The following is a 225,375-nucleotide window of genomic DNA, read 5'->3' on the forward strand; positions in this document are numbered from 1 at the left end:
AGAACTACCATATGCATTGCGCTCATATTGAAGAAAGCATTGAAGAAAACAAGATTATAGCGCTATATAAAGAACCGATGATGCAGACCTAAGGGGGAAAAAACCACACCAATAATGGTGTTCCTGACAAAATCCATCCCTTAAAAGATACCACTCATTAAGCCAACAGATCAATAAAATGCATGGAAAATGGTTCAATCAGTCTTTTAAATGAAATAACAAGTGAGGCGCTGCCAACTCAATGCTCCTAAAATCATCTCTAATACGCATTAGTAACATCTTGCCTTCATTAATATATTTTTCCGCCCTTTCAAATACTCCAAAGCCCCTTCGGCTCTACTCACTCGCTGCCACTGACCTCCTCTGAACATTCTACAATGGGAAATAATGTTTGAGGTCCTGGATGCATCAGCAGCCTATGATGAAGCTTCAACCCTGTTTATTTATTTTTATGTTACTTTCATTTATTTTTAAAGTGAAATGTTGTAAAGTGAGTTGGACATAATATCAAAGTGAAGTGTTTTTGGGGGACAGGTTCGAAATCTCAGCCCCAGCCTTTCTGTTAGGAATTCTCTTGTCCTTTTGTTCCATGTAATGTTTCTGTACTTTGTATGCTTTGGTCTTCTCTCATTAAATTTCTGTGTCCACCTGTTTTTTGTCATCCTGGTCCTTTGTTTTAGCCGATCAACTCGCTTCAACCACTTATGTCTTGTCCAGGTGTTGCTCGTTGTCTAATCGGTTTGTTTGTTTCGAAATAAAATGGACAGATTGACGTTTTTTTGGTGTGTGCGTATATGAGGTTACTTTGTTTCCAAGTCATCAATCTATGCATACACGTTTCACGCAGTAATTGCATCAGCTCCACATACAATTCCCATGTTGCAGTATTTGGCTATGATTTATATTCAGAAAATTGCAAAATAAGAGACATGAGAGGTTTGTCTAACTCCAGGCTGTGATAGAACAGCTTGTGTACGACAGCCTGCGGCCAGTATCTGTGTTTGCTTTCCTTCACTTCAATTCCTCTCCATTTCCTACTTTATCTCTTGTGTCTGCTGCAGGCTTTGTCTGCGAAGACGTCACAGACACAGTCCACATGAGTTAATCCTCTACCCAGAAAACTGGGAGATGATGCGTTATGTGTATGCATGCAGTGGCCACAATGTGAGACAGTCTATGGAGGCATTTGTAAAATTTGATTGCTATTATATACAACAAATTGTAAATGAAAACTGTATTTTCGTTCATGAAATTAAGTAAAAGAAATGTGTGCTTCTCTCATAGGTTGCCCCTCTTAAGAGAGCCTCAGACTCCACTGTCATCATCTTGTCAAAGCTCTATAATGAGTCTGTACAGCCAGTCACTCAGTATATTGTTGTTTTGCTTTGGACTGTTTTCAATTTTTATACTAATTTTTTTGCTCCTTGTTCACAGCTTATCACCTTGCCTACATTCCCTGCATGTCTGCTTACTTCCAGCAGCCGGTCTGAGCTCTCAGATAATAGTTGCTGACCAACAACTGACAACCTGTGGCCATCAACTCCTGCATCGCCTGTTTTTTTTTGTTTTTTTTTTCCCATTAAATGAGCTTTCAGGGTACATTTGAATATATTTTAGCATTTCTGTATGCCGATACAGAAGAATCGTCAAAAAATAATTGCGAATGTGAATCATTTACTTATACTTTACTACACATTACATTCTGATCTTTTTAAGTCTTACAAAAAATCCATATATATATATATATATATATATATATATATATATATATATATATATATATATATATATATATATATATATATATATATATATATATATATATATATATATATATATATATATAATGAGTGCTGCTTAGCTGGCATCCGAACACCAGGTATTGGTTGCACCTTTCATAAAATCGTGATAGGAATCAAGCTACATGAGGTGCATATAAAAAGGAATCAATTTCCTGTCTGTTTTCTTTTTTTTCTGCTTTGCAACAACTAATAAGGTGACCTTATCATTTTATTCCACACTGCAGTACGATGTTTATTGGTGCATCAGGTGACATTCTAAGGGCCTTCAGCATGCTCTTTGAAAAGCATTCTCTCTAATGATCTGAGGTCACAAACTATTATTGTGGTATGAAGGGATTTTTTTTTTTTATTTAGTTCAATAAGAAACTACTAAGAAAAGACATCAAATTCTTGGGTCATTAGCTTATCTTATAAGCATTCTCTTGTATGTCAGAAAAACACCCTGAGCAAATCTGCATTCTTTATACACATAATACAACAACGTAATTGCTTCAGAGATTCTTTTGGGGACCCTGATATTAATTTAGCTGTGGCTGACTTTGATCATTCAGCCTGCCTATTGATATATTGGTGTCCTACTTTAACCTCAGAACTTTGACCAATCACTCTGTTAAATTAAGCCAACTACCAAAGGAACCACTACTTTTTTGGTGGCTATTAAGGATCGCCTCAAGGTACCCTGCATCATCAGTGTCAAAACTATGATGTACTTTTAGTGTTGGTTGTTATATGCAGCACACACACTGGCACAGAGGGTGTCAGGAAGCACCCTACCAGGCAGGTTGAATCATCAATTGCGCTTTCTAGAAACATGTCAAAGGAAGGGGGGGGGGGGGGGGGGGGCTTGCTACTAGTTCCTCCTCACAATCCTTTTTCAAACATTCTGTTTAAAATCAACCTCGCGTATAATATTTGCATATCCAAAGCTTCAATTTCCCCTCATCTGATGTGGATTAATTACCTTCCTCCTCAATTATTCTGCAATTTCACCAAATAAGCCTGAAGTTTCTCTAAATAACCAATCACTCCCCTTGATAGGGTCTTTAATTTTTCAAATGAATAGCCTGAGCCACCAGATCTATTCTGTTTTCCAGGAAAACCTCAGCAATTATTACGCTGACTCAACACACGCATGAAATGCGGCATTATCAAAACCAAGTTTCTAAAGAAAGTACTGTAAGTTCACATTAGGCTTGGATGGGCCACATAAGTCAGATCAACAAGCACAAGAATACATAAACGGGTTCAGTTCCTAACTGAAGGACAGGTTGTACTTTGTTGTAAATGTTAGTGTGACCTGTGAGGTTCTAACGGGCCAATACTGGTATTCCTATTGTTCAACCTGGACGTTATTTCATTGGGTCAGCAAACACATTGATAACGTGTCCTATCACAGCTATGCGGTGACTGGAGTACAAATTACGGTAATTCAATGACAAAGACAAACACAATGCAAACAGTAAAATAGACTATTATTGTTGACTTGAATATTTATCGACCAACTGTAATACAATGAAAATGAAAACTACATTCAGTGTAGCAAACTGAACAGAACACCGTGGTGAAAACAGGACTGGGAAGACCTATAACTACCTAACCTGATACAACTGGTTCCCACTTCTATTTCCAAAATATAGTAGGGTATGGCCTTGCCCTTTTTTAGACCCGCCTGTGCCATACTGGTTTAATACTTGGCTGTGAGAGCAGTGTTCCCCTTAGTCCAGCTGCATAGCAAGGCTGTTTGGAACTGTTCCTGAAAGAGGTGTTAAAGCTAGTTCAAGACAAAAATAGAAATATAGCATAAACTCTGATCAAACTTCATCTATTCCTGAGATGATGTGGTTGGATTTCAAAGTAGTATTATTTTTTTATCCCACAATATAGTATTGGAATAGAAATAAGCAGTTGCAGAGGATAAACTGTCACAGTCGTAGGGTTTTCTCTGGGTACTCCGGTTTCCTCCCACAATCACTAAAAACGTGCATGATAGGTGTATTGAATACTTCATATGGCCCATAGGTGTGTGGTCATTTTTCTCCCCTACGATTGGCTGGCTATCAGTTCTGGAGGTCCCTCGCCTACTGCCCGAAGACATCTGGGATAGGCACTAGCAGGCCCGTGAACTTAGTGATGGTAAGCTGCTGTAGAAAATGGATGCATGATCAAAATCTGTTTAATCTCAACCAGAGTTGCTCCAGTTTGAGGCAAGACGCAATCGTGCTGTTTTTGTTTGTCAATCACCAACTAATTAGAAAATAACATTAAAATACAACATTGTTCATCATGCCCATCTTAGCTTCAGTCGCAGCTGAGCGATTTGCATTGATGCGGTAGGCTTAACTTGAGCTGTTCCTGAAATAATCAAACCTTACAAAGAACGCATATAACTCTACCTTTATCTAAGGTGCTCTCGGGATGATTTTTACATCTGAATTTAGCATTCATCGGACTGACAAGTTTCTCACGCGTTTCCATTTTCAGGTTTTCCTTCTCCTCCTGAACTCTCTCTCCCAACCAACCACAACAGGAGCCTATCAGGTGATGCCAAAACACAATGACAGCCAATCGGTGTCCACATCCGCATGGGATAGACCTTTGTTTTCAAACCTCCAAGTTAAGCACATGGCCATTTATATACCCAGATCTCATCAGTTTAAAGAAAGCAGAAATTTAGAGATTGTTTGTGACACCTATTTTAAACATCGCTAAATATATTCTCAATACCCTACAGGAACTTTTTTTTGCCATTTACATGTTTGAATACAGTATGCCTTAAAAAAATTATGAGCACCTGTCTGATTGAGTCAGGAATCTTATGCCTTCTTTATAAATATAATATCTGATTAAATATCCTTACCTGGTCGCACACACAAAGATTCAAGTCTTCAGTCTCAAAATCATGTTAGGTTTCTTTCTGGAATATGCAAATACATACTATTTACATATCCTACTTCTCATACGCGCCGCTTCTCTGTCGGCTGTATCAGGCGCTCATTTTTCCTAATCCTTACCTTGCTCCTTCCCTTCACTCATGATCAAATACGTCAATCCAGCAGTCCACTGAAAAGCACCGTTTGTCATCTTTGACAAGTTGCAGGAAGGGGTTCACAGGCTGGAATGACCAGATTGAGACTCCTGTTGCGACAGTTGCCTGCAGACTCCAACCCTGCAGGATATATGTGCTTTCATTTTATCAGCAAGATAAAGAAAAACCTCAACAGGGAAAAGAAAAGAGCACAAGCAGGGCAACTAAAACGAGTCAGCCCAGCAAACAGTTCATTAAAAAATATCAAATGTCTTTTTTTTTCTTTAAGAAATAACTAATGTTGCTATGGTCTGTTTTGGAACGTCACGAGAGCTTCAGTCATAAATATCTATATTCCCTTTTGATGTCACTTTCCCCCTTCATCATTTTTATCTGCCATGTGTGTTCTGGTGACAATTTAATGTTTCATTTTCTAGTTGCACGCCAAGAAGATTGAAGAAGGAGGAATTATTCTTCCTTTTGTTCAGCTCTTCTCTCATTGGCTGCATCTCAGCGATCGTAGGTGTGGTCTAGATGCTGTTTCTTGCACTTTCAAACAAGGCAGCTGTGGTCTTCAGGGGGCTTCCATGGGGCCACCTGTAGTGTCCAAAGGGAATGTCCAACCAAGTCCCAACAGGGAAACAATGATGGTTCTGCTCATCCTTACCTTTGTCAACTTTTGCTGAAGTTTGGGTTGATGATGAGCACAAAGTTGCCATGTGATTAAATGAAGACCAAGTGGTGATGAAGGTGGGTGACTTGGACTTGCGTTTTCCTTCTTGCACACGCATGATGCGCGGCCATGGCGTGGTGTGACCGCGGGCTTCAGACTCTGCTGGCGGTGGCGGGCGCTTTCGCCGCCTTCAGCCTCATGAGCATCGCCATCGGCACCGACTACTGGCTCTACTCGCGGGCGTACATCTGCAACAGCACCAACGCCAGCACGGACGACGGCCAAGCGCAGAGCAAGAAAGTCAAAGGCGACCTGACGCACTCGGGACTATGGAGGATCTGCTGCATAGAAGGTGAACGAAATCACAAACTTTTCGGGGGGTTCTTTTTGCGTCTAATTGAACGGATGCGCTCAGAAATAAAAGTGCATGTGCAACATGGGCGTGCCTTAGCGGCAACATCTTGTTATTTGCGCAAAATGCACCCGTTCAACTAATGTGACCCAACGCGAATCAACGTTTCAAAGACGCGATGTGATCACTTGTTCACTCCCTCCGTGCACTGTGTTAAAGTTAAATTGGCGTTAAATACAAAGCGATATAGCAACTGACAGTCAATTGGGGGCAGTTGTTTGGGATACTGTGCGATAGGGCTGAACAAATAATCGAATTGATATGGAGTAAAATGCAATTTTCAAATCACAAACCTGCTGTTTGGGGGGGAAAAGCTTTATTTTTTTTTAAATATATATAGTATATATACAGTAAATTCTATTTAGTTACACAGTGAAGCTATTGTGACCATTTGAAAGACCTCGAGTCAAAGTGTTTAGTAGCTTAAAAAATAATCGTATAGAGTTTAGGTTCATTTTGCCTTTGCATTTCTCTACCAGCAGATGTTTGACACTTCTTAATTTATCTAGTTCATCTAGTACTTTAAATTAGTCATTGCTGCATTCCAAGTGCATCCACAGTGAAAACTGAAACGTGTGCACATATAGTCCCTTGAAACTGGTTGGACAAAATCAAATTCTATTAATATGATCACCTCAGATTATTTGTCAAGAAATAGAAATGCCAAGAGAACTGAGACAAGAGATTTTTGGGGTATGAGTTGAGGTGTCTGCTCTTTTCTAATTGTGACAGATAAAAAAAGAAATAAGAGTGTCTTTGCTTGTCCACTGATGAGATATGCCAATCAATCATATGGGTGAACCGAGGTTACCACGGTGACATCATAGGATAATCTTATTTCAAGCAATAGAATTTTGCTTGAAAGTAAATAATCAGATATAAGTAAATTCCCTCATAACCTGCAGTTATTGATCCAATTTTATAAAAACAAAACATGATAGCTTGTGTTTTTCAAAACATGACAAACAAGGCAATTGCATAGAGTTGCGTTGTATTTGGCTACCACTCTTACTGAAATTTGATTAAAAATGCAGAACCATCTTCAAATTCAAAGAGGCATTTCCTCTCTCATGCTTCAAAGGACTTAGTGTAATATAAGCTTACATCACAGCGGAGTGCACGCCACACTTAAAGTGTCTAACTTTTTAAAAAAATATATGTTTACCAAGTCTCATCTGTGAAGCTGTGTCTCGTATCCACACAAACACACACTTGATTACAGCTGCAGAGAAGTGAAAATAGAAGCTTCAACGCTGAGTGGATGCGGTGGCCATAATCACTTTGACTAAAACAGAATAGCAGAAAGTCTGCCGAGAACATTTGTGGTTTATTTGTTGTCTTACAAAAGGATTGACAGTAGCTATAAATTGCCCATTTCATGTCCCAAATCTATTTTTTTTTCTAACAATGACAGGAAATCAAGAAAAAACGGCTTGTACTGTAACAGTTGTATTGAGTTGGGAAAAATGAAAAACATAAATAAAGCCTTAGTCTGAGGGCACTCTAGCTAACCATGTAGAAGCAATAAGGCTTGTCCCCATGTGGCAAACGCACCTTTATTTGAGGGGGTGGGCGGGGGGAGGTCTCATGATGTTCATTTTGTGAGCGAGGTTAGTGTTGACAACACCTATCCAGGGGCGGTAATAATATCTGTCTCAAAGTGAATTCAGAGATTTGTTTCTAAATACGTCACACGCATTCAAGTTAACTGCGGGAAAACGAGCAAAGTGTGAAATTCAGTGGAGATATGGAGATACAGCATCAATTTTTTTTTTTTTTGGGGGGGGGGTGAAAAGGGAGTATAAACAATTCAGACTTAACAACTAGTTGAAAGGACCTGGACTTTACGTTAGCATGACAACTTTAGAGTGCCTTGTTGTCAGCCATGATTGTGCGGATGTCAATGAGAGGTAAGGCAAGACGGGGTGTCAAACATGGAACGTGGCTGTTTCTAAACGCCGTGATCCAATGTTTTTGTTTAAGAAACGGTTTCTGTGTTTTTCCAGTCTTTTTGTCTAGTGGATGGGCAAAGCCTACATTATAAATCTGCTCTGCATTAACATTTGTGTGGTTTTTAAGTGCTGAAGAGATGGGAGTCGGTTGTCGGAATATTATTAGTATCAAGCTAACAGAGATGCAAATAAATGAAAAAAAAGCTAATTAGGCTTCATCTCATGCAGTGTGTAACAGTTTCTTCCGTTCATCATTCTTCATAATCCTTTTTAGTTTGGTTTTCCTCCGTCATGTTTTGCTTGTGTTCATTTCTATTTTGCCTTTTGATTACTTTTTTTTTTTTTTGGTGTATGTGTATAATTCACTGCTCACATCGTCATGCGCTGAGGCTTTAATAAAATTGTTCAATAGGCATATTAAGAGAGCTAGGCAGACATATTTTAATACCGTTGTCCTATTGGATTTGTTCCCCATTGAAACTATTGCGATAAATGATAGTTTTGTTTTGTTTGGGTTATAGGCTCGTTATTTTTTCTAATTGTAAAACGAGTAACTTGGCTCAAACTCATTTCTGAGTGGAATCAACACCACTCTTATAAATAAAAGCTCAAGCTATTAAAGAAGTCTTATATTGATGTACAAATACGTTAAAAAAAAAACATGAGTGACAGTTGAGCAAGTTGATGTTTCACAGCAGACTTTCTTACTGTGTGGCTTGACCCCCCCCCCCCCCCCCCCCCACACACACACACACATAGACTTTTTTATATCAAATAATTAGGCTGTCCTTGAAATAATGTAACTTCTTTGAGGAAAACGATATTTTCTGATTGATGACAATTGACCGATTGATTTTCATCTCGAAATATTTTTTATATTGGATATAATGGCAGCTTGCATGTGTACTTAATGAGGTGTCCATGCACAAAGTCTTAATTGTGGATACTTGTCTCTTCCTGCAAGTGCAAGTAGTCACCGTGGTCATGGCGTGTCTGCAGGAAATGAATTTAAGCCAGTGTTTGTGTGTGTGTGTGTGTGTGTGTGTGTGTGTGTGTGTGTGTGTGTGTATGTGTTGAATATATTAGTTAAGAAGTCAAAGGCATCCTGTGAGAAGTCGAGCAAGAAATCTGATTCTGGTTTGCTGAAGGGGGTTGTTGCCACGGTGACGTTATGCCGACTAATAAAAGATGGACTTGTCTCTAGGGAGACAAAGACTCCGGTTTCTTTTCTTACCCGATTCGTCTTCTCTCCTCATCCTCGCCATGCCAACGTTATTATTAACGCTTTGTGTTTTTCTTTCTGTCTCGTCAATCTCAATTTCTTTTTTTAATATTTTCTTATTTCATCGCCATGATCACCGGACATCGTTTGCTTCTTCCTGAACCTTTTCGGATGGCTCAGTTGGGAGAAAGATCCAATTTTATGAAACGGTGATGTCATAGATTTATATCCACTCATATATCAAGGTATATTTAATATCTTACACAACAACAGCAGTCCAGTGGAGTTGTTTTTTTTTTTACACAGAAGAAAGAACAGAATAAGGCTTTGAAGAGGAACACATGGTAGTCGGTGATTGAGACTTTTTGAAGTATAGATGCTGGAAAATATATCCATTTTATGTTTAATACAACCATTTTCAGGGTCTCTAAAGTATTTATAAAAATGACTTGCAAGGGGTAATCAGATATAGATATTTGCTTATTTGCTTTGTCACTGCATCATTTAATAACACCTGAACAATACAACGGACTTACCCTGATTGAAATCTACCATTAATTCTTGGTTGTTCCAAATTTATCTGAAGTTCAACAAGGACAAAAGTATTTGCTTCCAACAAAGCCGTCATGCACATTAAATTCATTGAGGAGCCAAATTCAAATTGGAATTCATTTGCGCTCTTTCCCTGGCTCTCTTCATTTCGGAGTCCACATCAAATTAAAAAGCCAACCTCTGAAAAACATCACGAGGATCAGAGACTTAATGTCAAAACATCATCAAGAGACACTTGTATGCTTTTATCTCGGGCGAGCAGCTCTCTGGTCTGTTTAAGACACCTTCAGATGTTAGCTTCGCTCGTGAGATTAGCCCTTTAACAAAAAAATAAATATATATTTTGCAGAAGGGTTAAACACATAATTTCACACTATATGCTGCATTATTTAGTCAAAATATCCAACCAGGAATGTGAAATATAAAGAACACTTTACTGTCATTGGCCAGCCCACATGTGTGCGCCGCTCTTTGGGGAAAGGATTTATCTGGTAAAATACGTTTTCTAGTCATTTTTCCGGTCGTATTAGTTTAGTAGTGACAGTTGGAATTGCTGTGTTTTGATGCCCTTAGTGTAACAGGGTTACTCTTTGAAAGGTTTCTACTTGTTTGGGTGCAATGGTTGTTGCTCAAAATGGATGTTCCTGGCACAATGGAGTTCAAAAATTTGTAGAAAAGAAAAACAAAATGAGATTTTCAGCTCAAACATGTGACGATAAGTGGACAATAAATCACTGATTGGTTTAGGTCAAGAATACTTTAAAGACTGAATCTAAATGTGGTTTGGTTTTGATGTCTGAAGACTCTGGCCAATTAGTGGAGCCCAGAGTTCAAACCAAACATGGAGAAGCAGCATTTAGCTGTCAGACTGCACACAAATGGAACGAGCCATCAACAGAACTGGTCTGCCCCAAGAGCGGAGGATTTCGAGTCTAGATTAAAAACCGTCCAACAGAAACCTAACCTTCTGCACAGTTAATTTGGTTTATACATTCACACTGATGTTTGGAGATTTGCGCTACATTCTTCTGGGGTCTCAGGCGGAGCATCAGGTTTACGTTTCAAGTTGATAAGCTGATAAGTGTCAGAGTACCCACTTTGTTTTCAGTCTCAAATTTTTTCTTGCATTCTCCTCATCATGGCCATCTTCCCACTCATTCAGTTTTTTTTTCTTTTAAAGCCACTGCGTCACTTGAGCTTCAAGCATTTCCTTGAGGCAGAGTACTTTGTAGTCCTCCAACAATTTCTCTTATCAAGGTACTCAAAATATTCAAGTAGTTTTTCGTCGATAGCCATCATTCAGAAGATGCTAAAAGACAGAAGCGTTGTATAGGGGGACTCAACCGTGTGACATTTAATTCAAAGTCTAGTGTTCAAAATTCATAATGTTCCCATGTTTTATTCTGTTAAAAGTGGAGAAAGGATTTTGTGTGCGAAGACTTTGAATAGAAGGTGCCTGAGGGCCTCACAAGTTTCTGAAACACGCAGACCCTGAGTTAGCTGTCCTCAAAATGGGGCTTGACATGCGAGAGGTGAAAAGAAGATAAAACAGTTGCAGGACAATTCCTTGATCAAGTCGGATTTTACAGCACATTGTTTTGATTGAACTGTTTGTCATTGCCAAACGCAGGTATCAACAAAGGAAGCTGTTTTCGGATCAATCACTTTCCGGAGGATAATGACTATGACACAGACAGCTCCGAGTACATTCTACGTGAGTGTGTTTGACGTCGTCATCTTCGCACACTTCATTTTTTTTAAATCTCTTGCCTTTGTCAAGTGCCGCTGCTGATGGCTTCATCGCAAGGGTGCTTAATGAGTCATGACGTTGCCATCCCGCCCCCATTCAATCCGGATGCCGTGACACTAATTGGCTCAAAAGGGATGACAAAGGGCATTCTCATGACTAATTGGCCTTCCTCAAGTTATGTCACCTGTATGACACCCAGTTAATGCAGTTAAATGAAAATATGGTTAAAAAAAAATATTCAGACGAAAATGAGAGGATCCACGTCATTTCACATTTAGATCTGCTTTGGAGCATAACGCCCCAGCCATGTCTTTTTAATCAATACAAACACTATTAAAAATATTGATGACTTCTATTACTGCGTATCCTTTGGCAACGGTACAACACTTCATTTCTAGTGTATTGTACTTCCTTTCATACATTTGTGTTTACTGAATATTCTTCACATCATTTTTAGTATAGGCAATCGCTTATGTTTGTATGTAAAACATACAATACTGTGAGACTAATAACTAATTAAGTTTGTTTCCTTTATAGTTATTTATTATTTATTCTTATTGACCTTATCCAGTTATTGGTCACAATTATCATGGAAAAGACTTTCTGAGGTCTTTTATTCCACAAAAACCCTGTGAGATCCACAGTGCAGTACATATACCAAATTCAGGCTTTTGTTGCTCACTCAGTAAAAACAAATGTTTAAACTTGAGTCAACATTTACAAGGATGCAATTACCTGCTGAAGCACCAAAATGAGGAGAACAAAAAAAAATATGACTAATTCTCCAAATGGTATTGACTCTGAGTTACTCACAGGTCGCATTGAATTAGTAACGCTGCTTTTTTTTCCCCCTCACCATGTCACATGGGCAGGTATTGTGAGAGCCTCCAGCCTCTTTCCTATCCTCAGCACCATCCTGCTGATGCTGGGCGGCTTATGCGTTGGCGTCGGACGCATCTACAGCAGGAGGAATAACATCCTGCTCAGTGCTGGTATTCTCTTTGTGGCTGCAGGTAATGCCTTACATATGAGAAAATGAAAACGTATCATACTTTTCCAATTGCAATCTTCAAAATCACAAAGACAGTAGAAAGCACCGTATTTGGAACACACAAGCAATGAATTGAATGTTGTTATGACTCGGCTTCAGCGAGTTGTATGATTTATTGGGGAAGTTGTTACGCCAAATGTTTTTCCTAAGGCAACCCATCCATTTTTTGCGGGGGGCTTGGGGATGTATATTAAGGCAATTCTGGTAATGAAACCAGTTCTGCCATTAGAGGCAGCAGCACCTACCAAAAGTCAGAGTAAATAATGCAGAAAAATGTCTTACACTTGACTATGCAATAACTATTGTATCAAATATGAAATATATTTTAGGGCAAAAATGTTGGTTCTCTCAAATGAAGATTCATTCATTAATATCTGTAATGAATTGATCCAATCATCTCTTTTTAACCAAAATTATAAAGACAAAGCCTTAACCATTTTTCATTTAGATCTATTGTTTTATTGTGGCATATCAAAAGATTCATACATGGCAAAAAAGGGCCTTCAGTCATTTATTTTTAAACAGACTTTAACAGATTCAGTTGTAACAATTTACCAACTGCTGTATTTGAGATGAATCCCAAAAGACGCTTTTCATTTTGACCATCAGGATGAATGATGCTGTTTTCTTTTGTCAATCACAAATAATAAAAATTCAAATAAAATTCTGTCCATCCTGCTCGATGCAGAATTACTCAAATATGGGGTGTTATCGAGTGTTGCTGCTCAGGGAGTGTTGCACAGCTGGATGTTTTGAATTTATGCGGTGGACTAAACTTGAGCTTCTTCTGAATGCATACCGTGTAACTCTACCTTTATTAAAGTCGTTGCGGGGGTGTTTTTTAAAATTATATTTACCAACCATTGGACTGACAACTCTCTGATGTCCATTTTCAATTCTTCCTTTTGCTCCTGAAATTCCCCTCCCACCCACAACAGGAGCCTATCACGTTATTCCAAACACAATGACAGCCAATCAGTGTCCACCTCAGGGTGGGATTGAACTTTGTTTTCAAACCCCAACAACTCAAGCACAAGAAGCCCAATGCATAAAAATATAATCAGCATCCAGAAAGCATCCAAAAATTGGTGATCGTAACAGAAGCTATATCTACGTATAAAAATTCCAGATATTCATGTCTTAATCAACAGTATAGATTTTTTCTGCTTGAAAGTGCACGTAGGTCTTATATTTATACCTGCCTCCGAACGCAACACTAAGGCTGGCCAATCACAAACCTCTTTTTATGTTGACTGTGGTATTTTTATTGATAAATGAAATGTTTATTTCACCTTGAGTAAGTCAAGGGCGCAGTGCGCGGCAAGGCTTTGTAATTCATTCTTCCTCCGTTTGGCCAGGCCTGAGCAACATCATCGGCATCATCGTTTACATTTCCAGCAACGCAGGCGATCCCAGTGACAAGAAAGACGAGGACAAGAAGAATCAGTACAACTATGGTTGGTCCTTCTACTTTGGCGCCCTCTCCTTCATCGTGGCAGAATCAGTGGGGGTCCTCGCCGTCAACATATACATCGAGAAAAACAAAGAGACACGCTGCCGAGCCCGGCGCGACTTCATCAAATCCATCGCCTCCTCTTCGCCGTACTCACGTATACCGAGCTACCACCGTAGACAGAGGCGCTCGCGTTCCAGCTCCAGGTCCTCGGAGCCTTCTCCGGGAGGGATGAAGCGGGGGGGAGGATTTGGCGGGGAGATGAGCTTGCAGGTGGGAGACATATCCCTGTACACGTTCCGCAGGGACCCTTTGAAGGGAGGCAGGCAGTACAGTCCTGAGAGTGACTCTGGCTTCTTGCAGGTCCACAACTGCTTCCAGAAAGATGTGATCGATGGCAGCAACAGGAGGACCACACCCGTATGAGTGCTCTTGGTGGAATTTACAATATATATATGACGTTCTATTATTATGTTATATACGAATACTGTACATTGTACACTGACATGAAGAGGCATTTGTCGTTTGTGTGCATTTGTTAACCATCAAAGAAGAAGACATCTTATCGGGCCAGATTGACGTACTGTATTCATGGTGAAACGAAAGCTACATTTCAACTGGCATTCTAATTCTTACATTCTGTGATCTCGTAAAATGTCATCGGCTGCTGCCCAAGTATGGTTTCAATTAAAAACAAGAATGGACGGATATTTTTCTTGTCGGCTAGCAAGGAGACATCGGTTGTATACTCGTGGCTAGGAAAGTATCCTATGATGCATTTTGTGCTGCTATTAAGGAAACACCAGAAACAAGCGAAGGACTGTTCAAATTTATAAAGTGATTGGTGGTCTTAGAAAGAAAGGGCTCACGTTTGGCCTTTGTGTGTTTTTTATATTAGTAAACAGCCAAAGACATATGCTTGATATACCACTTAATGAATTTTGACTGTGAAAAAACATGATCATAGATGAGCAAATTCCTCCGATTGACTCTGGAAATCTGAGTGAAAATGAATGCACAAAGTGTGTTGATAGGTTAGAGCTCTACCTTCTGACAAATCAGATTAAAAAACACAAAACAAACAAAAAAAAAAATCATTAAAATCACTGCCATTTTTTAAAAGATGGCGACAATGCTGTTGTTTGATAGAACTTAGTAGTTGCTTGATAGAACTTGTTTTACCTTAAAACAAATGTCCCTCCAAAAGTGTTTACTAAGATTATACTGTAATTGTGTGTTGTTTACTTTATCACTGCTGGTGCTAGGTGCTTCTTTTATTCTTTTATTTATATATATATATATATATATATATATATATATATATATATATATATATATATATATATATATATATATATATATATATATATATATATATATATATATATATATATATATATGATTTAATTTTTCAAAAGCCCACTAAATTCTTGCTACTGCTAATGTTTCATCATCACGTGAATCACAATCTGTGAAATTGAACAGCTTTGAAACTGCCATGCACGCTTAAAACGTGCTTTTTGTACTTTGTATGTGTGTGTTCATTTAACTGAGCATAAATATGTGTTTCTTGCTTGGTGGATGTGTCTAGGACAAATGATTTTTCTTTACAGTAAAAAAAAAACAAAACAAAACAAGAACCATCTCCTACTTATACTTACATTCAAACTTAGCGATACATGTTTTGTCTTGGACACTTACAGTGTACACCTTAAGCAACATGAATTTGAATGTGTAAGACAACAAATATCATATTTATAAACCCATATGCTATTTAATTTCTGAATGCATGGCTAACTTTACAAGAAAGCTCCACGCCTCGGAGACACGCCTCATTGGCACTGTCCGATTTTTATCTAATATGAAAGCAAGTACTTCAGAAAAACACATGTGCTGTGACTTTGGTGCTGTTTTTAGCACTTACATTCTTAGCCCACAGATGGCAGAAGTGCCTTCTTCTTCTTGATTTGTTTTGACAGGCAACAACAGTTTTGAAAGAAATATATATATATATATATATATATATATATATATATATATATATATATATATATATATATATATATATATATTGAATGACTTCACTACAGCCATGTTTTATTACTGGACTGTTATAATGATGTGTACGTGACTTTCTTTTTTTTAACTAGATGCCTTTGTCAACCGATACTTTGTGTTTCACAAAAAGATACGTCCATGCTGCCAGCAAGAATTCTTTGTTTAATTGGATGTTTCATTGTAAAGGTCTCATTGTTGCATGTTACTTGTTTCGTTAGCACACTTGCAGGCCCTGTTGGTCTATTTCAGCAGTTTACAATAAATTTAATACTGTGATGTCACCGAATTAATTTTTTTGATGAGCAATCTTTGTACTTAGTTTCACAGTGGTTTAGTTAAAATGAGAGAGATTCATTTTAGCACGCAGTAGTTGCTCTGAGCTTTTATATCCGGCTAATGATGCAGGCGTGCTGTGCTGTGACACTTGATGGCAGGCAGTCACCCAACATGAGGTGTTAAAGTGAAAACGCACAAGCAAACTTAATGCTCGACCGAGCTAACGGGCTGCGGAACCGCTTCATCTCCAGCGTCTCGTAACATGAGCTCAAGCAAAGCGGGTGTTGTTTGTGTGCGCGGCCATCGAGACGATCACAAGCTTCATTCTTGTTATGGTACGCACGTGACTTGGCTTTTTAGTTTTTCTCGCGTCAACATTTTGCCTCATTGGTGAGTGTCATTGGTTAGTCGCTATAAATTCTCAACGCTCAAGTCACTGAGCCTTGATTTAGAATGGACTTATTTTGAGTCCCCATGCGTGCGTGCATGTAGCTTCCTCAAGCCAAACGGGTCTTATGACCTTGTTTGCATGCAGCATTGCTGAATTAGGGCGTCCTCCCTTTCGGTCCCTCAGCCAAAGCTGTTTAGTTTACATCGATGAATCGGCTGACATTTTTATCCACAGTAAAGCTGTGTCCTAATCCGTCATGCTGTATCCAATGAAATCTAGTCTTCAGTAATTGACAAGAGATTGGCAGGGGTCACCTCTCTGTGCACTCACGTCGCGGCCATGCTTGTTAGCATTAGGTCTAAGTGCAAGAATGACACATGGACTGTAGCTTGATGAGCTGGTGTGACAAATAGAAAATGACACCACAGTTCATACCCCATCATGGTATTGAAACACCGTTACCCAATGACACACACTAAACAAATCGTTTACAGCCAAAGGATGTTTATTTTCGGAGTAGCATCCCTGTTTATGTGAAACTTCCTCCATGTCAATAAATTTGCTTCACACTCACTAGACTTTACCCAGAGTAAAAACTACAAATACCATAAATAGATTTAGTTTTTTTTTCCCCTGACTATGTCACATGTTCTAAGCGAAGGGTTGTACTTCGCCACACAGCAGACAGGGAATCAGGGAGGTGGGGCAGGGACATCAGGCAGCACCCCCTCACACAGGACCAGGTGTATTGTACCCGGTTTCAACGCATCCCCCAATCCACAAGTGGCCCATACTATTAAATTTCATTCCTTCATGACACAGCGCTGCATGACTACAGCTTTCCTCACTTTGTGGATTCGATGCATGGGTTATTTTCATTGAGCCAGATGACGATTACTATTGATAAGAGTTTATGACATGTTTTGGTTGAGTCCATGCATATGCTCAGTCAAGGGCTAAAGAACAATGCCCAAGCACACTACACAGTCAAGCATTCCAAATTTTAGGTGTATGCACAATTCCCAGCAGACAACTCAATGTGAAATTCCGTTGTAATTTCAAAAGCATGAGAACTTTATTCAAGCTTCAACCCATAAAGAAATGTTTAAGTCAGATGGAGCTTCACCCCCCTGGAGAGATTGCTTCTCCATGGGCACCCACTCTCCTCTTAAGTTCCTGAAAGTGTAAAATGGCTGACATTTCTCCCAGCAGGGGTCTTTATTCCCTGCTTCCTGTGGATATTTATGCTGTACAGTGGATCCGGAAACCACAGGGGCGACATCTGTCACTGTGATGGGGCTCAGTTTAGCCGGGAGCAATCGGAGCTACACTATATCCTTTTCGTTTGACTGATGAAACATACCGGATGGTGAAGCTTGACCTAATTATGTTACTATTTAACCAGCAAAAAATACAATTCTTCTATTCATATCTCAAAATTCCTTTTTTCGTCAATCGGCATTGAAAGTACTTTGGCATCTTAGAGTGTGAAGATGGACCGTTTAAGGAACGTTTCGTAGGTTGTCACTTCTTACTCGCTACTGCCACCTCTGGCCTGAAGTGTAACTGCGGCTTCCGTGCGATGCTAGCGCACGGTGCGAGTGCTAGCAGTCGACCCCGCAGATATCGATACATAGATCCTTCCCTCTGAGCGGCTGTCCCGTTGAGCGAGTTCCTTGATGGTTTTATAAAATGACACGTGACTTGTATCATTGATGCATGACTGATGTTTGTAAAAGTAAAGAAAATAGACCTTAGAGGTTAGCGAGTGCACTGATGGTTCTGTGAGCTTGAACTCACAAAGAGGAAGTGTGTCACTCCAAGTTGACAGAGATTTTAAGTAAGGCAAGGTATAACTAATGATGAAGTGAAAGGAATTCAAAGCGCATGTTACTCTATTCGTGGTCTTTTTGGTGCTCAGTTATTTGATAAGCGCTTTTCCTGGTCTCACCCGTCCATCCTGACATGAATGACCTTAACATGTGTCTAGCGGCAAGCGTCGTGATTCTTGAACATTGCCATTATACACTCAAGTAACAACTGACTTGGCTTGTTAATTGGCAGTCTGGAAGTGAGCTGGCAAGTTGGGTTGGCTGCAGGAAGATATATTGTCTGACATGTATTCTACTCCAAATGAATTGGAAAGATGTGGCCAATCTGTTCATGTTTGATGTGGATTTAAACCACTTGAATTAGGTTTTGGAAGAAAAAGATGGACAAAAGATTGATAATTTAGCTTTTATTTCCATAAATTTGCTCCACAACTTGGTGGATTCGTAGATCAATTGTAACATAACTATAAACATTACATATAACATAACATAAATTGATCAAGCTAAAGATTCAGCTAACAATTATTTACTGGAAAAAAATGTATCACGATAATGATCGACGGAAATAACCTCATTTTAAACAGGTAAAACACAGTGCCGATATTTGGTGTCTCCTTGTTCTTTTCGTGAAACAGTTCAAGTGGTTTTGTATGTATGTGTCCAAACACCAAACCAATGAGATGCAAAGAACAGGCATTCTCAGTAAAATAATTTGCAGCGAGCTGTTAGCCACGGCTAACGTTGATAATTGCTTGTATGAAAATGATGGCCAAAAACTCTTCTTTGCTGGGACAGACTGACCAACCTTTGTATCTGCAACCTCTTCTCCTGATTGTGGGTATAAAAAAAAACAAAGAACAGAACAGACAAAAAATAAACAGTGTGTTGGTAGCAAAAAGATCTGGTTCAAATTTATGGGATTTTTTTAAGCAAAATGACACCCTTAGACTCTCGGGAGATCTTATCCAATCACGGGACACGCTCGTGACCTCAGAACACACCACTGTTAAAACATGTTCTAAAGCAGCTAATCTCAAAGTATAGTAAGCAAATAATCATGAGATATTGTTGGGAAGCCTGCTGTTGCATTAAATAGATCAGACCAAATAGACTAAATGGATCCGCCTGTGCCTTAATTTTATTTGTGTTTGGGATGGTTTCGGTTCTCTGTTCTTTTCTATTCTGGGCTTTTGTTGTGTGTTGTTGTTGTTTTATATATATATATATATATATATATATATATATATATATATATATATATATATATATATATATATATATATATATATATATATATATATATATATATATATATATATATATATATATATATATATATATATATAGTTTGTCTTTTTGAGTTCTGGGTTAATTAGTGAGGTTGCGTTCATGTTTTTTTAGTTGATTTAATTTCACTTGTGTCAGTGTCTTGTTAGTTTGATTTTGTCCAACTGTCCAAAATAACCTGCCAATCAGCTCCCTGCACCAATTGTGTCTTGCCCAGGTGTTTCTTGTTGTCTCATCGGTTTTGTATTTAGTTTTCTGTTTCCTTTCACTTCTTGTCAGGTCATTCATGACTGAATGAATAGTTGTTTCTGTTGTGCAGTTGATATCGCTGTAGCGTTAGGTATTTGCGAGTTTAATTCCTATGTGCCTCTGAGTTTGTCATTCAAATGTATCTGTTGTAAGTTTATTTCTGAGTTTTTGTTTGTTACTTTGAATGCAGTTTTCAACCATGTTTTCTTTTTTGTCATCTTTGTATGAAATTATTTTTTTAGCACAGTGTGCCTCCGTGCATTTGGTTCCACATCCCCACTGCAACACAGCAATATGTTCCACAAACAGTAAACAGAATCACCAACACCTCATATTTGATCCATATTTAGACTTCATAGCACTTTAGTATTTAACGTGAATAGTATTTGCTTATTTTATTTATTGTTTCAAATTGAATTCACTTCCACTTTTTGATATGATGAAATTAGAAAAAGATACCAGGTTTGTTATTAATTTTGATCTGGAGACCATAGTCTTTACCCCTTTGGAAAGGTCTTTGCTCTGCTTAACCGTTTTCTGGGCATAGCGGCCGCTTTCAGCCAAAATGGACAAATGTGTCCGTAACAGCCATTGCTTGAATTATAATGTGGTCCTAAATTTCTCTTGAACCCTGAAAATTCTTGTCTGTTTAGGGCTTAAAAATATAAAAACGTGTGCCTAACAAAGGCCGTTTTGGCCTGCTTAGATCGGGTCAACGTTTCCTATTAAATCCTACAAAATGAGGTGGTTCCATGCTTTTATGAGCCGATTTATTCGTACATATTGCAAGCAACGGGATAGGTGCAAAACTTGACTCATCAGTCACAATTATAGCATTATAAACGCCCCCCCACCCCGCCCATTTCAAAACACCAACCGCCACTTGCAGCTTTCCCGCCACCCAACAGCGCCACAATCCCCTTTGCTCGCAGAGGCAGACAGTTGGTTTGGTCATCAGCTTTCCTGATCTACCTCAACAGCTGTGCCTCTAAACTTGCAGCCCCCTCAGCCAGAGAGCAGATCAGAGCAGGCAGGATAAAGGAGCGTTAATAGGACGGAGCAGTTTGCCCCTCTTCATTTGGAAGCACAGGCACACACTCAAAACACAGTCAGGGAGACCAGAAGACAACAGCTTGCTGCTGTCCAAGTGAAGTGGAAAGAGTCGCCGAATGTGCATCGGACAAAGAGTTGTATTTTTTTCACTAGGCTGAACACCGAGCACTCGGAAGCATGGAAAAGCGCACCAAGATAAATATTGCCATTTTTGTGCTGCTGGTGGGCATGGCCTGCATGTTCACGGCTGTGGTGACAGACTACTGGGCCGTACTCAGCCCCCAGGTGAAGAAGGTCAATGAGACATGCGAGGCGGCCCACTTTGGCCTCTGGAGGCTTTGTAAGAAGCAAATCTACATCAGCGCTGACAACCATGAGGAGAAGCATGGATGCGGACCCATCACCCTGCCTGGAGGTGAGGCAAACTTTCGTGCTATTGGATTAAACTAAGACAGGTCATTTTTAGCCGGACAATATCCACTTGCTTCCTTATTAGCTAGCAAGAGGGGGGATGCTGGTGCAGATGAGGGTTATTACAGTTCAGGAAAACTCGAAAAAAGTCCAACTAAAGAAGACAGAGTGACTAGAATGCCTTAGCAAAATAACTAAAACATGATTTATATTCATAAACTATGATTATGGCAAATATGCCCATTGTATTCAGTTCACTTAATACATGAGCTTTGAAATTTGACTTCAAGTGTATTTATTCGTTTTCCAAATTGGCCGACGGTTGTTAAGGAATTGTAATTTGCTTTACCTAATTGTTACCTTTTGTAACTTGCACCCAAATTTACTTCATAGTAGAATAACACTGAATCTAATGAAAACTATACTAAAATGAAGCATTTTTGAAGAACTAACACATCAAACTCCAAAAACTAAACAACAACAAAGTGAATTTAAAATAAAACTGAGGTTGAACTAAGATAAAAACTAGCTACAGTGTAAAATCCAAAACTATTATGACAAAAGTGCATGCATTGTACTACATGTGTGTTGTACATCTTGCACTTGTGTCTTAGTAGTTCAAAAAAGATGGTGCTTATGATGAATTTGTGCTGAATGGGGAATTTTTAACCTTTACACAGAGTGTTTCAACTTTAAGTCCAATAGGCATCTGCATAGTGCAATACGGAGGGTGCAATCCCAAACGGGTCCAGTCCAAAAGAAATTAAAATGATGGATTCAACAGAGTAAGAAGAGAGCAACTGTTTGCGACTCAAATATCACCGACGCCATTATGACTTACGATTAGAAATTAGAGCCAAGCTTTACTCTGACAATAATTCTGAAAATAACCTGAGATGGAAGGTGGAAACTCAAATCCATCGTTCAAAATGTACATGTGTATACTCTGTGTATAAGCTAGAAGATCTATGTTTCGGCACTGGAGAAACACAGTTACACACAATTTAGAATTTTCCTCTGCTGTGTTCCAACTCTCTGATTTTAAAACATTATTGTGCTTTGCAAAAATGCTGCACAGCATCAGACTGACAAATGATGTCGTCAGTGCTCCTTTTTGGGACAAGCAGGCGGGTGACACAGACAGTGTGCTGTGAAGAAGGCCCTGGCTAGCAGGCTAATGGAGATACACAGCTGGTGATGGGAAAACCCCCCAAATAGAAGAAGTACACATCGGTACAGGCACGTGCATTTGTTATTCAAGTAATACCAAACCGTTAAAAATCAATTTTACTTACAGGACATTGTACAGAGCACAAACGTCAACAGGACAGTTTGCTCTGTTCATTTTAAATCATTTGCATTGTCAGTAATCGAGTTCAGTTCCATGTATAGCAGAAGGAGAAAACATTTTCACACCCTACCCCCCACCCGCACTTGTTGAGGTGACTATAAATGAGATCATTATCCATGAAAACTGTCTAACGTTAACAAAAGTCTTTAAATCAACTTTCAGAAGGTGTTTATTTACTTTTTATTCAGGGTACAGCTTAACGGAATCTGAAAAAAAGCTTAAGTGCATCATCAAATGACTGAAATTGAGAAACAATGTAAAAACTGAATCATTGGATGCAAACATTTAAAAAAAAAAAGAAGAAATAATAATGCATATAAATTCATGTGGAACACTAACACCAACACCTTAAATATTTTAACCTGAAGAAAAGGTATGAAACATGGGCTGTTTTTTTTTTTTTTTTACCCTATTTTTTCACCTTAGTCAATGTGACTTAGAAAAAAAAATGTTGACAGCATTTTAAAAAGTTTCTAACCTCTGCACAGACTTTGAAAATGAGACGGACACATAACCGCCTAGCTGTGCAATTAAAACCACTCAACAAAAGCAAAGCTCATATGGTCCGGGCCATCACGTGAACAGGTGCTCGCGGGGCATTCAGACGACGACAGCAAATTGCAACTAATGCTGCTAATGAAGCTGAATCTTTTTCAGGTCCGCATAAATAAGCCTGATTAGCAACCAGCGCCGTGCTGGCAGCCGTTGTTTACGAACTGAGTAAACCTGCTTGAGAGTCGTGAACCTCGCGGGGCTTCTCCGAGTGCGCTTGCTGTATTTGGAGAGGAACGCTGTTGTTTATCGCAGTCACAAGTCTTTAAGGGTGGCGTCAAAAGCCAGTGATATAAAGCAGGACCAATACCATTACTAATGCGATGAGATGATGTCATTGTGAGACGCTCATTGGGAAAATATGGCTCGAGCTGCTTGGAGATGACATTGTAGCCTCTGGAGACCAAGATGATCTATTTGTGTGAATTTGAAAACAATTCTCCCAACTGCAAAGATCCTTAAAATGAACTACAAGATTTTTTTTGTCGTTGCTGTTGGCTGCCTCGAATCGTTGCCAACGTTTATGTAAATTAATCGACAGTGTTTTGCCGTCATCGGCTAGCCGCTTTAATTTTAAGGGCTTGACCCCAGGGAAAACGATTTGTTTTTCCCATGTGAAGTGTAATTTTGATAAAATAAGGGTTGGCATCTTTTTTTCAAGCACTTTGATGCACTTGAGTTTTTTCTGCTTTGATCAAGGGTGTCAAACTCGTTTTAGCTTGCAGGCCTTAAGGAAGAACATCTATTCCCAAGTAAGCCTAACCAATAAAATTATTTCATATATTAATATCACTATTAATATCACTTTCAGACACCAACTTCAAATTCATTAGTATTTTTTATTACTGTCCAAAATAGTGAAAGCACAACTTCGTAAAACATTATTATATTATTATTAATATTTATCAACATGTATTAAAGAAAAATCTGCTCTTTTTTGTTCTTTATGAAATCATCTCCTGGGCTGAATTAAAACCATTTATGGGCCAGAATTGGCCACGGGCCTTACGTTTGACACCCCTGGATTAGCCAAACCTTTAATCTGTCCGAATGCTGTAAAAAAGTAGTTAACAGTTATTGAAAGTTTTTTTTATTGCTTTTTTCTTGTGTCAATGTTAAAAAAGGTGCACTTTTAGGTATACAGTTCTTTTTTTCGATAATACTCTTATTTATAGTCGGCGTGACAAGTGGGCTGGTGGGAAATGTATTCTCTTTTCTTGGGGGGAGGACTTCTTGTACTGAATGTTCAACATTACAAGTTCACTATCCATGGTTTTTCTAAGTAATGTAGAAAGCTAAAGAGTAGCATTTGAACTCTTCAACGATAGCTCCCACTGGTCTTTTTTTTTATGTTTTGTATTTTAATTTGTGTCATAAAAACACAATTTTTTGTGTAGAGGATTGATAAAGGTGGAGCGGACGCAGTTATTCCGTAGTATTCCAGGAACTTCCTGCGTTTGCGTTTACTGCAGGCTTCTGGGTTACAGGTACCGGAATTTCTGTTGTAAAGAATCGTTCCTTAATGTATGTAATATGTCAGGAGAAATTGTCACACGATTTTTTTTTTCTGGGTTCAGCAATTTCCTTTTGACAGAGGTCTGTCGGTGTGAATACTTCCTTTGATCGCAATTTGTCGACTAATCGAATAAATAATCAACTATTCGATCATCATTGATGACAGCCTTAGTTTGTGATTAGTCAGCTTTAATTTTCTGTGTATATTTCACTATAGAGGTTCATCTTGATGTAAAGACATTTCATCCAAGGACAATCATTACATCGCGACTCAAAGAAATGAGGAAGGAATCATGAGAATGTTGCTTTGATTGTTATGTGACCGTCATTGTGGATTGAACCCCACATGGGTCCGGACAGAAACATATGTACTTATGTATGTTATGTGTGTTTATATAAAGGGATTCATATATATATATTTTATGATGCTATTTAAAGTCTGCGGCAGACAGTCATTAGAGATACAAATATAGGCCCCACGAATGCTCAGCTGTCTTGGCCGCCAGCCGTGGCGGTCAAGTGTTCACAACCGGTCCTAGTCTATTCCTGAGTGACGGCGCCACCTGTAAGAACTCCAGTAAGCTCCAAAGTTTGTCGCTCCACTAAAGTAAGAATTTGGCCCCACTGCCCGCACATTTCCAGACGTTCAAATTACCCCGCACTCAACAAAAGTTGGGAGGTATAAAGCGGTGACGAGAGACGACCGCTGCTATTTGGCCTCTTTGAGTGCTCGCAGGACATGTTCTTCTCGAGTGTGATCATGTGATCAAGCATGCACCAACCCGCTCTATGGGGGGTGGGGGATTTCCCATTTGGAGTGCCAGTGTAATTGCTGTACACTCTGCAGTCATTTTATCAGGTACATTACATGAGTTCCAATATCAAATCCGTATTGGCTCTTCTGTCTTCAACACATATCGATAAATCATGTCGTTTTGATTGCCGTTGTCACGGAGATACATATTCAACATTATATTTATACGATGGTTCTAGTCTTTCTTTTAGGCCGAAAGGAGTGTTAATGTGGATCGCGTGTCTATAAGGCATTTTAACTATTTCAGATCACAGTATGAAACTGTATAGTGTAGCTCTAGATTATTTAAGCAATGTTGCACAAGCTTTACAATGTTTCTTCATTAAATTCGGTTAAAGCGGCTTCACTCTGTCACGGAATTCATTTATGACCATACGTACATTGTTAAAAATGTATGGATTTCAGTTACTTTTTGGGAACGTAACCCCAGTGATAAACAAGGGAATACTTTAATGGCAGTCGGCTCGCCAGCACATATATTTTATTTTTTTGAAAGGGAAAGTCAAGCAACTTTTTCTGCAAGCTGAATTTTCATGTTCACAAATCTTCAGAATCCATCTTGTCCCGAGTCCGCTGATTGGCTCCATCAAAAAAGCAACAATGTATTTAAGGGTGGGGTACACTGAATATGGTTTAAGTTGGTTTAATGTCTTTGTCTTTCACGATAGCAGAACTCTACAGGTTAAAACAAGGCACATGCTGGTGGTGACCTTTTCATCGGTTCGTCAAAACAAAATGATAGGAGTGCACAAGTTTGTAAGAAAATAAATAAAAAATAGTCTTTACAAGAATATTTCTGATGCGGCCCCACTAATGTAAAAAAGGTTCTGATCAACATTTGCGAAGTTAAACAGCTTAAAAAAATCCATAGCACCGCTGTCCATTGTCTACTTCTCTCTTATATACGTACCTGGGATTGAATGTCTGAACTCTTTGAGATTGAGTTAAGGAAGGTATTTTTTTTTTAAATCTGAAATGGTTACTTTGTCATGTACATGACTAGCCCCATACAAGCAGACATTTTTGTCAGAAGAGTTCACAATTGCCGATCGGTGCGTGTATGTGCATGCATGCGTGCGGACGCATAGATGGACAGACGGACAAATGAATGGACGGAGTTGAAAAAAATCCAACATTCCCTATCTTCTTGAATTTGAAAAGTCAGTTATTTGACACAGCTCTTGATTGTCTATCATACGATTGCATGATTACAGTACAGTAGAATGCTCTGATTCACTCATGCATTTTATTGTTTAGGGCTGTTACATCACTGCTTCTCCAACACCATTGTGGTGTTGTGCGCATGCCAGCAATTATATCAAGACATCTGAAGTGTCAACGCTCGTGTTATCTTACTTGACAACAACCATACTGTGATGACAAGATTAAAGCGAAATACAAACCAAAAATAGCCTTCTGCTGTGGATGCAAACAAAAAGACAGGTGACATAAAATGTGCTGAAATATGACCACTTCAACATCCTGAGATGATCTCTGGATAGTCGAATCAGGAAGGCCCTTTAGAGACAAGAGTGGATTTGAAGAGCTTGTCAACACATCCAAGTAGAATGTAATAAAGAAATGTTGACTTGTGGCAACGAAAATTAAGCCAGTACTCTGATTTGATCAACTGTCAATGGCAGGGGATTTAACGGCAATATTGCAACTTCACTTCTGTCTGTCTATACCAGGGCAATGGCTACATGATGTTGTTTACCACCACTGGTGTGTGAGTGAATTAGGTAAATGAGTTTTGAGTACCTGAGGTAGGTAGAAAAGTGCTATAAGTGTAAAGTCCATTTAATCATTGTTAATAATCTCATATTATTGTTTCATAAAAACCTTTGCCGGACTGCTTGCCAGCCAATCGCAGGGCACACAGAATCAAACAACCATTCACAATCACACCTAAGGGAAATGCGGCATGTCAAATGTATCTATCATGTTTGGTTTTGGAATGTGGGGGGTGACCAGAATACCTGGGGAAGACCCACGCAAGCAAGGGTATATATATATATATATATAAAATGGACAGTGAAGTATAAAAGTCCTTATTCAAAGGTATGGATAAAAAGCAAGGTTTTTAACCTGGATATAAGCACATCCACACGCGAGGCTCACTTCATTTCTTAAGGCAGTTCATTGGGTTTGTGCGATTGTCTAACGGCTGAATGCTGCTTCACCATGTTTGCTTTGAACATGTTTGCGTCACTAACTGGCCCGCCAAAGCCAAACAACAAAGTATTCAGTAATAAGAAGGATGATAATGAGCCAAAAGAGAATCGTAGGAGAATAAAAACCTGACTGAAATAGATGAAATAGATACACCCTGGAAATAAATGTCTCCCAGTTTCTTTAATAGCTGCAGAGAAGCTCCATTTAAAAACACATCCAAACGCAGATTTGAATTGAGTGGATGAAGTAAATCCACTTGGCCTGTAAAGTACACTAACGCTTTTGAGATTTAAGAGAGAAAATGTCCTGACATTATGAATTTACAAGTAAAAACTTGTTACAAAGAATGACGCAAAGTGAATCAAGGATTTGAAATTTCTCAGACACAAAAGTGGGTAATCGCATTACAGCAAACACTCAAAGCTATCTATAATTTAAAAGGTTTGAAGTAAATCTACAGTCAATAAGTGTGTCCTCCAAATTGGATCTTGTTGCTAAGTAACAATCTTTTTTCACCCTCCTTGATAAAATGTCCAACTTTACTTTCATTGGAAACATTTTTAGTACAGAGGAGCATCTTGTTTCTTTAGTTGATTTTTGGCAGGAATTAATACAATTCCACTATGCGGAGGGGTGGGCTGAGCGGACAAAATTTTACCACACATTCCTATGGAGAGGTGCATGCAGAATTCCAAACTGTGAATTATGTATGAGCCATGAAAGGCAGACATATCCAGTGCACCACATTGAGCAATTTTTCAGTATGATGTGCAAACACCATGCTGCACATGATTGCTGCTGATAGTTACATGGCTTTCAAGTCGTCTTAACAGTTTGTTTGCTGGAGGAAAATCCCCCCCAGTATGGTTCATAAAACTAACAGGGAAAGGATAAGTATTTCCACATGAATGCATCGCATCGAACTGATGTGAGCGTGCACGGAAACAGGGATGAAGAATCCACGTGCATGTTGAACTTCATCACTCAACCCGCATCATTCGTGCGCTTGACTTTGCATGAGCTAATGCAATAGCATCTTGTCACAGCGGCTTTTCTGTTACATGCGTCAACATTCTCACTCCATCTTGCAAATATGTTGGCCTGAAACACGTCTTTTTCATCATCAGACATGCATGTGCTTTCAGGAACACTGAAATAAGAAAAAAAAATCAATTTTGTAAAGCGGTAGCTTTACTGTGCATCTCTTCCGTCCATTAGCGATGGAATATGAACATGTCTTTACTATTACGTATTGGTACGCATTGTTTCACAAAAGGCGTTGCAGTGGAGTAGTGGTTTGCAGTTTTTATGATGTGGTTTTCAACTCGGCATGAAAACTCAGCATTATTGGCATGTATTGCTTTTTAAATGTTATTTTCTATTGATACTTCATATTATTTGTAATTATTTTAAATATTTATTGCTTTGTAGATTATCTCGTACTGTTTTTATTGTGTCTGTTATTGTGAGTGAAATTTTACATTGTGTGCAGCACATCAACATTGATTGTTTTAAGATGCTATAACAATAAAGTTGTGCGAAATCCGAATGGAAGGGGGAGCTGGCGCAGAACCATGAGTTTGCTATGATATTTACCAATTCTCTTCTAGTTCATCTCTTTGGTCAACAATCAGTCATGTATTTCTTTTAAAGTTTACTGTATTTACAGTAAATTTAAATAAAGGCTAAAACACTCCCGGCCAACGCCCTTATCAATTATTATCTGTTTCGAGAGACAAAAAGAATCAAAGTGCAGCTGTAAATACAATAAATTTAACCCTAGCACATAGCGCAATTGTATTTGACATAATGTCGTGACTAGTTACGTTTTTTAACGTTATGCAGGAGGTGCTGCAGGTGCTGCATTTACAATGGTCCCAAGCTACACAACCACACATTTTGGGGCATTTTCTTCCCTCTGGATATTTGTCTTTCATTGTGTTTAATTGTTTATTTATGATGTGTTTTATTCAAAATATGTATTTTTTTGAACATATGGAAAAAAAAAGGTCATAGAAAATGTCCAGTTCTTTCATGCAACTTAAGGAAAAATGCTACACTGTGATACATAGGGGACCCAAAAGGAAGTTACCGGCGTTTTAACTTAACCTTTCATTAACTATTTGGGAGCTAATTGGGACCAGGTCAGTTTGTAGAGCAAAAATCTACATACATTTAACACAAATTGTTTTTATTGATATAGACCATTATTCTCCCAGTCCGGCCCGCTTGAGGATAGATTTTCCCCCATGCGGCCCCTGAGCCAAAATGAGTTTGACACCCCTCCCATATTTCTCACCATATGATGTAGACCTTTGAGGTGTCAAATACGGTCTATGTGGGAAAAGAACGTGGGAAAGATGTGAGACAGTGTGAAGTCCTGAAGTTACGTACGTTTTCGCCCTGTACATCCACAACAGGTGCAGAATAATGTATATGAAGTTACAGTATGACATGCAGGCAAAACTTTACAAGGACTTTGGAAAAGATTTAGAGACTGAGCAATAAATAACAGGGAGCATAACTTTCACTCACAGTTCACTTGACAGCTCTTTATATTGCTTGTGTAGTGCACACACTCGCTCTAAGTTTGAAATTCTACAGCAAAATGGCAGCTGTCGGCACGCAACGCACACATTGAGGTGTTAATATGCCAAAGCTCTTTGAATAACTTGTCGCATTGTTCCGCTCAACAAGAAATTACAGCTTAACCTCTGAAGTTAAACACTATCTGTCCAAGGGCGCTTGTCCAAATCTCATTTATTGGGATAGAAGTATTTTCTAATAGAATATGTACAATAAAGATCATCTGCTCCATTGCAAAACAGTCATCATTATGGAATCTATTTAATAGGAAAGTTTGGGGTTTTTTGTAACTCATACAGGATTACCGTCCTTTTTGAACTTCACACAACAGCAAAATGTTTAATATTTTGGTGAGTTAATTTGAGATTTTATCTGTGTGAATTTACAGCAGATAGACTGAGATACTGTATGACTATGTCTTGTACATCTTGTTTTGTTAATCTCATCATTGTTCAAGAAATATGGGACTGAACTAACGTAAGGTATGTTGTTTTATCCCATCAGATGAAAACTGCACTTACTTCGGACACTTTACACCAGGACAGGACAGCGAGATATTTGAACATAAAACACAGAAAGGTGAGTCTCTTTCTGTGGTTGACCCACCCTCCCATAACGCTCTCTAGTAAATACCCCCACCCCCTGCAAACGCTCCAGTGCCTGCCGCTTTCAATCTGTCATCGTGCGCTTGTGTTGCTTTGCCACATTTGCATTCTCAGCTGCCCCCGCTGCAACAGATGCATCAGATGGTGCAAATGCATTAAATTGCATATGCCTACACACCCAAAACTAAAGATACAGATGCAGGAATTCCTCACAAAAGCAACCCCCCCCCCATCTCTCCACCAAGTACACGGATGCTGCAAATTATCTCGAATGATTGCTTCATTGTTGTGTTATTCACTCTTGCGTGAGTACAGTGTTAGTATACCATCCTTGTGCATGTTCATGGCATGGTCATGTCACCACGAGCACCCCTAGAGTAAAATACGCTGTCACAAAGAATTCATTATGGGAAAAAGAATAGAATAAAATTGGTGCAAGGTATAATCTTGTAATCTGGAGCCTTGACTGATGAAAGATATATAGTCATTTTTCAGACAATTAACACACTTTTGTACAAAAAGGAAGTCACCTTGTGAAAATATTTATAAATACAGAGAGAGGAATAAGGTCATTCTAACTGTGAATTGCAGTGATGGAGCCCATGAGTGCTGAATAGAAAGAAACAAATGGATAAATCAATGTTGAAAGAAAGAAATAAAAAAGGAATAGTAAAATCCTTACTGAAGATTTTTGCTTGTCCGTTTGTCGTTTTGCATTGACAAAAGCAGGTGTAGTCTGCTTCTTATCCAGTCAGTTTGCCAAACGGTATTGGGTGAAGCCTACAAGCTGCAAGGTACCAAGGGAAGGATGGTGAATGTACAGCCCACCTCAAGATGAAGGCTTATTCCTTTTCCAGAAGGAATGTCTCCCCGCTGGGCATGCTTGCATGCAAACTGGCCTCAGATCAAATACTTGCAATGCAAACCATCCACCTCCGTTCTGGGAGCGAAAGAAAAAAAAAACAGCTGTTGTTCATGTTGCTCAGACAAACTTGAGCTGCAGATTCCAACATGAGCGTCCATGCATCAGATAGAAAATATATGTACTTGATATGTCTTTGGGAATGTGAGAGGAAATCTGAGTACCTGAAGGAAACGGGGCACGGGAATTGAACCCGTGACCTCTACGCTGCGAGGCAAATGTTCCGACCACTCTTTCAGCGTGCCGCCAACTTTTGAAAAAAAAAACGGCAAAAAAACCTAAACAAAGCAAAAGCAAAACAAACACAATCATCAATGAAGTATGGAGAGGCGCAGAGATCTTTGATGATGTGCATTCAGAGGATCAAATCCTGCAAGTTTAGGGCAACTTTAGGTTCTGTATTGTCAAAAGACATATATGGAAACTCGAGATCGGCTACATTAGTTGCCTGTAATACTGGTGGACCAGCCAAGACACCACCCGGTGTTTCTTCTTCTTCGAATGGAAAGAAGAGATGATTTATTTCTCATTGCAGAGTACAACATCTCCGCTGCGGCCATCTCCATCTTCGGTGTGGCCTTCATGATCTTGGGGTCCCTGTGTTTGATTGGCTCATGTACAGGCAAAGGAAAAGGAAGACTGTACCTCCTCAAACCTTCCGGGATGTTTTTTGCCTTTTCCGGTAGGTCGACTGATCTGAACCGCCACCACGCAGGAGCGCTTCTAATTTGCATATTTCTTTCCAGGTCTGTGTACCTTCATTTCATTGGAGGTGATGCGCCAGTCGGTCAAACGCATGATCGAGAGCGAGGACACCATCTGGATCCAGTACTACTACAGCTGGTCCTTCGGATGCGCCTGCGCCGGCTTTATCCTTCTCTTTCTCACCGGCATCGCCCTCCTCATTCTCTCCATGCCGCAAATGCCCAGGAACCCGTGGGAGACCTGCATGGATGCCGAGCCCGAGCAAATCGAGTGAAAGCTCTATGGATTTTGGAGGGCGAGAAGAACAAGTCACAAAAAGCGTAGCCACGATGGGAAGTTGACCGCTCAACCACGAAACAACTTGAATGTAGGTCTTTCGTAGTCTCAAAAACACACACGAGCAATGAAATGAACACGCGTCTCCTGAAGCCATTGATGGACATGGAGAACACAGGGCCCCCTTCTTCACATGCAGGGAGACTGGCTATGAAGAACGCCAGCACAATAAAACATTTTCTTCTTATTATTCTCCAAATTTTGTGAAATTCTTTGCAAGTGTACCTCACTAAGTTGTCAAGCGGGTGAATAAAGTCTCATAATCAAACTCGTAATCAAATCGTTAACATATTGTGACCACGGTGCGATTTGAGGATGATTACTATGCAGTGCATGAAGTATCTTGCCTTATGAATATTGTACATATTTAGTTCTGCTTCTAATCTATTTTGCGTTATTGTATTGTTTCGCAAGTAATTGTATAATTTCAAAACTCAGAAAATTCAAGTGAAACCGCGAATGGAGTCATACAATATATTGATTAGTTGCATTTTGACAAATCTGATTGTGGAGTAAACAGAATGACAGGCAATGAGAGGTTTTGTGTTGTTAATTGTATTGCCAAAAAACAAAAAAAAAAACCTAATTATCTGATGGTAAAATTGATATAGACAGCTATTAATTCATAAGTCCCTCCCAGGATCTTCATAATGTGCTCTGCTGCAGCTGTGCTTGTCACCTGTAGTCCATACTGTATGTCAACTAATTATGTGAGGTTTTTCTTTCATCTAAAAAACAAAAAAATATTTGGGTGATACGTGAATTTTTTGGGAAGGTGACTGATGAAAGCACAATCAGATTTGAGGACGAGCAGTTTTTTTTTTTTTTAATTATATACTTTTTGGTGGCTTTGAGTTTAATCAACTGTGTGGTGAAATGTCAAACTGTTGCATATTCAGTATGTGTGTGTGTGTCCCTTTTTAATGAAAAATAAATGCTTGGAAAACTTGCCTTTGTGTTGATAACTACGCACGAAGTGAAACAATAAATGTTAGTACACTAATAAAACACACAAATCTCAATTTACAGATACACACCTTGCATGCATTTTTATGGAGCCCCGCTATTACAAATATTTTGTCTTTTCCAGGAGCAATAATATGACATTTTAAAATACGTCGAAAAAGCAGGGTAGAGGCCTTTGTCTACTGGGGCCAACGTGGTTCTATTTAAATACTATTTTCCTCCGTTTTACCCCAAAACTTGCCAATTATGAATTTACAATACACAATTTACAAAACAGCTGCCACTCATGTTGATTGACAAAATTAGTCATTAATAGAGTATGATTCCAAAGGGGAAAATAAATCATTCAAGGAAGTTTCAATAGAAACACTTTAATAGAGAAACAACGTAAAATAACCTGTAAAACACAGTCTAAATCGTTTATTATAACCACCATCAGTTGAAATGGAAAAGAGTCAAACAGATCTATTCAGTACTTTGCGCCCACATGGGATTAGCCATTGGGTTTGGGTGGACATGCCAGTGCAGATTCCCTGCAGGGAGGAGCAGATGAGAGCAAAGGGGTGACAGAAAAAGATGGGACACACTCATATCTATTGGCTCGGTTGAAGTTGCTCCCATCGTGTGTCACTCACAATTTGAGACTTTCGGTTTGTTAAAAAAAATGTCTTTCAGTAACGAAAAAGAGACTAAACTGGAGGCCAGAACTTTTTCAATCAAAAGCAACGGATATAGAGAAATGTACTTTAAATGGGGAATCAATTACTGTATTTAAAAAAAAAAATCCCTTTAATAGTCTTTGGCTCAATGTCTTTTAGCACGAAAAATCAAAAAATAAGATGGAGAGGCAGTGAAATATTAGTATTGCACAAATTCAGCCAACGAGCTTCAGACACGCGAGGGAGCAACATCAGCTTGAGCCTTGCTTGAAACACACAAACATATATGACCGATACATTGCTGAATGACGTGTTAGTAAAATAGAATAGCTGGCTTATTTGTCACATTGTACACATCAAATACACCACGAAATTCTGACCGTGTAAGGGGTGAACAGACATTTGTTTTCCACCCACAAGTGATACAAAAAAAAAAAAAACAGGGATAAAAAATCTAAACAAAAGATGCCCATGCAAAAAAAAAAAGGAAAATTGTATTATCGTTATTGTATAAATCTTGTCCAGTGGGGGGAATGGTGCACAACAAAAATTTTTTATCAAAGGGGGGGAAAAAAAAAAAGACATTTTCAACTACCAACTGGATGTTTGTATTTTGACGGCTTTTGTTTTTGTGAAATTGCATACTTAAAAAGGTCATACCTCTCTGTTTGAATAGCATCTACAAAAATGGAGGCGCTCACCAAATTTAGAAAATGCCTGTTTACAAGTGTGCGCTCGTCCAGTGCTAATATACCCTAAGTGATAAGAATCTGGACTGCGGCAATACAATGTAAATACCAGCAAAAGTGGACAAGGAGGTCCTTTTTCACATTATAAGAAGTTTAACTGCTGTATGAAAAAATTATGGCACAGTGGGATGACGTCACTTGTTTGTAGTTGAGATTTTTATATTACTCTATGAATTTATTTTTGGGGGTTAAAAACTAGCAATGCTCTTATTATGTGCACTGCCAGCAAAAAGTCCGACTAGAAAGCAAAAGCTACCCCCCCCCCCACATAAAATATGAATTCAAAAGTCATTATTGATTGACCAAATGTAATTTTGAACCAATAAGAAGCGAAATAAAAGCATGCTAAAATGATGAAGTATCTTGGATGTTTGTTCACATTTTTGTTAGTAGATTGTCTCATTGGGAAAATATCATGTGCTACAATCAGTTCTCTGCCATATCAAACATGCGTTTCTCACAAATGTCATCATGTTTTATATCCTAAAAAAAAAAAAAAAGTAACATTTTCTTTTAACTGGCAGTGTTACCAATTTCCCCGAATGCCACACCACTCTGGCATCAAAGCCCCTTTGGTCACGTTCACAAACCATCACAATACTGAAACATTTTCAACCACCAGACCTTCCTGTCCGTCCACAAAACGCACATTTCAAATCTCCTCTGTTATGTTATCATAATTCATTGGAGGTTTTGTTATGCCCGAGTAGAACTGCCATAAATATTGTAATTAGCAAAAAGTGAAAGGGGGGGGGGATCTGCACTTTTTTAATTAAAAAAAGGAAACTGTTAAAGAATGATTTTTACCATGATTTTTATCATATCTTTAAGAGAATCATCCCTTATGACAGGCCTCCGATTGTATGTTCAAGACTCAAATGGAGTTATATTAATGGGGGGGGAACATCTGCAGATGACAAGTGTCTGAAATAAAATTACAGGGGGGGTTAATGGGCTGTCCAGACTGTCTGACATGTCCCAAATCATAAAAATTGTTTTACAATAATATATGGACATGTCTGTGGCATACAATTCAGTCATTTATTGTCTTAAATGTACAGATTAGAGCAAACTGTATCTATACTTCTATACACTTTTCCATGTAGATTCTCGGCTGACCACTTAGCTTTTAACTTTTTTTTTTTTCTTTTTAACCAGCCACAACTCGAACAGTACAAAAACAAAACAAACAAAAAAAACGTGAGAACCACAAACTTGACAGAAATGCCAACACATGTGTTTAGTAACTAGCAAAACTAACTTCAGTATGGAAGTAAAAATGCAGAAAAGCTAAGTGGCCAACCAAATTCTCTTTTAAACGTTTTAATACTTTTTTTTTTTCTTAGCATTACGTACATATACAATTGTGGATAATATAGGTATATATGTTCATATATACATAATGACTATGTATATATACCAGTAATGCATTCATTATATACTTGTTTTCTTCACAGATATGTGAAAAAGGAGGAACAGATACAAATAAAAGGTTTAAAATGGAACAAAATGCAGAAAACAAACCTACAGATAGAAACTTTTGTAAATGAACTCTGCACTACTTTTTTTTGTATTTTCAGACAAGTTTTTTCAGTTTTTTTTAATTTTTTTTTTTTTTAAGCGTGTGTATAATATCGGGTAGGAGGTGACACTCATTTGAAGTAGGAATAGTAGCCATTGCTGCCATCTGAACTTCCTATATTGAGCTCCTGCAAGAGAGCGAGCGGGTCGCTGTTCTTTTTGGCCTGCTCGGGGCGGATGGCTCGAGGTTTGGGCGGTGCACGGAGAGCACTGGCATAGGACATAGTGGGCGCTTTGTTTAGATTTGGAGCTGCCTGAACGGGCTCTGTGGGAGCCTGTTGGGGCGGCGGCTGCTGCTGCTGCTGCTGCTGCTGCTGCTGCTTGCTGGACATGAGGGGCGGGAACTGTCCGAGGTGATGAAGGGAGTTGAGTGCGTGGGGGTGTGTCTGCTGTGCTGACGGAGACTCCGCCTTTGCTTGCTCCTCCATCTGACGGAGGGCTTTGGAAGCTGCCAAACATGCAAGACCAATATCATTAAAGATGTTGCATGCAAATGGATTAAGCTGTGAAAAAAAGTCAAAATGGTTCTAATTCCAGGTGAAAGAAAAAGTCTTTATGGAGCTTCTTATACCGTATATTTACATTTACACTCATTCGCTTACCTTAGTAGCTACTTTTTCTTTAATTTGCTTGTACAAATCTTTTTTTTTTTGGGAGGTGTTGCTCAAAGTTGTATTACAATTGCACAAATGTTGCACACAAATGAATTGACACACAACGTAATAATAGCAAAATTATTAGAACTTTGTGGGCAACTCTATACCTACTACTGTTAGTCATTCTGGATGGGACGAGACACAAATTGCTCAAGACGAGTCTCCCGTGATTGGGTCCATGAGTAAAAGACAAAAAATGAATACTTTAGAGTGAACACTTCACTTCATTCTTTTACAGGCTCATTTCTCAGCTGCAAGTGTGATTTAACAAAGCACAATAGCTTGCAATAGCTGCAGAGGTTAATTTTTCTTTGCAGTGTTTACAATCAGCTCGCTCCCTTTCATTTTTTTTCACTGAGACAAAGTGACGGCAGACCCACGGAAGACACAGTTGATTCAGCCAGGTATCTTTAAATGTCGTCAGTACCAACAGCAGAGCCAGGTTGTCCGCATTAAAGTGTGCAGTTTTGATTTATGTCTATTATACTGTGTCTGACAAGCAATTCAACTTCTCTCAATGCACTCTGGTGCTGCTAGCTAGCGGCTAATTCATGATTGAAGCTGCGCTGAACGCTAGCACCATACAAGAAAATGTCAGTATAATTGTTATTTTTTTTAACACATTCAATGAGTGTGATTTCAAAACACATTTGCATGAACTGCAGGTCACTAGGGCGGAACAGTTGCACAGTGTGAGTTGTCACCGACGTGACATAGTAGTCGGAGAAGAACTTCAAAATAAAAACATTCCAATGTGTTTCAGTGCATGCATTACTTGGTATGGTAGGATTTATTTTTGAAGTTTGGCGTCATGTTTTATTCTTATGCCTAGCATTCTGCTGTATATTACATTGCACTGATGGCCCAACAAGGCAAAAAAAACAAAAAAAAAATCTCGTGCTGCGAAGGGACGACAAATCTTGTCGCGCTTTACATGCAAACAAATCCTGAAACGCAGCACTAAATTTAACGTTGCCTACCTAGAAGGTCCCGATGATGAGTGAGGGTCCCACCTCCATTACATGGAATGTTTTGGAATGGACCCGGACCACCACCGTTACTGGGCCAGAGCTCATGCGAGGGGTAGCCGTAAGGGGGATGTGGGTGCTGCTGATGCTGCTGCTGCATGTGAGGATGGGGGTGGTCTGGATTCCTGTCTCCTGCACAGGGCTGGGACTGCTGGGATATGGCATTGTGGCTATTGGCAAGAGAGGGTTGATCGGGGTGGCTGGAGGAAATGCGGCGCTGATAGAGGGGCCGACCTGGACCTCTGGGTTCATACTGAAAACACGACAGAAGATGGACAAGGTCAGAAACACATTTAAAGCAATGCTGTCACAACAATAGTTTATCCCAGTAAGAGAATGACATTTACATTATCTAACAGATTTCTTTTAGTTTCATCTAAAATTACAGTACATAACTTGTTTAATATGCTAAAATGGCTGAGAGTGGCATTAAGATTAAGATGGTAGAATTGCTTTGCCTTAAGGCTCTGATCCAACAAAACAGCAACAGAAGCTGAAGGCAAGTTTGGCATTGTGACCTTTGATTTTGATTTGTTAAAGCGTTTATTAAAATATGCATAAAATGTTAATTAAAATATGAAAAAGATGGGCATTAACATTTATGAACTGTTAAAAAGTGTGGTTTTAATATATTTTTTCATGGACTTTATTTTTGATCTTTTTTAGTATGTTTTTAAAGATACACTTACACACTGTTAAAAAGTGTGGTTTTAATATATTTTTTCATGGACTTTATTTTTGATCTTTTTTAGTATGTTTTTAAAGATACAACGGCTTCTCTCACTATTGGTGGAACCAATAACCAGGACAATAAAAACAATGTGATGACAACCCAAAAAGATAAAACATTTTGCTTCTTAAGTTGATATTACTATAATTTCTGAGTTGTAAAAAGAAAACCTATTAGTCATAACCTTAGTTAGTCACTAACCCTAACCCTAAGATAAAAACATGGCCACACATGACATTTTTAAGGCCACAGTCAGTGCATTTACTGAGTTTTAAAAAACATTAAAACCACTTACTTTAAAATTCTAAAATGGTTGTATGTTTGAACAGTTGCACTAGATATTCTTTTGTTTTTTTTTAAACTGGCACATTGAAAAATATTGGTCCATAAAACAATCAAACAAGAAGATCCTTGTATTTGTTACAGTCACACAAAATAGTAGAACAGCAGCTCTAAGATAAACTTTCTCGAATCTTACATAGCATACACAATTTCAATTCTGCTTGATGAAAACAGAATAAAATAAACCAAATTTGTGTGTGTGATGTACCTCATCTACACTGTGCAGAGCAGTAGTTGCAGATGTTCTGGGTGACAATGAGTGGTAGGACTCCTGGTCTTGACCTTGGCTTTGCTGAGATTGATGCTGATGCTGTTGTTGGTGGTGGTGATGTTGTTGCTGCTGCTGCTGCTGTTGTTGTTGCTGCTGCTGCTGCTGCTGTTGTTGTTGTTGTTGCTGTTGCTGCTGTTGGTGAAGCTGCATCAAATGGACTTGCTCCTGCCTGCTGGGTGGAGCCATGATGGGCAGCCCGTACGGAAGGCCGTGGGCTTGGCTGCTTAACAAAAGGCTCTGCTGTGGCGGGCTCACAGATGCACCTCCACCATGGGACCACTGCGCCTCCTGTAAAAGGTATTTGACCTGGGATGGAGGGGGGCTGGCAGGGTGGGTTGGTGTCTGATGTGGGTAGCAGCTGCTATTGTACATGGGATTTCCAACGGGATGCTGCTGTAGAGCTGCGGGGTTGAGAATGTTATTGTTAAGCTGATCACGTCCGCTTTCGTGGGGGAAAGGTCCAGATGGAAATGGGCCGGTGTGATTTGAAGTGGAAGGTAAAGAAGATGATGGGTCAGCTGAGGCACGGGACTGGCGATACTGGAGAAGGCGAGATTGAGGAGGAGGTTGAATTTCATTTGATTCTCTGCTTTCAGGTGGCTCTTGCTGGGGGATCTCTCTCAGGAGGCCCGCATACCTGATGAGTGAAAATGCGTTACACCAGGTCTTGACACCATGAACAGCGAGGAAATTAGACACAAACAATTAGTAATTAGTTGACAATCAATCCACAGTATTTTTTCAAAACATAGTACTTTATGTACTAAGTGTGATCTAACCTGTTGAAAGGCGGGCCAGTAGAAGCAGGTGAACAAGCTTCTTCCTCCATGTTGGCCCCAAGGCCCCAGCTAGCCGCACGGTGCAACTGATGGGAAAAGCGATTCATGCCCGGCTGCGCAAGGTGGGGGATCTGCTGGGGCAAAGGGAAGGCGACACCCCCTGCCAGAAAGGGGCCTGCTGCTTCATTCCACTGTCCTAGCCTGGCAGCCTGCTGCTGCTGGTTCAGGACCTCTAGCGCCAAGGGCCGCCGAAGATCTAAAAATCCAAGGACATAAGCGCTTAAGCCACTGAATTTGTGACTTGGCCTATGACTAATGCAAAATGAAAGACATTCAAGAGAACTCACCAAGGCCATCTGTGTGCACTGCATCTTGTCCTTCATCCCCAAAACTGCTGACTCTGTTGTTATGCTGCGATAGATTTGGGTGACCCCCGAGGTGCGATATAGGGGTCCTGATGGAGCTTCCCATCTCTTCTACAGTTCCAGATTCTGGCACATCTAAAGTGGGAGACTGGATAGCCCTATTTGGAGCAATATTGCCACTAAAGAAGGATGCACTGTGTCCTCCACTAGGGAAGGCAGGGCTGAGTTGGTTCTGCTGGACCATTGCTGGATGTTGAGGCTGGTTGACTCGGTAAGGCAGCCTTGAGACTGGACACTGTTGCGTGTGGGCTCTGCCACTGATAGGATGTGTGGGGAAGGCAGGGTTTGGTGGTGCCAAATGAAAATTGAGTGTTCTCTGAGCAGCCGAGGTGTCTTTCCGGTGAAGCAATGCATTTGGAAACCCAGTGATTCCGTCGGTCTGTGGTTCCAGACTTCGACCTGTGTCAAAATCGCCCTGTAAAACATAAAGGATGTCGTCAACTACTTAAAGGTTAAAGTAATCTGTCCGTGTAGAAGAATATTTGCAAATCTGGCGAGTGTGTTTTTTTTTTTTTAATGTACTTTATAGTAAAATGACCAGGTGAAAAAACTGATAGTCGATTGTTCAGGTTTTTGCGATGGCCAGTGACCCAACAGATGTGTGTTTGGCTAAAAAAGAAGTGAGATGACTGCAAACGTCATATCGCAGACAAAAACCACAGGTTGTCTTAAATATTTATTTTCGTCAATGCCGAATTTAAACCATGCAAATCTTCATGACCCTGCCCGCTACGCTATTCAGAATGGAGAATAGTTTGGAACCCTAATCATTCATATTTAAATAATGTTCAAGCCTAGTGGTACACTATGTTTACTGTGTTTGTTATACATTCATGTACAGAGTACCTGTTTTTCTTTCATTTCTGTGTTTTTTCTCTCAGCTATCTGCTCAGACTTTGGACATCCTTCCAATTTACCTAAAAAGATGTTAATAGCAACAATGTTAGCATATCAATATTGTTTTTTCCAACTTTTGTTGTTGTAAAATTAAAAAAAAAAAAATCAAAGCATGCCATTTCTGACTGCATCCGACTGTAGATCTGTGTCAGGGCTTGGCTGCCCTACTCCAAGGGGAGAGGGATGTACCACTCCACTGCAGGGAATAGGGGAGCCTCGATTCTGGGCCTGCAAGAGGTTGAAGTTGTAGGCCATTGCTGCCTGGTGGCTCACGATGCGCGGGTCAACAGCAAAGCGATTCTGATAATTTGGCCAAGGTAACTGCAGAAGGGGGGGAAAAAAAAAGAAAAATTAAAATTATTATCTCTAATAGTGACGGATAGAATTCAAGCCTTTAATGCTCTAATTTATAATTGAATGGAGATAATTTTTTCCATATTTGACTGGTCAACATTAGTCAATATGTAGTCAATATCGTTTTGCAGAAGAACGGAACTTACAGGAAGAGGCATGGGCATGACCATGTTTCCACCATATACTGCTGGAACGTAAAGGATGCTGGCGCCTGTGTGAGGGTCGATCCTTTGAACAGGACTTGGTGACTTGCCCAAGCCAGCTGGGGCGGCACCCACAGGCGGTGTAAATGCCTGGATTGGGTTTCCCATTAGAACAGCTGGGTTGGGCTGGACTGCAATAAGAGGGGAATGGAAAGTACTGTTAACCTTGGGATTAATCTCAATGGATTTAACTATGCGTACATTTTAATCCCACTTCACAAGTAGTAGTAGTTCAGTTAACACACTCTTTCAAGATCCTATTCCAACACTTTTTAAAAATAATCTTTCAAAGGTTTTCTACCTCCTATCAAGTGAGAAATATTCTTCAATAATCTCTAGTGTGCTCAGGTGCGAACAATACGACTAAATGATCATTGTCATATTGTTTAACCCAATTTGGGTGGCACAATGACATTCTCCATTACGCCATTTCACGTCTTTATAAATCATTTAACTATTTTCATCAAGTGAGCAAACTAGAAAGTTAATTATTCAGTGCATTAATAATGACTATTTGTCCTGTAAAGGCAGTGCAGGCAACATTACACATTTAATTACTTGCATCATACAGAGTTCTGTATTCAACTGTTGCCTATTTTTTTGTACTGTACCTATAGTTTGCAAAATGAATGGTATGTTTCACCGTATTTTATCTTTAATACATTTAATCCTGCTTCCTACTTTGAATAGGTTTTAAAAAACATTGTCAGAAAATGTTCAAGTTTATCAAACATTGCTATTTTCCAACTTTATAGTGCCATGCATAACAGTTGAACCTATGTGATTTTGCATTTCAATTCATTTTGATCAAAGGCTAGCACTTACGGAGATGTTTGTGTTTTTAACTTAGATTCTCTGCCACAGAGTGACTGTTCTGTCAGAAAAAACAAAGGTCTTTCTTTAAAATTAAATAAACATTATTTAGCAAAACTACTAGTGGTATCAGTTACTTGGTATCAGTATCATTGAGTATTGAGCTGTCCCCTTCTGGTATTGATGTGACAAAAATAATAATGCATAAGCCTTATATGACCTTCTCGAAAATAAAATTTTAAAGAACTCCAATCAAAATCTGAGAACCTGAAATTGACATTTAAAAGTAGGTCATTGGGATCCAGCAAAATGGTTGATTACAAGTCAGCTGGGATAATCTAAGGATTTTATCCTACCGTGAGTGTGACTGATTGACACTGATTATCTTTTAATGAGCCCCACGGAAATATAAAAATGATGTCATCATTTTGTCTCAAGCACGCACACGTCTGCCAGAGGTGAATGCACCCAAGCACAGTAATAGACGTTATTGATTAGGCAATGTGATTGCAGAATACATTTTTTTGGTCAAACTTTCACCGACTACTTGAGAACATGAGTAAAAATACTAACCATATCCTTCAGGCGGAAGGTGCTCTGTGTGGTTGGCATGTTTGCCCTGCAAGGCAAAGAAAAAGAAAAATTTGAAAATGAAAAGAAAATCCATCAAAGTTAAATGAACCGCCATGTGTCGCCGCTCCATAGGAAAAACAGGACTTTTTCCTGTGGTTCTCTAGCTTTAATACATCAAAATTGCTTTTGGGGATTGGGAAGCGGGGAATCAAAGTGGACAATAACAGAGCAGCTAAATTAGTGTGAACATTACTGAGACTTGCAATACTTGTTTTGCAGAGTAAAACCATTTAAAATCTAATTTGGAGCTGAGACTATGTTACTGCCTAAAACATTTGGAGCTAATGTTGGAAGTGTCCAGAGACAAATCCGTCATCTTAACTTCCGTCTCTCGATTACCATGTGTCAAAATAATGTGTTCCTTGCAACATTGAACCTCTATGCCGAACATTAGAAAGCTGATCCAAAACCATCACACATAAAGCTAGGATGACTTGTCTAACAAAATGTCAACCGTGCATACGAAAACAATAGGGTGACCTTTTAAACAAGCAACATGCTGCACATGCTGCAATAACATTTACTGGAAGCATCATTGGATCAAATGTTTCCTAGCTTAATTGCATGTGTCGCTAAAGCCAGCTGATGCTGCAGCTCATTAGGCCCAGTGGGTGATGGCAGCAGGTTGGCAGCAGCGGCGATTTCGTTAACCTTTACCTCAGGGCAGACAGCGGGGACAGACACAGGCACATTTTTTCAAATAAATAAATAAAGCCTAGTTTCTCAAAGGACTGACAATAAAAGCAACTTCCTGTTGGGTTTTGGGTACATGTTACAGAAAAGAAACCAGTTTAGTCATAATTTATTTACAGCTTCTATACATACGGGCTTACTCAACAAGAGGGCATCTCCAAAAACAATACTACTGTGAGCTAAATATCTGCCCTATCTTTAAAACTTTATTTTTTGTCACTATATGACATATTCAAAATGTCTAACAAAGGCAGTTGCAATATTATTGGATATGCAAGTGAAATGGACTTGCTTGTTGCTTGTTTGAACTGGCTTTCATGAAAAGTGGGCCAGAACCACGTTACCTTAGGTGGAGACTGCTGCTGTTGCTGCTGCTGCGCCTGCTTTGTGGATGTTGTCTGCATATGCTGAGAGTGAGGATGAGGATGGTGGTGGGGATGCAGTGCCTGTGAAGACGGGTGCCCTTGCAGTGGCCTGAGGGCACGTGGGATAAATTCTGGAGCCAAAGGGTTGAGAACATAGGTCTTCTTTAGCTCCAGGGCCTCAAGTTGGGACTTTATTTGCTCAAAGGTGATGCCGTGGAGGCTTGAGTTTTCATGGCAGATGGAAACAAAATGCTCCCAGAATTTTCTGAAAATGAAGAAAGAGAGGAGACTGCCTTTATTTTCTTTCCTTGGTGCCCCCAAATTTGAGTATCACAACTGTGAAGAATCCAGCATTCCATAGGGGTCGGTTTAGTGTGGTGATTTTTTTTTTTTTTTTACCACCCATTGTCAAATGTTACGTAGTGACAAACACCAGACCATAATTTGGCATCTCCCAGTTGGGGTAGTTAGCAACATTGTGGTCTAAGTGTAAGGTATATACTATAAACTTTCATCTCTTGATTAGTCAGAACAACAGAATCTGTTTTTTTAAAAGAAAATAAAATGCATTTCTTCCACATGGCACGGTTTGTAATTTGTCTAATAGTGGATTAGGTAACCAAGTTACTTTTTTTGGAGCCACAACGCAATGGGTACCAGTACAAGCAAGTAGTGTAGATTGGAGCTGGGTATTTCTCTGTGGAAACCGCGATCTTCTTGAATAGAGTAGCAAGGAGCCGATAACGTTAGTGGAGACAGGGCTGAAGACAAACTGTATTTACCTGCAGCGTCCAACAGAGCACAGTGCAATTGGATCTCCCACGACTGCAACCAGTGACTGGGCTCTGGTGATGGCCGTGTTCAGTAGCTTGTAATTGGACAGAAATCCATAGTCCAGGTCCTCAGTAGAGTCCTCCACAAGCTGCTCTTTCCTCTTGATGGCCGTTTGTTTGCGCTTGCAGGTATGCCGCGTTCGCACCGTGCTTAGGAACAGCACTCGGAACTGTTTACCTAGAAACAATCCTGGGTTGAGTGCCTGAGCGTTCATCAATAACTGACATTTCATTAAAAAAAAATCTATTCACTTAGAAATAATCATAATAGTCATCAAAAATGAATTCGTTGAAATATAAAGTATAGTTGTCTATCAACAAATGTATTTAAAACTATAATAAAAGCATTAAAACCACTAAAATATGAAAAATTAAAAAAAAGGGCAGTGTGGTTATTCAATAAATGGCTCAGGAGGATGCCAACAGATGACAGAAACTAACATCTGTACACATTCAAGTTCAAATTCTGGGATTAACTGGAGTGTCATTTGAGGTTTTGCGTCTCTGTGCCTTTTATGTGCAATTAATGAGGACCTTAATGATCTGTAGAAAGCATCTGGATAAAAAGCAAGTAGAAAGTACATGACGCTTCATCAGGGGAGAAATCGGTCAAAGCTCTTAGTCCCGTTGTGATGGCAATTGATGATCAATATGCACACTCGCAATTACAGCAGGACATACCACAGTATCATTGAGAGTAGGTTGTATGCCTTTCTCACTCAATTTGGGACTCCAAAACTTCATGGACCGATATTAACAAGATTTTTGGTATCTAAGTTGGATTTGATTGGGAATTCCATGTACTTCAGTGACCGCTACCATTTGTGCCAATTAGGCAAACCTTGACAGTGCCTTGCCAGTAATTGTCCGACACTACTTGCCCAACAACAGTGAGACATGGCTCTGCAAAATGACTATGACTCTTAAAGAGAACTTCAAAGATACTACATATAAGATACGGCATCCCCTCAATTTTAAGTGGGTTTGACAATGTCAGTAACATTTTGATGTTACAGATCAAAACAAGGGTACACACTGGATAACCAACTATCTCCCCTTGATTTCTTATCATTAGGTTCATTACCTAAACAGGGCCAATATAAATGAACATTCTGAATTTACTGTATTTTAATTTTGAACTGTGAATGATAATAGTTTTTAAAAAGTGCCTTGTCCTGCAGAGTACATACGTGTCTTTGTTTAAAGCAACTTGTGCACCGTGTGCAACAGTGCAGAATGGATGCAAGGATTTTTCTTCACATTTGGGGATTTGAGGGAGCTTGACGTGAGAGTGTGCGTCACAAATAAAATATATTATACTCTTATGTCTACCAAAATACACCATCAAGTATCTCACAAAAAAGGTGAATGTTAAGTTTCTGGTCAGTCAGATTTTTACACATTTATAAGTGTTTGTAAAGTTCCATTACTATTTTAAAAGACTCATTTTCCTACTTGCTGTCAACTGAAAAATCACATCACACATGCTCAAAAGTTGGATAACAACCAATCATGGCTTAGCTTGTAAATGTTACATGGACAAACCCAGAAAACATGTGGATGTCATCTGAACCCTGAGCATGTGCTGTCATTCGTTTGACAACACATGGAAAATGTGTTTTCAAAAATACTAATTGTACATTGAGTTTTCAACAAATAGTCATTTCAATGCTTAACCTGACCAACATTTTTTGACATTTTCAGTACAACATTTATGTACATATGAGAGAGAGAGAGAGAGAGAGAGAGAGAGAGAGAGAGAAAAAAAAGTTTTTTTCTCACCTTGGACATTGAGTACTCTTTCCACGCTGACCTCATGCATTCTCTTCTTTCGAAGCTCGGCCCGAATTCGAAAGACCTGGTCTGAATATGGTGAAACCACGCCAATGCTGCCCTCATCCAGCTTTCCCCAAGCTACTGGCCACTTCTTACGCAACTCTTCTACACGCTCCACAATCTCAAACACCTGTAAAAATAACACACGCACACACACACAAAAAAAAAGTTTTTTGAAACAGGTTACTGTCCTAAACCTTTTAAAATTTGTCAAATTCTCACAAACAAAGATAATGCTAGGGCTTCGTATAATAAATCAATTTTGAGGGTGTTGAATGTAACAAAATTATTTAAATTGTCATTAAATATTAAACTGGAGTTAAAGTATATATATATATATATATATATATATATATATATATATATATATATATATATATATATATAACGTAAGTCGATGTCTTCACGTCTTGGCTGTACGTAGTTGGGATGACGGTGAGCCGCAATTGCTCTACAAGTCCGCGCTTGGGCGTCTAACTCGAGTGAAGAAAGTAGCTAACCAAAAATGATTAAAAAGCAGAGTATACACTTGAAATTCCAATTATTACCAAAGGTAAGAGGGTGGTATTGCAATACATCGTGTAATAGCATCTGTAAAGTGACAGTCTTTTGGGAAAAGGGAAAAAAAAGCAGCACTGAAGCTGTAAAAAGTGGAGCATGAAGTGGCGAGGGAAAGCTATATTGCACTTCATTTTTATTTTGTGTTTTTTTAAAATGTTTTAATCAAAATACATATTAATGCGGCAGTGGATAAAGAAACATCGGTAGTTCAATAGGCTGGAAGGGGGCAGTGTTCAGCACAAGCGCTGCACATTTGACAACCATAACCAAATAAACTGTGAATCATGATCAAATAACACAAACTGTCCGTATATCATGGATCATGTTGTATCACGAAGCCTCTAAGATTATGGGATTCCGCTTTAAAATGTTTCATCTTGGCTAGATTTTGAATTCCTTCTTACTATGTATTGTTGGAGGGGACCACCTTAGCTAACTACCACCAAAAGGTTTAAATAATCAATGCAGATCACAACCTCTAATAAACAAATTATTAACCTAGATGAACGGCTGATAAAGTTTTGCCTATGTCAAGTGTGTGCTTACTTTGTTATGCCACACTAAAATTGATGTAAAATGATTCTTTAATACCTCAGCATTGTTGTAGTAGGCCGTGCTGTTCTTCTCCTGGACATCTTCTCCTCGTGCAGTAAAGAAGGTTAGAGGATAGAAGTCCTTGTGGGAGGGTTGCTTTCCACTAGCCATTAACTTGCCATCATAAAACAACTCTGATGTGTAGCTGCAGTGTGAAGAAAAAATGAATAAACATTTAAAAAAAAAATCGGATTTACATCCGTTTGCCTGATTATCAGTCAAGTTCATAAAATGAAGTGTAAACATTAACAGTAGGTTTTTGACAGAATCAGAAATATGACAACTCTGATAATGTCCAAATCATGAGACTAAACACACTGAACAGCCAAACCAGTCTGCTTTTCTCTCTTTACTCTATTTGGCATTAGATCTCCCAAACACCACCACCACAAAGTCACTTCGCTTAAAGGCTCACACGTACTTGATGATCGCTTCATGGGAGCGGTAGTTCTCACACAAAAGGATGCGGCATGGGAATTCTGAAGGGTAGTGCTCATACAGTCTGTCCAACAAGGACACATGCAGATTTCGCTCGCGGGCAAACTCGCTGTACACAAAAGGACTCAGCTGTAAATCAAAAAGTAAAAGCAATTAGAGGGGACTGGCCTTTAATTATCTACAAACTAAGGTGAAACCATTATTTGATAGTGAATTAATTATTATTTTGGATAATGGATTAAACCTTTAAAAAGAGTTTTATAATTGACAATTGTTTGAATCCTTGACGTTCCACCAACTCAACAATGTTAAAGCAAAACATTGCCTTTTACTTGAGAAAAGAATGATCATCATTTTGCCTTATTCTGACAGCTATGAACCAAACAAACAACTGAATCACAATTGATTCATGTCTGTACACTTTCTGCACAGTCAATTTTTAACGTTTTTTTTTTTATCATAAAGACGATTCTTTTTATCCAATTCAGGCATAAATAATGTATAAAATGAACTAGTTGTTAAAATAATTGTTACTTGCATGCTCTATATCTTGTAGAATCAAATATTTTTGAACACCATTCTTTGTGATGGTGATGGTGATATGTTTCTTTCCATGTCTCTCTCTCTTTTTTTACATTTAACTTAAAAAGATGGCCAATCGCGATGAATATAACCAAAAATTAACTTGCTAGCTATGAGCAGAACGTCTAAGACATTTAAAAATATAACACAACTTAAGAGTTTTGATATTGAGTTTCTAAAACATAGGCAAATGTTGGATATATACGATAAACAGGAACAAATTCAGTATTTTATTCGTATTTATTGTGCTATTCCTAAATGCCTTATAAATAATTCAAATCATAAAATTATTTTTTGCATAATTACACAAATTCTTTAAAGAATAAAATCCTACAAATTCTTACAATGTATGTGAACCTATGAGCACATCTGTATGTAGAATTACAAGCTATGCCCATTTAACAATTACAATAGTAATAATTTAAAGAAAAAAAAATCTGTGCTGTAATTGAATGAGTGAAAGATAGCACGCAGGTGGTTGTAGATTAAATTCAGTTGTATTTGCTCCAATGAGACTCTGCAAGTAATTGGAACGATGTAGATTGACTGTGTTGAGCTTTGTCGAACTTTCATCCATGCTACTGGCAGTCCTTTACATCTCAGCATTTAAAGAAAATTCAAATGCTATACAAACGTAAAAAACAGAAATCAATAACCAGCTGGAGATATGTGATTTTGGCATTTACCTGCATATGGTCTCCAGCCAACACAATGCGGGTGTTACTGCTAGCTAGGGCAAAAGGCATGATCGTCTCACACTCCATGGCCTGAGCAGCTTCATCCAACAAGATGTGGGTGAACAGGCCTAAATGAAACAAACATGCAACGTCAATGATAAATGGTGATTTATTTGACTGATGTACTTGAGTACAATTTTATTCTGAAAGAGATAATATTGTTCTATCATCATGTAATACTTACTCTTTTGTTCCTTTTGTGGTGAGGTAAAAACATCTATAAAACAGGGCTGGGTGATATGGCAAATTTTCTATTCAGATGTATTGCCCAACCTTACTATAAAACTAACTTCAGGACTTACAATGGGTGGTAAACCATCTCTTAGCTAGTGTGGACTGCAACTGAATAGATAGTTTTGTGGTTATTTTTAATAAACCTGCATGCTTACTGTGCTATAAGAGCAATGCTAGGTAGAACGGGAGGATAAAAAGGCATAACAAATGAGGAGAGAACCTAGATGCCTCTCTAGTCCCAACACCATTTTCATGGTCCTAAAATTTGATATGGCAAAACAAGTGAAAGGGATTGTTAAAAAGTAAACAACGGAAACATGGGAGAGTAGAGATGTGGGCTGTCTTGACTCAGATCATGTACATGTTGGAACTAAATCCTAAAAACAAAGTTAAATCAATTTTAATCACACCACCATATGGGAAATTGTTCCATCTGGGACACAGTTGATTCCTTGAATATTTTGTTGAAAATTCAGAGGCTGCAAAAAGATATGTAGCTGCTATGTTACTGGAATGATAATGGATATTCGATTGGACAACAGAAGCTAGGGTGAGAACGAAAGGCCACAAAGATAAGCACTTTTGAAAAGATATGTATTTAATAATAAATGACAAGACATTCACTTCACACAAGCCTTTGCACTTTCTCTGCCAGCCTTCATTCTCTTTCCCTTTAATGGAGCATACTGTGACTTTAAAGAGCTGTGAAATCTAACCTTTTAAAACTAAGCGATTAATGTGGGTAATGTTGTTCAGTGCATCTAAAAATCACTAAAATAGGTTGTCAGTTATGTAAAGCCTTGCTGATAAAGAGTCAAATTTTAAGTATATTGTCTTGAATTTCAGCATTGCGTACTTTATCCCTAAATTCCACTTTGAGTCCATAAATTAACATGATTAGTAACATAAAACAGCCTAAACATCCTTCCGGAGTAGCCAAGCATAGCTTTGACGATCTGTGAGAGCAACTTAAGATGTTTGAGCAGCCATTGCCTCCATTCTCGACTGTTTACATCACCATCAAACACTAGGCGAGCCTGAGAGATGGAACGTGGGGCGCAGACTAATGATGTAAAATACATTAAAACAGGCAGATGGCATTCCCATGAAACAACGTCCCCTTTACTGACATTAAGCGGCAGTCATTCAACTGCACTGACAAAGGGGTTCGTTTACCTTGTCTTTATGCTGTATATTTTTTACCCTGTTTTTATGGAGTCAGAACAAGCCAAATTTAATTTATAAAACATGGTTTGCAAGATCTTTTTTAATAGTTACTACTACTAATTAATTATGCACAATCTGTGAATATCTTTAGTTTGACCCCACTCTTTAGAACTCAAAAGAGCCCAAATGCACGGCTAAGCTAAATACTAAGACTGGGAGGCAGAACCAGGCGAGTTATGCCACAATTTGTGAATGGAATGTGGATGCTTGAGCTAATGTGTCTGCTTGCACTGGTGTTCGAGCTTTCGGAAAAAGCCTGCATCGTTTCTGAGAAGCCACATGGCAACAAGACTAACAAGGACAATGACGAAGGAACTTGGCGTGTTTGATCAAAAACTTGCCCATCCGTGGTGAGGTGAGGTGGTTTTCAAACGATTTGTGGATGTTGAAGGCTTTAGGAATGTACCAAATTCAGTTTTGTTTCCACTGCCTTTTTAGAAACATACACTAGGCATGCATGCTTGCTATTCTGCATGCTTACAAAGTGAGTTTTTAGCAACCTTCAAAACTAGATGCTTGTGAAAGGCCTCTGAATGAATTTCTTTGAAGTACACATAAAAAATTGTGTCTTACCAGGCTCCAAGTCAAGCTGGCAGAGGTACTGAGAAGTGCTGAGGGTGACCACAACCACACGATGCCTGAGGATGTCATCCCTTGTGGGCATTTTAAAAGTGACTTGTGAGTTGGCGATGAGACAATACTGCTGGACCACTGGGTGGACAGTCTTCACCCAGCGGTTTCTGAAGTATACCCTAGTAAAAGAGAACATAAGAATGAATGCATCAAATTACCATTTGGCTACTTGGGAATCTCCAATAATATATTTTACCATCAATCAAGCCTGACAGTTAAAGGGTTTGTGGGACCGCAATTTTCTGCACCTTTCTTGGCTTTCAACCCTACTTTCACAAATCTCTTTTCCCCCAAGAGTTAGAACTTAGCAGCATGTGATACAATAAATTGTCTTTGCTCAATACACAAATCTCAGAGATTACGGGACCCTGCTGCCTGTGTTGGTGCCTCATTTCACACAGCTAGGAAGCACCGTGATTATAATAACCAATTAACGTGTCACCATCAAGACAGAAATGTTACGGTCGTATTGCTTTCCACAAAATGGTGGCAGTGACCACCATATTGTTATTATGGCTCTATTATAGCCTACATTATGGCTCTATTATATCCTATTTGTGCAGATTTGTACACTCTTCTTGTAATTTAGATGAAAATATTATAAAGGCTGAACTGAGGTAAACGCGCAGCCAACCAGAACCCCACGTGACATATAAACAGGACAGTTTTACTTCAAATTCAATGTCGTGCTGTTTAAAGCGAAAAAGATGACACTTGTGTTGACATACCAATATTTCAATATTTAAGGACCTGAAAACATATAAGGGCACAAAAAGCACTGGTACTAAACAAACTTTACTTTAAATTTAGGTATTTTGTGTTTTAAATATTTTTTAATCTGCTATTTCCGCATATGAAGCCATGAAACTATGGGGACTAACAGCATGTGAAACTTCAGATTCGACTATGCAAAAGATGTGGGCAAACAATGAGTAGCGTGTACACAACCAGATAAACGTTGGACTGGACCTCAGCCATCATATCTTTAAGTATGTATATCCATACCTGAGAGGTCTGGCATGTGGATTGCCAGCTTCAACATAAGGATGAAGGTAATCCTTAATGTAAAGGTCGGCTGCACTGTTGGAGTGGGTGCAAATCAGAACCCTGTTGAGAAAAAAAGACAAGCCAGAGAGAAATCAAGTAATACTTTCTGCAAATACTGTGCTCCAATTATTTTCTGAATGAATCAACTGCTGAAGACAAATAAACCCCCCCGGGAAAAAAAAATGTAATAGAAATGATAATAAAAATGATTTAATAGGAGTAACAATCAATGTTCATAGATATCATGAGCTTTTAAGTGTTTGCTGCTCAGCCAATTTTAATGATTTTGTAAAACACAAGAGCAGCACCTAGTGACGCCCATACCAACAGCTCAATAATGAACCAAAATGTTAAAATCTTACCATTTTTATGAACAAGTTCCCTGAGCAAAAAGACTGATCTTATGCAAGCGTTCTAGTACACTAACCGTTAGTCACTCCAAAAATACAAGTCTACTTCTAACCACAATGCAAAACTATCTGCATATAATTTAAGATCATTAAAATAAGCAAGTATAAAATAACAATACACCATATGCCAATCTATATGAAATCTGCACAAAAATGTATATGTATCTACATCAGCTACAAGATCATTAAATCATTAAGTATCAGCAACACGACGTGCCACTGACTGGAGTACATTAAGAGGTCATACACACTGATCTAAGAGTAACACAAAAGCAGGTCACTAAGCTAGAACGGTCACCTCTGCTTGTCTTAGCTTTTAAAACATCTATAATTCATCCTATACACTGAATATTACATACAATCAGAGTAAAAAGAAAAATATTGAATATGCTACCTGTTTTTCTCAAGAGCATTTTTCTCTTTCATGTTACATGTAGACATCCTTCTGGCGCTTAAAAAACAAACCATTCAGCCAAGTATTTCATTCATCTTTCATAGCAAACTGAGAAACATTGTGCAAATGTACTCATGTTGCATGACATTATATCCATTATTTGACAATGCATAATTCATTGTATTTATCTGCACAGAGTACTGTACTCATCAACAATGACAATCCAACAATGAATGTTCCCTTTCATTTTTGATGCATATGAGCATTTACAAAAACAATAATGTAAAGTTTGATAAATATCTGGTATTCTAATTTTTGTGTCTCGTCATTTACGTATTTGCCATAACAGCACGCCAAAAATCACCGTGGTTAATTTTAATTTAAAACTGGTGATTGATTTATGATTTAAAGTTTAAATCCCCCCCTATTTGTTAACAAACAGGCAAATCTAGCATGGCTGATATGAGCTCACAAACGAAGGCAGCCTTAAAAGTATGTTCAAACCCCCCAACTCTGAAAAGAGAAAGAAGCAGCAGGCTCTTATTAGTTTGGTGCACTTTATAACGATAAAATTCTCAAGGGTTGATTCCAAAATTAAGGTTTAGAACGAACAATAGTGACAAAATTATTAGCCAAAACGTGGTACAAATAAACCATAATTAACAAACCTGCTAGTTTCCTGGCGGAGGATGTGTTTGACAGCCTGTGCCAGGGTGAATGTCTTGCCAGTGCCATAGGGTCCAATGATGAGGACTGGAGGCAGGGGAATAGAGAGTGGGGAAGTGATTGCTAGAATGGCCTCTTTCTGCTTGGCATTCAGACGAGGATCCAGCTGTTCATCCCACTGCCTAGGGGTAGAAAAAAAAAGATGGGCCCAGTAATTATTACAAGTAGGTTAAGGTTTTATTCAAATGAAAAACCAAAATATTCTTCTTATTCTGTACTGCCTGTCATGTCAGGTTCAGTGACTTAACAAAGAAAAATGTCCTAGAAGTGTGTAAATGTGCACATGGTTAAAATAGGTCAGTTTTATTTTCGTACAGTTTTTAAATTTTGCACATACGTACATATTTACAGTTTGAAACCAACCGTTTGATAAGAGAGACCCCAGGGGTTGATCATTTATATGCTCAACTCCAGTCATTAAAAAGATTACTTCAATCTCTTCACCTGTCCAACATCAGAGGGACATCTGAAGCTGAAAGGAACTTTCATGCTGGTATGACAGATCAGCAAGGCTAAGAATATTTGATGCGCTCATAAAAATGAGTTGCTGTTACAAGTTGTGTAAGCTAAACTACAGTTCCAAGAAATCTAAAAGTTTGATGGAATTGCAACCTTTATGTGCGTGTACAAAGTGAATTACCTGTTGGGGCTCCAGGGGATGGTTGGGACAAGGCTAACATCAGGGAAAAGGATGCTGTTGTCTTTACTATCTTTGATGCGATCGAGGGCATAATGCATCTCACACAGTGGAAGCCTGTTCAGCTGGAACTGGAGCTCCACCTGATAAACAAGGAAAAACTGACTAAAAAGACAAACTTCTATCAACAGCTTTAACAATAACTCCAACACTATTGTGGGCTCTGTAAGAAGAAAAGAGTTAATAGTAACAGGAAAAAAAATCACAATGAACAAGCACCAAAATGAATCAAACTTTAATTGTAAACATGATTTTGGCTGCTAATGTTAAATTAACCTGATCATCTGCAATATTTGGATTTAAAATCAAGCAGTTTCTCAACATTAGTCAGCAAACAACCAGGTGGCAAATGTGTAGTTGAGACTTCATTACGTTGCCTAAAAGCAGCAGTAGCGGGAAGTCACAGCAAAAATGGAAGAAAAAGAGCATTGTGGTGAGGGGCAAGAGTCTCGAAAGTACTGTATTTCTCTGAGTAAAAGTCACCCTCGCTTATAAATCAACCCCCCATTTCTACTTCATTTTGAAAAACGTAGTCTATTTCATGATTTTCATATCAGGCTGTTGGGGGGGGGTCTCTTTTCTTATACTGGACAGTGTAAGTAGATGTTTGCTTTCAACCCTGATCCCATTTTCATATATAACAAAATTTTGTTTTTTGGGATTCTGCAGACTTTTTACATACAACGTAGACAACAAACCTGGATTTTTCTGTCAGGCAACAGTCCGAGTTCATCGCAGCAATCTTTGCAGATTCTGAGGAAAATGTATTCCTTGGTCTTTTCCTCAATGACAGCTTCATAGACGCGCTCTTTGACCCCCGGCGGAGGCTGGCTGCTGAAGCCCTCCAAGCCCAAAGGCAGGAAGAGAACAGAATTCACCTTGGTCATCACTAGTCGTCCTGCTAGTGTGTCCTGAGGGGTCATAAAAACACTGCTGTATTAAACTAGCTAATAGAAATATCAACAAAGGTTCTGTGCCATTTCTGTGCCTATGGGAAATCCATTCACTCAATACCTCAGACAGTGTTTTTGTGAGTTTAAAACGTGCAAAAAGTTGTCCATTTTGGGCATACTTGGCTCCAACCGAAATGCCAGTCAGCATGAAGCTGGATACCAGCTGCAGGTTAACCTTGATGTTAAACCTTGAGGACAAAGAACACAAAACAAAACATGATGACGAATGGAACTAAAAATAATTTCTTAAGGTGACTGTGTAAGATTTAGACAGTTTTTCATTAAAAATGAATAAATTATTATACGTTCAAAAAACTTGCAACTATGTTCTGAACAGCCAACATTATGTTTTGAATATAATCGTAGATCTAATTATCATTAAATTATATTACATGGGGGGTTGGCACTCTTCCGGAGGTCACCATGTCTGTTAGAGCTACGGACAGCCAGAGGAGGAGTGCTTATTGCTGCTTTTACAGTAATGCCCATAAAGCTCCCACTAGCGCATGTGAAAAATTACACATACTCCCTTTAAAGTCGAATGCCATAGTGTCATCTTTCGGTCCCATTCAGTGCACTGTTTTCAGTCTGAATTATTTTTTAACCCATAAGAACACTGCGTCTCCACCCCATGGGAGCTCCTCCTCCCCTCGCCAGTGACATCATAATATCAGCAACAGTAGTGCTGCATACAATAACAAAAAACGATGGCGCGTGCGGAAAGATAATTGTAAGTGGTGCTTGGATTGTGACTGTTTTTGAATACTGCATCAACCAGAAGAAGATATGGACTTCAAGTCAATCAAAGGAATGTTGTGAAAGCGAAAGCTTTTTCATTCGTTTTCCTGTGTTCGTCGTTAGTTAATGGTTTTCCCAGTCTAGTTTTCCATGCTGCATATTTATCACGAGCCAATCAATCACTTCCAATGTATTTACGTCATGTTTTGTAACTTTTCTTTCGTTTTGTTTTTTTTGTTTTGTTTTAACCACAATGGGAACCAGAAAAAAATGAGTGCGGTAGAGAGAAGAGAGGTAGATAGAGACAGGTAGATTTCTCAGTGGAAAATGTGATTTTGTCAAAAAACAAACAGTAAATAATGTTGGCGGAGAAGGGGCTAAAGCCATAAACATACAGTACATAGAGTATACATTGAGTTTTACATAAATATTTTAAAATGTTGTATTTGAAATTTCATATACTGTACATCAATACATCAAACAGATCAATAGATCATAAGTGAAGCTTGCACTAAAAATCTTTGCAAGTAGGTGCAGCACATGCCAGGAACATTCAGTTAAATAGGAGCAGCAACAGACAAGATTCAGTAGTGGTGTCTACACCCTCCAATTAACTAATAAATCAGATTTTTTTTTAAAAACCCAAATGTTCATCCAGGCGGCTCGTGGCATGTCCGCTTCACAGTTCAGGGACCTGAGTTCAAATCCACCTCGCTCCGGCCTTCCTGTCTAGATTTGGCAGGTTCTCCCCGAGCCTGTGTGGGTTCTCTCTGGACACTGTGGCTTCCTCTCACGTTCGAAAAAAATGCATGGCAGGTATATTAGACACACTATATTGTCCTTAGGTATGATTGGGTGCATGAATGGTTGTTTGTCTCCACTCTTGAAATGTTATGAGACTTGCACATTTCAGTTCAGCCTGCCATAATCGCACAAATGATTTGGCGCCTAATCTAATGGGGAAAAAAAATTGAGGCCAGGCCAGACCAAATCAGGCCAAAGCCAGGACTTGGAATGTGTAAAAGTAAAGTGGCATGCCAACTAATACATGCATTATATTTAATATTTCATGATTTTGCCAGTAAATAAGATTCACAGTAGATTCAAGAGTTTGGGTAAATGGATGAAATAAATCAAGTTGGCTCATGAAAGGATTTAAAAAAATATTCCCTTTGTCTGAGAGCACCTTTGGCATGTTATTATATCTTAATGGAAGTCAAAATGTGTGGCGTGCTCAACAAATATCGAATTCACATTGAAGATCAAGTCTGACATCTTGTGGTAGGTTGAAAATAGCTTTAGAGTTATTGCCATTATTTTTTTTTTCATATGGTGACATTCCTGTTTCTCACCCTTCTGAACTTTTGTCAAATTCTGATCTCAATGTTCAAGTCTCCTTTCTGTAAACTCTTCTCCAGGACACCCTTGCAAAAGAGATGTAAATCTAATTGGATCACTTCCTAGTTAAAGTAAAAAAAAAAAAAAAAAAAGCCAACAGGAAAAAATATCAATTACTCACTTGCTAACTTCTTTAAATTGTGCAATCTCCTCTATGTAGAGAAGGTCATGCAGCCGGGCCTGGTAGTTCTCTCTGGTCAGAGTTTTGTCCAGAACTGACTGGGTAAAGAGTTGGTCCGCTGACAGTGGGATTTGATAGCGGGAAAGAAGACTGCGCTCCAGATCACACATGGTCTCATTTGGTGTGAATCCAACTATAGTCTTACAGCAAGAGTCCCAACGTTTCGCAGTCATCAAGAGCTGCTGTCTTGCTGCCATCAAATGTTCAATATCTAGAAAACAAAACAATAATGATTTAAATTAAATGATGTACTGGTAGCTTCATTTTTTTTTAAACCATATTTTGTAAATAACGACAAGGCTTCTTTTTTGACCTACCTTCAATAGAGGCAGCATCTACCATGATTCTTTGCATCAGCACTGGTTCTGAGCCAAAATCAAAAACTATGGTCTGTCTGAAGGTGCCAAAGATCTCTGTAGTGAAGTCCACAGTCACCTTGTAGATACAATGGTCTATGCCATTGTCTGCCGCCACTGTCAGTACCACAAAAATGACAGGGAGTGCAAAGGACTGAATTCAGATGATAACCATTTCATACAAAGTTAAGTTGCATTGTATGCCATTTCAGAACAACATATGTATGAAGAAACAAAAGGAAGTACGATTGCATCGTATAAGAGATCAGTCAAACATTATATGTAAGGACAGGCAGGTACTTCGATCAGGTATGGCTATTAGGCCAATGCTAGCTTTATTTGTGTATGCATCAGTTAATCATGAAGGTTGCTGATAAAGAAATACAACACATTCAGTTGTTAAATACAGCCTGCCATATGATCCACTAAAAGAGATGTAACCATTCCATTATGTTTATGTAATGAATAAACAACCATGATAGATCACCCAAATATATTTGCACATTATGCACGCCCAAAAGCATACTCTGACGTACAAGAGAGACACTTAAAAAAAATCTGGAGTCACAAATACAAATTAGAGCAAACTACAGCCAAACTTGGTTGGCTGACTACCATACATCAGTGCTTTCCTTTTATCAAGATTGACTACAGTATCTAACAGTTTTTCCCCTCTGTTGACCAAGTCATTTGAGAGTATAATCAAAGATGTGTACAAGAGGGGTATTGGGCAGTTAACAATACTCTTGACTGTTGGGCATCATATACCAAATGACATACCAGTAGTTTCTTTTCGTGAAGTCCACTCTTGAGAGCCAGCGGGCACAGTTTGGAGCTGTTCCCCTGCAGAGACTCCAGTGATGGAAAAGTGTGGTCTGTGGGCATCGTAGAGCAGGGCTATGCGATATAGCTTTCTCGGAGGCTGCTCGGGCACACACATACAGATAAAAGAGAAAATATGTACTTTGGTTTGGAAGAGAGAAAACAAAAAAACAAATGCCAACACAGGATTTTATGATAAACTTGAGCCTGTATTCTGCACATCCCCCCTCAAAAAAAAAAAAAAAAAAGGCAAGTGATGCTTGACAACGAAGCTGTCAATAGTGAGCCACAAGTGCACAGGGGATTCCGGAAGTTTACAGTCAAAAAACAATTTGATATCAGCTAGAGAGAAGTCAAACTACATTCAAGATGATGCAATGTCATCTCATCTACGCAGCATTTCACCACTCAGTAGACTCTAGTTTCAAAATATTATTTATTTGGGATTCGAACCAAAAAAAAAAATGTTTTCCAGATTTGAGCAAGAATTGGTCTAGTGTTGCTACCCGATTAGGCCAACAAATCCTTTCTTCCTACCTCGCAGAGCAGTGTGAAGGTCCAAGACTGGGATGATTTTTTGGTGGTGACGGTCAGAGACAGGCTTGTGCTGGTTTTAACAGTGACTCCTTCTAAACAGTCACTAAGCTGGAAATCGTAAAACAAAAAAGTGAAATTGCGACAATATTTTGAAAACCCTAACTATTAGATGCCACTTCTACAGAAAAAATAATGCAGTCACACTGCAGAAAACACCAGAACCAAAAGGCACGAAACAGATTGATAACTTATTACTAATGCAAGTTTGATAATAATTATCTATTGTACCAAGGCTTATAAACCTATGGCCTGTGGTCAGTTTGCTGCAGACACAAGCATGCTATGCATCATAATTAGCTCCAATTCAAACCTCAATACTGTATGATGAAATGTTTGAAGTAATTCACTGCAAAGATACGTTTTTAACATACATTATGCATGGTCACGAGGCACAGTACGAGTATAAGGTATAGTATTTTGTGTTTTCTATTGAGTGACATACATACCACTTTCTCTGGTGAGAGAGAATTCATCCACTTCTCTATTAATGTCTCCATGTAATTTTCAGTGAAGTGTTTGCTCTCCTGTTGTTGTTTGAGACGGATGAGCCGTGATGCGTACCGTTTCTGCCATTCCATCAGCTCCTCCTGCGAGTGGGCTGATGTACATTGGGCCCCGTACCGACACAGACCCTGCTCTAAGTACCTAAAAAGGAGAGGTAGAGTGGGGGTGGATGCTATGAATTGAATATTATTTTTTTTTTTGTGATTTTCCTCTTAGGAAGAGATGGTTTGCCTCTTGCCTCATCAGCGAGATATTTACAGTTAAATGCTGTTTAAAGATAAAATTATAGAACATGTTTGCATGCTAAAAGGGAGCTAATGGATAACACTGGATAACTCTCAAAAACCATTTACAGACATTCTAATAGTGACAAATGATATTAAGCTAAAGCTTGCGATTTTTGTCATACTATGAAATACACTTCACTTCGAGAGCATTCACCATTAAACTGGTGCGTCTTATAAACATTAAAATAGAAAATACCAGAATTTGACCACAAAATTAAGGGTGTGTCTTATATTTGGGGAATTACGGTAATTCTCTCAATTTTTTTTCTTAAAATATTCTTTTCGAAAAAATCAGCAACAGATAAAGATTAAAAAAAAAAAGTCTGATATATGAAACTCCTTATCCAAACTGCTAATCCAGTCACTTGAAGCCTATGATTTTTTTTTCTTACCTTTTACAGAGGGTGTACTCCTCACTGCTGGTGACACCTCGAGGAGGGGGCCTGAACTGCCAGCCATCTTGGATCTCTGTTAGTGCACACAAATTCACACGTTTAATGCGCCTGAACCAAAACCTTTGAACATACCACAAAGGCATGTGCTTCAGTGAGTTTTTACCGAATTGGACTTAGTTCTAGCTACCATGTGACTGAATCAATTACTTTTAACTAATACCTACTGGAGCTTTGTTTCCATATAAATAATATACTTCTCTCTTTAACATCACTAGCAATCTTGGGACCCATGGCTAACCCTTTCAAGTTTGAATTAAGCAGTAAAATGCACTATAAATACGGTTTTGTAATCACTCACCCTCCTCCTGGTCATCTGTGAATTCCGGTGCCATTTCACTCTTCTTTATAGCCTGACAGACAAAAAGACGGGGTGATAGTCAGGTGGACTGAGATTATTATTGCATAATGGCTATTAATACAGTACAACCAAATTAGCAGTCTGACCACTAGCGTGATAAATGAGTATTGGATTAAAAAAAAAAAACACACACACACATAAAAAACTACAAAACTAGACTGGGGAGGAAGTCAATAGTTCAGATCCTGCCATAATGGCTATTGGCTGAACCATTCAACAAACCAAAGTTGGTTAGAAAGGCCTAAACAATAAACAACCATAAGCATGGCAATGTGGTGTATGATGGTTACATACTGACCTCAATTTCTGAAAACAGAATTTTTAACCTGGATATGTCTTTTGCAACAATGCCATTCTGTAAAGACAGATAAGAGAAAATAAATTTTATGACAACAATAATTTGCTATATTAAGTATTTAAGAACAAGTTTTGTTAGAGTGATGGTCAAAGATCTGTTACAGCAATAGTATTTTTATATGTATTTGAGTCCATGACATGAGATGAAATCAAATAGTCTAAATTAACAAAATAAAATTACAACCCGATGCAGACACCTGAATTTGCATTTGCATGTTCTTTTCTAAAAATGTGTTTGGCGACATGCTAGTGATGAGTCTGTTTGCTGGCAACTGTCACAGTGCCCTGGTGCAAGACATTAAGGGAACCAAAAGCATAATAAAATTCTAAATCTTTTCTGACCACAAAACATTGGAAGGTCTTAACAATATAGGAAATGTGTACTTTATGATGAGGTTTTTCTTTCATCAGTAGGTTACCAGCAATTTTGATCACTTGTGCATAAAGAATGAGAGATCCACATTTTTCTTTAACTTTTTCTGTAAAAGTCAACATTGCGACTTTTACAAGCTAATGAAAGGGACACTCGGGCAATTGGGTTTTTCACCAATTGTGATTATGAGAAATCCTGACAATACCATTAACCCATTAAGCACACACATTTTTTCATCTATTCCTTACTAGGATGAATAAATATTGAAAATGTAGGACCCTCTTACCCTTGTCTAAGATGGCTCTGCACAAACAATGTATGATGTATGATAAATATTGTTTATTTAATATACCATTGGCTCTCCAAACAAGGCTTTTGAAAGGATGCTGGCCACATCCTGCAGACTGCCGTCCAACTGCATGGAGCTCAAGCTGGCCTGGAGCGTACAGTCTCCCACTGTCCTGTCTTCTTCCAAGACTAGTTTGGGGAAAAAAAGGCAAGAAGTGTGGGCCACAGTCATTAATAAAAGCATAACATTTTGACACCGCGCACACATTTAGTGTTCACAGGGCTTCTTCAACACAAGTACATCACACCAATAATTTTTAAAAGCAGATAATGGGTTCAAGTGATTTTTTTTTTTTCCCCCCCAAGGGACTTTTTAGGGAAAGCTTTTGTTTTTGCTTTTTGGTCTAAAAAATATCTTCAAATAAGAGCAAAACATTCTGACTTGGCTAGAAAAGAAAAGACTGATTTACTTGTCCGTTCAAGACAAAAATACAAGAGCAAGCACGGCAGGTGGGAGTTGTTTAACACAGCAAAGACCAACCGATCCACGCGTTGATCTCGCGACAGTCGTCACTTGGGTAAAGAAGGTTTCAGCAAAACAATTCTTTAGATCTCCATTTCAAACAAATTGGATGGTTCCCGTGGAAGTTATGAGGATGTTCACGCAAATGACAAGCAGGAAGGAGAGGACGTGCGGGATTTAAATGTGAGGAGCTATTTGGCGTGTCAGACAATAATGATGACTTTTAGGGCTTTTTGACAAGTTCATATTAAGCTGTGTAAAAAATAAATAAATAAAACACGGAAACTTCAAATCGTTTGTTGCAACATTAGTTTCAGCATTTGCGTCTACGCACGCGTACATTGTCTTGCACGTGTCTCGTTGCCGCACACCCCACCCCCACTCCATCAGTTATGTCATTCAAAATATGATGAAGAAATATGTCTAAAAGTACTGTAACTTCACCATTTTAATAACAAACGCCATGTGTTTTAATTGAACAGCCATGATATGTTTAACCACTTTTCACATTAAGTATAATCTTGCCAAGTTTCCCAAGAAAATTGCTTACCATGTTTGCAGTCTTGATCTGCTTCATCATATTTTTTCTATTGGAAGAAAAAGTAGAAAATGAACAAAAGCTAAAACATATACACGTTAGACATGCTGCTTGAATCAGGCCTTCAGAGAAGTTCGGAGAATCCCTATCTTGGCCTCACAATGGGCTCACTTCCACAATCATTATACAGCTTATCGTTTTCCATTATTGTATAGTAAATGATTTTAGTGTTATGAGAAGAGAACCAAGATGAGAGAAATGAGCTCTTACCAATGTTAAAATGCTATATATCCCCCACCCCGCACACACACACAAAAAAGCCCCAAAGTGGTGGTTTCTTTTACGCATCTCCGAGCATCCCTGCTCATTGCTGCACTCTTCGTACCAGCCCCTCTTGATCAGTAAAAAAAAAAAAATGACAGGGTCCTGAGTTTTGTCACAAATTAACTACAATATCATACCATCATAAAATTTAACCCTTGGGTGTCTGGAAGAAAGTAACTACGTTGTATATTTACATATTTATGAAAGTTAAATAAGAATAATGTCATAATTAAAGTACTGGGAGTTTTGAATACTTTTGCATTGTGGAAGTCCAAGCTAAGCCAATCATGAAAGTCCTTGAAAGGCTTGCAAATGCCAAAGGTTGATTGCTAGTACCACCTGGTGGTATTGGTTTGCCGGCACAAAAAGTTCTATTGTGTTCGCGAGTTGCTGATGAATGGATTGATGCAAAAATCAGGGGAAATGCATAATAAAACATCGGGTTTTCAACATGTCCAAAATTTAATATATTTCCAATTTTGAAAATAATAAATGCTAAGGATTCAACAAGAGACTATCTTAATTTCTGCTGTGTATGACAAGATCTTGGAACAACATTGTACTCACCAACTGAAGAAAGGCAGCGATGCGGTAAAGCAGGGCGCGACTACGGATGTTTCCGGCAGGCGAGTTTGGTGAGAGGACAACGCCTGTGGATTGGGCTTGGGGAGCAAGGACTGCCAAGGTGTCCGTGCAGTGTCTGACTACCGCCTCATACTCCCGCCTGGCTAGCGATCTGCTGGCATCTTCACATGATTTCTCCGCGCTCCTGTCCGCCATGACTCAGGGACAAAACATCTGAAGGGGGGAGATTGGGAGGGGGGGGGCATTAACTGTGGTACATGCGTACAGATAGAAGCATGTAATGATGACTCCCCATGACATATGACACAGGCGGCATTGGTAAGCTTTTATTTTGAAGTTCTTCGAGGATGCTGTTCTGAAATCAATCAGGTTCACAGGGTGTAGTTTGGAAATGAAGTTCAAACTGTCAATTCAAGGCACTTAAAAAAAAAAACACAATCACAAATGGCATTGGTATGCTTTTATTTTGAAGTTCTTCCCAGAAGCATAGTGATGAAAACCAACTTGATAATCTGATTCCCAGAGTGAGCAGGCTTCATCTTCATCTTTACTGATGAAAACTAAAGAGCACCAGATGTGTTCGCCCCCAAATTGGACCAGACCACATCACCAACCAAAATTGTCAACAAAGAATTTAATAGCTAGAATTTAATGAGTCAACTTTTTAAATTTGTATTAATATTATTATTTATTTTGCCTGTGATGCTCAGTAATAGTAATTTGGGGCATTCGTATATTGTATATAGCATATTTTTTATGGCCATAAGGCACATTTAACAGTCTTAAATTATCACCAAACTCAACGAGGCATCTTATGATGTGGCGAGTCAGACGTGTGCATTAAGTTCCAAAATCTGTAAATCTTGCTGAGTGCCATCGATGAGCCCTCCTTTTGACTGAAAACCTTTCCTGCCCACAAGATGCTTGTATAAAAAAAGGACAATGTGATAGTGGACAGGATGCAGATGTTAAAGAGGGAAGGCTGGGCGTGAAAATAAGAGGCATGCAGCATGCACTAAAAGGAAAAATAAGACGAAAAAAAAAACATCAATTAAGAAAAACAGACAGCGTCAGTTGGGGGAAAAAAAAAAAAAAAAAAAACAGCAGTCATCACTTGATTGTTGATATATTTTTTTAAATGCCCTGAATTGACAGCTTGAACTTGATGTCCAAGCAACACTGCGTGAAGGTGACTCATTTCAGACCAGCACTGTGTTGCTCACAACGGAGGCTGCTCACGCTGAGAACCAAAGGTAATCAAGTTGGTTGACTGTTATGTGACTAAGCTTCAGGAAAAGAAAGTCAAAATAAAAGCAAAGTAATGAAGTTTGTGTCTTATGTTACTTGTACCATAAGTACAGATTATTTTGAAGGATTGGCTGACTTCTTCAAAAAGTTTGGTTTTCACTATGATATCCTGGTTTGACAGGTGGTGCATTTTCTTATATGTCCCGTGACACTTCTAATGAAATAAACAAATCACGTCCCAAACCAATGAAAAAATAAGCCTACTTAGATCCAAGCGCATTATTTACGCTTAAGCAAATTTTAATCAATTAACAATGAAAATGTCATTTTCAGTGATTTCAAACCGACTATATTCCAATTATTTTGGATTTTTCAAAGTGGGTCGCAATTGACAGCTAGCACTGTAAATATCAGGTCATTAGGAAGAAGAAACTCAACGCCATTTCAGACTGGTAAATAATATATTAAGGTGAGAACATAAGAGGCTTTTGTCATGCAATGTATTGCCCTCTGGTGGTAGTGCTAAACTTGTAGTAAAAAAAAAAAAAAAAAAGTATCAGCTTAAATAATCGTGGCAGCCAATATTGTGATCGCGATTAAAACTTGATTAATTGTGCAGCCCTAGTACAACTATTTATTTATGGATAGTTACATTAATTTTTAGGGCAACTGCATCGTGTACAATTTTTGGCTCCTTTTTAGATTGCAATAAGGTTTTAGCACCATAAAATTGCCTTCAATTTAAGTTCATTGTTTTTAAACATGTCAGAAATGCTGGGCAAATTAAACATGCCAGAAATGCTGGGCAAAGTTTAATAAAAGGAGAACTTGCTGCCATCATAGTTGTCTTCATTATTAATGTATATAAACCTGAAAGAATTCAAGGTGTGAGATAATGAGAGTTATACAAGAGCCTGCTTGCTGGTGCAATATGCCATGATTTACTATGATGAAGTTAAGTCTACTAGTCACTTGTCACACAACAACAAAAAACATACCTATTCCAAAACAGCATTTGCTTTAACATTTAGTGAAAAAATGCCAACATTCTATTATTCTAAATTGCCATTTCTAGTTTATGATGGTAAAACTCCAAGAGAGTAGCAGATACTATTTATTACCGGCTGCCATTGCAAGTACCAATACTTTGAAATAAAGCTAGGTATCAGCACAATACTGAGACTCAGTATTGGTGGTTGCCCATCCCTAGTGATTAGTCAACTAACAAACTATCAATTTGCCATCTCTGCTCAGCAAAACAACATTGATACACTGATTACACATAGGCAAGTAGTGCAACAATCGATTAGTAGCAGCCAAAATTCAGTGGAGGTGCCACAGGTCAATCCATATGCGGGATACGCTGTGGTCGTTTCATTTTTCATAAGAGCATATTATTGACATGTATCATTGACAACATTTAAGACATTACAGCCAATCATGAATGAAAAATATAGACCAATTTGATTAATTCAATCAGATTGGCGGAGCATGTACTATTAAAATGACAGTTGCGGATGTGGTCATAAATACAGCTTTGTCTACATTGATTACATAGCACTAAGTCCAACAACAATGCTGATCTTGCTCACGGATGCTTTGAAAACTTGGAGGAGGAACAGTAAGCAGATCAGGTATCATCGTCTCCTTTGCAACAAACATCACTTTGTTCATTTGGGATAAATACATTTAGAGAATGATTACAAAGTTTTATAAAGTACTTTTTTTGTTGCCTCCAATGATATGCAGGTTTTTACCCTTGCCAAGTGAAGATACATCCCACAGATTGTGATAAAATGGACATGTGACCTCCTTTCATACCACCAAAGATAGGAAGGGTACAATATGACCTACTGGTTAAAAAAAAAAAAAAAAGGGAGCTACAAATTGACAACCTTGAACTAAACTCTAGTAACTCTTACTTTTAGTTATAACAAACCCTTTTGGTAAAACCTAGACACATCTACAATACCTTTTGCAGCTATTAATCGATCAAAGATTAGTTTAACTGAAAACTGTTCAATTACAGCCTGTCAGTTATTTAACATGAAACTGAAAACATTTCCTAATTGTCTCAGAGCAAGTATTTAAAAAAAAAAAAAAATCTACCACTGTAATGTTTCTACTTGCAACACTTGCAAGCAGGACAATGTGATGTACACTTCTAATTGTCGTTGTGTGCATGTACCTCTTTTTTTTTTATTTTATTTTATCTGAAGCGGATTCTTCTTCAGATCATTGGATGGTTCAGCAAAAATAAGAGCTGGAATTTGATAGTGGCAGATACCAATCCAATAATGTGATAGATCCCATGAGAATCAAAATTGATTCTTAAATAAATAATCGCAGGTTCTGCACTATTATGCACTGAAACCATCGGATTGCATTTGTAATGGATTGGTCTCTTACTTGCTGGGCGCATGCTTCCAAAGTATGGTGTCTATGTGACGCTTGTGTGCGAGCTGCGTTGGCGTAACACCAGTAAACTCTAAATATTCCATCGTGCGTCTTTAAATTTGTACTTTCCACCCTTTACCATTTCATGTTTTTGAGCATCATAATACCATTGTATGAGTGCTTATTATTTTGCAACTTCGCCGACTGTGTAGATCCGCCCCGCTAAAAATGTGTTGAACACCTCAAGTATAAAATACTTAGAAGGATGAGAGTTGGCACAAAAAAAGTATAGTTAAGTAAGAGACAGTAAAATAGAACAGGATAATCGCTCAATGGACAAACTATTAGTTAACTATTCTATTTTAAACAAGTGTGTTGTTACATCATGTATGTTGTGATGAGACGTCTAGTGTACGATCCAAGCCCCTTCAGTCAAAAGAGACTTCAGAATTGCTCCACTCTCATCCACTAATACCAAACATGTCTGTATAAGTGATGATTGTGTTTGTGTATTTATGATTGTGACACTATAACTCTTTCTGTGTCTGTGATTGTTGTGAACCTATACAAAGGTTGAGATGAATGTTTTTAAGAGCGTATGAATGGCACGGCAAGACATTAGTTAGTGGGAGGATTCTTATGTTTGGTGTTGAAATAACGGACCAGCGGGCTTAAAGGGTGAAAAAAAAAATGGTCTCGTTTTATCGTAACAGTATGATGCACTTTCAAAATTAACGACACGTCTGATCCGATTGAGAAGGCTATAAGCACTTTTACACTTAACGGTGGTGGTGTAAGAGGTTACTTTAGTCTTTAGTGAGGAAAACTTGTTTTGACTATGATAAACGGTGACGTTTCAAAGCCTCGAAAATGTCCCCATTGCACTGCGTTTCTATCAGGCACAACTGCAATGGCGTTGACAAGGGAAGGAAACGCTTGCATTTTGCTCACTTGTCAAAACATGCATCTTTGCAGCACAAACATTAACTGCTCGAATAAAGAGTAGCAGGCTGCTGGTTTAATGTTAGCAAGCTAAATTGGCTAGCTGGGTTCGCCGAAACAAAACGGGTTTGGGCCTCTGATTCCGCTACGTTATATTGGCGCATATAATGTATATGACATCGCGCTGTTGTCCACGCATAAAATCCAAGCATGCTTTATTTTCCTAATAATGCGCATTGGAAATTATTCGCATCGGAATCAAAATAAAAAAGAAATTAAAAGGTTTGAAAATGGAAAGTCAACACTTACCTAGCTTTACTTTCTACGCCATCTTGGATCCACTTGTCAGACTCGCGCAAAGGATCATGGGATCGACTGATCTGAAGGTTGGAGGGAGTGCGGGTTCCTGCGTTTAGTGTCACTTTGTGACATCCATTTGTTTAAAAAGTCAGTCTCGTCCAGAGTAAAAATTAAAATACTAACTGTGAGGTTCAACTACTTCATATAAAACTAAGAATAAGCCTGAAATGGTTGGTTCACAAATGTTGAGTGGGAAATACATGTATGTTCCACTTTGCCACTATCCTCTAACGGCACAGGTAAACTCTAAAATATTTAATCTGAAGTTGACTATGAGACCTTGCACGTTTTCTATCGAGCAATCATAATTCGCTCCAAATTCATTCCCCACTACCCCACCGAGTGCTGTGCCCGCCAGGGGTCGCAAGACATTTTCCAATTTCAGTTAATTGGTCCAAAAATAATCATTCATCGATGCAATCATATACAACAAAATTATGAATAAATCGTTGTTTCTATAGCGATGTATTGTGACAAGCAGAACAACAAAACAACACCTGATGCCATTCATACATTATCGAGTCACATCCATGCACAGCCAGATTAGTTCTAGTACGCCACTGTTTGCATGTGTTTTTGTATATAATGGGAATATTCATGAGATTTAAAATCATTATGCAGCTCGTGCATTGGTATTGTACTTTTTGTAATGATATACTACATTACACATTCATAATACAAACGGGAGTTTATTATTTTTAAGGTTGATTTTTTTTTTGTAACAAGTAAATGGTCAAGTTCTAACATTTCAAGATGAAGTTATAGTAAGAAGGCATAACAGGATTATATAACGGTCCTGTATCAGTGTTGAAAGGACAAAACTGAACACAGTTATGCTTAAACTGCAGATCTTTTGTTGGTCAACATGTATTCAAAAACAATCCATAACAAGGAGGCAAACATGAGCGAAAACAAAAAAAACAATGCTTCACTGAAGGTTGTGGATCATTTCCTCCTTGGCAATGAGATGTGTAGTCTTGTTGACCAACGACATGAGGGAGTTGAGTTTTTGTGACCAGTCATTGAGTAGGTCGTTGGGATCTTTGGGCCTCTGGAAGTTGATGATGCCGGCCAGGCGGTCCACCTTAGCATAAATTGTCTTGTTCACAACAAGACTGGAGAGAAACTCCTCGGATTCCTGAAGAATATAAGATGACACGTTTTTTCAACATTTTTTTTAAACCTTGAAAGACTGCATGTGGCTAATTGAACGACTTTTGTCTGATATTATTTTGTGGCATGTGTTTTTTTTTCAACGACAACACATGAACAGCCAAATGACTGTTGTTGTTGGCCAACAACATATGCCCCAGGCCTGTAAATTCGTCCTTACGTCAATGGAGAGGTCAAGGAGCCCAGCCATCCTCTTCATAGTAATTCTGGTGTAATATTTGGCCATTATTCTTATATTCTGTGGGAAAGAGGAGACATCACAATCAACAGGTATTTTCTTCTGCTGCTGTAACTATGCTTTGCCTCAAGAGCATTTGGAGAACATCGTGAAAGTAAGAACAGCTGTGAAAGCATACTTGTAAAAGTGTGTTCTAATAGGTATGTTTTAATAACTTTAACACTGTTTAACTCATTCCCTGCCATAGATGGCTATAGACGTCGAAACATCCATTTTAACTGTACAAGTTAAACCCTGAGGATGGGATAAAACAATGTCCTTTCCTTATGATCTCTCTATATCACAGACTTTTAACAATTGTAAATTGGTCTGGAACATGTACTTTTTGATAGACTTAAAGTCCGGATTGTTAAAACCACTGTTGTCAATGACAATTATTCAAACAATGTCTCTCACTGAGTCCTGGACCTACATGCTCCACCACTCTGTTCTTCAGATCCTTCCACCGCTTCTCCCCCTCCTCAGAATACAAGAAAACATCTGTAGCAGGGCTCCCAGGTGAACCCTCTCGTAGCTCCTTCCCATAATCCTCCACGAGGGTAGCCCAGCGCATAAGCTCCATGGTGGTGAATTGCTTTAGAAGCTCCCTGTAGATGAATCATGGTTAGACAGACCACCGATTTCACATTGTACAACACAAGTACAGACTTCTGAGGCTACTTCAAGTTTAAAATTACGTGTATATTACAGGTTATTCATATGATAATTGCAAAAATAAATTTAAAAAAATATTTTGTGAATAGATGACGCTTTTTTAATGCATTGATTATTATTCAGTTACTGGTTTGAGCCATAACATATCCATAAAATCCCAGCAGTGCAAGGCTATGTAAAGACCTGCAAAAATTGAATATGCACATATTTCAGTTTCTTTAAATGTCTTCCATTTACAGAAGATGGAGGGCAGTCTGCCCATTCGAACCTAAAGGACTAGAGAAAGTTTTACTCATTTGAAATAGATTTTTTAAGATTTCAAAAAAATACTTATGTTGTTATGGGGTGTTGTGGCCAAAATTTTGATGAAAAAAAATATTTATTCCTTTTAGAAAAGCCTGTAACACAACAAAATGTGGAAAAAGGAAGTATTTTGACTACTTCCGACATGCAAGGCAAAAGTCACGTAACTTACTTGTATTTGGGAATCTCTTCCAATTTCTTATCTGTACTGATTCTGTGTACAAGGTCGGACTGCTCATTATCGTATGGGGCGAGAATCACATACAGCACGACACTCTTCAGGGCCTAAAACACACGTTCATTTTGTGCACACATTTGTTCATGAAGATACAATTTTCTTGTACAAATCTGCATGATGTAGAACAGCCACAAGATATACCTGCTGCCATTTGCTGCTGTCTTCCAAGATGCATGGCGTGTCATAAATAGCCCGATAATGTTTGCAGATAGACAGATAAGATCCTTCATGCTGGTCCACCTGAATCATTAGGTTGTAGTACTTCAACTTCAGTTCCTAAAGTGTTAATAGGGAAGACAGTTTTCAATTAAAATTAAATTTGGCCAAAAGGCAAGCAACACCATCGATTGGTCACTAGTGAATCAGTTTATGAAAACATTAAAACACGCAAAAAACAAGCACAGACCTTCAGTCTCCTTCTAATTGGACACAACACTACATTGTTAAATCCCTTATAGCATAGGTGTGTAACTCCAGTCCTCGAGGGCGGGCATCCTGCATGTTTTCTCTCCCCAACACTCCTCATTTAACTGATTAGTTAAATTGCAAACTGTGCAGGAGTTTGAAAATGATCCTAAACATTTAAATCAGGTGTGTTTGAGAAAGAAGGTTCGAAAACATGCAGGACGCCAGACCTTGAGGACTGGAGTTTGACACCTGTGCCTTATCGTGACATTGTCTCACCTCACTGCCCTCCTCTTGAAAGAATTTGGTGTTTATCTTCTTGCTAATGATCTGTGTGCGAATGTAATCCTTGACAGCAACACAAAGCCTCATCTGTTCCAAGATGAACTCCACCTTTTCTTTTTTCTCCATTGAGCCATATGTCTCCACCTGAGGTTTAAAAAACAAACAAAAAAAAAACCCATCTGATTAGGTTGATTATATAGATGTCATGAGAACCAAAATACATTTGGCAACTATCACTACAGAAGCCCACTCCTCTATTATCCTACTCTTACCTGTAGCTCCTGAAGAATAGATGCTGCCTCTTTTACATCTCCACTTTGTTCCTTGATATTAGCCAAGGTCTTCGTGAGCCTGGCACGCTCTATCTCAACATAGATCTGCAAAGTGGATATGTTTAAGAAAAAAAATACAAAAAAACAATACAACTCTTTCCCCACATGACGCAACAACATCTGAAGAATGTGGAATAGCAGAAAACCATGGAACCTCCTCTGGACTTAAGATAATCAAACAAATTAAAACAATCTAATAAAAACAACCTAAGTCAACATAAACTGCCGTTTACAGAATTTGGTTAAGCTCATTTAGATGAAAAACGTATTATTACAGTGCACATCATAAATGAATTTCCGCTATTAGTACTTGCAATCACTAGGTAGTTTGAAAGCCAATCTGAAAGCCATTTTGTGTTTTCAAACCATACTTGGCAGAATTTTTCACATGTACTGTACCTATGAATGAAGTAGATAGCTATGCAGTCTCTGTAGACTCAATTTAACAAGCGAGTCACGCTACGTTTCATTTAATGAAGGTAAGCAAGGGAACTGTCTGAAAATGTTCCGCAGAGACCGTTTCAAAAAGTAAACACGAGTGTGGCTTATATAAATAATGTACTGCAATTTATAAATGAAGAAAAGAGCAAGTCAAGTTGCAAATTGTTCTCACTATTGGATGGGTCGAGCGAATTTTTAATACCTCACATTAGACTAAATTGCAAATGATTAATTAACACGTCAAACCTTTCCAGCAGTCACAGTACGAAGTGTGTCAATGAGTCGCAGCTTGATATTCAAATCCGTGACAGAATCAACATACTTGTAACATTCTTGCACCATTTTGGCAACAGCCTATAGAGAAAATAGTACAGCACGTTAGGTTTTAATGAGCGTGTGGTATTGTGGGCTTTAACCAATAGCGATAGAATGAGAATACTTAAAAATATATATTTATAAGAAAAAAAATGTATACGATTTTACTGGAAGAAGTGGAATTTGTTATAAAAATTGTGTCTGACCTGCTTCAACTGACTCCTCCTTTTGGAAAGCAGCATTATGTTTTCGTTAAGGGCATCCCAGTCTTTTGCTGCGTAACACATCTGAACCACAGCAACAAGAATTCTCGACGTGGACACCATGTCAGATGCCTGGAGAAAATAAAGTGACATTTAATCAGTAACAAATCACATTATCATACGTATAATAAAAATATTAATAACTAATGTTGGCTAAATAACACGATATCTACATTAAAAAGGGCTATTCGACGCATTTGAAGAGAAAAACATATTTACAACTAGACTCACCGTTCTAGTTTGCTTCTCTAATGACAACAAGCTTTCAACTGCTTCTTGCAACTTGCCATCCTGATGGAGAAAAATATCGATTGTTTATGACACGCTTAAAGCATTTTCCACACCTCCAACATTTGAACAGCATACATTTTTATTAAAGTAAACACGATTTTTAATGCAGATGATCACTCCACGGACGGCTAGCATGTATACATGCTAACAATTTGCATAGTTCAAACTCAATGAAGGCACAGAGGCAGCAACTGAATTATAAACGGAAGGTCAACATTTTAATCAATCAAACATTTTTGTTACAACCTATTATTCTCAGTAAGTGAAGTAAGTATTTTTAGGGGTATGTCATTAGCTCAAATGCTAGAAGACTAGTACTGGCACCATGACTCAGCCGGCGGTGGCCTCTTTCGTGACCGCTTACTTTAGCCATTTTCTCGTATTCCGGGAGACGTTGGTCTACTGTTGAGCTGTAGTCAATCTCCATTTTGACAATTTTTCCATCGGATCTTTCGGATCGTTCTTCAGCCATGTTTGCGAGATTCAGGTAAAGAAAGTGTACGATAGGCGCACAGCTAGTCAGGCTACCGCAAGTATTTTGCTTGTCAAATGAACGTATCTGGGAATTGACCAATCAGTAACGAGCGTGGTAGAGGTGTTCGACGCGCCTGAAGAACCCTGGAAGGACCCACTCCAGTGCCGCCTTGTTTGCATGCCTGCTGCGCAACACTTCAGTCTATAAAATTCCCCTTTGCCATATAGAAATAATGTGGAATAGTTTCTTCAAATCAAGCCCATTTTGTGGTTCAAGTGTCTCGTTTTATCTGTAAAACTGATAATTGTCGCAGAACATTTTAAGGAGGAGGAAATTATTTATTTATTTATTTATTTCAACCTTTGAGAACAGATGTTTACAATTCCAAACTGAGAACAGATAGTTGAATAAAACAGAATAAAAACAAAATCAGCAACAAACACATGCTTTTTATGGTAATCAAACATGTATTTAATTAAAAGAAATGTGAAAATTGCATAAAATGCAACACTTAAAATGAATTCCTGTGACCAATGGCAGCGTTGTAATCGATTGCGATGATTTGATGGCTTGTAATCGTGTTATATAAAATAACACGAACAATAATTGTAGTTCATTGAGCTTGCTTTGTTAATATTGTTAAAGGCGTGATACAAACATTCAAAAAAGCATGTTAAATAAATGTTTGGAAACTGAACGATGACAAATTACAATCGAGGTTACACCATTGCAGCGTTATAAAAACAACTTCACTGCATTACAATTTTGTGACTAGACAGAGCATGCAACGGCTACAATGCACCAGTAGAGGTCTCTTTCTTGTAGCTTTCACTGACGCAAAATATATTATTGTCCCTCTTACAGCAGAAACAGCCCTGAACGGTCAATATTTGAATCGAAACCATAACCATGTAAAGGTTAAAATGCGAAACATGGCCAGCATTATTACTAGAGGGTCACATGAAAATAAATCCATCACTATATGGGTGCATAAAGTATTTTGGTATTGCTCTGCGAAGACATTTCAAGACATCACAAATCAGCAACCTTTTGATGAAGATTAGACAGAGAAAATTAAATACTTTATTTAACCGATATGTCTGCTGAAAATATGAAATCGGGCATTAATAATACATCCATCTATCCAACCATTTTCCTTTGGCACTAAATCAACTAAGATTACATCATAATCTAATATTGTATTAACAAGACCTCTATATTGTTGCGTGGTTAACGGGCCTTTGAATTTTCAATAATAGGAGTACAGAAAGCTTACTATAAAAATACTGTCAGAGTAAATGAACATAATGAAATCTTTGTTTGTTAACACGTCCGTCCAGCTTGCATCAAATCCTGTTTTCTTTATTCATGACCGAAGGCGCTTCACAAAAGATGCGCGAAAGCTAACAGCTTGGCTGTCTTGCTGGAATATCGAGGGCAGAACCTATAAAGTCAAACACAATTTCACTGTTAGTTTGAAAAGAAATGTAAAGCAAATTGAAGTCCCTGACACCGATAAAATAAATAAATAAATAAATAAATAAATAAATAAATAAATAAATAAATTGCCCTGTTGGTGCCGTGGGTTTAAAAGAAGGGTTTTCTTGCCGTTTATGCTATTGTTATTATTTTTTAAAAATATGTTACTTGGTGACTATTTGATAGAAGCTCATATTGGATAAAATATAATTTACATTAGAGCTGCTTTATTTTAATATATGTAAATGCTTACTTTTTTGTTTGCTGTTAAGGGCGACAAAATTGGAAAACTACTTTGGATTTGTCAATAGTAGTCATAGGCCACGTCGTAGTCAGTTATTATTTCCCTTGGAGAGCCGTTACGACTGAAACCATGGATGTTTTGAGATGTTTGTCGAGTCAATCTGACTGTTTGTTCCTTGTTGCCCTTGTGAATATTTTTGTTGAGTTCTAGAGTTTATAGTCCTTTGGACTTTATTTCAGAGGTCGTGAATATTTTTCTTGAGTTCTAGAGTTTATAATCCTTTGGACTTTGTTTCAGAGGTCGTGAATTTTTTTTTTTTTTGACTTCTAGAGTTTATGGTCCTTTGTACATTAATTCAGAGCTTTTCATTTGTACATTGTATGCAGTAATCAACATTGTTTTCCCTTATCATCTTCAAACTAAATTAATATATTTTCTGAGTACAACCTGTTTCCCTGCATTTTTTCAGCCTAGAATACAATAGTTGTCATTGTAACATGTACCACGAAAATTAAAAAGGGTCTGAGCGCAATGAAATATATCATAAATATTAGTAAAATGCATTGAACACCCATTCATACAGTACATTCATCTTGTCACCATCTCACAATAACTAGTTTTTGAATCTCAAGTCCAGAATACTATAATAAGGGGTTTGAAAATCAAATACTTTCACTCACTCTTGGGTATTATATATGACAATTTGACATTTTGGCACAGATTTTAGCAAGCATCATATGAGTTGACTTGCTCGATAGATAAATGTATCTGCTGGATCTGGCCACTGGACCTTGCTAAACACAGAGCCTGCTATACTGCTGACGAGCCGGTTTATTGGAACCACCAACGGCAATCTGTGATAGCTGGAGAGTACTTAAAGAGTTTCAAATGTTAACACCCACGCAGACAACAATAGTTTTGCCCAAACTCGTGATACTCTTATTTTGAAGCTCGAATCGCTTACATTTCCGGTTATTCTTACTGCGAGCTTGTTGCTAACTCCGGACTCTTGAGCTTTACGGGAGGGGACTATCCTTCAAACTAAGCTGCTCTGGCATTGTAACGTACCGCTAGCGGACACTCGCCCGGCCGGTTCGGATGAGCGAACTCCGTAAGTCGGGCCGTACTTGGAAAGTGTCTTCTCGCTTGCGCTAACCAGCAGCGAAGGAGTTGTATATATTTCTTTTTGTGGAACGTGCATCCCGGTGAGGAGGGAGCGTTGTGTGGCATTGTCAGCAGCGGGCAAGCAGAGGGAAGATGTTGCTGAAGGAGTACAGGATATGCATGCCTCTCACTGTGGAGGAGGTGAGTTCTTGTCATTTGTGGCGTTATTATGCTGGAATGAAAGCTGTTTTGTCGTTCAGCAAACTCCCCATTAGCTAAGTTGGGTCGATCGTATGCGTGTGTGCGCGTGCGTGCGTGAAGTTCATGCTAGACATGTCAAGAGTACTTCACAGGCTATATACTGGGTTTATATATTTATATGTAAATTATTCCTTTGACGATTTCATTTTACAATCCGCATTTTTAGGTATTGACCATAACTAATGGTATTATTTTATCCCTTTTACGCGTGTGTGGCCGCATGAGTGTACGTATATTCGTGCTCCACGATCGCACACACGAACGGTGGGTTGCTTGAACTTGCACACGCACACGCGCACTGCAGTTTCCATGTGGGACTTGGACCCGCCGCCAGCTGCTGTTCGCTGAGCTTCTGCACCGGACGTGCAAGATGCCGCCATCGTCCGTCGTAATGGGCCGGGTCACAGCGCTGTGCGGGGGCTACGCTGGATATCCTTGCTTGGCCCTTCTTGCATCTCAGTTACTCAAATAAGAGTCATGTAGAAAAGATGAAAACATGAGTAATACTTTAATGACTTCAGTTTCCTTCCAATCACATTGCATTTTTTCTTTATGTAGAATTCAATTGTTTCCCGGTCCTGATGCTTTAGAGCTTTTTTTTTCCCACCATGGAACAATTGTAACAGTCATGCATTGCTAGTACAATATGCTGATGATAAAGCCCATGCTTTTTCAATATCTGGCTCTCAGTTGTCCCATAGCGTTTCCCTTTTTTTCTGGCGCTTTACCAAAAGTGATTAAGCCATATAACTCCTCATTTGAAGGCAGTGTCTTGTGTACTGTATTGGCATCAACATTTAACTTGACATTCAACATTTGACGTAACATTTTCAAAAAGATTGTACGTAAATGCACTAGAGTCTATGTACCAACCAAAGAAGAGTCTTCTTCTTTAGTTGTCAATACGCTTTTCTGATGAAGCCATCCACATTGTCTTATGACACAATGTTTTTAAACAGCAGAATTACATCCACATCACATTGCTTGCTAGCAACACACAGCGTTTGGCCGATTTTATAACACAGGAACTTACAAACACAAACCACACTATTTGGCATATTAAGGTTATTTTTTAAAATTATTTTGTTTTTATGATCACATGAATCCAATATAAGAATTAATTACAGTTTTGACTAAATTTCAGCTCTACATTTTTGGTAATTTGCTACATACTGCAGTCTGTGGGATGTGAGTGAAATGGGAAAGCTTTCGCACCGCCTCAGAGGCATTCTGAACCTCAGAATGGGTCTTAGTCTGGTAAAAAGCTATTTGTTGTGTCTTCAAGAACTCAAAATGACTATCTCTGCTGCAGGTATGCAACATACAGTGCATACAATATTTTTTGTGCCGGGAGAATTGGAATGACTGGCCGCATTTCCCCCAGTGATAATCCAAGAGCAGTATCTGCACAGTTTTCACTGTACTGGTCTTGGTTTAAGACCACAATCATGCATATATCGCCCCAAGATGTTTTTCATGCAAAAGGCTTGATAGTAGACGGCAGAGCATCTTGTCAGTTCCCTGAGGTTCCTTACTTGATTGCTTATATGGGGCCAGTTTGTCTGATGTGAATGTGATGTACAATAGCTCCTTTATTCAGTCCTTTGACTTTTTTTTTAGAAAGTTTAGAGCTCTGGTTGTCACATGTGTGCTAATGTACACATTCTAGGTAAACCATCTTAGAGTTAGGGTGTTTGGCTTGAAGCAGAGATCCCAGACCCAATTAAAACTCACAGCTACTTCTTAGGAACTGATTCATGTGCTGGGCTATGCTTCTGTAATTTTAAGTTTTTCTACTACCCAAAGATAGCTGGATCATAATAATGGATGAACGGATTGAAATGACCTATAATTATGTGATATTTATCTATGTGCAGGCAGTGATCATTTTAATTTCTTACAGCAAATCTGACCAATAATAAACCCAGATAGAACATTTCAACACATAACACTTAATTATCATAATTTTCTAAAAGTGTTTATCCTTACTTCCACAGCTTTCTTAAGAAATGTTAATATTCCCCCATTAGTAAGCTATTCTTACAACAGGTCCATGCTGCTCGCGGGTTGTGGGCGCGACCCCTGTCTGACAGCAATACAAGCAAAAATGTTTTTTGCTCTGCATTGTTGTTGTGCTTCTTTTTGGTCTTTGTGAGCAAATACATGGTTGCCTATTGTACCACTTGTACTCAGTTTCTCCTGGGATTTGTTTTAATCATGTATACCGATTTTGTGTTCATTTTATGTTCATTTGTCATTCAAATATAGAAATTCACAGAGGCATCAGAACCTGATTTTTGGTTCCCGTGATGGGACCTGCGGAAATTGATCCCTGACTTTGATGAATACAAATACTCATCAACAGGCATGAATTGATCTAATTTATCATCTATATTGATCTGCCATGCAAGCTTTCATAGTGGACTGATACCCTCGTTCCCAACACACACACACACACACACACACACACACACACACACACACACACACACGGTCAAGATGTACACACACAATGTGCAGTCACACACTTGAATGACAGACAGTCCCCATTGTGTGCGTTCACAATATTTGTCTATCAGGTCTCTTGACTCAAGTCTAAAATTAGAAGCAGAGGATAATTGCTCTCCTGCACTGGCATGCACACTGCAAACAACATGACAACACCTTTTCTCTCCCTCAATTGTCACCAAGCCGTCACTTGTCACTCATTGTTCTGCATCTTCATGTTATTGAGGCCTGATGCTCCCTTTCGGTATAATCTTTTGATACCGTTGGAACAATTCGGAAGCCTTACTTCCATAGCATGTAGAATATGAGTCCATTGAGCATGTGTTTCCTCTGATAGCTTTTCAATGAATCGTGCAAATGTCAAGTCTCACCAATATTGGCAAGATGCCTGCATGTCCATGTGAAAGTTAACGCTGATCCATAATATCACTCCTCTTGTGACCAACTCCATTGACATTTGTGAGTTATTGTGGGTCTTCTTCTAGCGGGTACAGTTTAAAACCTTTACATTTTCTGAAAAAAAAAAACATTCATTGTTGAATGTTATTCTTCAGGTCGTTGTTATTCTCTATGTTAAAATTCTCCTTCAAGTCTCTGTCAGTCTAGCCGGCATTGATAGGTTTCAGAAAAGAAATGGCCTGGCATTTTTAGCTGATAAGGCTATCCATTTTGGATTCATCTGGAAAAGCCCCATTTTCAGTTTTTTGTTGTTGTTTTTGCTTTTAAACAGACAATATGACACTACCTCCGTTTGGGATGACCAATTGAAATTTGATCAACGAAAGAACCTGTCACACACTGCATGAGAATGGAGCCTAATCAGCTTTTTCTTCATTTGCAGCTCTGTTGATTGAAACTAATACATTGATACAGGTGATTTGATCTGTGCAATCTATCAGCAAAGCTACGAGTAGCGAGCACTTTTGTACTTACAGTGAGTGCTTTGTGACTGGAAGCTGCTAAAAGTACACGGTGAAAAGGACCTTCTGCACTGACAATCAGCAGGTTTGTGTTCTTTTCCGGGGCTTGCATTGTGGAAAGCTTGCCGGAGGACACAAATGCTGGGCTAAGCTGGGCACCGATGAGTGTTTCCCTGTAGCCGAGCGCTTCCTGGTCACCCCGTATGTGCTTTGAGATGCGGCGCTTTTAGGGAAGTGCACGCACCGGACTGGGCGCCAGCTGTGGCGGCGTTTCTGATCCCTGATCCCTTGCTGCATGATCTGTGTGTTTTTTGGAGGGGGGGCGTTTGCTTGGTGGAGGGCATGTTGGGAGGCACCAAAGCACTAGTATTTGGGGGGGACTAGGACATCCAACACCACTTCAAGGCTGGCACATCTGCGTCTCCCGGCATGTTGCTTACGACAAAAGCAATGAAAAGAATACACAGACTGACCATGTAACTCTAGTGGGTTTCTGATTCAGATCACCAGGATGTAAATCTGCTTCAGTCGGTGTTCTGACCATGTATTTTAAAACAGTTTTTAAAGCTGCGCTTCTCAAACGCGCTCGCTCATGGTGGGCGTTATGTCAGTTACCCGGGTATTTGGCCGAAGACCCGAAGTGTTTCAAAGATTCCTGGGAGACACTTGGGAATCCTCCAGCTCCGGATTTTTTTTGTTTTGTTTTTTTGTGTCACCGCAAAGGGAAACTCCAGCTACCAGGGAAGAGTTCATGCAGTGTGAAAGGGACTTATGACAGTTTTTTTTTTCTTTTGTCTATTTTTTTGTAAAGAGATGTGAGAGTATTCTCAGAATAAATTATTTCTATACCAGTGTTTTCATGATGAGAAGTACCCCGAAGAGTTGCTCAACTTCACATAGCTGATGTCATGTTATTCTTCTTTAGACCACATACTAGTTGTGACTAATTCAAGAGAATAGGGCACTCTCTCGTTTTAATGGCTTCAAGATGCTTCTACTGTAGTTTCTTGTGTAATACACCCTAGTGTATAAGACATAAACTCCAAATCACCTCTCAAAAGCTACTTTTATTTTCTGTTTTCCTGCTTTATACACCTGCTAAATTCACCTCTCAAAAGCTACTTTTATTTTCTGTTTTCCTGCTTTATACACCTGCTAAATTCAGTCATATCCATGTTCAATTAGTTTAGTATTATCCACATAGTAATTTGATTCCTACAGTATTAGTGCAGGGCAATCATAGGGATATATCGCGATACAAAGAGACACAATACGACGTTCAGTTTCCAATATGTTGCACATTAATTTTAAAATGCCTTATTTTTATAATTTGTCTTTTTTTTTTTTAAATCAATCCGCTCCGGAGTGGCTTTCATATGATGATTTTTGTCATATTTTGAATCGTGTTTTACATGTAAATCATTCCAAGCACTTCAAAAACACCACATTAAATGTTGCAATACATAACTTTTTGAGTGAGGTGATTTTCCAAAGCAAACATGGCGGGAGAAGAGGAGTGCATACAGCAATAATTTTCATAATATGAATAAAAAACCTGTACAGAAGCAAGCATATCTTGAAGTTTCACTGTACTTAATAAATTATAAAAATACATTAATTCCTCCTTGGTTTATTTCGTTGTTTTGTTTTTATTTTCCTCCAACCAACGTGACTGACGTGACAGATCTGTTTCATTTACGGTTGAAGAGCACTGTCACCACTATCCTGTGCTGGCATGTGTGGGTAAGTGCTACCTCAGTATTCCTGCCACATCAGTGTCATCTGAATATTTGCAACTGCTAGGGACATATTAACACAATCAAGAACATGCTTGAAAGAAAAATGTCAACAGGCTGCTTTTTTTTTTTTTTTTTTTCAAGAATTTTTAATGTGTACTCATAAATGTCAATGGTGTGTGGCTTTTGATAAAGAATAAATATAATTTTTCTATTATATGTCCTTTTTGGGTTTTTTTCAGTCATGGTTAATACAGTATATATGACATAGATTTTTTTTTTTTTTTTTTAACTAAACACTGCCCAATATATCGCAATATGCCTTTGCTGTACGTATTGCAGTATATCACAATACATTTTCAAGACACAATACCCAGCACTAATCAATATGGAATTCACCGTTTTTTGTAAAGGGGACATCTTACTTTGCTGATAGTTTCATTTGAAACCACAGCCTTCATCAAAGCTCTCATTGCTTTCTGGTGTGGCACACAAAGTCCTATTACGTGATCACACATGAACCGTATTCCTAATTTTGGTCACAACCTTATGCTTGGCTTGTGGTATGGCGTTATATCTCCCAAAAGCATGTGTTCCAGCCTAAAATGAAATTGCAACCCATTTATTATTCACTTAAATTATACTGATTACTCCTCAAATATTCATTTTTTTTTAAATCATTCAGGCCATTTTTATTTATTAATTTATTTTTGACTAATGCAGCTAACAAAAGAACAGAGGGGTTATATGTTACTGAACTCTATTTTGCAAAAAGAAAAAGCCCACAAGCGCTACCTCGCATCTTAATTTTCTCTTTAATTACTAAGGTTTGAATTAACCAGGACAAAGAGGCCACTTCTTGTTTTTGTTCTTATCGCTGCACAGGGCGCCCTACCATCCCTTGTGTCTTAAAGGTTTCCTGTCTGTCCAAGTAGAGAGGAAGGAAGGCGGCTGGAGTGTCAGATATACTGACGTAAAACAAAGTAGTAGCTATTAATTTAAGAGGCAAAACAAATGGAGTGGATAGAAGTAAGCATGGGGATAGTTGTACTAATTTTAAAATTGTGAGAGATATTTTGATGAAGTTTTGAGTCACCACTGAATTTTTCCATGCGTAAGTGCGTATGGGCTTGTATGCGATTTAGTCAGACAATGTCATGTCTCTATCTGTATATTCTGTGGAAACAAGGTCTCCATTGGCTTTATGGCACTATTGCGTCATCACAATTCCAAATGTAGGCCAGACGTTCTTCACAGTGTTTATTCAATTTGAACTGTAAACACCAAAGAAATATTTAGCAATGTTAGAGTGGATGAAGTCTTGTGTGAGTCACATGTATGAGACACATGTATTCTCCAATCCTTCTTGGTGTGCGTCTATCTTTTTGTTTCACCCAAAATGTGCAATGTTTTAAGAAATCAATTGTGTTTAAGATGCTAACGTTAGGAGGAGAAAAGGAATAGGTAAAAATCAAGGCAGGTGGATTTACGTCTTATCGTATGCCGTGTGCCATTGTTGATATCATCATGGAAACTTTTTTTCTCAATCAAGAAAGTTCATCCTTTACTGCAACCTTAAACAACTCCAGAAATAATGAAAATAAAACATTGGACTTGCTTGGGTCTCATGGAGATTTGGGAACCATAACTTCTTGCAAGGAGGCGTGTTTTTTTTTTTTTTTTTTTCCCAGATGATGACATGAATTTTTTGTCTGTCTGTGAGAGACTTTTTTTTTTTAGCTGGAAGCAACATTTCAAAATGCTGCAATTTTTAAATAAAATGTTGTATCTGAGTAGCAATGCCGCATATCAATGCCAAAACCAGCCGTACTTCAACGTATCATGACTCGAGATGATATCAGTATCAGCTGACAATTTTTGTCTGATCAAGAACTGCTGATTTGAGATACACAATTTGCTGTCTTTAAAATGATGAGTTTTTTTGGAAAACACTATAAGTTAGCAGCTAACTTCCTCAGCCAACATGCTAACATGCTTAAGCTACTTTTATGTTAATTGCCCGAGGTAGCACGCGGACAGTCTATCTAAAGCTAAAGTGAAGGTGAAAAAGGTCAAAAAAGTGAACTCAGGTTGACATGAAATGACAGAATCCATTTTGTACTATTAACTTAATACACACAGTAGTTGAATGATTGATTTGAAATAAACTACTACCACTTGACAGTTAGTTAATTTCAAATCAATATTTTTTCAAAATATTGTGCAATTAATATAATTTAATTTTTATTTATTTAATGTTATTGTGCATGGTAAATGTTTGTCAATGTAACAAATGCCATATTATATCTTCTGTTTAAAACTACAACTGTTTATGTAATCTAGAAAAATGTTTCAAAATGTATATATTTTAGAGATGTAATTTCAATATAGTGATACCATGAGATTTTTGCTCAAGGTTATCATACCGTCAGATTCTGATATCGTCCCATGCCTATACCGGAATTAGTCTGAAAAAGAATGGTATTGGACATCCCTATGAACAATAGCTATGATTTGTTTGTTACTACCCATGCCAAAAACAAACCCTTTTTTAAAAAATAAATGTTCTTACTGGATCCTGTGTTTCAGTATTTGTGAACAAGATTCTACTAAAAACATGTCAGTACCTATTCTAACTCAATTCATGAAAACTTTACTCATTCTAGTTGGGTCAGCCATCTGCATCTGCTGCCACACCCATTTGCTCTTGGAAAGAATGATTTGTCAAAGTAGACATAGTGCCATTGTATCTTTTTTTTTTTTGCAACAGCCGCTTTCACTTACACTTCCCAGTCCTCAGCTGACATACTTACAAGCAAGCTCGCGCCCAAAATGCTGACATCATGCAAAACTACCATTGTTGCCTGAAGTCAGCATATGCCTCCAGCTGCAATGATGTCATGTTCACCTGAAATTGTATTTCTTCATGTACAAGTGCATAAGTCGCCTGCCCCCCCCCCACCCCCCCCCTTTTTTTTTACTTCAATTTGGGTAAATTAAAAAAAACAAAAGCGCAAGTACGTCTACCCCTGACTTTAGTGGTTACACATATCATGGCTGTCCAATTAAAACACATGGTGTGTGTTACTAAAATTATGAAATTACGGTACTTTTAGACGCATTTCTTCATCGTATTTGTATAACATACTGTTGCGGTTATGACGGGGAGAGGGGGGCAAAAACAAGACAAGTGCAAGGCAATGTACATGAGTGCGTAGACGCAAATGCTGAAACTAATTGCAACAATAAAACGGTTAAGAAGTTGCAATGCTTTATTTTTTTGACAGCGGAAAATTAATTTGTCGAAAAAACCCTAAAAGTCATCATCACATTCTGAAATTGCTCCTCCCATTTAAATCCCAGATGTCCTCTCCTTCCTGCTCATAATTTGCGCAAACATTCTCATTACTCTTCCACGGGTAATCATCTTCGGACCCGTGCAGCTTGTTTGAAGTGGAGGTCTCTCGAAATGCTTTGCTGAAAGCTTCTGTACCCAAGTGACGACTGTAGCGAGATGAGAGCGTGGATCGGTTGCTCTTCGCTGTGTTTAACACTTACTTGCTGATATCCATACGTGCCATGCCACTGCTCTTGCATGTTTGTCTTGAACGGACAAGTCAAGCTGTCTTTTCCTTTTCATAATGGATCAAAGTCCGCAGGAAAAATGATCCGCGACAACAAAGAGGCAATGAAGCAGCGCATTTGAAATTGTTAAAATTGATGCATACTATATGAATTTATGGTATTTATAATCATTTAAGCCTTGTAAATGACATATTACTTATTTCACATTCAAAGTAATGTAATTCAAACACAGGCATGTGGAGAAAATTGGTCTGGTTTTTAGTTATGCGTTATTTAGTCGATCAACACCTCCATATGGGGCTTGTTCATGGAGAAATACGGTACATTGAGGAATAGTAGGGAACATGTATACATAGCTAACTAGTTAAAAAGCTGGGACATATTTGCTTTGCTTTTGGAAGAGTTAACGAAAATACAAGTTTAAAAAGTTAAAAAAAATGCAGGAAGCTAAGCCTTGCGCTCACATCTTTTTCCACTTAGTACAGTACTTGTTTTCCCCTCCTCCCTTCATGGCCAGACTCCCCTTATCCACACAAGGGTTTGTGCAGGTAACGAGCTGTTTGTTTCTTTGGTGTCATGATGAGGTGTAAGGCCTTTTGCCATCTGGTCTACAAGACAATGTTGTGATTCAATCAAAATCCCATCTACGGCCATTTATTCCTCTGGAGGAAACCATCACGTGTTTTGATGGCCCATTACCCAACCATTCTCATTTCCTTTATGTGCACATGCTTGAGCGTTTGGGTTCCGGTGTGTTTTGCAAATGTTTCATAACACAAGAGCTACATGAGAGTTTTGCGCATTTCAAATTGAACCCTCAAAGCATAAGGCTTGCGTAGCAAATTCCTCTTGCAAAGCCCTACTTGTAAGTGGAAGTGGGTTCTGTCACAGCACCACACACAGTCGCACACACACTTATAAAGTAGCATTGTCCACTTGCTGCAGCACATTTTTTTATTATTGTTTTTTGTTCTCACTGAGGCCAGTTTTTCCCTTTTGGTATTGCTGGGTCACCTACTTTTAACGTCAAAAATGTTGTTTAGTGCCATTAAGTAGTGACCAGACTGGACATGTCTACATGTATAAGTGCTAAAAGTGCTAACATTGTAATGTTTTGTGTGGTCTTGCTGCACAATTTGCATTTAACACTAATATATTTTAAAATGAGTATGATGTGTTAAAAAAAAAGATTATTTCAATTTGTTTTCAGTTCATATCTTGCTTTATCTGTTACACTTTTGTTGATTGGCTAGTACAAATACCATTACTACTGCCTCATAGTGAGGTGTGCAGGATCAATTTTGAACACCTACACAAGTTGCCAAATGTGAATCCGTGCTCTTTAGATGGTTGTTATAGCAAAGCTTTCCACATATGCCCTGCAAATATGCCCCACTGGGGTTGTGAAAGAAATGAGACGAGGGCTGAGCAATGAGTGGATATGGTTTACTAGGTTTCATCCAAATGCTTCAAATTAAACGTATGTCAAAATCTCTTTGTCTTCACAGTACACAGTGCTTCTGTAACTGCATCTGCCTAAAAAATAAACATGCTGAAATTTTTGCTTTTAAAAAAAGATGTCTGAAAGACTTAATCATTAATCTTTTTTTTTGTAGAAAATTGACACGGTGAAGATAATGACGGGAGCTAATTCGAGATGGAGGTTCTTTGGAGTAGTACTTGACATTACAGTACTTCATTTGCTACACTAGCTAAGTACTAAGGAGCAGCTTAAGAAGAAGCATTTTTAATGGGCTTATCTTCTGATCAATTTGAGCAGAGTGGGTAGAACATCCAAAGGACTTTGGAAATGCGTCTGAGTCAACCATGGAGGCACCTGGCCCTCAAGCACTCTAACGCAGCCATATTTCCTGTGCTGAGTTCAGGATCATGGAAAAAAGGTTATAGTGTGGGATATTTTTATGTTCGCTGATACTGACGTACCGTTTAGTAATAGGTCAAGTGGTTATAACTCACCGTCCACCCATTCTCTGATTTTTAAACAATAATTTCATCAGATGGCAGAACACAGGATTTTATATTACCTGCTTCAATGTTGATAAATTATCTTCATGTTTAAAGTATCTTATTGTATCAAACTGAATGAGTGACTTGGATCGTTTCAATAAGATGCCCTTGTAAGCATTATATGCTTTATAATAAACTCTGAGCACTACATCCCATTCTCTTTATATGAATTATTGAAAACATTGCTGTCAAAAGCAGCAGAGGTATTAACGCAATAAACGAGTAAAGACATCAGTGTCATAATGTTTTGTAATACACACTGCTGGGAGAAACGATGGCACACCTTGTTTTGTGGTGCTCAAAACCAGTGTGTTGGCACCATAAATTACGTGCTTCTGTTCTTTGCTCTGCTCCTTGCTTTTACATTCAGCATGATGTTGTATATTTTAGTGCTAAGATTCTGTTATGTACTTTGCCTCTGGTACCTTCAACTGTGGCTTCTATTACGGCATTTGCAAGTGTTCCCCAGATACGGCAAAGTATGCACCCTTTATAACCTATCTTTCTCAGAATGACTTTATTAAGTGAATTCTTCTGAGATCTTTGCTGCACTTTGGTGTTGCCTACTCTCTATTTCCAGCTGATTCTCACCAGTCTCTTGAGACACTTCTCAAATGACTACAGTGTGTTGATGCAACGAGAGACTTGCTCAGGCTTACGTAATTTGGTAACCATAGACAGAGCAGTATTCCCTCAACTTTGGTTTTGCTTTAACATTTTTCTCATCGCATAATTTACTGTTCCTTTCTGAAATGCACTTCCTCTTTCAAATGTAGTTTTCTTCACTTGTACAGTATTTGGCATTAAGGTCAATTCTGTATTATCTTCATTAATGCAGTGATTTTGTCATCCCATGCTGAATTTTATATTTAGTTCACATTAGCATAATCGTGATAACTGGGCATTCACTGAAAACACTGAAAACTAATCACTTTGGGTAACTGTATGACCGAATTCTTTATATAATTTCATCTCTATATGAAGTGAGTTATTCCCATTATTAGGCTAAACTGCAGATATCAGTGGGGTTCCGTGCATTTCATACTTACGCATTCATGACGTCTGACTCTAATAAATGCCCCTCAGAAGCACATGTACTCATTACTGGGTGTTGCATCACCCTACTCTTGTACAACACAGGCTATTTTCTGAAGTATTTTAAACATCAATAAGCCTGCATCAGTAATTAAAACTTATCAGTATACATGATACAGTACTGTAAAAGCTTGAAATTAAAAGTTAATTTAAAATTGTTTGTCCACAAAGATTTATTAAGTCCACCAAGAGCAGGCAAGCTTTAACAAGATTGTACGCTAAGTTACATATCACAGTTTATTATAAGAACATCATTTTACTTATTTACCATTAATTGAATATGTTGTGGAGAGAGAGAGAACTATATTGTTGCCAAGGAGGCTAAGTTGGAGTACTTCATCCACACAGCAGCTCAGACCAATGAGCGGTCCGACACATATGACTCAATAATATCACTTTTGTTCCTCTTACAAACTCCACTGCAGAACGTGACAACTCCAGAGCACTTAACTGAATGGTTTCTCTGTCAATGTCCTCCTTTTCTTCAGGGTGATTGCCTCGTAACTCAACGTGCGCCGCAATCGCCCGCCAATATAACGTAAACAAGTGTAATACATGCCCCCATTTAGCTGCCCAGCACTATGCCTGTCACAACAGTGTGCAAAAAAGAAAAACAAAATCTACCCCATGCACACCCAATTTAGCAGCAATGAATAATTTACATCAGTATATGAATGAAATAAAATGACAAAAACATTTAAAATAAAAAAAAAATACTTAAATAAAATGCTTGCACTCACAAAAACGGCTGTCTCCCAAAACACTTAACACAAAAACCATTCTTCCTATTTTCCTCAAGACTTGCTTGTACAGTAGGAAATCCTTTTCTATCGTATGTTTTAATTCGATTCGTTCTAACTGAACATGTAGAAATTTTTTATCTAAAAATCTATACAAATTGAAACGGACTTTTATGATAATGATGTCAGGTTATGTTAGGCCAGCAGAGAAGGCCTTGCTGGCCTTGAAATCACTCCACTGGCAGATATGTATGTATATTTCCATTATCTATTGTTGTTAGTTTCAGTGAGATTGAGAATGGGGAACTGGGTTGGATATGGACCACACACTAATGTAAGGGTGGTACTCTCCAACCTCTGCTGTGACCGTTAACAGGATACATAGAATAGAAAATGAGAATACACTAATGGGATGTGCATCAAGCAGAATCTTACGACCTGTTTACCAGCCTTTGGCATTGAATGTCTCAGCTAATTTGAGCTCATAGAGATTTACCAAGAAAATATCAGGTATGATTGTTGAATGTGGTCAAAGCTCTGAAATTTCATGTAACGTACTTTTTGGCCTCATTTTTACTTTTTTGGTCGGGGCATGTTTTCCATGCTTTAATGTTTAAAGGTTACAAAACAAAGATTTCATAGGGTCTGTCGAAATTCATATTTTTAATGTTAAGTTTTTCTAGCCATCACAACGGTTACCAGAAGTAATGTTGTAATAGCTTGAAAAGCAGGCTACATCATACTGTACTTATATTGCACACAATTTCCCATGCGGTACATAGAATATTCAATGGTGAGCAATAGTTTCCAATAAAAAGAGAAGATTTTTACACACCGAGGCCAACAGAAGCCTCAAACCTTTACTAACAGTGGATGCTAACATACTGTGAACGCTTGGAAATGGAAGAGGTCATGATTCAAACCTCAAAGGACACATTTAGAATTGTACTTAGTGATTAAACTGCTGTAATAGCTATTATTTTATCACTTTATAATGATAATTATGTTTTGAAAATGGGATCTAAAGGTCTCAAGAAAAACTTTTCTATCTTTTCCCCCTAATCTTTAACACCTTATCTCACTGTTTGCAAAATTGCTGGCACGAAAACTCGATTATGCACGCTTTATTTGATATTAACGGTTTCAATGAGCTTCAAAGAATGTTGTAAACCTGCCTGGAATTTCACTACTCACCAAGCAAGGCCACATTTTTATCGGCGTTTTTGTCTACCAGGATATTCACAACTGTAATCAATACTTTCATTGTGTCAGCTGCTCAGAGAATCCCTTCATTCGTTTGACAAATGACAACTTCAGCTAAAAATATCCATAAATACACTTATATGAGCTGAACTTTCATAAGATGACCTGTCTATGTCACATGCCCCAAAAAGATCTCAAATAACTAAAATAATAACATTTTTTGTTATTATTTAATTGATTTTTTTTGTTCATTCGTTCCCCTACTTGAGTTGGAGATCCGTCTTCAGGAAAAGAAATACAGTCGGCCCCCGGCTTACGAGCGCCCTGATTTACGAACAATTCGCCTTACGAGCTTGGATCAGGGAGATTTTTGTCCTCCGCTTACGAGCAAACCTCTCACCTTACGAGCAATTCGACATGCCGGCCATCGAGTATGTAGAAATGTTCTCGTGTAATTGCGTCAATGAAATCAACAGTAGCGACTTCATTAATCATCAGTAGATACTTGTGGCAGTAACGTGAACGCTATTGGTCTTACAACGTCACACTGACTGTCTCACTCACGGTGTCTAAATATATTACCATTTAAGTGTAGTGTTTGTACAGCTAAAGGGAAAAACAGCTGACATGAAATTAAATGTGCCGATTGCAGGACAAAGAATTGTCATTGGTTTAAATGTGTGTTTTTTTTTAAATTAATTGTCAATACATTCCAACCGTTTAAAAAAAAAGTGTGAATAATTATCAGTCAGTCACGGAGATGCGAATATGCTATTGGTCGATTAAGGTCACCCGGTCTCACTCACGGAGATGCTATTGGCCGGCGTCACACGTCAATCACAGAAATGCCGATATGCTATTGGCCGAACGCCTCTATCTAGCTTGATGGGACAGGATGGAAGGTAGGAGAGAAAATTAGTGAAAAACGGAATGTTGTGAAGACTTTGCAAACTTTATCTGTTAGACATAGCTTCTAAAATTACTAGCAGTGGTAAAGAAAGAAATAAGAGGATGAAGTTTTAGTATCTGCGTGATTTGCACCCTGACTGAAAGAGTTACTCTAACACTGTAAGACCAATAGCATATCTATCGCCGTGTTAACTTTGAGCGTTGGACTCTGCCACCCCTCTGCTTACACCCAGCTCAAGTCTCGTCGTTTCAAAGGTAAAAGCTATTTATCCATTGTATTTATTATGTAATGCAAGTGTACAGCAGATTATGTCACTCAATTTTAATATATGTATACAGTGTGTCGTTTTTACCTAAGGCTTCGGCGCGCGTTGCACGCATTCACGAATTAACATGGGTTTGGATTGCCCGCTATACGAGCAATTCGAGATACGAGCGTAGCCGCTGAACGGATTAAGTTCGTAACCCGGGGGCCCACTGTACTTGGAATTCCGTCTGAGGGACACATTCTGACATTCCCGTGTAACTTGAATGTGTCAGAAGTTATTGTATAGGGAACATTAGTCCTTTCTTTTACCTGAGATTTTTGTCATCGCTCTCTCTCTCGCTGTACGTTTGAGTTCATTGAGGTTGTTTGTTTTTGTTATTAATATGTGTAAAAATACTTTGTTTCCGCTCCACACATATAAAAGTAAGCTATAGATAGCTATTTGCTTCCACGCTTCATTATGATGTCGTTTCTGTGGCAACCGTAGCTATCCATCCTTGTTATTACCCCATAGCGAGGTGGATTATGCCGCTGTGGTGATTATAGTGTAAGACCCTCCCCAGGATAACTGTCAAATAATGAGGCAGATGATGAAGTCTTACGCTCCCTCAAGCTTTACCACACATCAGGTCTTTGCAATGTGCTTTCTAAGCCCCCGTGTTTGGACACCTTCATGTAAATCGGCTATGTTTACTTTTACTCAACATTCCCTTACATGGCTTGACTTCCCCTCATGTTTATGTATTTAGTTTAAAAATAACTATGAAGTAAAATCCAACCATTTTTTTTTCTAAGAGGTGTGAGTGAGTGAATGAGGAAGTGTGCAGACCTTAAATATTCATTCATTCCTCATACCCTCACGAGGGTTTCAGGGATGCTGGAATCTATCTAAGCAATTTTTGGATGTGGAGGCAGGGTACAATTGAACCCGTTGCCAGCAGATTGGTAAATTTAAATTCTTCAGAAACTGTTTCATTGTGATGCAATTCTCTAACACAACTGCCCACTTTGTCATTTAGAGAGCAGTTCAACAACAACCTGTATGTCTGAGCTCTCCAAAATAGTTTCACACATTCATTAAACTACAAGAAGCTATGTTTGGCCAGTCTGCAAAAATGTGCAAGGTCTGGTTATCCATTCTTCTCTCTTCATTCCCTGTGTGAGATTTTTTTCAATAAGGCTCAGAATTCACCTGCCATCTTATTGTAATAGCTTCACAGGCGGATGCTGTGTTAGTGTGTGGCAGCAGAAAGATAGTGCATGTGTAATGGTCAGTTGATATAATGGCCTAATTACGATCATTCACTTGGTTGTTAAATAAATAAATACACTCTCCATCATCTACTTCTCAATGGTAAGTACAATGACTCATATGATAGTGTGTGTGTTTTTTCATGTGTCAAGCCCTGTTTAAGTGATGTCATGGGGCTATACTGTATTATTTTGGCATACTCATGGCATACTAGTCAGGTTAAGGAAGCACTAGTTTTCTTGAAAATATTTCTTTATTATTATTTATAATTTTTCTCTAACATTCAAGACAAGACACGAAACTTGTAGTTGTGAAGGTTTGAAGTGTTCTAATGCCAAACAGTTGGTTTGGGGTAAGGGAAGGGTGTTCTAAATTTGTACATGCAAAGACTCAGTGTTCCTTGTGCGCTTTGGTTCTGTGGAGTTTCCATAACAACTGTGCATCTAGCATCACTTTAATAATAGTACTAAAGAAAAAACACTCTGATCTAGATAATCTTACTGTATGTTAATTTCAAAGCTGAGCTTGAACAATTGAACCAAGTATCTTATTAAGACAACGTTCCTTCTCCTCATCACACTCGACCATGTTTTCATTTTCACTCCGCAGTCCTACAAAGGCAAACCGGGCAGATGCACTTGCGTTTTAAATGGCTTTTTAACTTTAGTTTACTATGGATTTTCATTATCCTGCCAGCAGGTCTGGTTTTTGCCGTAACTAATTCTTGATTCATTCGTCAGTTATATATTTCAGACTTCACCCCAAATAGATCTGTAGTCACTGATTTCATCTATCAATCATTTTGCACATATTTTTCCCTTGGTTTGTGTCTTTCAGTTTGAGCAGACAGCTGATCACCTCCCACACATTTCTTTTTATATAGACATTCCTTAGTGTGTGCGCTTGCATTTCACTTTAGCAACTCCCTCTTCTTGGATGCAACCTTTTCATGTGGTTTGTGCCAAAATGACTCAGTTCACTGAGATGTGAATTGTTTTTCTTATTCATGCTGTCATAGGGAATATGCGATGCTAGACTGTTCTTTTGATTGAAGGAACGTGAAATGCCACTCGTCATGTAAGTGTATGCTTCCATCTGATGTAAAATTTAAAGGTGCAGACTGCGATGTTCAAATTGCTAGCAAGATTTGAATATAGCAGCACCTCAGTAACACCCACCTGGGCGCCGATAAGGGAGAACGACAAGCCCGTGACTGGTTACAGGCAGCCAAATGAATGAGACTCAATTCTCCATTCAGAGTGAATGAGCGCGGCACTATTTCATCTGCGGTATATGTGAATATTGTATCACACATAATACAATATGATTGAATGTAGACATGAAACTGTGTGCAATGCATAGTATTTTTGCGTTGAAGGTGGCCTGTGTTATACGAGTCTTTTTGGGGCAATTGGAAAAGTCGTATCACAGATAATATTGGGGAACGAAACAGATACATGCACAACTACTCAGTTCTCTGAATGATGTGCAGGCATCAGACACATAAACAATTAACTGACACACACATATTTGACATGAGGTACATGGAGTGGATATAGAAGTGTGCAAAAATTGGAGCCAAAAATTCAGCTGAAAACATTGGCAGCATTTTTGTGCGCCTCCAATTCCAAAAGAAGAAAAAAAGGATGTACTTCACTGAATGTGTACGCATACATCCTTTTTTCAACCATCTTCATCTTTCATCTTCATCTTCATCTTTCAATCATCTATTTATACTCTGTTGCAAATTTTCTGCTCATATAGACGGGGGAATTTCAGGTACAGGGCTCATTTAAATATGATTTGATCCTAAATATGCAGCAGTCCACATACAATATAATATCCATTACCATTATTTATTTTTGCACTTTAGGAGTTCTGAGGGCTGTACTGTCTTCTTAAATTTTGTTACTAACTGGAGTTCAACAATCAAACCAATGAAACGATGGATGAAGATGTATGCTGCAACCTGGACTTTGTGCCTATGATGACTCAATTCAGAGCACAGAATGACTCTAGGCAACTGTTGATACCGGATCCTTCCTCACTCTACTTATTCACCAGAAGAGTGTAAGAGTGGTTAGAACGTCCGCTTCAGTTGAGATACCCAAGTTCAATTCCAGTTCACTCTGGCCTTCCTGTGTGGAGTTTGCATGTTCTCCCCGTGACCGGCCTCCTCCCACATTCTAAAAACAGCCGTGGCAGGTATATTGGGAACTCTAAATTTTTCTTATGTGTGATTGGGTGTGTGATTGGCTGTTCATCCCTGTGTGCCCTGGAATTGGCTGACAACCATCTCAGGTCAGCTGCCCGAAGTCAGCTGGGATAGGCGCCAGCAAGCCATCGATCCTAGAGGATAAGCGGCTATAGAAAGTGGATAGTGGATGGATATTATCTGACCAGCTACAAGCTGTCAACATATTTACTCAATCAGACTGCTTATATGTACACGTCTGCAGTCAATCAGTCACTTTTCTCTCTAACTTTGGTTTGGTTTGCAAGTTGGCGTAAAGAGAATCAACCAGTAAATAAATGCAACACCTGAATACAAAATGTATATGTAACAATGAATTGAACCAAATGTGGAGTTAAAGGTGCAACTTGTGGCCAGCGGGGATGATTTGGCATCATCTTTCGAAGATTAACCCATTTCTGACATGACTTCCTTCCCATCGCTTGTGTGGTGGTATCTCAAGAGCGACATGGAGAATGACATGAAAATTGAGCTGTTGTGCAAGGTATGCCATAAAAAACAAGGCAAGACTTCAAACATTGAATTATGTGACCAAGTAGCACCCAAATGATGAAGTGGAAAGCAGAAAAATGCAAGCAAAGTTTGCACATCCTGAAAACATAAACATTAGCCCATAGTTTAACCACAACCAGTGTTCCCTCTTTGTTTACTGTTAACGGATAGCAGAAAGCCCCCACAATAAGTGAATTCTGCAAAGTAGGATGAATGACAGTGTATGTAGGATCATATCTTAAAAATATAGATATTTTTTATAATCACATTTTAAGGTATATTCATCATTCCTTGATGAGTCAATATTTAGTACACAAAAACCAAAAAAGTTGAAGACCATTCATTCGTTGTGGAGTTTTTGCAACAGGAGCATAATTTAGAATGAAATTGTTGGGCTCCAGAGGGATTATGTTTAAAAGCAGTAAAAGACCACAATTCTATGTGCCTCATGTCTTGTTCAGACAGGAAACTTTTGGGACACCCCTTATATTTTATTAAATACACTCCCACTGCAACACATTTCATCTTCAAACACAGGCCTTTCCCCTTCCCTCTTCTTATGTTCCGTTCATGTGGGCTTCTGTATGCATGTGCTTTTCTACTCAATATTTCCTTTTGCATGCAATCAAAGGTTATGTTTGGATGTACCATCAGCTGTTTGACTAGGCTGCATATTATCTTCTGTGGGTCATAGGAAAGTGTGTCAGAAAATGCAAAACCCCCAAAAAGCATGATTTGTCTCTCAGCAGCCTTTACTGAGGATTTCCTTCTTAGTTTTCATTGGCTGTGTCACTTTACCACTAATGTGTCATAGTTTCCATACACTTGTAAGCAGCTCCATTTTACTGCATAGAACTTAAATGGTCTACTCATGGTGTTATCTACGTTCATATCTGGGGTGAATACCACCATTTTATTTAACCACTGAAAGCAGTTTTGCCTGAGAGAGCTCACTCAATACTCACACACACACACACAAAAAGACATTACAATCCCATAATGGAGCAAGGGCTAAAAAAAAAACTTAAAAAAAAAACGTTTTAAATAATCATTATATGTGCAATAGTTATCAATTTTGACTAATATAAAAACACTTATCCTTGCATAGTGTTTTTTTTTCATATTGCCCACCTTGTAAAATTAATCCACAGTGCAAAAAAAGCTATCTTGTGTACATAGGTGAGTGTCGGTGTGTTTTTGTGAGTGTGTGTGTGTGCGTGCATGCATGCTTGTATGTATATGTGTGTGTCATTGGTGATTTTATTTGCTTGATTAATTGAAACAGTTATGCTCTCAAATGCATAGTAATTATTGCATCTTTTCATTCCATATGTATCTTATTATTTGTTGCATGAATTCATTTGTACTATACCACAAACTCATATTTCATCATAAATCATGCTTAAATGCCTGGATTCCATCCATATGGTCAGTTGGAGATATTGGTATTAACTTTAGGACTACTATTGTACATATCTTTTTCTAAGCTTGATCCAAGTCATGGGTTTGTGTGAAAAGCACCTTTGTAGCATCTTTGGAGATGGATGACGCAAGCAGAAGTGGGAACTGATCCAGAGGGCTAAACCACATGCTGGGGCCTCACGTCACGTTACTTCTCTGTTTGTTTACTGCCACCCCGCTTAACCCTTATCCAAAACACACACACACACACACACACACACATCACTGGAGGCCTTGTCTGACAGAGGGAAGACTGGTGTTGGATGGACGAAGAATAAGATTTATGAATCTGTTGGGAAGAAATTTAGCTGCAGTTACTTTCACCATAATTTCTAGTGCATAATATGCTCTCAAATATAATACATCTCCCCAAAATTGCCCTTCAAAAGCAGTTTTTTTTTCCCTTGCTCATTTATAATAAGTACTCCTAATCAGATCAGACATATTTGTTTCATAATGTTTAGTGAGCAGAAAAAAAATGTTTTATTGTGGAACTTAAGAAAAAAAAATACTGCATGCAGATGCTTTGATTGATCAGAGATACTGGATAACTATATAACAAATCTAATTTTAGAATATATATATATATATATATATATATATATATATATATATATATATATATATATATATATATATATATATATATATATATATATATATATATATATATATATATATATATACACACACACACTGTATATGAGTGCCCTGGGTCATGAGATGCACTGGTAATAAGGTGTTTTACTGCACATTAAGGGAAACGAACCACCAAGCTTTATTCGACTTAAAATCTAGATTTAATTTAATCTATTAAGAATTTATTTTTGCTAAAATTTGATTATTTGGTATCATGTAATCAAGTTGCAAGATGTGTATGCCTGAGTAGCATTTTCCAGTCCACATCATTTGTTTGTTATTCCTTCTCTTACTGTTGTTGTTACTATATACAGTACAGTATGTTTGGTTATAGCTCAATGGTCTCTGTCGATGACTCTATTGTGGAAACAGTTGAGTTTTCCTTGAGCTCAAGAAGTAGACAGCTGGTTAAAAGGGGCAAGTTAGGTAGCGTGTGCTACTAGCTATTTGCTACAGGCCAACATGCACAGTGGCTTGATGAGTTTGCATTTTCAATGCTTGTCATACAAACAGAAGAGAAGGTTAAGCATAATAGAATTGTTTGTTTATACTATTTTCCCGAGAAGATGCTCCAAGGCAAGATGGGTAGAAACCCCCCCCACACATTTTTACAACTGCTTACAACTGCTCACCCGCCATATTTGTCTCCTCATTGATCTTCAAAATAGAAATGAATAAGCAAGTTATTTGCAGTAGCCACCTGAAGTCAGCAAAAAAAATACAAAGAAAAAAATGGTGTCAGGGTGACTTCAGAAGACGTACTGGCTGGTCTATCAGGTGCTGTCATCTGGAAAGGAAACATAAACAAAAGAAGAGCTGCTGAGACGCCCTCTTGCTAAGCTAAGCTAAATGGCAACTACTCAGACTGATACTCAGTCATTTAACGCCAGATTCATAACACTCAAAACGGGTGATCTCGAATAATATCTAGCAGAAAATTGCTATGTTGGGGACTGTTGCATTTAATAATTTGCAGGAACCTGCCAACGCGCCCTACACTTGAGTTCAACTGTATTTGAGCAAAACAAGCGAAAGTGAGTTGGAACTGCTTTAAGTGGCTGCTGACTCTCAGCGGTCGGAAGTCACTCCACAACACTGCAGCAATGCAGCATGAATAAAGTCACGTACAGATAAATAACCTCTATGCAAATATGAAATCCAGCCTGTGTAAAGGACCAGCTGAGTAGGCCCTTGCATCTCCCTGTACATAATTAAACGAACGGGCAAAAAAATGGCTTAAGAATTTTGCACATATTTAAAATCTCTTGGCATTGAGTACAGAACCAGTAAGTACATAATTGATTTACAAGTATTGAGCTCTCTTGACATCACTTTACAAATCAGAATTTACCAACCTTTTTTCTATAACACTTGGTTCACGGGTAAGTTGGAGTCAGTTGCTTCTGACTTAAGGTGAGCTGTGGGGTTCACCCTGGCCTGCTTTCCCGCCAATCACAGACCACACATCCGTATTGATAAATTATTGACTTTCAGACACAAAGACGATTTTGAGCAGGGTTGCCAACACTTTTTCAGCATAGGTAGCAGCTGCATGTCCGCTACATTCAGTATAGTATATCATGATCATTGAGCATTTGTTTCAATTCCTCAGGATTTGGCCAATTGCAAATCGGATTTTGATTCTTCTTCCACGCAGCTAACTAGGAATTGTAATTTTTCAATGGCATTTTAATTTCTGAATGATTCAGTCAGGACTGGAATGATATTCCCAGTTCCTTTCGATTACTGATTCTTGGTGCCCAACCTCAATGACCAACATGATTTTTATTTATTTATAATTTATTTATTAATTTATTTACATATTAATTAATTAATCAATGTATTATATACTTTTAAAATACACTAACATTCTTTGTATGTACAATATACTGTAATGCATAATGCAGACGCATATGCTAGTGTACGTTCACAATATAATGACCTATAATGTCCTACTCTTTTACAGTGATGTCGCTAAACGAAGAGTAAAATGATCCAGGCAGGAGAGACACATTTACGGCAGTAACTAATAAGGATAGGCCAGAAGTGCGATGAAAATCGCAGGGAGAATGCACTGCCTGCCAATCTTCTCCATTATAGTTGCACAGTCCAATGTATTAAGAAAGTCAGTCATTGCTCAATATAAACTGTATCATAAGAAGTAATGAATGACACGAACGACCTTGGAAAGCTTTTATTTTGAAGTTCCTCTCCGAACCATGGTTGTGACAACAATCAACTTGATCTTCTTTGCCTGCCGAGAGAGAGAAGCTACCGATTGGAAACAACGCAGTGTTGTATTTTCACGTTTTCACATTCTTTTTTTGGGTTACTTTTCTACCCCCATGTAGAGCGATGTCATGCGGGCGACCGGCACTTCCTCGGCGGGCGATCGGTCGACTGCGATTGACACATTGAACACCTCTGACATACACACTGTCACAAGCTCAAGTCGCACTCTTTTGGGGCCACCTGCCCTGTTTCATGACCGCTCTACATGTGAAAGTCACTGGCATCATTGACAGAAAGATGACAGGTTTACATCAAATTAGACTCTTAAACATGTTAAGAGTCTGTTGACATGGTCTAAGAAAGTTTATGTGGTACTGGTGAAAAGGAAAAAAAGTTTCCTGTGATTTTATAAAAAATGATAATGGCTTAATGTCCTTGGTTGATTATTTTCCATGTTTACATGTTTAATACCACCATGTGTAATGGTGCGGCTCGGTGGAGCAGTGGTTAGCACAACCGCCTCACAGTCCAGGGACCCAAATTCAAATGCACCTCATTCCAGCCGTGTTGAGTTTGCATGTTCTCCCCGAGCCTGCGTGGGTTCTCTCTGGGCACTCTGGCTTTCTCCCACACTCCAAAAAAAAACAAAAACATGCATGGCAGGGGTATTGGACTTACTAAATTTTCTGTAGGTATGATTGGGTGTGTGAATGGTTGTGAGCCCTGCAATTGGCTGGCAAATTCAAAATATTAATATATTATTTTAAAGCTTGCCATTATCATTTCCTTTTCTATTCCTGAAGCAGAGTGAATTGTTTGAAGAGCCTTATGCCAAACATTTGTGAGTAAAGGATAACATGTTGGTATGTTCAGCTCATGGTGACTCCCAAGAACCATTGAATCCTAGCTCGATTATATTGTTAGTGGACATACTTGACATACTGCAACCCTGTTGATGGTTATTGAGGCCATGCTGTGTACATGTGGCAGCATCTTTTGCCTTCACAATTGTGTGCTAACCTTTGACCTTTGGCTGCCATCATGGTCACTAGATTTTAGAATCCATTTAACAGGTTCCTTTGAATCCACTTAATTGGTCCCTGTGAATCACAACCATGATTTTTTTTTTCTCAGGAAAGCTCTTCATTGTGTGGAAGAAAAGCAAGAGCCAATTTGAATTGCATTCCATTTTGGGCAAATGCCAAATGAACGCATTTGTATGCTTCAACTGCTGTTTTCTGCCATGCTTTTTCTTTCTCACTGCTGATTCACTTGTGCAGTTGGATGTGTTGGGCAGAAAGTGAAGGTATTCCAAAGGGAACACTTTATTTGGACCATTTTTGGCTTTCACTCTGGAAACGAGAGCGCCCACACTAAGAGGAAAAAGGCTACTTGCTCTCGTTTTCATTTTCATGTTGCCAGGCATTTTACTGCTCTTTTTCTTCTTTATTGCTCAAAGAAAAAACAAACAATTTATCTGAAGGTTATACATTGCTGTCCCAGTAATTTTGTCCAAACAGTTTAATTGCTTAGTCATCTCTTTTACTCTGGTTGGGATTTTCCTTCAAATTGCACACAAAATGAAAATTTAGAGCAAAATTTAGAGAGAAAGAGTCCTCGTTTAAGCATACAATTTTTTTTCTTCCTTTATTTAGGTAATCAACCTTTTCTAAGAGATAAATCATATGTTATCCAATTGTAAAATATAGGCTTTTGTTTCTATGACTTATCTGAACGCAAGGTAATATCTTCATTTTACTGAAGGATGTGATAGCTCCGTGAAACAATATCTCTGAGCATCACTCCTTCAATGCTGAAAATGAAAAATTAGAGTAGGATTGGAAAAACCCGGCTAAACCATTTTTGGTTTGAGCGCTTTGGATTCAATGACAGCTCACAAACATGACATGTATGTTCAACTGGCTTTTTTAATTCTTTATTTTTAGATTGGGCTCTGGTCTTCCTGTGTAGCATTTCCACAGTCTCCTTGTACCCCAACCCTAACCCTATGCCTAGGGCATCTACTGAGACTTTTTTTTTTTTCTAAAACATAGTAGGTTAATTAGAAACTTTAAATTACAGAGACCTGTGAGCATGAAGGACGATTTGTTAATTTATACTATGAGTCTATGTTATTCACTGGTGACCAAAGTCAGCTGAGAAATGCTTGAGCACACCCATGCCCTGAGTGAGGATAAGTGGTACAGGATTACATCCTTAAACCTACAGCAATAACTATAATTAAGTCTCCCTATCTTGTTTGCCACTAACTTCTTTTGAAATTGTTTTTTTTCTCTTTTTTTTTCGCCTCACTGTGTGAGTGAAGGCCTAAATGACTATTGATGTTGTCGTTGTTGTTGTTGTTTTATTCACTACACACTTTAGTTTACCAGACATTAAAACATTTAGGGTCAAAGTCACAAAAGCATTAATTGCGCAAATGGCTGCTCTCAGATGAGCACGTTCTTCCAAGAATAACAGAATTTTAGTGTGTATATTAATTTTGTTGACAAATTTCATTCATCATTCAGAATGTGATCAATATTTCCCCATTAATTTGTGGTTTAAACTCGGACATTTAGTGTTTCATATAATAGAGCCTCATCTAAAAAAAAAATCATAGGTCTATGATTTTTTTTTCCCCTCGTTCAAATCAAATCACCAAGGAAGGATAATTAGGCACTGTGGATCATTTTTTCCCCCAACCATGTACTTCTAAGTGTAAAAAAAAACTTGAAGCCAGCAGTAGTCCTAACAGACTTTGTGGAGGCTGTGAAAGTCACAGAGCTATGTGTGGGAGATTTGAATTGACACACAAAGCTATTTAGGGCTTTGAAGAGAACAAAACAATTCAAAATAGATCTTTCCAATGGGTAGGGGTAGGGCTGCAACATTATGTCCAAGATAATAATCAAATGAAATCACGATTATCAATCACGATTATTCATCATGTTTGGTCAAACATGTCTATTTATTGTATTGTTTTTGTTTTTTTAAACAAGCAGTGGCAAAAGAGTGGTAATTGAATGCTTGAAATTAAAACAAAAAAGAAAATTAAGAGTTAGCAAATCTTGTAACTCAACAATAAACTTATGCTTGAATCTTTTCTGAGTCTAACTGAATAAATCAAATTTAAACTGAAATATGTGCATACCAATTAATAGTAAAATATTGATTATGCCATTTTGATGTATGAGTTTATATATTTTCTGCATAGGTGTTCTCTTTCTATTGCATACATCACAAAGCCCAAATGCTGTTTTTTAATTGTTATGATTTTTAAGAGATTATTATAATGGTGAAAGACTTAGAAAAACAAAACAAAACGTTATATCAATGTTATATCAGCTACATTTAACATGAGCACAACAGTAAAAGTTACAACATGACCGCCATCATACCAGTCACATTTTCAGCCTTGGTAACTTAATGTTACAAGTTTCACCAATGTGAGACACTCTTAGACCGTCGTCGCAAGTTTCATTTTAAGAGTGTTTTGTTTATACGTTCCCATTATTTTAAACTTGTCAAACAGTGAATGGTATTGCTGTCTTAAATATGACATGGTGTTTGATGTATTCCCTCCTTCGGCAAGCACTCTTTTGAATTGAAAGCAGTATTTACTGGTGGGGTAGCCCTCTTCCAAGCCCCCACATTCACCAGCCCTTTGCCGTAAATTGACTAGTTCCCACACAGCTGATTTAGATTGTTTGGATGAGGGAAATTTGAATGGTCAGGCTCCTTTCACTATTTTCCAGCTTGCTCACTGCCCATGTCCTGCAGATTCAAACTTCGGGCGCCTGACATGAAACGCTGTAAAAACTAATTAGCCACCTTATCCTCGATAGTTAGCCACACCACAGTAGCAATCTTAATATTGATTGTTGCAGATTCCCAGAATCCCTGAAGCAGGAAGTGGACAACATCAGCCGTCATGTGGTTAGCTTCTGCAGCGGAGGACCCACATAAAATACACAGATTACGATGCTGTGGCTACACACTGCAGTTGCCCATTAAGGCTGACAGCTTAAGTGGAAATAAGAAAAGTTTGGATGTTTTTAAAAAAATCAGGACTTTTAAAATTGAGGAATATAGTAAACACTATGCTTAATGACAACTGCAGCGAGATTGAAATACACATAGCTCAAATAATTGACTTGTTGGACTTAAAACGCTGAAACACAGAACGTGGCCTATGTAAAATCGGGACAAAATAAATGGGCTGGTGATATCCAGAAAACAGGCCATCTGGTCACCTTATGGTTAGAGACATGATCCACCATTACTATTTAAACTTCAGCAAGTTAGGAACACGTTGACTGGTCTTCCAAAAAACAAAACTACTTTTACTGACTAAATCAGTCTCTGCTTCTCTACAATACACCCGTGCACCCACCCACATATACTGTACAGTACTTGCACTTTTGTCCTGAGCAATGTTTTGAACAGTGGTGTCATTTTTTTTTTTTGTAAGAAATGTAGAAACAGTTGAGAGATAATGTTGAAGAGATTATAGTAACTCACTAGCTCAATTTTCCTGTCAAGGACGTGCCTTTCTTTTTTGTGCAACCAGTAGTTCTGGTCTGGTGTTTTACTATTGTCCACTTTAGAATCCACCCTGAAGGTACTTAGAGCTTGACATCTTGGCAGATGTGAAAAAGGCAGTTTTGCACCTTGTTGTTATGCTGTCACCCAATCATACCGTTTCGTTAAAAATAGCTGCAATTCAAAAGAGAACCCACACACGAACCTAGTGAAGATACGCTGAATGGAAAATGGATGGCTGGATGGATTGATGTTCAACAGTGCTCTTCATCGACCAGAAAAAGTTTTCCACTATCATATGGTGCCAGGAAATATTGTGAACCTGGCTGGGAACATTGCTGAGACTGTTTGTTGATGTACTGCATTTTGCTGAAAAATAACATGGGTCCTGCATGTAGACCAAGTCAGTGTGACATGCATTTAGGAGATCATTACATCAGTAATGTGCACAACAAAGGGTGTTGATGTCGGCAGAGGGTGAGATTAAAGGAAGAGGGAAGTGCATGTATCGTCAGCGGAGAGTTGCCACAATATACAGGAGACAGAAGAATATTTATACTTATCACATTTGGGACTTTACATACTCCTTAATCCAACATAGACAACAAAACATTATCCACCTCTTTTTATCTTATGCCTGTGAGATATTTACAACACAAGCATATGCAAATTTCCAACATTAACGCCAACCTTGACACATCTCAGAGCGAAACACTTTGCTTAAGTTACAAGTTCTATGGGAAGTCTAAGTATATATGTTTAAAAAATGAGTAAGATTTGGTGGTTTTGTTCAACAGATATATTTTACAGGAAAACGATCATGTTTCACGATTAAAGGAATCTATTACATCCGTCTTTGAAACAAAGGCTTTTTTATGATTTTACATTGATTCTAAGATTGAAATATCTGGAACAGAAAATAGTTGTTTAAAACTGTGATTAATTGTGGAAAATGTCAATCATTTGACAGCACTAATTCATGGATGCACACAGACACGCGCATGTGCACATACACTTATAAGTGTGCGTGCACACACCCACACACATGCACGCACACACACACTTTCTCAGTGGGCGTTCCTATCAAAGCTGTATTCACTCAGTCTGACCTTTTCATTTGAGTTACGTTTACTCACCAAGTCCCTCCTCGTCATTTACCCACATGACCAGCCACTCTTTGCACCGCAAATGAGGTCAATCATTACAAAAATAAATTCTTCGAAGGACAGTTCCCCAAATGTATTCTATTTCACTGGCGATTCATATTTCACAGTGAAAGAGTTGTGTCTTCCAAAACTGTTGAACATGATGTGCTAGATAGTATCATCAACAATATCCAGACACAAAATGTCCAAGCACAAAATGCAATCAGCAAAAAGGCATTTTGGAGTGCAAGGGTGTTTCAAGATGTCACAACCTCTTAGCACACACTGCTCTGTGCAATGTTCTTTGTATACAGTGCAAAACATTATGCATATACACATTGTCCCCTCCCCTTTGACAGTCTGTGAAAAACTTAAACAATTATGTTTCACCGTTAACCTGTTAAAAGCTTGTCATTCTTATGTTGCATTATTGTTGTTTCAACCAAGTGGCCATTTTTATTTCACCAAGTATAGTTTTGGGTGGTCTTGTGGCCACAATGACAGAGCAAAGGCAAATCTATGTAAGAGACTAGTTGTACTGTATGTTCAAGAGCAACCTGTGAGTATGTCAAGTGGATGGAAGGAAAATTGGAGAGGGCAAAATGATATGTTGAAGGAGCTTGCGATTTTAAGTTTAAGACAGAAAAACAGCCTAAGCCTAGACAGAAAATGGGTCTTTGGGCTGGATTTTTCCTGAGCACTTTTCTACATTAGTAGGGTTCTTTCATGAGAGTGGACGGTCACTGACATGCCTGCACATTAACAGCTTTTGGAGGTCAATTTGTCTGTTTGTCTGGCAGGATGAAATGACCTCACAAGAATTGTCCTTTTTTTTTGGTCTTGTTGATTCAGTAGTGATTTGATCTTTTTGGAAAATCTCCTCTCCACTTTTCTTCTTGTGAACTAGTAACTGAGTACCATGAAAAACACGGCACAAAGTCAATGCATTTAATGTCTGTACGTTATCAAACTCACATCCGCATTCAATTTGGACATTATGGCATTCATTGGAGAAACAAAGCAATTTAAAATGACGAGGATGTTGCACTTAAATTACTGCTCTAAAATGCATTAATTTTAAATATTTTGGGATTCTTTCCCCATTGAAACCCTCTGTAGGTTGTATAAATAAACATTTAAAAAAATAGAGTGTACACATTGGACCTGGTAATTGGTCCATGCCAAGAATCAAATATCTCATGATCTCTTGCAATCATGTCAGATTTTTTAAATTTTATTTTTATTTTTTTGGTCAGACCGGCGCAACTCAATTTAAAGTCCTTCTCTTCATTATTGTCTATTTTCACTTCGTGCTTCCTTGCTTTCCTTCTGATTCATTTTCAGCCCCATCACATCTGTCATTTATTCTGCGTTCTTTCATCCATCCTCTCCCTGCATGCCATTTCTTTGTTCTGGCTGGGACATCACCACCTACCTTCCTTCTTCTAACGCCATACATTTTTTAAGTCTCTGTTCTTCCGGTGCCTTTTTTTGATATCAAAAATTAAGTCCCTTCATAAATTCATTACGTGGAAGTCTCATAAAGTAAAACTTTTTTAACCTTAACTTTCACCTCTACTTATAATTGACTATAACCTGCACAAGTCAACTTCCTGCCTCAGCATTTTCTTTTGTCTGCCCCTTCAAAAAACACCTCAATTAAGATAAGATGTGATTATCTCTGTTGGGAGTTGGTCAGTTTTGCAATTTAAACATTTATTAAAACACCTATCAGATTGGTTCACATCTCAGACCAATTCTGGCCTTCAGAAAATGTCTCATTTGTGCGTAAAACATGTTTATCAAAGCAGTGCCTTTAATAACAGTGTTTAATTTGGTAACAGAGTCAAATTAAAAAAGAATAATATGATCAGTTCCCCCCGAAGCACTGTTATCTTACTATACATTAAACATGATGCATTACAATTAATTGCAAAGCAATAAGTCACATGGGATATTAGCAAGTAAAGAAATAACGCAGATGGAATTTTTTTCCTTTTTTTTTTTTTACCTTAAACACTTGTTTTGAACAATATGACACATATATTTCAGTGTCATACATTTTACTTTCACAAAAACACATTATATTAATGCCACTCACAACAGTAACATTTTTTTTTCAGTTTCCAACTCGCTACTAAAGCGAGGCTCTTTGTAGCGTCTGACTTGCATCCTACTTGTGAACTCCACAAAGAAATCATTGCTTAGCAGGCGGCAGCGTAATATGGGTGGCTTAACTACCAACTACGGCGGGTACCCCCCGCCCCCTTTTGCTTGCTACCGCGATGTTTAATTGACATTCCAGCACATATTTTAAGCACTTTTGGATCGAAGATTCCTTGCAGTTATCATGCACCAAACACAAATGAATGATCCAATCAAAAGAGGTATTACAAATTTGTTTACATGACTACATATTTGGATTAGAAAAGGGAGTAAGTCAGAGGTCTTATTCTGGTTTTTATAAACCCGAATATAAACTTAATAGGGTCTTTGCTTGCTATGGCATGGCATTTAAAAACCGAAATATTGCAACTGTTCGGGTTGAAAGGGACAAACACAGCCACTGTTGAATGAGCTTTTTTTTTTTCACTTCAAAAGACAACTATTTAATTGTCATCTTTTTTTGAATCCTACAAAATGTTAGCTGGGGGTTGCTTTATTAATGAACTCTATTCACACTTCTCCTGAAGGAAGGGCTAACACATCCATCTTTTTCACTAAACATGGTCATGAATTCATTGTTCTGAACACACACTGCGAATCCTTAATGCATACAGTTAATGACATAGCTGGATCTGTAAAGGACAGAGGAAATGTTAAGGGGGAGTAAAAAATATACACTAACACAGGTGTACACACACTGAGATGCACAATGATGTCACGTTATCGCGTTTGTCACTATTGTCACACACGCACACCGCAACCAATGTGCTACCTCTGTAAGTCACAACATGCTGCTGCGACCTTCATGTCACGTTCAGTAGCCAACTGGGTTTTAGCGCGCAGGAGCTCTGCTGTTACAAGCCATTGTTCAAGCTTAGTTTATCTGCAGCAGAGGTTGAAGGCGTTGCAAATGCACACACAGCAGATATGACAGATTGCTTGATGTTATCGTGCTCAGATGGCTTGCGCCAATAACTTTTTAAATCGTATCTTGCACTAGCAAGTAGTCATGCACAATCTTTGCTGTCATGTCCCTTTTACCCTTTGTTTCTGCTCCATCCTCCTGTCATGTACACTCCTAATTACACTCCTGGTCCCCTATTGACTCGCAGGCTTACAGCTCAAGAATAATCTTATCCAGAGAGAGCAGCCCAACACACGGTGCACTTGCCCAGTTGATTAAATGTGCGCAGTTAAGTGTGTGTGTGTGTGTGTGTGTGTGTGTGTGGGTGTGTTTGTGAGTGTGCTGTGGCAGGTAATGAAATTGCAAAGGGATGGGGGTCCATCACAGTGCCAACAGCCGTATGGGATTATTTAAGTGTGTGATTAATGATTGTGGGAAAGGTAGCAAAGCTTTGCTCCACAAGCCAACCTATATAATGGAGTTGAAGTGAGAACATATTTTCTTTTTTTTTTTTCATTTTACTTTTAATGCACTATCTATTTTTGATGTATTTACACCCCCAAAATGATCAGCTGTCAAACTGCAGAATTCTTAGAATCATTGATGTGGGTGGGGCAACCAATAAAATCTTGTCCGGCCCTGACAGTAAGGCATTACGACTTTGAATAGGAACTTTAATCGTCCAACTATCCATCCATTTTCTTGGCTACTTAATCCTCACAAGGGTCGTGAGCATGCGGAGCCTATCTTAGCTAACTTCAGGCAGTAGGTGGGATACACCCTGAACCGGTAGCCCAGCAATCGTAGAGATCATACTAGCCAAACAACCATTCACACATCCGAACACATCTATGGGCACTTTGTAGCGTCCAATATACCTACCACACATGTATTTGAGTATGTGTGAGGAAGCCTGAGTACGTGGAGAGAACCCATACAGGCACAGAGAGAACATGCAAACTGCACACAGAAAGGCCGGAGCCGCAATCCAACCTGCGACCTCTGAACTGTGAGCTAGACGGCTAACTAGTATTCCACCGTAGCGCCCGTAACTTAATCAAACTATTGTATTAGATATGCAATAGTTGAATTATTACTTATTTGAAATAGCAGTTGCTATTACCATGTCATTTAGTAAAGTGTCACTATTTCTGACTGAAATCGTTATCATAATGCACGTATTTGTCACATTTATATCTTTTTTAACTATCCTTTACTCACATAATGGCAGAGTATTCATCGTAGGAATAGCCTAACCTTCTGCTCACACTTCTGCTGGTTTTTCATCACACAAGATAACAGCGGGTTACAAGCCGCCCACTCAGTAAAACCAAATGAAGCACTGAGCTCATTTAGTTCAACAACGAAACCATTTTTTTTTCCTCTGTTACTGTCATTTCTGTTGCAATTTTATTTATTTATTTTTACGTGGAAATGGTCCAATACTGTAACTATAAGGTGCCTGCTCTGAAGTTACAATCTCAGAGTGTTTCAGATTTCATATTTAGTGACTATCAGCAAAACGATCTCTGATAGGCAGCAACTATGCTCCCGGTGGGCTACAGTGTGGCCCTGTATTGCAAGTCCAGTAAGGTGATTAGCAAAGCCATTAGTGCGCTTACTGCCTGACAATGACATTCAAGTTGGGAGGTTTGCTCTTCAAATGGACGTTTATTATATCCCCACTGATACTTAAAGGACACATGCAGTGTGAGTGTGTGCGGTAGTGTCTGTATGTGTGTGGTTGCAAATTGAAATCACTTCCCCTGTGTCCAAATGAAAGGTCTCTGACATTCTTTGGTGAAAATGCAAAAGGATTGGAATTTACTGCAACCTTTTCTATGTACTCTGCTCATACTGACCCATTAATATACACCTAATTAGAAAAGAAAAAGTACCGTTTTCCTGTCACAGCATTAAAATGCATTACATTAGACTCACCATTACCTGCAGAAACCCTTTTAATATCTCACATATCCCCTAAAGAGTCGGTGTCGAACTCCATTTCTCGAGAGCCAGTATCTTGCATGTTTTTTAACCTTTTATCTCAAACACACCTGATTCAAATGATTAGGATCCCTTTCAAGCTCTTGCAGAGCTTGCTAATAAAACTGATCATTTAAATGAGGTGTGTTAGGGAGAGAAAACCGGAAAACATGCAGGATGCTGGCTCTTGAGAACTGGAGTTTGACGCCTATGCCCTAAAGTGTCTTCCTGTTTACCCATTTGAGAACCATTGTTCAAATTTATGGAGATGCATTCACTCTATGTAATGGTATCATAGATAGGTTTCAACTTAAATATGAAGCTAATGAAGCATGTTCATTTGAAGAGTTGAAATCCATTTTTTCCTTGAAAAAAAGAGAACGGCATATGGGATAAAAAGGCTTTTTGGGTGATAGTATTCCTCTTATTTAACTGTATCCAACAGACTGTGAATTTTGCCTGACTGACAAATCGCATAATGCCACTGTCCGATAAAATGAAAACCATGGCTTACGAAACATGCTGATTTTTGAATTGTTTGGCCCACTTCCACATAAAATTACACAGGATTGAAGTATGCTGGTTTACATGCTAAAGACTAGGAGAATAGTCATGCATTGATTCCATGTTTACTTGAATCGCCCTGGGCATTTGGCACCCCATTCTGCTCAACTGGCGATATTCAAAAAGACTTTGACATTTCTTTGCTGTCGGGCAAAAATACTGTATTCTGTGGCTAAGGCAACATAATCTGACCTTCTGGAGCTCTTGTGTGTTTTTTCAAGTGTATTTGGCGCTCTGGTGTTATGATAACAACCCAGTTAATTAATTTAAAGACAATCGCAAATCAGAGGGATTTGTCAGACAAATCAAATAAGGTCGAGGAAAGCACTGGCCGCTTTGTTGCTTGACTGTGCCTTGGTTATCTTGTGAGATCCCAGATAAAAACAAGCCAGTAGTACTTCATTATATCATTATTGCAGCAAGTGATTACTTGTTTTACTTGAGTGGCTCTAAACCAAAAAGCAGTTCAATCAGTCGATACAAGCTTCCATTTGCTGTGTGTAATCTCTCACTAATGTAAACTGTTTGCGGTTCTAATAATCACATTGTCCGCTATAAAAATATGTGCGTTCTTGTAATTTTTAGGTGATGGCTCCAGAGACTGCTGTTGTCTTGATTAAATGGACATGAAATGAAGCTGATTTTTGTTTCGTTAACTCTGCCCTCTGTCTTTACCCTCAGTTCGTCCTTTGCTTCAATGTCCTTTTATTTTCTTGTGTGGCACGAAGAATGGCGAGTAGAGATCAACTGCATTATTTACAGTTGCTCTGAGGTAGGCAGCGTCACTCTGGCCATAGCTGCTTTTAGAAACGCCTTCATTGCGTTTGGGGCTTTGTGAAAGTGATGACACCTTATTAATGGAGCCAATGTGACAGATTGCCTTCAGGAGCAGGGCATGCGCTTATTATTAAAATGATCTTTGTCTTTATGGAATCTAGTTTAGATTGCTTGATATAAGGCCGTCCATAATTATTTTACATTTTTGAAATTGTCCAAATCCTCAGAAGGTCAGCTTCTCAACAGTAAAACGTGTCTGATTTATTAATCCTCTTTTATGGTACACTGAATATCATTGTCCAAATCAAAATTAAATATTTACAAACACCTGATTTTACTTTGCAAAATAACGATCACCTTTTATCCTTGTTTTTCGGACATGTTTTGGAATAACCAAGAAATTGAATAATAAAAAAATGGGTTAGTATTTATTTTATTTTATTCACTGTCAGTTTGAAATGTCTTGAAATGTTGTCATGTGATGTATTAAATAAGTGTTTCGGCTCAACTACAGCAAATCCCCTGACAAAAAAATGTAACTGTCAGTACGACAGCTTTAATGAGTACATACAGAAGCACGAATGCACAGTATAACGGCAGCAGAGAGAAGTTTTCAGGTCGAGCATACAGTAACTGCTTCTTTTTTTTTTTTGTATTTAGTGTTCATTGCTGCAGTATGCTTCAGGCATGTTTATAGACACTTGATTTCTTATTTATTGTACACAGTATCAGCATTAGTCTCAATGACTCATAATGTCATGGTGGAAAAATAAATATATCAGGGAATTATGGACATAAATCTCAATCGGGGCCTTATTTGCTGGACCGGTGCAGCAACAATTGTGTGGCACCACAAAATCCTGAATGAGTAAGCAAAATCAAGGACAGGTAATTACCACTCACCTGGAGTTGATGCATTTAATTGTACTGCTGGGTTGTAAGGGTATCATTAAAAAAAGTCTGCATCTGTAGATGATGATTGACAATTTTTATAACATTGCAGTTCACATTGCACCCTATGTCGGGTTTTAGGAATATTCAATCAGGTTTTGAGATTAGCCACATGGCGAGCTGGATCTGTGCAATGACTTGAACAAAACCTGACACAGCAGCCACTCCTAAATGCAACATGAAGGTGACCCAAGATATAAGATGCCACTCTAACTCCCACTGCACACAAAATTGGGATCTGCACAAACCAATGAAAGACTTGCATCAGATTCTTCCCTCTTACTGTAGAACTTCGTTGCAACCTATAACCATTATTTTTTGTTTGTTTGTTTGTTTGTTTGTTTGTTTTTTCACTTCTTTCATTGAAACCCATCACATTGTACGCATTATGATTTAATGAGTTTGGAAGTTTCAATTGTATATTTAATGCTTTAGCAAATGCTTGTGTAAGCTTCAGTTTTTGCTGGCTTCTGCAATCTTTCCATCATTTGATGCCCTGCTGTACCTTAAGGCATTTGTTGTATTGATCTTCGCCAGAAACTCTGAATAAATTACTTGAGGGATCTGAAACAGAAGCTGTGTGTTGATCTGGCACATATTTAAAGGTATTTCAGATGTTTGTGTGGTCTTTCCACCCTGACAGCCTTTCACAGCACAGCTTCATGACAGGTAAAGGTCAGAAAGAGACCAGTGATGGAAGTGTAGGAGGATAAAATTTTCCATCTGCTGGCTAAAAGATTCAAAGTGTTTGGCATGTTCACAGTGTAGAAACATGTTTCTCCCTTCAATGAAATTCTTACTTTGCTGTCCTCACGATTGTCGGAAAACTAAGAATAAGTCCCAAGTTAAGTCAAAGCAACACATAAGTAGCAGACCACAAATATGAACCAAAAAAGCCCAGTTGTTCTCGTTGGTTACTGTAGCCAATCCCAACCGATACGAAGAAAATGCAAGCGCCACATGGAGATGTTCCAATGGATATTCCAGCACGCATCTCCTGTCTTGGGCAGACATGCTAACGGCAAGTTCAGTGTACTGCTGGGAGAGTTAATGAAAAAATGATCTTCACTGTATTTGATCAGATAACACATTTGCAGGTCATTACCTGACAGTTTTGCATTGTAATATTTGGAAAAAGAAAAGAGTGGTTCATCTTGAAAAAGACCAACGCAAATTGAACAAGTGGGTCGGGTGTCACTCTAAATCAATAAAATCTTTCTTCCTTTAAAATAATAGGAAACTGTTTTTCTGCTTCTCACTTTTAACGTGTGTGGGTAGGGTGGCGTAGTCCTGTCAATGTAGCAGCTTCAGATATGGAGCGACTGTTCCATCTAGTCAATTAGATTCTGCTGTGTTTAATGTTGTTGCTATGGTCTCTGTAGGCCCTTGGTTCGCCCATGACTTGTAATCCCAGCACCTTTTTTTGCTTGACAGCAACCCAATGGCCACTAGCCATCAAACAGCATGGTCCTGCTGTTCCATCTGTTTGAGACCAAACATACCACTATTACAGTGTTCCTGGCTTATATATTTTACTTTCTTTCTCCATCTTCCAGTACCGCATTGGGCAGCTTTACATGATCAGCAAACACAGCCATGAACAGAGCGACCGAGGGGAAGGTGTGGAAGTTGTCCAAAACGAGCCTTTTGAAGACCCCATGCACGGACAGGGACAGTTCACCGAAAAACGAGTCTACCTCAACAGGTTAGTTCCTTAATGTGAATCCTCATACTGTACACAAGAAGCGAAAAGCTCTTTTTCAAAATCTGGTGGCCACCACCATGAAACAACAATAATGGTATGATGATGCTTGTTTAATAAATATTTTTCATAACAGCATTGCAAGGTGAATTCCCAGTGAATATGAATGCACTTAGTTTTAATTTATGAAACCAATACAAATATGATTCTCATAAATGATAGTTGTCAAGATCATTGACAACAACCAAGCTGGAAGGTCATTGCTTGTTGTCAAGGTTTCAATAAGTGGAATACGTGCATGTATGCAGTTTTGCTCAACACGTTCATCGTGCAGGCGGGAACAAGCCTAAGCTAAAAAGCAATGGTTAGAATTGTTTTTTTTTTTTGTTTTTTTAAATGTTCCATTTTGCTTGTTAGTTATAATTTGGATAATTGGTCCATCTCTCTGTAATGCACTGTGGTTTCAGTGACAATCACTATTGTTGGCCGTTAGCCAGTAAGAGAGAAGAGAAATCTAATTTGAGAAATTCCTAAGATAAAGGCATTATTTAGTAAATTACACTCAGCAAAACATTGTTTTTTACCTGGACCTGATCCTGTGTGTGTTGCAGATTTGTTGTGATTATTTGAATTTTGTTTCATGGAACCATGAATCTGCAAGGCATGGGTCACATTGATTTTCATCGTTTTGCCGGCAAGTGACAGAACAGCCAATATTTGTAAAATGACCATCTCTGGTAGTGACAAAATATTGATGGAATGTGGGTAAAATAAAACGACATACTATACAGATGACAGAAGGGGGTCCAGCGCTCCAAAACGAATGATGAATGGCAGACCAGCAAAAATTTGTAAAATGCCCAACTCTGAGTATATTTCTATCATCATTGGTGGTCAATTGTGCATTGTTTAATGTTTCCAGTTCTTGGTCCCTAATCTGTTTTCCCTACTGTATATGTTATCCATTAATGTGCAGAATTTTTCTCAACTAGTGTCACCCACTCTAATGTACACTTTCAATTAACACCTTTTTTCCCCACTAGAGTGCCGCCTCTCCCACTTCATAAGTAGTAGTGTTCACACATTATGGAATGAACTGTTGAGCCAGTTGGAACTCTGTTGCTAACCAGCACATTTCAAAGCACTAAGAAAAAATCTTAAATGATTTGAAGACTTTATACTGCATGGTGTAAAGACTCTCTGTGCAGTGTGATATATATATATATATATATATATATATATATATATATATATATATATATATATATATATATATATATATATATATATATATATATATATATATATATATAATATTTTAAATTTCACTTATACTTGAATTATGTGTGAAGGTTTTTTTCCTCACAATATCTCATGAATTGTTTAACCTGCCTCCCCTTCCGCAAAAAAAAAGCCTTACCTGGATAGATACTAGGTTTATTCTGCAGTTGAAAACACCCGAGGCAATGCAGTAGCGTTCTCTTATAATGCCACAGTATTTCCGATTTATCATACCGAATTTTGATCAATACCAAAAGCTGAACTCCAGTATATGCATATCAATATGTCATTATCTTATGTATTTTTCCTGAGAGACTCTGGACGATGGAGTGAATGAAGGAGCCAACAGGCATATTACTGAGATTAAAATGCAAAACAATGTCAAGAGACTGCACTCACTAAAAGCCGTTACTCCCATTAATGCTGTCCAGTGGGAAGCGAGTGATCATACAACAGTTCCACCCGCGGGTAATTTGTTTGCTACTGATGTCGATTGTCCGACTGTGTACACCCAAACACACATTTTTGACACCTCATCATTTTCTACAGTAAAATGTTGTAGCTAATAATGATGAAACTTTGATGTTTACTTTGCCGACTGCCTGCAAAATCTCTACTCTTCAACTCCAGAACAAAAACAAAACTAACAGATGTGGATAAGTTTGGAGTGTATTTGTTCTTGCAAGGGTAGTACGAGGCCTTGCTATCGTCATCAAGTCTCTCGTGAGTCTCTCGCAAGGAATGGTTAGAAATGCACGATTGAAGGGAAACACCACTTTGGGGGTGTTTAAGGTGAGAAAACAACATTGTAGCATGGTTAAATGCTCTAAACTGAACTCACATGGTGCAGTACATGACGCCTATGTACATCTCAACAGTTCTAGTTGCTAAATTAATTTTTGAACATTCTTGCTAATTAACAAATAGTCTTTGTTTAGGTAATTACAAAGAAAAGCTATAAATAACAATGAAGTCTCAGAATGTGCGATACAATTTAATCCCTGAATTAAGTATACCAAGCATTAAATCTGTAAACTGCAGTATGATGGAAAAGTATGTATGCAGTATGAGGGAACAAAGGAGTGAAAAGAAGTGGACAGAGATGTTGCAGGCGACTGATTGGAGCCCGATCACCTGTGTCAGCATTCACCATTAACGCTGACTCGGCACAGCGCTGCCCTGCAGCAGTGAAGGAAAAGCTTGAGAAGTTGTTTTCATTCAAAACACTGTCATGCAATATAATCTTGAATGAAGATTACTTACAGTAGCACAATCATATGTAAAACATACAAAAATCACTTAAATATGAATGAGGTACCAATGCATTTTAACAATGCTGATGGGCAATTGCCAATCCTTTTTTAAAGATAGTGCATGGCATTTGTTCCATATTGCCCTTTTTATTTTTGCAATTTTCTCACCAAAATCACCTCTTTGGCCTTCGTTTCAACTTTAAAGCATCTGGACCAGGAGGACTTGGAAGCTGTCTTGCCATCTGTTGTTTAGGATTTACCCAGATCCTATCCAACTTTTGCACTGACACGTTTGTTCTGCGAGTAACCTTCGAAAAGGCCACGGCAAATGGATGAGTTGCTTGCATTATATTGAGCATTTTGTATTTCAGAATGCTGTGTTCCGTTTAGCTTTTTCAATCTTGTTTTTACCAACCTTGTCGTAAAAAAAAATAAAAAATAAAAGGGCAGCCACACACCCCGCCTGTAGGCTTGGCCACACAGTTGCTGGCAGACATATTTAACAGAGTACAGCCAAGGAAGGGGAGAAATCAACAGATGAAGGTGTAGGCGGAATGTCTGCTCCTAGCACAGAGAGAGAAATACCCAGTGTATTACACTACTTCTTCTGCATTAATTTCATATTAGTTTCACAATTGGTGTCCTTGTCAGTCAGAGGAAGTACAGATGGAACTTAAACAATGCCACCTATGAAGAGTTTCCCGTTCAGTGGTAATGTACAATCAAATGAGATCCAATACAAGTGCTGTATAAAAGATATTGCCCACTTCTAACTGCTTGAGAGATATTCATTTAATGATAAAATTAACAGATTAATTGCAGTGAATGGAATCATAGTTAAAGTGTTATTTTTTAAAGTGTGTGAATGTCATTTGTAATCTTTAACTTTCTGCTTTCTCTATGCTGATTAGATCATTATTTTATGAATCGGACTTCTTGTGTGTTGTTGGGGGTTTGAAAACAAAGGTCAATCACACCCTGAAGTAGACACTTAGTAGCTGTGATTGTGTTTGGCATAACTCGATAGGTTCCTGGTGTATGTAGGAGGGTAACTTCAGGAGCTCAAGAGAGATGTAAAAAATGAAGGACCAGGTGAGAGATATCAGTTCAATGCATGGTTAATTTAACATCAAAAATCACTCCAACAGCACCTTTAGTAAATGTAAAGTGATATGTATTCTGTGTAAGAAGAATTTCTTGACCATAGAAGCAAAACAAGTTTAGCCTACCACATAAAAGCAAAGAACCTAGCTGTGATTGCAGTCGCAGCTAATCAGAGCAATAAAGATGCTGGTGTAGAGAGAACAGCTCTCTGGGCCAAACTACATTAGAGAAGACCCCGCATTTGAGCAAGTCTGCGACAGACAGGATGAATGATGTTTATTTTTTCTGATCTTTTGGCGATTGACAAAACAGCATCATTCTTCCTGATAGTCAAACCTAATCACATTTTGGACAGCAGAAGATAAATATTAAACACGGTAAAAGAAAATAAATGACTGAGGCCACTTTTTAGTTTCTCCATATCATTATTCTGATCTGCTAAAATGACACAGTGAATCTACAGTAACTTAAAAAAAAAGTTTTTTTAAAATGTTTTGGTGAGATTAAAAAAAGATTAACTAGATCAATTCATTACATATCTTAATTGATGAATCTAAATGTTTTAAATCTCTTGACAGCACTAATAATAATAATAATAATAATAATAATAATAATGCCGTTTTCCCCACACATTGTAGTCTTATAATTTCACCCTTTACTATCTGTATTGCTGCACTGTTAGTTTTTATGGTTATAGCAGAGATGGGCATTTGACTTTTTTTTTTTTTTCAGTCATCTGTGTCCTTCCCTCTTCCTGTCTTTGTCGGTACGCCATTTCTCAAGTTGAAAATTGTAATTTCGCCGTCGCTCTGTCAGCCAATCGTCAGTCTTTCGCTCATTCCTATCAGTCAGTCTGCGGTCCATTGCTTACTCCCGTCATCATCCCATTACCCTTTACACCTTGGACTTCAACAAAAAGCAAAGGTTAAATGAAGAACTAAGCATCACATATATTAAAAATATGTGCCTCGGGACAAGACTGCAATTAGCAATCACGTTCACTAGGAATCATACACCCACTGTTGTGAATCAACTGAAATAATTTTTGTCAAAAACATAAAAAAATATATATAAAGCCAAATAATATATAATCTGTCACGTGAACTGCAAGTAAAAAGCAAGGTTTTTCTGAGCCTAATTTACAAAATAATACCTTTTGAAAAAAAAAAATCTTACCATCTAACTTGGATTTCCTGGCTAAGAGTCATTAAAGCAATATTGTCACATGAGCCCATTGGTTACTGACATGATCTCACCCCTTGATCCAAATCTCAGAATGCTTTGCCTAACTATATACAACACAAAACTCTCATAATACTTAATCCTAGACATTGCATTTTATTTTACACCTATGCAATGAATGTATTAAGCAAGATTGTGTTTAGTAGAATGTCGTGACTGGTGACACAGGAGGTGATTATTACAAGGATAGCTTAAAATGATAGACGTAATTTATCGTTACCGTCGGTCTCATTTCATTGTTTTTAAAATGTTTTTGTCATTCTGCTGTCCATCGGTAAAGCAGTTAGGACAGTCAGATGAACGGCCCGGCTTTGAGTAATAGTATTTTAACATTTCAATATGACCAGTCACCTCATGCAATACTAATCAACACAAGTGCTCTCTGCGTAGAGCCCCAAAACTGTAATGGATTACATTTCAATCCATTTCAGTCAGGCTGGGTAATAAATTAATCTTTGTAGATTAGTTTCAGTAAATGTATCAGTTCAGTGCAAATGAAGTAAATACAACTTTTTTAATGGTAAATTCAATTTGTTTATGGAAGAACTTGTTTCATACAGAGTGCATGTTAAGATGAAAGGGTCATTTCTTCCACTTATTTTCAGATTTTGTCTGTGTTCATTATATACGTGCAAGTTAAGTTAATGCTGAACATTTACATCAACCTTTATTGCTAAACAGCTTTCATTGTTTCTCCTCCTACAATAACATTGTTTATTAGATGATATTCTTTTATCTTACATTAGCATTTTGTGCTGAATTTTGATCACCATTTAGTTACAGTTGTTCAGATACAGCCCTTGCATTATTGGATCTCACAAGATTGAGTGGTGTGTGGGTGTGCGTGGGTGTTTACAGTACATCATTTATTATATTGAAGAAAGCTCTTTAGATCCGTCTGCCACCTGCTGCGGATTCATTTAGTTGATAGTTTTGGCCATAAACTTTTAGGTCAGCATGAATGACTGCTATTTCCAGACATCTTTCTTGCACAGTTAAAAAAAAAAAAAAAAATGTGGGGTAATTAACTCAAAAGGGTCTGAAGGTGTGATCGGTTGTCCTTTTTTCTATGTGTCTGGGTTTAAATTATGTAAATGCTTTATGTTGCCATTTTTAAGGAATATTATTATCTTGCCGACGTCCTGGGGTATGGATTTTGAGATTATTGTTTCAATTTCACTTTGACTAATTTAAGAAATGCTACGGTAATTGTATTTCAAAAACAATATCATGAGTGTAGTAAATATTGCATTCAGTGTGACAAATTCCTCTTTCATGGTTATGTTGGTACATAGTTGTATTGCATGATGTCTGTTTTTAACAGGCCCCAAACACTTTGGAGAGAAGAGTGTGGAGAATGTTTCTGTGTATGTCTCCTAGCAGTTTTGAAAGTCACACTTCTTTTTGGTTCCACTAATCTGTGCTGTGAGCAAGTAGAACAAGATGGCTGCTTTGATTACAGAAGCCATTCGAGCCTTAAGCCCGCTTTAGCAGCGTCTCATCACTTTCTATCTCTGCAGTAAACTTCCCAGCTGGGCTCGAGCAGTGGTTCCTAAAATCTTCTACGTGACTGAGAAGGCCTGGAACTATTACCCTTACACCATCACAGGTTAGCATGTTACAACCATAAGCATCCACTTTCTCCTTCTGGGTTTCACATTCGACTAGATGTCAATGGCAGGTTATTCATAATATGACTGTAAATAACAGTTATTTATAAAATAGATTCATTTCATTTTTTTTTTTTATGATTCAATTATTGGTGTTAGCCGTAATGTCATAAAGAAAACATAATGATCACTTTTCTCCATAGTCAAAGTCCACATCATTACATTTGAAATGACCACAATCCCCCAAATATAAGACACACTTTTCCCCCCCAAAATTAAGGGCAAAATTATGGGTGCGTCCCGTAAACGGTAACGGTAAAAATTAGATGTTATTTTTATCCGACACCAGTCAAGGAAGATTGATCTGTCAGCCACATAAGCTGAGTTTTGACGCACAGATGTGCATTTTTATATCGGTCGTATTCTCACTTCCTATAATTAACAGGACGACCTAGAGGGCGGAGCTCAGTTAACATAGAGAATCCCAGAATTTGATCCCAAAATTGAGTGTGTCTCATACAGTATTTGGGGAATTACGGTAATCGTTATTTCATTGATTAATGTTTACACTATTACAACATTGTATTAGCCCAACACCCTAAAATGCTCATTTACTGACCATTGTTGTATTTGTTTACCAAGTTACCAAATATACGTCCAAGAGTTTTTGTTCTGTAACGCTGTCTTGTTTCACCCACACCCAAAGTCATACTTTATCGTCAGCCATCTGTCTGAGACACCTGGTCCAAATTCAGCACCCGTTAGCCATTGTTTTTGAACAAAAATGTGCAAAACTACTCTAAAATTGCCCCTTAAAACTCAAATGGGCTTAGGTTCTTAAAACCACAGTTCTTCTTGTGATCGGATTTCACTTCACAAATTTGAACTGCCTTTGTGGGCTAGAAATTCCAGCTGGTGCTGGCATTGGGAGAGTTGGAGTACACCAAGGACTGGTTGTCAGTCAACTACATGATACATATACAGGGAAAAAAAAACATTCATACTCACATTCACGCCCACCCACACAAGCTCGGGGAGATCCAAACTCCACACCATGCTGCCAACAGAAAAAAATAGACTAGTTAATAGACAAACCCACAGCAATTAAATCAGAACCTATTTGCCAACATTATTAAGAGTATTCATTTATTGAGGCACACAGCTTATATGGCACATCCCAGTGCTACTATGAAGCTACATGCTGCCAAGTACCTGCACACAAGGATATTTAATGCCCCTTAAGAGAAAAGGCTGTAGAACAGAAAGTGCACGCTGCATGCCGTGCTGACATTTAACGACTAGATTGATGGTGATTCAGCGATCACTTGTCACATTTGTGCAGCCTGTGTTCCTCACTTGGCCTCAGTTAGCCAGCAAAGGGAAAACATGAACATGTTGCCAACATGGAAATGTATTCAGTAGACTGTTTATTCTTTGATGTAATTAACTGCACATATGTTTAATAATTTGGGAAGGTGTGAGTGCTTAATGCTCTTTTTTGTTGTGCTTTTCTCAACATGACCTGATCTATACCCGCAACCCTGTAGAATATACAGTAAGTATGTTTTGTACCATTTTTGGACATATATCACATTGCATGTTACAAGGTGAGTGAGTGAGTGAGTGAGTGAGTGAGTGAGTGAGTGAGTGAGTGAGTGAGTGAGTGAGTGAGTGAGGCAAGCTTTTTTGTTAGTTTGACCTTAGAAGCATTTGAAATTAACTCATCTATGGCATCCTATTCATTTTTTTTCTAGCCTGTAAAATCAACAGTATAAGTCATTATTTTAGGTGCTTCCAGATAACTTAAACACAAACATTCATTATTGACCTTTTTTAAGAATCCTGACTCACTATTAACATTTACCCATGTGCCCAAAACGGACAGAGAATCACTGGTGAAAACATCAATGAACTCTACAAGGCATTCAAAAGTTATCCAGAGATAAAGTTTAAGTTCAGTCAGGTCAAAGAAAATCAACTTGAGACAGAAATAATGGATATAGCACTGTAAATAAATGACTCTGTTGTAATTAAGTCACTGTACTGTACCAAGGAAGGACTGCAAATAAGGAATTGATGGGACAGCAAACATTCCTATGACTCTACATTGAACACTTAACTAAAATATTAGGCGTAATGTTGCCTCTCAAAACCTTCATACAACATATAATTGATGGAACTGACCAATGGCATAATGAATTGCGTGGCAAATTATGACATTACAGTCAATCGCATCTTGCAAAAAGATGTTAAATATCAGGCCATCACAGATCAGTGTAAAGTCTAACCATCATTAAATAATTAATTATTTAAATAATTAAATCATTCCTGATCACCGCTCCCTCATGGGATGGGTCAAATGCAGAGATTTCACCACACTCAAGCGTGTGCGACCATCAATTTACTTTTCACCCTTTTAACCCTTTACATGATTGCAATGACATTATTAACAAATGGTGCATTCATGACCAGTAATTCATTTGTAGAAGTATTTTAAGAGTCTTTTCAATTTCAATTTCAATTACAGTATGTGGATGCCAAGTGGCAACAGCATGAGTCACACCCGCTTATGGGATGGAAAAGAAGACGATGACAAGACAGCGACAGAATGCCTGATATTTGCTTTAGTGTGGGAGGAATTTGCCATACATGTGTCAGTGTTGACACATTAAGACAGAATTTACTTTGTCAAGTGACTCTACCTACAGTATATGCTTTCAGGCTTAAAGATTACAGCATCTCCTCTCACCAGTGTAATAAAGGTTTAGAGTAGCATTTAGTTTACAAGTCAGTTTTATGTTACAATTCATGCTGCAGACTAGAGATTAAATTTAAAATGTCAATGTGAATTGCAGAGTAAATAAGTTGACTTACACATACTTAAATAAAGTATGTTTCTACTATTTTTTTTTTTACAGTGCTCATTCCTTCCCAAGTTCTCCATTCATATAGAGACGAAATACGAGGATAACAAAGGCATCAACGATAATGTAAGTGGCTCTCTGAATTTAAAGTAGATAATGAGATTGTGAATTTGGCAAAGCATGAGCCATTCGTATTATTGAAGAGCTGTTTTAATAAGATTTGATTCTGCCAAAGAAATTGCTCAACTTTTTGGCTTGCGCACCACCTTTATTTTTCTTTCTTGACACATTTCACTTCAGAAGATTTCTACAATTATCTTTAAGAGATGAATCTGAACTTAAAATCAGAACACTTAATGAGTAACTATCGTATACTGTTAATGTCTCGGACCAATAGGACAGGTGCGTTGTATTCATCCATTGTCACAGAAAAACAATCAGATTATGTTGTAGTCGACTAGGATATTCAGTAAAACTCGTCTATAACAAAACCTGCATGAGTAAAAATATCCATGCATTGAAGCCTTTCCCTCTTTCTCACTTTTTCAGAGAAGGAAAAATCCTCCTGTTGCATAATATGAAATGTTTTTTTCTGCTTTTGCGTTACACTGTAATTCACTACAGCGAAAACAAGACTAGAGCAAAAGTCGAGCTTGGTTTATACTTGAGGCCCCGGCACGTGTTTTGCAGCACTTTATACTCGGTGCGGCTTTCCCCCGCAGTCAGTCGATATTCTCCATACTATAGCTGGCAGTAAATGGACTCCACAGCATACAAACAACGCCTCTTTAACAGAGGTAGAGAATCCTAGTCCATTCAAACGATCTAAATTCTTTAAGGCGTTTTTTACAGATGCCTCATCTCTCCCCAACGTGGTGCTCGCCAGGATTTATTTACGGTATTTATATCTTAGGTATTTATATCACAGTATTAGTTTTCACACGAATCATAAAGGTGTTTGTACCGGTGAACTTCCATAAGCATTAGTTGGTCCACCATGTTTTCTGCTCGTAGAGAAATTCCGGAAGGTACAGATTGCTGAAAATCTGGTCCACGTAGACACCACGCGGAGGGATGTAGTTAATGTCATTTTGACGTGTTGAGCTAAAACCAAGCTAACACTTGAAGACGGGATAAAAGTAATAAAGATGAAGATGGATGGAGCAAAGTGAAAGACAGTATGCAAATAATTGATGTATATATGAAAATGAAGGCTTATTGTAGATTTGGCAATTTCTTTCTTTCTTTTTTCAATGTTGAATGTTTTTTTTAACTTCAGTCAGATTTTACATTGCACAACATGTTTTTTTACGTTTTTCGGCTGAAAAATTGATTTGCTATCGTGAAGATTCCTCTGCTGTGAAAGATTTCTAGCTGCAAACATGATTTTGTTGTAGAGGAGTTTTACTGTCAATGGTGCAAAAAAGCCTGATACATGTATATGTACTAGCGTATGTGTATACTTACCTATGATCATATGTACATATCGTCTCAATTATCCTCTACATCCCTCGTGTTTTTGTCTTTACGGTTCTTAAATACACCAAATCGCCCTTTATTCATCCCTGTACATATGCATGCATGCAAATATAATATCCCTGTTATGGCGCCAGTGCTTCACCACACTGTCTTGAAGGCAAAGATAAAAAGACGGTTGAGAGAACATTTTCACATTCAACATGTTGCTAAAGCGCTGACATAACAGGAAGACATGCAGCCACTCTTAATGATATCAACAGGACAAACAAAAGCTCTATTAGCAGTGGTCATGTCTGTTTTCTGTAATCTTTGCTCTCCAACACATCCTTGCAAAAGAGATGGAAATCTCACTGGATTTTTCTTGGTAAATTAAAAGTTTAAATAGAAAAAAAGAACTTTATCCATACAGGCTAGTTATTTTTACAGGGAGTTCTTGTACAACTAGGGAAAAAGTAAGTTTCAAAATGTTTCCTGTATGTTCTTCTGTGAAAAAAAAGTAAGAAAAAAACAATACGATTAATAAAAGTAAGACTGCGACATACTCTCCAAAATATGCAATTTCTTGTGATATCTTTTGCCATACAGTCGTTCTGGTTCTTTAGTTTGATTTATTTTGTCATGTAGGATTCACAGTATTTAAGCCCAATGCTGTCACTGACCCGTTCACAGAAAGCTGTCTCAAGCTCTCAAGTTAAATTGGCAATTGTTTTTATTCCGAGTTTACAAGTCTACTTTCTGAGTCCGGTTTCGAAGTCTAATTCTACAATTGTTGTGCATAAAGACTGATTTGTTTTCCATCTCTATGTCCTGTCTGCATCTAGGTCCAAAGACTGCTTCCCAGGGGACATATTTTTTTTTTGTACCCCTTGACTTTATTCATGAATTCATGTTAGATCTTTGATGATACATGAACATCATATCAGTGTTATTCATTGTCTCAAAGCTGAGGTAGCAAGGAGTATGTTTTGTTTTTATTGGTGCATTTGTCCTCATTGTAAGGTAGTTATGCATCATTTACAATTCATACAACACAATTAATTGTTTTTCAGCTACCCCACTTTGAGAATCACTGCTTAGAGGACTTTTGGTTTGACCTTTTGGAAAACATAGATCCCTCAACTAGGTCAGGGTGTGTGTCCAAACCTGTCTTTCATCTCAGCAGCCATGAATGCATGCAGTTAGATACCATGCATGAGTATCTCTTGTGGATGTGTGTATAAAAATGTAACAGTCATCTGTAATCCCCCCGAGGGATACCGAAGGATTAATGCTGTTCCTAGAAAGATTAAGATGATGAATAGCATAATGTTGACACTAGTCCTGATGATGGCACAAACAGACAGCTTTGCCTCTTCCTTCGATGTGTTTTTCATAGAGTGGAATCTGAAAGGTGGTTTATTGACTCAAATTCGTTCTGGGTCAATTTATCAAGACCCTCAAGAGATCATTTTCAGGTGTCCATGAACATTTGGCGTGCAGTTCATAGTTCGGGGTGGCACTGCAGGTCCCAAAAAATAGAGTAGGTTTCTTAAACTTCAGGTGGAAATTCCTTTTCTGGTTATTTGGGAATTTTATCACTATTTAATCTTTCTATTCCTTACACATCCTTGGTGGCTTATGTAACTACACATCAAAGAAAACTACACAGTTGATACTGTAAATTAACCTTTGACATGCCTCATGAGATTTTACGAGGTGTCATTGAGATATGAATGGCCTCGTGATTGTCAGCGGGCGTAGATAATTGTATTTTCAATTTGCTGCATTGGCAATGAAACATTTTTCACACATGCACACACACACAGTCTGTCCACTTACACAGACCACACCAGCCAGCCGCTACATTATAGCAACAACATCTATTTGATGGCTCTTTGTGTGTGTGTGTGTGTGTGTGTGTGTGGGGGGGGGGGGGGGGGGGGGGGGCGGCATTTGATAATAACGCAAACTGGTGATGAGCAGGGTTTATGAATTAATAATTTGTTGCAGGACTTTACACTGAATCATCCAGGTTTTATTGTTGTGACCCATCAGTGAATTGCTTGAAGCTACAAAGACATGCATATAGTGCCCCCTGTTGGTTTAATCAGGTGTTACAAAAGACTCACATAGTCCATCTGGGTTGTTTTGCCATCATATTCTCTTATTTTAACTGAAGTGTTTATTTTAACAGATCTTTGACTCTGAGTTGAAGGACCAGGAGAGGGAAGTGTGTTTTGTCGACATTGCTTATGATGACATCCCTGACCGTTACTATAAGGAGTCAGAGGTGAGGTTTGTCGTGTTGTGTGTCGGTTGAGTGTAATCAAATGCCACAAGTGACACCGGAAAATGGCAAAAAACAAACAAACAAAAAAACTATATGACTAGTTACTATTGTTCTTCACCTTTTGAAAATATTAATCCCTTTAATCTCAGATGCCATGTTTGCGGAACTGAAATCTTTTGCGCCATGGAATTAATGGCATCTTTAATTAGGGTATTCAATTTGTAAAACATTGACTATGACTGGATGTGCACATTTCTCAGTCCTTGTTAGAACAATTCAACTCATTTTGTTGATATAATCTATTAACACATGTCTTAAAGTTTTCAAACTGTCAAAAAATTTTGAATTAATTATTGGTTCCCAAATTACCCCTTCCACCTTTCATGTCTCAGACCAAAGCCATCCCCTCATGAACACTTAACGTACAAGAGTCATGCACTGTACGAATCAAACAAACAATTTTCACTACTGTTTTTCATATTGGAATGTTTAAAAACTCTAAATGTTACTACTACTATGTCGCCACATCGGATATGTTTTCCCTTTGTTTTGTCTCATTTTGTTAACCTTTTAAGTAATTTGGCCAAGAAAAAAAGTCTAGACGGCAAATATTGTCAATCTAGAACCGCCTTCTGTCTCTTGAGTCTATGATTGGCTAATTCTCTTGGCACACAGTCAGCAAAAGTAGAGTATGATTACAATAACAAGCAGTATTTATGAGCTTTTCCCTAGCACTATAAAAAAAAAAAAAAACTTCTTTTAAAATGATAAAATTTTGTAAAAATAATCACCCTCAGTTGTATTGATTGTAACACATGCATGTTTTGTGCTTGTTTTCATCATGCACCTTTGCAGGACTTGCGGTACTTCAAATCAGAGAAGACATCGCGAGGCATGCTTCAGGAGGGATGGAGGGACACGCAGCATCCTATCATGTGCTCCTACAAGCTGGTCACCGTCAAGTTTGAAGTTTGGGGTCTGCAGACGCGCGTGGAGCAGTTTGTGCATAAGGTCAGAAACCAAGTTTTATCAGATTTGATTTCGTAATGATTCGGCGAACAAAGAAGCTGGTATAAAAAACGAATAAAACAAATGTACAAATATAATTTTCTGACTGTCAAAGAAATGAATCCGCTTAACATCTAACGTGACATTTAAAACCACACATACTATACATATACCGCAAATGCAAACTTAATGAATGACGGGAATGAATGTCGCAAAATATTATTCAGCTATGAAGTGTTTCTGTGTTGCAGGTGATTCGGGATGTGTTGCTGCTTGGGCACAGGCAGGCCTTTGCTTGGGTTGATGAATGGATTGGTGGGTCAACCGTGCTTCACGCTACACAATTACATAGTCTTTTTTCCAATTATGATTATAGATTTCATCTGCACAATTTTGACAAAGGTTCTGGGATAGAGAATGAATCATGTACTGTATAATAATGAGCCCATATATTTCACTCTTATCTGCACATACACTGATTATGGGTTGCTCCCTGAATCAGGATAGTGTGTGACACCATTTTTAAGATTTTCTCATAAATTCTAATACACAAGTGGATGAATACATAATTGTTAGAATGTATTACAGTAGAAAGTTTATGTTCATTGGAGTGGGATAAAAAAAGGAATGTAGTTACTTTTTAAAAATGGGCTGCTAGAAGATGATAGTTTTATTGATTGCTGAGATCTTCCGTAACGTTTTGATGAGTTATATCCTTATGATTGTTCTGCGCCGACAAGACTGTAAATTGTGAACAAGATCTTTTAGCTATTCATCTATAAATATGGAAGCCATTGTGGCTACAGTCTATGCGGGAACTAACTTAGATTTATTGTGCTTCGTGGGCCTATACTGTACTTTAACTTTTTCCACATATTATATTTGACTATGCATCTACACATTTAAACCTCTGATGTGAATTTTGCAGAATTGTTACTGTTTATTACTGTGCATGTGCATTAACTTTACCTGCACCCCCACTCGTTAACCATTCACCTACCAGTCCTACGATTCCCGAACTGCACTGAATGATCCTTTTGGAATGCCGTTGAACACTGAAATCTGCAGTGCTTGTGCATTCTCCACTCACAAACCTTGTTTCCCCCTCTTCATCATAACACTTGCCTGGAGAATTACCCCAACCCATTGAAGCTTCTTGAAGTCCGGGTTTTGTGCTTTCTTTTCATCTTGAAAATCTTCTGTCTGGCTCTTCTCCTTGGGATGCTTGTCCTTCTTCGCACGAGTTCTTTAAAAAGCTTTCCGCTTGAGCTAAAATGCATTTTTTGTCACTTTCATCTCCTACCTTCCTTACCTGAGTCAGACTGCCTTTTGAGAGGAGTTACCAGATTTGCTCCATCCCTTCCTCCTTCTTCCAGATATGACTTTGGATGATGTGCGGGATTACGAGAGAAAAATGCATGAGAAAACCAACATTAAGGTTTGCCATGAACAGGCAGAGCATTCCACCACAAATCCATCTTCACTGGATGCCATAGAGATCCATGACAAAGCAAGTGTATGTGACTTTTTCATTCTTTTGTTTACTCCATCACTCTTATTTTTGCTCATTTTGAATCCTTGATGTGTGATAATGACCTTTGTTGTTTTTATTCTTTCAAAAGAATGATTTGTTTTCTGCTGGAGATCCTACAGATCTAGGAGGCTACACAAACACAGTTTGATAATATAAAAGCAAGCACATTATTACCGTGGCTTTCTTCTGTTCCACGTTCACTCGGCATTTTCTTTTTTTACAATCACTTTAAATCATTTTTTTACAATCACTTTAAATCATTTAACACTTTTAACACTTTTTCTGAACGCTCCAATTTGGGTCCCTTTCATATGAGGTCCTGCAGGGCTACGTATTCGTTTTTTGTTTGTTTGTTTGTTTTTTGTTTTTGTTTTTTAAACGTAACTTATGTGAATGGCCAGGTGAGCATATCCAACCTATTTGCAATTAAAACCCCCATCCGCTGTTGGTGGATGATGGTGAAAATAATAAGCAGTGGAAAATGAGGTTTTAGATTTTTTTGACACATCAATTGTAAAAAAAAAAACAACAAAACAAAGCTACCGTATTTCCCACACTATAAGGCACTCCTAAAAGCCTTGAATTTTCTCAACAGCTAACCTTATAACCTTATAGCACCTTATAATCTGGTTTATACATTGCATAAACTGTGCGTTTTCATTTTAGTGACATGATACAAGAAAATAACTTAAATCGCCATGTAAATTCTTACACTCTGCACTTCAATTATAAATGTACTTTTTACAAATAATTGTTTTAGAACACCCTGTCTGAAATTTGTTATGCTACATATTCTTTAATTTGAAGCAATTTATATGGGGACAAGGTGCTAAAACCACAGGTTTTTGTAAAAGAAAGTGCAATTTAAAACATAAATCCAGAAACTGTTTTTAAATGAACAAAACAATACATATGAAGGTTTTTGATTGTTTTTGATCAAAACAATTAAGTTAAATATTTATTTGAATCATAATTCTATTCTTTTAAAATCTTGATTCGGCTTGGCATTGGTCTAAATAGTCTTTTAATGTAATGAAGAGTTTTTTTTTTCTCCCCATTCTTCAGATGGTGCTTTCCACAAATCATATTTATTCATTTAGGAAGAATCCAACCCCAGCCACTACTGCAGCTTCTATTCTATGCACCTTATAACATGGTACACCTTATATATGAACAATGTTTTCCAAATAGGCCATTCATTGAAGGTGCACCTCATAATCCGGTGAACCTTATAGTATGGAAAATACAGTACACTAGTTTATGCATGTATGTCATTTTGGGGACACATTTGATTTGCACACCAGATAGACTGAGGTCGCAATTAGAATAAAACGTGACACAAAAATGTGAAATTTCATTTGAAAATACTGAACTGACCATTAAAACCTGCAGTCTTAACCCAGTCTTAATCTTTCTTCAACCTAGACATGACAATGGACGAGGTGAGAGAATTTGAGCGGACAATCCAGGAGGCCACCAACCAAAAGATTGGGATGTTCCCCCCGTCGATCTCCATCAGCGAGACCCCCCTGTCCTCCTGTTCCCTTACCGGCCCCGCCAGCGCTCCTTCCACACCCCTGTGCACCGAAGCGCCAGACTCCCTCTCGGTCTCCAAGGACCGGCCCCGTAAAAAGTCTGCTCCAGAAACCCTGACCCTTCCTGAGCCGTCTCTGAGTGCTTTGCAGCAAGAAAATGCTACCGGCCCACTTGCTTCTTTGAATCATCTTGAGTCTTCAACGTCACCTTCCTCCAGCTCCAATCTTGCTGAAATGGGAGATCAGTAAATGGACCTTTCCCAATGTCTTCCCGATAATTTTGGTCTTTTGCTTTCCCGGAACCCCTTTGAGTTCAGCCTAATTTCCAAAGATCGGTGCCCAAATATTCACATATTCTCTTTCGGAATTCCCATCGAAAGATCGTCAAGCTCTTAATATAGACAAATAAACGTCACTATTACTAATCACTTTAAAGTACATTTGCATGACAGTGATCTCTCAGAGCTTCTTTTTCTAAAGACAACAAAACAACCTGCATTCGCACAGCACTATCATTGGCAGGCTAGGACTACTGTGCACGGCCTTTCAAGCTCATCTTATAGCGTATGTCACACTTCAGTGGAGCTGTGTTGTTACGCTCATCATCTTGAGCGATACTTGTACACGCACAATCATTCCTGTGATCTGCTATTGTAGTTTGGAATGTAACATATTAGTAGTCCATCGTTTTTCAGCAGTGATGTGGCGTGAACAATCTGGCAAGTTGAGAGACACTTTTGTATTTTTACACCTAAACGTGCTGTCGTACAAATGAATGCTCAAAACAACACAGGTTTATTTTTTTCAAGTTTTACTTGAAACCGGCCCCGTGTAAACCTACAGAGATTTTATCGATTCGAGAGGTCCTTTGCATTTACAGTTTCCTTTGTTTTTTAGTTTGTATTAGAAGACGTTTTTGCCTTATACTTGTTGCACAGAACCTCTGGTTTCTTTTTGTATGTAGTTACAAACGCAAAGTGCATGTCAGAAATGCCGCAGTTATGTTCTAAGGGGCCTACAGTATCATCATTTCATTAATACACAAAGGATTATAAGATCATTGGGTGTGTTTATATGCAGTCAATAACCATTTTAAAACAAATATTGTCAATCAAGGTTTTAAATGCCATACAAGCAGGCACAATAAGCTCATACGAAAAAGACCATTTCCAACCTTAAAATGAGGCCATTAGAAATACCTCCTTTGAACAGGTCATTCATCGGTTTGCGTTCTGCACCTGCTATAACCACAAGGAATCTGGGTCTTTTCAATACAAAAGTACTCAAAATATTTGGCGTGATGCTGTTAAACTTGGCTGTCATGGAGTAAACAAAATAGATGAAACTCAGACGCTATAAAGAGCTTTACTTTGGTAGAGAAGAGGAAAACGATGACTTGATTACTGTGGAGAGTGACATGAATATGTTGCGTTTAAATGACAATAGAAAACAATAAGCAGAAATACCTGTTTTTATCATAAATTCTTACCGGCATGTCGGGGTTTCAATGGGGGGGCACACTCCCTTTGCTAAAGCATGCAAACAGAGATAATAGTTTCACAAACCTGATTTTCTTGACTGCATGTAACAGCCAGTGTTCATACCTCAGGTCTCGCCTCCTACCTACAGATGTCACTGTAACCTTACTCTTCTTGCTTGTTGCCAAACAGCCACGTTTTATATCGAAGCACAGCCTATGTCTTCTAATACTGACCCATTGGAATGTTTACAATCACAAAACGTTTGCCTATGCGTGGAAAAGCCATTAAGTACACTGGCAATCTTGGCATGACAGTGTAACCATATCTGAACTTGTGGTCAGTATGCTTTGAGGGCTGACTTTGCTGTACAAAAAAATATCACTTTAGCAACTCTGTATTAATGATACATCACTAGTGTGCCGCTCAAAAATCCTCCATAAAGGCTGAATTCTTATCAAAAGTAAAAAAAAAAGAAAAAACATAGCTAGCATTTTTTTGTGTGTCTTAGACACAAGGCTACATCCTGGTTCATAATTAATGCCAAAATGATGTGCGACTTTATTCAGTCTCGCCAACATTTAATGGGTTTCTTAGCCCATGCTCCATCACCATAACATAACATGCAAAATCAGCTTTGCAAAATCAAACCATCTGGTGTGAAAGATCTTGAAAACAACAGACTTTGGGAGACTTGTATGTACTGTAAATTTAATCTGATTCCATCAAGTCGCTTTGTCGTATTACTGAGGGAGTTAAAAGGCCTTTCTGGATTCTGGAGGAGTATTAATTTACTGTAATTTATCCAAGCGGAGTGGAAACAAGGGTCCCTCAACTAACTTGTGTATAAGCTCTGGTAGCAGAGTGAATGCATTTGATTAATAACTGCATTTATGTTGTCTGACAAGAGATTGGCCAGACAATCATTATCTATTGTTATATAACCCAAGTGATTAATATACAGTATTGTCTCCACCTCTTGAAAATTATCGACAGTATCCATTGGTATGAAACATAATTCGGAATAAAAATGAACTAAAAAGTTACTGCTTTTCAATGAATGGAGACATGAAAATCCAACAGTCCTGTAATATTTAATGAGTAATAATTCAATTGTTCAAAGTGCTTCTATATGCTGCATGGAATGTTCCTAAGTATGTATCTTACAAGAAGAATATTTGTACATGCAGTTATCAGACTGATTGCCTCACTGCATTTTACGCTGATCTTCTATTAAAAAGTGAATGCCTCAATGCTATAATTTTACATTAATGATATTCTGAGTGAGATAAAAGCATGCAAGAGAATATAGGCTTATAAACAACTTGACTCAGTGCCTCTGCATGCCACAATCGCATTCTCACTTAGTGCATGCAATTCAACAAACATTGCTTATTATCGGCACCTAAAATTCACCACATCTTTTCTGCCATGTTTTTTTTTTTAATTTTTAGATTGGAGATGCAAATTTAGTCGGGAATCATAGAACAAAATAAATAAGCACACGACTCGTTAATTGGACTTTGCGTGAATGCATCTCACCAAGCATGGACACATAAGTCTGTTTTAGTGTTATTCGTGCACTACTTTTACAATGAAATTCTCCTGGGATTCCTGTAATATCATACGCACATGGGCTACAGCATCACATGGTATTGTAGCTGAGCTGGGCATCATTATGCATGCAGTTAATGCCCCAAATGATTCTCACCCGAGCGATATTTGAAAGGGAATGTTCATGTGTTCAAGATGTAGCTGGAAGTAGCAAATGACTATGGGTCCACGTCTCGTTGTTTTATTCCTTTCGGAAATAAATCACATCAATCACAAATTTAACAAACAACCTATTTGAGGATCCAGCCACCAGTACGACAAATACAGAACATTCAGAACAACATTTAGTGCATTCCTTATGGCTGTATTAAATGATGTCATTTTCTACATCAAAATCTCACAGTCTGCATGAGTCAGGGCAAACTTGTTATTCAATTTCTGTTTTTATTTTCCCTGTCCGTTTAGCTATTGAAATTTACATCCCATGTGCGTTTTGCACACTCCAATTTTGTTTGAGAATATTGCAGTGTTTCATGCAGCCTTGCTAGTGACAACATGAGAGCCTCCTTGTGGTCTTACTTGGCATAACGTCTCTTGATTATTCTGTACAGTTTCTGATCTAATTTTGTTAAAAATACAAAAAAAGAAATTGTTCATCATTGACTGTAGTTTTTGTCTTATAGCCATGTTATATAGATTTTGTATAGGGCGCACAGGCAACTCGAGTATTTTCCATCTCTCTATCAGGGATACATTTGAACTACCATGGGCTGTTCCAATTAAAAAAAAAAAAAAAAAGACAATTTCCAACTATGTAACATGGTCTGCTCTGTTTAAAAGAGTAATGTAAATAATGTTGTAATTGCTAGGACGTTTCTTGCATTGAATCTATTGAGAGTTGCTTCACTGTTTTAACTAAAAGTCTTCAAATAGACAGAAGGGTCTTCTTGTCATGTGATATGGTTGGCAGCTTCATGAAATTGTGTGTATCTGAGAAGGAATCATTGTTTTTAAGATGCAGATGATATGTTCTTTTGCGTTTCAATAGGGTAATGCTCCTGGTAGTAGTGGTGCACTTCATAAGATTTTGTTTGTAAGTTGGTTTGTAACAAGGGTTTCTTTTTAGTGAGGTGATTGATGTTTCAGTTGTGTTTTATATTACAGTTCCTTTGTGATGATTTTTTGGGGTGTGTGTGTGTGTGTGTGTTTGGGGGGGGTTCACTTGAAGGATAAAGTCATTTTGAAGGACCAACCTTTATTTTTTTTTTCAGCAGCACTTTGCCTTTGTCCTTACCTTAACAATTGGGGTTTGCCCCATAAACTAGAAGCTGTAAATGAAGGCACTACTCTGTGTATTCTTTTATGCTTCTGCTTTGTGCAGTATGCCCAAAATAGTGTTCATCTGATAGTTGCTGAGTTCTTCCACTTTGACAATTGTATCTGTTATATTTCACTGGGTTCTTTATTGTAATTATTGTTTTACTATTCACAGCAAGACAAATAAAAAAAAATAGTTGTAGCCTCTTTCATGCACCATTCTTTGATCTGTTTTTATGTTTACGTTTTGGTGTTTAACCTTACATCAGTGTGGATTGGCATCTATTTGCAAATTTAACAAATTACATTTTGCCGCTTTCAGTATTATTGGTCAAAAACATTAAATGTGTGTTAAAATAATCAGAAACATACCTTCAACATTTAATGAAACATGCTTCAATCAAGGTCAAAACTGATTTTTTTTGTGATAATGTAGCGCCACCCGGTGGTTTTGGGGTGTCAACACAAAAAATTCTATTGCCGTTGAAATGATTAATGCAGGAATCGGGGGAAATGCATGATAAAACATTGGGTTTTCAATCTGTCCAAAATTGACAATATTTCTGATTTTGAATGGCAGTAAATGAGCCTGACATGGCTAAATTTGACACCAATACTGTGATACTCTCTTCCTCCTGTTTGGAAGTATTTAGAAGAGACTGCAGGTTTTGACAATCCATGCAATATTTTAGCCTCTTTATGCGTCCCTGTCAAAAATTATGCGTCAGGCAAACAAAAGGACTGTGTATTGTTTGAGATATGGCCATCAAGATGTGCAAGATGACATTGCACAAATCTTTTTTTTTTTTTATGAACTGAAATCAGTGAATAAAACATTTAGACAGTAAGTAAGTTAAAGTTACACAAACACAACTTAATTATAACTCTTAATATCATAGCGATCTTTCACACCAAATCAAGATGCAATTTAGCAATTTGATTTCCTCATAGAGATACGAAATAGGGACACAAATGCTTAAAGAACCGGATGTTTGCTGCAACTGACTTACAGTGTTCCCCCACTTCATTAATTTTTAGGGAGGACCGTATCTGATTTGCTGTAAAAAATACCAATTTACTGTTTTGTGCTTTTGTCTTGTCTAAGTAAGGCTTTGGCACCATCGTGTGGTATCTTGGTGTCCTAAAACTATGTTGAAGTGAGTCAAAGAGCATCAAGTAGATTATGACCATCTTCTGGCAATTACAATAACTTTTATAAGGCTATCTTTTACTGACAAAAGTTTTCTATTTGTGCCTATCCTGCACACATAGTGGGGGAACACTGTAATTCTGAACATCACGTTCATCTCCAAAGTATGAGTGACACAACAAGTATCCAGAGGTAATGCGATGTGCGAAACATTTGCCCTCCGTTTTCTGTGGTAACTCCGGATGTCGTCACAGGAGCGACCGTGGTGGATTCTCTGGCCTGGCCTATACAAATGACCTCATTTCCGGCCTTGTCCACAGCAGAGAGCTCCACTCTGTTTGCACAGCAGGAGGCCCGGTAGGAGGCCACGGTGATGTTCTCGCCTCCTGGCCCGACCACTGTGCTGGTGTTGAGGGTGCCGCTCCCCTCACGGATTGTGACGTTGTCGATGCCCGTTCCATTGATGCCGTCAGTCACGTTGACAACAAAGACCCACTGAGAGGACTCGCAAGGTGATGAAGAGGATGGACATGTGGATGTACTGACTTCCTGGCACTCTGCAGGGAGAACATCGCTCATCTGGAAAAAGAAAGTGAATGAACAAGCTTAGGCCAGTATCCCACAAGATTATCAAAAAATGTGGTGTGCCTAGGATCTTGCGAGGAATATATAGTTTGTAGTAAAAACATAGAATCTTTTCGGAGTGACGAGTTTAATCCCATTTGTATTATCTAGAATCTGTGATACTGTTCATCTATATATAACTTTTATTAACTTTGTTCATCTTACGGCATGTACAATGTAAATCAGTGATTGGTTTGTAGTGTGATGATGATCAGTTTGTGGTTTGATTATATTTTCTTGTGTAATTATTGGATGAATTTAAGTTTGGTTTTATTTTTCTCAGATTTATTATGCTTTCTGCACAAAATATGGTTCACCCCCGTCAGAGACACCACACTTTCCTTCTGCTGAGGGAAGCATACAAGTGGAGTCGATGAGGTACTTGAAAGCTTCTGTGTCATTACTTTGGGTCATGCTATATTCTATGTTTTTGGATTGTTCAACAGTTGTACAGTAAGGCACTGTCTTCATTACTATTCTACCTTTTTTTTTGTCCGGTCCTCTCAACTGTTGGAAAATGACTGTGCTATTTACCTCACACACATATTACAATATTGTTAATGAATGCCAGAAACACCTACAGCAGGTGACATTCAGTTTGACTGCAGCAATAATAGGAATGATTAGTAGAATTAGTAGACATTTCCCATGATTCTTGGACGTTGTCAGGTTCATTTGTCAGACATTTGTAAGAAATTGTACACAAAAAAGGAGACAAGGCAATCTTCCCAACTCATGCATGAGGGGAGCGAAGAGGAACCGGCCAAGGACAATTCTACTGCGCTCTGCCAATCTCTCCGACTCCCCTTACTTTTATTTGTTACAGAGATCCCTAACTACATGAAGGTCCCGGCCCTCAAGGGGCAGGGAAAAACGCAAGTCTATGGCCGGGACCTTGTGTACTTGTCCTTCTATGTGTGAGCATGTGGGTGAGAAACTAATGCATGTATGAAAAAATACGTAGCGAAACATTCTGATAATGCATAGCAAAAACATCGATAAGAGTCACAGGTGTGGGAACGCTCCGACTGGCGGGCTTGAGCGGCCTTCCTTCTGCTTGAAAGAAAACAATGACGAGACAGTTCTTTTCCCACAAACAGTGCACTCATTCTCCCAGCGTACCATCAACATACCTAGCAGTACATCAGCAGTTTATTCATTCATTATTATCATTCAGTATGTGTTTATTCATTCACACAGCAAAGCATTTCTTCATTGCGAGCATTAATATTTTGTAGCAAATGTATAATCACTATATCTATAATTATTCTAACAATAATTATTCTAACAATTCCCCCCTTCTGGTTCTACATTTGCCCCAAAATATTATCACCAAGGAGGGCCACCACCCCCCAGGCTTAATCCAATGAATTACTAGTCCGATGGCAAAAGACCGAATCCACAGAACAAATTTGGTCATAAAGATGAGAATAGAAGAGGAAAAAAAAACCTCACCATCAGCAGCAGGGGTACCAACATAAAAAAAAACAGTGCCATCCGTCTCGCACAAGTAGATGGCACATTCTTTGAAATCTCAAATTAGTTGGGGCTATAGCAGTTGAGATAAGACGGGTGAATGCGCAAATGCAGGGAATACAACAACAACCACACAATGTAAGGATAGCTGTAAACATCGCAACTGAAACCAGGGCAGAAAACACCAGAGCACTATATTTACCAATTATGTCGCCCCACCACTCAGACCAAGCGGAAGTCTCCACGCCAGAATGCTCCTTCATCCTGCGATTCAGGGTACGCAGACCCTCAATGGCCCTCGACAGGGACCTACCAGGAGCGGTGTTGTAAGGGATCCATGTGCAACACTGGTTCCTATACATGGCACACATGCCTCCATCCTTTGCCAGTAGCACGTCAACCGCAATCAGGGGTCTGAAAAGCCATGAGCAAGACAGCAGCCAATTGTTCCTTTACGGCAACAAGGCCCTCTGCATTGTAATTGCCCAGTTTCTGTACATTGTAGTGGATGCAATTGACTTGATCTACATTTTTATATTAGGTGCGATCTATATTGAAATAGATTCCCACCCCGTTGCAACTTGGCTCACCAACTTATACTCATCTGGTACACCGCGCGGAATCCCGATTACATCTTAGAGGCTGCCAATTTGAGTCCCCTGCTGTCGATGGAAAGATAGACACTGGTAAGAGCAGTGACATAAATATACAACCCAATTCATTTCATTCATACAGCACAGACCTAACCTTTAACATTAACGTCTAAAATATCAAACAAACACAAAGTTTCCAAAGTGTTGTACCGGAAAAAACAAGATGCAATAAATGGGCAACAGTAAAAACACAATTAAACAATAAAACCAAGCAAAACAAATACAATAAGACCTAGCAAGATCAGTCAATGCTCTGCAAGGCGACGAAAGCCATAGAGAAATGGTGAGTCTAAAAAAGTTCTAAAAACATAAAGAAGAGGCCCGCCTGAATGAAGCTAAAATTAAGAAATATACTCGTATTTACACACGCCAATTAAAAGCCTTGCAGAAGCATTTCGAACCAATTTCAGGTGACTAATGGAGGACCCACTGACCCCCCAAATAAATTGTATTGTAACAACCTAATCGTCAAATGCCAGATGCGTCTGTAAAAAGTCATGTACATATATAACTCATTCTTGCCACGCCACCATCACACATCACCACGAGGCAGCAGTGAGCCTGTGTGGCCCAGAATAGTCCTATGGCACGTAAAATTAAAGGTTACAATCTTGTTTGCAGTCCGGATAGAGTTAATGCATGAAAAGTTATCCATAGCAACATCAGTAGAAAAATTGGTACGTCTTCAGCCGCAGGACATACATCATTCCATGGAATGCAAGTCTTATTTGATTTAATCAATACAGTAGTTCTAAAACACCAATTCAAAAGGATATTCATAAAGGATATGTTGAAGATATTAGCTGGAATTACTCACACTAGTGGTCTCGGGCCCATACATAGTACACAGCTGTAGTCAACTGCAAAACCACAGTGATAGTCAAAAATTCATCAACAATATGTATGTATACCTTTTCTAAAGCCCACGACACACAAACAGTGATTATACGATAATGATCAGTTCCATGTGCATAAAAACATAAAAGCAGCTCCACACACGGTTCAGCACCACAACCCCACCTTGTAGTATTAATAGTCAATTTAAGTCCTGTAACTTAATTAGGGGCCAGAAATATCACGCACAGTAGTCCAGTTGGCCCAGACCTGTTTCGTTTTTGCAACTAATGCATCCCGTCTCCTATATCTAGCTATTAAATAAGAGTTAATTAAATATAAAAATGTGATGACTAATTTATGAATGCAGCTCTGCAATTGTAACCAAAACTGTCAATGCAAAACATAATGGTAATTATCGAAATAACAAAAAACGTGAACATGAACACAACTGCCAATGAAGGATGGCTCTGTCAACAATATCAGAGCCCACGACATGACAATAGTTCCAACACTGTTATCAAAAAAGCAAAACATAGTATTCGCTATAAGGCTTTAGGATGCAGGAAGTCAAATTGTTCTCCTAGTTGTGTTTCTTTTTAGCTCACGCCTTTGACGCGCAGGGCTATTGTTTTGCTGTTTGGATAAAGCTATCATACACTGTAAGGTTGTTTTAAATGATTGTTGAAAAATTATGGATTGCTGTTTCCACCAAACTGGGCCCACCTATGTCAGTTCTACAAAAGAGGGCAGTCGTTTGTACCGCGCCGACAGTGAAGCCTATAAGAACATATTTTACCCATATGACCATAGCCATGTCTACTGAGCAACCCCTAATCAAGAAGCGTGTCTTGGAATTCTTCACTAACCGTCAGTATTATCAGATACTATAAATCTGCTCCCACCGTTTAGTTAGACTTTGCTCACGCCTCCTGCATGGGTAACTCAGTAGAGAGGACCTTTTTACAGTGTGTGAGATGTATTTACGTGTTGCTCTCTGCAATTTTTTCACTGCTGTCAGTGTGGTCAGCAGCACCTGGTAAAGGCCTTCCCACTTTGGAGAATGCCAACGCTTCTTTTTGATGCTCCGGATCAGAATTCAGCCCCCTGGAACAACCAGCACATCATGTTGAACAGAAATACAACCACTTTCTGGACATTCCATTTCGTCTCGTTTCTCTAATGTCCCTCGCATGTAATCGGCTAGGTTGCCCTCATTGTCCAATTCCCAATTTGTGGAAATTAGAGGAAGCTTATCGGTTAATTTCTTCCAAGCATGTTTTTTTTTTTTTTTTCTTCCCATCCTATAATTGTGCCAGTCTCAAAGTAAGGATTGGACCCATAAATTGTGTATTGTTGATCACTGTAACCCAACCATTTCAGCAAATTTATTAGATCAATGTTTTTATTTAAAAAAATAACTCTGCTTGCAACACTATTATAGGATATAAAACATACAATATAAAAACAACTCCATCACACATTCTATTTATTTATTTATTTATTTTTTTTTTTTTTTTTTTTTTTCATTTAAATGAGGCAACAGATTATACACAATATTAAAAATTGAATATTTATTAAACGAGACCATTAATCCATTTAATATCAGTAGGTTTCAATGTCATCCTACGGCACTTTATCAGCCTTCCCCAAGAAGGGCTTCACGGCTGCTCGTTTTGACACCTTATCAGCAAAAGCATTGCCCAATGTTATGTGATCTGTCCCGGTTGCATGAGCCGCACACTTACAGACCGCAATTTGTTTTGGCATCGGAACTGCATTTAACAAATTAGACAGTAATTCAGTGTGCGTCACAGCTTTTCCCGTGGAGGTTACTACCCCCCTATTTTTCCAATATCGGGCAAATACATGATAAGTAAAAAATGCATATTGACTGTCAGTGTAGAACAGAGGTGTCAAACTCATTTTTGTCACGAGCCATTTTGTAGCAAAAAATTCCTTCATTGGGCCGATATGTTGAAGAAACCAAATTAAATAATCCCATAGCATTATTATTGAACACAACAAATTGCTGGCTCAGTTGTTTTGAAATCAAAAATAAAACAGCCTAGTTCTAACAGCCCAGTAATTACATTTATCGTTTACATTACTGTAACAGAACAAACCAAAAAATCTCAACTTTAATTTTCATTATACACAACAAGCTAAAGTTTTCAAACAGTGTTTAGCAAGGGTCATGGAAATTTACACGATTTGCTTTTGCGGGCCACATAAAATGACGTGGCGGGCCAGATTTGGCCCCCGGGCCTTGAGTTTGACACCTGTGGTGTAGATTGTAACTACTTTCCCTTGCATCAATTTGCATGCTTGTGCTGTGCTTGAGCTAAGAGTTCAGTGGAATTTTTTCTTTAACTTTTCAGAATTTCCAGAAAATAATTTTTGCTTTAGGATCCAAACAATTTATGGTGAATAAAATGGATTTATATAGTTCCTTCCACACCATACGGCATACAAAGAGCTCAACAAACCTCACATTCACCCATTCACACACACATTCATACCGTGCACCAATGTAAGCTGCCGTCACACAGGGCACAGTCAGCCCCACTAGGAGCAAAGTTAGAGCTCAGTGTCCTGCTCAAGGACAGTTTGGCATAGTAGTCGGCAGTTGAACCCACAACCCCCTGCCACTATGGATGGCCCATGCCAATAATCTAGCAATACCTCTTCTTATCATTTATCATCAATCGCCGATTTAGCCTTTGACTTGGCATGAACAATACTCACTTTTACACTCCACGCCAAATGCCAATGGTCAATTGTAAATCAAAAACAAACCTATCTAAATATGAAATCAGAAGTTACAAAAAACAAAAACCCTTGACTTTTGCATAGCTTTCTCATGCTAATTGTCAAGAAACGCATTTGGTCGCCAGAGTCCTCATAAACTTAGGGAATCTTATTTATATGTTGATGACTAATTCAAAATTATCAGAAAATTATCAATTATCAGTCAATTTAACATTTGCATTCTCCTAATCCATAATATAATCTCACTTTATCCCATAATATACTTCTCCATATGTACTCATCATTTCACCTGACTAACCCTGTGGCTGGACCATTTTTCCCACAAACCTCAGGTTTGACACCATATAAAACTCGCAATTTTGACTTTAAATCAATTAAACTACATAAAGCATCATCCAGCAATGCTTTTAAGCACACTTTCAACAAATTTCGTTGTTTATTTCTAACACAAATACATGTAGAAAAACAGTCAAATACACCCAGACAAGCAAACAGACAAATGCACACGGGCCCACATCACACAACACACAGCACACACAGTAGAAAAGAGCTGCCATATCAAACTAAATCAATGACAATCACAAACTGAAAACACCCTTTCAATGTGTTACTTTCCCCAACATCAACTTCTTAATACAATACAATACAATACAATACAATACAATTGCAATTCTTTGTGGGCATATCCTCACCACCTCATGCCCATATTTGTTATCAGAGTCATGTAATTGTTATTAATTATTAATTTTCTCATTGCATCTTACTGAAACAACCACAATATTTGGTGTTATAATCTCTACCTGAACCTCCATTTGCTGTGTAGCCACTACACAATATGCTCTGATATGATTTCCTATTTCTAAATCATTAACTTCTCATAGTGTCTATATTTAATATTTCTATGATGTATAATTTTCATTTATTATATTATATATCCAAATTCTCCAGTAAATACTGCAAGTCAATTATTAGTATCATTGCGATCTATTAACTTCCACTTCCCCGATCCATTCCGTCTGTCTTTACTTCACCTATTTTCTTTACAACCCCCACAGGACCTGTCTCATTGTCCTCCTTTCTATGAAACATAACTGAATCCTTCTTTTTCTCCTTTGGCCCCTCTGACACATGCTTTCCGCCACCCCCTCTTCTACGCTACTATCAACCAAAACTCAGTATCCACATATCCGCTACTGTCAACCAAAACTCAGTATCCACATATCCATCTTTGTCCATTTTATTTTTATTATTTTTCCTTGTAATTCTTATTTTATCTCGTAAGTCCATTTTTTGTGTATTAAGCTGGCCAGCAAAACCATATTTTGTTATCCACAAATTCAAGTGTTTTATTTTAGATGGACATTGCTTTTAGACACATTTCCAATCTCTGCATGCAAGCTGTTGCTCTACCGGTAGTATTCCCCATTAATGCAAATTTAGCTCAGTCTATGAACCTAGGGTTACCTAAAGACTGATATTCAACAAAAAACGGGGTGACAATAAATTTCTCAATGTGGTAATACTCAAGCTTCTACCCAACAGGGCGGAGTATTCTTGCCTTTGCTTCCACAAAGAGTTGTCACTTACAATCCCGTTTAATTTATATGAGATCGGCGTCTCCTTTCACACACAATCCCGTTTAGTTCATATGAGATCGGCGTCTCCTTTCACACACAATTCACATCCACACAACTGACACCCACACAACGCTTAGCGCACAGCGTTTAAGCGGACTCTATTAAGTATGTACAGGACACCGCCGCCCTATTCCAAATTTCCTGCGCACACGTTTTAAATGCGGACTCTATTAAGTACATACAGGACACCGCCGCCCTTTGTTTATAGACTACTCGGTCTCTTCACTTGACAGGGACTAGTATTCTCAAGGTTTTCACAACACCACAATATCACAACGTCAGCATGCGAGTTCACAACACCACAATATCACAACGTCAGCATGCGGGTTCACAACACCACAATATCACAACGTCAGCATGCGAGTTCACCTACTCACCCCATGATGCCTTCTCTCCTTCGGCTTCGCGTCAACCCTCAGTCCCCAGATGCGGAGCCGGGACCCAGTCCCTGAAAAAGGTCTTACTGCCGTGGCCACGGTCTTGCCTGGTTGTCGACTCCGCCTCTGGAGACCTCAGGTATATTGCGATCCGGCTCGAAGGACCAAATAAATGTCAGGTTCATTTGTCAGACATTTGTAAGAAATTGTACACAAAAAAGGAGACAAGGCAATCTTCCCAACTCATGCATGAGGGGAGCGAAGAGGAACCGGCCAAGGACAATTCTACTGCGCTCTGCCAATCTCTCCGACTCCCCTTACTTTTATTTGTTACAGAGATCCCTAACTACATGAAGGTCCCGGCCCTCAAGGGGCAGGGAAAAACGCAAGTCTATGGCCGGGACCTTGTGTACTTGTCCTTCTATGTGTGAGCATGTGGGTGAGAAACTAATGCATGTATGAAAAAATACGTAGCGAAACATTCTGATAATGCATAGCAAAAACATCGATAAGAGTCACAGGTGTGGGAACGCTCCGACTGGCGGGCTTGAGCGGCCTTCCTTCTGCTTGAAAGAAAACAATGACGAGACAGTTCTTTTCCCACAAACAGTGCACTCATTCTCCCAGCGTACCATCAACATACCTAGCAGTACATCAGCAGTTTATTCATTCATTATTATCATTCAGTATGTGTTTATTCATTCACACAGCAAAGCATTTCTTCATTGCGAGCATTAATATTTTGTAGCAAATGTATAATCACTATATCTATAATTATTCTAACAATAATTATTCTAACAGACGTGAAAGGTGGAAGCACTTCTAGTTTCTGTTTCTGTTTCTGCTTCAGTCAACAATTGATCAAAATGAATAAAAATGAGGGGAATTGTTTTTCCAAGAGTGTGTGAAACCACCCTTTGAAGGTGTCATCATTATCATCATCATTATAAAATCATCATCATCATCATCATTATAAAATGTTTGAATGTGTTTCAGTTGATTCCATGCAGATATTCATTTTTATGTTCAAGTGACTTTCACCTGGCCCACCTGTAAAATCCGACTCGAACAAATGGCCACATTTCCCGCGTTGTCTACAACAGACAGCTCCACTCTGTCTGCACAGCAGGAGGCCGTGTAGGAGACCACAGTGATGTTCTCTCCCCCTTCTCCAACCAGTGTGCTCATATTGAGGGTGCCATTCCCTTGACGGATGGCGATGGTGTCAATTCCCGTCCCATTGACTCCATCGGTTACTTGTACAACAAACATCCATTGGGAGGAGGCACAGCTGGATGAACTGGATGGGCAGGTGTCAAATGTACGTTCAGCCTGGCACAGTGGCCTTGTGACATCAGTCACCTGGAGACAGACAATGGAGAAGTGTAAGATGTAAATATAATTCGTTAAAAATGTTAGCAGTAGATCTTGTGCCTCCAAATTCAGCCCCATTTTAAAAAATAGATCAAAGGTTGAGTCACTGTGTGGACTGTGTTTTATGTACAGTATCCACTTTGCAAGTTCGATCATTTTTTAGTTCGTGGACTTTCCTTGGGATGTATCTCCTCTATTTGTGGAACTCTATTCTTGATAAAGTGCTTGTCACATTGGTTATATACCGTAATTGAGTGTCATCCTATTTATGATGTTTTGATGTTTTGTTTACATTCAATGACTATAAAAATAACCATAGTTCGAAACTTTTCTAAATGTCAGCCATCTCATGCAAAGTGACAATGACGGATTGATTTTATTACTAGGGAGGAAGTTTGAGTTATCAAGCAAGGATATCAACTCAATTCGTGCATCACGATGACCATCATCATCTCAGATAACAGTTTAACTGGTTTATTACCACTACTACTTAAAAAAAAAGTTCCTTAGGCAAAGAACTTGTTCTTTTAAATTGATAAAAAATGGCTTAAATTCAGCCACATTAAGCATGAAACAAAATATTTAATCATCAGTCCTTACAAATATTACTGAATTTATTTAGGGACAGTATTTCTTATTTTTTTTGAGGTCAGCAGTAAATGCTCATCATTTTGACCCAACAGCTACCAAGGAAAATAAATAAATAATAATAATAAACTCTTTCTGACCATCATTAGAATTCAATTACATTTTAGTAACCGGCTTGTACGGCAATATTTCAACACGGTTGAGAAACATGTAAAATTACTTTTATTATTTTTCTTACCCTTGCAGCAACTGAAAACCTAAGGACAACAAAGTTGCTGTCAGTTGTATCTTCATTTTCGGCCTCAATCGTAAGCGTCACATCAGTTCCTGATGTCGCATCTTCAGGAACGGTTAGGCTCACGGTGTCTTCCGCTTTCCCTTCGCTGCCTGCTTCTATGGTGACAGACGTTGGCGACGAAGAATTAAAGCCACGGTCGTTGGTAGCGCGCATAGTGAATGTCTCATTTGCAGTCTCGTTGAGGACTCCCCCAGTTGATGTGGTGACAGTGAAAGGGATGGAAATGGTAGAGCCAGGTTCTAAGTTGGTGATGTTGACTTGAGCCTAAAAAAACAGAACAGTCCTTTTCAGCATCTGTTCATACCTTTTGTTTCGTTAAAACTAGCTGAAGTGATTTGTTTGAATGTTTTTGTTTGGTTGGCTTGAAAGCTACCATTTAAACCCTGATGCTTACCAGCCAAATGGACTTTCCAAGCCGTACTCAAATGTGGTTTGGGTCAGTTTTGGAGTTGCTTAGTTTGGTACCAGAAATAATTTTAACACATTCTTGAAATTGTGGTCACGTTTGAGGGCAAAGGTGAGAATCTGCTATAATTTGGTAGTGTTGTAGAAGTGTAGGCTCACAGTCACAGAGATGTTAGACGTCCTGATTTGGGTGGAGGCCTGCCTCTGGAACTCGCTTGGAGTTGATGATGAGTTGCTGTGTAGTCCTCTCAATCTAACCACAAAAGCACCTGGTGGAATGTCAGTGAAGTTCACCAGGAGGTCGGTTTCTTCCAATAACTGAAGAAAAGGACAAGACCAAAGTTAAAAATAATAAAAATAAAAAGCAACACTCACTACAAGTTTGACACCTACGAGTTCAATTTAAATTGTTTTCTCATCCAACGATACCAAGTTTTGGTAGTTGGTCAAATTTTTGCCATCACAAAGTATTTATACCAGTACATGTGACAAACTTAATGGAATAACACTCAAATTTCATGCTACTCTAGTCGGAAATTAACCACTGTTATACTAGTCTGAAATGCTGAAACACTCCTTGGGTTTATCACGACTGATCAACGACTGAGTTCAATTAGGCCCGTTTGGCACAAATGATCAGATAGATGACTTGAGCAATGCCATTATTTTGCTGTGACTTGTCTTCTACTTTTACTTGGCTTTCCTTCTCGATGACACCCTTGGCCCACATAGTATCAGAAAAAACCCCACACATTTTCTTAGCTAATTGATCTAAGTCAGAGGCAAAATAACATCGTTTAGGTTAGTTATTCGGCGTTTGATTCTGAATGTAGGTGTATTCTCTTAAATTATGGGATTAGGTTCTATGTTCAATAAGAACATATTCAATGTACCTCTATTGTTCCATTGATCTCTGTTGGTCCTGAGCTGTCATACAGCGTGACTTCTGTTACATTTACAATGTCACTCGCTATTGCTGTGACAAAGATGGTGACATTACCCCCTGAAAAACAAGACAAATCTGATTTTTATAATAATATGTTACATACCGGTTATCAAAATGAATTCAAGACATGACTCAATATTACCTGTGCTATGGGGATTAAAAAAACAAACATGTAAAAAAACAATTTATTTCTAAGGCATAAAAGTAATCAACTGCATTTTTGTGAGCCTAAGCTTTAGACTCAGGTAGATGTGTGTTTGTGTTTGCCAAAGGTTGATTTGTTGTGTCATATTTTCTATTACACATAAAATACAGTATTAATTTGTACTATAATTCAATCCTTCTGAATTAAACTGTTTTGAGAAGGAAGTTCTCTCTTGAACAAATGAGTCACTGCTAACGCCGCGCACAGACACAACAGAGCCAATCCTAGGAAGGCCTTATGTTGTCAAGGCAACTTGGTTATGGTGCTGCAGTCAGGCGAGGGAGAGAACCGAGGCCCCATGTGGTCAAATTAAAAGCATTTATATTCTCACTCATTGGGATGGTGCTTCATGAAGCCATGACCCCCAGTCTCCGCTATATTATTTGATATCCATCTGTTTTGTTTAATGCAAAAGCACGACTTGCATGCATCTATGCTACTGTTAGTGTTAAATTGTTTAATACAGCGGCGTCCAGTAATCGTGGACAGACGGATAATAACTTTGAGATCAAAAAGTGTGCTGCTAAAACTGAAGAGAAAGTTTGACCTGTGAGAGGACGTCCCTCCTTCGGAAACAAGCCTCCAGCAGGTCCCTCAGTTTCTTCCAAAACATCGTAAATGAAGTTCACTGAACTTTGACCTGATGGCAACATTCGCCAAACAAACAACAATGGTCAACACATTTATACGAGACCATCTATACCACACTTTCAGTTTTGTCTTTCTACTGACTGACCTGTAACCTTAACTGAGTAGGAATCATTAGAGTTGACACTGATTTGCCACAGTCCTATCTCACTGTCATTGTTGAGCCTCAGTCGTCGTAGGTTACCTGCCAAAGTCAAAGATCCTAGAGGGCCACTTAACTCACTGGAGTTCTGAGATACGCCTGCAAAGGGAAAAAAATGTTTAACATCTGCTTACCATTCCTTTATCCATATATAAAGTATTCTCAAAAGGAAAAGATAGAGTAGACCCAATACCTGAAGGGTTGGAGAGATTAAAGTTGAGATCTGAACTTCCTGTGATGTAAATAATGATATTCATTAGTGAGCTATCGATGGTAAATGAGAAATTTTCAGGCTGGCTGTTCGCTTCTTGAAAAACTGTCACCTGAAAAACACGGGCACATATTGATCCAGGTTCTGTACTGTACTGAATTTACAAGTGTTTGTCCTCTTGTATTCGTTACCCTTGCACTATCTGAGGAATCCTCAATGACACTTGTAGCCAGGGAAAGATCTGCTTTGCTGACCTCAATGGTCTCACCTCCAGATGCCCTGGCAAGGTCACGGTACAGCTGAGCATCCGCCTGACTCACCACCCTTTTGCGTCGACTGGACAAAACGTCTGTCAGCAGGCATGTTACCTGAACATTCCAGCAGACAGTTTACACAGTTAATCTGCTCCTTATATAAGATTAGGACACAGGTGAACAGTTCAAGTTCTAATCTTAGTTTTGTGAATTCTGTTAAAGAGGGCCACAAGCTGTGAGCTGACTATCTCATGATTTTCTTTCATCTGTTTACATTCTTTCCCCTCTGGCAAAGGTAAATCACAAGCAGTGGTGCTATTTTCCTATAACTGTGGGTACTTTTTGGCACATGCCTCAACTAGTGGAGCTTGCATGCATTTGATTTGGTTTGATTCAATGCAATCATGTTTTGAAGCATTACCAATTTTCTGATTCAATCTGATTCTTGTTAAAATTCAATTTTAAGCCAGTGTGGTTATTAAGAGGGATAATACGTTTATTTACCAGGACTTAACGTTTACATCTACAATAAACATTTGCTATTACACACTTTGACAAATTATTGAGTGGCTGGGCTACATCTCTTGGGGTAAATGGATTCTTTAAATGGACTCACCACAGATCTGGTGTCCTCGATGAGAGCAATGACAGTGCTTTTCAAGTCCTCATCTTTTGCTGGTGCGTCAGTGAAAACAAATATGTCCGAAAAGGGTGGGGCAGCAGTAAGGGCAAGCTGTTGGGCAAAAAGAGCGCACTGCAGTTTGGCAAGTACTCAATTTTCACCCAAGTTATTGTAAAACAAAAAGCAATTTCATGTCGGTGAGGTTTGAGTGTGTCGCTGCATTTAATGAATGAAAGAAGCTATTGGTATGAAAACAAACACCTGCAGTCCAGACAAGCTCATCTCTGGGATGTCACCTCCTCCGGCAGCAGTCAGCGCACTGATCCATTCTTTGAATGTGTCAGCATCGGCTGTTACTTGTACAGGTCCAAAACCTGCAAAGAGCAATATTCGCTGCTCTCGTTCTTTATTTATTTACTTTCGGAGGGGTTTAAAATTCAGAGGATAAAATAATGTACAGTATTAGCCTCTAAGCGAGACTTCCTGGAGAGTTTCTTCGAATATCTGTGACCCACCTATTCAGCCTGAACTTTTTTTCTGTTCTGCAGTAACTTTTCACACGTGCTATGCATACTCATTCCTTAACTCCACTTATGCACACAATCAGTCTGCATATTATGTTGGACTTCGGCTGGGCACAACATAGGGCTTAAAGACCTAAATACACCAAACATGGGCCAAAAGTGACAATACCTAAACCCTGATGGTTCTTGATGGAATACACGGAAAAGTCGTTGACTATTTAGTTACCTTGTGCATGTTTGAGAAGTAATAACCCTCTACCATCAGCGGTGGTAGAAAAAGCCTACTGAAAAGCTTTTAATGGCGGCGAGATGTTGTCAACAATGCATACCGTGACATTTTTTTCTAACAATGCACTCGACGAACTCCTCACGCTCTTAACACAGTATCGCGCAACGTTGACATTAATCCTACCTGGTATTTCTAGGTGCGTCCCTATGTCTTCCCATAATGTCACTCTTCTTTTCGCCAACATACCCTTATGGTAATATTGTAACATTTCGGTGTCTCTTGTATCATAGTGACAAAGTCATCTTCTTGCTCTTTAATCCAGCTTGTACGTCAAATATAATATAACAATTGTCAAGGCTTTCCCTTGCTTACTCTTTACTCATGTCGGTCACATCTTGTTCTTGCCCCAAGTGCTAATTTACCATTCAATACTCAATTAGAGTAAGCAAATGTTCAATGATCTGATGCTGATTCAATATGCCGAATCTGCCGAAAACATCCCCCGATGCCCCATCAATGTCACCGACCTAACATCTGTGTTTTTTCAACTAATCAGACAGAGCATAGTGACGCCTGGACACTTCCTGGCTTCGAACATTTCACATCAGATTGGTATGGCTTTGTCTCCTGCATCAAAATTAGTAATGAAGTGTAGTCTCCCTGCTACAACATAGAAAACTAAGACATTAAACTATTACGCTTTTAACCTGTAGAAGGCAACACCAGCCAAACTTTGTGATAACACAGTATAAATTCTACCTGGATCATTGAAAGGAACCAATATGTAGGCCAAAGGTTCTTGAAAGATTCCATTCCTCCTGTCGATAATTCTAAAAGCAACTCTCTTGGCTTCCTCTATGTCATCAGCCATGCTTCCTGTGGTGTCGATGACAAAACACAGCGCAGAGGACTGAGTAAGGCCCATCAGTCTGCAAGAATACAAGAGAGACATAGAGACAATCATAAGAGATAGAAGAACTGTTCGTGTTATAATCACAATAATGCTGGAAGAAATGGGCTGAAAAAGAAGTTTTTCCCTACTGACAATATATTTTTTTTTATTGTTAAGGAGGGTGTAATCCAGGGGTCTCTTTTGGGGCCACTCACCTTTTCTATTTACAATGAGTTGACTAAAATTGGATCTGCTCAAACTGTCTTCAAACTGTCTCAAACTGTCTCAAACTGTCTTCAAACTGTCTATGTACATTACATGTACATAGTAGTTACTGTTCTGAACCAGACATTTCACTACTTCAGTAGTTCATATACATTCATATACATTTTTTCTCGAACAACTCTTTTGTTGTCGATTTCTTTCCTTTACGGTTCACCCCATGTTGAAACAGAGGAATATAAATATATGGGCCATCAGATATAAATTTCAGTCCTATTAATATTATTTATAACATCCAGGTTAGATTTATCTTGAGCTTCCCTTGTATGACACATACCGTAATTGTATTATGTAAAAATTACGTAACTGGTTTGCTAAAATATAGTTATTTTCACTGGCCGCAGTTTGTTACATCTTTAATCTTGCTTTTTACCTCAAAGAATATTTGCCCCCACGATACAAAGTATAGTTTTATAGTTTAAGAAATGCCATAATCATTTCCTTTAATGTTCCCATGCCAGCTATAAAGCTCCATTTGATGAAAATCGAGGTGCAGATCGGGTCTTCAAATTAGGCTCTGTCATGTGTCGCAAAGTCATGTGCCTGTGTCCTTGGGCAAGGCACTTCACCCATCTTGCTTACAGATCTGGTGTATGACTGGGTGTGAATGTTTGGTGGGGGTCCATCAGCCTGCCCCAAGGTATCTTTGAGTGTCCTGACGATCCAGCGCGATATAAATCTTTATCCATTATTTTTATTACAGTTGAACCATAGTAACTTTCCATAGTGACAATTATTACATTTGGAACACCGATACTAGCTGTTGTCAGCTTAGATCACAGTTGATTGATTTTCTGCTTGTATTATAAAATTTTATTTTTCTGTTCAACCGTCTATCATCATTCGTCCTTGGAACATTTCGAAGATCTCTTACCGTAGAAAGTTCTTGTCTCCGCTGGCTAATCTGATGTCCTCCAGGAGCTCCATAGTCGCAACAATAGCCAACTCGGCTGCTTGAAAGTGAAGTGAACCGTGATCGGAAATAGTTGTATCCTTATTGATGCCTCCGGTTGGTTCACTTCTGCTTGTTCTATCGAACAAACCTCCATGGCTACATTTACCTTGGAGCAACAAAACACAATCAAATTGGATAAAAAAATGACAGTTGGAAATCAAAAACTGTATGTTGCACGTTGAACCAGTTTGCAATGAGTGCCATGATATCATTGAAATTTTGTGACTGTATTTTGTGGAATTGTTCATTTTTACTTGATTAATTTTTGTATGTGCAGTTGTCATAGTTATTGTACTTTTTAGTAGTACAATAGTCCAAGAATCTAATCAGGTAATTGGTCAGCTGGGCTGGACTCTCTAGCTGGGGGATCCTTCCAAGTCCACTGAAATAACCAACCCAAACCAAAACAACCCATATCTGGACTCTTCTCCTAAACGGAATTTTTCCAAACACTGCAAATTTGCGTGCTGAGGTTTGCGTTGTGTGATTTCAGTTTTTTCATAGTTATTTTCTTTAAATATGTTAATGTCCTAACAATGTCCTGACACTTACCTTCCGGCTTTTCTAGGGAAAGGACGCTGAAGTAGCCTGAGGTGAGAAGCCCCTCCTCCAGCACATTTGGCAAAATGTTGTCATCACAGTCGTCATCACAATTTCTACACGTGGGGATATCCCGGCCTGCAAACAAATGAAGAGAAGGTCATATTCAATAACAATGATGAGATGAAATGTTCACACGAAATTTATCTTCCCTGCACTGCAACAACACTTGTTTACCGAGTTCTTTGGTACCTTGTTAGGTTGCTCTGCTGTTGTGGGAAAGCAACACAAAGACATTGTACGCTAGCCCAACAAAACCGTCAGTGAATACTATCCATTGTCAGAATAAATCTAGCTAAGGAGAGCAAAGGGGAGAAATTTGAGCACAGCCCTAATTTTCAGACTTTCGTCCATCTTTGCGAAAGTACAACAAAATATTATGTAGATACAGTACACAGTATTGTTTACGTACAGTAATTAAATAACAGAGAGCCTGAGTTCAGTTTTCCTTCAACTCAGAATTTGCTGAGTTGGACGTCACACTTCAGGAAGGGGGTGAAACATTTTTGTGTATACTGTAATTACGGTATATATAATAGTTGTAGCACAACAGATGCGTTATGCAGCCTCAAGAGTCTTAACAGAGATTTTTGTACACACTTTGTAGAACACACTCACGCGCTAACACACAGACACACACAAACACCCACACACACTCTTATTGCCATATCTGCACTAATGTGGCTGGGTTAAGCTGTACTGCTCTGTTGGATGAATGTCCATGAATGTGAGCATATTCAGTGTCCTACCTGCCAGATTCTCCAGGGTTTGGTCAGGGTTGATCAAAACGTTGTAAGGAACCGTGTTTCCCAGCTCAATCCAGTTGCTGTGTGAGTAGAAGTCCTTGGAATATACAATGATATATACTGTATTACACACACATACTTTTTAAAAAAAAATTTTTATACCTTTTTTTATATATTATACACATATTTTATATACATATTTTTTTAAATATTGTATACATACTTTTTTGTGTGTTTGTTGAACATCTAAACATCTATACATCCATTTTCTATAGCGCTTATCCTCATTAGGGTCCCAGGCTTGCTGGTGCCTATCCTAGCTATCTGTTGGCAGTAGGCGGAGGACACGCTGAACTGGTTGCCAGCCAATTGCAGGGCACACAGAGACAAACAACCAGTCACCCAATCAGTATATCCCCCTCCTACTGCCTGGAGCCAGCTAGGATAGGCACCAGCAAGCCTGTGACCCTTGCGAGGATAAGCGGCTACAGATAATGGATGGATGGATGGATGAATATGCTTTTATTAAAAGTTTACATGCTCAGAAAGATAGTAAAAAGCTTTAAAAATGTTTTTTTATGCTTTGACTTGGGTCATATTAATCCAGTAAGTTATTGGAGACATATTGGAGACATAGCACAATGGTTGAAGTTACATTTCACTGTTTTTGGAAAACAAGAACCGCGAAATACCGCGAAAACACATTGGTTATTTTCATTGATATTGTGACAAAACACTCAACCAGACTTGACAATAAATCAAGAAAAAACGTGAATTAATTGCATACCAAATAAAAGTTACTAAATCTGAATTTATCATGACTTGGTATTTTTTGCTACATATAAATGCAAACAAAACCTAAGCAATGTTGCTTGATGATAAAAAATGTGTAACTTGCCAACAATAAGCACGTTTCCCCCACACTTAATGGCCCTATCCCACTGAGGGGCAAAAGCTCTTATTTTCACATCTGTAGCAGCCCTAAACTCTGATATTAGACATCCAGTCCCATGTCAGTCATGTTCTTTGTCAAGTCGAGTCTCTAATATTGCCATTTTGTGAATGTGTGTAAAGGATGCTTGGATTTAAATAAGAGAAATAAATACACTTTTAGAATCAACATTCTTTGTAGATTGTGTTTTACTTCCAAAACTACACCACTCCAATATTAACCAATACAACACGATTATCTGTGATCTCACCTGCAGAGTGTGAAATATGGCTCCAAGGGTAATACGGGCTTGATTAAAGTTTTGCCTTCTCACGTTGGCTTTCACTGAAGCAACACCTGATCAAAGGAAACAGGAAGCAGGAAGAAAGTAAATTATAGGCAGAACTTTTTCATACTTTGGTTTGCGCTATTTTTCTATTGAGCAATTTAATGAGTTTACAATGGCTTGTGAGCTTGATGTTAATGATACAATGTTAATGAAGAACAAGCACACCATTTATGATGGTCACTCTTGAGGAGGTATAAGGATATTGCCGGCCGGGCATCAGTGGTAGGTCAAATGTTTGACAAGTAAATTTTATTGTTAGCCATGAGGTTCCATGCTAATAGCATATATTTGTGAATAAAAGACAGTTCAAACGAAATTTCATCAGGGTTGTGAGAGAACAATGTCACAGGGAGCAGTATAATATGCCTGCGTTTGCCACTCTTCATTTTCATGTTTAATTTGTTGTGGAAAGAAAAGGAAGTACCTTGTATGATTATGTCTCGTCCTTCCTGGAAGGTCTCGTCATCAAAATGGTGAGCTGGAGTGGACGCAAATGGTACATCCACGAATGCATTGCTCATTTGCATGAGTCTAATGGATACCGTTAACTCAAGAAAGGACAATGGAAACTTTACAATGTCCGAGAGGGAGGAGGTACATGCCAGAACTACTTTCGAAACTGTTGGCCTACCACCAATCTGGGGGAAAAAACACACGCAACAGAAGAGATGGTAAAGTTACTTTCGGGTTTCAAGGACTGATTGAAAAATGAATTTGAACTAAAGTCTGTGCTTATTTTTTGCGCTTTCACATTTTCGCAATGACAATCGTGTGACCTTGGAACTGATTAGTCATTTTGTTATGTTTTTCTCAATGTTATCTCACAAGTTGAGTGTACAATTAAAACGCATTTGTGCGTTTTCCATGCTTCTTGTTTGTCACATTATTGATATTCTGGAGCAATTATTCTGTGGTTTGGATTTCGATTAAAAAAAAGTGTGTGGTCAAGACTGTTGTCAGACACAACTGTGACTCCTCAGTCATTTGCCAAAATGAATATAAAGAGACAAATTCGCATCTGCAGCCCAGTTAGGGTTACTAATTTTTAAGATGTATAAACAATTTTGATGTTTTTTTACCCAGGGTTTTATATGCATTGCTAATTACCATAGGTTCATATTGCCCGCCCTACAATGATTTCGCCTTATGCTCCCAATTAAAAAATTACGAATAATTAAAACATTAAAAAAATAATTTCGTATGGTGGGGATCCACTGTATACATCATACATTCATATTTACAGTTTCGATCTTTTCAGTGGTTGATGAATGAAATTGCTGTTGTGTGTTGTGAATGAGTGTTGAAAGAAATCGGGGGGACAAAAGCGATATCCAGGAGCCAGTTGAAATATCACACCGGGATTTTGATACATTGTAACAATGCGTCAAAAACTGTAACAACCATCGCAGGTTGTGTTGCGTATTACATTACTCTCTTGTTTGAGCGGGCAGTGGTGTCTTGTGTCTCATTTTTTTACAGTACACACCAACAATTTTAGCCTTTCGTATCCTGAATTTTGACAATATGGAGACAGTATTTTTCTGAAGAAAGTCTATTTTTCTTAAAATAGAGAATTCGTAAGTAGAAGTAGCACTCCACTTCTGTTTGAGCCACGTCTCGTAGTTTGTCTTCTCGTTTCCTTCTAGCTGTACTTTTAGTTTGTCTTCCTCATGACAGAGATGGGCGTACATGAATATATCTCTCCTGCTGTCAATTCACAGGACCTGCTGCTGAGTTCACCCGATTGACATGATAAACAACCTTAATGCGTTCCAATTCTCCCTTTATATTTAATTGTTGTCGTATTTTACACCCTGTCCTACATTATGATCAATTTAGTATTTTGTTCTGTTTTCTTGAATTACATCAATATTGTAGGAATAGTTATGAACCTAAAGACGTATATTATATTTAATTAAGACAATTGAAGGCAAACGTGTGACTTTCCAGCTTACATTTATTGTGAAGTCCCGGCCCTCTGCAGCAGCAACGTCGCGGCAGACCTCGGCCGTCTTTTGTAGAATTGCCCTACTGGTAATGACAGAGTGAGTTAAGGAGAAAAATGGTATGGGTATGGGTATGGGTATAGGTCTGATGCGTATTCTTATGCGTATGGGTATGAAGCTTTCTGTTAATCCTGTGAGAGTGAGGACCACCAGCAGCAGGAATGAATACTTCTTGCTCATGCTGATGATGACCACGATGATGATAGGAGCTGAGTATAAACTGAAATGACAATGGAAACATTCTTGAAATGGCTTACTTTTGAAAATGTTCTCGATATACACATACAAAATACTTTATTCTACCTCACTGCATTTAACAAAGAAGACCACTAGATGGTTTATTTTCGTGCCAAGCGCATGTTGAGTGCAAAGTATGGTATAAATGTCCACATGGTTGGACTTTTCCTCACTTTGGTATTTTATAATAGGGCATTTTGTGCTGTTGTACGCATTTTTTGGATGAAACGCTGCCTATTCCTAGGCAGTTGAATCAGCTACGCTCATTTCCAATAAAATCAGAGCAGTTACATTACTTTGTGCTTGACATTGTGGATGGAGAAATAGAATCTCTGTGGTCTGTGCATAAAATTAGTGTGTACAAAGCCCCTTCATACACAGAAACTCCAAGATCTTTCCTTACGAATGAAGTGCGGCCATGCATGCATGTTGCTCTACACTATCTCCATTACACACAAGAAATCTACTAGATTTCGCTGGGCTCACTGGTGTACAAGGTTTATCTAGGAATTTTGTGACAAATCTAGGAATTTTGAGACAAAAAGGTTCACAAAATTCCTAGATAAGCCCTGTACACTGTTATGTCCCGCGAGGTGTAGTGCATTTACCAAATTCACAAGCACGGTAAACTAGACTTTCTCTGGCAGGGAAATGAAGATGCACTATTTGCAGGCTACTTCTGGCATCAAATTGTCAGATGCACAGGGGACATAGCGGCTGTTTCCGGTCCCAAAAACAGTGGACTATCTATACATTGGCACGCTGACTGCCAGTCTGCAAAATTAGAACCCGTGTGGTCAAGGATGTGAAAGAAAGAGTACAGAAATTCACTAGGTGGTGAGCAAAAAAAAACATTAAAAAAACACAAACAAACAAAATAAAGATTGGACAAGTGCAAATACACAGTTGGTCATATTAAATGTATTCACTAATAACACTAATATTAAGATACTTTATGCAATGCAAATTGACACACTCACCTGAATAAGCTCTACTCGTTGCCAAAAGTGCTGTCAGATTTTGAACCACCTTAGCCTCTCTATGAGAACATTCGAAGCGTTCCAGGTAGACAGCGCGGTGTGTTTTGTATGGGTTGTCCAACACTGTCTGTGAGTTACTGGGTGCCCTCCTCACTTTCATCTAGTTCTTATATAGATAACAAAAAAGACACACCCTTTCATTTTTTTGCTAAACATTCCTTTAGATAGCCGCAATGCAATGCAGTAATTTCTAACTATGCACTTCATAATTGTATAATTACCAGTACAGAAAGTGAAACCTTGAAGGATGCAGTAATGCTCACCATTTTGTCAATTACTGCATGAGCAACTCATCCCACAGTTGAAGAACTGATACCATACGAAGCATTGGCTGTCATCTCAGCAGCATGATCCGCAATTTTTCTGAAGACATCACCAATTTAGGATTCGTAGATAACAATAAACGGGCTAAAAAGGAGGAAGATAAGCATGCAAGACAATATTGTGACACCTACAGCCTACTGCAATGCATGTGGATTGTTATACAGGACAGTACTTGTATTTTGAATTTGTGGATGGTTGTTTTTAAAATCATATAGTTTTGAGTTTTATAGTAGCTTTAGTGGTGTTTTTTTTTTTTTTTTTTTAAATCTTGCTCTCGAAATACACAAAAAGTTACTGTTAAACTAAAAAAAAATCAACACAAGCAAACACTCTGGAAAACTAATTAAAACTTCAAGGGTTGTTCCATAACAAATCCCTGGTGAGTTTAACTAAGATGATTGATTTTGATGAAACTTGTACCTGTTGATATTGAATGTACAACACTAAATCTAAAATTGCAGGTCAATCAAAACAGGAGTTTGGAAAATCAAGAAATGATGTATCATTGGAAAGGAAATTCAACAAGGATTTCTAATTATAAATTGTGGTTGAAGATTGGTGAATATTTTGACCTTTAATCAGTATTTTGTGAATGTGGATTATGTGACCTTGACAAAATATTTAATGAAAACGAATCTCTTATATTTTCTAAAAAGAGTTTCTTTTTTTTTTTTTTTTTTTTTTTTACATTTAATGACAATAAGGTGACAAAGTAGTAATCTCACCAATCTTGGGTATAAAGGAGCAATGTTGAAATGAGTTGAGAAGCATCAAGTAGGGACTAACCACCATCTTTGAAAATTTGAGAGCACAGTGTTTTTAATGAGTTAATTCTGTTTCTGTATTTGTTTGCATGTATTACAATTAATTCAAAAAAATACATCAGTCCGTATACATTTTATTATTGATATATATTTTAGCATTTATTTATTTTCGTGTGAATATATTAACATATATTTTTTGCTTTCATTTATTTATTTATTTTAAATTGTGGAAACTTCCTCTGCTGGCTCTCGACAGAGGTGGACGCTTTTCTGCTCTGCTCTTTTTGCAACGAGAAGAGGCTTGGAGGGAACCCCCCCCAGGTCCTCTGGGATGGCCACCCCAGTGTAGGTGATGTGTCTTATCAATCTTGTTCTGCCTGTTAAAAGCTTTGTTTTTCTTCAAAGTTGTAGGCTCGTCACCTGTCTCTTGACAGGATGTTTCTTACTTTCTCATTTAAATTATTCGTAAATGAAACCTTGTCACTCACGTGACCAAAATGAATCCAGGAGAATCCGTTCAGTTTTCAAATGAAAAAAAAATTCAAAATAAAATAGCTTTCATATTCGAATAATACATAAAATGAAAATGGTTTATTTGTTCCGTCTTTTCTTGGTGTTAGAATGGCTTTCATCTGGAAAGACAAACAGCAGACATCAATGAGTGTAACTCTTCTTTAATGCAGTTGAGTTAGTAGTACAGCTCTCGCAAATTTATTTGTAAAACTGTAAACAAAAAAAAATACACCAAACATAGGCTGTCAGTGTCTTTTTCTCCAGTATTAAACATTGCTAAAAGTCAGTTACTCAGGTAAATCCCATATGAAAGATATCTATTTTACTAAAATGTACACAAATTACACTGGTTAAATCAATCATATAACTACATTACAAATGCTATTCGATACAAAATGTTAATTAGCAGTACAGAAAGTGAAGGATGCTGTAATGCTCACCAGTTTGCATATGCTAACATACACGAAAATGCTAACGAGCTAAATGCCTACAAGGCAGCATTATATAACATGCTGAAGTTAAGAACTTAAATTACCTAGTCATAGTATGTTATCCACAGTCATAAGTTGTTGGATCAACAAATAAATTAATTTTGGGCATATTATCATAAATGACAACATTCTTACAAAGTACAATTTACAGACACTCGTGCAGCAGGTTTCACAGAGAGACAGAGCATGTGTGTCACCGACAGTGACTGCTCTCAACTGAAGCCACACCATTCTTCCTCACTACAAAATGTAATGTCAACAGTGACCAGATGTGGTGCCAAAACAAAGATCATGCCAAATAAAGCACCGCTTTGCAATTGTTAATTAACTAAATCAGTTCCAAAACATCATTAATTCGGGTGCAGCCCATGTGACCCGGTACCACCCGGTCCACGAACTGGTACCGGGCTGTGGACCGGTGGTTGGGGACCTCCGCGGGACATGACTTTTATCTCCAAAGTGTGAGTGACACAACAGGTATCCAGAGGCAATGTGATGTGCAAAACGAATGCCCTCCATTGTCTGTGGAGTTGATGGTCACATCGGATGTCGTCACAGGAGCGACCGTGGTGGATGCTCTGGCCTGGCCTATACAAATGATCTCATTTCCCGCCTTGTCCACAGCAGACAACTCCACTCGGTTTGCACAGCAGGAGGCCTGGTAGGAGGCCACGGTGATGTTCTCGCCCCTTGGCCCGACGACTGTGGTGGTGTTGAGGGTGCCGCTCCCCTCACGGATCGTGACGTTGTCGACGCCTACTCCATTGATGCCGTCAGTCACGTTGACCACAAACACCCACTGAGAGGACTCGCAAGGTGATGAAGAGGCTGGACAGATGGTGGTTGTACTGCCTTCCTGGCACATTGGAGGGAGAACATCAGTCACCTGGAGAAAGAAAGTGAATGAACAAGTGCTGTTTATTTTAGAAGACCTTTCACTTCTCATTCAGGATGGCTTGGTTCGATTAACAAAGACGGCAATTTGCAAAGTTGTGTGACTGCACATGGGTGTGAACATGAATGCAATGTTTCATTCCGTTAATAAAAAAAGGTGTTGACTGTCACGGATCTGATGGCATGCGAATGTTCCTGATATGCAACAGAGATTAACCACCTTTCACATATTTCATGCTTTGTCTATGCTCTCAATTTAGCTGCTCACTTGAAAAGGTTTATTTTCAGATCAGTTTGTTACAAAAATCCCAAGAAATTTTCATCTTTTTCATTTGTGCAATAGTTGCTCATGATAAAAATGCCCCATTGACTTACAGCGATTCCCTGTGAAATGACAATGTATCTTGCTCTAACTTTTATTACACAGATGCGCTTCATTTTTGTTTAATCTTATTTTTTACTATAAAAGCTATATTTGTAGCTTGCTTCAAAGAGCAGCAGTTGTCGACATGCTGTTTATTTGGAAAAAGGCATGTTCCCTAGAAATCAAAACTTAATAAATGTAAAAAAAAAGACACTTATGTCTAATTTTGTTCGGTTTTGCAAAGCAGACTGAAGTAGTATGTGGATTTTTTTGCTACAAACGGTACAAACGGCAGCGGGAAGGCAGCGCTGGTCTCAGTCGTCACTCTTATTTTTGTAAATACAACAGAGAACTGCACAACACTTACACAGATTTTTTTTGTATGTTAACACGTTTTTCTCAGAATCAGCACTCTCTCTGCCCATGCGTCCTCTTTTCTTCACATTCTCCTTCGTCTCTCTCGCGTTATCAGCCACCCTCTCTCTCTACGCAACAAGATAAAACTAACGAGACTGAAAAAAAACGCAGACGCAGGGAAACCAACACGAATTAGCCAGATGAATTGAACCAAAAACTACTAAACTAAATGCAAAAACCCGAAAAACCCAGACAGAACGTAACATTTCTATCACGGAATTAAATTAGATTTACAGATACCTTCAGAAAATGTTATAATTTTACCTACCCCAAGAAGTTCCTTCCATTTGAATAGCATTGATTTAAGGAGATTGTTCATTTTTGTTTACAAGTGCTACTGTTGTGGACTCTCACCCGGCCCATGCAAATGGCCACGTTTCCCACGTTGTCTATTACAGACAGCTCCACTCTGTCAGCACAGCAGGTGGCCTGATAGGTGGCCTCAACAATGCTTTCACCCCTTTCTCCAACCAAAGATCTGGTATTGAGGGTACCGTTCCCTTCACGGATGGCGACTCTGTCGATTCCCGTCCCATCGACTCCGTCGCTCACTTGTACAACAAACATCCATGAGGAGGAGGCACAGCGCGATGGCCTGCTTGGACAGTTGGCGAAAGTACGGACCATCTGGCAGACTGGCCTGGTAATGTCAGTTGCCTGGAGACAGACAATGGAAAAGCTTAAGATGCAAATAGCCATTGGGGGTAAAACGTTTATAGTACAAAATAATTAATTAATAGAATTATAATATGACAAGTATGACAATATTTAAACACTGAGAAACTGAAATAGGCTTTATTAATATGTTCTTACCTGCGCTGTGACTGAAAACCTAAGGACAACAAAGTTGACATCAGTAGCATCTTCATTTTCCGCAGCAATCGTAAGTGTCACATCTGTACCAGATGTCGCGTTTTCAGGAACGGTTAAAATCACGGTGTCGTTAGCTTTTCCTCCGCTGCCTGCTTGTATGTTGACAGACGACGGGGATGACAAATTAAAGCCGCGGTCGTTGGTCGCCTGCATTAACAATGTTGCATTTGCAGTCTCGTCTGGGACTCCTCCGGCCGTCATGGTGACGGTAAAGGGTATGGAGATGGTAGAGCCTGGTCCAATATTAGTTGTGTTGACTTGAGCCTAAAAAAGTGGACAGCCATTTTTAATTCACTTTGTAGCTGAAAGGTTTTGATTGAACAAAATAACCGATGTGATGTGGGGAAATGCTTTTCATTTGGTTGCATTGAAAGCTATCATCCAAACCCTTTTGTGAACCAAACAGATGGACCAGTCGAAGGCCGCTTGAGAAAGTTGATCTCGGCCTATGTGCACTTGGAGCCCGAATTTAGCGAAACCCAAAATAGCAGGTTCTAGTTCTAACAAAAGGTATACCGTGTCAAATACTAATGTTGTCAGCAAGGCAAATTTGCGAAAGTGCCACGAGTTAAAAATGAAGTTTGAAAAGATGGAATTTGAAGTCTTAGTGTAAGGACCAAATAAACATACATGATTTACGCGGGGAAAAACTGTGAGCTAGGTTTTGTGTTTTCCTTGTTTTATTGTATGTATAGCTACAGTTGGATGCTACCTTAGCATCTTGCATCACATTTTTTGAAACACAGAATAGCACACCTGCAAAACTGTTCTTTGAGAGACGCCAGTAATAATGATGTTGTCAAAGATGATATAGCAATCATTCCTGTGACTGGATCCATACCGCCTTTAGATCAGTTACATTTAATGATAATGATGTTTCTGGCATTTCAGTAATGTTGACACAAGCAGAAACGTTCCATTCTCTGCATCACCTCCCATTTCGTGTGCCGCTTTGCACCGGCCTTTCAAATGCAGTATATAAACAGCCAAAGATTTGATGAATCATACTTTATGTGCAAAATGATACTACCAGAATGCATAAAAATGAACTGAGTGGCAATTTTCTCCATTTGGCAGATGCGATCTTTTGTGTGCCCGGATGGTGGATCAGTGTGTAAATTTGCACACGCAAATCTTTTTTAAACAGTTGCGTATTTGAGATATTTGAAGTACATTATAAATCCCTTTCAAGGCGGCAAACATGTATAATTTGGTAGAGAATGCAAGGCCTTCCGACTTACAGTGACAGAGATGTTCGAAGTCCTGATTTGAGTGGAGGCCTGTCTCTGGAATGTGCTTGTAGTTGACGGTGATGACGTGCTGTCTCCTCCTCTCAATCGAACCACAAAATCCCCCACTGGAATGTCATTGAACCTCACCAGAAAATCAGTTGCTCCTAATGACTGAAAGTAAGGACATGGAAAAAATAAATAAAAAATGCAATTTAATTACTGGAAGTTTAGATTTTTTTTAATGACTTTTTTTTAATCCAATGGTACCTCAGGGTTTTGTAGTCAAAAAAATTGCAGCCAGCACAAAACCATAGTCCATGTACAGACAATGTTTTGTGTTTTATTATTACAGATTCGGTTCACAAATGAACTGAGTCTTTTGAATGGCTCTTTTTGATGGTCAGTGTTGGGAATAATGCATTTCATAAGTAATGAAACTACTGTCATGCATTACATTTTGCTGTAACGCGGTAGTGTAAGGCATTAACCACAAAACAGTAACGTGCATTACAAATATATATACATTATAATATATAGCCCCAAAAAGATAATATGAATGTGGATCATTTGGTTGAATTTGGGTCATTTTATTTGGACATTTCCTGCAATTTAGGCATCATTTACAAGTCCACCGGAGCAATAATATTTATTTTGGGATCATTTTGAGCCAGTAAGTTTACTTAAGTTTAGTTTAAGTTAATTCCACTGGATTTGTAATGAGTGTAATGGGCTGCATTTATTGAAAATATTTTCATCAGATTCATTTTGCATTCGGAATGAAACAGCTAATTGTATTAATGACAGATCTTAATGTATGTACAAGTACATACACGTTCAATCGGTGAATCATCAAAAAATTAATTTTAGGTCCCGTTTGATAAGTATGTCTTTAACATGCCTGTAATGTTCCATTGACTTCGATTGGGCCTGAGCTGTCATACAGTGTGACGTCTGTTACGTTTACACTGCCACTTCCTGTTTTTATGACAAAGATGGTGGCATTCCCCCCTGAAAGTTTGCACAAAATAGACAAATGTTATTTTCACAATTAATGTGGTACAGAGTCAACGTGAATGCAAGACACGACTCATGGCTTGATGGTGGCAACACTTCCTGAACCACATGTGCTATCCAATTAAAAAACAAAACAAAATAAGACCAAAGAGTGTGATGTGTGAATTAAAGAAAACGTTTGACCTGTAAGAGGACGTCCCTCCTTTAGAAAGAAGTCTGCAACAGGTCCTTCAGTTTCTTCCACAGGATAATAAATGAAGTTCACTGAACTTTGACCTGATGTCACCATTGTTAAAAAAAATAGTTTTAAAATGAACATCACATGTATACATGACCTTTTATGTCCCGCCTTCAGTATCGTCCTTTTACTGACCTGTAACTTTAACTGAGTAAGAATCATTAGAGTTTACAGAGATTTGCCACAGTCCTGTTTCACTGTCACTGTTGAACCTCAGTCGTCGAAGGTTACCTGCCAAGGTCAAAGACGCGAGAGGGCCACTTAACTCACTGGAGTTTTGTGATACACCTACAAAGATAGGAAAGATGAATTTAATGCAAATACTGTTGGTGTTTTCATAAACGACGTGTAGTCAAAAGGAGAAACTAGATCAAGGCTAACTATAATACCTGTAGGGCTTGTTAGACTAAAGGTGAGATCTGAACTTCCTGTGATGGAAACGATCACATTCATTAGTGAGCTATCAATGGTAAATGAGAAATTTTCAGGCTGGCTGTTCCCTTCTTGAAAAATTGTCACCTGAAAAACATGGGCACGTATTAATCCAGGTTCTGTACTGTACTGTATTTACACAAGTGTTTGTCCTCTTATAGTTGTTACCCTTGCACTATCTGAGGAATCCTCAATGATACTTGTAGCCAGGGAAAGATCTGCTTTGCTGACCTCAATGGTCTCACCCCCAGATGCCCTGGCAAGGTCACGGTACAGCTGAGCATCCGCTTGACTCACCACCCTTTTGCGCCGACTGGACAGAACGTCTGTCAGCAGGAATGTCACCTGAAAATTCCAGCAGATTTCATCTCTTCTTTATAAAGGATTATGGCAACGGGTGAAGAGATCAAGTTATAATCTGAGTTTTGATAATTCGCTCTTTAAATGTATTTTACTTCTCCTTCATGCCTCATCCAAATAAATATATATATATATATATATATATATATATATATATATATATATATATATATATATATATATATATATATATATGTGTGTGTGTTTCCTCACTACTACAACTTTTAGCATTTTTTTTCCCCTAAAAACTCACCACAGACTTGGTGCTCTCAATAAGAGCAGTGATGGTGGTTGTCAACTCCTTGTCTTTTGCTGGCGCATCAGTGAAGACAAATATCTCTGATGAGGGTGGAGCAGCAGTAAGGGCAAGCTGTTGGCCAAAAACAGTACACTGCAATTGAACAAGTGCTAAGTTTTCTCACAAACTTGATTGAAAAGCCATTTGATTTAAAGAAGTTTGATCATGCATCACTTCATTTAGGTAATTGTTTTCAAATGAGGAATTTGTATTAGTATGAAAAGAGACACCTGCAGTCCAGACAAACTCAACTCTGGGTTGTCACCTCCTCCGAAGGCTCTTAGTTCATCGATCCTCTCTTTGAATGTGTCTGCATTAGTCGTCATTAGTACAGGTCCAACACCTTCAAATAGCAACATTCAATGATGATTGTCAAGGTGCATTATTTATTTAGTTTGGGATTTGTTTTGTGGTTGATGAAATGTTCCAAATGCAAATCGAAATCGTTCTAGCTGACAAATGTTATGATTGTGATGGTGTCTGGTGGTCAGGGTCTGGTGCTGAGTTGTTGTCTATGATGGACTGGACCCTATCCAGAGACCACTGAGACAGAGCCATGGCATTTCGAGCACTATGTTGTGTCCAACCATTGACTTGTGAGCGGGTTGGATTATACATTATATTGTTGACCTGTAATGTGTGAAATTCAGTATACCTGGATCATTGAAAGGAACCAATATGTAGGCCGGCGGTTCTCGTAGGGTTCCTCTCCTGCTTTCAATGATTTCAAAAGAAACTCTCTTGGCTTCTGCAATGTCGTTAGCCATACTCCCTGTGGTGTCGATGACTAAACACAGCACAGAGGCCTGAGAGAGGCCCATCAGTCTAGAAGAATACAAGACAGACACCATGGCTATATTAATGTAAAGAAAAACTAAAAAGTATACACCATATATATATATATATATATATATATATATATATATATATATATATATATATATATATATATATATATATATATATATATATATATATATATATATATATATGTACCTTTCTAAGGTCGCTTACCGTAGGAAGTTCTTGTCTCCTACAGCTATTCTGATATCTTCCAGAAGCTCCATTGTCGCAATAACAGCCAAATCTGCTGCTTGTAAGTGAAGTGAGCCATGACTAGAATCAACTTGGTCCTTATTGATGCCTCCGGTCGGTTCACTCAAGCGTGTCTCGTCTGGAAGATCTCCATGACTGCATTTACCTTGAACCAAAAAGTCAAATATGTAAGAAATCTTTGGGGTTTGAAAACATTGCGCAATAAACCGGTTTATAATGAGTGGAATTAATGATAACCATAGTGACTGTACCATGTGTAATTGTTTTATGTTTTCATGTTTCAATGTTTTCAGTATTTTCATTCATTTTTCTACACTCAGTTTTCATGTTTTTTCTATTTTTTGGCATTCCAGAAACTGGGCACTCTAAATTGTCCTTAGGTGTGATTTGCCACGTGAATGGTTGTTCCTTTGTGCAGTGTAATTGGCCTGGCAACCAGTTCAGGATGTGGCCTGTCTAAGGCCCATAGACAGCTGGGATTGTCACTAGCTAGTGACCCTAGTGAGGATAAACGGCTATAGAAAATGGATGTATGGATGCTTAATATGCAAGTTTTGGAATGCAGAATTTGGGAAGTAGCTGGAGCAAAACTTCAGAAACATTGTGCTTCAGATATCCCAGCAGTTACCGTCCGGCTTTTCTCTGGAAAAGGGGTCAAAGTAGCCTGAAGTGAGAAGCCCCTCCTCCAGCACATTAGGCAAAATGTTGTCATCACAGTTGTCCTCATCACAGTTTCTACACGTGGGGGTATTTTGGCCTGGAAAAAAAAAAAAATGTAAGAAATATCACATCCTGTAATACAATATGAATGATTAGAGAAATCTAATCATTCATCAAATTAATCGACAACTATTTTGACAATTGTTTCATCGTTTTGAGCCATTATTCCTTTGAAAGTTTAGTCAAAATCCTCTTATTTCAGTCTCTCACCTGTAAATATTCTCTGATTTCTGTAGTCCATCTTAAAGAAGATGTATTGTCTTTGGTGTTTTGCCAAAATAAGACATTTGCAAAAATCTGCCTTTACTTTGGAGAACAATGATACACATTTCCGTCCATTTTCTGACACACGGTGTTATGGACCAAACCAAGAACTGAAATCATAATCACTTTATGGAAAAATAAATAAGTTAGCTGAATCCAGTCCTTCTCAAATTCTAAGGAGATGCGATGGCAAGGGGGAAGCGTAGGGAAATAGGTTTCGCTTTTGCGCTGTGTAGTGTAATTGCATTTGCCATTTCCAATTTTTTTTTTATCCTAACTCAAATTAACGATTAATGTGACTTAGGAAAAAAAAAAAATCAGCACAATGTTTTCTACGTTTTTTTTTCCGGTTGAAATAATTAGTATATGGGTGTTAATTATCCAGATCAATGCACATTTATTATTCTATAATTATTTATTTTCAGCACCAAATGGTTCAGTTGGTTAAAAATGTTTCAAGATTGAATAAGAGTTGACACCCACAGAGATGGTTATACCACCATATTGGATTGCTGTGTTGAAGGCATATTGTAAATTCAGTATCCTACCTGCTAGATTTTCGAGGGGTTGCTCAGGTGTGATCAAAACGTTGTAAGGAGCCTCATTCCCTAACTCTACCCAGTTGCTGTGGCTGTAGAAATCCTTGGAATATACAGTACAACATCATCTTAGGTGCAAACCCCAGACATTGCTTGATTTCATCTCACCTCTAAAACATCATCATTATCAACAAGATTGTCCATGAACGCACCTGCAGAGTGTGCAAGATGGTCCCAAGGGTGATGCGCCCTGCGACAAAGTTCTCCATTCTCACACTGGCCTTCACAGCAGATACACCTTCTCAATACAACACATCAGGAAGAGTTCACACGGAAACACATTACAAATAATAATAATCTACTGAACCAGACAAGTACAGAAATATTAATTCAACAGGATTTTGAAATCAATATATATATATATATATATATATATATATATATATATATATATATATATATATATATATATATATATATATATATATATATAAATAGAAAGTACCTTGTGTGATTACGTCTCGTCCTCCTTGGAAGGCCTCATCATGAAAATGGCGCTCTGCACTGAAGAGAAATTGTAAATCCACTCGTCCATTGCGAAAGGTCATTTCGGAAATTGATTCGGTGAACATGCGACTGGACAGCATTGAGGCTGAAGAGTTTGAGGGGAAGGTGGCGCACGCCTGTTGAACTTGATCAATTGTTAGTTCCTCGTCAATCTGGGAGGAAAATGGCATAAAAGCTGAAGTTATCTTAAAGATTTGAGGACCAACTGAAATGGTCTAATTTCCGCAGCATTTTGGGCATTGTTTACGGTATTTTATATTTAAATGTTAATATTTTACATAGGGGTGTCAATTTAACTGAATAATTGCAATGAATTCCTTTACAGCAATAGTTCAAGCACTATTTTTTAATCAAGTGTATCTCATTTTCAATTTGTTGTCGTTCCAATGAATAGTAAATTTAACTTGGAAAAACACCCCAACGACACCTCTGATAAAGTTAAATTCATATGCGTCCTTTTTAAGAAGAATCTGTCTTACTATAAAAGCAGCCCAAGTTTATCTCATCACATCAATGCAAAGCACCCAAATATGACCGCAGCCACACCTAATGATATTGACAAAGATGCTAATTTAGCAAGCCATAGCAAAGCTCTTTGGCAAACTAAACTCGGGAACACCCCACGTTTGAGCAAATCTGCAAAGGACATGATGGACAATATTTTATTTTCATGTTCATTTTAATTCCGTTCTTACAAATTACTAAAAGTTGTAATCTCGGATCAACAAGTCTCAAATACAGTAGAAATAAATATTACAACAATTACAAAAACTGAGGTACCAAATACAACAATTCTTACAATCTGTTAAAGAAAATGTCATGTTCTGTTCATGTTTGTTATTTTTTGTTGTGTTGGGATTTTCTGTTCTGGCTTTTTGTGTTTTTTATATTCATGTATTTTAGTTTATGTTTTGTTCCCCTCGTGTCTGTCCTTGTTAGTGTGATTGTTTCCACTTGTCTGTGTTAACCTGCTTCCCTTGTGTTGGACAATCAGCTCCCTCTTCAATAGTTTCTTGTCCAGGTGTACCTTGTTGTCTCGTTTGCATTGAGTGTGTTTAGGTTCCAGTTTATTTTCTGTTCTTGCCAGGTCATGGTCTTTGGTTCTTGCTGTCAAAATATTGTTGAGTCTCGTTCCAGTTTTTTTTTCCCTTGAGTCTGTTCTGGTATTTTTTTTTTTTTTCAGAATTTTGATTTGTTACTTTGTATTCACTTGTCGACTTGGTTTTCCTTTTTTAATTATGTTTGATTTTAATAATTTTTGCTGAGTGCAACCTGCCTCCATGTTTTCCTGCATCTTGGGTCCACATCCCCACACCTCTCTCCACTATGCTGCCACATCGTAACAGAAAATGACAAAGGCCACTTTTTTATTGTCCGTCAATCTTTTGATCTTCCACAACAATACAACCTGTCTAAAAAAACTCAGGTTGAGTGTGTTCCTCAGAATTTTTTGGGTCAGATTAAAGTAGTAAGGATGAAAATTGTGTTCAGTTGTCTTTTCAGTGTCTCGCATTTGCATTCTTTTTGTTTGGGAACAAGTTGAGTTCTTGAGATGGGCGTATCTGAATATGTCTCATACTCTTGTGGTCATTCCTAACCGTAATGCCTGTTGCTAACGTCACCTAATTGGTATTATTAACCCCGATCATCACTTTTAGTTCATTTGTGTACCTTGGACGCCTATTTTATTTATTTATTTATTTTCATCTGATGCTCATACTATTTTGTCATAATTTATTTGTTCTGGTCTCTCTATCTCATTAACCATACACTTGCTCTCTGGAATTCTTTTCGACCTACCACCAACTGGGTAAACAAGGGTTTATCAGTTAGCTCTACTGTCACCATAATTCAAAATAAAGAAATATTATGGTTGTATTTACATGTGTTTTCCGTGCCCTGTAGACTTAGTTGGATAATATTTCAAATCTTGTCAAACCTAATACGCGCAGTATGCTTGAGCTGCATTATAACAGGAGTGGTTTAATTTTTACTTTCACTGTATTATATGTACGTGCAAACATTTACGCACCGTTCTAAACCGAAAGAGGTACGGCATCTAATGTTGTTACAAGTGTGACTTTTAATCTTACATTCAGAGTGAAGTTCCGTTCCTCTGCCGCAGCAACATCTCGACAGACTTCGGCCGTCTTTTGCAAAATTGCTTTTGTGGTAATGGCAGGGTGAGTGATGGACATCCCATCCGTCGCATGGGATGGTTTGAAGCTTTGAGTTAGGCCCGTCAAGGTGATGACCACCAGCAGCAGGGTTGAAAAAATATTCTTCATCATGATGAAGGCCATGCAGGAACTGAAACCACAACGGAAATGTTCTTGAAACACCTATCTTTTGCACAAGCATCGAACTTAAAGTAACACAATGAGTCTATAGTTTGCTCAGAACCAATATAACAAAAGTTTTATTACCCAAAGCGACATACTCACCTCAATATGCTCTACTCGTTGACAAAATGTAGTCAGATTTTGAACCGCTTCAGTCTCACTGTTAGGACATTCCAAACTTTCCAGGTAAATGACTCTGTGTGCGCTACTACATTATCTTCCAAGTCCTTTGAGTGTGTGTGAGTGTGTGTGTGAATGGATATATTAAAATTGAGTCGGCACAATCAAAATGACACACCCATGCATGCATGTCTTCTTGTAGGTACTTTAGCTGGAATGCAATGCTATAATTATCTAGTAATTACATATATATTTTTGGAATACTGTAATTAAAACCACAGAAAGTGAAACCTTGAAGGATGGGGTGAGGTTCACCTCTCTTTGAATGACTGCAAATCATCCAGTGGTTTAACAACAGATACTAACACTTCAGACTAGAGAGAAGCTGAAAACCAACAGTGTCTACCAGTGTTTATCTTTCTTGTTTACAAATTTAAGATCTAACAACAAATATCAAACAAAAATGATCTTTAAATTATGCATTTATATTGTGTAAAATGATGTATGTCTTAAAATGACCTCCTCCTGAAACTCAGCACAGCTTAATGATGCTCATTATCCAAGGGTGGGGACTTTTCATGCATGATTTTCCACACAAGTCCGTCTTCATCGTTCAAGGTAGTACAAGGTAGTATTAATAAGGAAATTGGGATTTGTAGATGGGGAATGAACTGATAAAGTAATCTTTACCTGTTTCTTTTGTATGTTTACAGTTGAACAAGGTTGGTCATATTAACATTGAGTTATTGTGCTATTGAGAGTTTAGAGTTATTATTTGAGTTATTATTGTTACTAGTTTGAGTATTACTATATTGTGATTGAAAAGTTTTAAAATATGTAATTAATTGAGGGTGCACCTTATAATCTGATGCGCCTTATAGTGCGTAAGATACAGTAGTTTAGGGAGCAGCAAATTCCATAGATGTACTTGTATCTATGTCTATAATTGACTTGAATGTATCATTAAAAAAAAAAAAAGTCAATACAACTATATAATGGTAAATATACTGAAGTACTGCAATAATGATTTTAATAAGACAATTGTCCATTTGAACTGAATTAGCTTACTATATAAAAATGGAAATTCATTAAAATTGACATTCTCAGGTTAAAAAACAAACAAAAAAACAATTATGTGTCAAAAAAGAACCGACCCAATGTTTGTATTAAATAGACACAACTTTCAGGGGTGTTTTGCGCAATCATTTTGATAATTATCATTTTGAACAAGGTACAGTAAATTATTTATTTTTTTTTTTTAGTCTAAAACAACCCATAAAGTGTGTTGGTCCATTTAGATCCATAATTGTGTTAATTTTCATCAAAGTGTTTTGAGAGTGTATTATTTGAAGGGATTTGAAGCTATACATGTGCTAAACACCATATAAACAGTGAGTACCATGTTTACCAAAGTGGGAGCGCAATAACAGTTATCCAGAGACATAAGGATGTGCTTAGAGTGCCCCTTCCACTTGACCTGGCATCCAAGGTCACATTCTCTGTTGTCACGGGTGATGGGCTGTCTCACATGGCCCACGCAAATTCCAACATTTCCCACTTTGTCCACAACAGACAGCTCCACTCTATCTGCACAACAGGAGGCCTGGTACGAGGCCACGATAATACTATCGCCCCCTGGCCCGACCACTGTGCTCGTGTTGAGGGTGCCGTTGCCTTCACGGATTGTAACGCTTTCAATACCGGTCCCATTCACACCATCCGTCACATTGGCCACAAATTCCCACTGGGAAGAGTCACAGAGGAGTGAAGATGAACAGTTGGTGGATGTACTGACTTCCTGGCATACGGGTCTATTAACATCAGTCACCTGGAGACAGAAAGTGCAGCAGTTAGAGAGAAATCTGGTGTGAATATCACTTGTGGAAAATTACCTTAGCAGTGACCGTAAACCGAAGTACAACATAGTTTAAATCGGTGACAGCTGCATCTTCCACCTCAATAGTGAGTGTCACGTATGTTCCTGATGGTGCACTGTCAGGAGCGGTAAGGGTCACGGTTCCGTTGGCTTTCCCCCTGTTATGTGTTTCTATCGTGACAGAGGTGGGCGATGTGGAGTCATAGCCACGGTCGTTGGTGGCACGCACCCTCAACGTTCCGAATCCGCCGGAATTTGTGGTGACAGTGAAACCGATGGAGGTGGTGGAGCCAGGTTCGATGTAGGTGCTTTCATATTGAGCCTGAAGAATGGGACATTCAGACCACTAGTTAAACATTACATTTTGATTTATTTGTTGCATTATGTAGTATTATCATAAAACAATTACAAACGAGTGCTGTGCTATTTGTGTTTGAGTTAATAAACCTTGGAGCTACATTTATAGTGGCGTCACCTGTTTGTGTATTTAGCAACTCCAAAATCGAGATCACGTGATATTGCATTATTAATGTCAAATAAAATTTGAAAAACAAAGGCATACAGCGTTTTGAAAAAGAGTCACGGTAAAACAATATGTTGTTTCATGTTCCAATTGACTCTTAATTTGAAAAGAAAAGTGAACCATCCCTATGACTTCATTAAAAAGGCATTAAAGTGTCTGTATCATGGTATTTTAAACCTTCCATAGTTCCCACAGTTCACATACATACTGTTGGCATGTTTGTGATTGATTCAGTTTCACCCTTGGCACAGTGATGATTCAATTTCCATAGGAAATATGAGTATTTTGACGGCTGTATTTCTGACCCTGATTTTCAATGCCTGGCTCCCCGAACTAATATCATGATGTTGTTTTGATGCACCACTGACAGCTAGGAGATTGTAGGCATGTACTTAGTCCGCACAGGTGGTACGTAGGCAGTACTCAATGAGTGATATAACTCAGGACTGTAGAGGGGCGTAAATGATGGAAATGCCACTTTGGGATTGGATTAGTGAAGATTGCATTCTAAAATGCAAAATACAGCTCTTAAATAGTGAATTTAAAATAAGAAGATACACATTATTGCTGTACCTCTATTTGACAACTGTTGATTTAGAGTATGTATGTTCAAACTATTTGCAAAAGAATGCTTAAGTGGTTTGAACCATTACATCTGAGTTGAACGGTGCAAATACCAAAGCGAAACAAAAGTGGTAAAAACACGACAGAAACCTTAGGGAATTAATAATATTGACAATAATTACAACTTAAATTAAGTGACAATGTCATTGTTTAATAACTGGAACTGTAAATTCAATCCTTTGGTGCCACTTAAACGTTTGGGTGCACAATTTTAAAAGGTGAAAAGTGACCCTAGATCAATTGAAAAATGCCAATCGCATGATCATTCTAAGCACAAACACATTGTTAGTATGACCATGAGTCTAATACTAGGCTTGAAAGTATGATGAATTTTGAGGCATGTACGTGAAGTACATGCTGTTCTTTGTAGAGATATTGAACATTTGTCCTCACAGTCACTGAGATGCTGGAAGTTTTAATCTGTGTGGAGGCCTGCCTCTGGACCCTCTTTGGAGTTGACCTTGATGAACTACTCTCTTCTCCTTTAAGTCGAACAACAAAATCACCCCTTGGAGGCTCAACGAATGTCACCAGGAAGTTCGAATCTCCTAATGACTGCGAAGGAATGGACAAGGCCAATGTTGTCAAAAGATACTGTAGCAATGATAGCATGTAAGATGAATGATCTGTGTGTCTGTCTGTATACAAATACTCCAAACTTCTTTAAATCTCCATTGTCAAACAATCTTAAAGCTCATTCACTGCCATTGACGGCCAAGACCGTCAAAGATCTATTTTAAGCGGTGCTGACAGGAAATTTAATTAATTGATTCAAATGGCCTATGTAGGCATAAGTGCACCACCCAATGACACTTCCGGCTGGTACGCCCACCTCAGAGGAGACAGGTCTGGCAAACAAACAGAGAGAGCCTATAGCTGTCACGAAAACTAGAAAACCCTCCGGAGATGTGCTGTCTGCGATAATCAATTACGTAGTTACAGGTTTCCGTTTTACTTTAGGTGAAACAGCACTGAATGTTCCCAAATACTTTACACCTCTTAAGTTTCGCTTTTTCGGGAAGGTGGGTTTCTGGAAAGCAAATTAAAGGCATAAGAGACAGACGACTTGAATGGTGCTATCATGGTGTTATTTATGATGACTGTCATAAAAATGATGTGTTGTTTTTTTCATTACAAACTAATTATTGAGATATAAAGGTAGTGTGCCTCAAAAGGAAGGTTAAATGTAGCTTGTATAATCATTTAAATTTTTTAAACGTTTTTTTTCTGTACTAATCTTTTTTTTTTAATAAGCATTCTGGATTATGAAACATGCCTGCAATGTTCCGTTGACTTCTGTTGAGCTTGAGCAATCACACAGCGTGACCTCTGTGACATTTATACTGTCACTTCCTATCACTGTGACCAAGAGGGTGGCATTACCTACTAAAATTTTACAAGGGAGAGAGAAATGCCATTTTTGCAATACCTGGGACAGAGAACCATGAGAGATGATTGGTTTAAGGAGGATACAATTCTTATTTAACCTGAAAGAGGACGTCCTTCTTTCAGAAAGAAGTCTGCATGGAGTCCTTTGTGGGCTTCCACAAGGTTGAAGATAAAGTTTACTGGACTTTGACCTGATGTTAACATTGGTAACACACACAAAAAAAAATACAATGATCAAAACATCAAAGACCATGTATGTGCTACTTTGAGTTCCATTCTACTACTAACCTGCGACCTTAACTGAGTAGGGGTCATAAGAGTCTACGATGATTTCCCATAATCCTATTTCACTGAAATCCTTGAGCTTCAGTCGTCGTAGGTTACCTATCAAGGTCAAAGAAGCCAGAGGGCCACTGGACTGACTGGAGCTCTGAGATGCACCTTCAAGGGTGGACCGGCATGTACAAACAGGGAGCGATTTCATAGCTGATGTCTATTGTAAATGTTACCTGTCGAGCTGATGATCTTAAAGGTGAGAGATGCACTCCCTGTGATATATATAATTATGTTTGTTAGTAAACTATCAATATTAAACATAAAATGAGCAGGGCTCCCAGGTTTGCACACTACTTGAAATACTGTCACCTAAAAAAAACCCACAAAGTTTATCCCTATGTATACAAATTCTGTGCTGCATTGATTGTATTTGGTCCTCTGTTCTTATTTTACCATAGCACTGGCTGATAAATCTTCTATAATGTTCATAGCCAGAACAAGATCTGACTTTTTGACCTCAATGGCCTGACCTCCAGAAGCTTGTGCAAGGTCGTGGTAGAGCTGAGCATCTCTTTGGCTCCGCATCCGAGGCAGCACATATTTAAGGCTTTTGTGCCTTCTGGGTATGACATCTGTCAGCAGGAAGGTCACCTAAAAATGCAAGAAAAAAAACATGTCTCAAATTTATAGTTTACACACTTTCAGAATGTCTTTCTCTAAGATAATGTACATGTGGTGAGTGCTACTTTCCACTAAAGAAGATTTGCTAAAGCATGGTGAACAAAATTAGTTTTGATCTGTGAATTCAGAGTTTTGATTTGGTTCAAATCTGTAAGATTTTGATTTTATTCAAATTGTTATGGCTCAATTTCTAGAAAGGGTGATCAATGACCTTTATTTCAGTTGCTGTACATTTGCATGAATTTGTCAGGATTGTAAATGGCTTTGAAGGTTGTTATAAATCAGGGGTGTCAAACCCGGTCCTCAAGGGCATGTTTTCCAGGTTTCTTTTCCCGACACACCTAATTCAAATGATTAGCACATCAGTAAGCTCAGCCAAGCCTGATAACAATCCTGATCATTTGAATCAGGTGTCTTGAGGAAAGAGATCAGAACAGTTGCCCTCGAGGACCGAGTTTGGACAAGCCTGTTCTAAATCAATATGGTTTGAGTCAATGCATCACTTAAATAAACACACACATGCACACGTAAATCACAATCCAGTCAGAAAATTGGAAACACCTTCTAGGTCCGTGTATTTCATGATTTAAAAAAATCTGTTGGCAATTAGATGTTAAGTCCTTGTCATTATGAAGAAAAAGAGATGAAATTATTCACAAAAATATTGTTCATCAAGAAATATGTTTTATAATTTCTGCTCAGAGTAGACAACTTTTGTCCCGATTTCCTTTTTCTTGCACGTCTTAATATTTTCTAAGTCAGCCTCACAATGCCGATGATGCTCTATGACCCAGAATGACTTTCAGTGCACAGCTGTGCATTATCAAGAGTCAATAGCTTGAATTTCTTGACCTTCTAATGTGTGAGAGACATTTTCAAGCTGAATGTGTTTCCAACCTTTTGAGTGATCCCTTATATACTGTATATAATTGTAGACACTGCATGTTTGTCAACCCTTTTGAGGTAGTGCAAAATGACATTTTGGTGCATTGAATGATGAAAACACTCACTACAGATTTTGTACTCTCAAAAAGGGCAGTAATGGTGCTTTTCAAGTGTACATCTTTCGCTTGTGCATCAATGAAAACAACTATCTCAGAAAAAGGGGGAGCTGTGGTCAGGGCACGCTGGAAGCAAAAAAAAAAAAGAAATCAAAAACAGGCCATGACAATGTCAAAATTTCAGTTTGAATTTCACCTGACTGAGGTTAAAAGTCCATCACTGTATATTAGTGTGAAAGCAAACACCTGCAATCCAGACAAGCTCAGCTCTGAGATGTCACCTCCTCCATTGGCAGTCAGAGTGTTGATTCTTTCTTTGAACGTCTTTGCATCAGTTGTTGCTAGCATTGGCCCAAAACCTGCCAAAATCAATAGAATGCACCACCATTCACCTGAAGTAGGCTGTAACCAAGGAAATAACATTTCCAGTGACACTTACTGGTATAGCAAATCAATAATGCCTTTAATACCGTACTTTGAAACCCTACCCATCGATTGAAACCTTACTTTTCAACCCTAAACACAACTTACAGGCTTTTAACTGAAACAAATGATTAAAATTCATAATTGCACAACCCCAACAGCTATTGGATTGTATATAACCGTGAGGTCTAGTTAGTTTTTACATGAATGTGAAGATGTGAGTTCTGCCTTTAGCTATTGTGCATGTTTTTTTGTATGTTTGACTACTTGTGCCATTCCCTAAACGAATGAACGTGCAATTGGCGACTTTTGCTCTCTTTAAACGGAAATTATTATTAAATAAACACATACACACAAACCAGCTTTTAACTCCCACAAATGTGAATTGTTGCACTCGCCAGTCTTTGGACCAGTGTATAAGACAACGCTGTTATGTGAGTGTGTGCATGTGTGTGTGTGTGTTCACTGCATCCCTGGATCATTGAAAGGAACCAGTATGTCGGTTGAAGGCTCCCGCGGGGTTCCTCTCCTGCCGTCGATGATGTTAATAGCAACTGTCTTAGCTTGGGCTTTTTCATCACACATACTGCTTGTAGTGTCAATGACGCAACACAGCACAGAGGAATGATATAGACCCATCAGTCTGCAGGAAAGCAACCAGTAGTTCTGGTTATGTCTTCGTCCTGATGAGTGTTATCTCTCGATCAGTCAACAATTTTGTTCCGGTAACTCTTACTGAAGGAAGCTCTTGTCTCCCACAGCCATTCGGATGTCTTCAAGAAGCTCCATAGTGGCAATCACAGCCAATTTGGCTGCTTCAACGTGAAGTGAGCCATGACTGGATCCCGTGTCGTCCTTACTAATGCCACCCACAGGCTCCAGTTTGCTTGTCTGATCTAAAAAACCTCCATGGCTGCATTTACCTTGGAGTACAAAGTCAAATTCAGATTTACTACTACATATTGAGTATGGTGGCTGATGACGACTTATTGCACAATACTGTAGTGATGGAAACACGAAGGTTCAAGATGCTTCATGAACCAGTTGTATTTTTTTGACTCCTCTAGATGGCACTTTTTTGTACAGCAAAGGCCTGAAAGCAGACAACCTCTTTCTTTAAACCAACAGCATCATACAGGAGTTAAAAACAACACACCCACAACAACAAATTGATGAAGCAAAGTTGAAGTTCATCTGCTTATCACGAGATGGAAAGTCAACAAACACGCAAAAAGTACCTTCCGGCTTTTCTGAAAATAAGTTGTTGAAGTATCCAGAAGTGAGCAGCCTCTTTTCTAGCACATGAGACAAAATGTTGCTGTTACAGTTCCCTCCTTCACAGTTACTACATGTGGGAACATTTGGGCCTGCACACAAAAGATGGAAATGATCAAAATAATCTCATCATAAGAATCATTCCCAATATAGTATCAAAACCTGATTTGGACGAACCTTATGTCAATTTACAGCACATAAAATTCTAATCACGTCGAATCTGCTATCCTACCTGCCAGATTCTCAAGAGGTTGGTCAGGTTTGATCAGAGCATTGTGAGGATCCGTGTTGCCCAATTCCACCCAGTTGCTGTGGCTATAGAAATCCTTAGAGTATAAAATATGTGCTACAGTCACAGGTCACATTATGCTTTTTGTTTGCAGCTTACCTCCAAAATTCCACCACTTTTTAAAAATAAGTAACTCATTCACTACCGGCTCTTGTTACCAGCGCAGTAAAAATGATGCCTATAGATTTCAGTGGAAGAGAATAAGGTAAACAAGCTCAACCATCATAGAACTCACCTGCAGAACATGACACAGTTGTCCCAATGTTAAGCGCCCTGCAATCAAGTTCCCAAGTTTGACACTGGCCTTCACAGCAAATATCCCTAATCAATACAATTCAACCGGAAGAGAGAAATAAAGAAATGTAGTGTCTCTGTGGCTGGAAAGAACACAGTGGGGCCCTAACTATCACTAATCAACATAGTAGGACTTTTCAAAGTACATATTTACTGCTTCAGCTAGATCAGTTACTTCAACGTCGATGTTCTAAATCCCACAGGACAATGAGAGTGCTTTTATAGTAATGACTATCAAAAGAAATGCTCTGTTTCCATTATCTAGCCACTTGTCAGGCAGAGTTGAAGAGGGCTCTTGCATCTTCTCCATTGATAGATTGATATCAGATGGATAACAGATGGATATCATGTATAAAGGTTATGTAAAGTTACTTGAAACAGGGTGCAGTAACGGAACAGAAATGGGCACACAAATAACACATTGAATTTAGGAAAAAAACAGACCGTACCTTGTGTGATCAAGTCTCGTCCTTTCTGGAAGGTCTCACCATCAAAATGGTGCTTTTCACTGTTTGCATACACTAAATCCACATTTGCATTGTTCAAGTACATAAAAGCAATGGAACCATAAAAATAGAAACTGGATAGGATTGAGGTGGATTTCCTTGAGGAGCATGCCTTGTGTACTTGTTCAGCTGTTAGACTGTCATCAATCTAAAGGGAAATGTAGTGATGTTTAGAATTGTATTTCTGAATTTTTTGGCCTGATGCAGAGGTTTTAAAAGTCACTTAAGAAATATCATATATAATATATCCTTATAGTAAGATTGAAGTCCTGTCCTTCTGCAGCAGCAATATCCCGGCAGACCTCTGCTGTTTTTCTGAGAAGTGCCCTGACGGTAATCACGCGATGCGAGATGGAGTTCCCCTTCAATCCAAAAAGTGGTTGGAAGCTTTGAATTTGACCTTCGAGGGTGAAGATGACAGCCACCAACTTCAGGAGGAACTTGGTACTCATGATGATGAAAGAGGATCAGAAGAAACTGAAATCATAATGGAACCTGTCTTTTTCACAAGGTGCCACTCTATTTGCCCAAATATGCACTCTCTCAGCATTTGTTTGGATTTTTCGTTTCAACACTGTCGTGACGCACGGGAGGCGTTGAGGTAGAGTCCCATATAGATTAAACCAGGAAATAGGAAGAGATTAATTGGAATTATTTTTGTGTAACAGATATATTTTTTTCAAATATAAATGTGATCCAAAGCTAAAATCAGTCTTACCGATCACTAAAACGACCTTAACGCAAATGTCCGAAAAACAAAAAAACAGTCTCACCTTAAAATGCTCTGTTTGTCCATTAGTTCAGTCAGAATTTACTATGCTTCAGTCGCTAAAGGAGTACATTCCTCATAGGTAGATAGTGGGGTGTGTTTTCTTTCTTATCTCATTGTGGGTGCAAGTGCGCACATTGGATTGAGTGCCTTCACACATGCTCGGAAATGGCAGAGACATTAACAATAGCAACAATATGTGTAGGGTGAAACAAGTTAAAAACAAGGGTCTACAGAGTGGACACTGACAGGGGCACCGAAGACAAAAGCTGTGGCCTTTTGGTCAAATCTTACCTACCTTTAACAATCCTTTTTTGTCAGGGAACAGATAAAGATGAAAAAAAAATAAAATGCTCCTCAACAACAAGCAAATAGCTCTGTTCAATGATTAACAACAGTTTGTGATATTTCATGTTGAAATGTAATGTTCAATGGTGAATATAGTTACTTGTTAATCGAAAAGTTCAGTGAACGTTCGTCATTTATACGTTGTTTCAAATGTTTAAGAATCTTGAAATTCAATTAAAGTGTCAGGTATAAATTGCCGGCCAATTCGCTGTTGTTCGATGTAAAACAGAATGTTAGGCTGTTTTTTGGCCCCAATATATTCATCTCACCCAAAACCGGCACCAAAAAAACAAACAAAAAACAAATGGGCACCTCTGATTTACAATGTAGACATTTATACTGTCACTAATTTATTTCAAACGACAACAGCACTCAAACAATGACTTCATTGTTTATTTATTTTCTCTTTATTCTATCTCACGTCACTGTAAATTGCTTCCACACAATTAAACACATTGATATATTATCAACAAAACTGAACATTAGCTTCACATACTGGATGTTTTTCTTTTTTTAGTGTTGTGCATGTGCATCATCATGTGGTAAGTGACAGTTTAGCCCTGTCATCATATAACAACATGATTCATATCATAAAGTAACTTGATCAATATATGTTATACAATTATGCTAATGTATACAGTATTTTAACATAAAACCTATGACAGCAAATTACATCCAAAACACCTGTAGGCCTACTTAGATACTTTATTAAATGACTTTAAGTGACAAACTTTCATAAAAGCCGAAAAATGTCCTTTGATCAAAATCATTCTGTGCATATCTCTACTTTCCAAAGTAGGAGTGCCAGAACAGTTGTCCAGAACCAAAGTGTTGTGCTCAGGGTGTGTCCTCCGGTAGACATAGTGGTATTAGTCACTTTAGCTGCAGTCACAGGTGCAACAGTGGTGGACTGTCTCACCTGGCCCACGCAAATTCCAACATTTCCCACATTGTCCACAACAGACAGCTCCACTCTGCCTGCACAGCAGGACGCCTGGTAGGAGGCCACAGTGATGTTTTCCCCCCCTGGCCCTACAACCGTGCTTGTATTGAGGGTGCCGTTCCCTTCTCGAATAGTGATTCTCTCAATACCTGTTCCGTTCACACCGTCGGTCACATTGGCCACAAATTGCCACTGTGAGGAGCCACAGAGTAATGAAGATGAACAGTTGGTGGATGTACTGACTTCTCGGCACACTGGTCTGTTAACATCAGTCACCTGGAAGCAGTAATGTAAAAGTCAGATGTAATTCCAGCTAATATAGCCACTTATCCTCACGAGGGTCTCTGACTTCCTGGTGCCTACCTGAGCTGATTTCGGACAGTAGGTGGGGGACACCCTGAACTGATGTCGAGCAACCATTCATAGACCCAATCATATCTAAGGAGAACTTAGTAGGTCCAATAGCCCTGCCGTGCATGTTTTTGGATTGCGGGAGGAAGCCACATGGAGAGAAACAGCGCGGGCTTGGGGAGAACATGCAAACCCCACATAAGGAAGGCCAGAGCGAGGTAGATTTGAACTCGGATCCCTGAACTGTGCTAAGCACTGCTCCAGATATAATTGGGGGAAAAAAAAAAACAAATACTGGAGGGCCTTTGCCTTAAGGTGTCCATTATAATTAAAGAATCTACATGAAATTGTCAGGCATGAAAATGTCACCGGGGGAGTGGGCTGATGACACATTGTTTTCTATGTCACCTATTATGGCTTCAAAATTTCAAAATGGCATATGTAACTGAAAGATTGGTGATTTTCCTTCTGATCGATCTTTACCGATGCAGTATGTACTTTCCAGATGAGTTGCTAGCCGAGTTAGCTAAAGTAAACCCGTTCCTGCTGCTCCCACCTGCCAATCATGTGCATTCTGATCGAAGATATGTCATGAAAAATCACTTAACACTGTCAGCTGCACCTAAAAAATAAGTCTCTATTTCTACTCTAAAGAGACATCACTATGTGCAGTGTCAACAACAGGGTGTGTAACTGCGCAAGACATTGTTATCTGCAAATGTGCTCATGGCCAATTTCGCCGAAAGCTAAGTGATTTTCATTCCTGAATTACAAATACAATGCTATTTACCAATCTAATGTCAGTCAGGATTCTAAACTACCTTTAGGGCTTTTTTCTTACCTCAGCAGCAACTGACAATCGAAGGACACTGTAGTTGATATCATTGGCAGCGGAATCTTCTGCCTCAATGGTAAGCGTAACGTCGGTTCCCGATTCCACACCCTCAGGAATGGTTAGGGTCACGGTGCCATTGGCTTCCCCTCCACTATCTGTTTCTATGGTGACAGAACTGGGCGATGTGGAGTCAAAGCTACGGTCGTTGGTAGCTCGCACCGTGTATGTCCCAGTTGCCGTCTTGTTAACAACTCCACCGGTTGTTGCGGTGACAGTAAACGGGACGGATACAGTGGAGCCCGGTTCAACACTGGTATTGTTAACTTGAGCCTAAAATAGGGAACAGTTTCAGTTTAATCAAGTGTGCTATTATTTATCTGAGAGTTAGGCTTCCAAGTTGATATATTCTCTAACAAAGAACATGGGGAGATGTTTTTCTAAATTATTCACGCAAATAGATGATTGGTTTTCGTGTGTGTTTGAGACCCACAAATATATTTGCGATTTTCCTGTGTTTTTCAGATTGAAAAAAAAAATGCGAGTCGTTGAATTTGTGTTTGTGGAGGGGCGATCTCACGCATGAATTTTGAGACAAATATCAGGCGGTTGCAAGATATTCACACACAACGGAAACACGACCTGTCACGCCTTTTTCATTTCAAATTGAAAATTGATGGAAAATGGGCCATTATGAGTCTGGAAAGAAAATATGACCCTAATTTCTTTCTTCTGTAACTAATTTGTTTCCTTTGAGCTGGTTTTCAAACGTTTTACCTTCACCTGGATGCACTTTTCTTCTATCGGCTGCGGTTGCTTTGGGGGCTAAGAAGAAAAAAAAATAACAGTCGAAGAAAAATATTTTCCTTTCAAAGGAGCATAAGATCAAGGGAAACAAATTAGGGTTGTATTTTGGTTACCGACTTGTATTAAATAAACACTGTTGTGAATCTGAAAAACACAAGTGAAAATCACACTGAAAAATCTGAAAAATAGGCAAACACATGATAATCACGAATGTATAAGTCAAATCTTTCTGCATAACTAAGAGGTGGGCTCCGTTCACTTACAATGTTTTCACACTAGTTTAGCTTCCTTTTCACGTCACAAAATCCCCCAAAAAAACAATTGGGTGACAGCAAACCACATGGAATGCTGTGATTAATGCAACAGGAAATAAAATTTGGATATTGGGAGTAAATCACTCAAGATGAACAAATGTTGAAAAGTGTCTTCTTTTTATGGTCAACCGTGGGTGTATGAGCTCACAGTTACGGAGATGCTTGAAGTCTTAATCTGAGTGGGGGCCTGCCTCTGGAACCTGCTTGGCGTTGACCTTGTTGATGAGCTCCTGTCTTCTCCTCTCAACTGAACCACAAATTCTCCAGCTGGAATCTCATTAAATGTCACTAGGAAGTTAGAACCTCCAAATGACTGTGGCAAAAAAAGACATGGCCAATGTTACAAAATTAAAGCAACAGTTTACCTGAGATAATCATTGAAGCCTGTGTTAAACTGACTAGTGGCGATGGGGACTCCCAACAAATTTTCAGGGATACAAAAATTAGCTTCTAGAAATTCAGTGATAATTTCAGGAATATCAAGTATTTAATGTTAAAATGCTGATATGATATATTTGCACTGTCATAAATGGATTAAGTTCTCCATGGTTAAGAAGGTGCTCCAACATGCCTGTAAAGTCCCATTGACCTCTGTTGGCCCTGAGCTGTCGTACAAGGTGACCTCTGGAATCATTACACTGTCACTCCCTGCCACTGTGACCAACAGAGTGGCATTGCCGCCTGAAAGACGCACAAGAAAACACTTTTTAAAATTACTGGCACTGGAACAAAATCAATAAAGATGCATCTGGAGACATGGATGAAGGATAACTTTGAGGTCAAAAAGTGTCACTGTAAAAATGGACTGGAAATTTCACCTGAAAGAGGACGTCCCTCTTTTAGAAAGAAGTCTCCATGAACTCCTTCACTGGCTTCCACAAGATTGTAGATGAAATTAATTGAACTTTGACCTTGTGTCCACATTGGGAAACATTTACATTGGTCAAAACATTTATGTATATGACACTTTACCCGCCGCTTTAAATTAGATTTTACTTCTGACCTGTGACCTTAACGGAGTATGGGTCATTGGAGTTGACATTAATTTCCCACAATCCTGTTTCACTGTCATTGGTGAGGGCCAGTCGTCTTAGGTTACCTGCCAAGCTCAAAGATGCTAGAGGGCCACCAGACTCACTGGAGCTCTGAGATGCGCCTGAAATGGCAGTCATTTTTTTCATGGTTAGCCTTGATACTGACTTAAAAGATAGTGGAGACAACCTGTACTACCTGTGGGGCTGGTGAGATTAAAGGACAGAGAGGATGCTCCTGTGATGTAAATAGTAATGTTTTGTAGAGAGCTATCAAAAGTAAATGTAAAATTATCAGGCTTTCCGGGGTTCATCACCATTTGAAAGATTGTGACCTAAAAAAGACAGCATTTTTAAACATCTTTCTGAGAATGTTCATTTGTTTTTCTCTCGTCCACTTGTTTACCACGGCACTGGATGTGGAATCCTCTATCACACTAGTAGCCAGAGAAAGATCTGACTTGCTGACCTCAATGGCCTGACCTCCGGAGGCCCGAGCAAGGTCACGGTACAGTTGAGCGTCAGCTTGATTTAATGCTCTTTTGCGTCGACTGCTCAAGACGTCTGTCAGCATGAATGTCACCTTAAAACAAATAGACAGTAGAAAAAAACCAAATATGCTGAGACTGGTTTGCGTAATCATCTGAGCATTGGTTGAAATTGGATTTAAGTCTTTTATTTCCATTTGAAAATCACATTGGTTTCTCACATTACACAATCTTTCTGTCTTTTAACTTAATTATACACACAATGATAATATATTCCAACCCGTGCAATTCCCCCATTTAAATACAAAGACCATTTTGATCATCCTAGAATGATGCTGACCTCAACATTGGGTTAGGGTTAAGGTTGTTTCAGAGTAATGAGCTTAAGAGGATACCTTTACTGTTAGAAAGTTGTCACTGGCTCTGATGTAGCTCAAACCTTGCTGTAATCCGATGTTTGGTGATTTAAATGACTCACCTCAGACTTGGTGCTTTCTATAAGGGCAGAGATGGTGCTTTTCAAGATTGCATCTTTTGCTGGGGCATCAGTGAAGACAAATATCTCTGATGAGGGCGGAGCAGCAGTAAGGGCAAGCTGTTGGCAAAAAACATAGTCCAAATGTATCCACTGATTTCAATAAGAAGTCATATACTGTAATTCCCAAAGAGTTTCATTGGTATCTGTTGCACTTCAGGAACTTGAATTTTGTGTGGTGTAACTAATATTCCAGGGGCAAATAATTTACAGGTGGCGGAATGCTACAAACACAGGAATGATAACCACATTAAATTAAAAAAAAAGAGAGGAAAAGACAGGAACCAAGAAATGATGCAAATACATTGAGAAACCCCAGCCCCCGAAACACCACCGAAACATAAATGGAAGCAACCTTACAACAAAAAGGGCAAAAAGAAAACCCAAACACTGACATTAAAATATCTGTGACCAAAAAAGAATGTTAACACATTAAACCCTTGCAAATAAAAACATATAACCTCATAATCACCCACAGATAAAATACATCAAGATGAAAACAGCTGAAATGACAAAACATGCTGCTATTTGACCCCACATAAGTGAAGTGATGCAATTAGGGGTAGGACTGAAAGGCATTGACTGACCAGTCACACCATAGGGGTGCAAAAGTAGTAATAGTTATTTATATTAAAAAAAAAAAAAAAAAAAAAAAGAGAGAGCGAGAGACCAAGAGAGAAAATGAGGATGTGATTGCATTTGGTCTTTCTCCTTCATTTTTCTTTCTGAATCGCTTTACTTCAGTACTAACATAATGTCACAAGTAATTTCACCAATGTGATATGGTAGCACTGTATACTTTTATACCCTCCCTTTCTGTATGTGCTATGCGCTGTTTCTACAACTATGTGTCGGTTATGTCAAAGGTATGGAGTTCAATACTGATATTGATGTGGGGGGAAAAAAAACTTGAAATCGAGACGTTTTGACTTTGGGGGAAAAGGCTGTTGCATTCGTTGCATTGTTGTAAATTTGCTAAAGAACTATACCAACAAAGTATTTATTAGTGACATATTATATGGTCAAGCAATTCCTATAATTCCCGCCCCACTTTCATTATGTGGTGACAGTCAAGATAAACACAGCTGCGACAAAATATTACAAAACAGTGACAATTAAGTCCAATAGTGTCATCCAAATTTCGTGAATTAGTGTCTAAATTTGTCATTTTATTTGCTGCAAACACCTGCAGTCCAGACAAGCACAGCTCTGGGATATCTCCACCTCCACTTGCTGTCAGATCATTGATGTTTTCTTTGAATTTGTCTGCATCAGTTGTCACAAGCAAAGGTCCAAATCCTGCAAACAGCAAAAGAATATCATATTATTCATTACAGTTGAGTGTGTTTATGACAGGTTGAAATTGGACACTAGAGGAAAGTCAGAAGCATGATAACACAGGATTGTGTATAAGCTACCTGGATCATTGAAGGGAACCAATATGTAGGCTGAAGGCTCCTCCTGGGTTCCCCGCTTACTATCAATGATGTTAAAGGAAACTCTTTTTGCCTCTGCTATGTCATCGCTCATACTGCCTGTCGTGTCAATGACGAAACATAATGCAGATGACTGCGAAAGCCCCATCAGTCTGTGGGAATAATTGAGACTCTGAATGTCTTCATCAGAATCAAAAATGCCTTTATAAAAAGATCTTGCCAATGTGTACTTGTCTTCTACCGTAAAAAGTTCTTGTCTCCTACAGCTGTTCTGATGTCCTCCAAAAGCTCCACAGTAGCATTCAGTGCCAAATCAGCTGCTTCATGGTGAAGTGAACCATGGCTGGACCCAAGTTCATCTTTATTGATGCCCCCCACTGGGTCACGTTTACTTGTTTTGTCAAAAGAACCTCCATGACTGCATTTACCTTGGAGCAAATAGAAACAAATTGGATTTGTGTGCCAACCCAGAATGTTGATTTAAATTGGATGACTGCTGATTGCAATGCCATGACATACAGTAAACAATTTGATCATGGTCAGGCATATTTTGACTGTTTTTCTCCAAAGCAAAAATCACAACTGAGGTCATAAGATCATGATATATGTCAAAACATTCTTAATACCTGCTTATATTTGGGATAATACCTTTTTTGGGAAAGAAACACCATGATTTATTGTTGCATAATTTATCTTATGTTGCAAAGCTATGGATCCAATAATGGCCTTTGAAATTGCAAGTTACCATTTGGCTTGTCTGAGGATCTAAGGTTGAAGTAGCCAGAAGTGAGAAGCCCTTGCTGCAGTACGTCAGGCAAAATGTTGTCGTCACAGTTATCTCCTGTACAGTTTCTACAGGTTGAAATGTTTGGTCCTAGAATCAAACCGGGTCAGAAAAATCACATTGTAATACAATTACCAATGTTTAAAAGACAAAAGTTTACATTTTTGAACAAGCAATGTACTGTATTTTGGGATTGTGATCTTCGGGATGGGTCTCATACGTTTGTCAGAATTGAAAATATTTGAACCCAAAATCCAGATAAAAAATGCAAGACATTTGGCTAAATTGAAGAGATTTTAGTCCAAATATAAAGATGCACATATGTGTCAACAAGCCAAACATCTCCAGTACAATAAGGTCCAATTACTCTATGTGTTTGATAATCTACATTTATGAGTGTGACAAACCTTTGACATATGCTGACTTTTTGAACCCCCCCACATATGCTACAGGACTCTCAATGTACAAGGACCGGTTTAAAAGCAAATCCTCCTTGTTGCATTATACATCACTACACATGTGACAAAAGTGGCATGCTAAGGGAGCAGTGTGTCTTTTGTGATGTTTCACTGAAGCATACACTGCCATTCAGACAAAGCACACTTAGCTATGGAAAGCATGTTTTGTAAATGTAATCACCAGCATCTTACCTGCTAGATTCTCAAGAGTTTGGTCAGGTTTGATCAGGGTGTTGAAAGGAGACGTGTTCCCCAACTCCACCCAGTTACTGTGGCTGTAAAAATCCTTCAAGTATACAGCATCGTAACCTTTACACACTCATGGGCTGCATTTCAAATCACAACTCAATCTAGACCAGAAACTCACCTGCAGAGTATGACAAACACGTCCAAGAGTCCAGCGTCCCGCAATAAAGTTCTCCAGTTTCACACTGGCTTTCACAGAAGACACCCCTGCACACACAGTCAAACGGTGTGACAAAAAACACAGAAGAACTACTCAGAACAAAAGCAGACCAATTCCTCCAAGTTCTTAGCCGCTAATCGTCATTAGGATGTGCCCATCCTACCCGTACACCCTGAGATTGTTGCCAGCCAAATCGCAGGGCACATAGAGACAAACAACCATTCACAGTCACAAACACACCCGTGATAATTTGGAGTGTCCAATAGATCCACTATGCATAGTTTTGGTAAAGTGGGAGGAAATTCAAATACCCTGACAACATCTCATATGGGCACAGGGGGAACATGCAAACCCCACACAGGAAGGATAAACCAAAATCAAACACGCAAACTCTAAATTGTGAGGCAGGGGTGCTAATCCCGCTTCCACCGTTCCACCCACACAAACTGAAGCAATTACTCTAAAAACATTATACTCTATGTATTCTGAGCCTTGATTGTGTCCTCTGGTTTCACAGAAATCTGTATTAGATGGTAAAGATACTCTTGAATAAAACAACAGCAGCCCAGGTTGATCATCGACAACGGATGGTTTTACATACCTTTTGTGATTATGTCTCTCCCTTTCTGGAACGTCTCACCATCAAAATGGTGCTCGTCACTCAGCACAGATGTTAAATCGACAAAGGCATTGCTGAAGTACACACTGGCAATGGATGTGTGAAACAACACACTGGAAAGAAGGGTGGTGGAATTGTCTGAAAACAAACATGCCTCTTGTACTTGCTCAACCGTTAGACTGTCGTTAATCTGAAGACACAAGAAAAGTCGAAAGTGGTTTTTGGAAAGGGATTATGTGAAGCTACACAATGTGTGCCCCGTCTTACAGTGAGAATGAAGTCTCTTTCCTCTGCTACCGCAATGTCTCGACAGACCTCGGCTGTCTTTTGGAGAATTGCTCTTTGAGTGATATCGCGGTGAGAAGAGGAATTTCCATCAGACGCAAAGAGTGGTTGAAAGCTTCGCGTTAGGCCTGTGAGAGCGTGGACTACAGACACCAGGAGTAAGACTGACCATTTGCTGCTCATTATAACTACAGTGGATGATGCTGGGAAACCTAAATAAGAGAAATATGGAGATCAATAAAACAAATAGCCATTGTCTTACATGAGGAATTCAGGGATACTTAACGTTAGAGAAGAAACACACAAGCAACAGAAAAAGAACTAATAGTCTCACCTTGAAATGTTGTTCCTATTGACAAAATGTAGAAGTAAGGGTTGCTTCACTCTCCCATTGAGTGCATTCCAATTCCCACAATCAACACAGGTAGATTTTATAATTTGGATTCTGTGTTATCTGCTAAGATGAGGACTGTGTGTTCGTGTGTGTGCACTGCTGTGTTTGAGTGTGCCCTCGGCTTCTCATCGTCTTATAGGCTGCTTGAATGATTTGAGATAAAGAGCTTGCCCCCACCCTCACGTGTCTTGTTGTTAGATATTGTATCTAACAGGCTCCTTTGGAGATGCGGACGTTTTTTTTTTTTTTTTTTTGGGTGACAACTCAAACCATAAACATAATCTTACTGAAAAATCTTATAAAACATATAATTATCAGGAGTTTTCCCTTGTTTGGGAAGGGGCAAAATTAGCACAAATAGAATTCAACTATCCAACTAGTTGTAAATTTTATGCCTGGCCATAGATGTGTTTAAAAAAACAAAATCAATTTAAAAAAGACTATATACTGTATATATATATATATATATATATATATATATATATATATATATATATATATATATATATATATATATATATATATATATATATATATATATATATATATATATGCACACTTAAAAATTTGTATTTACGAATTCTGTTTGTCATGCGTTCATTATCATTGGAAGCTAATTTTTTCATTTGTTAACATGAGAATGAGGCCTCCTTTTTGCCACTTATAAATACAATCATGATGTAGCTATACTTTTTTTTTAAGAGAACAGACAACCACAAGAGTCCCACAGGGATCATAAAGTCTTATCATTATTATTTTTTTTTTCATTTTTGTCAACATACTGTAAAACATGTAGTATTTTGGTATACAATATAAAATGAACCCTTAGTTATTGTAAAGAATGTTGGTGAAAAGGTGTGGCCCGGGGTCCACAATGAACAAGGTGTGGCCTGCATTTTGACGTCAGCTACTTGTGTCATTTGGCATCAGATATCAACTTGAAAATTTGCCTTTGAAATTAAACAATTGTGCAAGCACCCAGAAAAACCATTATGACGATATACAGTAGTAAAGTTGTTTGATTGGTCTTGAAAACAAATAGTGTAACTATCAAACGACTGAATCTGGCCCTGCAACATGTTTTGTGACAAAGTAACAGCCGCATGGTATGTAGCACACAGGAGTAATTGACTAATATGCTGAAACAACATGGTCAATAGAGTAAACATTTCTCCCTTTTGGCCTTTGTGGCATCCACATTTTTTCATCCCCCACACCCCAACAGTGTTGAAAATACAAAAGAAGGATTGAAAACTACATAAACAATTGGTTGAGAAATCCGGAGGAAAAAGCATGACTAACTGGCCTTGTGACAAAAGTTTAAAATGTTGAGCAACATTCCCCGGATGGCAACCCTAACATTTCGTTTATGGAATTTATTATGGTCTCAATGCTGCCAGACAATTTTCTGATTTATGGAGCATTATTCACAAGATTAAGAAGTACAAGTTGTGCCACTATATTGTGGCTATGTATTATTTCCGGTATTTATTACTGTGATTGACTGGTGATTCATATATGGATAAGAATCACTAGTGTGTGACAGCTAAAAATGGATTGATATTTTCAGTGGCATTATCTAGTTGAAATGCTTGCTCAAAGTTTATGTACATAAATGTTGATCTCCTAAACTGTACTTATAAACTTATAATACATAAACACATGTAGGCAATAGGATCATATACAGTTGATGTGAACTACATCCACATATAGATTGTTTTATGAATATACATATCAGAACTGTAATCGTTTGAAATATTTGGCTTCACTCAACAATTACTGACAATTTGTAATTGGAAAGAAGTTGATTGCAATCAAATTTATTGACGATTGAATGGTGTTTTCCTCATGGCAACCTCAGCATGATAGTAGATTACTGATTGCGTATAAGAAACACTATAATGATGAGTTTTCTTTTGATATAGCTTCACAAGAATGAGAGCCACCACAAGGTAAACGGCGATGACAAAAGTTGCAATGGCAATACACGACACTCCTTCTGCTGAAGATGCAGATATTGGATGCAACATCTTTCTATTTATATCAAACACGCAGTGGCGATTGCTTTCCAACTTGTAAGTGATCTTACAGTCCTCAGTGGTGGCAGCGTGAACACCAGAAACTTTAAAGACCTCATATGGTGGAATCAGGACCTGATGATTTGTTTCCAGTGCAGAGTAATAGCTTATGTCAGCACCAAAGCGTGTGTTCATCTCAAAACATGTGGACGTCTTTTCAAGACCCCTTTTGTCAGATGCTAATGCAAAGGAGCCAAACCGGACTTGCTTGTTTGAAACGTCCACATGTAAATGTCCTTGTGTTCGGTAGTTGGTTTTGAGACATGTTAGCTGAAAATGTTTTAGAATCTGAATGGCTTCACTCAGAGAAGAATAAAGCTTTGATTCAACATAAATGCTCTCATTTTTGCTCGTTTGATGTCCATCTACCATCACAGTGTCTGAGATATTGTCGGATTGATTATGCAGAGACTTAGTATACATGTAAAGGGCCATAGCATGCTGTTTCTCTATGTATTTGTGGGCTGGCTTCCTCGCTTTTTCTTCTGCATCGCTCCAAGCCTGACTGAAGTTGGTATAGGATGCTGCTGTCTTTCCAACGACCACATCAGTCAGTACAAAGGGATTTGAATTGCAGTCGTACTCCCCGGAGTCGTAGACCTGTGTAGAATTCTTAACAAGAGAAGAAAATTGATAGCTCAGCATTTATCCGCTAGATGGCAATATATTATTTTCTCAGAGAAATTTTATAAAAATTACCTTTCCAGAAATATAGTGGCAATGGGACAGGAGATATGTGATGACAGACACCAGCATGCAGGTCACGAGAAGAGCTACAGTGATGATACATGATTGGTTCCTATGCCAAGTGCATCTGGAATGGTAAAAATATAACAGAGGACTGAAATACATAAATTTCAAAATTTCTGTGTCTGTTTTTGTGACTGGTTTGCATTTATTCCAAGAGAAAAACACCTTTGTAATTTTTTTTTTCAAAGAAAAACAGTGGACTAGGTGAGGTAGCTGAAAAAACAGAACACACATAAAATGTTTGCACAAACTCAGCATACCCACATGAAAGTAATATGACCGGGGGTGTCCAAACTTTTTTACCCTAAGATATGCTTTCCAGCGGCCAGCGACCATGTCTTAGTTGGAAGTTGAAGAGTGCTACCGGTAAGTTAAAAATATAGTTCCCACTACAACTCAGAACCACAAGTAGAATTGACGTTATTTGGTGTAAGCAGTATAAGCCGAGTCCTTCATTGAACAGTGGCTCCAAAACATCACCTCGGGACTAAAACAAAAGCCCGAAACCACTCATGATTTCTTTAAGATGGATTACTCAAAATACCCGAGCCAACTCCCGCAACTAAGTTTGATCGATTTAATCATTGAGAACACGAGCGCAAACATCTTAGCTTGGTCACACACGCACGCTTACCCGGGGATTCCACATACTGCGTTGCGTTATGCTGCACTCAACGCATGTTAATGGCACACTTAGAATGTGACGTCATAACAAAATCGTCAACTGCAGCATGTACACCACGTCACCAGTTTAACGGAATTAATAATAAGGAAAATGTTGTTTTTAATCCTAACAATAAGAGAAATGCGTTTGGTGAAATGAATAGCATCCTATATATCTGAAACTAGCTTTTAGCCTCATTGTTTTACACCTGGGTGGCGGCATGGTGGAAGAATGGTGAGCATGCCCGCCTCACAGTTCAGATGTCCCAGGTTCAATTTCAGCTCGCCCCAGCCTTCCTGTGTGGAGTCTGTGTGTTCACCCCATGCTCTCGTGTGTCAGTTAGTGCAATAGTAATTTGTGTTAAAGATGTTATGATCACAACAGTACAATTATGAAATTGAGTATTTACAGTACTTGTCATTTAGTATGGAAGCATGTGCTTTCTCAGAAAAACATGGTGGTTGAACATTATCCAGGAATAGATTGGAATGAAGACGACAGGTTTTTGCACATTTTTTTACATAGTCATATCGAATTGTTTTAAGCTACCTTCAATTATAGTAGTTGTAAACAATATATTAATTCTGCCTTTGCTTCATTTAGGTTCTTTAACAATCTGATAGGTTGAACAGTATGGCGTTTGCTTTACAAGTCTGAACAAATGTGTAGATAGAAATTGCTAGGTTTGTAATTCTATGATGATTAGATTTAGGTCTTACCCCATCAAGAGAAGTGTGTTGGTGTATTTTTTTTTCTGGTTTCTTTCTGCGTTTTTGTCTTGCAGTTTTGTTTTTGCTTTCACTCAACAGCCTGCTCATGTTTGGATGACGTGCCAAACCGGATCTACGAGTGTTGCCGCACCCAGCAAGTAATGATGTAGTCATCGTCTTTTGTTTTAAATATGTTTAAACAGCCAATTTGCATCTAAGTATGCAGTAAAACTCCTCTACAACGAAACCTGGATGTGCAAAAAAATTCTCCATTGTGAAAAAAAAATCCATGCATTGAAGCCTTTCCCTCTTTCTGACATCCTCATACAAGGAAAAATCACCCTGTTGCATTATACAAAATGTTTTTTTTTTCTGCATTTGCCTTGTGCTGAAATTCACTACGGTGAAAACAAGCCTGCAGGAAAAGTCTAGTTGGTTTATACTTGACCCGCCGGCAAGAATTGTGCATCATTGTATACTCGGAGCAGCTTCCCCCGCTGTCAGTTGATGTTCTCCCATACCATAGGTAGCAGTAACTGGACCCTACAGCATACAAACAACACTACTCTATAATAGAGGTAGAGAATCCTAGTCAAATCACGTTATTCTTTTTCTTTTTCATAAAGGTGTTTTTACTGGCGAACTTCTATAAGCAATTGTTCGGCTGCCATGTAAAACAAATTCTGGAAAATACGCATAGCGCAAATTCTGTTCAGCTTGGACATCATTTTGACGCGTGCAGCCGTGCGGAGGTTAAACCAAGCCAACACCTAAAAACAGGATAAAAGTGATAATGATGGAGAATGAAATGAAAGACATTATGCAAGAAATTGATGTATGAAGATCAATGCTTGGAAATGTCTTTCTTTTTTTCAATGTTGGATGGTTTTGCTTTTAACCATATGCCTTGGAAGCATATATATATATATATATATATATATATATATATATATATATATATATATATATATATATATATATATATATATATATATATATATATATATATATATATATATATATATATATATATATATATATATATATGGTTTATTAGAATTTTTGGGGTGAAATTAAAGGAATCTGTTAATGTATTTTTATTCCTTGACAGCACAAAGAACGTATAATGGAATTTTATATTCACATGCTTGACAAACACACTGTGTACATGTATTTTAATGCAGCAATACGAAGCAGTTTAATACAATGTTCAGGTACCACACACTTCACTTCTTCTTGACATATGCTATGAAGAATCTGAAACCACGTGGAGCTGCATCAGAACAATACCGAGCAGCCTCCAAAGCGTGAACGCATCCTTCTGCCAAGACGTGCTCTACAAACCAATTTGCTTTGGCTCTTTCATGTTCAGCTCAACGGACTGCTACGCCATTGTTGGGAGATTTGGAAACAAAACGTGCTTTGAAGTAGTCACGCACTAATGGAGCTGATATCTCAGTGTACTCCAAAAATGGGGAGTGAGAGAGTGTTTTTTCATTTAAACGTAAAGTGAAATGTGAATGAAACTGATTGACTGCACTACTTCATGTTTTAAGAGATTCAGCTAAAATATTTATGGTGAAGGTGACATTTTCTTGCTTTTTATGAATTACTGCTTGATTGAACACTACATTATTTACTTATTTCGGATAATTTTGTGAATTTACTGTATCACTGCACTATCACGGAGAATGAGGATTGAGTTCTCTGGTAAATGTGTCTATTTTCATATGATCCAGCAGAGAGCACAAGAGGGCTGCACAATAAAATAGGTTGCCAATACATTTGGTGAAAGTTTATTGTTGCTCTTTTTTGTTGGCGCTACACATAATGCAGATCTGATAAACATGTCATCTACATGTTAAAATAAATACATCTTATATATTGTTTTTATTTTGCCTTAAACATCTCTTCAGGGTGCCGGCTCTTCTAAAATTGTCTCCATCCTTAAAAAGATCATTCAATTTCTTGAAATGACATTTTCTTTTTTTTTTTTTTTATAAAGTGTAATATTTTGGTATTTGTCATTTTTTTTGTCAAGCTTAAAAAACAATACGCTATTATTTCAGGAAGGTGAGAATAACAAGTGTGTAGTCATGAAAGAGAAAGGTTAAATATAAAAAAATGTTTAATTTGCTTCATTTCAACAGGTAACAGGTATTTAAATGTTATATTAAATATATTTAAAATAAACATTTTGGAGTGAAACTCTGTAAAATCAACTCTTAAAAAGAAAATGACAGTTGGATATGGTACATTATAAGATATATTTGTGTACGTATTTTAGTAAGGGTTGTTACTGTGTTTGAGTTGACAAAGGGTAACTGAGGAGCCCACACCAAAGCCTGCATACAAAGGTTCTGTGAACTGAGATTTAAACCTGTGGATGAGCTCCATCGTTTCAGAGACGGAGTAAAATGCCACGGTGTTACCAGCATAGTCCAGGTACACGCCAATTCGCGATGCGCGTGGAACATCCACAAGGTCACGATCGGCTTTATTGTGCCAAGCGGAATATCCCGAGTCGGAACAGAGCAGACTCCATGACTTGTTGTTGTAGCCCAGCAGACTGTGGGAGTTTTTCCCTTTGCGATTGATGCTCTTGTAGGCCACGCCAAGGGAAAACTCGCCACTCCACTCGGCCTCCCAGTAAAATCTAAAACCAGTAAGTGGTTCCTTGCACAACACTTGAGAGAAACCGTCGAAGCGTTCAGGATGATCGGGATAAAACTGGACTGTTTTCTTTCTGGTGACCTTTTGGTTCCCATCTGACAAAACCAGCTCCTTATACGCCGTGTTTACATCGAAGGACAGCTTACAGGCATCTAGGAGCAAACACATGTTTTTTCACTCAACTGAACAATTTATTTATTATTTATGCTTGTAATATTAGGTATTCAATGAAATAAAATTGGTATCGCCTGGCTGTGAAATTTGAGTTGACATGCAATTGTCATCTGATTTTGGTTCTTCCAAAAAATCATTATATGTTTTCACGTACCCCCTTCAATGTACTCACAGAATGATCGTTGATGTTTGGTGCTTTGAATTAGTATTTATATAACTCAATAAGAAATCCTATTGTGTGAGTGGTCACTAAACACACCTCAACTGCCAAGAGAATGAGTGAGTATACCATACTTTTTTTTTTTTTGCTTTTTAAAAGGTACTATTGATTGTTAAATGCCGGCAGTTTTTTTTTTTTTTTTTTTTTTTTTTGCCACAAAACATTTTCATAAACCTAAAATTTGATTGGCATAGCATACAGCACCTGCGATCCAACTTTGGAAACAAACTGCCGGAAAAACACAAATAAGTGTACGACAACATTTCCCATGAATCTTAGGAACGGAAGCAGGAAGTTCTAGTTTAGGTCGACTATGCCGTAAAAACGAATGTGAAAGTAAATAGAAAGGAATTTAACAACAATAAATTCCTTTTTAATTGGATAATTGAATACATTGCTGTGACAACTGTGTAATTGTCATAAACATTGCCCAAATAATTGGCTTGCTGACAGACTTAAAAAAAAAAAAAAAATCAAGACCGTCCTGTTTCAACCAGGCCCAGAAAGAAACCAGACCCAAATAGAATAAATACGTTCTGGGTAGAATGTAAGATGGAAGTTGAACAGTATACAATTCACTACTCACATCTTAAGAAGTCTGGTCTTGTTTTTGGCTCTTGAAAATCCACTCTGTTAGGAACTGTGTATGCATGAAAATATGAAACATTTAGTGTTTAGCTGAAATCAAATGAGTCCCAATTTTCCAAACAAAGCAACTGTCACAATGCTTCGTGTGAGCTTATGTTTGCCGCATTTTCTATGGCGTCATTTATTTAAGAAATTTGGTGGCTAAACAACACATTGAAACCATTTCAAATAACCTTTACTGCTTTTACTAGAATCCAATTCCCTCAGCAACCTGCAGGAATAAAAAAGAATAAAATACCACATTTTGGTGGGGGGTAATGTGACAGTTGTCCTATCGACGGAACAACACCAAGGCAGCACAAAAAGCAGATTAATGCAGACATTAAATAGTACAGTATAAGATTTCCTGGCGCAAGGCCATATTTCAGCTGAGGAAGATAAAAGCACCAAATACACTTTCCTGAACATTTAGTTTTACATTATGCATTTGCATAATTTTTAACAATTGGATGTCTTAGTTCATACTTACCTTTGAGTCGTTTGTCTCCATTCCTTGGCAAAAGGATGTATACAGATGTTTCACTTACTGTTAAAGATGCACATTTGTCTGCTCATTAGAAGTAGTAGAATGGTAAACGTTTTTTTATTTATTTATTTTTTTTGGTTATTTGGACCAACCTGTCTTTGAAATTTTGCTAAGTTCCTTTTTACATATACCATCCAGCTGTTCCTTCATCTCCAAGGCTGTTTTGCTCATCTCGCTGAAGGAGAACTGAGGGTTGATGAGCACTTTGGGCACCATGGCTTCTGGGGCGACACACAGGGTTGGAAAATTCTGTTGAATAACAAAGCAAATGTCTAACACAATCGAGTCAAAGGTTTAGCCCTGAACACATTTAATATAATGGAAACATAACTCCATTGATATTTTGCTGAATTTAGATACCCACCCAAATAACCAACCAAACAAGTCAACCAACCAGACAACTAAACAAACAAACCTGCTGACCCATACTCTTTTACTGCTTTATTAATTGCGGCTGCTCTTGCTTTTAATATGGAAATGCACTGTAGTACAAACGAAAGGAATGAAATGGTGCTGTTGGGAAATCAGCCAAGAATTGTAAATTCAAACAGAAATGATGAATAAATAAATGACAATTAGACACCTGAAGAAAGTGAATGTTGTCTTCTGTTTCAAGAATCTGCCTCAGCTCGGCATCTCTTCGCTGCAGCTCAAGTATCTCCTGTTCCAGACGTTCCACATAGCTGTCGGCTTGGGACATGGCTGCCTGCATGTTGGCTGTTATCATCTGATGGATTTCTGCCTTCCAGCGCTCCACCGCCTGTAGCATCTCGTGGAAAGTCTTATCACTCTCGGCTTGGGCCCGCTGGGCACAGCTCTAAAATTTAAGGTCACTTTGTCAGAGTGGTTAAGGTACATAAAAATACATGTTTGGGATGACTTGTTGCGTGTCAAAGAGTGTAGAGATTGATTGGTCTTACTTTGAGAACGTCAACGTTATGCTTGAGCTCCTGCAACTCCTTCATCCTCTCCTGAATTATATGCTGTACCTCAGACTGTGTCACCACCAGCACTTTCTGACGGAAACAAAGGAGGATAAAGAATAAGCTCATCTCCTCTTATGTCACTTTCAAGCTACTGTAGGTTGACCGGACTTAAGATATGAAACGAGACATTGTTATGGTTTTCAGAAGATATAGTGATTTAATGAATAATGGTATTGTACAAAATAGTTCTGCATCCCTCCACAAATGGTGATTTGACAAGTTTTTGACAAGTTCAAAGACAGTTTGATTTGAAAGTGGAATGAGTTGATGAGGGGCTATGATGCAGTGACATATATATATATATATATATATATATATATATATATATATATATACAGTTGGCCCCCGGTTTACGAACACCCTCTTTTACGAACATTTCGACTTACGAGCGTGGACCACGGTGTTTTTTGGCCCCCACTTACGTGCAAACCTTTCATCTTACAAACAATCTGACATGCCCGCCATTGTATTAGTTCAGATATTTTTGCTCTGCTGCGTCAACAAAATCAATAGACGACGCTGGTCACGGCAACGTTGAACACTATTGCTCTTACAATGTCACAGTCACTGTCTCAGTCACGGTGTCAGTCACGGAGTCAGTCACCGAGATGCCGATATGCTATTGGTCGATTAAGGTCACGGTCTCGGTCTCACTCACTGAGATGCTATTGGCCGGCGTCACGTCAATCACAGAAATGCAGATATGCTAATGGCCGAACGCCTTTATCTAGCTTGATGGCACAGCTGGTCGGGACGGAAGGAAGGAGAGAAAATGAGTGAAAAACGGAAGGAATGTTGTCAAATAAGGGGTGTTTAGTTTGAGTAAGGTCATTTTATGTCATCTGCTGTGGTTCTTATTAGAATTATTGTTTTAATCCAGAAAGTCTTAATGAGACATTTTAGTTGAGACCTTCTTTACCTGTTTCTCAATGCGCTCCTCCTCTGCAGAGGTGATATTGTGGCTGCGATGTTCTCTAACAGTACACAGAACACATATACACATCTGGTCTGAGCGGCAGAAAAGCTCCAGGCCCTTCTCATGCTGCGGGCAGATCTTCCTGTCCAGGTGGCCCGTTTCGTCCACCAATTTGTGTCGTTTGAAAGTGGACGACTCATAATGCGGCTTCACGTGCGTTTCGCAGTAGTAAGCCAGGCACATGAGGCATGACTTGACCGCCTTGTTTCGCCGACCCACGCAGAAATCGCAGAAGGACTCCTGGTGCATGTAAGGGAAAGGAGTGAGCTCTGGAAGTTGGCGGCGTGGCTCGTGGTAGACATCCGGTAGATTGCGTCTCAGCACGGGTCTCGGCGTGAATGTTGCTCTGCACTGGGGACAGCTATAAACCCCCATGTGGTCAAACTGGTCCCAGTAGATCTTGATGCACTCCAAACAGTAAGTGTCCCCGCACGGGATGGTCACCGGGTCTCTCTGTGCATCCACACAAAGAGGGCAGATAGCTTCTGGGGGTAGAGGGAAACCTGACTCAGCCATGATGCTTTAAAAAGAAATTGAAGTGGACCTCTTGGAAAATATGAAGCCCTCCCAAATGTATGTGAATGAATCAAGTATCTGGATCAAATAGAGCTGAAGTGACCCAACAAAGTGACACCGAGTTTTTATGCTGACATTTAAACAGGAGAGGTTTTGTGTACAATACAAACAGACTGCTTGCGTCTTCCCACCCTCAATCCCTCTTCCTCATCTGATTTACAATCACAGTCAGCAACCTTTACAAATGTGCGCACTAGCACACGTAGGTCAGCAAGATACAGTAATGCGCTTTTGGAATTTAGTGGGCATAAAGCATGCTTTTATAAATTCTGAATCTATTTATATTGAAAAAAAAAACTGAGGCGGTAAATCCTGAAAAAAAATCACTGACAAAAATGCAATTGCATTAATGATCCATCCACTCCTCCATGCTGTAAACATGTTTTGCATATATATATATTTTTTTTATCACACAGTGCATCTATAGAACACCCTGTTTTCCTCCCTTCCGAGAAGGTAAAAGAAAATAAACAACAAATTGCACAGCGGTAAAAAGCTGCTGTAAGCTGCCTCTAAAAGCCAAATTGAATAGAACCCAAGTCAAAAATATTGCAAACGCCTGCACGTCCTTGCTCTTTACAGTTTTACAATGTCAAAATGATTGAATGTATAAAAGGTCTTAAAATCAGCAAAGCACCAATTGAACAGGCTTGAACTCTGGCTGAGTTTCAGATGCATTTACACACGATAACTCACACACAACTTGCTTATTGCAGCTTTATACACAATTTCTCAGTCAATAGTGTTCCTATGCTTGCAGCTGTTTCCCACTCTCCATGTGACTGAGAAGTGAGTTTCATGGTGGTTCATGTTTTCAAAACAACTGTGTTTATACTGAACAGAAAATATGATGTCGGGATGTGGGCACCCACGCAAATACATGGTAATGTGGACAAATAGTACAAGATGACACTATGCAGGATTTAGGCTATTTATTTTAAGAGTTATTACAGTATATTAAAAAGTTTACGATAACTTCATTTTTCGGACCACAAGGTGCAACAGTTTGTAAGGCACAATACAGCGCATTAAGAAGAACAAACTAATGCAGCAAATAATTCAAACTTTATTCGACTTCGATTCAACAGCCATTTAATCAGGCACAACTTATAACTTTTGCCTACATTTGCAGCGTCTTTATGCCTTAAACCGTGAAGGCATACAATTAGTTTTCAAGGTTAAAAAAGCGACTTATGAACAGTGTTAGTGATGGTTACGCAACGCAGAAGGAAACATAACTATATTACCAGACAGTCTGTATATTGAAAATAGAATGAAAATAATTTCACGTGAAGAATCCTTAACACAGAATAAATCTAATCTTTATGGCCCTGGGTGTGAATAAGGATGGGCTCAGTCTGCTAACTTCTTTTAACGAAAACAATGAGGTAACAGCCTCGGTTAATGCAAACGCTGCAAAGACCTGACGGAGAATATAAACAGGAAATGGAAATACAGCAGGGGCCTCCAGAATACCGAGTCAAAATTGCTCTGAGTGCGAGAGGTTGCTTACACTTGATTAAAGCGTTGAAATGACTTGACTAAAAAAACAAAAGCAAAAAAAAACTTACAATTACAACTTACAATTTTTGCAACGTAACAATTTGGGGGATTCTGGTCGTCAAATGATGCATATAAAGGTAAAATTTCGAGTGTTAATCTGTCTGAATATAGCGAGATTATGTATGACTTGCTCTTCTGTAGGAATCCCATACAATTTGTTCCGATTGTTCCATTTATACTTTGTGAGGCCTTGTTGCAAAGTGCTTTGCACAGAACTATCATAAGTTGTGTTGTAGATGAATCTGTTGGTGGAGGTGTTGCTAAAGTAGAGTATGTCGATGGAACTTCTTGGATGAGTCATGGGAGCATGTGGTGTAACAGCTGTGGTGGGATGGAGGTCTGTCTCATAGTTGTGGATCCCTATGATGTGTTTGTGAAAACAAGCAAGGCATGGGCGGGGAAACGGGCTGTGCAGGCATATGTCTGAAAGAGGAAACAGTGGAGATAACGGTATTCTTAAAGGAGGGCAACCCAGCTCCCAGGATGCAAGATGACTCGTGACAGATGGAGGCAAAAGAAAAGAAAACATTCAGACTGTGTGACAAAGAGCGCGTCAACTCGAAAGACCCATGAAGACCTTTGACCAAGGCTAAAACCATTCATTACAATGAGGCAGAACAAACTCTCAACTTCCATCAAGGATAATAATGTGTGAAAAAAATCTCTGTGAACAGATAAACTCTGATTTAATGTAGCACAAAATTTAAAAAAAATCCCAAAATACGCTGAGAAAACCACATTTGTTAGTGTACTGTGTGGTCAAGGGATGGTTTGCTAGTTCAGGACTTGGATGAGTCATGGAATATAATAAATTTTGCTGCCAGAAAATCCTACAGGCAGCACTGCTAGTGTAGCGGTATATAGTCCTGCCTGTCATGCAGACGGTGCAAGTTTGAATCAATGCCAGTGACGTAATATCCAGTGAATTGGTGCCACGCCATGGATAAAAAAATGGGTCGGTTGCCACAAAAACTATGCGAAACAAATGTGAAATTTTGCCGTGTCACTGTGGTGGTTATGCATTGTTTGAATAAACTGAAATTTGAAGCAACAACCAGAACAACTGGCTGTCAGTTTGTGTCAAAAACATCAATGTTGAATTGATTATCTGAATCATTTGTGTAATTAGAAAACAGGAATGGCTAACCTTTTTTTTTTTTTTTGCATTTTATTTAGTGCTGCCAATTTGCATTGTGTATTCTGACAGGTCAAAAGATTGTTATACAAGAACAAAAACGAAAAAGTGGCTATAGTCATTTATTATCTTTAACAAAAGCATGCTATTGCTCGCTACATGGGTGTGTTTTTTTTTTGCTATCGTTAGCTGGGTGCTTTTATGTGGTGGGCTAAGCTTGAGTTCCCTCTGTGCTAAGTAAGCTCCTTTTTACAAAGAATGAATATCAGTCTACTGTACCTTTATCAATGCTGATCTAATCAGCATAAAGTCAAAATTTAGAGATGAAAAATGAACACTGTTCAAAAAACAATGCTTTAACTATGACTGATTTACATTTTGTGCAATGTATCTGATAATCTGATAATACCCCAAATTATTACTAATACAGTATTTGATATTCAAAGTTTATTTATTCTCTCAATCAGAGACTACTTTTCAGCTTTACCTTCATGAAAGAAAGTGCAATGTACTTTATGGGTCAGCTCTCTTGTGCTTTGTCCTTTCAAGGGTCGCTCTCATCTTGCCCAAACAAATCTACTTCTGTCATTGTGGCCCAAATAAAAGCTATCATATATGAATGATGGACAAAACAATGGGTAAAATTGTACCACGGAAAACGCATTTTAAAAGTGGAGCAACACATATGCGATGCATAGGAATAAATATTGGGAAATCAACTGCTAGCCATTTTGAGGAATTAAAAAGAAGAGAAGCTGAGTGGCAGTGATGTCATTGATGGTGCTGGGTGGTACTCTCTCCCTCCTCCCCTTCTCTCCTCCTCCTATCCCCACATGTGCATCTGTGGCGTCACCGCTAAAGAGCCTGGGAGTGGCAGAGGAGGAAAGGAAGTGGAGGAAAAAAAGAAGAAGGCGGAGGACAAGAAGGTTGAGCAGCTGTGAGCGATTTCCGGGGATTTCCTTTAAATATCCCCGAGCAAGCATCTTGCAGCAGGTAAACTTTATGTTGTCTTTGCAGTGGATGCCCTGAGGGACAATGCAGGGGAGGGGAGGGGGGGGGGGGGGGGGCATTGTTTATTTACCAATTGCAAAGGATTGCTGTCTCTTTGCTCCAGCAAGAGAATTGTTGAAAAATGTATCTTACTCTTTTTTTTTTTTTTTTTTTTTACCTATTGGGTAGGATACTACTTTCTTCTCAGTTTTTTTTTTCTAATTACTATTTAAACTGAACATGTTGGATGGATGGATGGATGGATGGATGGATGGATGGATGTTTGAATGTTCTAATAAGCAAATCATGTTTTAAGCAATTCAAAATCGCATGTGACTTTAAAAACAAGCTGCATGACTAAAAGTAATTGCCCTTAATAAACACAACAACAGAAGGTGGATGTCTGTGTCTTGGGTTTAGGGTAAAAGAAAGCACATTACAGTATTCCCATTGTTCATCCTCTGCAGAGTGGGCCGAAGAGAAGCCATTTGTAAATTGAATTAAACTGGCCTGAGATCAGCCTAAGTGCCAAACATAACAGTGATGGATGTGAAACTGTGTCTGCATGCTTCTAAACAATTCTAAGCAAAACAAAATGCTCACTTGAGCTGATTAACATGCCAATCAAGTCCTGGAAACGTTTTCTATAGTCTGTTCCAAACCTCCAAAACACTAATCCACCCACTTCATACACCCTCTGTGTGTTTGTTAGCATGGCTGAGGGCACAGTGTCTATATCAGAAGTGGAGGCATCTTTTCACAAGTTTGCCGTTCATGGCGACACAAAAGCGACGGGGAAGGAGTTGAATGGCAAGAATTTTGCAAAGATCTGCAAGGACTGTCTGATCATCGACGGCAAGAACGTCACCACCACCGATGTTGACATCGTCTTCACCAAAGTCAAGTAATGTTTTCATTGCTAGGAGACAAAGTCGTCTCAGCCATGAGTCATGACTACACCCTCACAACTGGATGCTCACATATTTACACACATAATCTAACACATTCTCATCTAAAATCTAAAGAACGGCTCTTGCTAGCAGGCCATGAGTTGGCCCCCATTGCTCTGAAGCGCAATTTGCTTTTTCTTTGGCTCTGCATGTTTTATTGTGATTCCTAATAAAGCTTCAGATTAACAGGTTTATTGTGATCAATTAATTACAGTAATGGTTAAAGTGGTCTGTGCTTCAAATTGTTTTATCTATTTTAATCCCTATCTTTATGCTCCTTGTAGGCTGATTTGATCCATTTTTATGCATTGGGATTTATGTGCTTAAGTAGTTTGGGGTTAGAAATCAAATGTCTATTCCAGCCTGACGTGAACGCTGATTGGCTGTCATTGTGTTTGTCTTAACCTGATAGAATCCTGTTGTGCGTGGGAAGGAAAACTTCAAGCAGAAGGAAAACATAAACAATGGACGAGCATAGGAGAGTTGTGGGTCTGATGAATGGAAAATTTAACTGAAAAAAAACCCCGATGGCAGCTTTGATAAGAGTAGTGATAAGCAATCTTTGTAAGGAGGAGCTTGCTTACCACAGAAGCAGCTCAAGTTTAGCCTGCCACATAAATGCAAAGCAGCCAGCTGCAACTGAGATGATAATGTAGCCAGCCATAGCAAAGTTCTTTACCAAACTAAACTCGACAACATCACAAAAAGTCTGCCACCCACAGGACTAATGGTGATTTATTTTAAAAGTGATTTCTAATTATGTGGCAGATAGCAAACAACCATTGGTTGAAATGGTGGTGGCAATTCAAGGCCAGCACTTTTTTGTTGTTGTTGAGCAGACATTTGATCTGCCGCGATAACACGTCATATCTAAATTGAAAATCAATACAAAAATAAACTCAGGTTGTGGGTTATTTCTCACGTATTTTAAGGTGATTTTAAAATGAGATTAATTAAATCAGTTAAATGCATATTTTAAATAATTCCTCAATTTCTGAAGGTCTTGAAAGCACTAATTTGTATGTGGAATTCCGCCAGAGTAGGACACTCCTAGGTGTAGGTGCCACACTAAGATTACACTGCCTATTTCAGGTGCCTCTTTCAATTTCACATTCCTGCATTACAAAGAATAGAACACGACGGTGTATCCATCCTCTGGCACTCAAAAGATTTTCCTCAGAGCAGCCTACAACAGCTTTATATGTATGTTTCCTCAGGTCCAAGTCAGCTCGTGTAATCACATTTGAGCAGTTCATCATGGCCCTGACTGAGCTGGGCCCTAAGCGCTTCAAAGGCAAGAGCAAAGAGGAAGCGCTCCAGCTCCTCTATGGTCTCATTGTTGGCAAGGAGCCTGCCAATGCTGGAATCACTGTGAGTACATTGTCATTAGTTCCACTGAACTCAGGCCTCCTTGTGCGGCTGAAGAGCTCGGTGCTCCAAATGAGGCACGACATAGAAAGGATGAGGATGCTTACCAAGATCAGTAAAATGAAACGTGCTGAATCTCGGTGATGAGACTTTAATATTAATTTGTTACTTCTCTCACCTGGACTTTCTGGTTTGTGTTTGACTCTTCCTAGACAGTTATCTGCGTCCTTATTGCTGACATTTCAGCGGCTGTTGATGCATCAATAGATACGATTGACATCGATATATATATATAGCAGAACTACTAATATAGTTGTGATGCCGCCAGCACATGTACAAATACATACAAAAGTACATTTTGGAAGTACAACAATTTGCCAAAGCTGGTCATAAAATTGTGAGCTGTCGCTGTAGGTTATATCATGTTGATCAGCTGAAATCAATTTACTGTCTTTGCATGAAAACACTTTGAAATCTGATTTTAGCAATAAATTAATCCAATTCTTTATTTGAACACTCTTACTTTTATGTTGTATTAGAGACAGGCAAAAGCGGCAGCTGTGGACAGACTGACCGACACGTCCAAGTACACAGGAACGCACAAGGAGCGATTTGATGAGTCGGGAAAAGGAAAGGGAAAGATTGGACGTGAGGACATCCCGGACACTAGTGGCTACGTGGCAGCTTACAAGGGCAGTGGCTCTTATGATGACAAAGTGAAAGAATCCTAATCCTGAAAACACATAACATGTGATTTTGCCTTTTCGATATTTTAGAATAAAATGTTAATGTGCAAATATTGGCAAGCATATAAACTGAATCTGCGCTTAACTTTGCGCCTTATTATGCAAGTATGAAAAAGCAAAGTGCTCTTATATTTATTCATTATATAATGCATTTCTGTAAGATTATCCTTTAACTGGTGTCAAGTAATGCCACCGGCCTTCTAATTCCAAGTTATTTTGTGGATTGATTGTTAGTTATTGTATTTTGCACCATATAAACAGGAAATAATTATAATCAATGAAAAATAAATCTATGAAAAATAAAATTGTACTCAAACACGAGATATTTTTCTGATTTAAAGGCCAAAGAACACAACTGGTGTAAAGGCTCTGAAACTTGTGAACATAATATTTAACATACTAATTTCCAAGTAACAATAGATACTGTATACTGTATGCCCCCTTGAGGTTGCAAATGGGGAATGGGAATGGGAACGACCCATATTAGTGTATTGCTTGATTGCTGACACAATAGGTCTGGAGCAGCTGTTTACAGTTTTTTTAGACATTTATTAGCTCGAGTTGCACAACACATAGAAAACAAGTGCACAGCAAGTGCATGCGTGTGTATATCACTCCTTTCTGAATACTCACTGTCACTTGAAACCATAGCCGTTATAAAGGTCAGAGAAAAAAAAAAGTTGGCCATACAGTGCTTATTTTGGCGCCTCTGCGTCTCAGTCTAGCCTTTTGTGGCCCGATAAACGTCATGCTTTAGTATACAGATCTACACTGAAAAAAATCATTGTACATGATTAAGATGTGTTCAACTAATATGCAGCATGTTTATTTCCAAGGAATCATCAATAAACCACATTTTAATATTGCATTTTCTACTGGAAAATTGAGCATTTTTTCAGTGTATTCTATAACGACATGAGATGACACAATCTACTTTTACACTGTCACACTGAAGCCATTAAAATGACCTACACTGTCTTTTCAAGAGGATTGCCTACTAGTAATGGACAAGGATGTGCAGCAGGTATAGTTTGGACTGGTTTAATATATGCAACCTAATGTAAATGTAAAAAAAAAGTACCACTATTGCAGTGTCACTGCTAAAATGTGTGTATTTAATGAACTAACATTTCAATAAAGTAATTACTTTTACAACGATAAAACTGGTAGTGTTTTATTTGTTACAAAATCAATTTCCATCCATCCATTTTTCATTTGAAGACCCTACCTTGGGACTTTCAATGTTTTAGTCCATCAAGTTTTACTTTAAAAGTACACAAAGCTTTTTTTTTTTTTTTTAAACACAGTTTCTTTTACTGCTTGTATAAAAACATGAAAAAAATAGTGCCTAAAAATCGAAAGTTGAAGTAGAAAAACAATCACAGGCGCACGGCTGCTTAGCAGTCAGTCAAGAGTGAATCAGAAGATCTGGATGTTTTTTTTTTCTTTCCCACATTCTTTGATTGGTTTGGTGAAGACTCTGTCTACAGGTGTGAATTTAAATGATGAAATGACTGTTTGTGTCCTGTGAGTGGCTGGGGACCAATCCAGGCCCTCAAAATGCTTCTTAAAAAAACCTCTTCTGGGAAAGGCTCCATCACTTGTGCCCTTAATGAGGACAAGCACTATAAAACACAGCTGGATGGATAATTCCATTTACAATGTAATCTATGTATGAGTGATGCTATCAGTTAACCTGACACCTTGACCCAATATCTAACATATACACACAACAAATAGAGCCTTTGTGTGATGGTTATACATCTTGATCCAGTGCGGGGCCTCTTGGGATGCTGCCTCTCGAAAGCAGTTCAAACACGTCCCTCCTCACCTGGATGAAACATTAAAGTGCAACCCTGGTTACACTTTGATCAGATATTGTCGGCATAAAGATTGTTATTCCAGATGACAGATGTCTCCACCCATCCGTGGGAATAAAAACTCAACCCTTGGATGGAAAGAAGCTGGTGCAATACATCTTGGTGTGACTTTTGCTGGAAAGCCTTTTGCGTTGGATTATTGGCAGCGTTTGGGGGGAAATTCCTGAATTGAAAAAAATAAAAAAGTGGGTGACATCACAAAAGGTGAGTATTGTTATTATCATGGAGGATTCAGTCTTACGTAAATCTATGCTACAAAAATTCATATTTTTTACTAGGAAAGATGTCTTTGTCTGAGAATTGTTGATTCGGCTTTTCTTAAATTGGCACAGTCCAATATAAGAGCTCACGTATGTACATGAATAGAAAAAAATATTGCGCCCATATGAGGAAGACTTTTTTTTTTTAACTCTCATTGTTAATCAGTGGAATACTACATCAATACATTTTATATTTTGCCGTTTACATCGGACTTTGCAATTATTTAAGGCAGGATTTGTCATTCAGCTGTTGATTTAGAGCAGCAGTTCTCAAATGGGGGTAGATGTACCCCTGGGTGGATGTGAGACCACTTCAGGGGGTAGATGAGATTTTAGCAGCGAATGAGAAGACCGAATTTAATGCTGTACTGTACCTTTTTTTCAAATCAAGAACAAATTAATTGGAACATCAAGCATCTTGTTGCTATTTTGTATTTTAGTGACACTATTTTCTTTGCCTTAAGTTTAAGTTTTATATGGATGCACATTTTCGCGAGTGACATAATTTTTCAGTAGGTCAGGCAAAAATAAAACGGATGATGTCACACAATCTAGAATGTGGTTGCTAAATAAAATATGCCTAGAGATATGTAGCAGTACAAATGACTGTTCTAAACTTTAATAATTTAGACTCATATGGAACAGCACTCTCTTTTAAGTTTTCTTTTTCTTCCATCCAAAAATCCCTTGCACTTTGAACTACTTAGTTAAACACCAAAAAGGTTGAGAACCACTGATTTAATGTATTGGATTGAGCATTTGTAATGGAAAAATACAAAAAAAGACTAAGACTAAGCTATTTGTGTATGTGCAATGACTAATTTTCCTGGTGGTTATGGAGAAGAACCTACATACAAAATAGAATACATATTCCCGCAATGTTTTTTCTAATTCATTTTTTTCTACCTTCTGTCCATTTCCCTTCAGCTGCGAGATGCATGCTGCTCTAGTATACACTCTTTTTGTCATGAGCCAGTTGTGGCACAGTTCAAGAGGCCAAACCTCCATTGGCAAATTAAAAAAGGCTGCAGGTAAAAATATCCTTCTCTTTTTTTTTTCTTTTTCAAAACAACTTGAAAGCAATTTGATAGATTGTTATTCTACCAATAAACTGTAGTCATCAAATTGCCTGCCTTCTAATGTGGAAAAAGATCAATTATGAGGAGAACTTTTACATGTTTACAAATGAATGTTCTGGTGCATAGTTGTTTAGTCTTTTTGAAACATTGTTGATTTAGAATGATGATCCCTGTGCTAATTTTGATTATTGCAGAGGAACTGGGGGATGAATTGATGTGTGCCGTGTGGGAATGCGAGTGTACCTTCAAGAGACAACGTGGCTGCTGCTGTGCTAGCCTGGACCTCAGAGATCTGGAGGATGACGTCCTGCTCAGGGTGTTGAACATGTCTGTGACTCTTTCCCAGTTGGGAGACAGTATCTTTGAAGTTGTTGGTAATGCTCAAAGTAACTTTTCTCAGCGAGAACTTTAAGTTGTTCGTCGATGAATGAGCCTACCATGGAAGCCATAAAAGTACGTTTTGTTTTTCTCGTCTTTTCTCCGTTTGGACTGCTTGTGTGTCAGGAGGGATGAGGGTTGCATTCACCGCTTATTTGAGCCGCCAATCCAGCTGCCTTGGGCCTTTCACCAAAAACAGTCTCATCCCTTATGATGACATCATCCTAAATCATGGAAGTGGATTCAATCCAGCTCTTGGTAAAAGTAGCACTGATTCATACTGACTGTCATAATGTGTAAATTTGCTGGCACATCATTAGATTACCAAATGATTTACGGCCTGTAAATTACATAATTTATTTCAAAACTCCCTTTTACTCCAGGCATCTTCACAGCACCTCGCCCGGGCCTCTACTCCTTCTCCTACTCTGTCTACTCCAAGCTGGAAAGGTCGGGAGAGAAGATGTACCACAAGGTGCATCTGATGAAGAACGGAGAGGTGGTAGCCTCTACGTGGGAGGACAACAGAGAAGACTTGGAAGACAGCAGCTCGCAAATAGTATTGCTGTCCCTGAGTCAGGGTAGCCAAGTTTATGTGGAACTGCTGAGCGGCAGGCAGCTATGTGGAAATATCCCAGGCCTGAACACATTTTCAGGTTATCTGCTTTACCCAACGCTTGCTTAACTACAACACTGCATCCTAATGAAGGGTGTTCAGCTCATAAAGGATTGAAAGACGATATGATCACACACATTCTACAGTGTATACAGGGTACAGTGGGCCCCCATGTTACAAGAATAACCCATTGTTAATGTTAAATAGCTAATGTGTTTAGCACCCCAGATAAAAACATCAAAATTGTACATACATATAAAAAATTGGTACCAAAATAGTATAGTAAGTGCTACGTATATATAATATACATGTATACAATCAGAAAACATCATCAATAAAAAATTTTTAGGAAGGCTTTATTGACCTTTGAGTGGCACTTCTTATGCCTATATTCCCTAGAAAGGATAGTCTAGGCTAGGCTAGCTTCATATTTCTCGATTATCTCCAGCTTCGTTTCCATATACATTTTCTTCTTACTTATCTCTTAAACGTCACTAGCAATCTTGGGACCCATGGCTAACCCATTCAAGTTTGAATTAAGCAGTATAAAGCAATATAAAGACGGGATTGTAACCACTCATGATAGAACAAAGCTTTACCATTCTGCCATTTTGAAACGAGTGAGGCTGACCAGTAGCATACCATTTTAGTGATGCATTGCATGGAGGCATTGACAGCAACAGAAAATAAGTGCAATTACCTAGAAACGCCTGCAGATGAAGACAAAACAACACAAATACAGCCAACCCACATAGGCTCAGGACAGTTGTTTTTGTTGCAAGGCGGGTAAAATAGTTAAATAGGGGATGAAAAAACTCAGTATTCCACATCGCAACATGAAAAAAAAATGTAAGCCAGGGATGCTGTAACATGGGGGTCCACTGTATAGTTAAATGACTAGACCATACCATTTCTGGGTAGGGAGTTATGTCCAGTCTCAATCAGCCAACATAACCGCAACATAGACAAAACAAGAACTCTACTCAACAATATTGTAAACAGGCTTTTTTTTATAGTTCCTGGAATATTTTATAAGAGGCCGCTACAATCAACATTCTACAGTGAGGAGAGTGGTTAGATTGCATAATTTGATGGGTTTTTGCTTGACACTAATTGCATGAAAGCAGTCATAAATGGATTTCAAGTTGGGGAACGTGATCAACCATGTATCTAAATATCTGGGGATCCTACCAGCGACAATTGAGAAAGACATACAATCAGCTCTCTGGAAATTGTTCGGTCTCATGCAGGTGTTCATGTTGGTGTCCTGTGGCTTGTAGCATCTGCCAAATTTGCTTGTAAAATGGCACTCAAGAATCGGGTTGCTCTCTGGAAAGCATGTCAAAAGAAGAAGGCACGCATTTCTATTTCAACTTGAAACAATTCTTAAATAATTATTACAACGTCTTGACTAACATGCTTGGCTCAGTCATTCCTCGGGGATCAAGAGACACCATCCGGAAACAGCTTGCGAGAGATCAGTTGAGAATCAGATGCTTGGTTTACAGACGCATATTTACAATATGAAGCACCTAACAGGTTTTGTTGATTATGTAATTTTACGGTTGATGGCACTTCAAAGTTGCGCTGTTGGAGTTGCTCGATTGGAAGACATTTTTCAATGGGGATAGGAGGCGTTGCTGATTGAAAGTCACAAAAGGAATCTTTTCACAATCATATGATCACCTCATTTGCATGTAAGATTTAGGGGCTCGGGGTTAGTTTCACCCCCTTTCGACACCGTTGCAGAAAAGTCAAAGTCTTGTCTGATGAGCAAGAACCAACGAACCCCAGAACAAACCAGGAAAGATTTCGAGAATCAACAGACTTTTATAATGGTTGACTATGAGGTTCATTCTTTGTGGGGTCGACAAATTCTTAATATGTCACAAAAAATGGAATTCAATTACAATGCAAACATCTACGATGCATGAAGAGATTACTGGAGTCATCAAAAATCGAGGTAAAACACAATAGGTGCTTTGTCAAAGTAGGATATAAATACTAGAATTCTACTAAACCCCTGAAGCCAGTCAGCAGTGCCAATCAAGTTTAAATTAGCTTCATGATGTCAGATTCACTTAACTCGGCCAAAAATCAGCCTGCTATTATTTTGCGAAAAGCAGTTCTAGAAATGTAGTTGAATTTGTTTTAATATTTTATTTAATATTCTTCTCGACAAAGTGAGTGTCCAACAGCCCAACTCATTCGGTTCAGACAAGCACCAAACAACATTTTCTCTGCATGTGTAATATTATGGTTTACATAATGATTGAGCATGCTAGCAAGCGATCATTGCCAAAAATAATGAAAAGTCAAATGAAAGACGGCGTGCGCATGCTGCAATGAGCTGCATTAGGGACAAGTCTTCAAATGATTTGACCACCAATGCTTTAAACACACGCTGTCTGCTTTAGTGTTCCTCCGAGTGTTGTTTGCTGTTGCTGTTTACGTAAAACGGTAGAACATTTGGTTTTGATAATGAATCATAATGACTGGCATAATTGTCAGGATTTTGCCACACCTGCTACTAAGGTTTATGGGTCAATTGATGAATGTGCTGTAAAATGTGACATGAAGCCAGAGTGCTGTTATGGCTACAAGCACAAATTAACAACGCTAAAAATGCACAAAATCCACATGTGCAAGCTCCAGCTCAAGGCCTTATATAAATGGCATAGCCAAGTACTCATACTGTGAAGACATTATTTACAATGGACTATTGCACAGTAATATTTAAAATGAACAATCGTTTTGAAGCACAATAGAGTATATGTGAATTATAAGGGCCAGAAAAGGAGGATATTTGGTTTTCAAAATTCTTGAATCATTTCTCACTACATAATCATCACATTTTGTAATAAACTATCAGAGGCTTAATATTTTAAACGGCAAAATGGCAAAACCACATCAGCAACATTTATACAGTTTGCCTTTATTTCTCATCATTATCAAGTGACAATCTTTTCAAGTAATGATATAAAAATGTATAATTAAAAACCTAAAGGCTCAATTTGCTTAGTTTACAGATTAATGATTTATGATTTATTGGGTGTTTACAATACTCTCAGCCTACTCATAGCAGCAGGGTTGCAGGTAACATGGTTACTTATGTAAATCAGTAAAGGAAAAAAAAAAAGGTCTTCTGATAATATGCATAACGGGGGTTGATGAAACGTCCAACCAAGGTTAACTATGTTATGAAAATATGACAAATAGAAAAAGGACATTCTTTTGCTCTACCTAAAGTTTTCTACAAGTGTTTTGATGTTCTTTTATCATGCTAAAATGATTCTGGTAACATCAACCAAGCATGCTGTAGACACAGATTTCTTGAATAATCATTTAAAATATTTGTTCATTCAAACAAATGATCCCACGGTTATAAGAGACACCAATTAAACAATACAAACAAAATCAAAATTGTATTTCATTTTAACTGTTTTGTTTGAAATTCTGTATGGCCAGTGGTACTCCAAACGTATTTGGTATATTTAAAACTATGTTCATATATTCTTTTCTCCCAGTTATTTTTAGATTTGGTCTTAGGACAACACATTTACTCAGAATTGGCACGTTTTAGTATTTTGTTTGTGGATTATTTAAAATTTCACATAAAATATCGCCAAATTCTGAAAAAACTCGAAAACCTTTCTGCATCTAACTAAACAAGTTTTATACTTGCTGAATATGTCACAATGAAGGCGGAAGAAGGAACTGGAACTGGTTGATGTAAATCACTATAAAAAGACAAGCAACACTAAGGTGTGTCAAAAATTGCGATCAGTACAAATAGAACCCGCAAGCTTCAGCGAAGTTACACGAGGTCTTAAACATGCATGGAAAGGGTTTTCGTATGTAACAGGCATTGTCTTGAAAATCTGGGCAAACTGGCCAGCATCGGGGTCATTCATTTTGAAGGGTTCCATTATCTATCCATCCAGAAGTCTGAATTCCCCGAGAGTCAGCTGGAATAAAGAGCAGCTCCCTGCTATTCGATAAGCGGTGGAAAAACTGGCACAATCTCTTCCCTCATTTCAGTAACCGAATAGCAGAATTGCATGTCATTTTTATTTTGCTTTCCCAATGTCAATAAAAACACTGAGCTAAAATTGTGGGGCTTTTTTTGTTGTTTATTTTCTGTGCAGATTCTCAGTCATCCTGTTCATGGTATTCCACAAAGGTTGTATTCAAGAAAAGTGGACCTTACATGTTTGTTTCATTTCTGAAAGATCTGGGGCATTCTACCACTCAACAAAAACTAACTTTACTCCAAAAGTGAGACTTGGTTTATAGCCTGTCAATTTCTGGGTAAACATATGGAATTCTTTTCAAGAATTTTATAAATCCATTTGGATTAGTCAGAGAAAAAAAACGATGTACACATTCAGAAGCATTATCATCATTTTGTTGATTTATAATCACTGGCTCTGGATTCATTAAAAAAAAAGTGCTATTAACCCTAAATCAAATGCTTTATGACAGGCTAGAGGCAGGCTTCTGCACAAGATTTTGTTGTTGTTTTTTCAAATTTACGTTTTTTTTATTTTTAGAACATATCTGGCAGTACACTTTAGTTGTTTTACAAGTCGACATGTGGAAATATGTAACGTCCTCAGTCGAAGTGAATTGAACTGCTGACTCTGTGGCCTTTCAGTGTGTAGTTTGCTTGCTTCTTCCTCCATTCCTGTGTAGGTTCATGTGGGGTCAATTTTTAGTCAGTTCCATACACTAGGACACTGAAACAAGATCTGGATTTGGCCCTAGCACCTATACATTCGCCTCCCAGAGCTTGTCAGGGAAGATTAGATTAAAAAAGAAAAACGTCTCTGTGCATTGTAGTTGATGTGACAAAACAAAGTACTGTACAGTACTATTACCTGGGGCAAGAGCCAAGAACCAAAGACAATTAAATTGAACCGCCATGTCAATTTTGTGTTCCCATGCACTTTCTTCTTGTGCCTGCCAATGGGAAGTGAGTAATGTACCCCTTTTAGAACTTAAGTTTGAGTGTCAATTGTGATGTGATTGTCTGTATTGGCTGTGAAACATGTCCCCAACAGATGGCAGCATTGTTAAACAATTTGGTTCGGCTGGTTAATGCTGCATCGCTTGGATTTAATTTAAAAGCATTTGTTAAACTCAGGCATAGTTTTAATTACACTGAAATAAGTTTGGGGAGATAGGGCTGTCGGAAAGATATTCTAGAAGAGGGGAAAGGGTGAGAAGATTTCCCTCAAAAAGATCAATATGTCACAATGACCAAGGTTATATATGTGTAGTAGATTTGAGTAAGGGTTCACAAAAACAACATACTGAAAGGATATTGAAGTAGTTGGCATCATACCTGCAGGTCCGACAGAAAGCCAAGAGGAGTGCAGACGTGGAAGGTTGGTGGAGAATGAAAATGTTTTGCTCGGAGAGCATTCCTTGGAGAATGACAGAGGAAATAGAGATTGGAAAGAGAATAGGCTGAGGGGAGCTAGATGGTGAGCGAGGATGTGGAAGAGGCGATATAAAGAGCCAGAAGTGTTACCTAGAGGTGATGGAAAATATGTAGGGGGCAAAACATTAGAATATGTGGGAAAACAGATTTGGGGGTGTGAGTTGCAAATGAAAGTGTGTGGTGTGTTGTGGTGTGGTGTGGCTTAGTGTGGTGTAGTGTGGTGTAGGCTCACAAATAAAGAACAGGTTCAATGGAGGAAAAGGTAATTGAAGGAGGAACGCGGAAAAGGATGTGTGAAGAACTGGAAATGTGTACAAATAGGAAGAAGCCTTAGCAAAAGGGAGCTGAAAAATAGGAACTGCAAACTTGTTACAAGTAAGAAATTGTGAAAACAAGAGAGGGACACAAGACATTAGAGAGTAAAAAGTGAGGAAGATTAGCTTGCTGTGGAATTCTTAAACTTTATCCCAGAAAATATATGATGCCTATCGCAGAGGTCTTGTTTACATCAAAGTGATTTGAATACCAGCAGGCGCATCTTCATAACCTGACTAACGCGCCAAAGGAGCAATTACTGCAAGCATTACCATAGAAACAGAAGTTGCCCAAATCACGCTGACAGTAAACTAGATACGCATCAGAGGCATTAGTGGTTCTCCAGAGAGGAGTTTGGAGGAAGGTTGCCACAAGCTGCGGGACAGAGACGGTGTTTATTTTCGAACAAGTATTAATAAATACAACACGCATCCTATTATTGTGGGATATCTTGTCCCTCACCCCCCACCTACACCCATATAAGGATGATACTTATTGGATCATAAATCTCGTACCTACCTTGATACAACTTCAAAGCATGTGTACGACCCATCCGTTGGCATTTGACTTATGACGCTTTAGACTGGAGAGACATGAAACAGCCTGGAGTGCAATTGCCTTTAAAATTTGTCTTCTTCTGCCTGGTGGGAAAAATAGATGGGAATTTACAATCGTGGTGATATTTTTTTATGATCTCATCATTGGTTTTAAAAAGTATAGAGACTTTGTCAGATCAATATACAGAGCAATCTGAAGACACATTACAGTGAATGCCGGGTCAGTATTTGGCAATCTCACCTAGTGAAGAAAGACCATGTGGCTATACACCAACTTCTCTCCCATTTGGAACTCCTCCTTTGATTGTTTTGGCTTGAGAAGAGTTACAAGGAAAATCGCAGAAAGCCACCAAAAATTTGGCTTCGGTTGTGGCTGTGATTTGATTTCCACAATGTTATTGTTAGCCACAACAGCCCCATTTAAAGCCACTTTGGACAATAAAGGATAGTTGTGAGATAGTGTTGACGTGGCAGAATGGCCAAAGCATGGCACATTTTAATTGCTGTCAATGGCTGACGAGATCTTCAAATTGTCAAAACATTTTCC

General features: G+C 38.4%; 12 protein-coding genes, 1 long non-coding RNA gene and 1 pseudogene across 17 annotated transcripts; 6 read left to right on the plus strand and 8 right to left on the minus strand.

The window, feature by feature from the left end:
• The first annotated feature begins 5,401 nt into the window (after positions 1–5,401).
• On the plus strand, positions 5,402–15,155 carry LOC148421202 (voltage-dependent calcium channel gamma-4 subunit-like). Of its 2 annotated transcripts, XM_088419726.1 has the most exons (5): positions 5,402–5,577; positions 5,657–5,852; positions 11,269–11,352; positions 12,261–12,401; positions 13,798–15,155. In XM_088419726.1, exons 1-5 carry the CDS (start codon positions 5,572–5,574, stop codon positions 14,316–14,318), a joined length of 948 nt encoding a protein of 315 aa, XP_088275852.1. In that variant the 5' UTR covers positions 5,402–5,571; the 3' UTR covers positions 14,319–15,155. The 2 variants fall into 2 exon arrangements, with proteins under 2 accessions (XP_088275852.1, XP_088275851.1); XM_088419725.1 differs by having other exon boundaries at positions 5,402–5,852.
• Positions 15,156–20,946: 5,791 nt separating this feature from the next.
• Positions 20,947–33,917, plus strand: LOC148421203 (voltage-dependent calcium channel gamma-1 subunit-like). Its single transcript, XM_088419880.1, has 4 exons — positions 20,947–21,453; positions 30,947–31,021; positions 32,505–32,651; positions 32,716–33,917. The coding sequence occupies exons 1-4, from the start codon at positions 21,216–21,218 to the stop codon at positions 32,946–32,948; spliced, it is 693 nt and encodes a 230-aa protein (XP_088276006.1). The 5' UTR covers positions 20,947–21,215; the 3' UTR covers positions 32,949–33,917.
• A 414-nt stretch (positions 33,918–34,331) lies between these two features.
• helz (helicase with zinc finger) lies at positions 34,332–70,657 on the minus strand. The gene is made up of 33 exons (XM_088419844.1): positions 70,637–70,657; positions 65,723–65,953; positions 64,844–64,880; positions 63,835–63,959; positions 63,051–63,107; positions 62,693–62,744; positions 62,332–62,407; positions 61,595–61,793; positions 61,089–61,196; positions 60,510–60,651; positions 59,691–59,846; positions 59,314–59,584; positions 57,118–57,244; positions 56,802–57,014; positions 56,047–56,186; positions 55,349–55,528; positions 53,835–53,936; positions 52,770–52,948; positions 50,685–50,803; positions 49,400–49,545; positions 48,976–49,123; positions 47,770–47,953; positions 45,937–46,165; positions 45,134–45,419; positions 44,037–44,082; positions 42,594–42,781; positions 42,210–42,414; positions 42,043–42,113; positions 41,119–41,611; positions 40,772–41,027; positions 39,930–40,629; positions 38,602–38,902; positions 34,332–37,413 (listed from the first exon to the last, which is right to left on the minus strand). The coding sequence occupies exons 2-33, from the start codon at positions 65,933–65,935 to the stop codon at positions 37,037–37,039; spliced, it is 6,126 nt and encodes a 2,041-aa protein (XP_088275970.1). The 5' UTR covers positions 65,936–65,953; positions 70,637–70,657; the 3' UTR covers positions 34,332–37,036.
• Positions 70,658–71,360: 703 nt separating this feature from the next.
• psmd12 (proteasome 26S subunit, non-ATPase 12) lies at positions 71,361–76,191 on the minus strand. The gene is made up of 11 exons (XM_088420597.1): positions 75,990–76,191; positions 75,566–75,625; positions 75,278–75,406; positions 75,003–75,110; positions 74,256–74,360; positions 73,978–74,127; positions 73,435–73,569; positions 73,228–73,340; positions 72,511–72,685; positions 72,021–72,098; positions 71,361–71,825 (listed from the first exon to the last, which is right to left on the minus strand). Exons 1-11 carry the CDS (start codon positions 76,095–76,097, stop codon positions 71,616–71,618), a joined length of 1,371 nt encoding a protein of 456 aa, XP_088276723.1. The 5' UTR covers positions 76,098–76,191; the 3' UTR covers positions 71,361–71,615.
• A 2,692-nt stretch (positions 76,192–78,883) lies between these two features.
• LOC148421206 (cytoplasmic phosphatidylinositol transfer protein 1-like) lies at positions 78,884–138,980 on the plus strand. Its single transcript, XM_088418643.1, has 9 exons — positions 78,884–79,128; positions 117,105–117,253; positions 123,651–123,739; positions 125,288–125,295; positions 126,659–126,730; positions 130,257–130,352; positions 131,208–131,363; positions 131,612–131,675; positions 134,320–138,980. The coding sequence occupies exons 1-9, from the start codon at positions 79,081–79,083 to the stop codon at positions 134,676–134,678; spliced, it is 1,041 nt and encodes a 346-aa protein (XP_088274769.1). The 5' UTR covers positions 78,884–79,080; the 3' UTR covers positions 134,679–138,980.
• Positions 138,660–160,055, minus strand: LOC148421207 (von Willebrand factor A domain-containing protein 7-like). Its single transcript, XM_088418642.1, has 17 exons — positions 159,927–160,055; positions 159,425–159,510; positions 158,226–158,319; positions 157,429–157,554; positions 156,796–156,982; positions 155,507–155,676; positions 154,256–154,368; positions 153,989–154,105; positions 153,310–153,486; positions 153,101–153,230; positions 152,854–153,006; positions 152,665–152,757; positions 151,860–151,969; positions 151,126–151,284; positions 150,502–150,825; positions 149,352–149,663; positions 138,660–140,507 (listed from the first exon to the last, which is right to left on the minus strand). The coding sequence occupies exons 1-17, from the start codon at positions 160,027–160,029 to the stop codon at positions 140,082–140,084; spliced, it is 2,880 nt and encodes a 959-aa protein (XP_088274768.1). The 5' UTR covers positions 160,030–160,055; the 3' UTR covers positions 138,660–140,081.
• Positions 159,508–166,304, plus strand: LOC148421208 (uncharacterized). Its single transcript, XR_015866067.1, has 4 exons — positions 159,508–159,724; positions 159,959–160,173; positions 164,130–164,218; positions 165,502–166,304. It is a non-coding gene; the product is annotated as an uncharacterized LOC148421208 (long non-coding RNA).
• Positions 164,532–176,476, minus strand: LOC148421209 (von Willebrand factor A domain-containing protein 7-like). 3 transcript variants are annotated; one of them, XM_088418640.1, is made up of 18 exons: positions 176,239–176,476; positions 174,084–174,297; positions 173,791–173,876; positions 173,588–173,681; positions 172,684–172,812; positions 172,014–172,200; positions 171,655–171,824; positions 171,265–171,342; positions 170,955–171,013; positions 170,510–170,686; positions 170,299–170,428; positions 170,045–170,197; positions 169,855–169,947; positions 169,556–169,665; positions 168,667–168,828; positions 167,366–167,689; positions 166,907–167,209; positions 164,532–165,763 (listed from the first exon to the last, which is right to left on the minus strand). In XM_088418640.1, exons 1-18 carry the CDS (start codon positions 176,446–176,448, stop codon positions 165,326–165,328), a joined length of 3,117 nt encoding a protein of 1,038 aa, XP_088274766.1. In that variant the 5' UTR covers positions 176,449–176,476; the 3' UTR covers positions 164,532–165,325. The 3 variants fall into 3 exon arrangements, with proteins under 3 accessions (XP_088274766.1, XP_088274765.1, XP_088274767.1); XM_088418639.1 differs by having other exon boundaries at positions 170,955–171,071; positions 171,230–171,342; XM_088418641.1 differs by having other exon boundaries at positions 165,519–165,729; positions 170,955–171,071; positions 171,230–171,342.
• Positions 176,477–177,936: 1,460 nt separating this feature from the next.
• Positions 177,937–186,591, minus strand: LOC148421210 (von Willebrand factor A domain-containing protein 7-like; annotated as a pseudogene). Its single transcript, XR_015866066.1, has 18 exons — positions 186,538–186,591; positions 186,027–186,241; positions 185,708–185,920; positions 185,200–185,285; positions 184,908–185,001; positions 184,639–184,767; positions 184,137–184,323; positions 183,877–184,043; positions 183,224–183,339; positions 182,987–183,103; positions 181,749–181,946; positions 181,529–181,664; positions 181,308–181,460; positions 181,118–181,210; positions 180,907–181,016; positions 180,024–180,185; positions 178,500–178,805; positions 177,937–178,435 (listed from the first exon to the last, which is right to left on the minus strand). The product of XR_015866066.1 is annotated as a von Willebrand factor A domain-containing protein 7-like (transcript).
• A 674-nt stretch (positions 186,592–187,265) lies between these two features.
• On the minus strand, positions 187,266–196,655 carry LOC148421211 (von Willebrand factor A domain-containing protein 7-like). The gene is made up of 18 exons (XM_088418844.1): positions 196,505–196,655; positions 196,153–196,382; positions 195,868–196,075; positions 195,228–195,313; positions 195,053–195,146; positions 194,364–194,492; positions 193,860–194,046; positions 193,601–193,770; positions 193,369–193,481; positions 192,126–192,242; positions 191,566–191,742; positions 191,359–191,494; positions 191,132–191,284; positions 190,947–191,039; positions 190,700–190,809; positions 190,277–190,441; positions 189,017–189,340; positions 187,266–188,100 (listed from the first exon to the last, which is right to left on the minus strand). The coding sequence occupies exons 2-18, from the start codon at positions 196,351–196,353 to the stop codon at positions 187,648–187,650; spliced, it is 2,916 nt and encodes a 971-aa protein (XP_088274970.1). The 5' UTR covers positions 196,354–196,382; positions 196,505–196,655; the 3' UTR covers positions 187,266–187,647.
• A 1,400-nt stretch (positions 196,656–198,055) lies between these two features.
• LOC148421212 (ecto-ADP-ribosyltransferase 5-like) lies at positions 198,056–200,869 on the minus strand. The gene is made up of 3 exons (XM_088418846.1): positions 200,776–200,869; positions 199,342–199,456; positions 198,056–199,254 (listed from the first exon to the last, which is right to left on the minus strand). The coding sequence occupies exons 1-3, from the start codon at positions 200,778–200,780 to the stop codon at positions 198,385–198,387; spliced, it is 990 nt and encodes a 329-aa protein (XP_088274972.1). The 5' UTR covers positions 200,781–200,869; the 3' UTR covers positions 198,056–198,384.
• Positions 200,870–201,847: 978 nt separating this feature from the next.
• Positions 201,848–207,587, minus strand: ftr84 (finTRIM family, member 84). Its single transcript, XM_088418845.1, has 7 exons — positions 206,913–207,587; positions 205,928–206,023; positions 205,591–205,824; positions 205,100–205,256; positions 204,951–205,007; positions 204,420–204,473; positions 201,848–203,591 (listed from the first exon to the last, which is right to left on the minus strand). Exons 1-7 carry the CDS (start codon positions 207,483–207,485, stop codon positions 203,050–203,052), a joined length of 1,713 nt encoding a protein of 570 aa, XP_088274971.1. The 5' UTR covers positions 207,486–207,587; the 3' UTR covers positions 201,848–203,049.
• Positions 207,588–211,091: 3,504 nt separating this feature from the next.
• Positions 211,092–215,454, plus strand: tppp2 (tubulin polymerization-promoting protein family member 2). The gene is made up of 4 exons (XM_088419567.1): positions 211,092–211,236; positions 211,946–212,137; positions 213,401–213,554; positions 214,091–215,454. Exons 2-4 carry the CDS (start codon positions 211,947–211,949, stop codon positions 214,280–214,282), a joined length of 537 nt encoding a protein of 178 aa, XP_088275693.1. The 5' UTR covers positions 211,092–211,236; position 211,946; the 3' UTR covers positions 214,283–215,454.
• A 1,267-nt stretch (positions 215,455–216,721) lies between these two features.
• On the plus strand, positions 216,722–218,579 carry LOC148421215 (cerebellin-1-like). Its single transcript, XM_088419184.1, has 5 exons — positions 216,722–216,807; positions 217,365–217,468; positions 217,711–217,890; positions 218,021–218,152; positions 218,278–218,579. The coding sequence occupies exons 1-5, from the start codon at positions 216,722–216,724 to the stop codon at positions 218,577–218,579; spliced, it is 804 nt and encodes a 267-aa protein (XP_088275310.1).
• The last annotated feature ends 6,796 nt before the right edge of the window (positions 218,580–225,375 follow it).

This window comes from Hippichthys cyanospilos, chromosome 7 (genome assembly GCF_059441005.1).
Source record: "Hippichthys cyanospilos isolate Australia breed blue-spotted pipefish chromosome 7, RoL_Hcya_1.0, whole genome shotgun sequence".
Taxonomy (NCBI): Eukaryota; Metazoa; Chordata; class Actinopteri; order Syngnathiformes; family Syngnathidae; genus Hippichthys; species Hippichthys cyanospilos.

What these genes read in the sequence shown, in the direction of transcription:
- helz (XM_088419844.1), bottom strand. Translation starts at nt 65,935, where the DNA reads ATGGCGGACAGGAGCGCGGAGAAATCATGTGAAGATGCCAGCAGATCG. An exon ending in TGCCTGACAGAAAAATCCAG is followed by an intron (nt 56,187 to 56,801) that starts GTTTGTTGTCTA and finishes CTTGTTTATCAG; the next exon opens with GTGGAGCTCCAGTTCCAGCT. An exon ending in CCAGCTTGACTTGGAGCCTG is followed by an intron (nt 50,804 to 52,769) that starts GTAAGACACAAT and finishes TGTTTCATTTAG; the next exon opens with GCCTGTTCACCCACATCTTG.
- psmd12 (XM_088420597.1), bottom strand. Translation starts at nt 76,097, where the DNA reads ATGGCTGAAGAACGATCCGAAAGATCCGATGGAAAAATTGTCAAAATG. An exon ending in GTACTGTGACTGCTGGAAAG is followed by an intron (nt 74,361 to 75,002) that starts GTTTGACGTGTT and finishes TCCACTTTGCAG; the next exon opens with ATCTATGTTGAGATAGAGCG. An exon ending in TTCAAGAGGAGGGCAGTGAG is followed by an intron (nt 73,570 to 73,977) that starts GTGAGACAATGT and finishes TTAACACTTTAG; the next exon opens with GAACTGAAGTTGAAGTACTA.
- tppp2 (XM_088419567.1), top strand. Translation starts at nt 211,947, where the DNA reads ATGGCTGAGGGCACAGTGTCTATATCAGAAGTGGAGGCATCTTTTCAC. An exon ending in ATCGTCTTCACCAAAGTCAA is followed by an intron (nt 212,138 to 213,400) that starts GTAATGTTTTCA and finishes ATGTTTCCTCAG; the next exon opens with GTCCAAGTCAGCTCGTGTAA. An exon ending in CTGCCAATGCTGGAATCACT is followed by an intron (nt 213,555 to 214,090) that starts GTGAGTACATTG and finishes ATGTTGTATTAG; the next exon opens with AGACAGGCAAAAGCGGCAGC.
- LOC148421212 (XM_088418846.1), bottom strand. An exon ending in GCCACTATATTTCTGGAAAG is followed by an intron (nt 199,255 to 199,341) that starts GTAATTTTTATA and finishes TCTCTTGTTAAG; the next exon opens with AATTCTACACAGGTCTACGA.
- LOC148421207 (XM_088418642.1), bottom strand. Translation starts at nt 160,029, where the DNA reads ATGCAAATGAGCAATGCATTCGTGGATGTACCATTTGCGTCCACTCCA. An exon ending in ACGAGACATAATCATACAAG is followed by an intron (nt 159,511 to 159,926) that starts GTACTTCCTTTT and finishes TCCTTTGATCAG; the next exon opens with GTGTTGCTTCAGTGAAAGCC. An exon ending in AACCCTGGAGAATCTGGCAG is followed by an intron (nt 157,555 to 158,225) that starts GTAGGACACTGA and finishes ATTTGTTTGCAG; the next exon opens with GCCGGGATATCCCCACGTGT.
- LOC148421206 (XM_088418643.1), top strand. Translation starts at nt 79,081, where the DNA reads ATGTTGCTGAAGGAGTACAGGATATGCATGCCTCTCACTGTGGAGGAG. An exon ending in TGCCTCTCACTGTGGAGGAG is followed by an intron (nt 79,129 to 117,104) that starts GTGAGTTCTTGT and finishes TCCATCTTCCAG; the next exon opens with TACCGCATTGGGCAGCTTTA. An exon ending in AAACGAGTCTACCTCAACAG is followed by an intron (nt 117,254 to 123,650) that starts GTTAGTTCCTTA and finishes CTATCTCTGCAG; the next exon opens with TAAACTTCCCAGCTGGGCTC.
- LOC148421203 (XM_088419880.1), top strand. Translation starts at nt 21,216, where the DNA reads ATGGAAAAGCGCACCAAGATAAATATTGCCATTTTTGTGCTGCTGGTG. An exon ending in ACCCATCACCCTGCCTGGAG is followed by an intron (nt 21,454 to 30,946) that starts GTGAGGCAAACT and finishes TTATCCCATCAG; the next exon opens with ATGAAAACTGCACTTACTTC. An exon ending in TGAACATAAAACACAGAAAG is followed by an intron (nt 31,022 to 32,504) that starts GTGAGTCTCTTT and finishes TTCTCATTGCAG; the next exon opens with AGTACAACATCTCCGCTGCG.
- LOC148421211 (XM_088418844.1), bottom strand. Translation starts at nt 196,353, where the DNA reads ATGAGCAGCAAATGGTCAGTCTTACTCCTGGTGTCTGTAGTCCACGCT. An exon ending in GAGAGACATAATCACAAAAG is followed by an intron (nt 195,314 to 195,867) that starts GTATGTAAAACC and finishes CTGTGTGTGCAG; the next exon opens with GGGTGTCTTCTGTGAAAGCC. An exon ending in ATACTCCGTTAAGGTCACAG is followed by an intron (nt 191,040 to 191,131) that starts GTCAGAAGTAAA and finishes TGTGGACACAAG; the next exon opens with GTCAAAGTTCAATTAATTTC.
- LOC148421202 (XM_088419725.1), top strand. Translation starts at nt 5,630, where the DNA reads ATGGCGTGGTGTGACCGCGGGCTTCAGACTCTGCTGGCGGTGGCGGGC. An exon ending in GAGGATCTGCTGCATAGAAG is followed by an intron (nt 5,853 to 11,268) that starts GTGAACGAAATC and finishes TGCCAAACGCAG; the next exon opens with GTATCAACAAAGGAAGCTGT. An exon ending in CAGCTCCGAGTACATTCTAC is followed by an intron (nt 11,353 to 12,260) that starts GTGAGTGTGTTT and finishes TCACATGGGCAG; the next exon opens with GTATTGTGAGAGCCTCCAGC.
- LOC148421209 (XM_088418639.1), bottom strand. Translation starts at nt 176,448, where the DNA reads ATGGCCTTCATCATGATGAAGAATATTTTTTCAACCCTGCTGCTGGTG. An exon ending in TTCCAGAGAAAAGCCGGACG is followed by an intron (nt 172,201 to 172,683) that starts GTAACTGCTGGG and finishes TTTTGGTTCAAG; the next exon opens with GTAAATGCAGTCATGGAGAT. An exon ending in GGAGACAAGAACTTCCTACG is followed by an intron (nt 171,825 to 172,013) that starts GTAAGCGACCTT and finishes GTATTCTTCTAG; the next exon opens with ACTGATGGGCCTCTCTCAGG.
- LOC148421215 (XM_088419184.1), top strand. Translation starts at nt 216,722, where the DNA reads ATGTACCCCTGGGTGGATGTGAGACCACTTCAGGGGGTAGATGAGATT. An exon ending in CAAATTAAAAAAGGCTGCAG is followed by an intron (nt 217,469 to 217,710) that starts GTAAAAATATCC and finishes TGATTATTGCAG; the next exon opens with AGGAACTGGGGGATGAATTG. An exon ending in CAGTATCTTTGAAGTTGTTG is followed by an intron (nt 217,891 to 218,020) that starts GTAATGCTCAAA and finishes CTTGTGTGTCAG; the next exon opens with GAGGGATGAGGGTTGCATTC.
- ftr84 (XM_088418845.1), bottom strand. Translation starts at nt 207,485, where the DNA reads ATGGCTGAGTCAGGTTTCCCTCTACCCCCAGAAGCTATCTGCCCTCTT. An exon ending in AGGAGCGCATTGAGAAACAG is followed by an intron (nt 206,024 to 206,912) that starts GTAAAGAAGGTC and finishes TGTTTCCGTCAG; the next exon opens with AAAGTGCTGGTGGTGACACA. An exon ending in AAGACCAGACTTCTTAAGAT is followed by an intron (nt 203,592 to 204,419) that starts GTGAGTAGTGAA and finishes GTTTGCTCCTAG; the next exon opens with ATGCCTGTAAGCTGTCCTTC.